General features: G+C 39.0%; 3 protein-coding genes and 2 long non-coding RNA genes across 24 annotated transcripts; 3 read left to right on the top strand and 2 right to left on the bottom strand.

Moving 5' to 3' along the window:
- Positions 1–18,697: 18,697 nt before the first annotated feature.
- HEATR5A (HEAT repeat containing 5A) lies at positions 18,698–74,740 on the bottom strand. 8 transcript variants are annotated; one of them, XM_064460214.1, is made up of 36 exons: positions 74,483–74,739; positions 73,250–73,461; positions 68,828–68,936; positions 68,157–68,306; positions 67,722–67,893; positions 65,568–65,728; positions 62,837–63,092; positions 61,592–61,747; positions 60,521–60,684; positions 57,261–57,372; positions 56,228–56,380; positions 54,742–54,841; positions 53,873–53,982; positions 49,492–49,655; positions 49,198–49,373; positions 47,667–47,772; positions 46,556–46,746; positions 45,954–46,113; positions 44,121–44,310; positions 43,400–43,569; positions 40,378–40,404; positions 38,379–38,517; positions 37,056–37,238; positions 35,961–36,200; positions 35,042–35,223; positions 33,235–33,303; positions 32,644–32,823; positions 30,402–30,636; positions 29,712–29,960; positions 27,913–28,040; positions 26,849–26,996; positions 25,875–26,147; positions 23,360–23,584; positions 22,263–22,417; positions 20,644–20,857; positions 18,698–20,387 (listed from the first exon to the last, which is right to left on the bottom strand). In XM_064460214.1, the coding sequence occupies exons 1-36, from the start codon at positions 74,606–74,608 to the stop codon at positions 20,086–20,088; spliced, it is 6,087 nt and encodes a 2,028-aa protein (XP_064316284.1). In that variant the 5' UTR covers positions 74,609–74,739; the 3' UTR covers positions 18,698–20,085. The 8 variants fall into 8 exon arrangements, with proteins under 8 accessions (XP_064316284.1, XP_064316285.1, XP_064316280.1 ...); XM_064460215.1 differs by having other exon boundaries at positions 32,644–32,733; positions 60,521–60,771; XM_064460210.1 differs by having other exon boundaries at positions 22,263–22,414; positions 60,521–60,771.
- On the bottom strand, positions 74,644–105,859 carry DTD2 (D-aminoacyl-tRNA deacylase 2). Of its 4 annotated transcripts, XM_064460231.1 has the most exons (5): positions 105,432–105,859; positions 99,449–99,518; positions 97,382–97,423; positions 76,227–76,310; positions 74,644–74,759 (listed from the first exon to the last, which is right to left on the bottom strand). In XM_064460231.1, exons 1-5 carry the CDS (start codon positions 105,762–105,764, stop codon positions 74,752–74,754), a joined length of 537 nt encoding a protein of 178 aa, XP_064316301.1. In that variant the 5' UTR covers positions 105,765–105,859; the 3' UTR covers positions 74,644–74,751. The 4 variants fall into 4 exon arrangements, with proteins under 4 accessions (XP_064316301.1, XP_064316300.1, XP_064316299.1 ...); XM_064460229.1 differs by lacking the exons at positions 74,644–74,759; positions 76,227–76,310 and adding an exon at positions 94,690–95,136 and having other exon boundaries at positions 105,432–105,848; XM_064460230.1 differs by lacking the exons at positions 97,382–97,423; positions 99,449–99,518; positions 105,432–105,859 and adding an exon at positions 88,025–88,614.
- Positions 88,620–100,707, top strand: LOC135314994 (uncharacterized). The gene is made up of 3 exons (XR_010374412.1): positions 88,620–88,815; positions 89,324–96,409; positions 99,232–100,707. It is a non-coding gene; the product is annotated as an uncharacterized LOC135314994 (long non-coding RNA).
- Positions 105,536–111,654, top strand: LOC135314993 (uncharacterized). 2 transcript variants are annotated; one of them, XR_010374411.1, is made up of 4 exons: positions 105,536–105,852; positions 106,132–106,565; positions 110,553–110,679; positions 111,406–111,654. It is a non-coding gene; the product is annotated as an uncharacterized LOC135314993 (long non-coding RNA). The 2 variants fall into 2 exon arrangements; XR_010374410.1 differs by lacking the exon at positions 105,536–105,852 and having other exon boundaries at positions 105,859–110,679.
- Positions 111,655–119,689: 8,035 nt separating this feature from the next.
- On the top strand, positions 119,690–207,612 carry NUBPL (NUBP iron-sulfur cluster assembly factor, mitochondrial). Of its 9 annotated transcripts, none has more exons than XM_064460217.1 (11): positions 119,690–119,830; positions 120,783–120,930; positions 125,827–125,861; positions 137,306–137,396; positions 152,570–152,609; positions 152,700–152,790; positions 173,958–174,051; positions 186,459–186,544; positions 192,196–192,316; positions 196,179–196,261; positions 205,998–207,612. In XM_064460217.1, exons 1-11 carry the CDS (start codon positions 119,747–119,749, stop codon positions 206,058–206,060), a joined length of 936 nt encoding a protein of 311 aa, XP_064316287.1. In that variant the 5' UTR covers positions 119,690–119,746; the 3' UTR covers positions 206,061–207,612. The 9 variants fall into 9 exon arrangements, with proteins under 9 accessions (XP_064316287.1, XP_064316289.1, XP_064316288.1 ...); XM_064460221.1 differs by lacking the exon at positions 119,690–119,830 and adding an exon at positions 119,995–120,159; XM_064460219.1 differs by lacking the exon at positions 196,179–196,261.
- The last annotated feature ends 80,746 nt before the right edge of the window (positions 207,613–288,358 follow it).

The raw sequence follows: 288,358 nt of genomic DNA on the forward strand, positions 1-288,358 counted from the left end.
ATTATTGTACATTTGAATGTCACTCCTACCTACCTCATAGACATTTCCTGTAATTAGGAGGCTAAAACTACGCACTGAACAGAAAGGCAATAGCGGCCGTGCTCGCTTAAACCTTGCCAAATGCAGAAATTTTTATTGTTCGGTGTTGTAATAACGCCTCTAGAAAGTGTTACCTTTGTTGGTGTAGTCTTTTTCAGAACACAAGAACAGATGTTCCTTTGTCTCTATTTCTGATTTCTAAGGCAGCTTAGCTTTTCTGTCTTACCCTATTACGTCTCTCTTAACCGCCACTTGTTCTAGCCTTGCCGAGATTTACCTGTATATCCTTTGCCCATGCTTGTCCTTCAGAGGTCAGCAAGACTTCTTATATGCTTAAAGGTAAGGACATGAGGCGGTAGGAAGGCTGAGTCTGCAGTCTTTAAATTTAGAAGCTTGATCTTCTTTCACTTTCACTGGTGCAGAAACAGCAGCAGAATTAGGCCAAGCTTGGGAGAACCACATCTGCGAAGTGACCTCGCTCCTGTTGCGTGATGCTAGAACAGTTTCCTTTGCTTTTTATTGTGAAGAGAGGTTTCAATTAAAGCAACGTTATGAAATTCTTCTGAAGACCAAAGGCAAATGCTAATTTCCAATTGTAAAGACAAAACACTCTGAAATCAAACAAATGTTTCATTCTTTGCATATAGGCTGCACTTTCTGCTTTCGGTATCTTTGGACAGATACATGGTTATCAATGGAGAAGATGAGGTTATCAAAATATAGACCAATTTAGGAACAAAATAAAAAGTTCAAATATTGTACATGCAAAGAATACAAATCGTGGGTTTTAAATACTATTAAGTAGGAGTACAACACTTTAAAAATCTGGAAATAGCTTTCAGTGTTGCACATCTTTATTTCTAAATGGATAAACATAAATACTTCCATGTCCTGTTGCATTAATTGCCCAATTTGATATATCTTATTGTGCTGGGTTTGGCTGGGATAGAGTTAAATTTCTTTATAGAAGCTGAAATGTAGCCCCACACTAGCTACTCTGAAGAAAATTAACTCTGTCCCAGCCAAAGACAGCACCCCTGTAATATCTTTTTTATATTAAAGTGTATCACATAATGTATTACAGCTTTAGCATGAATCAGGATATTTTTTCATTGGGACATATTTGTAACATTTAAGAGTTTGCTGATGATTTTTGTTCCTCGTTACAAAATTTCTTCTCCCCGGCACAAATCTGAAAAAGAAGAAACGATCTGCTGACTAGATAATCTCTGCTTTATTGATTATATACTTCTTACAATATATATGTTCTTGGTCTGATTAATATCTTTTCCCCTTCATGGGCTGACTGGGCATTCAAATCATTTTTGGCGGGTGTCAGAGGGTAGTCCACTGAAATGTATCACAGCAAGCGATACCCCTCAGGTTACTGTTTCAGACTCCCTGTGTGTACAGCACCGATACAGGCAAAGGCTACCTCTTCTAAAGGACTGCCCTCTAATATTTAAGAAGGAAATCACTAGCAAATAAGAGTACAATTAGCGATAAGAAAGACATAAGAACTGCATCAGCCATTTTTATGGAATTACTTGCTTTCGTTTGAATTTTCATACAAACAAAGTTCTGTTCGGTCCCCCAAATTTCCAGCCTGTGGCTGTCATTTGGTTAGTGCTAGGCCTAAGCGTATTGAGAGGGAAGGAGTTCACATGGATTAGTGCAGCCAGACGGGGAAGGCAAGGAATCCCATGTGCTGAAGTGACAAGTAATGGCTCTTGACTGTCATAGTTGCTTTAAAGAAAACGGCACCGAGCATTGTGTGAAACTTGCAAAACCAGCTACAGTTCCCCATCCTTGCACAATGTATATATTATTAACTCAGTTAGAAAATGACCTAAATTCTAGCACCAGCGGACATGCACTTCGTGTCTGACCATGGCCTAATCCCTTAATCACTGCACGTCTCTCTTTCCCCTTCATAAAAAGCAAGATAGTAATGCTGGAGTCAGAAATGTCTTAGCATTTGTGGAACTGTGAGTTGTTGAGGCATGTTACTATATTAAGTCTTAAGTAATACTATAAAAGAGAATTCCTCTTTATGACTACACTTGAGCAGACCACACATGTCTGGGGATGCTTTTGGAAATTAGGTCACATAGGGTCAGCGTAGATTGACCTTTGTAGAGCGTGATATTGACCAGTGTCCAGCATTTTTGCTGCGTATTCACCTGAAAATGGAAACTTGGCTTTAAAAGAGAAAACATCAGTACAATTATTGGCATAATACTATGTCAGGGACGCACGAACAGCAGAGAAATATGCCATGGAGGGTAGCAAGGGTCAGGGGTTGGAGGGTTGCAGATGCAGAGAGCTCCTGAGATGTGTCATAAAGGACACCCAACTTGAGATAGCTCTTTGATAAGAAGACATTGCAAGTGCTCCCAAAAGGATTTGATTCTGTTTGAAAAGAAGTAACGTTTGCTAGAATTTTGCAAAATCTTCTCGGGACATAAAAAAAACCCAAATGTGTTTTCACTTATAGCTCAAAGAAAAATAACATTTATTACTGCTTTTATATTATATCCAGGCTGCTGTTTTCGATATGGTTTTGGTTGATAGGAGAAGGAAAAATCTGCCATGGGTACTGTTGATGCCACAGTGTGACTGTGTGATAATGCTGAAAGATTGTAAGCTTCAGATAGGAATGATCAGGCCTTTGTTAGAGGGAATACAAAACTCTGGCCAAAAATCAAACTGAAATACACCTACAATTCAAACAAAAAGAGAAATCCCAGATTCCTCTGTATCTTTTTAATTGATACGGAAGCTAGAACCTAGTTTAACTGATGTTTTTGTTAGCTCTGCTGCCCACCTCTGTACACATGCCAAGTTGATGTTTCCAAAAATATTACTCCTCTAGAGTAAATAGATCAGAGGGTGACATAAACAGACCCTGAACACCTCCACAAATTTAATTGAGTAGTTTATGCTAAAGGCCAGTGCTGTGCCCAGCCAAATAAAACAGTTAGGGTATTTATGGATTCTTTATCCTTTTGCTTTAACACTTTTTTCTCTGCCATCCCCACAATAACAAAGTAGAAAACACTGAAAGTTCCTACTCCTCCAGAAACGAAGTATGAATAATTCCGTACACATTTCATTTTCTTGATGAATGTTATACTTTTAAAGTTAATAAATGTTGACTACACATTTCAGAGCAAGGAGGTCAGATATTACAGAAACTTCCTTGCTGTATCAGGCAAGGTTTAGTTTCAGAGAATTTGGCTTATTTAAACTTATTCCCTTCTTAAGTATATTGATAAAAATATTTTCTCCTAAAACCCATATTTTTTCATAAATAAAATGCAGTTGGTAAAAGCTTTTTTTATTTAAATCCTCCTATGTTATCACGGTCTCTTCTTAGCCAGTTTACTGTTGCACAAGCCCGGGGAGCGCAAACACAGTGTCAGCGTCTCGACTTTCCAAAAGCACATGCCCGCTTTTGCAGCCCTGGCAGCCACCGCGCACCGCTGTGCCAGCCGCGCAGCGCGGCGTGTTCGCACCGCGCGGCCTTACGCCGTCTGCTGTGGCAGGCGCCGGGGGAGAGGTGGCCTCGCCGGGAGCCCGGGCGTTGCAATGACACGTGCTGATGTGGCGAGCGCGTGACTAACGCTGACGTGATAAATGTGTGAGTGACATGCTGGCGGCTGGTGCTTATGGAGGTACAAGGCTGAGTCACCGCTCTTCTTGGACTCCACCTCAGGAGCGTGTCAACTTCCTGGAAGGTTCTTATCCTCGGAGCTGAGTGAATGAACATGGAGATGTACGGAAGAACATGGTTTTCAGAAAACTGGAAATACTCTGGTTTCTTCTTTCTGAAATTATTGTTCAAAATCATAGACAGTATAGTGCTTGTTTCTAAGTAAACTCACCTAAGTGGGGTTTTTTTTGTTTGTTTTGGGGTTTTTTGTTGTTGTTTTTTGGTTTGGGTTTGTTTTTTTTTTAAGTAGAAGTCTACTTTTTTGGTGCTCCAGGCTGGGGAGTGAGAAGTGGGTAAACTTTATATTGCTTATTACTTTATATATCATTTAACCTCAGTTTACCTTCAGCTATATCACTTACTTGGACATCAAATATAAAGTAACCCATCATCACAGCCTGCCCTCGCTTTTATCCCTTGCACCTGTGATTTCCAAAGGGAAAATGAGGCAGAAATTAGGCAACAGTTATCTATTTCAGGCTGCTAGCTGTGGCCTATCTGCCAGTAAGATAGGCAACAGCAATAAATCTCAATCCAAGACAAGTGCAGGGAAGGATCAGTGACCCAGATCATGGTATTTCTTACTGTTTTTAATGGCACAGACCAGGTTATGATTTCCTGAAGCAGAAGAAGATTAATCAAGATTTGGGATTTGTTCCTCCTAGTTTTACTCCCTGGTTGTGGGACTAAACCACATGTAATCCTACCAAGCATCTTACATGGCTCCCAAAATTTCAATCAAGTATTATAAATTAAATTCAATGATCTGTGCTGTTGAGGAGACTTACAATAAGAAGAAGGTGTCATAATAATCAAATTATTCTTTCATATTCTGGGATTAAAAAAACCCCAGCTACTTGGAGTTTTATTGGAAAGAGTATAATTTTTACAGACTTAAAAGCTTACTAATGCCTTTTACTGTTCTTGTAATGAAATTATGCCCTATTCACCACTGTTGAATGTCTCAACATGCAAAAAGAAGAAAAAGTCTCAAGCTCCTAAAACCTGAATTTCTGGATTAGTTGCTGACTGGAAAGAACTACATCCTTCATTCAAACCAGGAAAAATCAACAGAATATTATGGTCAAGCATGGCAAAGTTCAATGCTAGCACTATCCTGGGGCACATGAGACAGACAACAAAAAATTGTATCCTTTACTGATTAAACAGGAAAACTTTCTTGCCCCACTGGCGGCTCTTAGGGAAAATGGGAAAGTACTGTACTTCACTAATGGTTTGTTCATTCAGAAGGACAATCTGTGCATTCTGCAAGGTTAATTAAGCCTTGGATTTTTTGGTTTGTAGGAAAGGTGCCATTCAAACAACTTAAATCCTTGTCAGAAGTGATGAAATGACTTTGATTAGAATTGTAGTAGTGCAATGAAACCAGGTTTCTACAGATCCTCAAGTCTATATTCCTGCAAGGAAAGAATACGCATTCCTTAAGGAATATATTACAGGTAGTAAAATGTGTACCTGATTTTCTCTTAATTAGTTTTTATTGATAAATGAAGATCACACTGTGCATGTATTGGGATTTGTCCGTCACTGTAACCTTTGGACTTATTCCCAGGCTACAAACTCTATTAAGTAGAACTGCCTGAAAATGGGAAAATGATTTTGCAAAGGGAGACGAAGGACTTTTAATTTCAACAGGGTTGTTTTTCATTCTTTGCCCGTGGCTAGTGAATGCAGTAAATTATGCTGGGGGTGGGGTGGGGGGTGTGTGTCCTGCTCTTTTCTTAGTTCTCTTTTTGCTACCCTACTTTTTTGAACTTCCTTAATAGAAGTATTTTAAAAAAAGAGCAAAAATAACCACCAAAGCTCAAAGCCCTGAAATTCATTCTGTTATGTTGAACTTAAGGAAAAGGATGAGAAACACAGTCCTTTCCAGGACATTAAAAACAAATCAATACACTCCTGTTTAGAAAATATCTTGGAAGCAGAGCGTTTTGAATGTGAAACTCATATGTCTCAAATGTACTTATACTAAGCTGTATTGGATTAAAGAGCACCTCTGGCAGAAGAAGAAAAGTGGATGTACAGTGATGAAGGCTCAAAACATTACCCTTGCTCAATACATATTAAATGGTGACCCAGGCCAATTAAAGAAAATCACAGAATCACGGAATAGTAGGGGTTGGAAGGGACCTCTGGAGATCACCTCGTCCAACCCCCCTTGCTTGAGCAGGTACACCTAGAGCAGGGGCACAGGAACGTGTCCAGGACAGTTTTGAACGTCTCCAGGGAAGGGACCCCACAGCCTCCCTGGGCAGCCTGTGCCCCTGCTCTGGCACCTGCACAGGAAAGAAGTTTTTTCTCACGTTTAAGTTGAACTTTCTGTATTCCAGCTTGTGCCCGTTGCCCCTTGTCCTGTCGTTGGGCACCACTGAAAAGAGTCTGGCCCCATCCTCTTGACACCCTCCCTTTATATATTTATAGGTATTGATGGAATCCCCCCTCAGTCTTCTCTTCTCCAGGCTGAACAAACCCAGGTGTCTCAGCTTTTCCTCATATGGGAGATGCTCCAGCCCCTGATCATCTTTTTGATCTGCTAGTAGAGAGCTTTGTGGCAGAGCTGCATGTTTGTAGGAGAATAAGTGGCCATGGGAGTATATTGGTATAAATACAAAATCATTTGCCTAAGAGCTTTCAGTTAACTATCCAACACAAACATAAGGAAAATTATAATTATGCTTACTTCTCAAGGCATATAATGCAGGGCTATTAACCTATTTTTGAAAAGTTTCATCACCTATGTTTTAACTCCATAGGAGTTCAGCGATCCTCGTGATGAGTGTGAGAGTAGCACAGGATAAATGATTCATACCCATTTTTCTTGTTGTACCCTACATTTTACTGTTTGGACACCCATTGACTTATGCTGGTAAGATGGGGTTTCCATGAACAGCTCATGGATTACTCCAACTACCGCACAGAATTTTGTATTTCAATTCTTGTGCACTTGGTATCAATTTCTTAAAAAACAAGGCTAGCTGTAAAGTAGTTACGATCTAATTCCAGCCCAAATTGCTGCAGTTAAGCTTCTAATATTGGTGTCCTGTTTGCACTGACTCTTAGCTATATATGGTATGACACCAGCATTATTTTGTTATACAAGCATATTGTACATGCTTTTACTATCAGTTCTGTGTTATAGAGTTTTATTTTTATACTGTAAAACATTAGCTCATTGGGGTTTTTGGTGTCTGTATAAATTTCTGTGTAAACACTGATCTCAGTGGACACTAGGTAACTTATTAAAATGACTAAGTATTGTGTGTCTGAGCCTGCATCAAAGCAAGAATGTACTCTACCCAGTTTTTTTCATACAGTGCCAGCCTTAAAATCAGCAGGCCAAATTATCTTTGTAAAGAAATGCCGTTCTACTGAAGTCAATAAGGCCTCTCCAGTTTGGGCCAGCAGGCAATTTGGCTCAAATACTAGCACCTATTGTAAGAGTTTAGCTAAACTGAGTCTCCAGAAATATAAAGTTTTGTACAAGATTCTTAGCTGGCTTGGCATTTTAAGGTGAGACCCAGACACTGAAGCACTTGAATTAGACATTTGGATTCCAGTCTATCTCCAGGAAAAGATTAATCCAGTGGAATCTGTGTCATAAGATAGCTCTTGAACGAAGAATAGTTCCCTTCTGTAGAATTAAGTTCAACAGATCCAGTGGCAGATCTCATCTGTTCATTTAAAGAGCAGCAAGTTGCAGATTTAAAGAGTACAAGGAGCTGATGGTGCACTTGTAGGCTTTCTGCTTGTCTTCCAGTGAGAAGCAGTGTTGAGATTGCCTCTTGCAAGCTAATTTTTAGGGAGCATCAGAGTTATTCTGATAGAGAAACGTTACCTGCTTACAATGTGTTCCTGTAGTAAGAGGTGTGTTGCGCTAATGATGTCAGCATTTATTTTTGGTAGAAATATTTGTGTATGTCATTTTTGCATTTAATGTACAATTATGTTTGTATATAATTACAGCTCTTTGACTACAACAATTAGTCTATGTCCCAGTCCCTGCTCTGACCCTGATGAGAGAAGGAATAGCCTGGGGCTGCTGAACTTTATGCTAGCAATTCCCAAGTATTTCATAGTGGAGGATCAGTGTCATTGGTAGGAATTTTTAATATTGAAATATTGCAAGATCCCAACTGAAATTCAGGCCTCACTGTACGTGTGTGATAAAAGACATCTCCAGCCCAGAGTTTGCAGTTAACAGAAAATTCAAAGTCTACAAAGCAGATCAGAGAGTAACATAGTCCATACTGGTAAGCTGCATAGTAGTTTAGCTCTGAAGTCCCATACCCCCACTTCTAAATGTTAGTGGTCTCCCAACTATATCAAGCTAACTCTTCCTTGTGCAAAGAAAGCCAAGAGGAAACCAGAAGCTGTTCTGCATCTGCACTCCATATGGATCACAGCTGCAAGCTAGCCTGCATCTCCTGGCCCGGGGTGACCCACCGAGACAAGGAAGATTCACCCAGAGGGAAGGATTCTGTGCCGGTGCCAGAAAAAAAAAAGGAGCACTGCTAGAAGGGAGCTGGCCTTCCCAGCATCACACCAGCTCAGAGCTTCTTTCCCTGTTGGGAAACTTAGATAACAAATCAAAGGCAGAATCCAGTCCTGTCTCACAGGCAGGGCTGGTACCTCTGCCTGGTAAGATTGCCCAACATTTAGCATTACAAATAATTTGATGGGAAAGGAATAAGCAATGTTTTGGGAAAAACAACCAATTACTGGCCACAGAAGTTTTACGCAAATATACTTGCAAGTTATCTCAAGCAAATAATCTCAGGAAGTAGGCTTAAGACAAACATTTAGAGGTAAGTTGTGTCCTCCATCACAGTATTGTACCCCGCTGATGTATGAAATTCACGATGAAATCAGTAGGTGTTTGTGCATGTAACTGTGGGCAGAAGTTAGCCCAAAAGCACACTTGAAAGTCAGAGGCTTCCTCCCATGGTAAGAAAGATGAGACTTCTGTGTTCAGGGTCAGGCACCCCATGTGTGCTTCAGCAAGAACTATGCCGTAGCAACAGGATATCCTGTTTTAAATAATAAATATAAAGAAAGACTTCAAGACTGTAGCCCCATCTACTTTTCTTCTTTACCTTGATTAACAATTATGGTAGGAAACAGGATCCTGGGGCTGATACACTGATGTCTCCTAAAACGGTTAGAAGATGTAGGCATCAAAACATTCTTAGCTGTAAAGTGATACACAACTTTGTCTGTCCTATAAGCTAAATGTCTGACTCGTTACTGCCTTCCATCATTAACCCACACCTATCGTAGGATGATTTGCTCTGACGCAGCAGTTTTAGACAGCCCACATGGGTGGCTTCCGGTGTGCAGCAGGATTTGGAATATAAAGAGACTTTGTGTAGTTATCAACTCTAATCTGTAAAACACCTGACTGTTTATAGGGACATTCCAAAGCCAGAGAACGTGAAAACACCATCACCATCTTATCAATACTTATAAATATCTGAAAGGTGGGTGTCAAGAGGATGGGGCCGGGCTCTTTTCATGGTGCCCAACGCCAGGCCAAGGGGCGATGGGCACAAACTGGAACACAGGAAGTTCCACCTCAATATGAGAAAGAACAACTTCCCTGTGCGGGTGCCAGAGCAGGGGCACAGGCTGCCCAGGGAGGCTGTGGGGTCCCTTCCCTGGAGACATTCACCCCCCGCCTGGACGCGGCCCTGTGCCCCTGCTCTGGGGGTGCCTGCTCAAGCAGGGGGTGGGACAAGATGATCTCCAGAGGTCCCTTCCAACCCCTACCACTCTGTGATTCTGTGATTACCTCACATCTGTGTTCATTGCTTTTAATGAAAAGGTAGCTCATTAGCATTGTACCTTACACATTTATCTTTAAAAAAAAAAAAGGCACCCTAGGTTAGTGTGTCATTAATATGGCTGAATTCTATATAAGGTGGTGCTGACTTTGTGTTAACTGCAGGTTTGTTTCATTCCCCACCCCTCTTTTGTATGAAATTTAAGCAACTTTTTTGCAACTGGGAGAAGCCGGCACAGCACTGGTGCATACAGACACTTCCTGGCTTAGCTCTGTTAGAGTAAGCACAAATCACAGATGAGGCCTAAAAGCAAACCTAATAATGAATATTAAAAGCAGACCTATCAGTATGAGTTGTGACTTATAAAAGCATAGAATAGCAGACTATAAAATAATGTAAAACTTATATATCTTGGACTACTGATCTTGATATAAGTAGTTGCATTAGAAAAGGGCATCAAGGATTCTATCTGATGGCCTTAGACATAGTTACAGAAAAGACTGGCAAGCGAAATGAAATATTTGAATTAATTTTATTAGTAGAAATTATGTAAACAAAAATTATACCTTCAGTATCACTTCACAGTGATGTTGCTGGGTTTCCTTTCAGGCAACCCATTGGTAGAGCTATTTGGCGCAGTCACTCTAAGACCAATCCTGACCGATAAAATGCCTTTTTTCCTCAGGCCCTTTCACGTCATATGTGGAGCATTTCTGGCACGGGAGCAACGCCTACCCCACCACTCCCATGAAAGAGCTTCCCATTCTCTTAGCACATACTATACCACTAACACCAGCTCTCTCTCTGGTGCAGAGTTTTCACAGGAGTTTAAAAGGTTTTTAAGGAAGCACATTTTGGTCCCTGCAGTGCCTTAAATAGTTCTTCTCCAAAATTATAACTTACAGGGAGAAAATACTTTGTTGGGTTTTCCATCCTCCAAACAAACCTCCATCCTCCAAATGACAGACACATCCTACGTGTAAAGTTCTTTTACTAAGATCAAGGAGAACTGATAGGAGGAAGCCAGGAGAACCACAGTGCCCAGCCCGTCTCACAGGCACACCTACGTACCAGGTTTCCTCTGCCACCAAACCCACAAGCTTCAGCTTCCCCTTCTCTCCCAGCAGGATAATTGCTCAGTGGGTCCGTACAGTACCTTCAGGCCTGGGGTGGGGATAGCAATGCAGCCTGCGTCTACCTGATAGGCCACTGCAAACACTTCTCCAAAAAAACTAAACCACTTAAATAACAATGATATAACATTTCCGAAAATTAGCCCTCTCTAGTACCTTTTTTTTTCCTTCCCAGAAATGATGCCATGTCTAAATCTGCTTTGAAGTAAGTTCAAAACTTTTTTCCTCCTTTTCTCCCATTTTCACTCCAGACTAAGGTTTATATGCAAAGTAACTTAAAAGTCCATGAAATCCCGGTATTTCAAATCAAAGTTTGGCTACCAGAATGTTTGGATTTTATTTAACTCGTGCTTAAATGTTGCTCAGGCTGCTGCTTTCAGCTTTCAGACCCATTGGATCAGAATGCTCTTTGTAGGGTAACCTTATACTCAACCTCATGGCAAAGTTCAGATTAGACCAGAAGATGTCTGAAGAGGGCAACAAGTGGTGGACCTATATGAACAAAAAAAAATTGAGAACTCATTTTTGTCTGTTTCAATACTTAAGTTCCACAAACTTCAGCTTGAAAACCAAAGAATATCAGTGACTGATCAGATATGACAAATACTTGAGAAAAGGTAAAAAGATTAAGTTAATCTCATTACCATCCTTTCACCAAAGGACCCCATCTGTCTTTTTGATTCTTATCTATTTTGAACAAGAAGTGGAGTAGTGTGATTGTAGACCAGAAACAACCCAGGGAAAAAAAACTTACCTACACTTAGCTTATGTAAACACGTCACCATTTAGTGAGAGCCAAATTTCACAATTTGACAAGTAATGTTGCCAAATTGTTATTAAAATATTGGAGGTTTTAGTGATGATTTTGTTTTCAAAATATTGTCTTCCTTGTTACAATGTTAATTGCTAAGAATTTATTTGCCAGTTCTAGTGATCTAGTTAGTAGGATCAGTACTCAGAAGCAGAATTCAGTCAACAGCGACTGAATTGTAGTTCAGCTGAGAAATAGAATAATCTTGGATTTATAAATGGGAAAAGTTTAAAAGCTCAACCACTTCATAATCATCATTCTGCAGTGGAACAACTCTGTGAATGGACTCAGAGGCTTTGATTTCTAGAAAGCGTTTGCTACCAAACAACTATTAGGCCTTCTTAACCAGATAACCTCTGCAACAGTACCTTATTTGCAGGATAGTAGTCCATGTGGCCTCAAATTGTCTCTGAAGGTCGATAAAGCTGGCACTTTGTGAATAATTAGAGCCTCTCAAGTGGGGTTGGGACGGCGGGGACAAACAAGGGCACAGCAATATTCAGTCTTCACAGAATGTTTTCCCTGGCACCTCCATGATTTGTTTCCATTTCCCCTCTCTCCCAAAAAGGGTGACAAGCACATTTATTTGTGCTTTTGAGAATCAGATCCCTTCTTAGGCCCTGCTTTGTGTAGACTGGGTTATCAGCAGCTTCCATTTGGTCAGAACTGGGGAGTAAGAACAAGCTATAATTAAAGGCTGAAGGTAGTTACCCTCTCTTCCCTGCCCTGAAGGAACTGAGCTGTTACCAGCAATTACAGGCAGTTGGCAGTTCCCTGGGATCACAACAACCCGGAACCAGCAAGAACAGGCTGGTCCCATCTACCTGCCCTAGAAAACTTCCTCTGCCACTGAACAGTGACAAACACTTCCCACTTCTCTCAGCGCTCCTTCTGGCCTCTAAACACTCTCCATTTCCTCATTTCCAAAGACTACCCACTGGTTTAGGTCAAAATCCTAATCTAAGAACAGTGGTGAAATTTTTGCAGTTCACTTGCAATTACTTATAAGTAATTTCAAAATCTTTTACTGAAAGCACAAAACATCTATAGGCGCAGGTCTTGTAACCAGTACTGAAAAGGCAATGGAAACTAGAGCGGGTGTCTGCTGTTGCAGTTGATGAGTTACGTCATTGCAAACTTGTCTTCCTACTTTGCATATTATTTAATAATTTTCTTTTTTGTGTGTGGAACAAACAGTGCTTGCTGATGAAGTTTCTGTCACTGCGGTGACTCTTTCAATGGTTTACTTAGACTGAATAGAATGTGATCCAGCTGCTTTGCATATTTTGCTGACAGGTATAGATTCACAGTATTTCATGCAAGAAACTTTGCATTATTTTTTATAGTAATGTCATTAACTTGTCTCATCCTGTGCTGCTAGTACAAAGTGTTTTGCTTTGATTTACATGGATGATTTGCAGTCTCTTTTTTTTTTCCTGATGATAAATAATGGGCAGTACAAAACAGAACAAGCAAAGCTAAGGTATCATAAAATGTGAACTTTACAGATCAGAGTAGTTTCATTTGTAAAATATTTTATAGGATTCCAGTCAACTATTAAGCTATGATATCTCACACAGGCTGTCTTGAAGCAATGAGTCAACTAGGTAACTGATTTAATTATTATTTTCTCTTCCTTCTCCTACTACCCACACACATGCCCCTTGTCCTGCTGCCCCCTTCCTTCCTCTCTGTCCTGTCCTAATCCTTCAGCAGCTGTTTGATTTGAAAAATAATCCTTCAAGAATGCTGCTGCTTCCCCTGCAGCCTTTGTATTTGCTCCTTTCCTGCTGCTTTTCCCTCTGGCCTGCCCCAGCTTCACAGCAATCCCTTGGTTCGCTGTCTGGAGCATATTGCCCTCTAGCACTTGCACCCAGCAGAGGTCACTCAGCAAGTCACGGCTGGGTGTTGCCTACCTGAAGGTAAGGAAGACAACCAGAAAAGATCAATAACAGTGAGTTGCACATATTTCTGGGATATTAGCATGAACAGGAACTGGATTTTAAACACTTGCTTGCCCGCATCAGTTCTTGCACTTACTAGAAATACACAGATATGAAAAAAGTAAAAAAGCTTCATTTTGGGGGGGGGCATCCTCTGTAGTCTAGGTATGGCTTCAAAACCTAGAGAGTCAGGAGAGAATCGCTGACACTTAATATATTCATTACCTCCTGAAAGAGTAAATTACAGCACTGAAAGCCATTCCTTTAGTTAATGTCCAGGACAAGCCAGTGAAGCATACAGTTTTGACTCCTGACCCCCAGCTGTAAAATTGATCCAGCCAAGATGTACCGCAGCCTGGAACAGCCAGTCTCCACAGGCACTTTGTGAGCTGCTGTGTCTCCTCCCGCTGATGTATCAAAGCCACTGCAAGTTTTTGGCAAATTTTGTATTGTGGAAGAAAATAATCACATAACTACACAAAGGTGGTCTGTCATATGCAGAGGTGTTGCCGCCGTGCTTGTCACTTCAAGCTTGACAAAGAAGGTAAGTCCCTGCTCCCTCGTCCCTTTCCTGCTCACAGAAGCTTTGCAGTTGTCATCTCATTTTCCACATCTGCTTCTGTGGTGTCTCTGCTCTATCGCCAGTACACCCAACGGCCTTTCCTCTTCTGTCTTGGTGAGAAAAGCTCCAGGAGTCTTTATGAATGACTGCTGCTGACCCTAAATAATTTCAGTTCATGGTTCAGAACTGAGCGGGCGGCTGCGTGGATAAATACACGTGATGACAGGCTTCAGCAACTGCTGCTCTGAAGGACATCAAGGTGAGAGATGCTTGCATTATAGCACAGACCAATGTGAAGGAGTTCACTTCTAGGTATCATTTGGATTGACCCACTAAGTCTAGTCGCATATGACCACCAACAGTCTCAGCACGGATCCAGGCCTCCGGCAGTTGCTGAAAAACACACACACAACTTAGCATTCCTGAGCGATGGTAGTTGCATGGTCCAGTGTGATCCCAGGACAGGCACCTGTGTGAGCAGGTACTTGAAGAAACCTACTAGAAAGGTAGGAAATTGCCTGCTTGGGTTAAAAAAAAGGTATTCAGTCATAGCTTCCCTAGGTTCAGCTGCCCTCAGACATGGAAAACTACTCTGGTAGTTCATACCATGCCCACTGACTGTCTGTCCTCCCTGTATCTACAGGATCGGGCTATGGCCTTTTTGCCATGTCTCCAAGGCTATGAGGGAAAATCAGGATAGAAGGCTGCAAGCCTTTAAACCCTGAGGGTCTGTATTTATCTATACCTACTGTATGGTTCAGAGAGCCTAGAACTATGGATGGACTGTGGCTCCTACTCAAGATCACTCGCTCTTGAGAACTTCTCTCTGACCAGCTTGAGAATTCTCATTTTACAAAAGTAAATTATTCCCAGATTTGTTGCCCTCAAAAGGGAACTAGGAGGAATAAGGACTCTAAAAAGCCCATCCGCCATCTCACCCTCCCCCTGACCACATGACTGTGTCACTTGTCTCCCTGGCAGCTGAACACTAGGTTGCATCGTGCCTCAGATGGGAGGTGAAAAAACATTTACTCTCATTGTCTCTTCCATTGCGCCTCTTCATCCCATCCTTTCTCATTTAATAAATATCGTTGAAGAAGTACCATAAAGAAAACCTGATTTTTTCCTGTAGGCAAATTCTTTTATTCCTCTAACTGAATTTCAGGTATATTTGGTGGCAACAGCTTGAACCAGTTATCCTTGTACCTGTTTCCTCTAAAGCACGCATACGTCTGTGACAATTTTTTCATGGTGTTTGCCAGGAACCTTACATGAGAGACGATGAGGTTAGGAGCATTTGCCTTCACAATGATAGGTTGCATTTTCAAATTGCATAACATTTCTATTTTTAGATATAAATCAAAGTTGTTTCCAGGCTCCCTGAGGCCTGTACTTCCACTGAAAACGTCTCATACAGAACCTTATCCTTTTCTTGCAGAAAAGGATACTGAGGGCTGAGGCACTAGACAGAAAAAAAATGCTTACAAAAATAAAATCAAATCAAGTCTTCCCCAGACAAGGTTAAAATAAAAAACCCCCCTCTAGTAGCAACAGGGAATCTCAGCAATTCTATATTGCATTTCATTGGCAGTGAAATAATTCACATACACATGAATATTAATGTTGGTTTAAAAAAATGCAGTTTTAAGCTAGACAATTGCAATTCATAAGGCAGTAGGTTAGAATAGGATTTTATCAATCTTACCAGCAACTTTTAGAAACATCTGCAAACTTCTTTACACGTACAAACGACATATTTTTCTGTGCAATAACCGGACAAGTTGGCCCATGTACTAATATACACACTGAGAGCAGGTTCTGCTGTAGCTGGTACCCATCGCCCCGATTTGTTCTCTCCTGCGAGCGCCACCATTAAGCACCTGAAGTGCAAGCACGGAGGAAAGGGATTTGATGCCACATTCTACCTTCTAGAATCTGATTCTGCACTTCAGATGATGGGGACCATGGAATTGGGAATAGGACCATAAAGCAAAATTTATGTTCAGCTGCAGAGTGAGTAAATTTGCATTAATCTATCCCAGATTACTTCAGGAGGTTTCGGAAGCCTGCTTTTGCTTTGACCTGTTTCTCAAGCAAAATCTTCAGCCCTCCTTTTGCTATATTTAGTTGGCACTTCCTCTTTCATTGTTATACGTAAGAAACCACTTATTCTCCAGAGAACATTTTTTTTTTTTTTGGGGGGGGGGGTTGGGGGGGAGCAGAAATCTACAACCGTACATCAAAACCAAAATGAGAACCATACAACATTTTGGAGAGGTTGGTGGTGTAGCACTGGCGTCTTTAGTGTTCTCTTGCACAGCACAGACAACATCATGTATCAGATGCAGCTGGCTTATTTTATTCTACATAATAAATTTCAGTACTCATTATCTAAAAAGTATGTAGAGGCAGGTAAAGCATGTCATATCTGGCAAAATATGCTTTTTAACTTTTACATCTTTGAAGCTATAGCCCACTGTCATGAAGCAGCTTGAGCAGTATATGTAAAAACGATCTGCTTGTCACATACTTCAGGTAAGTGAATTGGAGGCCAATCAAACAACAGCTCTGATGTTGCTCAGATCAGTGTTGTGGACAAATCTGTGGCTGCATGAAAGTACAGTTTCTTTTATTGGCTGATTTTTAAGGGTCGGAGGTTGCGACTCAACAACTATCTCATAAAATAAAGCCATAATGAAAAACTTCACTTGTCAATGTGCAATCAAGCCACACAGGTTTCTCATGTGCAAAAAGCAGTGCCCAGGAACGCCCACAGGATCAGGGCTGCCGAGCGCTGGCCAAGTAGCGCTACTTTCAAGACACAAGGCAGTAACTCTATCTGTGCTTTTTGACACCACACTGCAAAGATGTAGAGCAATAATCTCCCTTGCCTTATGTTCTTTTTATTCAAACACTGAGTAGTGTTAATTTTCTAAGGATTTTCCCCCTTGCTTTCTTGCCTTGCTTGAAGTATCATTGGTGAAATTTTTCAACTGGAAGATAACATGAGAAGTTTATTAGTACAGGCCTTGACTGATTTAAATCACTGTTGGTTGGGAAACAGTATGGTCTTGTAGGGAAAAGCTTCTGACTTGCTTTTTACTGATAAAATAGTTATATTTCAGGAAGCTGAAAACAAAAGTTTATACCTAACAGTGAGATTAGGGATGAAGCTTTAGAGGAGACTGTCACACTGAGCCATCACAGTTACTGCCACAGAGACATCTAACCTCAGCTTAAAACTATACTGAAATTCCATTGCATTAGCTGCCCAGTCCCCACTAAGTAGTATTACTATTACTTCTGACAAACCAGCAGACCATCCTAGATCACTCCCCCCTCCTGCAATTCCAACAACTCACATTGTTACTGCTATGGCAGTTTTGGAAAAGAAAAAACCCATCCCTTTAGACATTGCAATTATTAATCAAATTTTATTAACAAAACGCTGCTATGCTTCCTGTGCATTTGGTAATCCTGTTTTGTGGCGATATGTGCATTGTTTGCTCTATCTCTCGGCCTGAAGGTGATTTCTGCACCTTGGAACATACCCGATCAGTCTCAGCCTGAGCAGGACTATTTGAAATGCTGCTTATTCAGCTGGAGCATTACAACAGTTCTGTGTCCGATTAAAAGCAACATTCCAACTGTACGATGCTTTTGCATGATTTTGACTAATTCTGTTTCATTGCAGTCAACAGAAATTTGCCTGCAATAAATTTTTTCATGGCCCTTAAATATTTCATTCTGTGATGTACCCACTTTTAAATATATATTTTTTTATATATACATATATATAAAAAAATATATATGTACACACTTAAGGTTAGGCATAGGCAGGACTTTTTGTCACACAAAAACATTAAACCTTTTAAATAAACAGTGGAAACACGAAGTAAATATGTATGCAGGCCACATGCTTCATTGCAAATACAATTTACTAGAAGAAAATGTACTGGTGCTTGTAAAGAAATGGCAAGAAAAATGATCAGCAAGGAGTCATGGGACAGGGGAGCAGGAGCAGTAAAAGTGAGACTTTGGTTTATGGCTAAGCCTGTTTGGCTCTTTTTGTTTGACTAAACATTGAGAGCTTGAATGCCAAGCGATGCCTTAAATAAAAAGAAAAGTGGTATTAAAACCAAAACTGCTCTGTGGTCTTACTCATTTCTTCAGGAAAAATGAGATTTATGCAAGTTCATTGTAAATAAATAAGACTGCAACTTTCTCAGCAGTATTTTTGGCCAATTTGACAGGAAACTTGACATGGGTTTCATTCAAAAGTTTGAAGTCCCGTAGGAATCTTTTTGGTTTTCCAGAAGTGGCCTTGGGGAAAGAAAAAAAAAAACAAGAGGGGGGGAGGAAATGTACCCAGTAAACTTTGAAGGGAAAAATAGAGAGATAAAAAATTACTAATGAGATAAAAGTTAATTGCCAAATTTAATGGAACTCCCTTTCAACTCAGCCAACAACTACAGATTTGACTGCAAAGAAGAGGTGGAGCAAAGGAAGATGGAAGGATTCTCAACCACCTTCCCAGAGTTCATGCACTTCAGCAATGTCAAGTCACAGGCCGTGGTGCATCGAGCCCAAACATTTCTTATTAGTTTCTTTGTGGTAGCATGCAAACATTTTCCTTCTGTTACAGAAGCCCTTAGAGCTCCTCTGCTATTGGGTAAGATGACTAAGACAAATCTTGAGTGAAGAAAATTAGCTTTATTTATGTAAATTAGAAAAATGAATTGCTAGAACTTTGGTCAAATGGTTAATTCTGTACAATTTACAATTATATTTATATACAAAACTTATAATAAAATACAGTACATCACACTTCCTGAGTCACGGTGTGTTTCTCAGTTCTGTAAATCTTTTTTTTTCCCCCCACTTCTTTTTTTTTTTTAAGTAATTAGATTCAAGAAGGAAATCCTATCCTCAGTTTGATAGTGTTTGGTTTAGATAATACTGGTATTAAGAAAGAAGTCACTATGCTATATGTAGAAAATACTTTATAGCCATTGCAATTTTGATAGTTATTTTTCTATATTAAAATATGTTCCTTGATAAAAATGTTACTTAAATACTCCTTATTATGAGTTTGTCGCACTTTATTTGACACAAGACAAGCTGACTTCAAATATGTCCATCTCTCATTGCAGAGATGGACAAATTTGGGCGAGTTACATGTATATATAACTGACCATTTAAAGATCAGGAAACATACATCCAGATAGAGCAGATGTCTGAATTGAGGCACAGTACATTAAAATTGCTGTCCTATCCTGGACAAGATACATAAGCTGCAATTGCCTGGCCAGCCTAATACAAAATTAACACAGGTATACATCCTGAAAAGTGAGACTGTCAAGCAGCAAGGCACCAAGCCTGCAAATACTTACATATGCATAGTAGTCCCACTCTGTAAAGCACTACGGAGTCCTCGGTGAAGAAGCATTGGAGAGCTGTATTTAACAGCATTTGTGAAATCTCGGCCAGCTCAAGAAGTTATTAGGATTAAAGCTATCAATATTACCTTTACCGAGTTGAATTTTTTGAGGTCAACAGTAATCTATTATAAGGCTTACAAGGATATTTAATCTGTTTGCTTAATGATGCAGCGTGTTAAATTAGTAATTAGGATAGATTACAAGCTGCAAGTAAATTTATGTCCCAGTTAAATCCAAAAAACCAGTCAGGGTAACTTATTTTTGACAAACATTGATTTAAAACAAAATTAATTTTACTTAATGGCTAAGTGCGGGCTGCTCCTAAATATATCTATGGTAAAGTTCACCATACATTATTAATATTGGCATGTGTGTTTCTCATATTTTAGTCCAAAATAATCCAAAAATACAGATTAGATGACCTCTGATAGGTTTATTCATAGTGTTTAGAGATGTTTAAGAAGTCTTACACTAACAGAAAGTTATCTAGAGGTTTGATTTCTCTTAAAAGTTTTCTGTAATACTTCAGTGCAAACTGAAATATATGAGATGAGCTCCTAGCGGTCCTACTCTGATTAGAAATTAAAAGGGACATTTTCTGCTGTTGATATCCAAGTGTGTAAAATGACAATATGAGATTTTAAAGGAAATTGGTCTTTAGTTGAATGCTTGAACTTTTCCCAGGATTCTTTGCGTGTTTAGCAGTCTTCACTTTTATGCTTTCTTGATTGCCTTTTACAGCTGACTCAAGCCTGGCTTTCATAGTTGGAGAGGAAGCCATTAGTTTTTTAAAAACTGATGAGTACTGTGGACCGATCTGCATCAGATTTTGCAGAGCAAACTCATGTAGATTTTTTGCCGAGTTTGTAGCTGAAAACAGGGCATTTTCATCCAGAAGAAAGGAAATAAGGATGGGAAGAAGGCAGGCCACCAAATGAGGACCTATAAACATTGAAAACACAACTTCAACACACACTTTTTAAAAAACAGCTTCAAATTCTAAGTAGAAGTATTTCTCTAAGGTAACATTTACACAAACTATAAATTGAACTATACAGTAAAAAGATTCTTGTTAGTGATTTTGTTAGCATTTAGTGTTCAGGACTGGACTCCTAGTGGTCATTTTGTTTTAATTTGTTCCTTGTAGCAACTTTCAGAATATGTAATGCTCTGGATACCAGTAATGGAAGTAACTTACGGTGCTCTTCCTCAGCAGTGGCTGTAAGAGCTGTAACCACCTTTATTCCCTCCTGAATGACTTGAAGTTCAGCAGCATTTTCAGGTTTTGCTTTTTCTGCTTCCTGCAGTTTTCCCACAATGGATGGTGCTAAAGAATGAATATAAGGATATGACACAGTTTTGTTTGGATGCTGAAAGATGGAGTGCAGCAGCTGGTAGCACTTATACTGTACCTAAAGGGAAAATCAAATTTGCAGTTACAAAGTGTTAAAAATACACATCAGAGTGTTTTAAAACTCACAGCCCGTCAGACCAAATTTTAGGGAGGGGGAAAAATGTGTCTCACAGCTTGAAAATTCATCAGGTTGCAGGCTGCTAATGCATGATCCTTTATAGGAGCATTATAACTTGTAATCAAATTATTAAAAGAAACTAGACCATGCTTCCTGTTTCTTTCCACTGAGTCCTACACCTTCCCACATTTTCGAGTTAAGGAAAAAATATTATTTCTGTGTGAGGATTACGCCATAGTGCAGATTTGAAAATATACTCTTTTTTCAAAAAATACAGGTCACCGAAAATAGGTGCTTACATTTTAAGCACTCCTCTGTCGAAATGTAGGCACAATTTTAAAAAGCCTCAAATGGTGCAGCAGCTTGCATGTCACTGGAAGTCACTAGGACTGTAACTGCCAAGTTCCTACATAATTTCTGAAAGGCTCCGATGCCTAAACACTTGGATAAAATTTGCAAATACATACTGCCATATCCTTGCAGTCATATTTGGCATGCCCAATTTCCTATCAGTTTATAATACTAGAAATGCATTAATATAATATATCAAAAAGTACTTTCTTAGAGCTAGTAGTAAAGGTAACTTTGCTTAATTTTTTGTTACTACATGAATATATACAGAGAAGATGCAAGAAAACCAATTTACAGTGAATTATCACAGTCAAACATGAAATCTCATGAATGTTATTTCAGAGCTGGGCTTTCAGAGTGAGGAAGTCCAGCTCCTAGGGAAGCCATTTGTGTTTAGAATTATAATAAATACTTTTTTTTTTCCTGATACATGGTTTTTTTCACTGAAGAATAGTAACAGATGAATTGTGGCACTACAATCTAAAGCAACTACGTCAAAATATTTGCAATAGGTTGGAACAAAGCATTAATCGCATTCAATATGCTGCCTCCAGCAGTGGCCAGGAGCTGATGCTTATTGACTGTGAAAGTTACGTAGTGGTACTTGCTCCAACTCCCAAAGACCCACAGATGAGGGATTTCCTGTGCAAAAGACAGTACCTGTGTGTTGAATATAAAATGAACAAATAAAATGAAACAGGAGCCTGAAAAACTACACAACTGTATTGTGTACTTATCAATGTATAAAGCTCTGAGTCTGATGCAATAAAGTCATAGGAATCCAGAATTGTATACAGAATAAAAAAAATGATAAAATGCACCGCTGGACATGTTCTTGATAACTTGTTCAAACTGTATTTTAAAATACAACAGATATAGTCTGGACAAAATTAACTGGAATCAACACACAGGACAAGTGAAACAAATGAACAGAAAATAAGCTAAAAACAATTTAATAGGATACTGATATTCTTAGAACTTCACCAGTACTTACAAGAGGATCTTTTGAGTCAAGCGTTATTTTAAACTTCTCAATACAACGATTCTGAAGGCACTCTATGGTAGTAACTTCTGGACTGGTTGACATAACAAATACTGTAACAGCAGTAAGCAGGCTAACTTCATCAAGTTCTTGGATAAGCCCATCTACTATTAATAAAGCATTCTGTTAGATATGCATTAAAAAGTAATTCTATGAATTCAAGTGTTACAACAGGTGGAACAGAAGTATCAATGTCTATGTTTCTTTAGGAATCTCTTTTTTTAAATACATGACATACTGTGACGCACTGATATGGACTTTTACTGTAATAAAAGCCAAGGCCAAAATGGGAATTCAGTGGTGTTATATGCATATTCAGAAATAACAGTATACTCCCATTCCATTGTCCCTCTGTACAAAATACAATTAGTATCTTTGAAGAGCTGGTATGACATATTAGGGTACAACCTATTTTGAGAACAACATAAAATTTGCATATATTAACATATAACATATAACTAAAACATAGAACATATATTCTATATTATTTTGCTATAACTTAAAAAAACAGCACTATAAACCAAAGTTCCAACAACAAATTACAACTTAGAGATTAAATGTAAGGAATGATAAAAGTACGACAAACTTGGGAAGTTGAAGCAGCAGCACACAGAAAACCAACTTTCAGACAAAAATTTTTTTTCTTGAACTACTGTTTTAATAGTCTTTGCTTCAGTACAGGCACTAATTTTTTTGTGGAGAACCTGCCTGCAGCACAGCTGTCTTTTACGCCCAACGGTACACTGAAGCCATAACTCCTGTTGATTCCATCGTACCATGTAACTACACTGTGGCATTACATAACACGGGGTAAGCCTGCGCTCCCATATTTATACCTTCACGGATGACGACTTCTCATATGAACTGTAGGGACAAGACTGCACTTCAGTCTCAACAGTACTTGGTAGCCAACTAATTCTCCCGTGACTAAGATGTTGTTTTTTAAGATGTGCATTAATTAAATTTAAATAAAACCAAACAACCTTTCACCCAAACATTTTTTGTTTTGTTTTGTTTTTTAAACACACAAACCACACATTTGTGCTCACCTTGATCCCAACAGTCAAGCACTGTGACCAAAGCACTACGTAGAAGATCAGTCCAAGCAGTCCGACTCTTCTCTGCTCGAGCCATTGGAGAAGACAGGAGTCCTTTAAGAGCTTGCAGAGATGCAGCAACTGTCAAAGGTAACTGGCCATCTTGCAATTTCACAGCAGTTTCTTTAAGTACTCCAACAATGAGGTACAAGATAGTAGGAAGAACTGAAACACTTCCTACAAAACAAAGCAAATTAAATTCATGGAGGTTAAAAAAATTCAGGTACCTTTTACATTACAAAAATTGAAACAGTTTTCTTGGATTCTCTTTTTTATTTATAATTTATCATTTTTAATCATCTATGTGAATGGAGGCACTGGTAATTTGAAGGAAGATTTGAAATATCATGTAACTTGCAAACATGGTGTCAGACTGCTTAAGTGAAGTTAAAACTTTTCCCTTTTTACATTAACGCTGTGTGGAATAACATCACGTTCAGAGAAAAGCAAGAACAGAATGATCAGAACCACTGAGGAGCAGAAGAGGAGAAGCTATGGAAGTGCACAAAGTACTGAATAATAGAAAACAAATTATGAGCATCTAAGCATATTTTGCAATGAAGACAACGCAGTGAAGGAAATTAATGGGGCAATTTCAAAACTGATAAGAGGAAATACTTCTCCCACATACTGTGTAGTTAGCCAAGGATGTCATTGCTCCAGGAAATCACTAAAGTCAAAATTTTAGTAAGATTTTTAAGAGGATTGCAGCCTAAAAATGCATAACAAAAATTCCCAGATTTATAATAAAAGGCTTTATCAAATATTTTAGAAAAGTGGAGACCTAAGGAGAAAAGCAGATTGTCCCACAGCCTACTTGAACAGATCTTCATCTCTCCCTGAGAATCTGACAGTTGACCTGTCAGAATAAAAGACTATTTAAAAAAAATCACAGGAATAACTTGGCATATTCTTATGTCTTTGAACCTAATAGTAATACAGAATTTGACACATATTGGAGACAATCTGGAAACCTGCATACTTATGTGTTGCTCCTACCTTATGTTCTGATTTAGCAAAGCACAGGGTTAAGCATATGGCTTAATATGCTTATATGTCCTTCCCTAATCATCAGACTGCTTATGTTTTAAGGATTTTAATATACTGATGTTTGTGAGAGACCAGCTGAATAATGAGGGTCTCTGACATAGATATGCATAAGTATTTTCTGAACCTGAGGATATCTACCTTCTATTTTTAAACAGCCAAGTCTCTGAAAAATGACTTGAAATTCAGTAGGAAATGCAGTTCAGGAGCATCATTTATTTGAAAATGTTACTATGCATACATATCATGACAGGGGCCTGAAGTAAGAGACATGGTAGTCACAGGTTATAACTTCAGTTACCTATTAAAGGGGAAAAAATGATGCAATTCCACATAGGAATTATCTTCTTTTTGATTATATGAGTTGACTTTTGGAGATGCTTCCTTACTCAACTAACTGTATAAGCAAGCTTAAGCTCCTCATTTTAGTCACCTGACAAATGCTTAAATTCTCTAGTGTAAACATCCCATCTGGTCTAATTCTGCAAGCTGTTAGTTTTGTGGAATAACTTTAACAGCTAGAAAAAAAGAACTACAGGGAGAAAAGAAAAAATCACAGATTATTTTTCATACAAGATAGTTGCCCTCGGATCTAAGTGATGCTGTTTGTTTCCTTTTGCTTTGAACTGATAAATAATGAGCTGCAGATGGAAAAGAGAAACCATATCATCACCCTACAAGGACAGCAAGAACTGCCTACTGTTCCATTTGGAGTATGCTATCCCCCAAATAAAGAATTTTGTAACAGAGAATAAATTAATGGAAAAAAAAAAAAAAAAGAAATTTCCAGGACTGGTAAATGCAAAAATCTGCATAAGGTGTAACACAGACATCTAAGGTGGCAGCAGAGGAGTAGGGCAGAAATGGTTTATAGGTGTGGCTGTGACAGTACTGAAAGATCATATGTATAAATATGATATTGGGGGGTGGCAGGGGGCAAATCATCTTCAAGTCTGGAGTGAACCCAAAATGAAAATGGATAAAAGTCAATGAATCTGAGAAAAATAACCATGACACTCTGCAGTGGTTTCCTAATGTTCAAATGATGGCTTTTACTAAAAGGTAACATGATACATTTCCCTTTTAAATTTAATTTATGTCTGCATTATAAATTCCAGAACAGACAATTCAAGTAGAATATAATCATGTAGCTATCTTATACTTCCCTGTACAGATGAATCTATTAATTGCACTGCTACATGTGGGAGGAAAAGAAAAACTACTCCTTTAATTGCTTCAGTTCTGTAACTTGTTTTGCAATCTGACAATCAAAAAAATAATTAGAACAGGAAATTGTCACAAGCAAATCAACAAAACTTGCTGCCAGATTTATCCAGCTGAGAAAATTAGGTAATAACAAGGGGGCTCAGAAGAGCCCAATGTTCTTTCATTAATCTTTTCTTGTGATGAAACAGCATACCTTCAGGAGAGCAGATTGCAGGAACATCAGAGAGAATAACTAATGCTGCTGCTACCAGTCTAATTCCATCTTCTGACAATAACAGATGTTTTCCAGATTGAACTGCAGGGCTACAAGTTAATTTAGGGTTGAGCTGAGGAAGCTGTCTGACAAGAATACAAACACACAACTCCAGTGTTGCAAAGACTAATGATTTCCCAGGCACCAGTCCTCCTGTATCTTTGCCTTCTCCAAATTCTGGTAACGTTTCCTTTTCTGCGGCACCATCATCAACTAAAACAAAAAGAAGAAATATGGCAGAAATCTGCAGGTGTACCCTGTTTCCAAAAAGTTTGCTACTTAAGACTGTTTCACCACCAAGTGACCATCCTGATACGTATATATACACATGCTTATGTATCCAAAGGCCTACCGGCAAACATCCATCCTTCAGAATAAGCAAACTATGCACTGACTGTCAAAAGGCAAAAGCGCGTGCAATTGATTTAGATGTACAATGTGTTGAGGCACCATGCCAATATGATATCACCTGATACAACTGTTTTGAATCTTCTCACGTTTTTCTTTTAGAAAATGAACTTTAGGAAGTTACAGTCAGAGTAACTAGTGGAGTCTGACTTACAACAGCTGTGTGCGCTGAGTCTCTCTGTTGCTCTGCTGCAGCTGATCCCAGCTTTTCACTAAGACTCATCCCTCCCTGACACCACAGAAGATTATTCCACCTGCAGTTTCCCCAGTTTTCCTCCTCACTTCATGCCCTCTAGTCACCACCAAAAGCACCTGTATCTATTATACTACCCCAATTTCTTATGTCAGTCACCTGGACTGACTTAAGTAAACCAGGATTAGCCACCAACTGTGAAACACTTCAGTTAAGATGGATGTTGGAATATCACCTTCAAGATTCCAGTTTTCAAAGAAAGAATTGCTCCAACCCTGCTAACATCTATTCAACATCTCATACATTACAGTACCTTCTGCACTTCTCCGCTTCTCCTTCACATGTTCCTGAGCTGCAAAAAGAATCAGACGAACCACTTCAAGGGCAGCAAGCTGAATATCAGGTGATTCTCTTGTCAGTATCAGTCGATGCAAAACATTCAGCAGCTCTACGCCCAACTCCTGCAGTAAGAAAAATCTTTAATATATCCCCATTTTAATGCAGGATTTTTAGAAACTTGTTAACACGTGCTAAAGCCATTGGTATTACTCCCATTAATCTCACCGAGGAAAACAGTATAATTGACCCAGTCAGAGGAGCTGGCATTTTCTTCAACATCTAGCTCCCAGTAGCAGCAGTCCCCCTCAATTCTCCCAACAAAATAGCAATCATGGTAATTTAGAGATAAAGCACTTAAAACAACTAAAGAAACCCCAAGTAATCTTTATCTTATGGCTGTTTAACCCTTGAAAGTGGGGATAACACATTGTATCCCTCCTATGGTATATGCATTTCCTTGGAGAGAGAGCCAAGTCAGCAGAACATGGGTATGTCCACAGGTTTTATCACTTTTGTGTTAGACAACTGCATGGCACACAGGATGGTATAAAGTCTTAATTTAAAGGGGGGAAAAAAAAAGGAATTTTGAAGTTACTTCTTCTTTTAAGGATCACTGGTGTGTTGTGGGGTTTTTTTTTTGTTTTGCCCTTCTTTTTTTTTTTATACTACTGCTTTTGTCCAGTTTCCTTTTATCATATTCAATATTTACAACAGAATTAACTGACCTGTCCCTTGACAGAGAGAGTATGATAACGTTTTGTTCCGGAATTCTGTCTTTACCTGGCTCCCATTCTACTCATCTAACTACTCCTTCCTGATGAAATGTCCTCAAGTTCTCTGCCCCTCACTGTCTTCTTACAAGTTGCATGTTGAGCTCTTTTTCTCTCCTCCCTCTACAGCTTTGGATTTTGGTAAAGCATATAATTCACCTACTACTTATGTGTTGAAGATTCCTGGATATAAAATAGAGAGTAGAGATACTGTTCAAACTAAAATTATGGCTTAATTCTGGGGGGCTTTTGATCATTAAGTTATTACCTGATCACCACCTATTTTAGACCTCGGCCATGGAACATCGAAGAGTGTCTGTAGGGCACGTAAACAGGCAATAATGTTCTCCATTGCTGCATCTGATCGAGGAGAGCAGAGAAATTCCACGCTAATTCCTGTAAGCATCAGAAGAAAAAACCCATGTGTGCTTGAAATTTTAAGAAGTAGTTTCATCAATTAATAAGTAACCTAATAGTAAGCTGAGCAGACATAGAAATAACATTTGCATTTTACATTAAATGAATTAATCTCCTATTGCTAATATCTTAGGACAAGAACTCTATTTCCCTCAAAACAATCAAAGAACTCCAGCTTCTAGACAGTATAAGTCACGATTACAACTGGCTATTAACATAAATAAATAAATAACAATTTCTGAGTAAAACAGTGAACTCGAGATCCAAAGAATAGGCAGACAATTCATAAGGAGTCTATAGCAGAATATTTGCCTAATCACACTGATTTATGTAATAGAAGGAAATAATGGAGAAAGTAATAATAGCTCACACACTCAAAGGCTGAGACTTCATTTTCCCATTTTACAGAAGTGCTAAAGATCGCAGCTACCTCAACTGGATCACCAGCAATAAGTAAATTACATGAAGTCTAAGCTTGCAAATCCTAGAGCAGGTAAAAACAATAGCTTTTTTCTGTGCTTTCAGAACTCTTCAGATGACATTTTATGACATTGGAGATGAACTCCATATAAACTATGATCCATATTCTCATCCCAGTTGTACAGCTGTAATTCCAAAACGTGTGATGACTTGGGAAACTGATCAATGTGAACTAAAGAACAGCTGTGCAACAGAAAAGTGTCCACGTTTTGAATTTCTTTCAGTTTCCCTGTAGGAAGTGAAAATGAACAAGTGGAATGTGTTCAGAAGCAGAAAAAACAAGCCAGGTGTCCATGGTAAAGTATCTGAAATTTGAGGCACTAATCCAGTAGCACAGGAAGCAAGGGGAATGAGAAGCTTTTTTATCAGAAGTCCCAGTTTTAACTGAGGAAGCAATGGAGCCCAAAAGGAAGCTGGCTTTGTGCAGGAAGACTGGGATTCAAAAGAAGCCATATGCATCTGGGTCATACAAACCATTCCAAAAAGCGATTGCAAAAGAAGGATACAAAAGAGACACCAAAGGAAAAAAATACAACCAGAAATGCCTAATTGTGTAAATTTAGAGAACTGTGACTGACTTCAACTGCCTGATTAGCCTCTGCAATAGCGAAGGCTTAAACAGAGCTTTATGTGAACTTAAGGAAACACTTTTTTACAGTGAGAATGACTGAGGATTGGCACAGGCTGCCCAGAGAGGTTGTGGAGTCTCCGTCCATGGAGATATTCAAAAGCTGTCTGGACACCGTCCTGGGCAACTGGCTTTAGGTGACCCTGCTTGAGCAGGGTGTGGTGGACAAAATGACCTCCACAACTCCCTTCCAACCTACACGCTATTCTGTGATGTAAAACTGTACTTCAGTGCTGCTAAACTGTACATTCTGTAACTGTAGTGCTGCAACAATGATAAAATCCACCCTTGAACTTGCATGTTTACGAGCAGAGCAGAATTTCTTTAGCTCACACCGAGTGTTTTTTCTACCACATTTGGGAAAACGCTCTACAGTTTTCTCACTAGGACTTAAAATTCTTCTGACTATATTTTCCTAAGAGATGCAATATTCAGTGAGGCAGTTAAATGTGAATAATTAAAATATTTGTTTGCTAACAGTTTTATCTATTAAAAATGACATTTTGGGTTACAGCATCTAGACAGATTATGCACTCACTAACCCAAGATAAGATGAAATCTGTCAGTGTTCACATCCTCAGGAGATTTCACCAAGGGCCTCGTAGAAGAATCTTGACACATTGTAGTTGGGGTGACAGGTCTAGAGAGATTAGTAACTCCTTCATCTGGATCAACAATGACGAAACCTGTGCTAGTAAGCCATAATGCTGTAGCATAAAGTATCAGTGCCCAGGAGTTGTAGTAATGAGGTCTGGCATTTTCAATTGTCTCTGCTGTATAAAATGTACCACCTAGAACAGAAGTTACAGTTTTAAGGATCTAATTTATTTTCAACTACCATATTTTCTCATTCTTATAAAAAGGGATTCTTCTTTTTACTGAAATTATTTTTATCATATTTTATGTATTACTTTTTTTTTTCAATATTCAGTATTAAAATACAGGCTAACAAGGGCACTTCATTTAGATTTATTTGGGTACAATCCAATACAATTACCTTTTTCTTCTTTCAACCATAAAACTGTCCAATAAAAAAGAATACCAAACAAACTACTTTTCACATCAGTGAAACCTCTGTTCTCAGAAGCAGCCTATATCTTTAGACAGGTACACAAGTATGTTTATTCTCTATACAATTTAATCTTACTGTGATCTTAACACAAGTCAGCCAGGACGTTAATGATATGCATTTACAAGTGACCTATGAAAATACAACTGATGTGCCTTCTTACCTTCAGCAGGAAGTTGCGATGCATATTCTGAAGGCAAAGTTAAGAGAGCAAAATCCTGAAGTGCAGCAAGCCAGAGCTTGCTCAGTGTTCCAAGGTCTGCCTGTACTAAGTCCAGAAGTCCACTGGCTGAAGATGTTACATCTCTGTAGCTTTCTTCTGCAGAGTGTGCAGTTTTTAAACAGTGGTTGTGTGCATCACACTGATTTTTCTGCTTTTCAACTGCAACTATGTAAACCTGTTTATATATTTGGAGAGAGATTTACAAATATTAACACTTGGAAAACTGCTGTGATCATTAGCATGACTGCCTGTTGAACGGGCATGAGGTTTCCTGGAATCTATTAATGCTTCAAGTCCAGTGGGCATAGGTGAACAAGCACTTATTTTCTAAACCTTCTGTATCCACTCCCCCAGCTAGAGTCCCAATAAAGGGATACCTACTAAAATTCCTAAACATAGCTGCAGTTAACTTCCCTGCTCTTAAAAATTAATATATTACTCGTTCAGCTTAAGCTTCCAACCATCAAACCCTGTTATAGTTATAGCTACAAGACTGAAAAACTTATCAAATAATATACCTATAATTGTGATCCTGAAACCACAGTCAAATCATTCCTAAATCTTCCTTTAACTGAAATGACATATTGCACTTGCAACCTACTTCTCAAAAATGTGTATCACCCTGTGTTAGCCGTAAAGAATGAAGAGGACAGACTTGTATCATTTGCAAACTTTGGGTGTTACCATCAATACGTTAACTTCAGTGTGAGAATTTCCCTCTCTATAGTTATTGAAAAAGATAGGCTTGAGAATGTCTCAGACCAACGGACCTCTTCAGTCTCTCAAGAACACCCCTGGAGGGAAGCTCTTCTCCTCAACTAAAAACGAGACATAGGAGACCAGTTCAACTAATCTAAAGTTAGCTTTTGTATCATTCTCCTGCAATTATGATTTCTGTATCTTTTTCAGGTTTGCTAACTGTTGTGGGTTGACCCAGGCCAGCACCCACCAAGCCCCTCTCTCACTCCTCCCCGCAACAGAATGGAGGAATTGCTTCAAATTCTGGAAACAAGGAATAGGTAAGATCCTAAGTGAGAAGGAGCCACCTAGGGCTTAAGTGAAATATTTGTAAATTACAGGCCACAAAAGCTTACCCCAGTTTACTTTCATTTCTCATATCCGAGATCCAGTAGAAAGTTATACAGAGTTTGTTTTGAAGACTTCTAGTGATCTTAATTATAAACTGGAACAATTTACAGATCTTCACTTCTTACAGTTGAGCCTCACATCTAGTCTGAATTTTGTCTTAACTTCTGATCCATGACAGGTTATTGTCATATGCCAATAAAAATCTTTTTTCCATGTAATAATTTTAAACTGATCACAGCACCTTATCTTTTCTTGAAGAGATTAAATAGACTCATCTACTTAAATCTCTCAGTGTAAGCATGTTTTCAAGATTTTTATTCCCACTTGCTAGCTCTTCTCCAATGGCTTTTCTATTTTGCCAATATCCTTTCTCAAGTATGGACACCAGAGGTTCGTATGTTTTTCTACAAATGTTCACATAAAAGCTATCTATTGCCTGCTTTCTCCTTCAAAATAGCTCCCTGGATATAAACAGAAATATCATACTAACTACATAACATGCTCATATTTAGCTGGTTATCAACCATCAGCAGCCAAGGTCGCTATCAGTGCTTTCTAAGATACATCTTCTAGATATTATATACATTGTTCACATTTTTGATTTTCAAATACTCAACCTTGCGTTTACACATATTAAAACAGGCATTCACATGAGCTGACTTTAAGGCAGTTAGCTAATGCAGTACTGAACTGACATTGTTAACTTACAAGAACAACGTGTAAGACATTAAATGCCAATAGAAAATGAGAGAAATGACACGAATTTAAAATGGTTATATTCAGTGGACTATCACCACCACTATTTATACCATGCCAATTTAAAATGATTATTGAAATATTAGAACATGTTACGAAAATCATACTACTTAAGTGCTAGACATATTTCTTAATGTACAATATAATGCAGTTTAATTAGCAGTAATTTTGTCAGGTTTACAAAGTTAACATACTGTTCAGAGGTATCAAAGCAAATCAAAGGACTAGCAACTTCTAATTAATGAAGCATATAAGATATTCCTGAAGCTATTCATCTGAAAGGTTCTAACTCACCTACCAGATAACAAGACTATTGTTACAGAGCTGTTACACTAACCTCTGCCCAAGCCTTGAGCACAGCCAGTATCTCCATAGTTGAGGTGCTTTCATTATATTGTTGACTTTGTGCTTCTTTCCCAGCCTGCACCTTTACCAAAGAGGATACAAGCAACTGGTGAACCCTTCGAAGGTCATTAAGATCACTTACTACACCACTTGCTATCCAGGCACTGCATACCTAGTGTTGTAAAACAGAAATAATGAGAAACAAGAGCCAAACACCACTGGATACTCTTTTTTCCATCTGTAAAATTATGAAAAACAGATTTAATTTCTACAGAGATACAGTTACCCTTGGATAACAATCAACGTTAAATGACATTACAGTTTGGTATACATAAGTAATGAATGCCAAAAAACATTAGAGGTATGTCAAGTAACAGCCAAAGTATCGACTGCTACGAAGTTTCTCAAAAGATTTTAAAATCTTTGAGTTGTTACAATATAGAGGTAACATGGGTGACATTATTTTGTGTGCACTGAGGATCTGAGGCTAGACTATTTACTTCCTTTTTCTCGAATGGCGTATCAAGCAAAAAGAAAATTTCAGAGGATCTATTACCTAACACTTCTGACTTTCAACACTTGCCTGACATGCTTTTGCTGTGACATCTGGAGGAGTTTCAGGAGCAAAGGCAGGCCTCAGTGCTGCTCCAACCTAAAGAGAAGTTATACAACATTTAATACATGAACAATTAACTAAATAATTACTTTTCATAAGCAGGCTTTGTTGCAGTTTTCCTTTATAAAGCATAGTTTCCTTTTCATTTTTCCACAGACTGTTTCAGTGAGGTTAAAGAGCAGGGAGACAGTTGCAGTCATACTTTTATTGTTTGCACAAACACATCACCACATGTGGACACGAAGGCATGGCTCTCTTTGAGAGGGGTCTTCAAAGTTGATTCTATTTTTTGCACAGTCTAAAACTGAAAAAGAAACCTCTTCCTTCCTGAACTCTTGACTTGATGAAAAGCCCTCAAAATAAAAAACAATGTCCCAAACCATGAAAGATTTGCAAGACACCTAATGAGTGACATTTCCTTACTCATTCCTTCCTTAGAAAGAATAAAGATTTAAGGAAACAAACAGCTGAAGTTGGTCAACTTTGCAAAGTGTAAGAATAGGACAGCATAAACGCTGTTTGCCTAATAAAGAACACACAAACATATACTCACCTGATTGCAGAGATTTCACCTCCTCTCATTGTTGAAAGCTATTTCACTAAAGGCTAATGAAATTTTTCCTTGCTGCTTTAGCTGATATCCGAAAACTCAGACTTAAGTCTGATGCTCTTTGGATGAAAGTACAAAGTGTTGTACAAGTACTACAAATACAGGTTTGTGAAAATAAGTGAAAAGGTGTTGTTTTTAATGGCAGTTAATGATGGTTTCTTATGACTCCTTAAAGCTCAGACTTCATGTAAGGGACTTCTGAACAAGATTTCAGGAAATAATTACTTAAATCTGGAAGAAATCTACATCCATCCATTTCTGGTTATTGATATGGAATAAAATTTACAAGAAAAAGACTAGATACTTAACTGCTTCATATCTCTTCAACTTCTATGAAACAGTTAATGAGAAGATCTATGCATATTAGCAGAAACGCTTTATGGGTAGTGAAGTTTAGAAGGAGAATTATTAGGTCTACTTGTGACCTGCCTGATGGTCTTGGACAGCAAGGACAGATAGTGTGTTCTTCCCCCTTGGAAGTTCTAGACTAGATCAAGGCACTTCTCCTTTCCCACAAAGAAGTGCCAGTAGAATAGAATTCTAATGGCAAAAGCTGATCTGACTTACTTAATGTCTGCTAGAAATTTGAAGAATGGGAGACAGATGAGGCTTAACACAGCCGCCTGTCATATTTAACTCAAGTGCAGTCTGGAATGCAAAATGATCAGGACATCTTTTCTGTAAGTCTCACCCAAGACTTAACTGAAATAGACCTTGGGAGTACAATCCATGCTTTTATCTCCTCTAGTTTATTTATCAACCAAAATCTCCTAGCGTGATCTCTGGTGTGCAAAGGCTACTTTTTTCTAAGCAGAGTTTTAAATGATCGTTGTCCCTAATATTTCTTGCAATGCACTTCAAATCCAATGCTTTCAAAAAAAACCAATTTTTTTTTTTCAAAAAACCACCCCAATGTTGTATTTTCTTTTTGCTGTATTCAAACAGGGAAGAGGGAAAAATGCTGAAACTTGAAAAACTTTGGGGCTAAAACATATACCAACTGTAAAGATGCTTGCTAAGGAAGTTCAGTCCAAAGAATTTAATAATTTAATATCAAATTAACTGAAAACCAACTCTAGCACTACACACTGCAGAAAGCAAACTTCTTTCAGTGATTAACTCTAACTCTAGACTCTTCTAGAGGTTATTAGCAATGGTGCTTACATTGGCTTGATATTGCTCCAGAATTACATGACCTGGAAACTCTGGTTCTGGAACAGCTGCAAACTTCCGAACAACAATTAGCAATGTCTGAAGCCCAGAAAGGCGAAGTTGATCACTGTGATCTGTGGCAGCCATAAACGCCATACGGATCAAGTCAGCTAAATGCAATACCAAAAAGTCATCTGAAAACAGAAATAATAAAAAACAAAACAAAACAAAACCAGTTTTATTAAATTCAGCTTTAGACATAATATATTCATAAGACTGCTCCCAACATTTTCAAAATATATATTTTACATTTTACCTCACCACATATCAAGGATTCACTTAAGGCTGCTTACACATACAACAATCTTACTTGGACATCTTCAGTTAGATGATCTAGGCTCCTTTCCATTTTAATATTAAAAAAAAAAAAGCACTTAGAATAAAGCATAAATATCTTTATGTATGAGGCAGATGTTCTAAAAAAGAGCTTTGAGGAAAACACCTCCAGATAAACACAGAGAGGTACTGAAAATTGGCCCTGTGTCTCCACTAGCAATTATGCAAATTATGGAAGGAAAAAAAGAGTGGAGTTTTTTAGTCATACTTCCAGATACAAAACTGTAATGTTGTAGGCTGGTGCCAGCTATCACTTCTGATTTCCAATGCTTATGCAGAAACAGTGGCTTCCTACGCATATGCCACGGTACTATAACTAGGAAAGTGAGTAGAAATGCTGTAGTGATATGCCAATGTTTTGGCAAATAAAAATTGCTCTACACCTTAAAAATACATGTTTCCAATCAGAGTAATTAAAGGTTTCAACAATTACAAACAACAAATTTGTGATGGATTTCAATAAGATGCAAACAGCTGACATTTATTTTAAGCATACTTTGCATTCTGTGAAATTCTTTCAGTGCTTAACACATACCTCTTGAATCACGTTGTTTTCTTTCCTGAGCCAAAGTTATGTCAAAATGTGCACTGCCTGCATTTTCACATTGGCTTATAATTTTACAAACACACTCTGCAGCAAAAACTCTGGTAGACCATCGTGGATTACTGAAAGGATGGAACCTCTCATCACTGTCAGATGTTAATACAGATGCATCATCAGCTTTGGCAGTTTCCTCTTCTTGAGTGGTATCTACTGAAGCTACTGTATTGAAATCTGTATTTAGGACATGGTGGAAAAAAAGAAGAATTGTAGTATTCTTTCTTACTGTAACTGAAAACTATAGAATGACTCATAAGAAAATCTCTTCAAAGTCCATCTCTAGCCTCCAACTCACTATGACTCCCTTCAACCCTAGTGTCTGAAAGTAAATACTAGAATTAAAAATAAAATAAATATAACAAAACTGTCTGCAGTTAGTTGATACTACTTGCTGGAATACAAGACCAATACCACGAAAGTAAATGAAGAACACAGTGAAAGAAGTGAAAGAAAAAAACCCACTTTTAAAATAAGTGTGACACTTTAGAAGCTAGTACCTTTCCAAATCAAAAAAGCTAAATCCAAGATGTTTTCCTCCTGCACTGGAGGTAAAATAAATTTTTTCCCCCACAATATTCAGCACAGTAATTAATTTCATTTGCTCAGGAGTTTTCATTATGATATAGTAGGTCTGCACCATTCCTATTCTTAATAGAACAGAGGGTCTGAATATTTTTCTTGTAGGTACTTGCACAGGATGCACAAGCTCAAATGTATTCTACGTTTCCATTTCTGATATGGAAATAAGTTAACAATAGCACTATAAATCAACAAGGATATGAACAGGCAAGACAAACTAAAATGTTTACAAAAACTTGATCAATAGGGAAAAGGCAATCAGAAGGGAGAAAGTCATATTCCTTCTAAAAGAACTAAGTTAGAGGGTCCAGTGTTTCAACATGAAAGACAATGATACACTTCATAAATGTCAAACACTCAAGAAACACAAATACTTTCCCTCAGTGACATACTGTACTGCTGCAGGCCTTATTTTCATTGTGTTCTCAAATACACCGTATTAGAACTTACCAGCTGAGGCAGCAAGAACATCTTTACAAAGCTTCAGCCAAAAAGAGAGCTTTTCAACTGCCATTGAAGTAAGCATATGAGTCAGTGTCTCTTTGATATCCTGGCATAACCGTTGATCCAATTCTTTGTCCAGCAAGCCCAGCAATGCCCCCTCCAGGCCTATTTCTCTGATGTTAACATCTGCTAAGAACAAAGTCTGTGAGCTGAATGCTGTTCATCAGAAAACTGCAGTAATGACCACAAAAATCCCACTGAAGATTGCACAGACTATGTTGTGAACAAGTATCTAGCCCTCAAATACTTTCAAAATAATAGTATTAATTGCTTTAATACCACGTCTAAATCATCTGAATTCAAAACAAACATTGAACTTATAAAGAAACATACTAACAACAGGAAGAAACTCACACCAAGGGGGGGAGAAAAAAAAAAGAATCACACTCTGATCTGAATTTCACTGCATTACCATCACCATAGCATCTAAGCTCCCCAAAAAAATTATTTGGCCATTTGATTCCTCACATTGACTCATAATTTAACACTAAAAACAATGTTTTAACTTGAAAGGGATGTTAAAATTGTTCTTCAACAAAGCTCAAAACCAGACACGTGGCAATAATTTCTTAAATTAATATGACCAATTTTTATTTGCCCAATATTACTAATTTTTAAAATCAGCAGTTCTACAAAATGGCTATAGTCTATCTTTTCTGAAAGTTTCCAGATAAGCTTGAACTGAAATCCAAAGTGAAATCATTTATTACCACTGTCCCTTCAAAGGAAAGCACATAAGGATGAACTAGTGATCATTCTCAGGCCTTTTAGCAAACCGCCCAAACCTTTATGAAGTTAAAAATTCTAGGGACCCCAGCTGATCATTACTTTACTAGTTTTCCAAAGAGGTCAACTGAAATTTTCTTCAACAGCCTTTGTATGCCTTCCCTCAATGACAGATTTTTAATAAGAGATTTATGTGGGAAAATAAAATTATGAAAATGTATGGAAAATGCAAGACTATGAAGCAGTTACTACAACAGCTACTGGCTAGATAGGCCTGGGTTTCTCTGGAACTCCACTTGTATTTTCTCATTTACTGACCCTACTAATATACAGTATATGAAAAGCAATAGTCTCTTCATTTTATCATTAAGAAGGGGTTTGGATGCGTCCATAATTTGGTCCTATACAGATATCTGAAGCAGAAAGCCTTTCTGAGTTTAAAATTTCAAGAATGTATCAGAGTTTTCATACCCATCACAGAGCGTGTTTAAAATTCACTATCAATGTGTCAAGCTCTTTGATCTCAAAACTTCAATACGTTACCTGGAGTAAAATCTTCTCTGCTCTCTTTAACTAATGCAACAGCGTACTCTGATACCTCAGCAGCTTCTCTTTGCACAAGTTGACGTAAGCAAGCTACCACTGCACGTCTCAATAATAAGTATGAGCTACAGAGATTCACCTGAAACATGCAAGAACAAACAGTAAGCTGGCTAACAAACCTTTATGGTAATACCTCAGTAAGGCTGGTATTTTCTCAACACTTGCAGTTATGGCAAATCTGTGAAGTCAATAGGCATGTAACTGATGCTATTCTTGCTCAGCCTTTTTTTTTTTTAACCCCAAATAAAAGGTTTTGCAACTCCTGTATTCAATTTTAACATGTCAGTACTTTTCACATTTTCTCTCCAAAGGTAACTAATAAGACTGGTTTGGGGATCTGACTCCCACCGGTATCAGTAGAAAGACCCCCATTAACTTCAATGACAGCTGAATCGTGGTGTCAATGAACAATTACCTCTATTCTTTGACTACAGGATATATATAATGGGCTTGAAAACTCAGGGCAAGAGAAAATTACTTGGATCATCCTCAGATGTAACTAGAGAAATGCCAATGTAACTAAGGGTGAGACAGTCAATTACGCTTTAGTAAGTATGAACTCCATGCATGAAAGGAAGTTTATAAGAAAGGGCAAAGAGAACACGGCTGCGATTTCACCGCAAAAAATATTATATACTCAGAGTACATTAAATTACGTTTTAGAGAAGGTGAGAGGAAGGGTGAGAGTTACTGGTGAATGTATCACACTGAGACAAATCAGCTCTCCTGAGCAGTTTCTAGCAAAAAAAGTTTATAGAATCATCGTATTTTAACACCACCAGGCCCGTGCTTGTTTTTTATACTGAAAAAACACGTGATAACAGACTCATTATTACAGGAACAAGGAAAAACACTGAAAAAACCTAAGACGTAGCCTCCAGGTTTTTTCTTAGATTGGAGATTTCTGATTTTCATTTGCTTGCTTTCAATTTGAAGAATATTCTGAAGGGAATCCCAAAGTTACAATGAACCACCTGTGTGGCCAGGCAAGATGGCTACAGCAAAATTTATGCAGCTTCTTTTAAATTAAGCTGAGGTTATCATCAAAAAAGTTATTCTCTACAACTAAGCAATTGTGTACCCTTAGCTGTCACCATCCTTAAAACAGACAGAGCTGAGTGCCTGCTGTAGGGAAACCTTGCAGTGTGGTCATGCTCCTCGTTTGTCAGCAACAGGTTAATATATGTTAGTCAAAATGACTAATATATATTAGTTAATATACAGTTAAAAATAACAACTTAAGGACAAAAAGAGCAAGTGATACAGAATTCCAGCTTTGTTACTTTAACAAAATTAAGCTTTGTCTTCTGAATTTCTATGCATACACATGAATCTACAATACTCAGGAATGAAGTATCTAATACACCCAGATATACTCTCTACATAATTCTTCTAAAGAAGAAGAAACCTGACTCAATAAGTATGTCTGCAAGATACTTTAATTGAAACTTTAAAAACAAGTGAAGCTTTTAACGCAACATTTATGCAAACAAGCTACACATTCTACTTCAAGTTGGACATGCATAAATTACGTGCTTATTTTTAAGAGGGGAAGAAACAGAGGGTCCAATTCAGGCTACCGAATAACGCAAGATGCATATTTTTCACCTCTCTCATTCTCCCACACCGTAAGCAGGGGACAGGACTAAATAACAGACACAAAATGCAAGCATCACACACAAACTTAAATGAACAAACAGTTCCCTTTCTGTGCTTAACACATTAAAAACAAAATAATGTCTCACTGAGCACATAAATGAAATATATGTCTGCCATCTGCAGAAAGTTAGGAAGGGTCTGGTTAGGATGACAATCAAATGTCACTTGACATGCTAAAAGAAATTACATTAAAATGGTTAAAAGGAAAAGATAAAAGACGAAATTAAAAACACCACTGCAAACTGCAAAAATTTAGGATTAACAAGGCACAGGGACCTACCAACACAGAATTATCCAACAAGATTTCCTGCACAAAAACAAATGACAAACCAGTCATGACAAAACCAAAATATCGATATCACAGTGATACCAATCACACATGGAGACTGTTACAGTAAATTCAGCATATAATAAAATGCAGAATCTTATCTCAAACATACCAAACCCCTAATTTGCTTAGTTATCTTCTATTTAATGTTGAACACACTTAACTTGCAAGCCAGCTGCCCCTAAAACGAGTTCTTACAGTACCAAGACAACAGCACAGCAGAGTTATTGACATTGTGTACTTATCATGTTTCAAAATATCTTTAATGTCTTGCAGCTGAAAACTGGCGTTCACTACATCATAAGCTTACACAGATAAGCTCTTTAGAAGTCCATACTCACCTAAGTTAGCTTTAGAGCTAATGTTAGACATGATTAAAAGCATATGATTTCTATTCCACTGGAGCCAAGAATTTAACTGACAGGATAAGCATTACTGTTAGATGCAAAGCCCCGTGAAAAAAGATCCAATTGACAAACAAGGAAGCTAGATTATGACAGGCACATGTACACAATCAAAACAAACAAACAAACAAAAACGAGCCAGTGAAGCTATGCACGCATTCCTGAACCATGTTTTGTTAGTGCTAGCTTAGTCGCAAACTGAACAGTCTAAATACTTTGGGGACCTGAACCATATCACACTCTGGGGGTGGGAAGACAGGTGGAGGAAGCAGCTTGCAGCTGCTCACAGCAATAGTGTTGGCATGACAAATGCTGGAGAGGAGGAGAGGGGAGAGGGGAAAAAGAGAATGTCTATTTCAGAATTTTAAAAAGGCAAGTTTGAAGACACACAAGTTTTCCAGAAACTTTGGGGAAAAAGGGTGGAGAGGGGAGTTAGTTCAAATGTTACTTAAAAAAAATTCCTTGTACATTTGTTTTCAAGATTTTATGAGTGAGAATTCATGTTTCTGTGGACAGAAGGGGAAAAGATCACTTAGCTGACCACAGATTCTTTGCCTCTCCTGTTTTCCTGCCTTAAATAAAGAACGCAGTGGTCAATATCCACAGTATCTAGTGCCCAGCTTTTACTCTACCTGCCCTTAAGACTTCAAAATGTGTTGCAAAGGAGGACAGTCACACATTGTTCTCCACTTGCAGAAATTTTAACTCATGGAGAATGACTTGCTGAATGTCATCTTGCAAGCCAAAAACAGAGTCAAGAGCAGATTTCAGGTCCAGTCCAATAGTTTATTCTGCTTCCCTAGCGAGATGGTGATTTAGTGGGTGGAAACTACATGGATGGATGGTGAGTTTTACAAATGCAGTAATCTGTTTGTGCAATGATCTTCTGCCAGACCTGCAAGGCACACACGCAAACCTTTGTTTGTGATACTCTTGAGAGACATATTGACGATTACTGAATTGTCAGTATCAGCAACACTGGCCATAGTCCTGTAACAAGTTCACCAGAACAAGAAAAGTTCATCTATGTAAGGCCACTGACTTTGGTGGACTCCTTCCCCATGAAGCTCACAATCTTTTCTGGGGTAGAGGTGAAACACACACATGTGTACAGATGCATGAAAACACACACTCAAGCCATGAACCATGCTTCTTCTTAATTGAGTAATTTAATATTATAAAGTTCATAAAGTACTGGATGAAGTACTTTGAGACAATTTGTAAAAACAATAAAAATCAGTAATTCCTTATAGACAAGACAACTTCATCATGACATCCTCTTTTTTAGTAGGTACTTGCTATTAGTTAGAGAGATCATACTGTCCATGGAAGCAGAGTGTACATGGACTTACATATGAGCAAGAAAGTGACTTATAAGATTTGTTGTGATTTTATCAATGTAAAAAAACCCCTATGTTTTTACCCAGAGAAGAGAAAAACATAGCTGGTGTATGTTAAAAGAAAGAACAATTCAGATGAGTTCCAGTTCTTCTGCCTATCACAATGTGGGGCTGAAAGAGATTCTCCTTCAGTTTTTCCTGGCTCCCACAATCATGTTTCTAGTCAAACTGAATAAAGATAAATGAAAGGAATCTAAACTTCACAGAAAATCAATATATGGTTACCTTTGATGTACAAGTGCTACCCAGGAGAAGATTTGAATAAGAACTGTGTTAAGATAGATGAGAGATTAAAAAAAACCCACCCCACTTTACTGTCTGTGGTTTTTTATTTCTCTCTGATTTACAGGGAGACTAACGGTCTTATTTAAAAAGAAACAAACAAACTAAAAAATACCCCAAACCCCTAGCTAGCCCCTGAAAACCCAGCAAGGCTAATAACTACCATTAAATGATTTTTGCTTTCTTCATAAAACTAAGTGGTTCAGAATAGCAACTATTCAAAGACAGAGAGACTTTGGGGTAAAATAAAGACAAACAAAAAACCTGCCAGCAAACAACCCCCCCATCTCTTCGTCAAATAGGGCTGAAAAAGAGTTTTGTTTACTTTTTCCAAAGACCAGGTTTGACTATTACTTATGTAAGTGTCAGAAATTTTTATACTGACTGCCAAGAAGTCAGTACGCTGAAGCATTTCTCTGTGAAGGAGAGAAAGCTACAGTTTTTCACCATCATGAAAAAACAAACACAAACAAAACAATTCTCAGTAGTTAGTACACACAGGCCTTTTTTTTTTAATCAATCCTTCACCTAAGACATAAAAAGCAGCAGAGGAAAAAACTGGCCAACATAAAATAGCTGGTAATAATCCAGCAAAAAGTTGTAATGGATGGTATATCCTGCCAGACAACTGGCCTTAATAAGAGCAGCAGAATGCACTTGCAAGCAGTTCAGAAGGCCAAGATTTCTAAAGAATGTGCTCTTCTTGTAAAGGGAAAGCAGAAACAGGGGAAAAAAAATAGTGAATACTTGCCTGTAGGAGGATATGAAACACCTCTACCCCTACACAATGATCAGTTTCTCTGGTTAAAGCAGCATCTGCATTTTTTAAGTGTTTCTGAACAAAATGTTTTAAAATACAAGTATATAGACTAGGAAGTGTATACTCACACACAGGCAGCTTACAAGGCTAGACAAGTTGACATGTCGAGGAGCAAACATGTGAAGCTGCTGAAGGCAAGAGATGGCTTGAGCCTGAACAAGGCAGTCGGGATTATCCTGCATCACTGCACAGGCCAGGAGACAGGAAGTTCTTAAAGCTGAAACTGTTGTACTGCTGCCTATGTTCGGAAGAAAAAATATTTTTGTTTTTAAAACATCAGCTTTTTTTATTTTAAACATGATGTCTTTTTCCCAAGCCACCCATAAGCTCTCATCCTCTTGCAGGATACCTTCTATATCTGTGTTATACTCTGATACCAGTAAGTAACAGTCACATTGCTCTCTGGATATGTCAGTGTCCAGCTATGTAAAAGTTGATTTAGAAGCAACTTTTAAATGCCTGTATCATAACTAAGACATAGACAGGCTCCAAACTCTTGAAATATGAATACCTTCTGTTTTCATGGTAAATGTAAGAATTTTCAGCCCAAGGCAAGGCTTGGAGAATCAGTTCAAACAAAGGAAAAGATGTCAAAGAGATACACTATTTTCAGAAAACCAGCATTCACATCATCTTGACTGCATAAAATCACGGCCTGTGAAATACTGTCTGACAAAAAAAACTTAGCATGTACTTATTTGTTGATAAAATTTGAATTACACATTCTAACAATGTTTAGCAATTTTGTTGCTAAACCAAACAAAACTGACACTGTTGTACATTGCATACCTTGCAACTCAGGGCCCAGCGTGGTAATAAGTGCATTTAAACAGCGACCAAGGCTTTGGTGAACTTCAGCGTAAGTAGGTGGCACAGTCAACAACAACGTGAGAACAAGAGATAAGGTAGGTTCCACATGCACATGATACAGGGGGCCAGCTAAATCTACTATCAGTGACAGAGAGTGTAGTGCCCATGCCTGTAAAATAAGAGAAGCAGTCATGTAATGCCTATATGATGGAATAAACAAGATCTTTTTAAAATTTGATAGTTCTAGTAAAATTCAGTCATAAAAATAAAAGTAATAGAAGTTGCACTTTTAGGTTCCAAAGGGATGCTTAATAAGACATTTTATGTGGAACATTGTTCTGCAATAAAAGAACCATTTTAAATTTGCCATCGTTAATTAAAAAAATTAATCTAATAGTAAATTAATTTAATAATGATTATTATTCCTTAAATACATTCTACTCTTTGCAAAATTTCTTATAGTTCAATGAAGTGATCTGGACAGGCTGGATCGATGGGCTGAGGTCAACTGTATGAAGTTTAACAAGGCAAGTGCCAGGTCCTGTACTTGAGCCACTACAACCCCGTGCAACGCTACAGGCTTGGGGAAGAGTGGCTGGAGAGCTGCCCCATGGAGAAGGACCTGGGGGTGTTGGTTGACAGCCGGCTGAACATGAGCCAGCAGTGTGTGCCCAGGTGGCCAAGAAGGCCAACAGCATCCTGGCTTGTATCAGGAATAGTGTGGCCAGCAGGAGCAGGAAAGTGATGGTGCCCCTGTACTCGGCACTGGTGAGGATGTACCTTGAATATTGTGTTCAGCTTTGGGTCCCTAGGACCAAGGACATTGAGGTGCTGGAGCGTGTCCAGACAAGAGCAACAAAACTCATGAAGGGTCTGGAGAACAAGTCTTATGAGTAGTGGCTGCCCAGAGAGGTGGTGGAGTCACCACCCCCGGAGGTGTTAAAAAAATGTGTAGACATGGCACTCTGGGACATGGTTTAGGAGGCATGGTGGTATTGGGTTGACGGTTGGACTTGATGATCCTAGGGGTCTTTTCCAACCTTAATGATTGTATGATTCTATGTGCAAGAACAAGAGAATTATGAAAAAATACTATAAGAGTTGCTGAAACCAACATATTGTTTTAGTCTCAGTTACTTTGCACCAATAGTCACATCTGTTTCATGTCAACATACTGTTGTTCTCTGTGTAAAGATACTGTAGATACAGCTTAAAAGATTCTTTAACTGAGATTTAGACAATTACATGGAATACATTCAATGTCTCTTAAAGCTATTGTGATAGACAACAGTTTTAGCCACAGAGAAATAATATGAATGAGTCTTCAAAACATCTTGCCTTATGCAAGGAAGTATATTGACCATGTTCTACAGCATTCAGGCTACAAATCCCTAGTATTTACTACATAACACATAACAAAAAAATGCTGTGAAGTACACATCATAGCAGAGACAAAAACTGACATGAACAAAAAAACCTAGGTACTATCTAGTTAAGGTCAAGATATAGGTAAACATGAAGTTAATCAATTCCTAAAACATCAGAAACTGGTTTTGAAGCCAGCATATCTTAGCCTTATCAGCTTCACTGATCATTAAATAAGAACCTCCTGTATCTCATCATAGTTCTTTCTTGGAAAGTGGATTTTGAGCAGGGTCTATGGTTTTCATTGCCTCTGTGCTCCAGTCATCACCTGTGAGATATGACTAAGAGGCTGTGAAGTGTTATTCTTACAAGAAAAAAACAACCTTATACTGCAGAATATAAATCAGTTCATCTGTAAATTAACATTTTTAGATAAATGACAAGTACCTGTACATCAGGGGAAGTACTGTCCTGAGATAGAGTATAAAGGATTCCAACACATGCATTCAGGTGCTGAGTAGAACCTATTCCTCCTAGGTACCTATACAGACATCCCAGAGCCAGAGAATGACCTGTTCTCGATACCACATCCCTAGCAGACTTTAGCCTATTAATTATAGGGAAAGAAAGTTGTTAGTGTGATCACCAAGACTGACACTGTGTAATAAGCACATCTACAAAGGGAATCAGGAAAATATTTTATTAGACACTGATACATTGCCAACTTTCCAAGTTTATTTATCATCTCTTATCTGAAGGAAGTAGCAAAAATATTTTCGATATACTTAAATGATGTTGCTAGAACAGCAGCCAATTTAATTTATTTGAAAATCTACATGCTTACTTAGACAAGCTTCTTAAAGATCAGCAAAACTAAGAAACACATGCAGAAATCAGGCAGTGCTTTTTCCTGTTGATTTCTGAAGTGACATAAAACTCATGAAGGAAAACAGCTTTTAAAAATTATTATCATAATAGGGGCCAGGTAGATTTCTCAAACATTTTCATAAACTCAACCAGTAACTTACCACGCTGTTTTTTTAACTTACTTGTCAAAACTGACTTGGGCTAATCCAGCAGTGAAGGCACTGTCAGAAACCACCTGTGCCAATCTGGCCAAACATTCCGCAGCAGCACATCTTAGGAGTGGATTATTGCTTTCCAAGGCACCCATTACCAATGTCAGGGCGGACCTTCTAACTTCTTCTGGACCTAAACTTCCCTTGCAGTTAGCCAAATGCTAAAAATAGATATCAAATATATTAAACAGCAAGACAGTATAGTAACTGGAATGTGTTTTTCTGCCAGTCATGCAAAAATTACAAGACCTGCAGAAGGAATTTTATTTTCTTCCCCTTTTATCTGAGGAATTCCTCTATTTTTATTTGCTGTTTTGTGAGTTAGAAGTCTAACTCGAGATAAGTGTACATCATAGCACATTTTAGTATTAACATTCTGATCTTCAGAAATGTTGGACAGATTGCAGCAGAGCCCAATAAACCAACACACTAGCATAAAATTCAGGAAATAATATCAAGAAGAAAACAAGAGAAAACAAAATATTGACACGAAGAAAAATCCCAGTCCAAAAAAAGAGTATGAGCAAAAGCTATAGCAGTCATCTGGAGTGCATATTAAATATGCCCAGGTACAAATATTGTACAATGAAAGGTCTTGCCTGTTGTAAAAACATTTTGCCTTAGCTTGAAGAAAGCCTAAGAAGGGAAGAATGAAATTGCACACGAACAAAGGAAAATACAAATAAACCATGAGGGAAAAGCAATAAATGGCAGAGTTATGGGATTACTTTATTTTACCAATGGTAAACGCAGAAATGATACAAACAGGATTCTTCCACCTCTCCCCTTTTGAATGACACTAGTATGGATGATAGCACACTACAGCGTACTAAAATGAGTTTTCCTAACCCTTAACATTAAAAAAAAAAGGGACAAACTAAACTGTGACTCTTCAGTGCTTAAGAAAAATGTGACATCACAACAAAATATATTATCACAGAAAACAGGACTAATCTTCACCTTGACTGTTAATCAAAATAAGAACTCCTGTGTAGACACACTTGAAACCAACAGATGCCATGTTGTAGTAACAGAGAGAGAGAAAAACAACGGAGAGAAACAACGGAGAGAGGAGATTTACCTTTAAGGAAGTAGAAAAGGCTGACACAACATTAAGTTGTACTATTTGTTGTCGTGAACCTTTTGTTTGCTTTATGGAATTCAACAACTGTTCTAACACCTGGAGCCTTAAACAAAAAAAAAATTAACAGAATTAAAAATTAAGGAAACAAATCAAGCTTTTTAGATCTGTTTTTTTAAAAAACACATAACAAAGCCTATATATAATAGAAATAGAGGTGGAACAAATCTATTACCTTAACTCCTGAGCATTTTCCTTCAACTGGCATCCCTGTCTACCACAAAAAAATTTTGTATTCTGTATTAGAATAGATAATTACAAACACAAACTTTTTGCCTTTGTTTTCTTATAACATGCATTCACAGATGATGACTTATGTCTGTGATTAGACAGATGTTATTAAAAGGAACCGTGCATGGGAATAATGCAGTTTGGCTTACAATTGAGAAAGGAGGAAGGAAAAGAAAAAGAAAAGGAAAATGCAGTTATCTGCAGCAATTAGTTCAGGCCTTGAGAAACAGGTGAAGAAAACCAACCAGCAACCTGGGGACAGTAGGGGCAAAAAGCCCAGACAAACAGGAAAAAAAAACCACAAAAAAAGCAGTCAGTGAAGACAGAATAGTGAAGGAAATGCAAGTCAGAAGAACACATCATAAAGCATGTGGAAATTTTATTGGCAGGTATGCTCGTATAGAAACAGCTGCCTCAGGATTACACTAAATCCTGAGCATTCTAAGCAGTGAAGACATCAAGACTCAGGACTCGCATGCTAAGCGCTCATCCCTTACAGGAAATTACAAAACCATCACCAGCTATAATGATCATGATCTGAGGTTTAACTACAGTTGACTTTGAAAATATAAAACTGTTTAAATTTAAAGTAATTTGCTTGCTCTAATGCTGCATTCAAGAAAATTACCAGCAGCACACAGAATAAGCAACAGTGTGCCAAAATCTTGAGGAATGCTTCAGCAATCAGTGTGCTTATAAATGTGAAACAAACCAAAATGCCATGTGTGCTGTCGGAAGACACACACTCACCCCCACCCAGCCCCAAGAGAAGTCTGTGATCTGTTTCAAGCATTCTGTGTTAAGACAGACACTCTTGTTTATTCCCATCTACATTTTATAAAGAATGAGGCAGGATCAGGGTTTAATTTTACTACAGCTTCCTACCCATTTTGTCCCTCTCTGGTTCTAAGGCATTTGGTAATTATGTATTAAGCATTATAATAATTGTGTAATATTGTTTAAAGTAACTATTATTCTGATCTGGCTATCAAAACAAAACATTATTTTTCTTGATCAACAGAATTTATTATAATGACAGTAACCTCTTATTGGATGTGCCTTTTCATTGTGAAAGCCTAATAGTTTGTTAGTCTGAATTATATTATTCAGATGGTTTACAGAGTCCACTTATAGCATTCGTTATTTTTCCAGAATCATTTTCTTCTGTGCTCGATCTCAAACACTGTGACCATCTTTCAGCATCTCCCAAATTCCCCAGCAGTTACAGTTACTATCTTACCTGTGAGATTCTGCTACATGGGAAAACATAACTCCAAAAAGACGAGTTGCTGCACTGATAACAGACAACACAGGAGGTAGTGGTTTAGGTACTGAATCACCTTTTGCAACCTTCTCATAAATTGAATAAGGGTCATACTCCAGGCTGCCACCAGCTATGCTGTTACCTAAAAGGAGCTGTGAAAAGGAAAATAAGGGATAGCCATATTTCTGACCAAGTCAAAACCAGCACTGACCCAAATAACTAGAACTGTATGAAAATATAATACCACCATTAAACTAGATCAAAAAGTACCTGCTCTTCAATAAATCGGTGGTCAGTATCCTGCAGTAAGGGACCAAGTAAAAGGAGATCATTCTCATGACAAAGGGGCGGAAGCAAGAACGTAGAAGCATCGATCTGGCTATCTGGGACAGTCAGGTCAGCCACTAACTCTTTTAGAACAGGGCAGAAGCTTCCTTTAAATGTAAAAAATATTCAAATTTTTCGGTTAATTCCTTGTCACAAGCAACTTTGGGAGCAAGACATTTATACTGAAATAGCAACATCCATCTAACATTTTTCTTAAGTCTTCAAACAGTTAATTGGAGAAAATTCTCACTACGGGGGCAACAGCAGAGCACTACCTAAGATAAGCAAACTAAGCATATATGGCAATCTAGAAGATGAAAAACAGAGACCTTTACCTTTAGAGAAGGCATAATGCCACACAACTGCTAATCTAGTAAGCTAGTTACATTTACAATTAACGTAGAGGGAAAAAGGCAGTTACAAGCACAGATGTATTTCTACTTCAGATTTCCTGAAAATGAATGCTGTAGAATGTATTACATAACCATGCAGGAATACTTGGACTTGGCAAGCAGATGTAATTTAACATATCCATAAATTTGATAAATAACCAAAAGCTGCAGAATGTACTCCCCTATTTCAGAAGTTTGCACTCAAAAAGCAAAGCATGAGGAATTTACTGTAGGTTACATAACGATAATTTACACTGGTAGTTAAAACTTTCACATTTTTGTACATAATATTTCAGACCAGATTGTGCATTATACATAAACAACATTAGGCTTTCCGAGTCAGACTATTTTAGGTTATTAAAATAGACCCTGCAGTGAGAGAACATTTCCAGTGCTAAAACACACGTGATGAAAAAGGTCTGGCTTATCACATAAGGAAATTGTATGGAAAAACACTGCAGAACTAATCTTAAAGAATATACACAATTTTATGCAAATATTACATAAGAATGTACGCCCAGAGCTTTAAGACTGCAAAGTCAAGTCCTCGTGAACTGGGAAATATCAGCACCGGGGGGGCTTAACTTCACATATCCAGTTCTTTGCATTCAGTTTAGTTGTTAGATGATCATACAATTACCTGTTTGCACTGAAGTTGCTTATAATTTTTCAACACAGGGAAGTTCCAAGAAGTGGGACAGCACAGTTAACAGCACCACAGGAGCACAAGCAGAACCACTTGTATACTTGGCGCTGGTAGCTGCAACCAGCTATTCTACCCTTCCCGAATCTTGAACCTGTTCTGCGAAAGCCGACTTACTCCCGTCTACCTGCCAAATTCCTGTCCCCATCAGCCTCTCTCCCTTGCAGGCCTCTGTTGCTTTGCCTTCCTCCCTGACTGGTTATAGCAAGTATGCCATTCTTCCCAAAAGGCTTGACTCAAATCTACATGTAAAAGGCTAGCACTATCATATATATGTATTCCAAGATAGACAGGTAGTGTGTGAAACGGTCAAAAATTGAGTCTTTTTAAAAAACACAATAATTGAAAACAACAACAAGGAACTGCTCATTCATTAATTATTATAGATCACAATCAAAAAAAATTTGAAAAATTCTCTTTCTATTAAACAGCTTTTCAAATAAAATTTAATGGAGATACTCAGCAATTTTTAACTAAATTAACATTTATTTTACTCCCAGACACTTGGCCATCCTCAACATGTCAAATAATATTATCCCAATGTAAAGCAGTTCAAACTTTTGAGCCAGAATGCTGTTCCAGCATTCTAGCTATTCATCTCATCCTATTAAGAAAGAGAAGTAAACGCCTGTATTCAATTTTATGGTTTAGACAGTAGAACATAACAAGCACAAAAAGCTGATGAAGAGAACCCTAATGACAAATGTCTGACAAAACACATTAATTTCAGACCACAGAAAACTTCAACAAATCTAACAATCAAAAATTCAAATTACTGAAATTATTTGTGTGAAATTATCAAATTGGACATTATAGTAATTAAAAATTTTATATTAACTCACAGGAAATAAATGCTCTAGCCACAAAAACATGAGCACATCAGCATCCAGAGCTAATAACGTGAAAATGATCAAGAATAATAATCTTAGAAACAGAACCTGCTTTTCCCAGCTTAACAAGGTCTTACTTTGTATCAGCTAAATTGCAAAGTCTTAACCATTCACACCTGATGGAAGACAGCACCTAGAACATGCTAGATGTTTCTCACTGATGTTGTAGTTAACCCAATACATTCTTCTCATATCTGTCACTTCTGAAATAATGCAAAAATAATCTACTACTCATGCATACTTGCGGTAAGCCTTCATAATTCTGCTGTTTGAACAGACAACGATTTTCACTGATGACAGAAAGCAGAAAGAGAAACATCAGAGAGGCTGAAATAGAGTAAAAGGGCCAAGCAGAGCCTAATCAAGTTCTAGTTTCTCTGGCCTCAGAAATCTAAAGGTTTGAGTTGAGAAAAAGGCTTAGATCTATGAATAAAGAACCTGTTTTCAACTGTTTACTTTGCCGGGTATTTTGTTTTGTTCCTCTTCTGACGAAGAAAAAAAATAATCTTTGGACATTATTTGCAAATACTAATAGCTTTAGTTGCAACTCCTAGTATATGTCCCCATCACCGATTTTCTCAAAAAGAAACAACTTGCACGTTTCTAGCCTCTGGCTAACTACCCAGATCAAAGAAAATGAAAAGAAAGAAAAGGAACAAAACCACAAACTAGCGAAAGCTTCTCATTCAGTGTGTCACCCTGAGCCATGCAAAATGTGCCACGCTGTGCCACACGAGTACACCTACTACTCTTCCTAGTGATAATGATTAGACATTGAAAAAACACCCTGGGTTCCATAATCATACTGTTTTCCCAAATAATTTATTTTAAAATATCCTAGTATTTGCAAAGACACAGTTTCTGCATGGAAATACTGGAAATAATATGGAAAGAAAGGTATTGGTTTCAAGCTTTGCCTTAAAAACTTTCTTTGCATTTCTAAATGATGCATCCTTACATGTTAAAATATATAACAGACCTTGAAAATTAGCTTTGGCAATACATGCATTTCCATTCTTTCCCCAGTCTCATACTGCTGTATTACAAACAGCTCAACAACTCTGAGACTACATCTGTCAAATTACTGTCTTGATTCTAAGGCTATCTACAAAGCTTTCAGCAGTGTGGCCACTTACAACAAACCTTTTAAGCTTTTTTTTTATATATACTGGTTCTAGATAGCAGCATCCTCAGCTAGGATGCTCTCTCACAAGATTCAGACTTTACAGGTCACACTGTAAAATACTGTCTATTTTTCAATAAAGTTAGACCATATGCAAAAATCCCAAACAAACCAGGAATTGCCAAAACTACCCACACCCAAATGTCCATATTCTATAAAACATTGCCCCTGTAATAAAAGAACCAAAGAAATAACTTGCTGTAGGGGATGGAAGTCTCATTTTCAGTCTTAAGTCCGAGTCACAAATGAATATTATACGCTATGCTTCAACTGTTCTCTGTGCCACAGACTTCTATGTGGCAACAGCTTTAAGGTGAAGGTCAGGGATTTGTCCTTAAGAAGATCCACTGAGCAGTTACCACTAGATGGAGCAGATTATTTGAGTAAGGACTCCCTCCATGATTCAGAGGACAGCCAGTTCAGCGGCTGGCTGGCCCATATTCTCTGTGTCCTGATTAAATACCCTGTACTTCTTTTTACAATTGTCAAACACTCTGATTTTGTATTTCAGTCCATACTGAAGTACTCTATGGCAAACTATATTTCAACATGAGAATTTAAAGATGACAAAGGTATTTATTGTTTTAGTTAAACTGTTAGTGCATTGTTATTGGATTAGAGGATTATATTTTAAATAATTCTAGTTATGTTCTGCTACAGAAAAGTGATCCTATCCCCAGATTGTTTTGAAATTTTTCTTTAGATACAAATTTTTTTATCCACAGTCTGCACAGAATCAGATGAATATTAAGTCTACTTGAAGCAATTTAATTTAATTCTTTTAATGGACTATATTAAATTAATTTATGCTAAGATTACACCTTTCGATTTAGGATTCAATGGAGAGTAAAAGAGGCAAAGTCAGTCAGTTCTTTAAGCAGTTTAAAGTTGCAAGGTCATCTACTCTAAAGTTTCAAATAAATATAGACCAAAAATCTGTATTTGGAATAGGAGAGGGAAAAAAAGGTCATGAACGCTAGTTTTCAAAACCTTAGTGACTTCACTACAATTCCACCAAATCTAAACAGAGGGAATAAAATTTGTTTATTAGAAGAGGTGGAACTACTCCTTGCTAGCTGAATATATGTTGAACAAAACCTTAGAAGTGAGTCCACAGTATTTTTTAACAGATACCTCTTTGTAAGGAAATACGTACCTTCATAGGTCTTTGGAGGCAATACAGCTAGTAATTCATAAAGTTTATGTCTGTAAGCCGTTGATGATGTTTTTACAGAATTTCCATATGATTTATTTATCGAAGAAAGCCTTAAAATATAAAAAACACATCAGAGATGTTAAAGACTAAGCATTATGAAACACTGGTTTCATTTGTACCACTCTACTGAATACTTTTAAAATCTATTTGTATTATAAGTACAGTTTTGATTTGCATTACCAGTAGTAGAAGGAAAACAATATATTTCACATGTTGTGACAGAACCTCTCTGTTCTCCATTCCCAGTCATTATTTTATTTTAGTACTAGAGGAATAAAGAAGGCTTTCTATTGCCTTTGACTATACCTATATTTATTACAATTAACTTCTTTGTGGATATATCTCTGTAGATTTGAGTTCAGAGCCAAAATACATTAAATCACTACATACTCTGAAGGCAAAAATTTAAAAATTATAAAACCCTTTTCCAGCTTAGCTCTGAATCCAAATATAAAAAATGCCCGTCTTAAACTTTTTGTCCAAGCATATTCTTGACCTTTTTTTGTATTTTATAAAAAATGATCACCCTGAAACACGAATGTGTATGTTTGATTAAAAAAGTAGAATAAAACCACTACCTTAACAAAAGCATGCAATGGTTTTTTCCCTAGCTTTTTTACATGATACTGGAATCTGCAAGACACATTATGCCAGCTAAAGTCCTCAGTTATACAGCTGAATTCTATACTCTAATTTTTTTACTTTGAAAATAAATTTCTTTAGAAAGCACACTAAATCAAATACAAGACGATTACTCTGTAGCTTTTCAAAACCAGAATCCCATTTAAGAGTTTGATACACACACTTACTGTGTCAATAAATCAACAGCACTTGGCAGCGGAGGAAGAAGTCTCTGAACAACTTCATCCGTAAGAAGACCAGCACAGTGAGAAACAAAGCTTTTGATAGCTAGAAAAGGAATTGGATTTTAGCTTACTTAGTGTGAGATATCTAGAAGAAAAAAAATCATATTGTAAAGTAATCACATTATTACCTCACTGATAATTTAAAAGCATAATAAAATAAAAAGCATGCAAAATAAAAAAGTATTTTGACAAATAATTTAAGAAACTGACAAAAATCTCGAATGAAAAAAGTCATATTTACAGATGTGCTGTTTTGACATTCCTGCTTGGATGTTCATACCCTGACTTTTAATTGCATATATAAATGCAACATAAATATAAATGCAAGCATTTTTTGTTTTTTCTGATGAATTGAGTTATGGGATATAACTCAACTTCATGATAATTCTGTGATCACAATTTTAAAAAAAAGCAGAAGGATGATGATCAGGTGACCTACTGCTTACTTTGCTAGTGTACTATTTAAATTTAGCTTAATTACTGTACTTTAAGAAACAACTTACATGTACATGAGTATTTTTCCTAACTTACAGAAAATTAAACTTGAGTTAGTAGTTCAGAAAGCATTTAGAGAATACGCAGTATTAAAGACCTCTTTCCAAAAGGAAAAGAGAATATTTAATGGTTAATTGTTTAGGTTACTTCTAAAATTAAATTGCTATTGAATTCCACACTTTCCGACAGATTTTAAAAGTGAGAGATTGGGGTGATCACTATACTAGGGTTCACATTTCTGCAATGCAAAGGACCCTTCAATAATCTAGAATACATGACTGAAACACATTAATTATTTCAAGATCACTGGAGTAAACTCTTGGAAACCCAAATTCTCAATATTTCATGACAAAAAATTGCAACCTACCAGACAGCAGCCAAATACATTGTACTCTTTACTGGCTGAGAACTGCAACCTCCTTACTGTAATTTTTACCTGAGTCTTCCCAGTCTCACAGATGTGTTTGACTGGCTAATTCTATTTTGCTTACATTAAGTCAGCTACTGGGAAACACAACTGCTATTTACCAAATATAAAAGACACTATAAACAACAGAACATACCTTGGTTTGGGTCCTCATTCATTACAGTGATACATATGTTAAACAAGAGAAGGGAAGCAACCTTCCTGATATCACTTACTGCTTGGAAATCAACTGATTAGAAGAATAAGAGGAAAAACCCTCTTGGATTTTTTTGTTTGTTTGTTTTCTACAAATACAAAACACATGCGTGTGTATATATATAGAGAGAGATAGGTAAATATATATATATACACACACATACACAAAAGCATGTATGTTGGGGGGTGAACACACCCTTTACCATCCAGTGAAAAAATTCAACATGAAGTATTGTTGTTCTTTCAGGAGGAAAAACAAGCAAACAGCCAAACTATAAATATGCAGAGAAAGACACAGTAAATCCCGCTTACCACAGAGAGCACCAGCACGACCTTCCAGTGTTACTTGCCAGGTAAATGAATCTCCTCGTGTCTTCTCTGTTTCTAGGTCTTTAGGAGATGATGGAAAGATGCATTTCCACAGTAACAGCATTCGTGGCAGATGGTGTTGGACAACTGCAGGACCTGTAAGCGTTGTCATGCCAATGTAAGGATTAATAAAGTTCAATTTTCTCTTTGGTTCTGTTACCTATGTTCACAAAATCATTACAGCTCTGAACAAATCTTTATGCTACTTTCCCAGCCATCTCATATAGTTTCTGAAATGTTTACTCTTTTGGTACTCCATTTTCATACATAACTACATACCCACTGACACATCTACAAGTATCACCAAGCCAACTACAATCTCTGTTTTACTAAGTACAGACCCTGTGGATCTCCAGCATAAAAGAGATGTAATAAGCAATAGTGATGTTCAGAAAAGCAAACATTTGTTACTGGTTAATGTACAAGGTGTGTTTTCCCTAGTCTAAGAAAAAACTAGGAGTTGTTGGGCAGAAGTAATAGCTGAAAACATGAAAGGTGCCTTAAAAACATGAACAAAACAGATAAAAGACATTCACGCGTAATTTAGTGATCACAATCAATAATCTGACCACTAATAAATATCAGAAAGTTCTGTAATATTTCAAATGCCTGACAGGAGGGAAATACAAGTGACTAGCTCATTTTGTTCTAAGATAGATCTTAAAAAATAGCAGTTAATTCTTCATGACCACAAAGATATTTGGTTAGATTGACTTTGAAATTTATCTTCTACATTTAATTAATAGCAGTCCCGCCCAGTCACTGTTTTTCAGGCATTGCTCCCAATGAACTAATAGCAAATTTGGAAGAAAAGATATTTTTATTTTAGAAAGTTCTTCTAAAGATTCCAGTTTACATTGTTTTTTAAGAATTATTTTGCAGTGCTAAATTAAATGAAACATCAAAGGAACTGAAGTCAGGGAAAGAACACAGAACAGCTTAATTGAGTTTATGAAAAATTGTAGAAAGCTACTACCTAATGTCATGAGGGCCGCTATCAACAGCCATCCAGCCTGCGTTCGCTGCAGCGAAATGCGACTGTTCTGAGAAGCAGAACACAACAAATCCTCTGCTACTGTCATGATTACCTTCAAAGTCAGAGAAAAACAGAGCATCAGGATCTTAGTAACTACCAACTGATTTTTCAATACTATTTGCTGTGATACTTAATCCTATTTCAGCGTCCCCAGTTAGAATGCCGTCGTCTTCTCACAGCATAGCACGAAACTCAGGCTCATGTAGTTGCAATGACCAATTTCAGTACTAGTCTGGGACGGCTTCAACAGTTCCTGTGGGTTACTAGGTAAGCTACTTTGTGCTTTGTCCCCTTCTTTTGTCAGCAGTAAAATGAGAGCTGGTAGTTCCCACAGGAATGTGTGTGGCAAGGATAAAAGGGTTCTGATATTCTGTTTATGCCACTATGTAGAAAAGGATAGCATGAGACCTATGAATTAGGGCTCAGAAGAAGTGGCGAAAGGGGTAACAATCTTTTTATCTCTGGTTTAGAATAAGGTCTACCATTCTCTCCGACAGTTTTTAATCAACAAATGATATGACTAAACAAACAAGTTAGAATGGGATGGTACAGTTAGAATTAATCATATCTCAGCTTCTCCACAAGAATTGCATGTGCCTGCTATTGTGTACTAAATGCAAGGTGACAATCTGCGCTTGTTACCAAAGCCTAAGCTACCTAGAATTTACATGGAGGAACACACAGTGTGTCCATGGACAATTACCACAGTACGGCTGAAGCTTCAAAAAGTATTCTGCAAATGGTTTGCTTCAGTTATGTTTCACATGTACCAAAAAAAGTATTTCTTACATCTTGCATTATGCCTGGTTGCCAAAACAAACTGCTTGCAGATTAGTATTACAAGAAGTGTCACTGCCAATATAATGAAAAGCCTCAGTATAGCCTACTTCCTTCTATAACTTTTTGCATACTATAATTTATTTGGACAGTGTAGACAGCATCCTTCTGTGATTTATTTGAAAAATTGTAAAACTTCATGAAGTTTGCACTTGGAAGTTTGCTTCACGAAAGTTTGAAATTTGTACACTTTCAAAACTTAGTGAAATGTTAACAGTCTGAAAATGGTTGCAGATGAACACATTTATTTTGACAGATTCTTGATAGATTTAAAATATTTGATTGTAAAATTAAAACAACCTTGTTAAATCATACTATTAAAAATTACTAACAGCTTAATATACTTAAATTACCTGACAAACAAGCATCCTAGAAAGGATTTCATTTAATGATATCTAGCAATTTTTTTCTCTAGGTATTAGGAGAAATGCCTTATTTTTGAATAATTTTTCTGAACTGAAGTATAAGCACTAGTACAGAATGCTAAATATATACAAATCCACTAATTATTTTGTTCTCTTGAGTAGGTTCCACCTGCTACTGTAACCAGTCTCTCAGGGGAAAATGCATTAATATAAAAAAGTTTCTGTCCAGGTCACTACCATCTACGTTTGATATTTCCTTTTCAAAACTGCTCTATTTAACACTGGTCTCTTTCAGCTCCTCAGAAGAGGAGCCAGTCTGGAATCTGGCAGTGTTCCTAGGAAAGAATGGAAAAGGGCTTTCGTCAACTCCTCTGTTCACCCCCCTGCCAGCTTAGTACAGAATACAGTGTTTCTCCCACACTTTTCTGTGCCCTCCCATACCTCCTTCTGGCCCTATTTCATCCAACTCTGTTCCTCTAAAAGAAGAATTATGTTTCTCCGTTAAATAGAAACTTCAGCTCGGCTTAGGTGTATAGTATTTGAATGGCACTTCTTAACTACATGACTGGGCAAACAATACTCATTTTGTTCTCTCCCCATGGTCTTCCATTATTCACAAGGAAAAGTTTTTTAAAGCTAAGAAAAACAGGTGGTTTTTTTTTTACATATACAAATTGTTTCGTCAGCAGTTGGGAATTTGAATATTGAGAACTGTAGCTAGCGATGTCTGTTAAGGAGGGGCGTGAAACCATTAGTACTCAACAACACAGAAAGGGCGGGCTGGAATCACTGCAAAGGACATTTTTCCTAATGTACTAAAGCATTCCTTTCATCTTACAGTGGTGTAACAACAAGAAAAAAAACCACAATCCTTGTGTCAAAGTGTGCCACTTCTACAATGTCCACTGGCTCTGAAACGCATTTTTGCAGAACTGAGAATGTAAGTTTCTACGTTTTGCAGAGAATTAGCATGTACTGCTGTTATTTGTGTTGCACCATGGTTTTCCAAGTGAGTAACTCCATGGATAAAGTTCACATGGAGATGGAAAGAGCTTCTTCTCCTGGACTGTATTTCTACACCCGCATATTCCTAAAACTTCAGAGCACAGTATAGCCTATCTGCACTAGTGGAGGGATTGGTACAAGCATCTTAGACTATGTTAATGAAAGAAATTGGTTTCTGTTACATTCTGTAAAACAAAATGAAAGCATGTATCTGTTGGGCTTGATTAAATGTTTTGTTGGACTTGATCAAAGAAAGATAATACATAATTGCTGTTGTTGGTGTAAGCACTAAACTGTACACTGGAGAGTCACTGATGGGCCTGGGAAATGTTAATTTGGTTTAATCTCCGGTTGAATGAGTTTCCTTCCAGAAAACTTATTTCTAACATCACAGCATGCAACAGATCTGTATGTTTACTTCTGATTTTTTTTCATCAAAGAACGATCTTATCCTTTGGCAAAGTGTGATGCATTTCAGCTGTATGTAATCCAGACTAGACTATTCTCGTGATTAACACTGCTGAAATGTCAGCTTTCTCATTTAAGCCAATGTCAAACTGGGCTAGAACTGCAGGTTTGCCTTGCTGTAAAGAATTTAGTTTGAAATTCTGAAAAACGTAACTCTACTCAAGAAATGTTTTCTCCAGGTAAGCCTTTTCTTAGACTGTTCAATTTAAGTCCTTACAGCTCCACAGAATTGACCTCTGTCCCAAAACAAACTCCTCCCCTAACAAACTTCTCCATTAGAAAAAGGTAGCAGTATGAGTAGTTAATACAGTCATTAGTGATATTTTCTGAGAAATTCACTCTCCTGACACATGTGAGAAAAACACTTGCTTATTTGAGTTACAGCATGCTTCAAAATCCCCTTCTTGAGGAAAGAAAATATCTCGTCAGTATACTGGGTTATGTGATCACCTCATAAGGAATACATGCAAATACCACTGTAAAAACATCAAAGAACTGCCTGTAAGTAAAGTATTCAGACCATACCTTCCCTTTTCCATGTGGAATTCCTAAAGGACTGTGTTTTACTGCGCCCAGCAAAGCAGCAACAGCAAAACTGTAGCCTGTTACTGCTTCTGGGGAGGATTTCAATACGCTAAGACGTTCGATGCAACGATCCAAGAGTAGGGACACATAGGAGGGCAATGCTACTGCAATACAGCGTAAACACCAAGCTGCTGTTAGTCTAACTGAAATGCTGGGATGAAGAACGAGAGAAATTACTACTTCCAGAACTCCTGAAAAATAAAATGCATAAACACACTTAAGAAATAGGCAAGCAGATAGTCAAAGAAGCAAAAAATGTATACAGAGGACTGGTGAACATATCACTATCCCATTTCTGTACTTTTCTTTAAAAAGTACTATTGATTTTTATTGTGAAATATTTCTTAGCAAATTTAAATACTTCAATACTTTTTAAAAAAAATTACCCGAAATGAAAAGTAACAATATGGAGAAAACCTAACATATTATGCAGTTATTCACCAATGTGCATAGAAAATATCTGTAAGTATTCTCAAGGAAGCAGAACTCCTTGCAGTGGAAACAGATGTCCACCTGAACCCATCTAGAAAAAAAAGAAAATTCTCACTGCAGATGAATGAAAACAGTAAAGGTAGATGAAGATACCCAGCTCAACCAAACCAATTTACTATGAAGATTATGAAGTGTTGGACTTTAAATACAACCCTTAATGGATTTTAATTTGATATTGATTTTTTTTAAATTAACATACTAGTAGAGGCTGGAGAAGATATAGAACCCTTTGGGCAATGCCTTAAGATTTCCTACAGCATGTAAGGCAGCCAACTTCCCCTCATCCTTTTTTTTTTAATTTTGTTTAGTGGATGAAAACAGAAAAGGATAGAAAAACTAAGGAGGTCCAGGTTAGGAGGCTGCACGCCACAAGAAAGGTTGCTATAGTCAATGCCAGACAACGGATCCCAACAGATTTGAACGCATTGACAGTCTAGCTGTAAGAAGTCAGAGAAGATCACAGTGAAAAAAAGGAATGTATTTTGTACTCTGGTTCACAAAATAATTCAGGGCTTGTACCTGTACTGGAGTCTTGTAGTAATGGTGCTGCTGTAGTTCCTAAGCCATGGATGAGACTTCCGAGTTCCTGAAGTGCACACACAAGCACATGCTGACTTGCTGTTACATCTGTTGTACTAATTCTTGTTTCCAAGTTACTGTCACTCATTGCAGCATCTGATTACACAATATAGGAAGAACCCCATGCAATCATTATCCAAATGAAACAAACAGATTGGAAAAAGTTGATAAGTTGTTTATATTGCCAAATGAGCTTTTATCATGACCATTTTTATTACTGACCAAACTGTTTTCATAAAGGTTTACCTTCACTGAGACAAGTACATTTCTATTACTCAAATGGATACTGTGAGGGCAGGAGAGTAGATAAAATGGAAACTACCAAATTACTTATCTTTAAGAGATGGGGAACAGTGGCTAGTAAGAAGCATGCCATTCTTAGCCTCACCAAGAGTGACATGAGTTTTACTACAAAGTAAGAAAAAAGCAATCCAAGGGAAGAGTGGAATAATGCAATGGCTAGCGAGCAAGACAGTGGAGGGTGGGGAATAAAGAGGGAGGGAAAAATCTGGAGTTTTTTTCTGAAAGTTCATCTTTTGAGACACAAGTGATTATGTCAGTTTAGACACTCAACACTTAGATATTTAACTAGGATACAATATGCAGCTGTACACCAGGGGACAACTGGTTATGCCCAGCATTCTCTTTCTTTTTCCCTACAAGGATGATTGTGGGAGATCAGCAGCTTTTTTTGGAAGTGGTGTACAAGACCTCATCATGCAAGAGGTCTGTTTGCTCCAGAAGAAATGCTCATTTTGTCAATTAGGAACAAATGCTTCTTTTTTGAACCATCAGTGATATCAGCTGCTCTGAACAAGAAGGCAGAATCTGGCTACACATATATTAACTGCCAATTTAATTTATTGTAAAATACTGTCTATAATTTGTTACTGCATGTATTTATTATTTTATTTGTAATTGTTTAAAGTTATATCCACTGAGGAAGAAGTGCTAAAAATGATGTTGACACTTGTATGGGTGCACACATGCAGAAACACAGACACACACAAACAAATAAGCAGCCCAAGTTAAAAACAAAGCAGTCCCTCAAAAGCCCTCTACATTATTATGGTAATAAATCAGCACTATATATTCTACTTCTGCAGTCTCCGGATTAGGAAGTTGGACAATCACTTAAAAAAGGAAAAACAGAGGCTGAAATGGATAATCTCGTTAGACCCATACCCACAACTTTCTTCAGTTTCCAGATGGCCTGACAGATCTCCTTGGCAGCTGCAATTTGAGCTTTTTCCCCAAGAAGGCCTCCTACTGTAGCTTGAAGGATAAATGAAACACAGCGGCGACAGCCGATAGCATCCGTCTGACTCTGAATAGCCTTAGGGTGAGACTGAGACACGAGATCTAGAATATGGGAAAGGAAGGCAGAGAAGTTCCTTTCAAGCCACTGTGCTCCTAATGTAGAGACTAGTACCACATATGCCTGAAAGAGATTTGAAAAGAAGCCGTATTTTAGAGCAAAATTATCTGGAAAAAACAGTGCCAGCTATCCCACATGCATAATTTTTTTACCTCTGCACATTGCCACAACTCGAACGTTACTAAACTGAGATTATTTATATATTTATGCATCCATAAATCACACACATTCTCGCTTCAGGTACCTTCAGTTTTTTTGTATCTATTTAAATCATTTAAATTGCTTTCAAAACTGTGCGAGCAATATTGCAGCCTGCTTTGACTCTAAGTTAATTCAAGCTGCTTGCCTGTGCTATTTCCATCCAGAGTGTGAGAAATGGCAGTTTACCCTGCACAGGCACTTGTTATGTAAAACATTGTGTTTGGTCTCACTGAACAACAGCTTCTAGCTATTTAACATTCTGCACATGGAACCCAAATTTAATGTATGAATGCATTTTAAGAACTACTATGTTACAAAACTATAACCCATAACCCTGAGAGAATTTTGTTATTATAGGCTTTGAATTAGGGAATATTTGCAGCCCTTAAGCACTGCCCTTCATCTCAATGAATTTTAATTGTTTGCCTGGCCACGGAGGTACCATAAGAAGACTATGTTTGTCACAACAAAGAGAAAGAATACAGAGCCACTTCACAAATCTAATCACCACAAGACCATTTATTTTGCCACATAATGCGCTCCCTTACAAATGTCTTCCATGTGCCCGTGTTAGATGTTTTTTTAATGAATAGATGTGCTACCATCAAGACAAGGGACTACAAAAAATTAGAATACGCAAATTAACACACAAAATTCCTCATAAGAAAGTTCACAAATACTACCCAAATCAACAAACTTCTATATTTGCGTCATACATACTGTGTCTCATGTCTAATACTAACTAAATTATTCACATAAAAGAAAGTGAAGTACTGTAGATGGAGAAGCTGTACTATTAGATCCTGTCAGCATCTAATAGCTCTCGAAAATCACTACTTAGGTTTCATAATGTAACAGTACATTACCCCTGTTTTACAGATTTGAAAACTGAGGAATTTAACAGGATAAATAGACTTGTGAAGAGTCATACTGCCATGGCTACGTCTTGAACCTGGCTGTGTCTTGAACAAATATAAATTCTTCTTCCATATGTAAGAAGTAATCTTCAGTGTTTTTCTTTTTTTTTTTTTTTAATTTATAATAAGCTGCAACGCACATAATTAATATATTTTATAACTGCAAGCATTTTTTACTTAATGGCATTGATTTGTGCATGATTTCTCAAGTTTTTCTTACAGAAACATTGCACTGTTTTAACTGTTCTGGTTAGAGTGTACCATCTAGCACAGATACTATTGTGTTAACATAGAAAAGCACAAAAAGCAGACAGCCTCCAAAAACCAGTACAAATAGTCAAAACACTGAACTGAAACATCTATTCCTGGAAAACTACTAAAACCACCATATATGTAGGACACCCTAGGAATCTGGCACATGTTTTCTAGGCAAATAGATGTCAAGGTATTATTGTTCCCCAGCTTTTCAGTCTGTCTGCCACAAGTTAATGCTTCCACCCAGCATGATCTGAGCATAGAAGACAATTTGTAAGCACTTTCTAGGTGTTTCAGTCATAGTCTGGCAGCTTCTATCAGTAACTCAAGCTAATTTACAGATTTTTTGCACTGCAGAACTTAAAATGCACTGAAAAATTCCCTTCCTGGCAAAGGGGACATATAAAATAGCTGTGGGGACTGCAACTTTTAAAACAACCATAGCTGTTTGGTGTGTGAATGTTCACCATGACCTTTAGTCTGGATTTACAGGTTTAACCTTTGAATATCTAGGTCTTCGCATGTAAATGCCACTGAAGATTATATTTGCAGGAAGAAGCCAAGCTGATATTATCTGAAAAATTTATCCTGTTTTTACCAGCACACACTATATGGTCTGACTTCAGTTCTGCTCAGTTAACAAGATTCTATCCTCTAAGTGAACATCCTGGAACACAGCAAAACAGATATTTGGTTTTTTTCAACAAAATTCTGTTTTCCTTATTTTTCAAGCACTTACTCAAAGCAGAACCATTCTTTCAGAAAGGGACTGGGAATGTCCCTACAGAGAAGGAAACTATTCTAAGTTCAAAGCATTCTTTTAACTTCCCCCTTTCATTTTTAGACATACGGTATTAATTTTTAAATAAAAAATTTGAGGAAAGTACTTATTTATATCACTTACTTGAAATTCCTATCATGTGAAGCTTTCACAAGAAATATATATTTAATCTTGAAAATTTCAAACTATCAGGTAAACAATAAGCATCAGGAATCTTTTTTTCTTTTCTTTCTAGCAGAACTCAAGATGTAAATCCTTATTTTAAATTGTATAAATTTTGTCACAGATACAAAAAAGCATGAAATAAGAGATACATGGAGAGCAAAACAGTTATTATAGGAATGTTTAGCAGTCTCAGAAAATCATAAATAACAGAATCCAAACCTGGGTGACTCCAACTCTAACATCTCTGCTGACTGAACTGGTCCCTTTCAACATATCGCCACTGGCTCGTAGAAATCCACAACTTCCACGCAGAAATCCAGTTCCCAATAGCTCCATCACTTCTTCCAAAGAGACTCTGCGGAAGTTATGCCTGGTGGATGCTAAGAATAGGTGTAAATCTTTAGAGGAATAGCTCTGTAAAACTTGTTACCTTTTGGAAGAAAAGTTTCAGCTCTAATCATTTTAGAAAAAAAACAATTTGCACAAATTCAGTGGCACAACCAAATCCAATACTGTTTGAACATAATTTCAAAACAGAAACTAAGACTTTTTAGGACTCAGTGCTCCAGGGAACCACAATATTTCTCAAGTTTTTCTGTTTCAGCTATCTTTAAATAGTTTAGGCCATCACCCGATATATATACATGCATTTACCCTCCCTTAGTATTTACCATCTAATCTAAGCTCCCTTTGCAAAAAGGCCTGTCTGGCCTACTACCACCGCCAGAAGCTTCATGAAAGTCCTGACTCCAACTCATTCCAGCTTACCGCCAAATGTCTTTTCTCTATTCCAAACTCCAGACAGAGCAGATTACCATTCTGCTATGCTTAGCCATCTATGGGCACAACAGGGTCTCTTAAAAACAAAAGCACTTCACCTTAGTATTAAATTAGCTCTCCAAAATAATGAGAATAATAATAGAATATGTTTACCATCTTGTAGGAAAATTATTTATCCCTAGTTCCTATTCTTTTGTTTTATTTCTTGATAGAAAGTTAATTTAAAATACGTGCTGGGACGTGTATGCAAACATAGCACAATGACTGCATAGTGTGCAAGCTAAGTGACCTAAAATTTTCACTGCATTTTTCATACTCTTTGAATATTTTATTGGGAAAAGTAAGAGGAGTTAAACATGTCCAAAAAAAACCCCAAACAACCAAACATCAGCAGGTTATCAGATAAAAAGCAGAAACTTCAGGACTATGCAATTCTTCATGCATTGCTCCCTTCACTCTTCCCCCAGCCCCTTCTAGCCTCCACCTAGCATCTGTCTCACTTAGCTCTAACTTGTTTTTAACCTAGTGTTTCCCCACTAAAAATAACCAACCACATAGCTGATGAGCAACTTGTATTGCTAAAGTGCTACGGTAAGATTATATATCTACATTGCTTACAAAGATTAAAGAAAACCATTGAGTTTAAAAAAAAATTACTCTGACCTCTTTATAAACTCTTAATGGGAAAGATAAGTGCTGATTGCTTTCTGTAACACAATTATTGTCTCCAAAGAGATGCTTAAAAAAAATACTTTATAAATCAAGACTTCAGAGTCTCCAGTGCAAACACACAGCCTCAAGAATTTTGAAAGGCAGTAAGCTGGGCTTAAAAGGCATGTAATTTTGTCATTTGCTGCTTATTGCACTGAAGGTCTTCTCTGATACCATTAAAAGCAGAAACAGTCTGAATCACACTTACTTGGCATCCTGCTGTATTTAATTTAGCTTACAGTTAAATATTTAGCTTTGGACTCCTAAGATTGGACTGAAAATGACCAGTCTGAATGGCACCAATGATTTGAGATGTTAACCTTGTGCCAGGATGCTTCAGTTGGATCAAGTACTGTCTGTTAGCAAAAACTGTTACATACTCTGTTCAGTGAACAAAACTGCATGTTCATTTCTGCTTCTGATCACACTTATACTGCTAGACAATCCAGATGTGGTATTGATGATTGTGGAAAAACAGCTTGAAAAGATATCCTTAGCTCTTTAGTTTGACAAAGAGACACTCCCTCAAATCTTAGTGTTTTCTACACTGTTGAAGTTAATCTTGCCTTTAAATACTTGAGGCTACTAACTTCTCTCAATACAATAACAATCTTGTAAGAGAGCCAACTGGTTTTATCCAACATTCTTCCTTGTTTATGATTTAATAAATAAATAAATAAATAAATAAATATGGGTTAACATAACAAAAAACATGGCACTTCACAAGAAAAATGTTACAAGAAAGACCAAACCAGAGTTACGCAGAGCCAGATGGAGTTTACATTGTGATTTTACTTTGGGCTTCAGCACGAACTTGAGAGTTTCTGGTCATCTGACAGATTTTTACAGACAAGGAATCAGCAAACAAAGTACATGCTTTACCTGTTGTCTGTTTAGATGTTAGAGCTCTAGCCAATACTGTGCCTAAAAGTTTCGAAACTGCTAATCGTACATCATAATTGGAACCTTCAAAGGACTTAAAACACAAGGTCACAACACTATCCAGGTCTGTACTCCACATAAATACTGCTTCGTTCTGCAGTTCAAGAAGACACTAGACAAAAAAGGGAAATAAAAATGCTTTAATGTAGAAAAGCACTCAGTACAAATTTTACCTTGTTACATAATACACAGACTTCTCACTAACAAAATAAGCACGCTGCTTCATACTAAAATTACCTGAATTTTTGCTGTCAAGGCAATATCAAAGAAATTAAGGCAACCAAGCAATGTATTTACTGCTCTGTTCATCGTCCATTAAAACAGAGTTTTATTTAGGGTGTTTACTTAATAAAGACATCTATTAGAGCACTTTACCTTTGCAGCAGCACAGCGGACTGCCATGGATCGATCTGTCAAACATGATCGGGCAGCTTTGTAAATGTCTCTATGACAGGGGATAGCAGCAGCTCCTAAACCATTTAATATATTTTGCAAACTAAGCATGATTTCATAACGACCTTGAGACTGAAAAGTGAAAAGGAGAAATGTTAAAGTTTTGTAACCCTAAGCTCCCTGGAAATACAAAATTCCGACTACTGAAATAGGTACACAATGGTTTGGGTCTTCAACTTTTAGAGATCTTTTTATGCACAAGTGAGTTAAAGCAGATAACTTGCTCTATAACACTATAAGCAAGTGAAAACAGTAATTCTATGTTCTACTGGATAGTACTCACTAGCAGCTTAAAACTCAAAACATGAAGTACAAGCTGGAGCAAAAATGTAATTAATAAGGCAATTAGATTTTCTAGTTTATCAAGTTATTTCATGAAATCAGCTTGAGAATAGCTATGATCCATCCTTTTATAGTCATAATACATTATCCTAGTAATTCTTTGGAATTTAGACATTGATTTTTATCCTATGACTTTCCACAATTTTTTCGTATTTTGGTATCATGCACTTTCTCCTATTCATTGGTCCAGCTGCCAACAGTAAACATCCTATTAATTTTCCAATCATTTTTTAAACATGCTGTTCCAATACCTCCGCATTCTTCATTGCTTTAAGCACATTCCCAACGGTGTCAGTAAAACTGTTTCCCAAAATTCTTCCCAATTTTTTGTATAAATAGCCCAAGCATACCACCGCAGCACTAAAACAAAAGCAAATCCAAAGATGCGTGAAAATGGATGCAGTAATAGATGAAAGGGATTAAACGACTAATGTAATCAATGGGCAAACAACAAAATAACTAAATAGAATGTCTCAAAGATTTCAAAAGAAAAAAAAAAAAGGTCTGTGTGTTGCATGTAGACTCTAGGAGAAATGCAGATACAAGGGTTGGGAAAATAACTTGGATAATATAAAAATTAAGGTAATAAAATCTTCCAATAAAGTTTACAATAAGAATGCAATGTTCATATCCACCTTTAGACCTTAACATTAATTTCTAACTATGCATGCCCTGCATCACATGCTCCATGGCACTGTGCTACAGCAGATGCTGCTCAGATTAGTCAGGGGTAGGTTTATTTACAACTAAACCGTCAATAGTAGACTGCAAATGGTCTAGTAATTAAAATTCTGGCATTTATGTACAACAACAATAAGGAAACACCTTGAAGGAAATAAAATATAAGCCCATGTCCTTTTCACAGCACACAGATTCTGAATTCAGTTTCTAGGTGAAAAAACCTGACAATGGGCGTCTGTGTGCTTATTGGCATCTCCTTTAGCAAAAGTAAAAATTGCTAAACACTGTGAAAAAAAAAAAAAGAGTTGCTTAATTAAAGTATTTTCCTTTCAATAATTAATTAAGGAAAAAACTTTGGTTTTGCATTGACAGATCTATAACTAAACCAATTAGTTTTATGAATGCAAGGAAAAAAGAAACTGTATCTTTAATCAGCTTTCTGCTCTTTGGTCAGACCTACTTAAATATGCAGTAACACTGCTCAGTATCCCCTTCAAGAAAACAACATTTTACTTATTCCCCAACTGAATTCAAGTTTCACATAAACAATCTTAATATCTCATACTGAACATATTCTTAATTAGAAAAATGCATTTAATATTGACAGTAATTCCTTAAATGACAAAGCACAGTAAGAAAAACTTATAGAAAAGCTGATATTCTTTGTCTCTTACCATCCAAAATCCTATTTTTGTTAAAGCAACATTTTTCATTATTGCTTTTATCTGACTCAGTATACACCAACATTTTGGATTTTAATTTTGTTCATGGTGTGGCTGGCCATAAAATTACAATTGTACCATCTTACTACTAATTTGAGCATCTGATGGTCACAGATATTCTCTTTAATTAGGTTCAAGCGGCAATATTTGTTGATGAGTAACATCTAGTCAACTAAAGATGAGAATGCAGATACTTCTGCGCATCAATATTTAAGTTTCTATGAAAGTTCAAAGCATAAGACTTCCGAGGCTCCTCTGACTGCCTTCTTGAATTGTATCATGACTCTAGTTGTGTATTTTTTTTCACTACAAATGTTTCTTCACGAAGTCCAAACTGTATTGAGTCACTTTATCTGTCAAATGACAAGCAACAGCCAGAAGTTGCCAAGGAAGCCTGTAAATTTATACAAGTTTTGCAGGGAAAAGTGTCTCTGCCTGTGTTTTTTCCTCCCTGGTAGAACACCTCCATTTTGATATACGTCTCTGTCTCTAAGATACATTTAAGTTGTGATATATTTGTTTTCTCTCAAATTTTGCCTTAACAATTGTACTTGAAGAGGTACCAATAAAAATGCAGAACTAAAATACTTAAACATGTGGTAAAATAACACTGAGATCAGCTATGAAAGTTTGCTGACCAGCCAAATGCTTTCAAAATGTTTATGGTTTAAAAACAGCCCTAGTGGATATTATAAAAACTTTCTAATTTAAAGTGAAGTAATAAGCTGCATTCACACTACATGAAGGGTTTATGTGATCTGATAGAGCATTCACATCACACTCAATTTTAGTAGGAGATGAGCACCTAAGGTTCTTTTTTAAATGCTTGCCTAAAACATTTCCATCTTCCACCTATATGAAGGAATAAAAATGATTATGAGATACAAGAACAATTCACTGGAAACTATATTTAAAGGAATTTCCAGGTGAATCAACATATTGTGAATAATGATGGCAAAGTGTTACTACCATACAACATGGGCATGTGTGCTAAATAAGAACAGATGGCAAAGACAACACTTTAATCAAGATTTAAAAAAAAAAAAAAAAAGCTGTCTTTCTTCACTGAACACCAAGTATCCCATATACTTGCAGCCCAAGATAAAAGATTTTACTCAATAAAGAGTTCTGTAGTTCCAGTTATTTTTCTGTAGCCTGTTGTCTCAGTGTCAGCACTATAACAAATCCCTTTTCCAAACCTTTTTTGAAGTAAAACATATTTTACTGCTACCTTTTCCTCCACTTCATCTCTTACTTCCTCTCCTCACTACTGCTTACTTAACCCAGCAGGATTCTGAACACTGCCAGCTCACTTTCTCCCCCAGCTACTTCTCTGCCTTCCAAGTCTGGATATCTGCCATTTCTGTCTGTCTCTGCCATTTCTGCCTTAGTGCCAATGGACTCCATCATCCCTCCTTGCTGTGCTGACATCATCCTGCTCCCTCCACTGTGGCATCTCACAGGTGAAGCAAGGAAGATCTACAGAGCTCTGTCCCATACTACAGCCCACCTACAATGTTAATGCATCTCACTGTTGAGGAGCCAGTAGTAGAGCAGTAATTTACTTTGCGGGACTAAGGCCCTTTATAGCAAACTTATTCTTAACTCAAAAGACAGCACAAGAGGTCAACTGGAACAAGAGGGAAACAAAAAAATATTATTATATTGGAAAATACAACTGACTCCTTGCAAAAATCTATTTTCAGGAAACACCACTTGGGTTGTCAGAAACAGGATTAGCATGTGAAGCAAGGAGGGAAGACAGATTCTGCTCTGCTTTGTAGACCGTATCATTAACGCACAATGATGTTTTACTATATCTTTAATTTTCTTCACTATATTGAAAGATGTGCATTGTTTCAGGGATTAAGGTTACTCCTCATATTTCTGCACCTTAATATTTGGTTTCACATCCTGCAATACAAGTTCGTGTTCCTCTGTTCTGTCGGCTAGGCTTTAGGCGTTTAGTTACAAACATTTCAGATGTTTCTAACTCTATCCAGTTTCCCAGCTGGATTAAGAAATGTACTCAATATGTGTGTTTTGCACCTGGAGTTGTACTTCTCTGTTTCACTGCTCTACACAGCAGTATATTAGCTTCTCCTTGCTCTTCAAACGCCTGCCCCCTCATAATTGGTATCCATATTTTCCCTGGCCTGACTTTCAACTGTCTGGATGGAGCTCACCAACTCTCTTCTACCCTTTTGGTTCCTGCTGCACACACACAATATCCAATACTACCATGTTCTTTGTTTTAATATCTATCCTGTGGTAGTAAACTCAGATGCATCATGTCAGGTAAATATTTTTTTTTTCTTTTACTAATGTTAAATAAGTTACTTACGAAAAGTTTTCTTCACCTCTTTTGTAACAAGCAGCACTTGCGTGACTTGCCGTAAAGCATGGTTTATTCAATATGGCAACATGTATTGCAAGCTGGTTTTGTTCCCTCACTGAACAAAACCAGAAAGCATAAACCAGCCTCAGTTTACCCTATTACCTTAAAGCATACTATGGTCATTGTAGTTCAGAATGACAGCAACAAGTTTAGCATTCCTACACTCCTAAAATATTAATTTAGCTTAGCTTTCAAATCACTCAAGGCATTTCCTTCCAGTGGATCCAGTAAATAGTAGCTAGCTAGGTAGGTCAAATTGTGTTCTAACATACGCAACTTACACTGACTCCCATCAGCCATCAAATTGCCTCTGCATTAAATGCTTCAAAAGTAATATGATTTTGAAGTGTTTTAATGTGATTGCTTTCATGTTATATTTATGTGAATCGTAACCAGAAACTTCTAAACAAGGAAGAAAACTATATTTTAAGCTTACTAAACATTCAAGGGCAATTTATATTGTAAAGTACTGACCTGACTTCTGCCCCCCGCCGACATGAAGCTGAACTTCTTACTCAAAACTTTCCAGTAAAGACACAGAAAGGAATATATAAAATGCTACACAAGTTCTTAGCCTCTCATAATTCTGCCCCGAAAGCAGCGTATATTAAACAATTAACATACAATTGTTATAATACCTGGAGGGAAGGAAACAATTTGATTTTGTTTTCAGGTGACTAATTCAGTTTCTCCTTGTAATACTCAAGTTTTAAAACTTTACAGATGTAACACCAAAGAAAAATGCCGCATGGTACAAAGCTTCTACTGGACAACAGACAGAAATGAGGAGCATACCCTCTCCTACATTAACTTCTCACCATGTAAATCTGTCTCTCTTGGATTTGAAGGTTGGAGTTAGAAAAAATACTTACAGTTTCGTAGGCAGATAACTTGGTGAATCATCTTTACTCCGAATGAGTTCATTGCATTTGTCAATTGTTTGGTAAACAGAAAAAGTGTCTCCAGTGCTATATAGTACAGCTAAATTCTTGGCAATAAGCCGTCTGGTAGGAGGTCCTGGTGAATTGTTTAATAAAGAAGTCAATTGTTCAACCAATTTCTTCTGGTTTTCCCTTATATCAGCCTGGAAACCAAACCAGTAACCAGTTCAATTTCAGTTAAATTTAAAAGTTAGTTAAAGATAATTATTGCTAATTCTATTTTCATTATTACCATTCTGATACTCTGACATTCTTAATTAAAAATGAACTTTTTATTGCACCTTTCTACTTAAAGACAAAGCATCTCAAATGTGTTATTACATTAGTCTTATTTTAAAAAACCCCACATTTAAGTAGTATTTTCCCTATGGCACTTGAATAATTATATCTTGCTAAAACAAAATTGCTATTTCTTGCTTCTTTTATGCCTGTTTTAAAATAAAACAATTTGTAGAAATATAGTCATTTAAGTAGTAAAGAAGAACTTGAGCAGTTTGAAGAAGTTGACCATTAGAAAGGAAAGAACCCCCTTAAAATGATAATCTGTTTTAGTCTTACCTCAAGGTTTTTAAATGTTCCTTAAAAAAAACCAAAAGAGATTAAAGAACCTGGCACTGTATTTCATTTATGTATTTTAACAAAAATAACATAACTCTAAAATACTGTTATCTATGTTGATTTACTGTTAAATATCCACATATGCTACTTAATATACACTAAAAAGTGAACCAAACAATTGGACAGTTGGCTGGAAACAGATCTTTTATCATCTGATTAGTTAAAAAAAAACAAAGGGGACGGTGTTACTTTCTTGCTTGCAAGAGAACCACCAAATAATTGTGCCATGCTAGGTGGAAGCATGACTGCCATTCTTCATCATGGGGTTGCAAAATCTTGCAGTAATGAAAAAAAACAAAACCTAATGCTTATTTCTCAAATTCCTTTCATTTGACAAATGGCTCTGTCATTTGAAAGGCTGTGACCAAAAACTTGTAACATTCAGAAAGTTACTGCTAACACTGAACATACTTTCATTGCATGCACATAAAAGACATGAAGCAAATGAAATTGCATGCTGCTCCTTGGTTTTAAACAAAATAACAAAAAAGCCAGCGAGAAATAGCTCTATAATGTACTTTTCTTCTCAAGACTCATCATACTTACTCTGCTAGTCACTGGTAAAAGTTTTTCCAAAAACTGTAACCATTCAAAAATGAACTCTGCTTTTTGAAATTCACCAAGTTGGTTATACGCTTCTTCATTAAGTAGTAAACTGTGAGCTAACTCCATTCCTTGAAATTTTCCTCGAATCTCTCCTCAAACACCGTGGAATAAAAAACAAACAAACAAAAAGCCTGAACAAAAAACTACCAGAACTGTGTTAATCAATCAGGTTTTCTTCCCCATTAATAGGTGGTGATTGAATCAGAAGTTTAATCACCTAAACAGAAAAAGAGAAAAGTTACTAGAGAGTCAGCGATCATATTAGATTTTTGCTTGGCTTATTAAAACTAAACTTTCAAAGGAGAACTTAAAATTAAAAAAAGATTACAGTATTTTTATTTAAGTGGCTTTAGTAATACTTAATGGTTTTGGAAATGATGTTGATGTAATATACAATTTAAAGTATATCAGAAAAATCAGAGAGGTCACACTGAACTACTATTTTTCCTTCATCTTGTTTTGCACGAAGTGAGGTTTACAAGTACTTGATCACATATATATCTGAAAGTAACAATCAGCTGGCCCGAAATATGATGGCTTTTGTGATCTATAATTTAGTGCAGCAGTAACAGTAACCTACACCTAGCAAACTCACATTCGTTATGTTCACAAATAGAAATGCTAATATCTTATTCAAACAATCTATGTATTCTCAATGCCAAGCAAGGAATAAAGAAAAAAACACAGCTTCATTGCTGAACAAACCTCTAACGCTGTCTTTTTTCAAAGAAAAACCTACACATGAGAAAATGGATGTTTCAAAAACTCGAAGTTCAAAAGAAGTTATATTTCACTTATGTCTCTCAGACTATTTTGGGAATTTCCACATTGTCAATAGGCATAACTAGAAGCAAACCAAGATGAAAAATACTTCCAGTGATAACTTTTCCCCACTATTTAAGTGCCATATAGCCTCAAACTATAAAATATAATATTCTGTAGGTTTTGCAAACAAAAATAGTCACGGAGATTCTGCTAAAATGTCAACTGTATTTTAAACTCTTTCCAGAGGTCACTGAGACTTCTTTTTTCCTATGCAGTAACAATATTAAAGTGTAAAATGATCCATCAAACAGTAAATGGGCAATACAAAGCAATGGTAAATAATTCAGTACTCAGGATGTCATTAAATGCACAGTAGAAGGTTACCTTTACTATTTTCTACACATTTTTAAAGTAAAATTTACTCACAAAAGAAATTAGTCACAACTAATTTACTATAATGAACTGTCACTTCAAATTTACCTGAAATACCAAGCCAGCTTGACAAGGGACCAAACTGTAAAATTACAACCAGAGACAAATATACCTACCTAAGTATGCCTATATATATATTTAATCTGCCTAGGTTCACAATTTACCAGTTATCTCACTCCTAGAATGCTCACAGAACTTAAGTCTATCCTCACAGTTTTTGAAACCTACAAAAAAAAGTAGAATTACATATTTCACTGAATATTTGAGTAGAGTTTCATCACTGCTCAGCATGGGAATTACATGTACAGGTCACAAACCCTGCTTTTTACCTCACCCGAGGCCTAGTCCCAATGTCTAGTATATGTAAATCACCTACTGCCACAGCAACTGATTCAACTTAGGTGCAAGAGCTGAGGATACAACTCAAAGCTGTTTTCCCTAACTGAAAAGATCACAGATCGTTGTCACACATTGGCACTTAACTTACCCAGCAGATAATTTCTCCTCATTGTAAAAACTGTCTCTCTACTCCTCCAGGTTCTTGGATAAAGAATGTCAAGAGCTCGATTTTCTAAAAAAGGAGTTAACACAAAAATCAACTTTTATAAATCACATGAAATAAAAGTGTCTACTCTACCAAAAAAACACCAAGAATTCAGTGTCTCACATACTGACAATTTTTATTAGCTAAGAGCTCGCCAAAAAGCCCTGAACTTGAGCTCTGCAAATATTATTAGCTCTTTATATGGTGCATTTGAATTGGGCAGACCCATCATATTCACCATACAATTTGATTCATTTAACTACTGAAACCACCTTTCTTATTTCTATTTTGTTACTCAGATTAATTCTACAACAAACAACCAAAAAGGAGGCTCAGCATAATACCATAATTATTTTGGAAGATTATTTCAGTGCCTTTTTCAGACCTACATTACTTTAATATATCTTAAAAAAGCATAGATAGAAAATATTATATTAATGTGGAACGCTATCATGAATAACCATGTCCTTATCATTAAGTCATAAACAATACAACAGCATTCATGTCTAAATCAACAGCTGACAGAGCTGGCAAAGGTGACTCAACTGTTCTGAAATATTCATGGACTATACTATGGATACAAAAAGACATGAGCATTATCAATCCATTCTCCTAGATCCCAGATATAATTTTAATATTAGAATCAATGGACAACAACATTTCCTTTTAAGCCTCATTCAACTTGAACTTAGTCTGGCAGGACATGAAATACAAGTTGCGAGCTATTTTAAAAGTAATCAGTTTTCAATCAGTCTTTAAAAGAATGAAGTTGAGCACAAATTAAAAGTCCATGTCGGTTTCAAAGTAATCTAAACTTCTGGGGAACCAGTGCTCAGCCTGGCAAAGAGAAGGCTCAGGGAAATCCAAAAGCTGCCTTCACAAGGGGAGAGTACCAAGAAGATGAAGACAGGTTCTTAACTGAAGTGTATGGAAGGGAGTAATATTAGAAGTATTATAAAATAAAATGGGGAAGGTTCCAATTGGAAAGAAGAAAAAAAAATTTCACTCTAAGGATTATCAGCCACTGGGACGGATGCTGAGGGGCTGCAGAACGCCGTCAGGGGTTTCCAAGACTAGACTGGACAAAACTGAGTCTGGATTTTAGAAGAGCAAACTTCAGTTCACTCAGGGCTCAGTTGGGAGGGATTCGATGGGAAGCTTCCATGGAATACAAAGGAGCTAGTGAGTGCTGAGAGTTCTTCAAGAACTCTCTATGGGAAGCACAAAGCCAATTTATCCCCTACAAAGGAAAGGGAAGTAAGCGGAGCGAGAGGCCCCCTTGGCTCAACCGTGACCTCCTGGGTCTACTCAAATCCAAAAGGGAAGCATACCAGAGATGGAGAAGTAGAGGATTATCTGTCAGGAGCTACAAGGGCATTGCCAGAGCGTGCAGAGATGCACTTAGAAAAGCAAAAGCCCAACTCAAATTGAAACTGGCTGTAGGTGTGAAAAATAACAAGAAAGGTTTCTTCAGGTATGTCAACCATAAGCAGAAAAAGAAGGAAAACATAGGCTCACTGTTAAAGGGAAAAGGAGAGTCAATCACCAACGATGCTGAAAAGGCAGAGGTCCTCAACACCTTCTTCTCCTCTGTCTTTACCAACACTGTTGCGTCCCAGACTTTGGGAACGAAATTGCCGGCTGATCCAAACACCAACCCACCATCAGTAAAGGAAGAGTTAGTACATGAATAATTACAGGAGCTTGAACCTTACAAATCCATGGGCCCTGATGCCATCACCTCAAGGGTTGTGAGAGAGCTGGCTGAAATCATCGCAAGGCCACTCTCCATAATTTTCAAGAAGTCATGGAGAACGGGGGATGTCCCAGAGGACTGGAGAAAGGCAAATGTTACCCCTATCTACAAGAAAGGCTCGAGGGAGGATCCGGGTAACTATAGGCCCATCAGCCTTACTTCAGTCCCTGGGAAAGTTATGGAATGAATCTCCTGGGGGCCATCACAAGTCAAACGAAGCATGTGATTGGGAAAAGCCAACATGGCTTCACTAAAGGCAGATCGTGCTTGACAAACCTGGTGGCCTTCTATGACAACATGCCTTGCCTGGGTGACATGGGGCAGGCAGTAGACATGGTCTACCTGGACTTCTCCAAGGCCTTTGATACAGTCCCCCACAGTCTCCTCCTGGAGAAATTAATGGGTTATGGCCTAGAGAAGTGGTTTGTGCAGTGGGTGGGGAACTGGCTGACAGGCCGCACCCAAAGGGTGGTGGTAAATAGCTCTTTCTCAAACTGGCAACCTGTCACTAGTGGAGTCCCCCAGGGATCGATATTGGGCCCAATGTTATTCAACATCTTTATAAGTGATCTGGATAACGGCATCAAGTGTAGCCTGATGAAGTTTGCGGATGACACCAAGTTGAGTGGGGAAGTAGACACTCCAGAAAGGAGAGCTGCTCTGCAGGGAGAGCTGGATAGGCTGGAAGAGTGGGCCAACAAGAACCTCATGAAGTTCAACAATGACAGGTGTAAGGTCATGCACCTGGGAAAACATAATCCGGGAGTGCAGCACAGACTGGGACCCACCTGGCTGGAGAGCAGCTCTGTGGAAAGGGACCTGGGGGTCCTGGTGGGCAGGAAGCTCAACATGAGCGAACAGTGGCTGCTGCGGCCAAGAAGGCCAACAGGATGCTGGGTTGCATCAAAAAGGGCATCGCCAGCAGAGATAAAGAAGTCATTATCCCTCTCTACTCAGCACTTGCCAGGCACACCTGGAGTACTGTGTACAGTTCTGGTCCCCTCTATACAAAAAGGACGTGGACAGGCTGGAAGGGGTCCAGAGAAGGGCCACCAAGATGATCAAAGGACTGGGAAGCTGCCATACGAGGCTAGGCTGGGAGAGCTGGGTTTGTTCAGCCTTGAGAAAAGGAGACTTCAAGGGGATCTTCTCATCACCATGTACCAGTACTTAAGGGGCAGCTACAAAGAAGATGGAGACTCCCTTTTTACATGGAGTCCCATGGAGAGGACAAGGGGGAATGGACACAAGTTGCTCTTGGGGAGATTCTGATTGGACACCAGAGGGAAATTTTTCACAGTGAGGACAGTCAACCATTGGAATAATCTCCCCTGGGAAGGGGTTGACTTGGGCACGCTGGACACTTTCAGGAGTCGTCTGGACAGGGTGCTGGGCCATCTTGTCTAGACTGTGCTCTTCCTAGAAAGGTTGGACTAGATGAACCCTGAGGTCCCTTCCAGCCTGGGATTCTGTGAAAACCCTAAGCAACCTGGTCTGAACTCAGAGTTTACCCTTCTATGAGTGAATGGTTGGACAAAAAGACTTCCTAGGGCCCCTTCCAACCTGGATGAGTCTACACTTTGTCAGCTATCCTTCCCACAACCCACTCTGCTGACATACATTCTGTTAATGTTAGTCGAAGATAAAAGCACTTCTACTATATAAGCACATATTTGCAAAAATCAACTGGAAATATTTTATTTTTTTTAGGATTTTCATAGTCTAAAGCAGAAAAATGTTCTGGTGTAGTTGCTGATCTTTATAATGAACAGCTGCTAATGTGGCTAGAAATGCTAGCATTTCTCAGAGGAAAGACCATCAGTTCTGAATTACAGTGGCTGGTTGTTCATTATGCAAAATCTAGTTTTGCAGAAACTGAGAACTAACCACCCAGCAAAAAAATCACAGACCTGGTCTTTCCAGTCCTGGCCAACTTTGGTTCTACAAAGCTATGTAAAAAACAGTATACTCTCCATCCTCCAAAAAACCTTATCCCAAACACCTAGTGAGTCTCCCTTTAATGAGTTGTAAGCCTGCACACCAGAGATACTTAAAAAGTAAGCTTAAAAAAAAGGGTACAGGCATACAACCTTGTGAGAAGAAAGGTGAGAATGTAGGGAATCAAGGTTTTACTGCAGCATATTGTTTTTGCAGTCAGACTGGAGAACAATGCAAAAGGCAGGGTGCTTACAAGGCTATGCAGAAAACAAGCGCAGAATGTGGAGACAAGGTGGGTTTGATTAATATGAAATACGTCCTTGTTATGCATACAAGATGTTACCAGGCAATTTCTAAGTGCAGAAGGAAACATCAAACCTAAATACATACAGTCCAGACAAGGGTGCAACTCTGCTCTAATTAGAGGCATGGCATAGCCACGTGGTGGGCTAGGCAAGCGTGATGAAAGACTGAATGTCACACCAGTCGTTGCAGGTATTACAGTTTCTTGAACATCCTCACACACTACTAAATTGATGCAAGTATAAGCTAAGCATGTAAAGATGCATCCATATTTACATGAAACCCATGTTTTAAAATGCTGAATTATTTGAAAGTCCCTTTCCCCTGGTGTTATGATTTTGATCCTTCTCAATCTGAAAAAGAAATCTGGAAAAATAAATGTGAAATGTAATTGAACGAAACACATACTATGCCATCAACAAAAAATGAAAAGGCATACATGGGTAATAAAAAAATCTGAATTTTCTAGCTGGGATGACACACCATCCTTTTGGTTTTGTCATTAGATAACTAAAGTAATTACAAGGTTTACTTTCCCATCAGAGCTACAAGAGCAGATCAATCAAAAATCCCTCCATGTTCCTGTGAGGTAAGTGTATTTTACAGTTATACTGTGCTACAAAATGGTCACAAAGGTTTGTTGGACAACACAGAAGTTGTTTCTACTTATTACTGATGAAAAATTTTTCATTTGCCGACTGCCAATTTGACAAGCAGGATTGTTCAAAACTGATCAGAAAAGAGCTCAGAAAAGCTCTTAGAACGAGCACTAGATGGAACGCTGCCCTGTAAATTGAAAGGAATATAGGATGAATCAAGCATTAAAAGGCAACAGCAACTGAGTTTCAAAAGTTCCTGATAAACCACAGAGAGCAAAAAGGGCCTTGTAGTCTTCTTCAAAACAAAAAGAAGTGATTGAACCAGGGGAAGATGGATCTGAATAGCTGCCTTCAGCAACTGGCTTTAAAATATGAGGACCAACAGATCACCCATGACAAAGTTAGAGCCCAAAAACCAAGCTGAAATTCAAAATAGATCTATTATGTGTATCAGGTTTGTTCTGCGATAACTCATCTCCCTAGGCTTTACAAGCTGAGGGCAGCTGTCCATGGACTGTTGTATTTCTTTCACATGGAAGTTTAAGTCAAAAATTAATAAACAACAAATGAAAAGCTATGAGCAGTAGTGGCAACCTAATGAATTTTACCTTTCCTGTTCCCTTCACCTCATTGCATATTTTGTTTCTGCATATAAAAAAGAAAAAAAAAGAAAAAAGATAATCTGTAATAAAGCAGACTCCTAACTGATCTCTCACTAAAAAGTTAAGCCTTTAAATTATGACTCATCATTTCAAGGAAAATCAGCACAAGTAATGGAAACTACTACACAGATCAAGTATGTAGTAAGAATTTATTTTCTTTTAAGATTTCTCACATTTGATCTTTTGTTCCAGCAGTTTGTCTTTCCCAGGAACAAGTGCTGCTCAAACAGAAATTAGATCAGCCTGAGCTCCCTGAGTGTGATACTCAGATGAGGATCTAGGTCCTCTACATCTACTACATAGTAAAGAAAATAAAGTGCTGTATAACTTAATAATTATTAATATTTTTCTACTTTCACAAGTATTAAAATAATTCTGCATTAAATCTGATATAAAGCATAAAGATAATAAACCTGTGGTTCAATTTTGTACCAAAGACTAGTCTAGCAGAGAAGTTAAAAGGACATTATTCTTCTAAGAAATGATCACTGTTACTCATTGCCAGTAATGAGCAATGGTAAAAAAAAATGAGCAACGAGTAATGAGTAAGATTTAAAAATGACCAGTAATAATTACCAGTGTTTTCATAACAGCTGCCGTTGGGCTGACTACACAGTCAATGCCATAATCATCACATTGTTGAAAAACAGAGCTAAAGCATGTTCATTAGCATCAAGTTGTCCTTCACTTCATCGCAGTGGTATTTTAACTGACTTCAAATTCATGGGTTTTTCCTCAGAATGCAAGATTTATTATCTCCTGTCTAACAAGTGAACCAATACATTTAAGAGAAAGCCTTCCAGCCTGACACGTTTAGTTCTAGTCATTAACAGCTCAGATCAATGTTACTCCTGCAGCACTGTTTTAAAAGTTTAATGGGATGATCATTACCCATGCATCCGAGCTGACTGCATGGCAAGATGATCGATACTCAAGCCTATGTTAAGCCCTTGCACATACCTGTTCAGAGTGTGTCCCGAACATAAACAAAACTCCTGCCCAGCTCCCTCGGGCTTACTTCTGACTTCTAAGTTTCTCTTAAACTGAGTACGATGCTCTTTTTGCCAGCTGGGCAGAAAACCCACCTAAAAGCACCTGCCAAATTCAGCTACTGATGAATGAAACAGACCAAAATTCAATAGTTACAGTGTATCGTTTATGCTAGTAGGCAAACATAAGGAGGCAGGAGGTCTGGAGAAGGCAAAAAGTGCAGGATCAAACTCCCGGCAACTTCAAATGGGAGACCGGGTTGCCCAGGGAGCAAAGGATCGAGTCACCTTCAGCTGTAATCTAACTAGAATTCATAGCACACACAGAAATAATCGAAATCAAAGCAACTACAATGATAGAATCTTATTCATTTGATAAGCAATCAAAAAGAACTAAAATTCCAGCTCAGGTAAGCTTGGAGTTTAGACACTGGAAATATATTGAATCAGTGGGAATATTCAACAGCTAGGAAAAGGTAGTTATTATTGCTTGAAAGATGGGCAGCCTTTTAGTTATTGACTTCTACACACTATTACCAACTAACACACAGAAGCAAAGTCCGCCCTAAAATCTTCAATAAGAGAAGGCAAAGCTGAATAAAAGTGTCAGCATAAGTACGTCAGTACTCCCATATCCTTTGTGTGGCAGGATCCTCGGCATTCAGCCAACTTCTGCCTTTTCTCTGTATACAGAAGCCTTAAATTTTTTGCTCTGCAGAGCCACATGAAGCAATGGCAGGTAACTCTTGGTCCTCACACAACGCTGACCCCTCTGTATGCATTTTACATTCAGCAGTGCTAACTAATCACCCCGGCCTCCCATTCAACTCACAAAGCTAAGAATTTCACGTACCCTTTCACAGCTTTCCTACATACAGTTTCAAAGAAAATATACAAGCAAATTTAGGGCATTTCAGCACCGAGACACCAAAAGAAGAAGAAAAAAAAAAAAAAAGAAAGGAACTTAACTCCCCTGAAAACTGACTGTTCTTTAGTAAAAACGGTGGTATGTTGAATAGATTAATCCCTTGATGAGGGGGACTATGAAGAGGTTATGAAACCAGAGCCCAGTCTTCCAATCCGTACATACGGATGCTGGAATTTATCAGTGATTGGTCTCACCAATTTGGACCAAATTACTCCTTGGCATCAAATAGACTCAATTGCTTTTCATCCAAAATTAATATACCACCATAAGAATGCCAGGTATCTTGCAGCTTCGTGTTAAGCTATATTCGTCAGCAGTGGGGAAATTTGAAGCCAAGCATGGGGAAGATGGGACTAGCAGTGATGTTCGACTCTTGCAAATTGCTGTTTGCAACAACAGGCCACAAGAGAAAGTCATCACAAGACCACAACCCAAAGCACCTGGAAAAGGAATACCAGGCCACGGAGGAGAAGGTCCAAGATTTTAAGACTTACAAATCAAGCAGAACTGTAACTCTTAATAATAGATTTTAAGTGCACTAGAATGTGAAAAATGCACCAGATAATAAATCTCGTACATTTTATTGCATATGACGTGTTATGAAGAGATTCAATTCCACTCACAAATCAAGCTACCTTCCTTTTTAAATAAAAATACATATGCTCTTGCATCGCATGCTTATCCCAAATAGCAAAAAGCCATGAAGAATCTGTTCGACTAAGAGCAACAAAAAATAACAGATTATTACACAACCATCTATTTCCTCTAATTACCGCTGAAGATATCAGACTGGGACAACTTCCACCTGCGTTATATTTTGCTATGCAATTATCCAGCTTAGAAACATGATTTTGAAATCATAGATGTCGAAACAAGACCCTATTCTTTCACGGATCTTTTAGGCTTAACGGTGTTCTAGGTGAAGCAGTTTGCCCCAGGAAAACTATGCCTCTAATCTACCACTGAAAATTTGGTAGCATTTACGCAGGTAGTTGTTAAAGATGTAATCCAAGTGCATCTTCATGTATTGCACCTTCCGCATAGGTCTTGCCATGGTCACGCAGCATTTCACGCTATGCTGTGCTGCAGAAGAAACATCACACAGCCCAAACAGAATTCTTGCTAGTTTCTCAGCTACTTTCATCTGTGTTGCAAAACAAATGGGCTGTATTTTGATGTTTTGTGAACAATGATGCTCAGAGTACTTGTTTACTCCCACAGGAACAGTTCCAAATGACTGGTTCTCCTAGAAAAATGCTTAGCAAATGTTATTGATTTCCAAGTTTCAGAAGAATCACTCTGTATCTGAAAAATCAACAAAGCTTAAAGGCGACAAAGATCTAAGTGAAATCTATCAGAATCCTTGTTCTGGGCTAGCTGGTTTTAAAAATATTCACACAAAGAATGTGACCACCCACAACCCTCATACATAATGGTGACGTTGATAAGAACTACAACACAATATACATTTGCCGAAGTGTGAAAGAAATGACAAGACAATGTCTTCTAGGAATGCTGAATGATTGCTGTGAAGTTTTGAGGACAAAGGTTGACATAACTAGACAAAAAAAATACCCTGAAAAAATGTGCCTGGAAATGCAACAGCAGTTTTAGCAATGCAAAGCATTCAAGACATTTTTAAAAACTCTGGTTTTGGAAGACATTAATTCATCATGTAAAAAAACACATCTACTTTGCTTTTATTATCATCACTTCAATCTTTACCTCCACATGAGAAGAACTATTCCAGGAAACCAAGAACCAGCTACATTCAGTTATTGAAAAATACAAACCAGCCATTTCTTGAGCTCCACAGCTGGCAGGCACTACTGGGACGCTCTGTCCCCACTAGCACCCACAACTCTTGAATATTAGTTAGGTTCATTTCCAAAAGTTTTAAGTCAAAAGATAAACTTGGCTCCATTACAGAGACCTCAAAACATTACTTCATTTACAGGCAACTTGGCAAACTACATACAAATAATTAATCAATGCTTCTAATAGTTAGACAAACAGTATCATATCTGGAAATCCGATTCTGACAAAATGAATTTAAAAGACTCCCCCCCCAGTTTGACTAAATTTCAAAAAGAAATAACTAACTTCAGTATGAATAAAAATGTATCGAATGCTTTGGTTTTATTTCTTTGCAGGTTTAAAAGCTGAGGTGAGAGCAAGGCAAATGCACAAAAATGACAGAAGCATAAACATCCACCTAAATCCTAAAAATAATTTCATTATATGTCTGAACAAGGCTTTATTCCTGACAACATTGTAGATGATATTCTCTACCTAATACAGACAAAATATATCAAACTGGGCATACCTACAGGGTGTTTTGTCACAATGATAGGAGCTTCATGGAATTAAATTTTTTCTTAAAGTGTTAAATTGACTTCTAGTAGGTGACATATATGCATCCAAGTGCATATTATCCAAAGTGCAGGTTGATTTAAGTTACCAATTTTCCATTAAGGTAAATGCTGAATCCAGTCTAGCTGTGCATTAAATTAAACCACAAGAAATGTTGGCTGAAGATATCCTGAAAGTATACTTATTTTTCCTGAAAATCATTATGGCTATAATTGTACTAGCTTAGCTAGTGCTATGACTAGACTTCAACTGCAGTGAAATATACCAACACAGAAACTTAGCAGCAGAAGCCCTCACAGGAGCAGACTCTGCAGGAGACTTGTTTGGCAGATCAGAGACCACTACCCAGGCACAAATCACTGACATAGCTCACTGTGATGGTTGATTCTCTAGGTACTTTAAACGGCTGTTCCCTGAACAAAACTCCAAAACAGCTCAAAAAAAATGTAACCATACAGAGATTTCATTTATTTTTTTTTGTTTGCAATGTAGATGTAGACACACTTCACGTCTTTTTTAAGGTTCTGCTTCCTTAAAACAGTAATAATCACAAGGGTGAGAACTGAATAGAACAACCATGCCACAATCTGAAAATATTTTAGTGAGGGGGTGTTTCTAACCTCCTACCTCATTAGGATGTTCTGAATTTTAAAACAGAAGATCATCCTGCATTGACTAACAAAGTTTTGGACATGTTGGGATAGAACGTCATGAACTTGTCAGTAAATTGGATATTTTACTGACAATAAAAATAATCCTCTGCTCAAGAATCAAGCACAAGTTTTCAGTGTATCGCCAGCCTCAGTGTAACATCAAACTGGCTTCCTCCCTCGCCCCACCTCCTTTTCATCGTGTCAAACCATCAGGAAAAGGAAAAGAAACTTCACTCAGCACACAACCAGAAGTAATCTATCTTCTGGGACTCAATTGTTATTTCATACATGAGTTGAGTATATTACATATTGTGTAGCAAAACACCGAAACAAGTAATATAGCTTGAGTATTTCTGAAGACAGGGTAAATATTTCTGGCACGTGAGACTAAACTAAAAGTTTTGTACAATTCATGGTCACAACTATGAATAATTAATCTTACTAAATCAAAACCCAAACTTAAAGAAACATTACAAATAATGAATCCAAACTTCCAAAAATACCAAATCTCATTTATAGGAGCAGAAAGCTGAACTCAGCTTTATCTGCTTTCCTCCTCTCTTATCACCCTTCCACCCCTATCTCGATTGACTTTACTCTTAACTAAACTCACCCTGTCTGTTACTCTTTCCCTCATTGCAAAATGTCAACACTAATGCAACTTCACAGGTTTTACATCCCCGTGCAAAGTTTTTACCAGTTTACCAGTTACACGGTGTTGCCTTCCTCGTTGCCCTATCGGGACAGCCAGGAATTCAAACTGCAAGAACATTTCTGCATACCAGGACGTCCAATCCTGCTGCCCGGTATTCCCCCCAGAATATTCTTAATTAAAAAGGTTTCTAAGAAAACATAAAAACGGCCCCTGAAACCACGCACACTAGCCGCGAGTGGATGCCAAAGCCACCCCTGCAGCCTGAGGACCTGCACCGGCCCGGACAGGGCAGACGCCCGCCCCGCACCCCGTTCCTGCGTACCCCAATCGCGGGGCACGGTCGCTCTCCCGCCCCTCCCCGTGACATCCAGGCGGCGCGGTGGGGCGGCCCCACGCGTGGGCCGGCTCGCCTCTCCTCCCCGGCGGCGAGACCTTTCTCCGCTGCCCCGACGGGGGCGAGACCTGCCCCGCAACGCCGGGGGCCGGGCCGGGGCGGGCCGAGGGAGCCCGGGAGCCGCCCGCGCCGGCGGCAGAGCCGGCTTGTCCGCCTCCCCCACCCACCCCGGCAGCTCCGGGGGTGACGGGGCGCTTCCCCGGCGCAGGCCTCGGGCAGCCCCTCAGCGAGCTCCGCGCCGCGCCTCGCCCCCGCTACCCGCCCTCACACGCTCCTCACCCCGCGCCGAGCCCGGGCACCCCCTCCCGCCCCGCGGGGGACGGTCAGGGCGGGGGGGGGGCTGGCACCCCGCTGCTCTAGGTTCATCCCCGCCCTCTCCCCCCCGGCGGCGGCTCCGCGGGCCTTCACGCTCTCGCCCGGGGCTCACCGCGCCCCTTTCCTCGCCCTCTCAGGACCGGCGCCCTCCGCCCCTCCCCGCCCGCCCGCGGTACCTGGCCGGCACGGCCCGCCCTCCTCCGCGAGGCTCCCGCGCCGCTCTGCGGGGCGGCGGCGCTGCGGGGCCGGGCTCGGCTCCGTCTGCCCGTCCGCGCGCCCTCCTCCGGCGCGGGGGGGCGGCGGGGGCCTGCGCCCGGGCCGCCGCTGCTGCCGCCCGCCGGCGGGGGGGGGGGGGGGGGGGGGGCGGGGAGCGAGGGCGGGAGGAGGGCGCCGCCGCCGCCGGCCCTCAGGGCTGTGCAATCGGGCCCGGAGCCATCGAGCGCCGGCGGCGGCCGGCCCGGGACGCGGCCCTGCGGCGGGCGGGAGCGGCCCGGGGGAGCTCGGAGCCCCGGGCGCCGGCGGGCGGAGCCGCAAGGCCGCGGCGAGGTGTCGGGGTGCCGGCGGGGAGGGAGTCGCCGCCCCCGGGGCGGCTGCGGGCACGGGGCGCCGAGGCGGGGAAGGGGCTGCCGCGCTGCGGCGGCGTGAGGGGGGCGCAGCCGGGAGCGGGGGCTCCGCCGACGGAAACACCACCATCACCAGACCCCTCTTGGGGGTTTTTCCTAAGGTGGCTCGGCCGGCCCTGCTGAGATTTGTACCCGGCCCTGGCCAGAGCCTGCCACGGCTGCTGATCTTTCACTTCACCCCATCTGTGGCCTCCGGAGAGGGGCCCTGGCGCTACGCCAGTACGGTAACAGGAACACCCAACGCTTGCAAAAGCTGTTACGCTCAGGTTTCACCGGTGTGAGCTCCGAACCCAGATCGCGATGGGATCCCAAGTCACCGGGTCGTTCTGTGTCTTACTGACAAGGTCAGACATTCGCTCCTCCGTGGTTTTTACCTGTTTTTCTCCTACTGCATAGGTGCTCCAACTGAAAGAGGTTGCTGCGTCGCTGGGAATGACTTTCATAAGCATATTTACTGGTCACAAGAAAATTTCTGTTGGGGGATTTTCTTCCCTGAATTCAGCCTTCAGAGTTAAAGTTCTGCATTCATTAAGGGAAAATAGATGTCACTCAGCCATTTTTTACTTTAAAAATAAACAATAATCTTACTGCAGTTTTGTAGCTGATGCCCAGCCATTGTCTGGATTGTTCTTGCATCCTGCCGACTACCTAGCAGAGCAAACTGGAAGACAGACATCAGGTCTGGTTTCTGATGGGCACAAGTTAGTTTGGTGGGATTGAGATGTGCAGTTTTAATTCTGCCAACTTAGCTGCTGCTAGAAAGTTGAAGAAATAATGCCTTCTGGAATTAAACACTGGTTTTGACTGTACATCAAACCTTAAAGATGACCTTTTGTCTTCTTATTCCCATAGTGTGACATTGGTTAAACCTCAGAGTGGAAAACTAAGGTTCCTCTCTACAAACTGAGTTCTCTGAGGCTGTCTTCTTCAAAGTGATACAAACCATCATGGGGAAGAAGGAATGCCTAGGATGCAGAAGCATAGGAGCCAAAACATGCCTAGCCCTTACGTAAGCTTATAAATTCATCTTCAGATAGGTTCAACGTGTGAAGTTTACATGCAGTGTGATTCTTTATGAACATCTGTATTCAGTCATGTAGATGATGCCACTGAGGAATAGTGCAAACAGATTACATTTTGCTAGAGATGCCAAGAGCACCAGGCTGCATTACCGTATATGGACACTGGTTTCATTTTTACTAAATTGCCTGTAATAAAAAAACGCAAGCATTGATGCAATGACCTTTTGCATCCATTTCTGCCAATGGATATGGTAATGAAGAATACATAAATGCCTCATACTTGAAGCAGGAAACTATTTCCGTGGTGTATTTCAAAGAAATCAACTCTAGATACTCCTGCTGGTGTAAAGGTGTTAACCTCTGGTGTTGAAAATAACATATACCCCCAGGAAAGAGTTATTTGCTCAGTTAACCTCATTTTGATCAGAAGATGAGTTGCTGCTGCTCAACGTAAAGCGATCTGCCATTCAGCTTGTGAGAAAGGTCAGCTGAACAATTTATATTCAAAGACTGTTGGCATTATGGCATTTTCCATAATGAACTCCACAAAAACAAAGGCTGCTCTATCTAACAGTCCTGAGGTAACAGAAAGACTTGGTAATATTTGTGAAGGATTGATCATGTTTAGCTCAGAAACAAACAACCAAAACCAAATCTAGAATGATTTTTAGAAGATTATTGTGTTATTATTATGATGATTATTCACTCTGTTGTGGTAACAGACAGAGACCCACTCAAGATATGCATCTCATAATGCTGAATGTTACGTGAGCACAGGGCAAGACAAAATGTCATCAGTTAGAAATACAGTCTTGCTCAGTTCTTCCCAAGAATGATCTCGCCCAGCCCCCAGTACACACGATATTAGCTCTAAGTGATGCTGTGTTAATGCCCAGCTCACACGTGTCAGTTGGCATAACGAGGGGTACTGATGCAGGATGCTCCTTCCATCTCTGGATACATCAGCTTTAGAGTTGCTTTGTGCCAGCAGTGCTTACATGAGAGTAAGAATCTGTATTTACTGGATTCATTGCTAACTTTGATTCTCTGATACGTTTTTTTCCCTAAATTGGTCAACAGAGTGTTAACCATGCACTGATTCAAATTAGCATCTACTTCAGCAGTAATGCATGCCAGTTTCATCTTTCCCCTTTTCAATCTGAAATAAAAAAATATTGTCAAGCAAGTTTATAGTATTCCATTCTAAACCAGACAAAAATAGGACAATTAAATGTATTCACCATGTATTAATTCAATTTCCCCTTTCCCCATTAGTCCTGACTGAGCTTCAATAGCAAATTACTTAACAAAATAAGCAACTGGCAAATAATTGCAGTGCACAAACCTACTGATTAGTCTTCTCATTAGTTAGTCTATTTTGGTAAATTGGGTTGACTGATTTAGAGCATGAATCAGTTCTGCCATAAAAGTTCCAGTCATAGTAGAATATCTATACAGTCACATATGCCTCTGAGCTAAGTATTTTCTTTCTTACAGCTTTATAATCCTCAATGACTCTAGAGGAAGAGAAAAGAATGTATTCCTTTGAATTCAGGGGGACTGTCTATGTATGAGTAAGAATCGCAGGACTAGGGGCCTGACTTAAAGCAGGTGAAGCATCACTGAATAATCACATAGCAAACAAAACCAAATTCCATTATATTTCAATATTAGTAGGGAGAAATGTATTTAGATTAATTGTAAGACTAAACATTTATTTTTATTTTTGCAATTATATGGTCAGTATACCCATTTGACTGCAGAGTGAGAGCATTAAGGTCTGATTCTGTGAGCAGTTACCCCAACAGCAACAGGCAATTTACATTTGACTTTAATCGGAATAAGGTTATTAATCTGCCTATGAACATTATAACATGCTCATTTCTAGAACTGCTGCAGCCCTTAGCCTCCGTGGCTGTCCATCAGTGCTCCCTCGGTTGAGACAGTAACTATGTAAGTGTTTCTAATCCCAAACGTGAAAACGTTCAGGTCCCTGGAGTAGCTGCCTTCTGGAAGTATGTAGAATCCAGTGCATCTTAGACTGCCCTAGCTTTTGCAAAACCTTAGGTATGAATCTTTCTTTTTTACATATTGAATACCAAAAATAATATATGGTTTTATTTCATGCTTAAACACTGCTAGACTTCCTTTTATTCCCAATACAGTTGCTTTTTGTACTATCACAAAATACAAAGCTTGAATTCCTGCCAAGCAATTACACAGTCCTGCTCTTATTTTTAATCCTGAAATGTAAATAGTAGTATTATGCATGCCTAGATAATGTTAGATACAGTTACTAAAATGGAAGAGGGAAATAAGAAAAGGAAACGAGTCATATCAAAACCATGACACATACATCTCAAACAGTTCAACATGTGAATAAATGATCAATCTTCACTGGTAAATATAAATAATATACTTTTGTAAATTTTTTAATTAAATACCTGAAGAATCCTGGATAAAGTATTCTGACAAGAATTAGTTGCACTTTAATGAGATCTAGAAATGGGTTGCCAACTGAGTATTAAGGCCTCCCAAGAACGTTTTTCTTTCACTGTTAATCCAAAACCTACATTGCAATCTCTTTTCTAACAGAGCACATCTAAATAGCCTTAAGCTCCTTACTTGCACATTTTTAATACATACTGACATAATAGCATATATATTATGGCACTTAACACATGCAAATACAATTACAGTGAATAGAAAACGATCTTAAATTCACAGTAACAAGAAACATAAATATATATGAACTAGAACAGTGCACAGGAATACCACTTATTTACTTTTCCATGCTGTCTGGGTCATTCCTATTTCAGAAATAGTACGGGGTGTTACTTGTAGTGATACCACAATGATCACTGAGGTACTCGAAGTGCTCTGTGGACATCGGCTGAAGTCACATTTGTGAGGCAGAAGCTAAGGTAGGAGATAGTGAAAGGCAAAATCTTGTAGCTTCAACAAAGGTGAGGAGAGGTGAGAGCGTACTGCCTTCTGACACAAAAGGAGGAACAGAGGTGATTTTTTTGCCTTTAGTAACGGAGAAAAAGCAGTGGTTTTAAACCTCTTTTCCTCCTGTTTTCACTCTTTCTTTGTCTCACAGATGGAAAAAGTGGAGCAGAAAATTGCTTTGCCCAAAGCCACACACTGGCAGTAATTGAACTAGCAGACAGCATTGGTTTAAATAGAAAATGTGCAATACATTCATATTATTCAGGCTATTCTGACTGCTGTTTCTTTCTCTTGTCCACATATGCCATTTACTTTTCAACTGTAGTTGCACAGCACTTCTGCTAGCAGAATCTTGTAGGGATTCCTGAATTCTGAGTTGCTTTCAATGAAAGTCAAGAAAATAAGAAGGAATAGGAGATACCAAATTCACTAAATTCTTAAAAGAGAGTCTCAAATTTTGGATGCTGTTTTCCCAAGAAAGAGATTAAGGAGGCAGCTCTGATTTCTGTCTCATCCAGCAACTGTGACCCTGATTTCTAATATGAAGCAGCTGGTGAATCTCAGCGTCCAGCCTCACTGTGCTGTGCAATACGCTAGACATAGTGATAGTCATTGTTTTGCTCAATGTACAGTCTTCAGGAGCGAGACACCGAAAAAACCTCAATACCCATTCATTAGATGAGAAGTGAGACACAAAGAAGTTAAGAAATTAAGCCAGTCACATAGAGGTTTGGTGGCAGACCTCAGGTAATGCCCGTGGATTTCTGGAGGCCGCTCTGGCCCTCTGGGGCATACTGCCACTCCAGCTTCAGGAGAGAAATGTAATGTGCTTGGAGGAGACCATACAGCAAAGTAAAGACTATTAGAGACTAGAAGCAGAAAATAATGGAAGCTTAAAAGATTCATACCTCCTTCTCCAAAGAAGCTGGTTTTATACCAGAGGTGAGACTGAGGTTCACCAGATCATACTTTTAAATCCAAGTAGATGCCTCAGACTGATGGAATGGACTTTGTTCTCGAGGGGCTAAAGAGCAGTGGTTGCACTGAGTCACAATGAAGAAACAAACTTTTGTGCAGCTTTTGTGGTGAACTAGATCAGACATCACAGCTGCATGAAAGGACCTGGTGAAAAACTCCACAAAGGCTGGATAATATCCAGCAGCCCATCAAGTGGGTGCCATTTCAACGTGGGGCAGCAACGGTCTGCAGGAGCTGTTATGTGCAAAATCTTGTTATATACAAAAAGAAACCCAACCTTGTGACTTGTGTAAAGTCACACCAAATTTATTATGACTGCAACTTTAGCAGTCTAATCAAAGAATTATTATTAGCCCAGATCTAATTACTGCAGGGGAAAAAAAAAAAAAGGAAATAAATTGTATGGAAAGTCTCAATAATAATACCACAGTTAAAATTATTATGCATGCACTATCTAGTACCTACCCCCTCTCCTAGTGTCCTGCTTAGCCTTTCACCTCCCTGTGGCTTCCATCTGGTGGAGGGAGCAAGCACAGTGCATCATCAGCACCGAGAGTCCTGTGCCTATAGCAGTATGATGTTGCTGTTTATGGTTTCCTGTTCTTTCTCTCCTTTTTCCTCTTTTAGAAACAGCTCTTACCTGGGGGTGTTTTGACATGTTTTCTAGTAGAGTTTTACACCCTGCTTTTTCTTCACTAGTCTGCAACTATGTACTTTGTATTTTATTTATCTTGAGTACTTGTTCTTTCTTCTCTTTTTTTTTTTACCCGTAAGACTAGTTTTGTCCAGCTGCAGGTGTTTATTACCTTCCGAATCTGGATTAATATTTGTATGTTGCTTACTGTGTGTAGCAGCTGAGGTAAATATGTCCAAAAAGGGCAAGGGAAGGAAGCAGGAATACTGCTGACTAGAAAACAAGCTATTGCACCTGAACTCGTTAGTTTTATGAGCACAGTTCACAGTCAGTGCACGCTCAGCTCAGCCACACTGGGTGTGTATGCTGCAAACAAGGTCGCAAAAACCTGATATAACAATTACTGTGTGACAGTTGGATTGGAGGCCACACTAGAATAGCATAATGATGACTCCTGATTTTATAGTTTATTTCAGGGAAGTGGGGAATATTAAGCATCTTCCAATAGATATTCTATAAGTATAGAACAGGATAATTATTTGAGCTTTTGTCTAGTCATAGAATAGAAACTATTTAAAGCAGTGTCAGAACATCTGTTTAAAGCATATATTCATGGCAGAAAGGAACAAGCATTTGGCTTTAAAAAAATAATTTTAATCAATTTTGTCATCAGTATGGTCCACCATGTTATTCAGAAATGGCTTCTTTCAGTAAATGGATTGTGAATCAATAGTAGATATAAATAAAGCAGTACAAAGGGCACAGCATTCAACAAGCTGCCAATCGTTGGAGCAGAAGACAGCAGAAATCAGTATGCCAAAGTGGATACACGAATAAATCAGAAACGCGCAGATAATACACAGAGATGCCACCTTTTTAGAGAAACTCCAGAATTCTGTCTTATCCCAAGAACCACAGAAATATACAGAAGTTTGTATGCGTTTTATATAAGAGGTCAGTACGAGGCAGAGTTTGGTCTGAAGTCTGGTTTTCACTAAACATTTTCAAACTCATCCCTCTTAGAACTTGCAGAGTTCTTGAAATACAGCAAGTGAATTGCCAGGCTGCCAAAGATCTTTCTGGAGCCAGGGAAAAAAGAAACAAAACCACAACAAAAAAACTGCAGACTTTGTATTATACCTCAATGGATCAATTCTTGAGATATACTGAATACCTGCAATTCCTGTAAGGTCAGTGAAAAGCGGTATTACTCAGCACTTATTAGGATTTGGCATCCAATAGAAAGGGGAGTAAGAAAAGATTTTTCAAGCACACGGATCATAATGAATTTGTATTAGTTATTCACATCAGGACAGTCTTATTTAAACATCGCTAGTAGGAACTTTGAACATGACTCATATGGTGTCTATCATAATTGTTAATTATTAATGAATAAATATGCCATTTGGGACCTAGCTAATATTTCCAGGACATTTGTGTGAATATTTGTTTTGAACTGTGAGAGCGCCAGTTGCCAGGAACTCAACATCCTTAGGTATTTCATAATTATTAACCATACATTATGTTAATCTGAAAAATCTCATTACTCTCATATAAAAACTATGAACTTTGTATCTGTTAAAAAACCAAAAGATCCTCATGGCATAGTTTGAGCCTGCAGATTACACCTTCAGTTTATGGTTTTTTTTTTTAAATAAAAATAAGGACACAATATTTGTAGCTACTGACCTACAATTTAAGACTGCACAAACTGGCGTGCTCGCTAACCATGCAGTTTTACATCTTTTCCAGAAGAATTTATTATTTAAATGGAAATTCTGGATAATTACTGCAAACCATATAATTGTCTAATTTCACTTTGAACCCTTCTAAATTACTGACTTAAAAAACATGATGCTTCAGTAAAGGAGGAACTTGACTCACAGGATGAATGCACTTGAATCAGTTTTGAATTTGCCACATTTAAATGTAGCTGTTCTGTTCTTACTGCCTCACAGGACAGAATTTCCCATTTTATCTTCTTAACACCATCTGTTAATAGTGTTTATGATGGTACTGCATAGGGGGTCAGCTGGGAATGGGGCCCCAAATGTGCCGACACTGTAAAGAGGAGAAATATATGCTAGCCTCCGTCTGGTGGAGTCAATAGACAAAAAACTGGAAGGAAGCAATAGGGGCAGAGGGAATAATGAGATGGCAGCATACACCATACCATTTTTATTTTTGTTTTCATTTGAATATTTCAGTCCTTTTCCTGAAGCTCTGTTATGAAAGAACTGAGTAGACAACACCTCCAAGATAACAAGGACATGGACCAAGCTATAGCAAACAGCCTATCAAAACACACCAGAGGAGATTTCCGAGTGCCAACCTGAAGCAAGCAGTTTGCTGGTACAGCCTTAACTTCAGTTTCTAGATGTGCCTCACTTTTTCTTCCCTGTATAGCCCATGCTCAGTCCTAGTACCACCTTAAGTGTCCCACCCCTACACCCTCTGGATGAGGGGGATGGACTTCCTTATTTAGTAACTGCTCTCTGAGAGGCTAAAAATTCAGTGAATTTGTGCTTTCAATATATTTGTTAGCTAGGGAACATTGCTATTTTATAGACAGAAAACAGAAAGACAAAAATTGTCTGGCTCAGGAAATCTGAGAACAAATAAGTACATCTACAGCATTCTTTTTTTTAAACCTATAAACTTGGCTTCTGCAAGCATTCTTCACAACAGCTAATAAAGTAATAAAGTAATACTTTGTCATTATTTTGTAGTAAGAAATGTATACATTACTCCATTTTTGTTAAAAAACCTTCCAAATTATACAGCTTCATTGGAGCAATATTAACAATTATTTTGAGCACACTTCAGACAAATGTGGACATAAAACACATACTCATTATCGCAAAGCAGTCTCAGGCATCCTTCTATTTAGTGGGATTGGCAACACCAGTACAGATGAGTGAAAGTCTTTTTTACACTGTATCTCCCAAACCATTTAAGTACATTAATGCTTTGAAATGAAAAAAAAAAAAAAAGGCAACTGTTGCAAGCCAGTACTGTATCCAGGATATAACTTATTTTTTCAAAATTCAATCAGGTGAGTGTAAGGTCCGTTTGTATCCAGTTTTAACACCTGCCTGTTTCCATATGTGCCGTGCTTGATGAGAACACCTGCTTCTACACACTTGGCATTGGCAGCCAGTTCTTTTTCACACAAAGTCACAAATTGAGAATAAAGTTCCAGCCCTTTTTCTTTTTCAATGTTTGCATGGTACTGCATCTTTCTTCCCTTTGGTTTACCACCTAAGGTAGCTTGTGGTATGATGAGCACATTGCCTGGTAAATCTAGAATAGAAACATACTCACCGCTTTCATTTTCACTCAGTTTAACATTCAGCAGCATATTGACTGCAAATAAAAATAAGAGTTAGTGTAATTAAATTAAACAGGACCTAATATAACATAATAAACAAGATTCAACAAATATTGCGATACGTGTCAAACTATTCAAGTAAAAGAAACTGCTTATTAATGAAACATGGACAGTCAATAAAAATAATTAACCAGCTAAGATGTCTGAGTATTGTGAAGAATGTGAAGGATATTTATATTAATATAATATGCCTAAAGAGTTATTTTTCGGGGGAAGTTGTTGGCTGTCTGAAATCCTAAAGTTGATTCCAGTTGGACACCCGCAGAGGAACCCAGGATCCAATTAGTGACCCTAACCTAGTTGCCTGATACTCAAACAGGTAACATTTGCACAACACCACACGTTGTAGGAGATAACACAACACCATCTTCAGTGCACTTTGGAGAAGTTTCTGCCCTGACTGTCTTTTCATTCTGGTTGCCGTAGTTCACAGCACTGACCTGGGCTGAAGCCAGCTCAGCAGTTTGGTCTCAAGTGGAGTTAGTGCCTTTCCGTGCTCCTCTCTGAGACTCGTAGGCACCAGCTTGTCTTTTGAGAGAGGAAATGAGCAGGAATGTCAGGGATGCAATTTGGCCCATAAGCCAGAATATATAAACTGGCAAATAAAATCAGTGTATTTACTAACTTTATATTTTTGTATGTTTCTATAACAAATCAAATAATTCCCCCAAAACTTCCTCCAACTCTCTAACAGCTGTGAGGATACTAGTCATGCCCCATAAAAGTTTAACATTGTTCCAAGCAAAAAGAGCTGAGTTGTGATTCAGGAACCTAAACCACCCATTCAAACAGTTTCAAAATAAATTTAGGAAAAGATATTCTGTAAGGCAGACACTTAAGGAGAATGGTCATAGATGAGTCTCCAAACAGGAATCAGAACTTTCTTTTTCTGGCCTGTTTCAGCTGCCACACAGTTGAAAAGGTCATTATTCTCAAGTAACACTTTCTTGAAACTCTCACAAGAACAAAATCAATTTTCATATAGCTTTAAATACACCCAAAGATTTCCACTTAGTTTAGCGTCACAGAAAGACTGTGCCCTCCAAGACAAAGAGAGAACCCCCCCTGGAGCTGCTTTCGGCATTTTCAATAGCAGCTGTGACTGTGCGCTGCCAGGTCTTACTGCTGGTCCCAGCAAGTAGCCTGAAACACACTATTGTTGTACAACCTTTTGCGAAACCACTAATATCAGCCAGCCACAGAAAGGAAAAGGGATGCTTTTGTCTGGAATATGTGGCATCACGGAATTTCCCAGGTGATACAGTGCTATTAATGGAGGAAAGGAGGGAGAAGTAGTGAGGTAAAAAAGAAAACAATAACAAAACAAAAAGCCTCAAGCCAAAACAACAGTGGATGAAGACAGAAATCACTACCATTTCACCTTATCCACAGCTTCTTCTCCACTTTCATGTAAATGTTGAAGTGTATGTGGAGAAGAGGGAAAGAACTGCAGATATTGCTGTTATCAATTCTGAACCAGAAAACTGCACTTGAAATACTAACAGTGTAGAGTGTCTCTGAAATGAGATGGGAAGGACACTGTTTAATTATCCACCCAACTCCCTCTACTGGCTATAATTTTAAATATCCCGCACATACAGTGAGATCAGTGTTAAAACACTTCTCAGATCAAGCCATGAATTATTTGAAAATGGTTTTCTCTAAATTCAGTTCTGTCCTGGACTGAACCTGTTGCCTGATTCATGTAACATGTCAAACTGCAGATGCAGTGCTTTCTCTGTTTGCTAGAATGTTATCATCATGGTAATTGATTTTCTAACAGGTTGATCATGAGCAGACAGACAGAGTAAGAGGTATGGACAACTGTCAGACAGAAACAAGGCCAGCCAAGCTGTTCTTTCAGCCAGGTGATTGACTTGGAAGGATGCTATCTGATGGCTTTTTGACTACTTCTTGTCCAAATGATGGCTGCCTGCTCTGCTTCTACTGCTTTTCTTCTTTTTCGAACAACACAGGAATTTATAAGGATTATATCATACCGATTTTTGGAACAAGGTCCTCATCAGCACCTTTGAAGAAGCATATGTAGATAACAAGCCCTCTCTGGATCTACAAAAGATTACAGAAAACTACGTCAATGTTTCCCATTGTCTACCATGCACACTTATCATTAAAGCTGGTATCAAAAACAACAAAACTACACAGCAAAAAAGCTTCTGAGAGTAGTTTTAGTTATTTAGTATAGCCTCAGACATCAAGTTTACACACCACACTGTGGAAGCTCATGAGATATATACCGATTATTTGCACAATGCTTCTACGTACTATTAAGCCAATTTATTAGCTCCATGTGAAGCCAAATTTACTTCACATTACCACAATGTACAATGTACAGTATTAACATAGACAGGGTGACAAGATGAATTAGTGTGCTTAAATCCAGCATAGGAAATAATTTAAGCTTTTTTACTATTGAACATACAGACAAAATAATTTTCAGTGTGAATTATGAGTTTATTTCCAATTATGAAACATGACAAACACCACAGGACTTGTCAGTGAACTGAATTATATTTTGATGTTAAAAGTAATCTAGTACAGGACAATTCTGAAAAAACATTTTGTTAAATAAAGATTTAAATATGACAGCCAATAACTATGAAGTTATTCAGAATATTATAAAGTTGTTCAAAATATTATTTATCAGTTTGAATTAAGTCTTTTTGGTGAAATGGGACCTTTCCCGATTTGTGCACAGTAAAGGGTATGCCACTTCTTTGGCATTCAGAGGTGACTTGCAAGAACCATCTATTTGAAGAAAGAATTAGGTCTGTACTGAGAAGAAAGGACAAGGCAATTCACGCGTAGCTTTTCTACTCTTGGTTAGTTCACAAGGAACGCGTGTGAACAAACTGTGCTTTATTAAGACAAACCAATTGGCTCTGCAGCCAACAGCAGTTATGTCTCATGCACAAGTATTCCTGAATGGTTTAACTTCTTCAGGAAAAAAAAAAGAAAGGCATACAATATCCACAGGCGCACAGTATCTAAAAAAAAACTCACCACCACTTTGTCAAGAATAAGTATCCTTCTATTTTTGTTAGAAGAAAAATAAACGTCTGCTTAGGAAATACCACCTAAGAGATGCTAACTAGATTGGGGCATGAGGGAGTCATTAATATCGACGCTATCAAAGCAAAAGGATAAGAAATGTAAATAGTTTCTTAAAAATAGTTTTTTTTATACTGTCCCCCTTTTCTTTGAAAGATGAAGGTTTCTGGTGAAGGAAACTTAGCTATATACATGAGATTTTATCCCTTAGTTATTGTAGAGATTAAGTAAAATGCTCAAGGCAATGACTGAGAAGAGCTATGCCTTCTCAACTATTTTTCTTGTGACTTACTTCTGGAAAAAGACAGCACTCTTTGTGGCCAAACATCACATGCTGAGATCTTTCAAAAGCTTTAAATGGCTCCTTTCAAAACTCATTTTGACCACTGCAGAATATTATACAGGTTCCCACATGACTGTCAGTGGTGGTGAATAGAGTCAAATCCAGTTGGTGGCCGGTCATGAGTGGTGTGATTCTGCTGTATAGTGATCATGCTAATTCCAGATCGTGCTAATTCTGAGCCTTGCGACAGTATTTTCTGCACAGTCTCACGTACAGAAGTAACAATACTCTGCAAGCAGCTCACTGAAAAAGCAAAAAGGTAAATGCCCTCAGAGATACGGTGTAAATTTGGGGTTGTCCTGTGCAGGGACAGGAGTTTGACTTGATGATCCCTGTGGGTCCCTTCCAGCTCGGGACATTCTATGATTCTATAAACAAAGTGACATGTGCAAGTCCTAAGGCCAGACAGCTAAAGATTAGGCAAAAACATTCATTATTTTTCCAGCCTCTCTCATGATTTGACACCTATTTTTGAATACACTTTTTATCACAAGAGGAGACATACATATTGAGGGAGATTAGAGGGACAGAAGGTTTAATAAAAACAAAAATTGAGAGACTAGTTAAAGCTGCTAGAGGATGCTTCTATTTATATTGCATGTTTATGATCTTCTAGAACACTTTTCAACCATGTTATAGTTGAAAACTATTCAACTATTTGTAAGTTGAAACTTACAGTTTCAACTATAACTGAAAACTTGTTGAACGCTATTTTCAACACGTGCAACTGTGTTTCAACCTTGTTATGTCTTCTTTGTTCTTTAATTTTTTTAATTGAAGATGTAAAATCAAATGCAATTTCAACAGCTAATCTAAGAATAATGCATGTCAGTCCTCTGCTCTGAGGACTGACTGAAACACATCAGTGTTTCAGATGTCCTAAGACTCATGCTTGTTGCCAGCAGAAGGAATGGGAACGTGTAAAATATTTTGAACCAAAGCAAAAACGCTGCCACTGCTGAACCTAGGTTGTCTGTAACCTATTAAAGTCTAATTGACTGCTCTTCAGAGCTGCATTTAACGTAGGAAAAGTCAACCAAAATAACACAAATAACAAGGTTACAAATTCAACATGCTGATGTGCAGATAGCCACTGCAAGGAACTTAGGGAGTGACAAGCAGCCAGTTGGGCAGGGAAATTGTGCTATATGTGGATTTGCTGTTATCAGTAAAATACCTACATACATAAACCAGAAAAGCATGTTACTTTGCAACACTGGCATTTGTTATACAACTGCCCTAAGTAATCATCAGACCAGGCAAACTGCATCATGAAGGGTTGAAGTACCCAGCCCCTAAGGCCATACAGCCAGCCTTAGCCATGCTGCCTCCAAATACTCCATTTTAGCACTTTTGCAGGAAAAAACAAATAATTAAACCTTCCCTCACCCTCCTGACTAAATACATTCATCTGAATTTTGCAAGATTTCATTAGCAAAACCCAAATATATTCTGCAAAATATTATCTCAACTCCACCTTCCCCTCCACACCCCCCTGCCAGGAAAATGTAATGCAACTGATAATGAAAATGGAGACACTTTGTAATCCTTAGGAAGCCAGTTCATGAAACTAATTTATATAAATTATTCTTTGACACTTCCATTTCAAGTTCAGATTTGCTACCCCGTGGGAAGATTTCTTCATATTTCGTACATTCAGCTGCAGCAAAGAGAGGTAACATCATCAACCACAGGTCCCAGAACAAGCCTGTGCCTGGTACCTTGCATGCTTTTTGCTATCTTAACCAGAAGACAAATCAAGGGAAATAAGATAAGGGAGAGACAGTTTTCATTCAATAAAGTGTAAGCACTTATACTTTTTAGCTGAATATAATTTTTATGTTTCTTTTCTCCCATAGCTGTGAAATACGCCATATCTCACCTTATTTTTCCCCTGCATGAAAAAGGAAAATTCCTTTTTTCCTCTTAAGTATTTTGCTGTATACATAAACCCATTATGGATGGTATCTAACCAAAATTTCTCCATAAACAAGACATCCCATCCCCAGTAAACCTCAACAGGGCAGAAAAATTCAATCATGAAAACACAATCAAGAACAGTGATTCATGTACAGATAAAAAGTACACTCCTAACCTTTTTCCAGATAAAGAACATCCGCTCTAAACTTCTTAAAGTACCTACAAGGGTCTCCTGAAGCTCAGAAGCTAGTCAAAGCCACCTACATAATGTGCTATTTATAGTACACTGGGAATTTCTCAAGGTGAGGGCCTACTTTTAAGTTGTTACAGATCATCAGGAACAGTCTGGTTTATGTAAACAATAATTTGTGAGGTCTGTATTTTTTTACTTTTGCACTGACATGCGTATAGGAAGTAATATTACTGTACCAGAAAAAGTCATTAGCAAAGATTCCTTCCAACTACCTCTAAAGTAGTCATGCTAAAGAAACTATGAACTTCCCATAGGTTTTTGCTGCATCGCGACTAGTTCTTGTTACAACAGATTTCTCCCCAAAAGACCCAGGTATCCAGGAAAGATGCCTAAGTACCTATGATGAATATTCGTAAGGTTAATGTCTGGAAAATATCTACTGCTGAGGCTGCCCAAATCTCTTGCAGATTCCTTTAGCACAATCTATTGCTTTCCCAGTGATTTTGGTTAAGCCATTTAAAACTTCAAATAAGAGTTATAAGCAGCGTAACTTCCTTGTAATAGAGTCAGTCATGATATCTCTAAACCATAACACATGCCTCTTTGCGGATTGTTTAAAAGCCACCAAAATGACATTTCAGCTTGTATTTACTAGATCTACAGTTACTTCTGAGATTTGCAAGCTAGAAATAGGATATTTCTCCTAAAGTTAATTTACGCTGTGCTGAGCAACTTTTACTATAATTAACCTTACACCGAGAGGCTAATAATGCAGTACACACTTCAGCCAAACAGCATCTGTAAGATGACACGTGTTTCCTTTGAGTGAAATGTTCTGGTTTCCCAGACCACGCTGCAGAAACTAGGTCTTACGGACCCACCTGCCTCTTCTGAACAAGGAGAGAAATGTTTTAAGAACAACATGGAAGTCAAACAGTGGAAACACCTAGGGACAGACTTCTTTTTAAAACTCTCTTCAGATTTGTTGAATGAACTCATAAGCCCTTTAAACACACTAAAATTTTTACTTTTAAAAAGTTATGCAAGTGACTATATTTAGCCCCTTCTGTCATAGTAGTCTTTAAGAAAGACAAAAGACAAACCCCAAAAAACCCCAAGGGCTGAATAGCCGACACCTGCACATACGAGTTATTCTAATGTAGGTAATCTGTAAACAGTGACAACTACAGTAGGACAGTGCACCCCAAAGGGCAGCCTTCATGCATAGCACGTAGCCCAAAGAGTCCACAGACCTGCCTACCTCTCCCAACAGAAGACTATAGGAAGAAAGGGGGGAAACTACAGTGTTTCCCTCCAGCTGTGTGGCGATCTACATCCTAAATTTAATTTTTGGTTAGTGGTCTGGAAAAAAAAGAAACAAAAATCAGAACTACTGCTGCCATAGTCCCATTGCTCTACCTGGCCTTTCTTCTCCTGGTGTACACTATCACACAATTAATGAGGTACGCAGCTGAGCCCATCAGCCAAGTTTGTAGCGCCTCTGTGAAAGTGTATTTAAGGAAGGGCAGATAATGAGAGAGGAAGGGGTGTTCTGTGGTGGAGTTGCTGCGTTCCTGAAGGGAGTGCGGCCTCTGGAGGAGCCATGCTGGAGCACAGGGGAAGTGGGAAGGAGCAGCAGAGAGAAGCTGATAGGCAGTGACCTTGACCTCCTGTGTGGCTTGTTGCCTTGCTGAAGGGACTATGTGTAACCCGTAGTTATAACTGGGGGTAAGGAGAGGGCTCTGGAGTGGGAACTGGGAAGGGGGCTGGAGAGGTGTCTGAAATGAAGCTTAGCCTGGAAAAGGAGGAGGGACGTCCTCAAATGGGTAAATACTTGGGGTTTGGTTTGTTAGGTTTTTTTCTCCAAGACCCAAATCACTAATTAAATATTTATGTTAACTGGTAACAAACTAACTTGAGTTCCCCAAGTCAAGTCTGGTTTGCCTGTGAGGGTAACTGGTGTTTTCTCTGACTCTACTCTGACCTACTAGTTTTTTTATCCCTTTTGTCCCTATTTTCCCCTCCTGGCCGGGGCAGAGGAGCAGCTGGATGGGTGAAAGGCTGCTGGCAGGGGCCAGCCCCCACCCGGGCGCCGCTTCCAGCGCTGCCGCCTCTGAGGAGCGAACCCCGGCAGAGGCGGCCTGCGGGGCCTGGGGGCAGGTACAGGCGGCAAGGCAAGCGGGGCCCTCCTGAAGCTCCGCGGGCGCTGCTGCAGGCGCTACTGCCCTGGCCGGGAGCAGAGGAACAACGGCCGCTTTGCCCCTGTTTTTACCACCGGGAGCACCCCTGTGACGGCGGACGGACCGACACCCAGCGATCTCTTCCTCCCTCCCTGCTCTTCCTCCCGCTCTCCCCGCCGGCGCTTGCGCTCCGGGGAGGGCGCCCTTTCCCGCCGCCCGCCCGCCCAGGGCGGCAGGGGCGACACCGAGGGGCAGCGGCCCGCGGCAGACGTTACCTCCACCCACTCGGCCTCGGAGCCGCCCTCGGGCGGCTTCACCTGCAGCCGGGCAGAGACGCACTGCTGCAGCAGGGCCCGGGCCAGCGCCGGCCGCGCCGCCGCCATGCCGGGGCCTGAGGGCGGGCTTGGGCCGGCCGCCGCCGGGTAACGCCTATTCCGCCGCCCTAAGCCGCTCGCACCGGCGCCCAGTGGGGCGAGGCAGGCCGGCCCCGGCAGCCCGCCGGTCACAGGCCGCCGGGGCGGGGCCGGGCAAGGCGCCGCCGGCCTGCGGGGGAATAACGGGCGCGGCGGGCCTGCGGCTGGCGCCCAGCCCTGGGGCTCCGCAAGCATTTAAAGGCTTACCTGACGTGCAGGCGGTAAAGCAAGTCCTTGCTAAGGATACAAGAGAAAATCCCCAAGTACCGCACACCTTTTGCAGGTAAAACAGGGCTTGTGATCTGCCAGTGACCCCTAAGGAGGGTACAAGCTCTAGAACCGAGTAAGCAAAGTATTTTTACAGCTTAACTTTGGGGTGTCCCATAGCTAGCAAGGAGCAGGTTTTTGTTTCTTTTTCTGACGAGAAAATAAAAATCTGGTGGGGGAAATGTCGCATGCTTGGGGTAAGAATAGCATGCTGTGTAGTTTCAGCATGGAAATGAAAGAATTATTAATCTGAATATTGTTTGTCGCTTTAAAAGAACTAATGTTTGTCTTTCAGGTGGCTGAGGCAAACATATCCAGTTGGAGGATTTCCCTTCAACAATACTGCCTTGGAACAGAGAAGAATGTAGTTAAAAGGGATCTGTATAGCTAGGGGTCAAAAACATGATCTGAAAAAAGTGCATAGTTCTGAAATGAGCTTCTATACCTAATGGGAAAAGTTAAAGTATCGAAACTGTTTATCTTGTTATCTCTCAGGTTTTTGGCTACATGCCCTAATATTCCTTGAACAGCTGCTAAATTAGAGTTGTGCCTTCTTCCCATCTGTGAATTCTGACAGATACAGGTTCAGGTTTTGAACATTGGCAGCAAAGTCAGGATAGAGTGATGCACAATTCAGTCTCTCTTGGAATTAATTTTAAGACTGAAGATTTTATTTTTGCAACCATGTTGAAAAGAACAACAAAAAAGATGTAATACACGGCAGCATGGGTAAGAAGCCAAATTTTAATACCTGGCCTCAGAGTAAGATTACTGAAGCTATCTGTTGCACAGCAAGGGGCAACCTTGTTACACATTGGGATATATTCAGCTTCTGTCTGTTACTTCAAAATAACACTCTCCTGCGTGAGTGTTCAGTGAGGTTGCTCGTTGTAAATCAAACCTCTAAAGATGAGGAAATTGCGCTAGGTGGGTAGTGAATAAACGAGCTCACTTTTGCTAGCTGTAGGGTATTGTTAAGTATGAGCTATTCTCATTTAAACTCAGCTAACTTTATTTAAAGTACCTTCTGTTCATTTACTCTAAAGCTGTATCCCCAGACTCATTAGGAGTTTAATGAGGTAGAAATCCATTTAAAGTGAGGGTTTTTCCATATATGTGTTATCAATATAAATTGATTGCTAAGGAAAATCGATTATACTACAGTCTGAGCAAGTTATGTAAGCAGATTATAAAAGGATATTAATATACAAGGATATTGATTGTTCTTTGTTGTGCTACCATTATTTTTGCCAGGATTTGATGGAGAAAGTTTATTTGTGCAAGTTTCAACACAAATGCCTATGAAACAGTGTACAGCAAAATTAGTATGACACCACTGTTTATTTATAGATTCTTGGTGTAATTATGTCATATTTTCCTTGGGAAGTCAAGTTAATTTTGTAGTATTGTATTGCATCTTGCATTTGTTGGATCTTATTGGGCCATAGGTAGGTTAAGGGCCTCTCTGTATGCCACAGAATGAGAGTAAATTTGTTGGTTAAGTTTTAGATGAGAGTTTGGATTTGACGGTGGTTTTCGTATAGAAACAAACCTCCTGACTTCTAAAGAATATATCAATACATATGGATATACGTATCATCCATCCATACAGACATTTCTGGCTACTTTCACATCAGTTCTCCTTCAGAAGGGCAGATGGCAGTATGAACCAATTGTCACAAATTCCAGTGGACTTGTGTTTTTTCCTTACCCTTTGTGTGAATGGTCATGCATATTTCATGTACATTTAATGTAATGAATCCTTTTGTGAAGAGGGGGGTGGGTGTTGGGAGCTCTGCCTCTGTGGGTACTTGGCTTTCTCCCATTTATCAGAGGATGAAATGCTAGAGATATTTTAGTACCAAAATGATTCCAAGTTTGGCATTGCATACAGTTTGGCAGGGGCGGCAGTTGACTGGAACTTTGAAGGGACAGGATGCATTTCAGGTGTTTCTCTGTGGTGTCTGAAACCACGACCAAAGGTCTGTCAAGCAGCTACCACATCATCAGAGTGCCCCCTAGGCAGTGTCATCTGTTTTGAAGAGAAACTACAGAAAGCTGTGGTGGCATTTGGATAGCAAAGGTAAACTTAGGTTGCTGGTAAGGGTTGGATCTTGGTAGAACTACCTCCTGTGTGACAGGCATAGCTGAAAGGCTGCAGAGTGTCAAAAGAAGATTTAGATTTAAGTGTTTTACTTCCTCCATTGTCCATTGGGGAACTCTCTCTTCCCACACAGAGATTTAAAAAAAAAATAATACAAGTAGCAGAAGTAGCAGGGCACAATAATGAAAGAAAGAGTACTTAGTTAAATCACTTAGAAACATTTAGTAAAGAATCACGGGTGGGTGTCCCTCCTGCTGTGAAGGGTGAGACAGAACTGATGGACCCTGCTGTGCCAGTTAGTAGAGGTTGCTGTTAAAAGATTCTCATTATCAGAGGTGGCCCAGAAAGTAGAATTTCCAGCAATGAATTGCAAATTTCTATCACGAGAGAAAAATCCACAAAATACTTTGTAAACTGGGATTAATGTTTAAATAAAATACATCTTTAATTTAGCCATGCTGAAATGACAGATCAAATCCTCAAAGAAAGAAAAAAAGATGTTATGTATCTTTAGTCTAAGATGTTAAAACTGCCAAAAGGACAGCTCAGAACAGCAGCGTGTTTTGGTTTTGAAGCAATGGTTACAATCTTACATCCCAAACTGAGTCAAGTCCTTTGCTTTCTGTTGGGTGATCCCTTCTCCTTTTGCTCCCAGTTCACTTATTTTTGCTTCTGTTTTTGTGCTGCTTAGCCTGTTCATGCTATCTGTGATGACCTATCTGGCTCTTTATATCTGGTGATTCCTTTTTTTTTTTCCTGTACCCTGTTTCTCAGTCTAGTTCAAGGCCCAGTTAAGCTTTCTTCTTTCTACAGCATCGGAATTTCTAGCTGAAATGCTGATGAGCTGGAAGAGAGGAGATATTGCTGAACAGCAATGTGGGTGCAGAGAGTATTAGGTGGTGGTGTTAGGCTCATTTTATTGTCTAAGTAGCTGTTGCGGTTTAACCCAGCAGGCAGTGAAACATCACACAGCTGTTTGTTTACCTGCCCCCACTAGTGGGATAGTGAAGAGAATGGTGGGGGTGGGTAAAATTTGTCAGTTGTGATAAAGACAGTTTAATAGGGCAGAAAAGGAAAAGAAAATAATAAAGGTAAAAATATATGAAACAAGTGCTGCGCAGTGCGGTTGCTCATCACCTGCTGACCAATGCCCCAGCCAGTTTCTGAGCAGAGGTCCCCCTGGCTGACTCCCCCAGCTTATATTCTGACCGTGATGCCATATGGTATGGAATATCCCTTTGGCCAGTTTGGGTCAGCTGTCCTGGCTGTGACCCCTCACAGCTCCTTGTGCACCTGGCAGAGCATGGGGAGCTGAGAAGTCCTTGACTGGTGTAAGCGCTATGTAGCAACAACTAGAACATCAGTGTGGTAACATTATTCTCATCATAAATCCAAAACACAGCACTATACCAGCTACTAGGAAGAAAATTAACTTCATCTCAGCTGATCCAGGACAGTAGTAGACACATCACAGTGATTGCATTTAGTTCTGACTTTTCTCTTATCCAAAGCGCTGTCCAGACATGAAGGTCAGGTGTATGCCTGCCTCCCAACCACCTTCCTTCCTCCAGAGATCTTTAAATAAGGGAAGTGGAGAGAGGGCATAAAGCATTTCCCTAGTGCAAGTTAAGCAGCAGAAATGAGATGGAATAGCAGTCCTGTCACTCAAAGACTGCAAGTATTGTACAATGCCTGTGTAAAGCTATTGGAAATAGTTCTTCCAGAGAAGGGGTGTGTGTGAAGACTATTACCACCTTTGCTTTCCAAACAGACCCCAGATCTGCCTAGCCTTCAAAGGAAGCACTGCAGAATTCTGGAGGAGATGACTGAGAGGAAGAGACGGCACTGTGATTTTTATCTTTCCAGTTTGCACTGTAGCTCAGAGGAAGGTCATGACTCCTTCAGCCCCAGTTTTGTAACTTCAGAGTTGGTACCTCTTTAACTCTTCCATCAAAGCCAATTTACTATCCCCACGAATGTCAGAATTGTTTCCAGTGAAGGCTGGTATTTCTTTTGTGGAAGAGCAATCCTGTGATTTGAGCAGTCGATTTTATGCGTGTTTAAAGTACACAGCAAAAATTAAATACACTATTAAAAAAAGATTAGTGTTTTGTTTAGTCCTTCACACAATTACAAAACAGACACTGAAATGTGTTAAATTAGAGTAATCAAAAGTTAATTAAATTTCTGAACAAAATAACAGATTTGGTGTGAAGGCTGTGTCAGGTACAATTACAGCTTTTCTAAGTGAGAAGCAGAAATCTGACTCTATTGGAAAAAAGGTAGCCAGACAAAGACACAATCTGCTTGCTTACCATGACTGTCTAAAGGAAATAAGAACACTATTAATCAAAGTTTCTTTCTCTACAGGTGTCAGTCATGTTCATTTGCCTGTGACATTTAAAGACTGTATTTTTTCCCTGCTTGGGTGTCTCTGGCACCAAACTGTTGTCTGTGTGAGTGACAGATGTTAAAATTAAACGGGCTTCTGTGTCCTGTTCAAATGAAATGAACAGAGCAGTGGGAGTAGCCTACCTACAGTATATACCATAGGGTCTCATTGTAACACCTTGTACTGGTTAGAAGCAAGACAATTTTTCTTTTTTCCACAGAACGAGCTACTGTCCTGAACCTTTCCTGTGTAGAGCCAACCTTGAGTTTCAACACAACACACTCAGATCTGGAATTCAGAGGGAGGTTGTACAGAGCCACCAAACTGACTCCAGGAGTCCCTCAAAGGTCAGCAGTTTTCTGCTCTGGTTTAGGAATGGTACTGTCAGATCCAGGCTGATCCCTGCAGGCATATTCCAGTATCTTTGTACTTGCTTCCCCAGTCTCCTGGGTTTGGGATCTGAATTCTACACAGCAGGAGCACACAGAAACAGCTTGGAATGTAGGACAGTAACTGAAGCAGCAGTGAGGGGAAAAAGCACCCACCTAGCTATAAAAGGCTAACCTTACGGTCACAGGGCCTTGAGCAATCAGGGAGGAGTAAGAGTGCTGAATGAGAGCCTGCAGCTGTACAGGCTGTTTGCCATTCTGGAGCAAGCTTGGTATACCCACTCAGGCCAGCTTTGATCAGTGAAACTCAGCTTCAGCCTCTTGTGCTCCATCTGCAGCTGCTGACCACGCATCTGTGCAGAGCCTGGCACTGGCACCGTAGCGTGGTAGGGGACGTTTCTGCTTTGCTTCAAACCGCTCAGCTAACCCATGCCTGACTGATTGAGATGGGTGTTGCAGACTGGGTTCTGCCTAATGGAGGAGGTATTTAGACAAGGCACTGTGGAGGGCAAGTCCTATGTTCTTTATGTCCTACATTCAGGATTGGTTTGGTGCAGACCCAAGGTGATTCCACCAAGTGTTTGTGCTGTGCTCCACAGCCTCTGTATTATTGGTCCCTGTTATGCTGGATACTGTCCTCTGTCCCTGCCAAGTGAAGGAATTAAAATCTGTTTTCTTCCACAGGTATTGCTGCATCACTTTGCCCCATAAACACTTTTGCAATGGCAATTAGTACTACAGAGGCGTGGTTTTGTTTCATTCTTTTCATTCTCAGTGAGAAACTTTGATGGTAATGTGAGGACTTTGTTATAGACAAAAAATGCCTCAGTATCTTCTAGGAGCCAGAACTTGAGTTTCTGTGTTTTCAATAGATGCCATATGTAAAATTATCAGAGTATTGGCATAAAGCCTTGTGTTATTATTTAAAATGTACATGGACTGAGATGTGGCTCTTTCTGCTCCTTTAACAACAGTATGAAACATCATTTATTATTCTCTATGTACCTGGAGGACTCCTTGCCTCCAGTTACTGTGCAGTGTGCAGGTATAATTAGGCTGCATGTTGGTTTTTTTGCATTTATATGGATGACTTTCAAAAAAAAAACCTCTTAGCACAGCTTCAAGCCAAAAGCTTTCTCCTTGAGCCACAGCTCCTATCATGTTTGTCCCCTCAGGCATACTGATCCTTAGTCAGGAAAGCATAGGTACAAATGATAGTTATTAGGAAATTCTCTGAATAGCAAACCTCTGAAGTCATCCATCCCAAGTGCTGTTTACATCATCATAAAACTGGATAAGTTTGAGGAGGCACTAATTCTGTGCGTGGTCTATCATTTACGAGTTATTGGAGGCTGTTAACCTCTTTTGCTGTATAGTTCAACAAGATTGCCAGAGCTCAATGAGAGAAGCAGGAGTGACAGATTTTGGCATTTTATTCCCTTCGATGTAAGAACATTGCATTACAACACAAATGGGTTTCTTGCTTTGCCATAGTACAGCATCATATACAGGTACAGTGATGTTGATCTATGGGCTTTTCTTAAAACTATATTTTGGGAACTTGTTCCCCTTAGAAGAAATGGCAACTGTAGGACTTCCATTTACCATCAGCCTTTAGTTTCTGATGGCTTGTTTCAGTGAATATAATAGTGTGTATGTAATCCTCTAATGATTTTAACCAACATAAAGAGAAGGTGATCTTGTTTTCCCTCAGGTCTTGTGGGGAAAAAAGCAGATGTGTAATGCAGTGAGCTAAATAATAGAAGATTGTAAATTCTAATGAATATTCATGGAGTCAAATAAGATAATAGACCATGCGTCAAGAAATAATGTGGCTTCCTGCTATGACTTCCAGTGTGGCTTAACGTGTTTCAAAGAGCTTCTTTTAATATTTAATTTTCACACTTTCTTAAAGCACAGATTTTTTAAATGCATGTTTCTGAACTCTTTTGGGGTGATATTATTACTTTATTATTTGATACCTCAGAAGCACTGCAATGATGAAAAGGAAGTTTTTCATATAATCTTTGATTGTGTTTTTTTTTTAAAGCTGCCAAAGGGTCACAGTTTCTTTCTTTTACAATAGATGCTAAATAGCTGCTACAGAGTGGAAGTAAAACACTTTACCTTCACTATTTGATGTTCTAACAGAATAGAAGAATGATATTTGGTATAACTTTTTCTTAAAGAGCTCTTCATTTCACAGATAATTCTTGGAACTGCTGGAGGCTTACAGTTTTATGAATAACTGGGTAAAACAATTACTCTGTAACTTGGGATATTTTAATATTAATTACAGATATTTAATCTTTCCCTGGATACTCTGTTGCCCGTAGGACAAAAAATAATTGTGTCTTCATAGTGACAGTCTTGAGTGAGGGCCACATCCAGATTAAAAAACCCTTTCATCTTGGTGTGCACAGTTAAAATTCCAGCACAAATATGAGCGGGTTTAGCTCCTGTTATAGAAAACCCAGATCTAACTAATGCAGTCTGGAGCTTAGAGAATGACTCAGCTCACCTTCAGGTGAACCTTTAGGCTACATCTGGACTAGGAAGTTAATCAATTGTAGGAAATATTCTTGGACACTGCAACTAATAATTACTTTTAATGGCTCCTGACATGCTTTTGGCCAGGGCTCACTCACTAATAAAAAAATTCTGGTTCGGCGGTTAAGATGGGCCAGAGCCCATTGTCAAGAGGTGGGTTGGATGACACCACCCGGCTTCGCAAACCTCCACTCTCTAACAACTTTCGTAAATCCTAAGTGTGAGCTTATAAGCCAAGTGCTGAATTCAACAATCACTAAGTGTCAAAACAATTTTGTGTTTTCTACCAATAGTCCCTCTATTTCCTGTAATACCATTATATTTCCTCACATCAAAGTTTGATTAAATTGGTATTTTAAAAGGTACAGTGGAGTCCTTTAGTGGCAGTAATTAGAATAATGCAAATTATATTTATCTCTCTGATAGACTTGTTTTTTAGACCTTAGTTTCAAGATCCATAGGCCAAGAGCTTTCAAGAAGAATTCACTAGAAAACTACCTTCCTCTGAACCAATTACAATGAGAAACCTACCTACTTTGTTGTAGGAAACTGTGAACCCAGTTGCTCTTCTCTTCATGCCCAGGGAGCTGGGATGGAAAAGAAAGCAAAGGTAGATTCTCTGAATTGAGAGGAACTTCCTGAGCTGCTTGTAAAAGTCAGCCTTCAAAGGTGTTCTGCTTTAGGCTGTTCTTTCCTTGGTCTAAGCCTCCTATAGAGGAGAAAATAGGCAAGTCGTAAACAAGCCAACATCAGTTGGCTCTATTCTGCCTAAAGCAGCCTGCTGTTTGACATTAGAGGACATTAACATAATTAAAAATCTGAGGCACTGTGTGTCTCTTTTTTTGGGCGGTAAATCAGTAATAGTAACCCTTCAGCATAAGAGATCAGAAATCAGGAACTCCCAGTTATATTCCTGGATCTGCCTTTGGCTCAATGTAAAACCCTGAAGAAGAGCTACTTTCTTTCACAGCTGAGGATTGACCAGAGGTTTACATTCCAAGAATCAGCTGCTCTGGCTCCACAGTGGTGGAGTGCCTCACAGTTGTACATGATGGGGCTTCAGACAGCATGTGCAGACAGAAGAACTGCTCGTGGATCGCATTTATTTTCAGCTGAGATTGGTCCTTGCACACTGAAACACTCTGGAGCGGGTTGCTGCTGGTATAGTTGTGTAAGTGGCCCATATAGACCCAAAGTGCATTGGTGCCCTTCTGAAATAACTTGCACTGCTAGTGTACTGGGAAGTATGAGGTAAGCGTTGAATGGCCATTCAGGAGCAAAACTGAACTGGTTTGGAACATGAACCAGATTTTTAAAATGATTACTAAACACCAAACCCACTAAAAGTTGATGCAATATCTCAGTCAGCCTCATTGGTCAAATAAGATTAATTTGCTATACAGAACTCATTTGGGCTCAAGGTTCTGATGTTAACAAAAATGCTTCCTGTAAAGAATAAGCTCATAACTGAGAAAAACAAATGAGAAGCAGAATTAAAATTATTTCAGAAACTGGAATAGCGACTGAATGCCATTATGACTCAGACCAGTGGTGTCAAATGGTTTACTGAAGCTTCTAGGGCAGTGACCATCTTTTTTATTATGGATTTGTACAATGTCTAATACAATAGGGCTCTTTCTGTCCCTGGGTCTCTTATCATTGCAATTTATCTCCATTACTGAAAAAAAAAAAAAGAAAGAAAAGAATAAAGAAGGAAAATACCAGTCTTCCTTCAATGTTTGTAAAATATATGGCAAAGATTAGGAATACTTTAAAAAAGAATCAAAACCTTTGTTTTTATCTTTTCTTCAAGTATGGAAATCTTGTTAATTGGAGTTAATTCCCTAAGAAAAAAATATGGGGCTTTGTTACTGAAGGCCATATTCAACAAAATAAATCTCTTCATTTTCTACACCACTTGGATAAGGCTGGAAAAATGGCTGTAATATCAGCTGCATCTTCATTGTGATGTGACTGTTACTATAGTAAGCAATATTAACCTGAAGAACTTGATTGAATTCAGAAGAATCTAGCGATAATTTAAATAAGGTTTTCATCTCTTCTTGACTGTGAAGGACTGCACTGATTAAAATGTCCACACAGAAGCAATACACAAACTAAATTGGGCTGAATTCTGCCAGACCTTCTTTCTCATTTAGTGAAACAGAACGAAAGGAGACAACTTCTTTCTCAGTTAAAGGTTTGTTAAAACATTCACATAGGATGAAGGTACTTTTGTGGTCTTATATTCATTACAAATATTAACACACATGATAAAAAATTAATATATTATCACTGCTTCTTATGTGTTTTCATTGTGCTTGTTAAGATGTTGCAGCTTGAATTATTGCCATATATCATGAACAAAGTGTGCTTCATAAACAAGGTAGTATTTCATATGAAAACTCAGGTAAACCTCTCCTGTTTTGTATGGATATTTGAAAGCAGATCTGTTAAAATATCTCGGGCCAAATTTACTTTGCAACAAATGGGCATAACTGCCTTGATATCAGTGATGCTGTCCTTGGTATTTAAGCCTAGCAGGAAAAAGATGTAAGATGTGAAAATCTAATGAATGACAGAGAGGCAATAGTGTGAGACTTCCTTTGTACACAGCTGCAGTTGTTTTCTCCTCTCACACCGGAAATTCCCTGCTTACATGTTTTTGAGGTGTGCCTTACTAATACGGCTGGAGCCTGTTACCCCCAGGTACGACACTGACCCAGGTGCATGAGCTCTGCCAAGCCAATGCTGGCCTGTGGGACCAGATCGTGTGTCTCAGCTTACTTAATGTACTTACTTAATGTACTTACTTAATGTAAAGCAACCAGGAAGTTGCTTTAACTTGCAAGAGCAGCATAGCAAAGGTAAAGCAAAGAACTCACAATGGCAGGCATTTTGGCTTGGTTTATTTTGCAGCCTGATCTAGTTTGTCAGCCCTGCAGGAGAATTATAGTCTGCAAGAGCGATGAAAGCAGCTCTAGCTTGGTCTCAGAGCTACCAAAGGGAGGATGAGGCAGCCATCCTGAGACACAGAGCACAGGCTGAGCCAAGAGATAATACTGACAAGCCCAAGGCTCAGAAATGAGGGCAGAGCAGAGCAGCAAGGGTCCCTGCACCAGCAGGGTAGGAGGTAGGAGCACAAGAAGTCACAGAAGATTACTGTTTTTTTAAAACTAGGCTTAGCTTTAAAAAAACTTGGGAACAACTTCTCCAGTTTAAGACAGCATGGGAAAAAGGGACCGTCATGACCCCGGGTGTCCTCCTTGCTCTCCAGAAGTCTGAGGCTCAGCTGGAAGCAGTCTTGAACTTTTAAAAGGCAACTCATAGTGAGTTTTCCTGGCTTCTCCAGAAGTACTACAACTTCCATAACTCTTTTTTAGCTATATATGTAGAAGATTATCCATAATTTAATGTATTAATCTATATTTCTTAATCATACAACATCAGCCTCATTGCCCATCACATAAGCTTTGATAACTGGCCTAAAACTTAACATCTTAGACTTCTTTTCTTCATGAACAAAGTAATTATCACTATGTGGACAAAAAAGATAAAACTCAGCATTTCAACCTTATATATCTTAAATGTGTCAAGACTGGCTGACCAGCCAGGGAAAAAAACTAGAATCGGTGACCCCAGTGCCACACACATTTGCCCTGGTATGCTATGGTATACCTCTGCGGCCAAAGATTATGGGCCTGGTCATGAAGCTAAAATGACCTCTTAGTTCTGAAGATAATTTCTTTAGCTTTTCTTTAATATATTTTATAGTTTAAATTGTGACTAAAATGGATGCCTCATATCAGTAAGAGTTTGCAGCATGTCCTTAACTTACTATATTATTAATACAGTACACTATGCAGACACCCAGAAATGAGAACGGAAACACAGGGCTCCATCAGCCTTGAAAGCTTACAGTCTTGATAATACTCTTTTTTTAGCTGCTTACTTCCTATTGCACTCAAGTCAACCTAATTATCCACGAAGTAGTTTTTCAAACATTAATTCATTTTTAAAATTTGGAGTCATTTGGCAACAAATCTCTCCTAGCTATACCTGGATACCCTTAAGTGATTTTGGGTGGAAAAAGAATACATTTAAACACAAGACAATCTAATTTCAGACAAAAATCAATTATATTTTTATCATGTTAGTGTTCAGGCTGAATAGCAATTTAAAGTCTCTGAAACGTTTTCTTAAACTTACTTAAAGAAAATGTTATCAATTTGCATTAAAATTAAATATTGTGGTTTTCATTTTGTTGAACTATTAAAAAGTCCAGAGTGGAATTTTCTGAAAGATGCAGAGATTGCCCGTAGTTCCCATAAAGACTCAAGTCTAGCAGTAAAATATTTGTTAATTTTTGGTTGCATTTTCCTAGACTCATATTTTAGCACTGTATGTGACTGCAATGACATATCGGGCAAAGAACTTAGACCAAGACTTTCAAATGTTAAAATTTAAAGAGGAAGCCAAAAGCAATTATGAGAAGTGTATAATCCATAAAACTGCCTTCACACTTAGCAGAGGTGGCGGAATACTACTCAACTGAACTTTAATCAATCTATTCTACTCTTAACAATCAAGGTATTTTAAAAATGTCTGCGTTATTGCTGAGCAAATTTAGTCCCTTTCTAATGGCCAAATTCTACTTTTCATGTTCAATACAACCTACTGCCATATTAGCTCCCCTACTACTAACAAGCCAGTGCTAAGAGAAATTATTAAAACTAAAATATTGAGCATTGTTCCTTCTTAGGTGAGAGTTTGGAAAACTACTTCAGCTTACTTCTTTAAAAATCAATTTTATTTGGTGCTAGATCAACTTTACAAAAAACCAAACCCACAAAAATATTTGTGAGGGTTGTTCCAGTCAGCATTAGAGCTATTCACAGAACCAAAGAGTAGATGATGGAACTTTTTTGTCATTTTCTTTTCTTTGTATAGACTTTGAAGTGGTAGATACCTGAACTGTATGCCTACCAGTGACCCTGCAGTACTGATTTCCTTTCTGTGCGATGCATAGTATTTTGCACTCTAACACTGCCTCCAACTGCTCAAGGTAGGAAAACCAATTTTGCAAATTTCTTGCCAGGCAAAAGGTAACGTGGTTTCCTGAGGCAGTGAAAACAAGGCCCTTGAGGCAGATCTATATTACAGTTTGAAAATGAAGTGGCCTATTGGTTTTCGGTATTCTTTTCCATTTTGGTTTGGCAGTAGGGTAAATTATTGGGAAACTATTCGACCTCTTCAGGTGTCTGTGCTAGCTATACAAAATATGCTCATGTGGGTACAACAAAAATGAGAGGTTGAATGAGAATCACTTAAAAGACAGCAAAAAATTAATTTTTGTCATTGCAATTTTTGTGTGGTAGCTGAGCACTGGAATAAGCCTTTGAAAATGGTGGGTTTTAGGAAAACGCATTTTTAATAATAGAAGTCAAAACCTAACATTTAACACAGTGGTGAAAATTCTGCTCACTGCAAAAGAGAGGAAATGTTTATTATAACGCTTTAAACTGGTGTAAAATCCTCCAATGCGTTACATATTGCAACAGATACCAACAAAGGGCACTATCCAGTTTTTTATCTTTGAAAACTAATGGCCCAAAACTGCCAAGATCTGAATTACTTCTGTAATACCACTTAGATGAATAAGGACTATTCATGGAATTGTCAAAAGCAAATCATGTCCAACTGGTCTAATTTCCTTCCGCAACGTGGTTACAAGCCTTGCAGGTGGGAGAGAAGCAATAGATGATGTATATCTTAAAGCTTTTAATAAATCTCACACAGCATAAGGAACAGAAACATGATTTTCATGAAACTTCTACAGAGCGGGTGTAAATTGGCTGGAAAACCAAAGCTACAGCCAGAGATATTATCAGTGCTTCGATATTAGTATTATTAAACAAAATACCAAGTGGCATCTGTCCTGGCTACAAATGTCTTTTTTCTTTTAATTAACGACTGAAACGATGAAACAGAATATATTCATTACATTTGCAGAGGGCCCAAGCTCTGGGCCTGCCATTTTGCAGTCCAAGATGAGCATTCAGAAGGCGCCGCGGAGAACACCAGATGGATATTTAACGGGGACAAGGACAACGCTGCGAGGACTAGCCCCAGCCCAACGGGCAGTGCATATGGCCACCGGTGTTTGCCCCTGGGCCCCGTTTTCTCACAGACCGCGGCAAGGAGCTGCTTTTCCACGCTGCAGCCGGAAAGGCCTGCCTCCGCCCCGCCGAGCTCCGCAGCAGCAGCACTGCTCTCGGCGTAAAATCCTCCGCCTTCAAGAAGCTCGCCACTCTCCCCGGGGCCTGCTGGGCCCGCCCAGCCCCACCGCCGGGGCTGCGGCCGCCCGGTCTGTGCTGGGAGAAGCCCGGCGCGGCGCAGGGGGCGGGCTGAGGCGCGGCGAGACGGCGCCATCTCATGGCGCGCGGGGCGGGGCGGGACAGGCCGGGCGGCGGGCATGGGGGCTGCCGCCTGGCGCTGGGCGCTGCGCGCCGGCCGCCTCCCCGCCGCCGGCGGGAGGGCTTCGTTTGCTGGTTCCGCGGTGAGTGAAGCGTGAGCTCTCGGCCGTGCGCCCCGAGGAGGGAGGGGAGCGGGACGGCCGTCCCCGCCGGCCGCGGAGGGTCGGGCTGGCAGTGTGCTGGAGGGGGCTGCGGCGGGCGGGAAGCAGGAGGTCCGTCGTGGCCGGGACCCGCTCGGGCGCCCCGGCGGGCCGTGGCGGGGAACGTACGGTGGCTGCAGGGAGTTAGCGGCGCGGGGTGGCCTGGGGGCAGCGGCCGGACGATCGGAGGAGGGCGAGATTCTGCTGGGTTCATTGCCTGGACCTGAGTCAATTCTGCGGAAGCAGCCAGCGGTCGCTCAGCGGCTGTGGCGGTAACGTTGGGTAGCGAGCGGGACGCTGCCCGCAGAGGCGCGGGCTCCTGCCCGGTGCTCCGTCCGTCCTGCCGCGGAGGCCCGCTGGGTGCGGGAAAGCCGCCGGGCGCCGCGTGTTCCGAAACGACAGCAAAGCGGCGCTTGCCCGGCCACCCCTGACGGGGCTCGGGGGGGGACACGGCCCTCTGGAAACCTGGCGGCGCTGCCCCGGCACCTAGGGCTTCTCTTCCTCTGCTACTAGCTGTATTTGTTGCGCTTGAAGCAACTGTAACGTAGAAGACCACTAGGTCTGGCCTATTTTTTTTAAAGTTTCCAACTTTTTAATCGGTGTTTTTGTTTATTTTAATACAAACCCTCATTCTTTTTTTTTTGTTGAAGTGTTAAGATTGGTCATATCTAACTGTGTGTCTAAACAAAATGCCCACGGGGGTTATTTTAAAGTAGGCCCCGTTCCTGCCAGCCTGCGTGCTTGGGAAGCAGGCTCCCTTTGGGAGAGCCCCTGTGCAAAGCCTTTTTTTGGACCGACAGCGAAGATGTCTCCGCGCGCGGGTGGGTTCTTCCCCATCAGCTCTCTCTGTGAAAGCTGCAGGTTGGTGCATTCGCTTGCCTTCCGTTTTTCTTAGTCCTCAAGCTCTGGGGATGAGGCTCTACGGGACAAACGCGCCCGGCTCCTGTCACGCGGGCTGCCGAAACAGAAGCCCATAGAAGGAGTTAAGCAGGTGGTGGTCTTGGCTTCTGGAAAAGGGGGAGTTGGAAAATCGACAGCAGCAGGTAAGACTTCTCTTTTAAATTGTTTGCTTTGCACATCTTGCTGTATGGTCTAAGGAATATTTGGGCACTGGTGTCATTACCTTGTAATTGAGTCCCACTAACGTGGCCCTTCACCTCTGTCAAGTCCCATTGCAGCCATTGAGAATCGAGGTGGGTACAGAGCTTTAAATGAGGTGCAAGTCGAGTAGACAGCTTTGAAATAATATCTTTGTAATAGTGCAGTGCTGTTCTGGGGCTCTTTGCTTTCTTAAGAGGTGGTGTAAGCTGAGGTGGAAGGGATCATATGCTGGCTAGAAGCATAGGTGAGCCTGTACAGTGCTCTGTGGGCATAGTCATATGCTCTGTAGAGGATGCTAATATTTAGAAGGCTTCAAAGTCAGATCTCTGTCCCATTTTCTCAAATGCTTGTATAGGCGTTTTATAAACAAAAGATGAAACAGTAGTTATAAACCACACAAATTGATCAGAGCCTTTGGAGCACCTTGAGCTCTTCTCTCAGCCCCAACACTGGACTTTGAATTAATTTTTTTTCGAACTGTGCAGTTCCTAGGTTGTAGAACAAGATAGTACGTGAGTTACAAGTACTGCAGAAATTCACTTGAACTTAAACAAAGATGACATTGAAGGTTAACCTGTTTGCAAAGATCTCTGTTAAGTGTTAGAAATTTGTTTAAAAATTTCTTAGCATTTAGATTAGGAAAAGAGTCATCCTTTAGTTGAATGTTGTCTGCTGTTCATCTTCATTTGCCATGAATAACACATTGATGTAACTCTTAATTTCTCATTTTGCGGTTTGTATTTCAGCCATGCATGAAAAGGACTGACTGTCTAATAAATACTAGAACAGACAAACGTGATACCCATAGTAAGAGTAACTGTACTTAAACAAAAGAGGAAAGTATTTTTTTCTGTACATAGGATACAAATATATACTGTCCTGTAGATAGGACACATATTCCTGTACAAAGACATGCAAAACAATCAACACTTGCATTTCTTACTGATGTACCATTTGGTTGATGGTTATACTTCATAGGCTGGTTGTTTCAGGTTACTGAAAATACCAAATATCTGTTTGTAAATCAACAGATTTACAAACTGAACATAATTTGAACAGTAAATATGGATTATCTTCCTCATGTCTGCGAAAAATGGGCTAATTTAAGTTCTGCTAACTGCCGTCTGTATGTAATTTGCACACATCTGTATGTAATTTGTCCATAAAGCGTAACATGTATAAACAACACTTAAAGAGCTGGGAGTTCATACCCATGCATTTAAAAACAAAAAAAATCAGGGTGCAACAAGCATTAAATAAGAGAGTTGAAATGTAAATGAGCCATTCAGATGTTGCTGTAATGGACAGCCTTTTGTTAATGAATGTATTCATTTATAATACTGAGAAGAAAAAGGAATCCAGATTCTTCTTTATTAAAATGAGAATGAATTTCATGGTTCCGATGAATAATTAAGATCAGATAACTCATATGAACAAAAGTATTGCATGGCATCATTGCTGAAATATGTACTTAAAATTACATTCTTCCTAATGGAGGTTTGTGGGGAACATGTTTGGTGACAGCTCCGCTGGCTCGTTTTGAGAGCAGTAGTTGAAAGAGGAGGAGGGTGGTATGCACCTCTAATTCCTAGAGCACCACAGAAAATATAATCAGTTTTATTGTCTGCATCCCTCTGAAGGACTGTCAAGGCTCTTCATATTCTTTCCCCCAGCATGTTTATGTTTCAGTTGCTCCAGATCTCCATTTGAGGACAAGTGGATATGTATTCTGGTCAAGTTTGTCAGGGCCATTCCTTAACCTGGCTTTGTGTTTCTGTTGAGTAACTTTCTGTTGCATATAGCTTTCATATTGTATCCTCTGTTGCTTCTAGCACTTTTTGGTCTTCTGAAATCAATGCAGTCAGTTATTAAAAGAAGTTGTTGTTATGCATTGGAAAATATTTTTATTGTGTTTAAATACTTTGGTTGTTTGTTGCTGTGTTTTTGTTTGCCTAGTGGAAGTGTTGGTTGGTTTCCTTCCTGTGTTTCCTATCTCTCTTCTGTTAAGTTTCTGCCTTTTACCAGCTTTCTGCTCTATTTACTCCATCTGACCAAAGGTGGGTTTTATTGTTGGTTGTTTGTTTGTTTTTGTTTGTTTGGCGTGTTCCCCCGTCCCCTTTTTTGCGTTACCTGAAGATGAGAGTACTGCAGAAAATCGATCCTGGCATGAGAAGATTTCGAAGTGTGGTCTTGAAAGAAGAGAGGTTTCTAGTTTATTGAAACTCTTGCTGTTTTCAGCTGTGAAAGTGGAATAAAATTAATGGCTGGTGTTCTTGCTCAGATTTTGTTAATCCTGCAGTTTGAGGAAAATAAAACTATTGATACTGTCAACTAACTTGGCCTTCAAACATTTTTAGCAAAGACTAACGGGCTGAGATTTTTCATTATTGTCAGGAGAGCTGATAAAGTCAACATGGTCAAATGTATCAAATGATCAAATGTATCAATGCGGTCATATTAGCGGTTTTAATTTTTTTCTCTCTTACATGCTTTTATTCTGCATGTGGGATGTACTATTACTGAAACTCACCCTTTCAAGGTAGGGACCAAAATCACCTGACCAACCCAGCCACAGGTCTGGGCTTTGGCAAAGGTGGTAACAGTGGTTCTTTTGCAGGATCAACGTCATGTTTTTTTGATCCTGGGCCTTCTCTGCATGTGAAAATAGTCTGATAAAAAGTCATAAATTAGTTATTCTATTTCTAAATGTCACTTACATTGAGATATAAGTATTGAAAGTTATCTTTCAGAGAAAGTTTGTCTGTGGGTATTTTATTGATGATGTGGATTGACCGTGTCGCAGATGTAGATACACTCAGCTGGCTCTGTACATGTCTGACTTTGGGCCAAGAAGTTCTATTTGTATCGTTAGCTCAATGTTCTGAGAATTCAACTGTGCTATTCCTAGGGACAGTTCAAATTTGGAAGTTAAAGTCCAAACTAATAAACCTTCCCGGACTTGTACTGATTTCAAGGAGATCAACACCGATCACACTGTGCATGATTCTTGATATTGGTTGGCTGGTTTGGCATGGGCAGAGATATCATGGTGACTTTTCTTGGAGCCTGCTGTGAAGTTTTAAAAAATAATTAAAAGAAAAAAGAGTTCTGTTGAACTTGAATGTATCTGCGCGGCTCTCCTGTACTCCTGGTTATGGGAACTTAGTAGTTAGGGCCAACATGACTGCTTCGGCTCAGGTTAGGTCCTATGCTGCATCTCTATGCCCTCTTAGAACTGACAGTAACACAAAGGCAATGGAATGCAAGAATCAGCTGGGATTCAACAGAGGATGTGAGGTGTCCAGCTGGATAGCCAGCTAAAAAACTTACGTTATCCCACTATATTTTTCTACTGTCTCCCTTTTTTTCCCCTTCCATAGCTGAGTATCCTTTATTGAAGAAGCATTGTGGATTGTACTTTAATTTTCACAGATAATAATTGTATAGGAAGAAGATAGATGTATAAAGTGGTTTTGAGACAGTGTGGAGTTACTTGCTGCTTCCTTTGTGCCTCTTCAGACATGAGCTGCAGTTGATTTTTTTTTTTTTTTAAATTTATCATTGCTTTATGTGTTTTTCTCCTTCTCTGTGATTTGTAGATTGGTCTCCAAGCTTCAGAGGATGAATTTTCCTCTGATTGATTCAGGGAACAGTTAATCAAGCATCTGTTTAAATAGCAAACTGAAGAATAAAATCTATATGCTTTATCAGCTTAGGAGTAAAAAGAGCCTGTGTGCTTCTTAGGGAGAACTGTACAATTTTCCTTGTTAACCTCCTCACTACTTTGTTTAAAGGAACTTACCTTTCTCAGTACTAAATTATTTAAGCTGGGAATCTGGCTCCCCAGTTTGTTCTCAGTACTTTCATACTCTTCCGGTAGAACAAGGCTGACTGCAGCTTGTCTTTCTTAAAAGGCTTTATGGACTGACATACAGCAATGTGTAAAGAAAGCAAAAGGTAATGAGTTGTGTGTGTGGTGTTTTTTTTTTATTTTTAAAATTTTTATTTTAAAACATGTTACTTCTTCGATTATAACAATTACTGATCGGTTATACTGAAGCTTCTAGGAGGTCTTCTAACATATGTGAAGCTGGTGGGCCATTAAAAGATACCATTTCTTGCATGTGCTTTCTAGTTATGGGAGTTAAGTATTGATGGAAATGTTAAAGCTGTAAACAAACTCACAGCCTTTTTAATTGCTTCATCCTAGTTTTCTGTTTCTTTAGTTGTTACAGATGCTTTCAGAGTACATGAGATTTTGTTTTTTGATATAAAAATCAAGTGAAAAGCATTCATTGCACCTTCTTCCAGAAAATAGCTGTATTTAACATATGTCTTTTTTGATTTCTCATCATCAAATGATCATCTTTCTGGTCACTGTCCTTTAATACTTTAGGTCAAAACTTACTTAATCTCTGCTTTTTAGAAAGTTCACTACAGACTGTGGTAAAGGTTATAACCTATGGTAGGGTTATTTTAGTTCTGTAGTACAGGGTCCACTTTTCAAATGTCAATTTTTTGCTTAATGTTATCCTTTGGCAAAATACTTAGCTTATATTTTTATTTTGCAGTGTCCTATAGACATTTAGAGTTTGCAAGTTTTTGCAGATCAGCTTGAGTTTGTTAGGCTGTTAGTAAACAGGGACTGAAATGTGGGTGCCCCTGCCGCTTAAACTAGTAATGTTGTAGGATGTGCAAGAGGTGAAGAACCAAGATGATGAATGCAATTATTAAGTATGATGCATTTATATATTGTTAGAAATTATAACATTCTCAGTAGTTAGGAATTAAGTTTTCTTGCACTTAATGTTTTTTTTTTTCTTTCCTCTTTCTTGCAGTAAATATAGCCCTTGCCCTAGCAGCAAATGATTCGGTAGGTGAACATCTAATTATTAGCCTTAATGTGAAACAACTGTGTGAGTCATAAATAAGATGGTTACTGCTGGGGGCAGTCACATATATTAAATCTAAGTATTTACTCTGACAGTTAATTTCTCTATTTGTTTTTCATGGACTTCTGAGTTTGTATTAATTTGTTTTTATTTTATCAGTACTGTGAATGACTTAGTAGCTCTCATCCTTCATCTGGGTTTGGCTGTGTCCTTTCCCTTCTGTGTGTCTGGGTTCAGCTGCAATTCTGAAAGAATATTTAGATATAGTTGAGGATGTTTGTGCAGGTTGGAGACACGTAATAAATAATTAAATTCTATCACTTCAGAGCACTGACTTGGAAAAAATACAGGTAAGTGCTGGATGGTGTCCAAAACGTTTTTTTAAATAGCTCTAAAGATTTACTTTTTCCAGCGAAATTAATGTGTAAATATCATTGCCCAGTTTGGTATCACTCAGACTATTGCCTGCACTATAAATAGACAATTGGAACCATTCAAGTGTAAAAACAACGGGTCTTCCTTATGTCCACCTGCTGCTGTAAATGGGGAATAGTTCCATTGGCACGTTTGTTGCCACAGAGGTAAACTCAGAAGCAAGCTTCGCTTCCTATGTAAGGGTGTATAATGCAGGGTTTTTTACTCATAAAGCATTAATTAAAACCAAAGTATCCTCAAGTACTTGAATCTGGTAAATGTAGCATCTTTTTCTTGTTGTAAAAGATGAGTAAAAGAAAACAACAGGTAGGAGGAGTGAGGTTTACATGCAATCTGCACACTTCCTGTAGGAATTCAGTAAAAGATTAAAAAAATTTCCATAAACTCATACTTGATGAGACAAGAGTGTTTAAAGCTGTTATATGAAATATGTACTGTTTGTAATGGCATCTGATCTTGGTATTTCACAGTTTTTAATTCCATGTTTTAAATAGGCTGCTGGAATAATTTGATTTCAGAGAAAAATCTGTCATCTTGAAAAGCAAAGCTGCTTGAATGGTTCTTTCTAATTAACTTTAAAACATGGCATTTGATGTAATACTTCTACAAAACGAATGTGATCCTGCAATGTGATCTGTGTTGTGTTATGGTCATTGAGTAGCTCCATGGAAACCGTATCAACTAATTGCACATAACTTTCTGTACCAGCTTAAATGTTTTTAGGATTGTGCCAAACACTTTTCAAACATGCAGTTTTGTGCATGGTTTATATTTAGATAAATTGTCTTTTAGTAATTCTGACCCACACAAGTTGTGGGGTTATACCCTTTTGTTAGGAGTTTAACAGCTGGCTTTAGACATAATGATGTGATACACCACTTCAGTAGCCCATTAAAACACTTGTAAAGCACACAAATAAGACCATAGTCTAGCGTGATTGAAGAGGTTGTTGCCAGAGTTATTTGGAAAATCAGGGGCTGAGAAATAATTTTACATGAAATTGAGCCAAGAAAGTTAAGTAAACATGGAATGTGCTAGCCCTTTCTGACGTTAAGATTATGTGGTAGTGTAAAATTGGAGGCCTGCCTCTGGTGGATGTTAATCAGTGAAGAGCAGCTGAAATTGATGAAGTAGCTGTGACTTGCATGAACTGATGGTCACAATTTAACAAGCTGCTGCCATTGTAAAATTGTGCATTAATGTAGTTACAGGTTAGAGAATATGAATTTAAGGTAGATAGAGTTGAGTTTCTTCAATCTTGTTTGTTTGTGCATTAGTATCTTTTTCTAATTTAAGATAATGATGGCATACATCATGTTTATGTCTAACCTTTGGGGTGAATTTTCTGGTGTGTTCACCTGTGTATTCCCACTGATTTCAGTTTACTAGTGTTGTGAACTAGTTTAGGGTTATGAAATAAGTATCTCTGGGACCTTGATCCAGGCTGGGGTTGTCCAGTGCTCTGAATTGCAGGGATCATTGCAATGTTCAGTTTTGCTACAGTGAAATAAATAAGGAGGTTGTTTTCCAGAGTCCATTGGTGCTTCCTGCTAAAGTTTATAGTGAATTTCTTTGACCTCAGATATGCAGCAACGGACCTCTTCATTTTGCTTCTAATAACTACTGACTGTGCATTGCCTTCCCATGGTTTCCCTTCCCTTCATTGCTATCGTACGTTCAGCTCTTTCTGAGGCAGCAGTAATGATTCTGTTAGATCAGAGCTTCAGCAGCCTCCTAAGAACTGTAATAAAGTTGCATGTCTCTTATAAGCAAAATACAGCTTTATAGAAACTGATGCTTGAACTTGATGTACTGTTTAAAGAAGGAAAGAAAGGACTTGTGGAGAAAGATAGGTCACCATGACAATAAAGGTCTCTGCTTCCTTCATTAGATACAGTCTGTTTCTGTTACAAGTTCAATGTTTTATAACTAGATTTTCAAAGCAAGTAGTATGCTGGAGCTAAATGACTTTAAAAATAATGTTGTCTTCTGATCTTTCAAGTGTTCTTTTTCAAAGATTATACAGGTCAGACTATTGAGAACAACTGTTTTCTGCTGAGGGAGATCTGTGGAAGATGCTTTTGGAGGAGATTGGTTTAGAGTAGATTCTTGCTGCTTTCGGTAACAATTGTGACATATTTTTGTTTGATAATGTCATAAGCTGGAAGATGATTAACAGTCAAAGCATAAAGGTATTTTTTGTCCTCAATAAAAAAAAACATCTTTCCATCTTCTCTTAAAGGTCTACTTTCTATAGTTAAATAACAAAAACCAAAACACTGTTGTTTCTATAGCTAGATAATTTTTCAGTTTAATGTGGAAGCTTTTTCAGTTATTATAGTGATGGTCTGAAGTATTAAGGCATTGACAGAGCCTTGGACATTGTCATGGGCACACAGTGTTGTTGGCAGAGCTGGGATTAGAATTCAGGAGTTCGTCTTGCATGCTGGTGCTCAGTCTGTTAGGCATATTTTTACCTCATGGTTACAGAGTAAATAATACAAGACAGGATTTAATTTAGATGCCTAGATACCACCACAAAGTAGGTTTTGGGGGAGTTTTGTTTTGTTTTGGTTTTTGATGCAAAGCCAGGGAAACAAACAGGGCAGCCTCTTATCCCTTTCTGGAATATTAGGCTTTTGGTACCCCGGGTTACCTGTTGGAGATGGATTAGTTAAGAATTGTATAAACTCTTGTGCCTGTACCAAAACCTATAAATCTATACCGTGTTCTTTTTGTGTTAAGAAATAACTTAAAGTTTTATCCTTCTGTCCTGTTTTTGATTGCTTACTTAATTTGACAGCTGGTTCTTTTCGTTCTTTTGATGTACCAGCAGTCAGTTGTGCTCCCCTAGGAGCACTTGGGAAGAACTTTTGGGTTTTGTGCCAGGACGATTCATATTCAGACTAGAATGACTATTTATGAAAGCTGCCTGGTCAGAGACGATTTATTATAGTAGAAACAAGTTGAATTAATAGATGGCAGCAATAATAGGATAGAGATTGCTTGTTTATGAACAGAGTATTTTAGTGAGCAAACACCAGCTGTGCATGACTAAGGATGGCACAAATCCAGTTGGGAGGCTGCATGCTTGTGCTGTCACTGTGAGGCAAGATCCCCAGTCAGATTTCCTCTGACTCTCCTTTTCTTTCCAGAAAGATTTACATTTTTCACTATAGGATGAAATGGTTTTTGTGTTGTGAAGGACAGAGGAGCAAGAAGTAAAACCATATGGAACAAATTAGCATGTAAGCATAAGCAAGTGGCTTCTGCCTGCCGTAGTGGGGGCAGTGATTAAAGGCATCGGTTTTAACTATTCTAGCATAACTCTGTGTCAGGGGATTGCAGGGTCAAGCAGACCAGGACCAAAATTTGAACTACATCAAGGGCGATTTTTATCTTAGGGAGTGGCCTTTGTTTTCCCAAGCAAACCCAGTGGTTGCTGAGCAACGTAATATTTTAAGTACCAGACCATTAATGTTTCTGTACGGAGGGGGGCTGGGGGTGGGGGAGCAGAGCACTTTGCCACCCTTGTGCTGTGTGTAACCTCTAGAAGGCCAAACATTGTCTTGTAATGTAAGTAAAGCTGGGGAAAGGTGACGATTAGCTAAATGAAAAACACTTATTCGAACAATATCACAGTCAAAATGTCACAATGCAGATTTTTTTAAAGAAAACTTCTGTGGATATCTGCCTATTATATGCGTACATGAGTACGCATGTACATGAGTAAGAGGTTTCTCAAGTATATAGTAAGTTGTAGCATATAAATTACACAGCTATGAGCAGAGTCTTCAGGTGAATTCACTATTGTGATAATAAAATTAGTTTTAATTATTTCAAAATGTGCATTTAATCAAACAGACACTAATTTTAAAACTACTCAAAATCCACCCAGCCTATTTTCTTTACATTCCAGCATTTTTTCAAATATTTGGCTCCTGTAATTAAACTATCTGTCTACAGGATAATATTTGACTGCTGCATTAATAGATGACTGCACAATGTATATACATTTCTTTCTGGTAAGGAGAAAATTCCATGTGGGGGTACAAACAAATCTAGAATAATTTAGACAATGATGAACTCCCTTACTGAATAATTATAGTGTGAAGGCAAGTTTTGACCTCTTTTGTCCTCCTCCTTTGCAGCTTTCCTAATTATCAGGGTTTCATTTATAAGCATCTTTACCTTTGTTGCTTAGAGAATCAGAAGGTGTTCATGCTTGTTTCTTAATGCTCAAAAGTGTCAATAAAGCTGGAGGTGCCAGTTAGAGTTGATTGGGGTTATCCTACAATGACAGTTCAGCTTCTAGATCAGCTGAGAAAATGAGAGGATTAAGCTTTTAAAACCTTACTGTATTTCGAGTAAAAAATGAGTGAAATTAAAAATTTTCAAACATAGGCCACTTAAAATGTTTTATTTTAATCAAATGACTATATGCTTAATTTGAGGAAAATAACAATTTTTAGTTGTTGTTTTTCCTGAAGTACTATATGTAGAGTTAATTACCTGCATCCTGAGTCTTCAAATCATTGGAAGCCTAGTGCAGATGTCAGAGTGATGCGAAAGGTGGATCATGTTTATAATAATTTGGGATGCTGGGAAGGCCATGAGGCATCGTGTAGAGATGTAGTAATGTGTGGGATTCTGTTCTGGATTTGGGGGATTTATTTTCAAAACAGTGCTGTATTGAAGTTTGTGGGTTTTTTTTTCCCCTGTAGGATACATAATGTGAAAAAAGGCCAAACAAGGTTGAATTACTGGTATCTGATTATTTAGAAATTTGACTAGGCACTACCATAGACTGTTGTGGAAAGCAGTGCCAGAGAAGTTCTGTAGCTGACAGAAAATAAGATGATCTTCATATGAAGGAAAAAGGGCTTTTATACCAGTAGAAGAGTGAATGTTTAAAACAATTCTGCATTTCTAGGATAGAGTGAGAAAACTGCAGTGGTACCATTTGGCTTTAATCCAATTTATAGCTGGGTGCATAAATAGCGTGCATCTGAAAGAGAGAATTAGGGATTAAGAGATGGCTATTCAGTGTGTCAGTATGTCAAATGAGGAATCCAGAGCCTATCCTGATTTTAAGTTCCCTTTTGTCCTGTATGTTGCTGCTTGCAGTTTGGGATTAGCTCTAAGTCTATAATGACATTAAAAGGGTAAATTGAGAGTCCTGGTGGTGGTTTAAGAGCACCAGCTTTAAAAATAACTGGCACCCTCACTTAGTAAAGCTGGAATTTCTGTCTTTGGAAAGGGCTGCAGCTGCTGAATATTGGGAGCACTTCTAATGCAGGGAATCCTTCACTGTATAGAAAAATGACAGCTCATTAACCTGTGCACCATCCCTCCCAGACTGAACACCAGGGAATTCTGGTGGTCTGAAGAGTTTACTTCAAAGTAAAACATCATCCAGTAATGTCCAGTGGGGATACATATGCCCCACCAAGCGTGGAAAAAAGTCTCAGAAAAGATGACCAAAAATGAAAATAATGCTGTCAAAGAGTCTGGATGTTTAGCAGTAATGCAGGCTATGTTGATAAACAGCTATTTATAGCAGCTTTTTGTGAGCTGATTTTTTTTCCTTCTTTGTTGGCATGAAGTCTTTTGTCAGGCTTGTTCCTCAGTAAAGCATTTGGCAGCTTGGAAGAAATCCATGAATATCACCAGATTCTCCACTGAACACAGAACTGTGTGGAGGGGTTCTCTGTGATATATGAATGGAACTGGTTACCTTTGGTTGAAAAATCTGTTACTGGAAAATGTAATTGATTTCACAGTTAACATTACCTGAAAGACAGAAAACGGGAAGCTGCGTAAAGAAAGTGTATCAGAGACACTAAACAACTCTTTAAGTGTCTGCTAAAATAGTTAAAGTGAGGAAAGATATGGATCATTTTGTCATTAGCGTGGACCTATGTAATCTCTACAAGGACCATGTATAGTAAAACTCACCTGCCGAAGAGAACAAACATAATAGCAATTGAATAATTTTGCATCTGCATAAGGAAAAGCCAAGGAGGCAAAATTTACTGTTTTTTTACAAGACCTCTATCTGCCAGTGTATAGAGGGACTGTGTCTAATATGACCTTCAATGACTTTATTTTAATTTCTCCCCCCAAAGGATTTATTACAGCTAAGTTCAGAGCTTGAAAATGATTAATTCAGAATGCAACTATCTCGCAAATCTCTATCGCTTGCAAGGCAGCGCCCAAGTTCAAAGGCTAAACTGAACTTTAATTACATTGAGTACCTCTCCAGAGAAACTAAAGGAAAGGCTGTTTTTAGTGAGGTTATCTATCCCTGTAACTTGTACTCTGCACAAAATAAAGCTGTAGGATTCTCATCTTTCAGGTATACATGCAAGAATATCTTCTTGATCTATTGATGTGACATTTGGTTTTCTTGTAACCACAGAATCTATGCCTGGTGAGTGTGAAAACTTGTTTTCATTTGTTAGGATAGGTGAGAGAATTTTCTAAATTGGAATAGAAACTTTACTGTATTTGTACTGGGGTAAGAGATGCAGTGATTATATAGATATACCTTATGCTCAATATTTTGTCAGAAATCTTTAGACAGGTCTAATTGAGCAAATTCATATCTTCTTGAGAAGATTAATGATAGTGAAGTAAATAGGATGCTGTAGCCAATGATGTAAAAGCAGAGGATAAAGAGGAGTTATAGTTCTTCCCTATAGTCCTTTATCCTGTAAATTTTTTGTGGTCTTGAGCTTACCGATGATCAGATGAGACTGACAGCTGGCACCAGTGCTGCAGAAAGTGCAAATCCTAGCAGTAGTTAGCCTATGCTACAGTACATCTAACTAGAGAGGGAAGAAACCTTGAAAGCATTGATGAGAAGGTAAATATGAACGTCTGTGAGTGTTTAAGTATACTTTTTGCTGAATAGACCAAGAGAGTACTTCTGTATTTTCATGTGCTGGCAATATATTTATTTCTAATTTTGTGTTCTCTTTGCCTGATGGAATATTGATAAGGATCTTACTGAAGAGGTCAATACTTCTGCATGTGTTATGTTAGTATATTTTCTCAAAGTGGCTTGCCATATGTCCAGTAACATGGAAGTACGTGGTTAAATTGGACGGGGATGGTTACATTGTCAGTTATATCTTCAGAGTTTAAGCTGTTCAGAACTTGCATTTAGGCGACAAAAAAACCCCCCAGGTGTTTAGAAGGTATTTTCCAAGTGTAGCAAACTTGAAGATTGATTCAAACTTTCTTCCACATCTGGGCAGGTGGGAGGAAAAGGACAAATGTGAACTTGAGAACAGCTGTTTTGAGCTTGGTTATTGCTATGCCAGCTGGTGAGACAGAACGCTGTTTGTTAATAGCACAGGATAGAAATATTTTCATTGGGAGAAAATGCAGTCATAAGGAGATGGGGGAGTTGTATTACCTGAATCCTTTTCCTGCAGAGTGCCGAGGGTGACTGTAGCAGTGGTATGTGTTGTGCTCTGAAAACACTTAGAAGCAGGGTGACTTTGACATGCTTGGGTGTGCTTTGACTGCTACATTTCTGTCTGCATAAACCTAAATATTACTTAAGAAAAAAAAGAGATTCAGTATTGGTATGAAACATATATGCATATGAAAATAAATGTCAGAGGATGTTAGAGGAATCCTGGAGTTTGTTTTTTTTCTTTTGTTTTCTTGGCCCTGCTTGAGATCCCCTGTAATATGTTCCTTCTGCCCAGATGTTCTTTTTTGCCTTGTCTGATGTTATGCATGTGTTTTAGGATTTGTTTTGATACAGCAGTACTTTTAAAGATGTGCTGATTTATATGAGGTGTGGGTTATATGGGTGAAACCACAATTTATTAAAAATTAATTTTTTTAAATTGTAACTCATGCATCTGGATTAAACTTCACTCAGTATGAGAAGTATCTGGTGTTGGTAACTCTGATTCACAGTTTCATGTGGCAGCACCCAATGTGTATTGTGTATTCAAATTATTTCGTCTCTTGAGGATTAAAAAAATTGTAAATGCTGGAAAAGATTATCTGGACTGTGCTGTGCCTGTCTTAAAAGAACCCTTGGCAGCTGCCATAATATTTTTCCAAGACAATTAAACCTTGAGTAAAGGGTTATTATTGGTATTATAGGGTTGCTTACATACTGCAAGTGCAGGGGTAGCTGGGGGAAAAAAAGCTCAAAACATTAGCTTATTGGGCCAAAGCTTTCTGTGTAAGCTGCTACTTTTAGGCAGTGTGAACTCTTTACTTAACATGTTGAATTGCTTGCTGAAGGAAAAAACCCTACCTTAGGCTATCTTTAGTGAGGTTCTGCCAGTGATTTAAAGATTTTTCCGAAAGACCTTTTTCCTATAATCGTGTAGAAAGCACAATGCCTACAAGAACACTTGCGCTGTCATTAACAAGAGTTGTAGAAATTAGAGAATCTGTTGCTTATTTTTCTGTCTGAAGACAACCATTGTATTGAACCATATCCATGAACAAAAGCAGTGCATCTCAAAAGCAGGCATCTTTCATACTTTTGAGGAAGGGTGTATATTTTTTTTAGCAACTGTCAATTTATTGTATTAGTTTGAAACAAAGACCAGCTTTGTAATTTGGAATACTAGCTGAATTTGCAAAGTCGTCCTAGATGAGGGAGGGATATTATTCTCCAGTATGTGTATTTATTCTTCATTTCAGGAAATTTGGTACACTTGTAGATACACTCCTACTGGCTCCTAGGAATAAGTGGCCTGTGGGGGTGAAGATCTGACTATGCCCAGGACATTGTGAAGTCAATCTAATGAATTTTGATCATCCTAAATCTTCAGTCCCTTTAGGCTAAAAACAAAGCTGTGGTGAGTTGTAAGATCATTGTAGTTCGCCAGTCATGATAGTTAGATAGTCATGATCCTTGTTGGGGGGGAACCCTCAAAAAGTTGAGGGAAAGGATGTCAGTCAGGTTTAAAACACTGTGTAGGTTTTTCTGCAAATATTTACTTTCAGTTGAGAAGTAATTAGGTGGCACAGCCTTTAGATGATGTTTTGATGGGTTCCATTAGCTGCTGACACAGATAAAGGGACTGAGTCATAAATCTTTCTAATCTGTTAAAATATGCATTTTGTACAAGAACAAAGAAGCTCTAATACTGTTCTTGATGTCTTTGAAATCTAAAGTAAAAATGGGTCTTTTCAATCTTTTTGAAATTGCAGCTCTCATACAGTAGGCAAGAAGTAGAATAAATTGTCAGAGTAACTCCTGAACTTTTCTGTAATACCTTTCACAAGATGTTATAATGAAAGCAGTATTAAAATATCTAAATGAAATAATCCATGTAATTACATATGCTTTGGCTCTGATTAATAAAGAAGTATATTGAATTATATTGAACCCACATTTGGTTGATTTTTGTAGTAAAAACTTAATATTCAAAATACCTAGTTTTACTTCCTGAGTGGTAAAATTTAAGAAGCATTTGGCTTATATTAGGTACATTTGAATTTTAAATTAACTTCAAATTACTCAGCTGTTAAGGGTGTCTTCAGGGTTCACTACCAACAACTTGGAAAAGAGAAGAAAGCAAGCAAGCACCCCACACAGAAGAAGAAACCCCCAAATCCAAATTATTATGTATGTTATAGTAAAAAGGGTCAGTCTTGCTTCTGAGGTGTCCAGGCATCTATGATTTCCTTTATCTTAATTGAATTTCAGATTTATTTAGAAGTAATGGTCTAAATACCCAGGCTTTTAATCCATGTGCATTTAAACAAAACAAAACCAAAACAAAAAAAGACCCCAAACACACAAAAAAACCCAAACCAACAAACAAACTGATTGTGTTTCCAGAGAATATGCTTAATGTTTAGAAATCCTTTTCAAGGGTCGAGGTGCTGTATACTTGCATTAAAAGCCTTGTTATACTCTTCTAACCAGAAACTTAAATAGTTATCACTGAGCCTTCCTCTCCACCTTTCCCGTCAAAACTGTGGTAACAAAATGGCTTAATGTATGATACCAAATTATGAAAGCTTCATCCAAAAAGTGAAGCACGCATCTGATTCATCATTGTTGGAAAAGCTCCCATTGCTGCCTTAGCCTTTCAAGCAAGCCCTTAAACACACTTGCTTGCAATTTTGCAAAATGTTGAATACAGTTACCTTTTTATATTAGAGAAATTTGACGTTCAGCACTTTAAAGGGCTTGCTCTTTACTACTTAATTTGCAGAACTTGGTAATTGGTAGTGTGTCTTGCCATCTGTAGGAGAAATAGTTTTAATTTCCACAAAATCTGTATGTATATCTATAAAAAGCATATAGAAATGAATCTTGTAAGTCTAGACAACATAGTTGAAATAATTTTTGTTTAAAGTTTATTGCCTAATGTACCATATGTAGTTGAATAAATCAACTTTTTAGCATTCTTTTGTGTAAATGCATTTGATTAAAATGTTATGCCTGCTTAATTGGCTTCAGAGACATGCATTTCAGTATTTTCAAGACATCTGCAAAAGTTTACTCTGGCCACTTAAATGGAAGATAAGAATGTTTCTTTTCTTGTTTTTCACATTCCTTGTAGTCACTAGTATAATTCAAATTGTATTAATTCAAATGTATTTACAAACATTGCTTGTTTTTTTAATAAATTTGATACCTTTTAAAAAAAGTTAAAATGTTATTTCTGCATAAATTTGCATGAAGTAAAGAGAATGTTGCTTATGTTTGTCAATACAAAGCCTGGGGTTGACGTTGTAAGTAAGAAAATGTGCAAGTGAGGATTCTATGTATTGAGACTCTAGATTTTGTGAAGATGTCTGGCTCAATGTGTAGAGATGTCATATTTTATGCTTCTATAGCAATTTGGAGAGAAAGGAAACAGTGATAGCTTATGTCTAAAATCAAGATCACATTTTTGTTTCTATGGGTAGTTTTGAAATTTTGCTCAATTAGTAATTGAGAAAGGAAGACAGACATTTTGACAAATACTTTTTTGTTTTGTTCCTTATACAGACAAAAGAAGTTGGCTTACTTGATGCAGACATATATGGACCTTCAATTCCAAAGATGATGAACTTAAAAGGAAACCCAGAATTAACACCAAGTAAGTGGAAGTGATTTTTCTTGCTGTTGTCTTTGTACAGGCATGATCATGGACCACTCATTTGTGCTTCCTTGGTGTGGCACAGAGGAGATGCAAACAGAAGGTGAAGACAGTGGTTGTTTTTTATTTTTAGTAATGAGGTTGCTTTCAAAGCTAGCTTTTATAACTAGGAGTATATTCAGGGTTGTCTTTTTTTGTGTTGGTAGCTACGGTAGCTAGGAAAGGAAGGTTATTGTCAGTAGTTTTAAACTTGCTGTACAGGATCCCACTCCAAATTAAAAAGCAAAACCCACTAGTCCAGGAAAGAAAAAAATCTAGGAAATAAGTATCATTTCAATAGCTTGTATAGAATGTGATTGAAATGACTGTGTTTGATCTTTCTTCAGCCACACATGCCAGGCCACTTGATCTTTATTTGCAGTTGCGTGTTTAGAAATGCAGTGGTGGTGACCTCATTAACACCAAGGTAAAGACAGTAGACAAAACTCCTAATTCTCCTTCTCCTAGGAAGGATTCTGGTCTGGGGAAAAGTAGATTTAGGTTGGAGAGTCTGGAGAGAAATAAGGAAGACCTAAAGTAGAAAGGTTGCATCAAGTCTGTTTATCTTTCAGAAATTTAACTTCCACCCAGGCTAACCAAGGATGAAACTGAAGAATGGCTTTACTCTGATACCCTGCTCATGTGATGCTTGAGTGTAAAGCAGCGTGCTTTTTTTTGGGGGTGGTAGGGACACTGAGGTGATAGGATTTGTTTAATGCTTTGTTTTGCACCTTCTGTAATAAAGTGCATGTAACTACAAAAATTAAAGGCATGTAACCACTGACAAAAACAATCCCACACTATAATACCTGGCCTACATGTTAAAAAGTACTAGGATCCTGCTGAAGAAAGTACAAACTAGCAATACTTGCTGACAGGGAGGGATCAAGGACGTGTACCAGTTAAAATAGGACATAAAAGAGCTTCAGTAAAATGATCAACTGTAAATACCCATTAGTGTTTGTGGGCAGTAATTGCTAGGTAAAAGGGAAGTTAAATATTCCTTCCACTTCCTTTCATGCCATGATGTTTGTTTATTTATCATAGAATAGTTTGGGTTGGAAGGTACCTTTAAAGGTCATCTAGTCCAACCCCCCTGCAGTGAGCAGGGACATCTTCAGCTAGATCGGGTTGCTCAGAGCCCTGTCCAACCTGATTTTGAATATTTCCAGGGACGGGGCATCAACCACCTCTCTGGGCAACCTGTGCCAGTCTTTTACCACCCTCATAGTAAAAAAAAAAAAGTTTTCCTTATATCTAGTCTGAATCTACCCTCTCTTAGCTTAAAACCATTACCCCTTGCCCTATCGCAACAGGCCCTGCTAAGAAGTCTTTCTCCATCTTTCTTATAAGCCCTCTTTAAGTACTGAAAGGCTGTGATAAGGTCTCCCTGGAGCTTTCTCTTCTCACGCTGAATAACTCCATCTCTCTCAGCCTGTCCTCATAAGAGAGGTGTTCCATCCCTCTACATCTACTCTGCTGTTGTTGTAGAAAGTCTGTTTGTAACTGATCTTAATTTGTGCGTGTGTACGGGTGTTGTGATGGTTCTTCTATACTTACTTGGCATAAAGCGTGCAGAATGAAACAGTGCCGGTATCTTTAAAGGGTGGTTACTGAACTTGCAGCGTTAGCCTCTGAAAAATAAGTGGCAAACATAGGATTTCTTATATAATTGAAATTCTGGCTCCTTATGCTTATACCCTGTAGTCTGGATAAAGAAGTAGTAATGTATTTACATATATGGTTGTACTGTATGTGATTATACAGGCAACTATCAAATTGAGTACCTCCTACATTTAAGTACCTGGCTTATAAATGCTGAGTTTATTTAGATTAAATTCTAAGAGAGAAGGGGAGTACTTGGTTTTATTTGGGTTTCTCTTTCATTTTTTGAACTCAAAGGCTAATTCTGTTGTGTAATGAATAAATAACTGAGCTCTCTTGTGTCATCGTAGAGTTTGACTTCCTGATACAAATTGAAGTATTCTTGCATTCGCTTGTACACTATTGAAGGTATATGTCATACAGGCTGTGTTTTCCCATGACAGATTTTTTATTATGAATTTTGCATTTGAAGTGCATTATGCAATATTAACACAAAAGCAACTATGTAGTGGTATTCTTGCTCTCTCTCTTTTCCTTTTTATGTGATGTTGACTTTTTCCTTTCCAAAGGAGATCGGGTGAAAATTTGATTATCTTTTTTCTTCCTCCTGCCCCCCCCCCCCCCCCACTGCCTGAGAAATAAATGATAAATTTTGCTATGTATTTTATCAATCCATACCAAATTTAAATCCATGTTGCAAGCCACAAATAAGAAACAAGTTGACCAGTCTCTGTCATACGGTCATACAAGTTAACTTGCTAGGAATGCAAGAACTTAAAAAGTATATTCAGCCAGGTATTAGGGCAGCTCAATTTTGTTTGTATAAAAATTTCAGTGACTATAGATATTTTGGGTATACAGCTGAGAATTCACTATAAGCTTTTGTTTTAACAAGTTTCGGGTGTTTAAAAATAAGGAATACAATGTAATAGAAAGAAATAGGAGGATTTCCCTGAGTTGAAATTGCTGCTGGTGACTTGTAAACACTAACATTTTGATCACTTTCTTTCTACCTCTGTGTGGAAAGAACAGGCAAATATTATCAGGATTTAAGAACACACCTTATTTTTTAACTGACAGAAAATGAATTTGTGTATTTCAAAAGCTTGACACATTACACAAGTCTGCTGAGAAACTTGTAATTCAGCATGAAGGATAACAGGATAGAATTTGTATTTCAGGAGTTCTGTTCACTTCTGTGCATTTTTAACTCTTCAGTTGATGAAGCTGTAGAGTAACAACAAAGTGCTGACAAAGTGGCTGGCATTAAGGTGATTTCATGGTGAATATAGGAATTTGGAGGGCATAGGAAGCTTTAATTGTGAATTTCAAGGATTCCTTTAATGAGGTGGATCACCTCCTTGCAAGCTTATTCTATCATAGGTGTGTATATGTGGGGTGTGTGTATATATACACATATACATATAAAAATGTGTACCCTTGTATTTTGGTAGAATAAGTTTTATTTTTTTCTGATCTCTTACTACATTTTCAAGAATAAATGAACAAATATTGTTTTGTACAGTAATAGAGTAAATCCAGGTGGTTCTCTGTTAAAGTACATTAATGATGTGTACATAAACATAAATGAATCATTTAGAAACATTTTTAATAGCATAGCAATCAAAAACTATGTTTAAAGTCTTCAGTGTGAGGCCTGGATTTGAAAATGAATCTGTAGAGTAATCCTGGGAGGTTCTGAGCACTCCTGCACTTACTGATTTCTATTTCTTTTCTCACATGTAGCAGTTGAAAAGGGACTAGGGATGCCTGGTACCATACAGGATAAATCCGTGCAGCAATCACTACTTCTGAATAGAAATTATTATAGTTATGCTATAATTTAAGTTTTCAGAATGAATGAGGAGTTCTTAGTGAGGAGACAGTTTGTATAAATGGAAGATGCTCCATTAGTTTAACTTTGCAAACCGTAGTACATTGGTAAGTCTGCTAACATTTAATAGTGTGTCTTTCAAAATACTTTTAACTAAATTGTTAGGGAAATATTGGTTAATAATTTCACAAATGAATTTAATTAGCTAATGGAGTAGTATCTAACTACGGAATAAATATTAGCATCGGTTCCAACATATATACAGGGCAATGCTTATAACACAAGTAACAAAAGCATTACTTCTATTCTTTCCCCGAATAATTGACTTAAAAGCCGGTTTAGGCTTAGTGAACTGCATAATTTAATTTTTCCTCCCTTTTTTAAAATCTACCATTTAAACTAGTTGGCAGAGATGAAAAGCTATTTTAATGCCAAAAAGATATTGCCATTTTGCCAAATAAATATAACATTTCTTCACTTAATTTAAATAACTATGAAGGTTTTGGTGGGTTTTTCCTTTGACAGTTGAGTGCTCTCAATATTTGTTTATAACAAATTGTTTATAACAAAGCTTTGTTGCGATTTTATACCTTCAGTGTCTTTTTTATTTCTAATTAAAATAGTGCATTCAAAAGATTTGTAGTGGGCATTTGTTTTCAAAACTTGGAATAAAAAGTAACTTCTGAGAGAAAGCTAGCAGTAGTTTTGTCTCGCCCAATTGAGTCTAATGATACTGCAGGAGCTATTGAAATGAAATTACTGATAAAATTCTAAAGTCAGAAATGGACAGTTGCATTTTTTCACTGGGACATATTTATGTGACTTTTAGACTGTTCTTTAGACTGTGATAGCAGAATCTTGTACAGAAAGTCCTAATTGAAAATAGAATCTGTTGTGATTTTTTAAAGATGTCTGCTGGGAATAGCTGTATCAAGGGATTATGGTGCATTCATTTGAGGATTATAAATAGAAAATTTGGAGTGGGCTAATTAAATAGAGAAAATGTTACATTGGTAGGGTAGTTATTGAGGTAACCATGAAAAAGTTCCTTGATCTTACCATAAGGGTTTTAAAAAACAATGTTGTCTTTATCATGCTTTACCAGTGCAGCCGCATCACAGAATCACAGACTGGTAGGGGTTGGAAGGGACCTCTGGAGGTCATCTTGTCCAACCCCCCTGCTTGAGCAGACACACCCAGAGCAGGGGCACAGGAACGCATCCAGGCGGGGTGTGAATGTCTGCAGGGAAGGGACTCCACAACCTCCCTGGGCAGCCTGTGCCACTGCTCTGTCACCCTCACAGGAAAGAAGTTTTTTCTCCTATTCAGGTGGAATTTCCTGTGTTCCAACTTGTACCCATCGCCCCTTGTCCTGTCATTGGGCGCCACTGAAAAGAGCCTAGTCCCATCGTCCTGACACCCACCCTTTAGATATTTATAGGTATTGATGAAATCCCCCCTCAGTCTTCTCTTCTCCAGGCTGAACAAACCCAAGTCTCTCAGCCTTTCCTTATACAGGAGATGCTCCAGTCCCCTGATCATCTTGGTAGCTCTCCGCTGGACTTGCTCAAGCATTTCCGTCTTTCTAAAACCAACCCAGAACTGGATGCAGTACTCCAAACGTGGTCTCACCGGGGCAGGGTATGGGGGGAGGATAACCTCTCTCGATCTGCTGGCCACATTCCTTTTAATGCAGCCCAGGATACCATTGACCTTCTTGGGCACAAGGACACATTGCTGGCTCAGGGTCAGCTTGTTGTCCACCAGCACTCCCAGGTCCTTCTCAACAGAGCCGCTTTTCACTAAATCAGCCCCCACACGTACCAGTGCATGGGGTGTTCCTCCCCAGGTGCAGGACGTTACACTTGATTTTGTTGAATTTCATGAGGTTCCCCTTGGCCCAGCTCTCCAGCCTGTCCAGGTCTTGTTGGATGGCAGCACAGCCTTCTGGTGTATCAGCCACTCCTCCCAGCTGGGTATCATCAGCAAACTTGCTGAGGTTACACTCTATCCCATCATCCAGGTCACTGATGAATATGTTGAACAGGACTGGACCCAGCACAGACCCCTGGGGAGCGAGCACTGCTAGTGACAGGCCTCCATCCAGACTCTGCTCCGTTGATCACGACCCTCTGAGTTCTGTTGTTGAGCCAGTTCTCCATCCACCTCACTGTCCACTCACCCAACCCACACTTCCTTAGCTTGCCTGTGAGGATGCTATGGGAGACAGTGTTGAATGCCTTACTGAAGTCAAGATAGACAACATCTACCGCTCTCCCTTCGTTGACCCAGCCAGTCACGCAATCATAGAAGGCTATCGGGTTGGTCAAGCATGATCTTCCCTTGGTGAATCCATGTTGACTGTTTCTGATAACCTTCTTGTCTTCTACATGCCTGGAGATGACCTCCAGGATGAACTGCTCCGTCACCTTCTTGGGGATGGAGGTGAGGCTGACTGGCCTGTAGTTTCCCAGGTTCTCCTTCTTGCCCTTTTTGAAGATTGGAGTGACATTTGTGTTCCTTCAGTCCTTGGACACCTCTCCTGTCCTCCATGACCTTTCAAAGATGATGGAGAGTGGCTTGGCAAGAACATCCGCCATCTCCTTCAGCACTCATGGGTGCATCCCGTCAGGGCCCATGGATTTGCAAGGGTCTAGTTTGCCTGGGTGATCTCTGACCCAATCCTCCTCAACCAAGGGGATGTCCTCCTTTCTCCAGATTGTTTCTCTCTTCTCTGGGGGCTGAGATGCCTGAGGGCCAGCCTTAGCAGTGAAGACTGAAGCAAAGAAGGCATTTAGTAACTCTGCCTTCTCTGCATCCTGCATCACCAGGGCCCCCTCCTTGTTCAGTAGTGGGCCCACTGTATCCCCAGTCTTCTTGTTATCTTTGATATCCCTCACCAGATTTAGTTCAAAGCGGGCCTTGGCCTTCTTCGTCACATCTCTGCACACCCTGACAACATTTCTATATTCCTCCCAAGCGGCCAGTCCCTTTTCCATATACTGTGAACCTCCCTCTTCCATTTGAGTTTCTGAGGAAGCTCTTTGCTCATCTATGTGGGTCTTGTGGCTCCTCTGCCTGACTTCTCCCTCCTAGGGATGCACTGCTCTTGAGCTTGGAGGCAGTGGTCCTTGAATATTGACCAGCTCTCTTGGACCCCCCTACCTTCCAGAGCCCTAGCCCATGGGATTCCTCCAAGCAGGTCTTTGAAGAGGCTGAAGTTGGCCCTCTTGAAGTCCAAGGTTGTAATCATGATTAATTTAACTAAAAACTAAGTTTGATTCTTTAAAAAAAGTGGTATTTGCTACTTGATTTGCGAACAAGTGATTTTTAGATTGTGTATAGTCTAATGGCATGCTGTACTGATTCTGTTTTGAAAGAAGACTGAACTGAAATCCTGTGTTTTACTTTTGGTGATGTTTTATCTCAGTTTATCTGGATGGCTGAAGTAGAATAGTCCTCTGTGTCCTACATGTGACAAAATAATTGAGAATGTTGTAATTAGTTGTGATCTATATTTTGGAGGCTCTTTCATATGTGGTGATGCAGTTGAAAATGAGAAGAATACTTAAGTGTTATATATTTTATTCTGAACCTTGACTGTTCCCCTCAAGTCTGTAACAATTAACCTCAAACTGGATTAATTCAGCTATCGTTGAGTTCACTTATGGAAAAAAATTGATGACCTTTACTTGGAAGAGAAAGGAGGTGGAGGATACCCAGCTCTGCAAGGAATTATTTATAGGCATGCAGTTGTGGGCTGTTGTTCAAAAAATAAAAACCCTCTAGCAGTTAATATATTAAAATTTTATTCTTCATTATACATAAATTCATACTTAGGCTTTTTTGCCTTACTTTTTTTGTAATTGTAAGATGAGAAGTGTGGTGTAGTTATAAAAGGTTCTTACTGAGAGCAGTCTTTTTTTGGGTAAGTGGCAAATCAGATTTTACTAAATGCTATTGCAATATAAATTACTGAAACACTGTAACCTGAAAAAATACATTTGAAGTACTTGAAAGCGGAAGTGTATTACTTGTCCTGTTGTTAATCCTGCAGTGCAGTAACTATGAATGTTTTGAAATAGATTATGGCTAGGAAATATTCATTACTCTTTAAAGTTTACTCTTGAAGATACAAATGATTTGTCTGGTACAACTTTTATACAAATTGGAATTAAATTGCAAAATGGTTTTATTATAGTAACATGATAGATACACATTTAATTCTACGTACATAAGCAGACGAAATTATTCATTTTTGTTTGTACACTGAACACTACCTTTTTGCTTATTTCAGAGCAAAATGTTTCCATCCCTCTTCTCTGCTTGAAGTAAAATTAAAGAACTGTAACTAATTCTGAATTTCTCAATATTTTTACCTTGCAATTTCACTTCTATGTTTTTTTCTTTTGCTGGGTTTCTCCTCTCTTGCCTTCCCCTTCTCTACAGTACAATGGAGTGACTCTTCAGAATAAAGAAATGAAGCAGAATACATCAAAAATAGAAAAAATGTATTTTATTCCTTTCCCTATAGTGACCAGAGGCTACAAGTGCTAGTAAGAGTTTAAAAGCTATAATTTCTTTCCTTTTCTTTTGCCTTAGTTGATGGTCATAATCTTGTAAAGTACATAGAACTTCACTTTACAAGCAGTAAAATTAAAATAAAATCACAGAAGGATGTATGAGGGGATTCATGTGAAATGCAAAAAGGAATATTTAATATATACAGAAACACTTTTTTATCTTGAAGTGGAGAATCATCAAGTTTACTGTAGTTTTCACCTATGTCATCAGTGTCCAGGTGCCTTTTTTTTTTTTTAATTCACATAATACTTTGAACAGTTTTTTTTTCCCTCCATGTCTTTTCACCTGCATTTCTTCTTCTGCGTCTTGATTACAATATTGAACGTAAAATGGCTGAATCAACTCAAATGTACTGAGTTCTGTCGTTCTTGCTTTGAAAGCAATGAAAGTCCCTAGTTAACTGGAATGTTTTTTGAAGTTGGATCTTGAATTGAAGATAACGCATAGGGAATGTCAGCCCCTCGGGTTCCTGCTTCTCCCTGTTCTGCTTTACTGTTGTCAGTCACCCTGTTAATGTGACTGGCCTGGGCAGTCCTCCTCTCACAGAAGCAAGTCAGTGCTTCGGATAACACGAGCCTTCCCAGAGGTTTCGTGTGTCAGGACAGAAGCCTTGAACTGAATGTTGTATTAGCCTATTTCATTCCTCGTGGGTATAATGAACTAAAAGAATCCACCCATATTAGTCTAATAAAGCTTTTGATCCGCTATAAATAAACTTTTTTTGGTCCATGGGGATCCGAAGGCTTTTCAAAATGTGGGTTATTTTAATGATTGTAAAGAAGACATTTGTGATGGAAGGTAATGGCTAGATACTTAAAGCTAGTCCTGTGTTACTATTCTAAGCCTAACAAGTCAATAATGCTTTAAAATGTAACAAACATGACTAAATCACTGTGCAGTTTACTTGTGCCTGACTTGCTTTTGAAGTATAGTCTTCCAGCAAGCAATTAGTTGTTTTGCTTTTAGGTAGGAGTGATGAAGTCATATCTGCAAAACAGTTCTGTTAATGAAAAAGCTTTTACAGAGCTTTGTTTCTTCTGCAGTCTGTCAAGAGGAGAAAACGTGGAAAACCTACTCAGGTACTGGAATTGGTAAACTGGCTGAATATGAGAAGCAACTCTTTTGGTAAAAGCTGAATTTCTTTATGCATTTGTTTCTTAAAGTTGAACTGTGAGCATTTAATAATGCTCTCTAAGTCTCATTGCTAGTTTGCTTTGGTTTAAGTATTTGTGATGTCTTTGTGTTTAGGTAACAGTGCAGGGTGTAATGGGAAATCACAGCATTTCTTGTGTGGAGCTCTTCAAGCTTAAAATACAAATTGCAGTATTTCTGGGGCAATCCTGCAAATAAACTTGTAACACAGTGTGAAAATAAGCTTGAAGCCTCAATTAGTCTGTCACTTGCCATAGAATATTCTGGCCTTCTGGTATAAGCGTTTAAAACAATAATTTAAAATTTGTGGCTCTGACTAATACTCTTTTGGTGACAGCATCCTTTCCCCTCTGATAGGTTGGTGTCACTGTATTTTATTGTGGGACACCCTGGGGCCCTGTTCCTATTTGTCCCCCTCCCCTCCACTGCATTTCTTCTCCCTTTACTGCACCGTGTGTGGAATTCACTTGCCTTTGCTTGGGAAACTAGTACTGCTTTAAACACACTGGAGTATGGTGTCTGGCATCTAGCTGCCCCTTCAGAAGGTATGACTCTCCCCTATACCCTCTATTCAAATCTCAGCTCCCTAAGGCATCCAGAGTGGCAGGAGACATTTACTTGTGTAAATGAGTAAAGCCCCACCTTTTTGTTACTCTTCCTGTCCTATGGCCCCTCCCTTCTTTTCCCCTCTTCCTTCTTACTCTTTTTCCCCTCTTCCGTTCTCCCTTTTCCCCCCTCCTGTTTCTGGAAACCCTGTATAGTCTTAAGCCTTTGTGTCCTTGACTGGAGCATGGATCCTCCCATTACAGAAAGTTTATCTTGGGATGTGACTTTCAGAATAAACAACAAGTAAGTTCCTTATACTTCTACATAACGGCAGCCACATGAGAAGTACTGTTTACTGTGATTAACAGAAGGTGCTGTGTAAGTCAGAGTCCTGACTTAGGTTGTGATAGTGTTCTGTAGTCACTGCAGCATGAAACTGTACACAGTAGAAAAACAGATGATGGAAAAATTTTTTGAGATTTTACAAGTGACCATGCTGAAAATCTGTTTCAGCTTGTCTGCATGTATGGCACATTAATTGAGTTTGTCTCAAATAATCTTGTTTAATGTACTGGAATCCACAGGCTACTCTGCAGTGTCTCTGATTAGCATGGTGGCTGTGTGTTTTGTTGTGCCGTACATCATCTGTGTTTGAGGCAGTGAGATGACACCGAGATGTGAGTTGGTAGAAACGTATGAGCTACTGAGAAATACACTTTTGAAGCTGCTGCTTTAATGCTTAAATGTGAGAAGCTAAAATGTTATTTGGAGAATTAAGTATTATAGACATCAGGTAGTGTAACTTTATACAGCTTTACTGTTGTACGCTGGTTCTGCCTCAGTTTGCTTTTTAAAATTTTAATTCTTTTCTATATTTTTGGGAGTTTCAAGGGAAGATATGTAACTAGCAATGCGCCTAAACTGCTTAGATCTCCTAGATGTTTCAGTTGTGCATTACATGCTTTCCAACGTTGGAGATACTGTAAATGGAGCCATGGCTCTGTTGGAGCATCAGACCTTGAGGGAATACAGCATAGGTCTCTGAATCCACAGGATTTTTGGATAACCTAGAGCAAGTCTAACAGTTCAGGTCTTTATTCCCTCATCTGTAACATGAGAAAATAATTCCCCACCTCAGAAGCACGTTGTTAGGTAAAAATGTTTATTTTGGGTGCACGGGTGTTACGGAAATGGGGCTTGTGTAAAAGCTAAGAATCAGGAATCAGAGGCATTCAGAGCATAACCTAGAGCTTGCAGTGGCGTCTGTGCTGGCAAACACTTCTGCACTGGTAGTGTCTTTGGAAATCTGCATGCAGAGGTCAGTAGGATGTTTTTAACTGGAAAACTGTACGATTGTTCTGCTTTTTCGTAGATTTAGCTATTGAAGTCACATCTTAGAAGAACTTAAAATCACCACTTGCCTGCTTGATGACCAAAATCCAGTTAAGACAGACAGGTGATTTACACTAATAAGATTTTTTTGAAAACAAAAATAAAGTAAAATAACCAGTTATCATTCTAGGAAGTCTCTGATCTTCCAGTACAGTGTCAGGTTCCAAAAATAGCCAAGTACAATAGGAAATCTCTAACAGGGAAGACAATCTGAGCTGCTAGTGTTCTTGTCTCATATTTGGGTATTTTTTTTGCCTTTGCAATGGTAAAAACTCCCAACCTACCTGTTATTTCAGGCACTTGAAAATTCTGAGCAACTCCCCTGCGTTAGTGCTTGCTCAGTCAGTGAGCTCAAAATAGATTTGGTAGGGTGTTGCATGATCCACAGTACTCAGGTTGAATAATTATAAGCTACCTTTGCTTTCCTTAAACAGCATGATCCCTCCGAAGGAGGTGTAGTATAACATCACAGTCTTCTAGAATAATGATCTTTACTTACCTGATGAGATAAGACTGAGTGTAAGCCTTTGCTTGCTCTAATGAATCAGTTAGCAGACCTCTTCTGAAAACTAGTCCAAGAACTGAAATATCTCCTTGTGGCTTAACCTCAGCAGGCAACTGAGCACCATGCAGCCACTTGCACACTCCCCTGCAGTGGGATGAGAGAGAGAACCTGAAGGGTAAAAGTGCAAAAACTTGTGGATTGAGATAAAGGCAGCTTAACAGGTAAAGCAAAAGCCATGCACACAAGCAAAGCAAAACAAGGAATTCATTCACCCCTTCCCATGGGCAGGCGGGTGCTCAGCCATCTCCAGGAAAGCAGGGCTCCATCACATGTAACGGTTACTTGGGAAGACAAATGCCATCACACTACACAACCCTGCCCCTTCCTCCTTCTTCCCCCAGCTCTATATGCTGAGCATAATGTCATATGGCGTGGGATATCCCTTTGGTGAGTTGGGGTCAGCTGTCCCGGCTGTGTCCCCTCCCAGCTCCTTGTGCCCCCCCAGGCTCCTCGCTGGTGGGGTTGGTGAGGCAGAAAAGGCCTTGACTCTGTGTGAGCACTGCTCAGCAGTAATGGAAACATCCCTGCGTTATCAACAGTTTCTAGCCACAAATGCAAAACATAGCACCATGCAAGCTGCAATAAAGACATTTAACTGTATCGCAGCCAAAACCATATATATAGCTCTGTACATACTTTCTGTGTTGCACTAACCTGTGGCCACCATTGAACGGCTATGTTGGGCTTTCTAGAGAAAAAGAATGGAGTAAGTTGGTTACCTTGTCAGGAGAGTCTGCAAGGCTTGATTTTTTTCTTGGGGGGGAAAAGAAGTTTCAAAAAATTACAAAATGCAGAAGATTCATCCTAATGACTTCAGCATCATTCTTCCCCATGTGAATAACAATCCAGCCTGTAGACCAGTCCTAGAAATCTTTTGATGAGCAGTCTGCTGTAATGGTGTCATGAATTTGCATGTGCCTGCCTTTTCCAGTGCCCTACTTGTATCGTACCAGAAAAAGCATGTTATTGACTTTTCATTGGCGCTCTGTTGATCTTATTGATCTGATTTTGTATGTTGAAAGAAAACACAGCACCCTTCTATTTAGGGCCATCATGCTTACTGCAAAGTTGTAAACACGGATATTTTATTGATGTTATTGCTGTGTGTTGAGATTTTAAGAAATCTGTTTTGTTGTGTGTTGGATTTTTGGAGCTGTATGGTAGGTATCTGATAACAGAGAAGGAAGTGTTAACTCTACTTGGAAAGCACTGGGAATTAGAGATGTTACTGAGATCTCATTAAGCTAAATCTTCTCTACATGTTATGTTTTAGAAAATCTTCACAAGACCCAGGGTGAAGGAGGAGGAACGCCTGTTGCTTTTGATGAGACAAGGGTGATTATCAGAGCCCACTGAAGCACTTTAGATTTGAGATAGTCTTAATGCTTTTTAGCAGTAGGCTAACAGTGGGGTGCTCTGCAGTATTTTGTATTACTTTGAGTGTATGCGGAACATTATAGCTAGAATATACAGCAGGCTGTGAATTGTTCTTGTGCATTATATAAATTTGATTAAATCTTGCTGCTTGGAGCAGTTTATAGTCCTTGTTGTTAACCAAAGAAAATAAGAGCTAGTCTTCATAAAATGAAACTTAACCATAGAGAAATAAACAGTGCACATGTTTTAATGACAGAGGGGCCCCCTTTGGCTACTCTGTAGGCCTACTCCTATTTTACCCACTGAGGTGAATGAGAGGGAGATCTCCGAAGGTGTGTCTGTTTTGTGACGTTAGATGTCTACTTGGACAGAAGAAACAGTCCATGCAGATAGTGGATGTTGAGGTGCTAGCCTCAGGATATTTGACTGATAGACTGTAGAGCACTTGGATTGAAATGCGAAGTGGTGCAGTATTTTGGTGAACTTTCTTGGAAGAAATGCATCTTTTCCATTCTTCTTACCCTCCAGTTTCTGGTCCTCATGTGCTGAGTGGTCAAGGATTGGCCTCCCCCTTTTTTTCCTGTTTTCCTAAATTCATTCCTATAATGCCGCCAAAATAAGCCCTGAACAAACACTGAAAGGAGTTGTGCAAATAGAGAAGAGTTGTATTACAATGGCGCAGTGCATCAGACCAAGCCCATCTCTCTTTCCAACAGCAGTTCCATTTTAATTCCTGAATGCAATAGTCATGCAAGTGATTTGTTTAGCTTCCTGTTCTGTTCTTTTTGATTTGTAAACCAAAACATCTAATTTATTTTCAGCCATATTTATACAATATCACATGCCCTGAATGCCCACTTGAATTCTTGAAAGCTTTCATCTGTGGAGTTTACCTGTTTAATTTGCATGCTCTTGGGTGTTATCTTTTCTGAATTTGGAGTTCAGCTTTGAATGCCCTGCATTATATTCACATTGTTTTTATTTTACTATCTATATATATTTCACTTTCGGTGCATCAAAGGTGTCTGTCAAGATATGTATTATAATATTTTTTTATTGCTTAAAGTATTCTCTCTGTTTTCTGCTGGTTCCTGCCTGTTCATGCTCTTAAAATAAACTAGCTTGACCAAATAAATTTTTTTGTGTGCGTGTGCCACTTTGAGATTAGGTGTGGATTTAGATGGCAGAGAATATAAAGAGTAGTTTTTAGCCTTTGTGAGGTTTTGTTTTGAATGCACTCTTTCTGTTTACTTTCTGCTTGTTTGCCCCTTTGCCAGCAGAGTAATTACAATATTACTGGGCCCCCCCCCCCCCCTTTTTTTTTCTTGACACTGGAAAGCATAGGAATATGGAGCACGACAAGGACATTACACAATGTTCAAATAAGCATCTTCTGTTCCTACAGAAATTCTAGAACTCCTGCCAGTCTGAAGAAATCCAGGACTTCTTACCCAGAGCTGTTGAGAGCATGAAGTTTAGGGATGGCTTTATTTGGCACCTCTCCTCTGGGGTTCCAAAGCAGACTTAATACAAGGAGAATTCTCCAAAACCCTGGTGTGTTAATGGGAATGATCCTCTGATTCATTGGATTAGTGAATAGCATAGTTTAAAAGAAAGAATTTAAAATCCCATCATGTTGTAGGATTTTGATTTTGTCCTGATGTAAATGGCTCCACATTTAGCGAAGTATTGCAGAAGAAGGCGGCTGCCTAATAGGGTATTTATGCCTCCCAGCATGGAGATTTCATACAAATAGATAAGTCTGTTTCAGGTGCACAAACTGACATTATGTTATGGGCAAATGCATTGTTATTCTAGCAAAAGGTGAATGGTATCAGTGAAATGAACAACCTAAGAAAAAGCAGGGCCAGGTTCTTGGGTAGAATAGATACATGTATACATATATTGAAGGGATGAGGGGAAAAATAGATAAATGCTTTTAACAGAGATGGAAAACTGCTCTTAAAAGGGGAAAAAAATTGTGTAAGGTTATTTATTTAAAAAAACATAAGAACCTAAACCCAAAACCCTCAAAACAACTACCCCCTCAAAAAACCCCTTTTTTTGCTTCTGTTTTAGAAAATCTTATGAGGCCCCTTAAGAACTATGGAATTGCATGGTGAGCATATGTTTTAATTTAAATTAAGCTTCTTTACAGATATACATGGTATTGTGCTGGAAAGCTTAAGTTCTTGCTTTGTGGTTTCAGCATGTCTATGGGTTTCTTGGTAGAAGAGACTGCCCCGGTTGTGTGGAGAGGACTCATGGTGATGTCAGCTGTTGAGAAATTGTTGAGACAGGTAAGGACTTAGGTACATATTGTTTCAAACTAATTGGTTATTTTAAAATGCTTTTAACTGATACGTGAGTGTCCATGACATTATTTCATATATTAGTGCTGAGCATTTTTGTATCTTGGTCATATTGAATTCTTAAGAATTTAGTCTTACCTTCAGGTAAGAGGGGAAGGTTGACAATTTGTGTTTACCTGTCCCCTTCAAATAGAGCTATTGTTCCATGCATTTGATGAGTGAATTACCTCGATTTGCCTTCCTTCTCATTCCTCCTTATGTTTCATTATGCAATTGTTAAAAAAAAAAAAAAGGCATTTTGAATTGCCTAAGGATTTGAAGGTATAGGTATCTATGCATATCTACAGCTGTATTCCCTTATGTGCTTATTAATTCACCAGCACTAAGAATTCTTGGATGGTGTTTGACATATGACAGGTACATGGAAATCATTAGATACCATCTCTGTGTAATGCAGATAGATTGTTAGTTAATAAATTTCCTGGCATATGGAGGTGGGGTGGCTTTTTTATTTCTTGACAGATTTTTTTTTTCTTCCTTTTATTGTGAGTAGAACTGTGAAGTTCTAATGAGACAAACAGCTGAAAAAATGCATTAAGGTTGCATGTTTAGACTTTGAAGTGACCTAGATTGTTCACAGCTGACATCCATTCCAGAGTTTTAATGTATACAGCTTGGAGATCACTACGTTTCTGTATGTCTTCTGTAAATGCCTCAAAATCTTGTGCTCCCTTAATGACTGAAAAGAAGATACTTTTTTTCTTCCCCCAGCCTTTTTACTGAATTCTCCTTTAACACAGACTTTAGAATAGTGGCAATCATTGCCCTAGTCAGAGAAGCCATGTGTAGGTCAAAACTTCAGGAAGAGCATCTTTGTCTAGGTTTGGCCTTCAAAAATAAGGGGTATCCTTGCCCATAGCTGTGGAAGGCTGTTCTGACCTCTTTGTGTGTTGCATTGTGTTGGCCAGGCTCACAAAGGCTAGAGCCTAAAACCTTGAAGGTAGAGCTAAAGCTAGCACCTGCTGTATTGCCATGCTCCCCCCATGAGTGACTGAAGACTGGCAGGCACTCCAGCGCTGTTACTTCAATCAGTAGTATTCCCAGATGGGAAGCATGTGCCAGCATCCTTGTGGAGGGTGCGGATGATGTTGTGTAATGAGCTCGTTGCTTCCTAGCAACCGACGAAGCAGTTACATGCTGGCTGATCATGCTGTAAGAACGAGCCTGGCCATTAATGCTTGGGGTATCAGTGATTTTCCTGATGGTGGAACCTGAATTCCAAAAGAGGAAGGCTTTACAGCTAAATTTCTTCTTCTCACAAACGTTTTGCCTCTGCATGATGACCAGGGTAGTCTTAAATCTGTGCTGGAAAAAGTTGTGTGCATCTCCTCCTTTTGAAGAAAGAAGCTCACAGATCACAGAGAGAACCAGCAGGTGCTATCTGATGTACAGGTAGTTTTTAGGACATAAGTAATAAATTTCTCAGATTAACACATGCTATTTTGGTTTTAAAAATTATAATCTCCTTTCTGATGCAGTTACTAGTTAGTCTCAAGATGGGGTTAACTGGAGAACCAATAGTGTTATAGCCTCGGACACCTAAACAAGAGATGACCACAGCATGTGATGACATTTTCAAAGATACTATCATGCAATTTTATATTAGAAATAGTTTAGTGATCTGTTGGGGGCTTTGAAGTTTTTCCTTGTTTTCCCTTCATCTGCTCTCGTTGGTCTTGGCTATTACCTTTTGTTTGACAGGATAAAGTTGCTTGCAAGAGTAAAACAATTCTGCTTGTATTTAAATTTCTGAAAGTATGTTCTTAAGAAATAGCTGCTTACCTCTATAGCTACAAATAAACCATTTAAATTAGCTCCCTAATCTAGATTTGTAGTATAATAAGTGTAAGGAGCTTGTGTGCATTCAGACAAGCTGATAAAATATTAAGTTCTTAAAATAACTATGTCAGCTGGATAGCAAACACAGAAGTTCCAAGAGTTTTGCATTAAAAACAGTGGTGGTATTTTATAAGGGTGTTTCTTGTTCGATTGCGAAGGGTTTTTTGTTTAAGAGCATTAAGACTATGCGTTCACTCTGTAAATAACTTTGGATGTTTGCTTGTTTTTTCCATAGAACAAATCTGTTTTCCAGAGTTCATCACTCTTCAGGTACTCCAATAAAGCATTGAAGGGCCTAGTTTCCAAATTCATTAATGGGGGCTTGTTAACTCATTAATGTGTTGACTCATAATTGGTCTGTGCCTGTAATGAGTATTTAAATGCCTCTCTTACACTTGCAACTTACTTAAATTTCTGGAATTCTTACTTTGGAAAACAAATTTGTTATATATATTATGTGCTTTCTTATATACTCACTGCATGCAGCCTCACTCTTTGTAATACCTGTATGTCCTTCTCTGTTTATACTACTTTGGCTTTTCAGCACGGTCCGGGGTTTTTGTCTCTTGTCACTTCTGCTTGCGTACGGCCAGCATGTACATCACTTTTCAGATAAAACAGATTTTTAAATCCAGGCTCTCCTTTTGCCACATGTCTAGTCTTAGAAGCTACCTTTGTTCTTGTGCTTTGTGTGGTGTCAGACGGGTAGATAAAGGGGAATAATACCGAAGACCAAAATTAGTGCTTGCTGTTTCTCTTGTAATCCATATCTCATGAGCCAGGATGGTTTTCTGGAACACATCATATCATTTTCCTTAAACAGAGTTCGAAGAAAATGTGCCTTATAATACAGAACAGAGTTAACGGTTTAGTATACTGTCTTACATACATTACGTATATATCGATGTATGCGAATCAACTCAGTATATAAATGAATATATATAGCATATTGATTCTAGAAGGTGTCCTACTTTTAGTCTACTTTTAATAGTATTACTTAATAGAAAAGAAAGGGGTGAAGATGTTACTGAAAGAACAAGAAATATGTAAGGAAATTACTTTTTCATCGGTAGCAAAAGTGAATTACAAACAGTAATGGAACGTTTGATTCTATATAAACATATTCATAGCTCTTTCAGTTAAATATATCTCTAGTTTAGGTGACCTGAAATTCTCTGAAGTTTTGTTGTGGCTGAGAAGTGACTACTTTGTTCACATAGTTAGATGTACTGTAGGCCCATTTACACTGCAGGGTGTCTTTTTCTCTTATCTGGGTTTTAACTTTTCCCATTTCCCTGTCACAGTTATCTTCATGTAAAAGTTCTTTCACCTCTGTTAACAGTTCCTTTGAATTGTGCTTGCCTGTAGGTGAGATAGAAGAGAGTATCTGTTTACTTCAGTTTTTTAAAAGATAGTTCTTTCCTCTAACGATATCATTAAAACCCAGTTAAGGAAATTTTGATAGTTCTCCGGTGTCATCTGTAGCACTAGGCTTTTTCTATTCACTTTTCACTTAACATACACTTCAGAAGCTGCCGACTCTTTTGTGCAGCCCCATTCAGCGCTTGTTCCTTTACTCTGTGTGTCTTGACTAAGTGCTATGGTATTTGGTTCAGAGTAAACAGGCTACCTCAAGATGCATCATCTTGGTCTGTTTGTTGTGGGAGTGACTTCTGATTAACTTTCAGGGTAAGTACAGTAAAGATTTTTTTTTGAGAGCTACCTAAAGCCTGTACTTTAACACTAATGTGTCTGAAAAGCTCTGTTGCAATAAGTATCAAGCAGACAGCTAAGAACCTTAGAAGTATAAAGATTATTAAAAAAAAAAAGAGGCAAGTAAATTTTTTTTGCTGGTTTTAAACTGCTTTTGCAACAAGGATTTCACATGGTCATCACCACTGTCCCATACAGTCTGTATGGTAAGTTTTCTAGCACCATTCTCATTTCTGTCTGAGGACATATAATTAGAAGGGTGCAGGTTCAATCCTGAACTGATCCGGGAGTGGCATGACTGGCTGCTTTACATCCTGGAGTATACTGTGGCAATTGTTCTGCCAAAAGGCTGGGGGAGAAGTGGCATTGTGTATTGTGTTGGCTGCCAGTTTGATAGCTGCTGTAGTCATTGCAGCAATACAAATGGAGGGGGTTTCTTGTTTAGGCAGTAATCAGTGAAAGTTTTAATAGGACGGATAGTAAGCATTGGTTTCCCTGATCTTTAACTCTCTTATTCTGTGTGTTATCAAATTGAAATACCAGCACAGAAGGAAAAAAAAATGACTATGCAGTAGACAAGTCAGCTTTTCTATTGAGGAAAATAAATGAATAAATAAATACATGGGACAAGAGGTAAAATACAAGTGCGTATTTCAGCATGTAGTGTTCTCCTTGTGTCTTTGTCATATCGACAGATAAAGTTGTATCACTATTCGAAGCAAGCGTTACCTACACAACATGGATTACAGATGTCAGCAATTCTGTTAAGTGCAAACAGTCCCCTTGGAACTAGCCCCCAAATCTGCTCTCTCTTCAAGTCAGGGCTCTCCTGTTGCTTAACATCCGTAACAGGATTTTTCCCCCTGACATGACATTTTAACCTACATTTTTGCAGGCTAGTCACATCTTACATGGCAAGACTCTTGTATTTCTGCCTTATCATGCTCCTCTAGAGTATCAAGAACATTTTGTGCATTGGCAACATCCTTGGCATAATATGGCTGTAAAGTAGAGCCTCAGTTCTGTTAAGTGTATTGTGAGCTCTAAAGGTTCCTTGGACATATCTGATAAGGATGAACACATTTTCCCAGGATGACAAGCTTTTCCTGGAGTAGCTCAATTCAAATGAGTCCATAAAATACTCATTATCTAATTGTAATTCCTCAATTTATTTCTTTTAGCACCATTTTAGCGCCTCTGTTCTATAAAAAGTATGTATTGGAAGAAAATTAAAATAAATTTTCACTGGGAGGGATATAATTGGAAAGGAAAGAACACAGGGAAGCAAATCATATAAAAATTTCAGTGCAGAGGAGTTGCACATGAGCAAAAGGAAATAGGACCTTGCACTTTTAAGCATGGACAGGCTTTATCCCCTGTAGATTCATGTTGAAAACCACAAACTCAGCAGAAGAATGATCAAAATTAGTTTATTAGCTCAACCCAAAGCTGAAGATGGCTGTAGTCTGAAGATCCAGTCTTGTCCTTTAAAAAAACTTTAACTCAGTTTATGTGGTTATTACAATTGTATGTAATTTTGAAAGTTTGGCTAGAGATGGAGATTTTGTGTGCTACTTACCTTCTGAAGGTGTTCTCTATTAAGAGAACAACTGCTTTGAAACCAGCACTTGCCCAAGGTAATGGTGATAGTACTTATATAAAAGAGTGTGTACATGTGGATATACATATGTGTACTCAAACCTTTTTTGTAGCATAATTCTCTGATGTTTAGTTATCATACATAAGTAGTTGTAGGGTATCATATGTTGTTGGGATAAGGGAAGATGCAGACAGATGGATAAATTGTTGTTGAAATACTGAGCAGACTGTGGGTTGTGAGGTCTGGGATATTTGAAGAGCCTCTGTGAAAAAGCTGCCATAAAAGCAACAGAGGAGTGAATGGAGCAGTAAAAATTTGTGTTCAAAGATTTGGGATTAGATTAACTTGGAAAGAGTAGTAGTATTTAATTCTTGGAGAGCAAAGGCTATGGAGGCTATATTGTTGGGGGTTTTTGATCATTGCTTGAAGTGTTCCGTCTCTATAGAGGAGATTATAGATGTTCAGCACTATTTTTGTTTGACATATATTAGTTAGTAAATTACTATGTGCAGTTGCTGCTGTTTGGGAAGTGTACACGTAGTTATTGGTATTCTCCTTTCCACCATTTAAATCGGAGAGGTTGCGTACGTGGATATGGGGACAATTTTTCTTTAAAGGTCATTTATTTTAGGTGTATGTTAATGCTGCACTTGGGAAGACAAGAAGAATAGATAAGGTATTGAGAGCAAATGTATTTATACCTGGTAAAATAGCTACCACGCTGCCATTGACTGTTTTACTGTGCGTGCACTACCCAGCAGAATGTTCGCTATATGGTGTCTGTAGACATCGGGCCGATCTCATTTGTCATGTGTTCATAACACGCTCTGCTAAATCTCGTAAATTATTCAGCGTATAAATTTTCAGTTTTGTACCGTCTTGTTTGCCTGTGTGTATAAACAGATTTATAACAAACAGAACAATGGAGAAATTAGGGGAATCCATTCCAAATTAGAACGAATGATATGCATTTGATTTGGAAGCAATACATGACAAGAACATGGTCAGTAAGGTAGTTAAGTACTACATGCTGAGCCATCTGCCTGATTGATCAGTATGGTTTATTAAGAGTTGTGCTTTAGCTTCTGTTGGTGTCCACATACTGTCTTTTGTCTTATGTTTTTTGGGACCGTGGAAGTTTAATTTTGTGTTTATACAGTGTTCAGCACTGTAGTGAGTTATCACTTCTTGAGAGGTGTACAGAAATACAAAGAGTAGTATTTATAACTTCCAAGTAAATCTAAACTACTTCCTTTTATACTTTTTCATATATATGAAATAAATTTATTTTACTTTTTTCTGTTGAGCACAATATATTTTGTGTTTCAGGTTCTCAAAGTATATGTGTGTGTGTCAATGATATAAAATCTCTTAAGAATGCCTAAGATCAGCGTAAATGTATCACTGGCATTCACCACAACTGATACACATCAGAACCTAAATGTCTTTTGCAGATACACGTACAATTACTTAACTTCTGATGGTACATGCTACCTTGCATATATATTCTCCAGCAAAGAGCCATCAAGGTGATAAGGGGGATGATGAAACATGTAATGTGAGAAGAGGCAGTGAGAGAACTGGGTTTTTCCTTTGAGAAGGTTAAAGGGAGTTATAAACTGCTCTCTTCAACTACCTAATGGATATGTACAGAGAAGATGATGGTAGATGCTTCCTGGATGTGCATGGTGATAGCACAAGAGGTAAGGAATGCAAATTCACTATATAGTAACAAATGTGAGGGGGTGGTGATGTTACTGGTTTGGTTTTTTTACAGTAAAAGCAATCACAGAACAGGCTGCCTGGAGAGATTCTAGTATCTCTTTTTTGCAAAGGTATTCAGAACTCAGCTGGGCAACACTGTGTAACCTGGTCTAAGCTGGTCCTGCTTTGAGTAGCAAGATGGACCAGAGAGATAATCTCCTGAGGTCCCTTCAAACCTAAGTAGTTCTGCGAATCTGGGGTTAGTTCTAAAATGGGCATTCCACTGTCTGTTTGACTATCAATATATAACTCCATGAAAGCCTATAATTCAGAGAGGGGGAAAAAGATTCTGCCTTTCACAAAGATGATTGGTTAGAGCATTTGGTCAAAACCAAAACTGAAATGCAGCTGTCTCTCTAATGTGAGTGCCTTAATCACTAAGCTAGACAGTCATGCTAGCTCATCTCTCTTGCTCAGATGAATATACGCAATCAAATGAGCAAGTTTCAACATAATGACTGAGAGCATCCTTTCCTCAGTAGCACTTCCAGTCATTTGGCCAGTCTTCTTAGAATCTAGAGGTGCTCATCAGATCCCTGTAGGCAGAGACATAAAAGTGGAACCCAAATAAGCCTTGTTTCTTGAATGAGCATCGTAAATATGAACTGTGAAGTAAAAGAAATACTTTTTTTTTCTTGTCATACTTCTTGTTTTCATAGAAGTGCTGTGATCAAGGAGTGGTTTAAAAATGGGGATTCTACGCTTGTGTGCGTTGATGTGCTCTCGGGCATCTTAGAATTAAGTAGCAATGCCATAAAGAAGGTTGTGCTAGAGACTTATGGGAATTTTTTGCTTTAGCTTTAGTACTTTACTGCCTAGGGTGCATATTTTTATGAAGCTCAGTCTAAGGTATCTGTCCCTCCTCTGTAGTTCATGGAGAATCATAGGTTGATTTTTTTTTTTTGAAGTCTTGCTATTTGTGTCAGCCTTGAGTATTTTACAGGCTAAACTGGACAAAGAAAAATTCAAAGATGGCAGTAAAAGACATCTTAAATTAAAAAGTTGCATGTGTAGAATAAATCTTTTATGTCCAATTTTTTTAGAAGAAAGGTTGAAAAAAGGCAAGCAGGAGTGAGTTCAGGAATGAACTCGGAAGGCAGGGATTTGAAGGATAGAATGTTTTTAAGTGGTACTATGAGGGGTTACTGTGCCCTCCTGGAGGTACCTTCAGACTCTTTGGCAGTGCCTTAGCAGAATAAGTGCAGTATCTTACATGGTAAATGTCATTGGTGGCTTGCTCAAAGATAAAATTATTATTAGTGTGGGCAAAAAACCCTTTCTCATCAGTGCGAAATTAGTGAGCAAGTGTATTGGTGGATGAGAGGGAGCAATGAAATGGGATTTAGCAGAGAATGACACGTATTGGGTCAGGAGGAAGACAACAATAACAAGTTGATGGCTCTGATTTTTTTGCAGCTATATTTTGAATGAATTGAAAAGATCCCCAGAATAGTAGTAGTGAGTCAATGATGAAAATTATTCTTATTGTAAATGTAAAGAGCAAGTGGAGAAAAAGCACTGCAGTGAAGCCAGAACTTTTTTTTGAGTGGATTTTATTTTTAATACTTTTCATTTGGGAAGGGCACTCTATCAAGAGATTACCATTGAAGGCATTTAGCTTGTGTTATAGCAGTGAATTTTCAAGATGGGGAAAAGGGTGAGATGCTGCAGTGGGAGATTGTAGCAAAGGTAGTCAGAAACATGAATACCTGTTAGTATTTTTCTCTCAAAGTTTTATAATATTACCTTTTAATACAGATATAAAAGCCTATGCACACTCATCTTGTTTATCAACAGAGTAGATGTACCTAAAGTGTATATGCTAAAAGCAGATTAATATTGTTTTCCTCATTCTATATTTTGTGTTTTGGCAACATTTTCTATTTGAGAATTTTTTGCTAATTTCAAAATTGACTTGTGTTTCACAATATTCATGTATTTATCCAGTCTACAAGTAATTGAGGAATTGAGGCAGATAGCCTGTAGCAGGATATTTATGGTTTATGTTTCATAGAGCTAAACAAAGCTGTGCTTATTATAAACTACAAAGATGTGTTTATACTTCGTAGTGCATAATTCTAAAATACAGTAGTCTCACCAGGTGTCACTACAGTGAAAAATTTGCCAGCATTTCAGCAATTAAATACTACTTCTGTTTTATGTTTTGAGTTACCTTAGCCCTGAGGTAGGCATAGAGATTGTTAGTTCGGGCTAGGTCTGCTACTTTACAGTTTGGGGCGGGGGGGAGATTGAGTTGAGACATCACTGTTCTTCATGACAGTAAGAGCAGTTGTATCTTTAGGGAGTTGGGATGCTGTTCTACTTTTGTTTTTGTGATCCAAAGTACAGAAATGGAAAGATCCAGACATTTCGTCCCTACACAAAAGATCATTGATATTATGTATTTTTTCTATTTAGAAAGATCAAGATCTGCTGTTGAAATATTTTGAAAAGGGGAACAACGCTTAATACTAAATAGTGGCCAAACTTTGCAGTGCTAAGACTGTTCTTTGGTATGCTGCTAAGACTGTGTCTACAGCTGGCAGACAGTAAACAACTCTGCTTGTGAGATTTTTTTTTTTCTTTAATAAGGTTTCATTTAAAGCAAGGAAGGTGGACTGGCATCCCTCATTTTATTGCTGAAATTAAGGAAACTTTCAAGGGCAAGATAAGCAGATGACCCACTCATACCTTATAGAAGGATTTATTTTTAAAAATGCTTATACTGATTTTTGGTTACATTTATTTTGCTGAGACTAAAGGATGAATAACCTAATTTCTTCTCATCCAGACCTTGCTGAAATCAGTGGAAATCTTGACGCTAATTTCTACACGATGCTTTAGTTGTGATGTTGATATTTAACAGGCTTTTCTAAACCACCTTGAAGGGTCCTGTCTGTCCAGAGAGCTGCCTTAACCAGTCCCAAGCAGTATGTACATATTTAAGGGAAATAATTGTATTTCCTGGAGATTAGAAGCTAAACATAAATTCAGGGACGTACGGCAGCTGAAAGCACAGAAGGCTCCATCTTTCCACCCCTCTGCCCCCCAGGTTAACTCCTACATAGAGTACTCCTGTCGTCACCCAAGTGCAATATATCCCTTCGACTCAAGTGCTCCTGTATGTTTGGGGACAGGTATGATTGAATGCATATGGGCTTGATTCTTTTTGTTTCTGGCTGAGGCTACAAAACCTGTTCTGTTGCGTTCTTTCCCTTAATGAAGGAAACAGGATCTATATGGATCCCTGTAGCTTTATTGGCTTGTGTTAGCAGCTGATATGAGGAAGGATTATAGTCTCTGAAAGGAATTGACAGTCGTAAAAAGAAGTGTTAGGAAAGCCAGAAGAAAACAAAAACATTAGCCAGCAACTTACTGCTGAACTGGAAGCATTTGCAGTAATGTGTTTTAACAGCCTTTGAGGATTTAAAAAAAAGGCAAAAAAAAAAAAAAAAAAGCCTAACAACATAGTGAGAATGTATTTACAGCAAACATTTCTTGGCCTGGTTCCTCAGCTGTCATGGTTATGACTGTGCGGCGATGGCTGCTGTGGGAACAGACTATGGGAGTGTTTTCTTTGCTCTGCTTCCAGTAGTCTCATCTCTCGCACAGATTACACAGGTATGCATGTGTCTGCCCTCCTTTGCATACAGCAAAACATGCAAAACATGCAATTGTTTTGCTGAGTTTGTTGACTAGACTGGAAGAAATGGCAGAGAGCTCATGGTGTCTCAAAATGGCTGTGCTGGGGTTAGGACTGTTTCCCCCCTGCCGTTTGCTCTCTTTTGCCTCCCCCGCCCCCTTTTTCCCCTTGAGCTTTTAAAGGAAACTGTTTTGAGATTTAAGGTTTCTCTGCAACAAAGTTCAAACTTTGTGCCTAAATGGCATCCAGCTTCATTCATGGAAAGAGGTGACGATTTAAGCATATTTGTGTTTGCTAATCAGGAATACTGGTGGCAGAGGAACTAGGAAAAGTAAAGGCACTATTTGTTTTCTTTTCTAAATGAAGCTTCCGTTATTTACGTGAGGCTTTTCAAAAAATGGTAGACCTCTAACGCCACTCTTCTACTTTCTCTATTCTTTTCCACTAACAAAGGAGTCTCTTTCTAGCTGCTGTAGGTTGGATGCAAAAAGGGACATGGGTATTGCTGTGCAGAGCATTGCAGTGCCGAAGAGGTAGGTGCCCTGTTTGCAGGAATGGAAAGTTAAACTAAAGCCTGGGTTGGAGCCACTGCCTGCCTGGGATGGTGGGAATACCTCGCCGTCATTCCCAGTGGTACTATCTGAGGGGTTACTGTGCCCTCCTGGAGGTACCTTCAGACTCTTTGGCAGTGCCTTAGCAGAATAGGTGCAGTATCTTAGAGTGCTGAAGTTCAGAGCTTGGTGGCAAATAAGTGGAAATTAATGGTGTAAGTCAAAGTTGGTAGGTTTACCATCTGGAAATGAATAATACTGAAGATGTTGAGCAGGAGGGCTATTATGAAAAGCCTGTGGGATATGTCTCAATTTATGTCTCTGTCCTGGATTTCAACACTGAATTGTAGCCTGTATCAGATAGTTCTGTGAGGCCCAGATTTAGCGCCAAAATATAATATCTTCTGTTAGGTGCCGAGACCTTTATTTCAGTTTAACTTGACAGGCTTATTCTCTGTTCATAATAACAGCCTGGGAAGTTTCAATAACCGTTCAGCCAGGACACGGGAGCTGCAAATTCAGTTACTTTCTCAGTTTAGCATTTCAGCCTTTATTTCCTGTTACCCAGGAGAGTGCCCTGAAATCACATACAGCAGTCAAAACCTTCTGCTCTACAGCCAGGGGTGCAAGATTCCTGGCGCCAGGACTGGATGTATGAAGGGGGAGCGTGGCCCACGCTATGCAGGAAATTCAGTTAATCTGAAGTTTCAGCTTTCTGAGTTAATACCTCAGCTACTGGCCTTTTAGTGTCCTGGATGCTTCTGTGGCTTGACTGTACAGTGGCCCAGGTAAATGCCACCTGCCTGAGAAATTGAAACTCCCGTCTCCCAATTCTCTCATATGTCTAATTATGGTATTAAACAGCTGCAATTATAACAGCAGAACCACAAGCTTTGCTTTGTTTTTAATGGCCATGAGTGTTCAGCTTTGTGCGGATTCAGTGTTATTGCCGGCAGGTGCATTTAGAGCATGCCTGCTAGATTGGGCCTGTAAGACTTGCTCCGTTCTCACAAATCTTGTCTAATTAATGGATCCCAAATGGGCTTCTGGTTGAAACTTGGTGCTCAGTGGAGATTTTGGTATTTCCCTTCCTGAGCAGTCAAGGTCTTAGGAGGATTTTTAGGGTTGCTTCTGAATGTGTAGGAGGAGCTCACCAAAGCTGCTTTTTTAGGCTTTTAAAATTTTTCAGCATTTCTTTTTCATCTTTTTCATCAAAACAGAAGTGGAACCTCCCCACCCCTGAATATCGATACATTGTTTAGCATTACACACTGATTTTTACATAGTAAATAAACTGTGAATATAACTATATAAACATATTTTAAAAATTAATATTGAATATATGCTAAACTGATTGCAGAGGTTTTTTTAATGGTCCAACTTGCGTTCCGACTGTTAGAAGCTGACAGACTGATCCTTCACTCACAGCATCCTTCCATATCTCTTTTGCTCCCAGAAAATAACTGCAGATATCTAAGCATAGCAGCAGTTTTTGTACCAGTATTCTTTGTAGAAAGTGATTATTTCTCACATACCAAGTGATTGACACAAATGTAAAGTAATTGTGCTTAAGGTACCAGAGATTACTGTCTGTGGTGTGGCTTGTTTTGTTTTGTTCCCCCCACTACCAAAGAAAAAAACCCCAGTTCTCTGTACTGCTTATGAAGCTGCGATAGATGTTTCTCCTCTTACAATGTTCTGCTCCATCAACAGTATCTTTTAAAAGAAGGAATATGTTCTCCCAGCAGAGTGATGCCTTTGAAATACAGATCTTCTAGTATGCAGCTAAAGTGGGTGCCCATTTTAAGTACTCTTTCTGCTAGATGTAAACAGGTTTTTTCTGTATAACGAACATGAAGTAAGAATTGGAGCTAAGTAAAAATCCAGCAAATGAAAAGCAAATGAAAATATGAAGAATGTCCCTTGCTTGGCAGTAATCACTGAGTATCCCTGGAATTCATGTTATCAACATCTTCAGCAAATTATTTTAATTAGTTTTAGAATATGAGTAACCCTTTTAATTTATTGTTGCGGATTCATAACGGAGGGCACTGGTGAATGCAAAAGCATGGTTCTGCAGGCACAGCAATTATTTTGGCATTCTCTGTGATGGTTTCATGGATTATCTATTGTCTAATTCATAGTAAATGCTCTTATTACTCTAGAAATAAGACCTTCAGCACATCTTTAAATTGTAGGAATGTTGTGTGCAACTGCAAAATGTGTACAATTTAAAATTGTATTTCTTTTTACATCTTGTCTGTGTCTTTAATGCACTTTCTGTGTTCGACTTTTTGTAAGGACAACCTATATGCAATTGTTCTTGCTCCTTTCTGACCTAAAGGCAGTTCTTCTTACAGTTCCTAGCCAGCTTCACAGTTACAGTCCCATGCTCAAGAATCCCTGTGAGTCTGTGATCTGCTCTGCTTGCTCTTGCACGTGTTCTTACTTATACTCTTTGTCACAGTCTCTCATCCTCTTGGATCTTCCTGTGGGATTGAAAGGTTCTATATTTTGTGAAGCCTTGTTGTGACTTCTTGTTTCGTTTTGGGTGTATTGATTGTTGTGCTCCGATGTAATTCAAGCAGACTCTCCAGTGTTTTCATTAGCAAGGGTAGACTATTTTGAATGCAGGGACTGGGGAGGATATGCTTGTGAATTTTAAGTACAGAAAGTTTGGAGGATGGAATTTGGTCTATATTTGTGAAAAACAAGTTATTTTAAAAAATAAAATAACATTTCATTATTGAAAATCGATGTTTCACCTCAAGGCTACTTACTCCGAGATCTGATAACATCTCACCAGACAAAAAACCAATTCCTATGTTGAGACTTACTGTCTTTTGGCCTCAGTTCAGCGGTCTACATCTAATTGTTTCTATTCCAGTTTTTGAATTGCACAGTTTATGGTAATATTGGAGGGTTTTCTTCAGTGGCATCTTAAGTGACCTGAAATAACATCTGTCATGTTATTTACTTCTATAATCGTTTTTTCTGACGGCCTTAGATTATCCTCTGTAGAAGTTCCATCTTCTGTACAAAAAAGCATTGTACACTGTACTTAAAGTTAATTTTCTGACCTTTTTAATCTAATGATTTTTAAGCACTAATTTAAAATCAGTGTCTCAGTGATGGGCATGAAATTATGCCTATGTTAGTCTGTTAGTACCCCAATAAGGAATTTATTAATTTTCTCATTGTACCAGAATATGAACTAAAGTTTAAGGAAGTTAACTGACTTGTGAAGAGAATTAGGGACATTGCTGTCCATTGCATAGCTTAAGCATTCAGTCTAAAACTATGTGTCGGCTTTTAACATCACTACAGAAATATTGGCTAAAATACTTACAGGGGGTGGGGTTAGTAAGCTCCTCCCTTTTGGTATTTGCTGCCAACACTTGTAATATTTCCTTCTGTTGTTATTGTAGGGAAAATCTGAATCAGACGGCATATATAAATTGTATGAGCTTAAATTGGGTCCTGATAATACTGCCTTAAAAATGTGTTGTTGACTTTGGATTTGATAGCTCAACAATGCTGATGCCTTTGTGTATTAGTAGGGAGAGCTCAAAGAGAATTTATAGTTTAGATGATGTGCTTAGTGTAGCTGCATGAATCTGGTAATTAGTTTAATTAGATGATGTGATGCTAGCCCGCTTTCTTCTGATTTGTTTACATTTATATTAGTTTACTTTTGTGCTTAATTTTATTCCTAAAAGGCATAAGAATAGAAACTTGCCTAGTTCCATATTTCTTTTCCAGTCATCATTATTCAGCAGCTGAACTACAGTTTTGTATCATAGAACAGGAAAAAAGGATGGTGCCTTTCTGAAGAAAAGTTTCTGCAAATTACGTGGTGCAGAATGTTTATGGGTCAAGGGTAGAGAGCAGCACATCAACGGTCAATCTCAAGACTATGTAATAAAACTTTGCTTATCAAAGTGTCATCTTCTAGAGAACAAGTGCTTTGAGTCCATGAGAAATGGGAATCTAAGCTCACGAAGGCTCTTTGTAGTAACAACTCGAACCTAGTGGAAGTCTTTTATACGCAATAGTGCTGATACTGTCTCCATCAGTCATGCTGGGGATGCACAGGAGTATTCCTTCTCAGTTTTCCGCCAAGACTGTCCTTGGACTCTTGTGGCCATGCCAGGCTGCCCCACAGCTGTGTGCCGTCTTCCCTTCAGGCTGACATGGCATTGACTGGGCTTTCGGAAGTTCAGCAGGAGCGCGGTGTTGAGTGCTTCTGTCAGTCTCCTGGAACGCCCCATAGGGAATACGACTGTTGTCATCTGGGAGTATTTTAGTTTTGTAGGTTATATAGGTGACAGAAACTTCAGGCTACTGCATTTGCCTTCAGTTCTTAACGTTATTAAAAGCCATCAGGGAGGAGGAGGCCAGTTTCTCTTTTGGTGGTTGAGTTGAACAGGACTCTGGCTTCCTAGGCACTAATTTCTAAAAATTACTCTTAGTCTATACGGAGAAAGAATAGGAGAATTTCTCTCTGTTTATGGAAGTCTTTGAAGCAAACTGTTCTTATGCTTCACCTCAATTTCTCTCTGAATTTGGCAGAACAGGCTGCTCAGAAATATCCTAGAGGGAATTTGAACCATTGCAGTGCATCTGTTTTTCATGGTGTTAGATTGCAAGTCTTCGAGATTGGTTAAGCATCAGAGGACAGGTCAAAGGGGCAGTCATCTTTGTTCAGAAAGTGTCAAGTTGTATTAAGCACTGTGGAATATCCTGCTATGGAATAAGTAGTTATTTCACTACCAGAGAGGAAATTTCCACAGGGACTAAAAATCTTCTGTTTTACATCTGGGGAATGTCTCCTTTCTTTACCAAATATTTGTGAGAGTAAATAAAAATATTTTTTATTAAAATGCCATGTTTCATTATACTATTCCTAAATTATCTGTTTTCTTACATCATGAAACTTCTGCGTGTTCCCATTGTCTGTGTATGTTTAAGCAGAATCTTTAATTTTCAAGGAAATATTTTTAAATATTTGTTTTATCTTGCACTAACAGATGTATATATATGTGAACAGTTATATACATTTACATACTCAGTTAACAGACTTTCTTACCTTTATTTTTTTTCAACTGTTTGCCTGTAAAAACTGATCTGTGTATACCACACAGTAGGTTGGGGGGGGGGGGGGGGGATAGGCAGGAGTGGACCTTGAGCTGCCTGCATTGTAGCTTTTAGTACTTTTCTGATACTGGTGTTCAGAGCCTGGCTGGCTGCTGCCAAGTCTGCACCTGCACTGCTGCTTGATTGAAACTCTGCATGTATTCCTCTTAATAAGAACAAATAAATAATATCTACTGTTATTTACCAAACACCAGGATTACTTCAAAACCACAAGTAGCAATCTCTCTTCTGTGCTAATATTCTGTCATTTCTGCCTTATGCACAGAGGATGCTCAGGCTTCATTCCTCAGCAGAAATGCCATCTATATCTCTACGCTTTACATTGGGTTTAACTTGCTATTTGGAACCCTTACTCAAAATGCATATCTAGTATTTTGATTATTAATTGTCACATAAACAGAGTGATTGATTGAAGTATTTAAGATAGAAGCATTCATGGTGTTTCTGAGCAAGGGAAAATCCACAGAAGCACATGGTACTTAATTACATTGCTTAACAATAAACGTCAAGTCAAACCTTTTTAAAAAAAGATGAATGCTATACTTAAGAGAAGTGCAATCACATTTTTATGAAATGTTTTACACACTCTATGTTAGGGACAAAGATCTTAACATGCAAAAGTACTGACAGATAGCAGATGCAACGAGGCAGGTTTTTGTATCTGCAGTCCACTTATTGCTTGCAAAGGGAACTCATTTAATATAATGATCTGTTAATCTGAGCTCATTTACTTGTATGCAACCATATTTGCATACAGACACTTCTTAGAACTCATTGAGAACATAAGGACTGGTGGTCCTGATTTAGTAAATTGTGGCATATAAACAGGATTTGCATTCAAATTAGTGTTTTGTATCACAGCTTGATTATACGTCCCATTTTAATAATGTTTAGTGAATGGCAATAGTAGATTTCAGAAAGCCACTCCTCTGTTTATATGTTCCCATTCTAAATTTAATTAAAAATGTCTCTCCTCCCTTTTTTCCCTCCTTTGCTGAAATTTAGTAACAGACCTTGAATTTCTTCTCCCATCAAATAACGTTTATGCTTCTATAACAGATCATTATACCTTCCAAATTATGTACATTGATAAAAGACCGTCATACTGCTGTGGGAGGGTAGTGGAGGAGCAACTGAACTCCACAGTGTTCATCATCTACTGCTTGCACAGAGTAGAAGATAAGTCTACAGAGAAATGGGATGAGGTGCAGAGTTCCCCAGCCTAAGTCTGAGGAAGTCCCTGGGTCCAGAGGATACTGTTCACTACTGGGTAAAAACACTAGCTCAGTTCTTTTCAGCAATTATAGCTGAATTATGGTGTCATTGTGGTGCAGCTCTCCATTCTCACCCTGAATTACAAATAAAAAAGAGAATAAAATTTTGCAGATAACGATTTGACTGCATCCAAAATAAAAACCAAGGTTACTTTAATGAGGAGCAGTTTTCCAATCTAGTTTCCCATCTGACTTGCACCCATTCAGTGCCACAGCAGTGGCATAACTCAGAGGTGTGTGTAGGGTAGTTTCGCATATACGCAATACTTCCACACCTAGGCATTGTCACTATCGCCTTTTCTGAACCAGTGTGACAAAGCCTGTCTTCTGGCCTACTCTGCGCAGCAGTAACACATCTGTTCCCCTGCTGCTGGCATGGTGCAGCTTCTCCATTTTTCTGTGCTCAGATTTATAAGTATTATAATGGAGCACAATTAATTTGATAAAGACAGCTAATTTCTTTTTTTAATCTGTGAATTTGAAGAAAATATATGAAATAAGATGGTTTCAGTGCCATAAATTAAGTGTTCTAATCTAATTGCACTATGTGTTAACAGAGTATTCCTGTTGCCTAGCAATGAGGTTTACCTTGAGAGTTACCATGTGCCTAAGATTCCATTATTACCTTCTGTTTTCAGAGGTCTGTAACTTTAATAAAAATCATTGCTCATAGAACAATCCAGAAAGTGCATGTTGAAAATTCTTTTTGTTGTTACGGAGTCGCTTACTAAGGAAGCTTGAGGGAGAAAGGTCTGATTTCTGTACCCTTTCTCCCCTTCTACTCTACGGGGTAAGTTTTGAAAGTAACTTCTCAAGCAACAATTGTTTTGTCTGTTTTAAAAGCAGTAAGCTATTTATAAAAGTGTACTTTAAAGGTAAACATGGAGATGTTTTTACCAAGGCAGCTTCTGCTTAGAAGAGCAGCAAGTGCTTTGTGCTTCCCCACAAAACTGAATGCCAAGGTAAGGGTTTGAGCACTGGCCTTTGAGGTCGTCTCCGTTAGTGTTCCACATAGTAGAATAGGTCTAGATGTTTTCTTTAGGGAACTGTAATGCTTTCTAGGTAGGAGACTTGAAGTTGAGCATGTAGAGAAAAGGGCTAAAAGCTAGTCAATATCCAAGTTTTTTCAAGAACCAAGTGTTTTTGACAGATAAAGTGATTGGAAACTGCATCAAAATGACACTAGTGCTATAATACTCATACACGTCTTTCTGGACTGCCTCTTGCTGCAAGGCAGAAAGCAAAAAACCAGTTGATTCATAGTTTCTGTAGAAGTGTTTAAGGAAGGAAGCTATGATCACTGGACTTGCAAATTTGGACTTAACAAAAGATGCCAGGATCAGCCTTTATAAAGGCGTGGGGGGGGGAAGGTATTTTGAGTTAAACCTTTTTAAAAAGTAAAGCCCTCTATACCTTAGTGTTTCAAAAGGGTTGTGATTGTTATGAAAGATTTGGGTTTGCAAATTGAGATTTAGGCACTTAACTCTTTGTAGAGGATATGTGTGTTTAGTTGTGAATCTTTAAGGAACTTGACTTTACTCATGTTGTAAACTACTGCTATTTTTTATAATGTCTGTAATTTCAATTTGTCACCTTTGTAATGGCTAATTTTTAATTAAGAAATATAGAAATCTAAACTTTATGCCTTCAAGTGAGCAATGTAATTTTCACTGGAAAAGGAGGCATTCATCAGCCCTGGCATTTATATATATATATATATTTTTTTTAACAGGAAAAAAAAAAAACTTTATAACTAAACAAGATTAAGAAAAAGTAATCCCCAGATTTTTATAGATAAATGGGCTTCTCTACCCTATGCTTATGTTTCACTACAGCGTTTTTCGCACATGTGTGTAATTTTTCTTTGGGGTTTTGTAGTCTCAATATGATTGTGAATTCTAATTACTTTTAGAAATCTGCTAGGTATATGTCATTTTTGTTGATGAAATATGGATATTATAATATGGATGATATAGATATCATAAATCAATATTAAATGTCGAAAAGTGCAGTGTTTGCTGTGCTTAATGTAAGTAGTATTTCCTGTTTAGCTAGACTGTCTTAGGCACCATTGAGTGCTTCTGCAGCATTTGTAGAGAAAATGAGGAAATGGAGGTGTGCCCGAGAGTCCCTAATTTAGATGTTTAAAGTTAGAGTTTGCAACTAACCTTGCCCAACGCCCATCTCTTACAAGTGCTCCAAAATCTTCCATCTTCATTAGTCTGCCTTGAAAAATCCCATTTCTCACTGGAGTTCTACATTGGGTTAGTGGTCTGGGATTTTACGTCTTCCTGAGATGGTCATCATCAGTACAAGAACTGAATGAAAATGCATGAGTGTTCCCCTGACAGGGTCTAACACTCCAGGACAATAACTGGGGGACTGGCAAAATGGAAATTGTTTTTGCTGTTAAAATGACTCTGAGGGAATGTGTAAAATAAAAAAGTAAAATCCTACTCTTATTTGGCATTTTACTGTATTAAAGCAGCTCATAGACTGTTATAGCTGTTGTGTGAATCAGAAATATACCATGTAATTGCATTATGTCTGTGTGGAGAGAAAAATGAGGGGGAGACATTCGTGGGTCTTTATTTTTAACGTGGTTATGATTTCTAAAGCTTCTGTACTGCAGAGACAAAAGACCTTGTATCTTGACTGCTGACTAGTAAGAGTGCAGTGGTACTAACCTGTGCCATGTTAGAACTGAATCAAGGATCTGCTGAAGCTTAGTTAAACCACTGGGAAATGTTTAGGCGAAGTATAGCTAGGCTTTACATTATATAGAGTGGACCTAGGGCCATTTCTGCTCTCATAAAGAGAATGTGTGTGGCAGCACACAGTGCTCTAGAGAGAGTTATTTGCCGCTCTTGAAAATGTGTCCTGGTAAAGAATGTAAATAATCACAGCATTCTCACATTTGACCTTAATATCTATTAATGGTCACTCTCATTTGATGCCTAGCAATCAGAAAACTGATTTTATTGTGTGATGTCATACGTATGTTATAAGTTTGGGTAATTATATCTGGTGATTTTCATTTAACAAATCAGTCGGGTTTTTTTCCTAGAAAAAATTCAGTACCGATAGGTCTCCATTTACTAATAACTTTGCAACAACAACAAAAAAAGGAAAAACTTTCAAAGAAGTGATAAGAAGCAAGCAAAATTGGCTTTAAATTAACAGAAACAATTCCTAGCCTGAATTTTAGCTAACGTTTGCTTCTAAGCTGTAGTTGAGCCGCTGCAAAGTAAAAGTCTTTAATTAAGTTGTTGCTACTTTTTTATGGGGAAAGAATTCAATAAGGATTATGCTTATAAAGCTACCAAAGTTACGCTCATAGTTTTGAGTGATCAGCAGAGATTGTATCTCTTAGAAAAAGAATGTCTTGATCAAGTACTGAAAGTGTGACTAAAAGGGCATCTCAGTATCTTTCTCCTGAAGTGTCCTTTGTTCACTTATTTTACACTGTTTTGTTGCAGTCCTTGTTTCCTATAAAGTGCCTTAAATAAAAACATTGCAAACCTCCAACATACATTCTTATTGTCATCTTCTAGGTTGACTGGGGTCAACTGGACTATTTAGTAATTGACATGCCACCTGGGACTGGAGATGTACAGCTGTCAGTCTCACAGAATATTCCAATTGCAGGTACAAGTATTGCTTGGCTTTTTCAGAGACCTGAAGTTAGTTAAGTCTGGTAGCTTTAGAAAAATCTTATTTTCAAGTGCCAGTCAAAAATTCTTTTAATTGTCTTTCTAAGAAACTAAGAAAATGTTCTGTCAGTAGTGTGGTGATAAAAATACCATCAGTGATTTTTAATATGTTAGCATTACGATTGCATTAGTTCTTTTAAGCTAAGTTTTGAAAAGACTGAGAAGTCATGTATAGCAGTACTCTGGAAGGAAGGGCAGTCACGCCAAAAACTGGTAAGGTTAGCAGTAGAAAATATTATCTTTGTCTGCAGTTTTCTTTGTCTACTACTGCATAGTAAAACTAATACAATAAAAGTTTGTCTTCATGATTACTTTTTAATTAGAAGCTGGCAATGCTGTTAATATGCAACATTTATTCAGCTAAACTGTGCAGCACTGTAATGCACTAATGCATTCTTTTTCCTCTCATGTTATCAATTTGACAAATCAATCCTGAGATATGCAGGCTGCCCTCTAATCTCATTGATTTTAGCAGGAGTTAGAAATGCTGCTTCTGAAGGGGTGCTGAGCATCTCATGAGATCTGTAATGTTTTTTTACCTGTCTGACGTACTTCCACAGAAGCAGTTGTCAGTAGCCAACATAAATGTTAGGAACTCAGTGGTAAAAGAGACAATGCAATCCTTATGGTCCAGGAATAATTTAATAACTGCTGTGGCTCTTCACCAGGAGGGTATTGCAGTGCTGGAACATGTTACCCAAAGAGTCTGTGGGATCTCCACCCTTGGCAGTTGTCCAGATTGTATTAGGCAGAGCCCTATCTGGCCCTCTCTAGTGTTGCCAGTAGATGAGCTCCAGAGACCTTTTCCAACCAGAAATTCCATGATTGAATTATTAAGTAATCGGTGGGACTGCTTGCTCCACTTCTTGGTGATATTGTGGAAATATGTTGGTACAAAACCAAAATGGTAGCCTCTTTTACTGCTCTCATTCTTTTCAGAGTACAGACTGGCTCATGTGCACAGGCAGGTCCTGGTTCCCTCTGACGCTCCTTTACCTCTGCAATTTGGCGGCAGTAATGCACTGAACTGAAGACACTAAATATTAAATTTGTGGAACTGTGTCATTTGCATGCTCTTACCAGGCTGCCTGATAAGTTTAACAAATAAAGAATAATTTATCTTGAAAAGTTCATATAATTGGACAGGATAAAAGAGTTAGCTACAGGTATAGATAGAAAGACTGGTGTGCCTTATAGATGTGCCCACATATGAAAGCACTAGAGCTAATGGATTTTGGGACATACACCCTGGTTTCACTGCAAAACCTTCACCGTTGTTACAGCACAATGAAGTCTACAGGAATGAAAGGAGCCCTTTAACAGTCAGGTAGCATCTTATCTTTTCCTTAACACAGTCGTGCCAGCTGCAATCGTACATGATAGCCCCAGTTACCCTTACATCTACAAGCCAACATTTTTGACAAATAGCTAAATTTAGCGTTAAGGCTGTGTGGTGGTATCTCATAATCTTCCATGCTGTCAACTTTAGAAAAACTTGAATCTTTTGGCATATAAAACTCAAATGGTAGAGAACATGCTAACTCATCCGTAACACTACTGCCCCAAATTGTTAATAACCACAGGAGATTCTCTCTGCTGTATGTGATTGTGTTGAGTGGTGGAAGGGAGCACATCAACGGAGTTGTGATGAAGCATTTAATGAATTTTTCCCATAAGAAGTAGAAGAGGAGGCTTCTAGTGCCTTAGCTTATCTGTGACCTGGAACATATGATGAAAAGCAGACTATGATTCAGACCTCTTTTCTTAAATACAGTGCTTAGTAGGTTGTATGTGTGAGTAGCAAAACAGGAGGGCCTTTTACTCCCTGGGTTTTAAGTAATGAAGTGAAGCATGACAGTGGCACGGAAGTTTTTGCAAAGGTAGAATTTCACATTAGGTCTTATATGTAAGGGCAACAAAATTATGAAATTAAAGAGGTGTGGATTCATCTTTGTGGATTATGTTGTTTGTTTTTTTTTAAAGTGTGGTGGGTATAGATTATTCCTGTTAACTACAGTGCATCTAAATGTCCTAGTTTAACACAGGAAAGGTCATTAAGACTCCTGAACTTCAAGATATTTTTTGTGCCCTTTTATCACAGAATTCTACACTGTCTTCAGAAGTGTGAGTGGTTGTGGTGTTGGTGCACTGGGTCCTCTGGGACAGAGAGGTGATGGAGGAAAGTACTTCAATCCTGCGTTTCTGCTAAGTATTACTGAGGTCTCTTTATGGAAGGTCACAAGATCTTTGGAACTGATACAGCACATCAGTAAACAGAAGCCTTAATTTAACTTTTTTCATGATACATCTTTCTAGAATGTAACAGATGTTAACAAAAGCAAAGCAAGTAAATAAAAAAAGCTGGATTTTCTTGCTAAGGACAGCAATGTCCTCATTCTTGTGTGGGTGTAACAAAGTGAAGAATTAAGAGTGAATAATTTTTATTCAGTATTTTAATTAGTTTTCCATCTGACTGTCAGAAACCTGTGGCTCTCATACCTGTTGAATCAGGTTTTGAGGCAAGCCAAAGTAGGTAAGATGTTGATTTAAAAAAAGAACAGGTTAAAAACAACAAACAGTGCAGATTTTGTTGATATGCCATAAAAGGGGATAAACTCTTACCCATGTCTCTCTTCAAACTGTTCACTATGGCTTGCTGGTTTTTTTTGGTTTTGTTTTGTTTTTCAAATTCCTAGCTGAAGACAGCATTTTGATTTGAAATCTGAAATGACTTCACAATGTTACCACAGTGGCTCAGTTCAGCTTATTACTTTGTCAACCCTAATTTCATAAAATTAGGAGTGATAGCATCACTTCACATTTGTCTCTCCCATTAGTTGGCTTTGTTGAGCATGTTGAGGTCAACTCTTGCAGTTTAAAAAAATAAGTGTATTGTGCTTTTGATGAAGACAAGTGCAGCAGACAAGGAGTGATAAGATTTGTAATTCTGTGTTCTTACTGGATCAGTGAATTTTAGAGTTTTATAAAGAATTCTTCTGTTGTGTATTGTGGGTTTTTTTTCTTTCTCCTTTGAAGGGCTTCTTTTTGTGTATTTCAACTTGAACTGAGCTTTCTTTTACTCTTGTTACTTGGTTTCTAGTTGACAGTCCATGGCCTTGTTTATCATGCTTTTATTTTCTTCAACCTTGTTCATTTCAAGGGTATGGAAGATAGTGTTACAAATATTGATGATGATGTCTTTGGAGCAGTCTACAGAATTCTGCTTTTTTTGTGGGCTCCATCTTCATTTGCAATTCATGTTTCTAAGCTGTGTGTTGCCTGTTTTTTTTACAGAAAGTATTTGGTGTTGTGCAATTTTGTTCCCTTTCCAGTTTCTTCTTTCTTTTTCCTTTGAGGATGCCTTGGACAGTCATGGTATTTGTGGCATAATTTCTCTTTTTCCTCAGAGACAGCATATATATCTTGGTTAAGTACATTTAGAAGTGCATTATGTAGTTCGCATGAAAGTTGTACTTTGATTTGCATGCATGCATATGTGAGATACCGTATTTGCATTACGGTTTCTTCGTTATTTATCCATGGCTTCCTAGGGGAAGACATTGTACAAAATTTTTATTCTGTCTCTAAATAATTTTACAGAACCTGCACACATTTTTGCCAGCCACTTACAGATTTTTCTGTGAGTGTGAGAAAGAGCATTAGTAAATGTGTTGTGTTTGGGGTGGGTTGCCCAGATCGGGCATGAAAAACTGTAGCATTGCAACACCTGACAATGAGAGGAACAGGATGTGTGAAATGGTATTGGGTTTTAATTTTAGAAGACTTTTTTTTTTTGTCCTGCATCATAGGTACCATAATTTTCTTGAGTCACAAAGAGATTAGAGCAATAACTAATGGGTAAAAGCAACACAACAAAATATGTCTTATAATTCTGGTTGTTATTGAAGAGAATATCAGCCTCACACAGCTTCAGCTGAATTGACAGTTTTGTGTGGGTACTTGTCCTTCTTTAAAAGAAGATTAAAAAGGAAACTACTGTGACTTTCATTTTTTATGTTATTATTCTTACTTGCCCGACAAGGAGACGCATCTTATTTAGCGTTATTATTCTTCAATCATTTTTAAACATTTCCCACGTTGCAGTCATTCTTTAACAAAATAGTAGATGAGAAATAATATGATAGTTTGAAAACATGATATATATTTTGTTTTACCACCATGCCTTCCTTCAGGTGCAAGTCTGCTTTCTAAATAGAAATTCAGAGTCAGTCTGGAGAAAAAGGCTTTGTTTATGGTCTGTTGTTACTTAATTTGTATTTTCTTTACTCCTACTTTGTTCTTGTGTTTCATCTTTTGTATGAGATGTCCAGAAGTGGATTCTTTATCATGTGTTGAACATGCATGCTTGGGAAAGTTTGGAGTGTCCTTACACGTTTTCCAGCTTTTAAAACGTAGGGAGTTTCAGATGACATTATGATGTTTGATGTTAAGATATAGTGTAAACTAATGACATTATGAAGAACAAGGCTTGTGATTCTTTTGCATTACGTAGTTGCTAAATTGAGAAATCTAAGTGTATTTGTTTGATTGTTTAGATAAAGGAGCCATAAATCAAATTAATAAGTAATATCAGAGATGGAGGATTAACCTCCTTAAACACTGGGAGAGAAGTTTACCATTCTCTCCCTTTAGGGGGTGACGGCGGCGTGGGCAGCAGCAAGGGCATCTCTGTGCAAGAGGCAGTCCCAGGGCCCTGCTGGCACAGGTGTTTCTTCCTTGTGGAGAAGCTGCATTGTGGGGGCTGACCATTAAATAAATTAGGCTGTCTACTGCCCTTTCTTTATTAATGTTAAAGTGAAGTCTGCGTTAGTGAAGTATGACAGCTTGACCGCTCTAGAGACTGATATTCTGTCTCAGTTAACCTGGAGTCAGTTCTGTCAATACTGTAATTGTTTCATTTGCTAAACTTTGTCATATCACTCTTTTCTTGGGATATCGAGATACCATGGCAGTGAAAACCATTAGAAACATACATCTGTCCAGGGAGAAGCAGACTAAGACAACCAAATCATTTCACATCTTATTGAACAATCTTTTAATAATTATAGTAGTGAGCATTGGACTGAAGCGTGTTTATACAGGAGACCTAAAGGTAAAAGGCTTTGTGTTTTATTTCAGTGCTTTTAATTTTCCCACCTTTTGGAAGTAACTTTTTTTTTCCCCCCAAGCAAGGCAGGTAGTATTGTAGTCTTATAATAATGAGCTCTGAAAGGCTGTTAATAAGAATCAGAAAAGACAATTAGTCAAGATAAGCAACGTGAAAGCAATGTGAATGCAGTTTTATGTTTTTCTCAAGTTCTACAAAAGTAGAAGCATTGCCATTGCTAGTCATACAGGGAATGACTTTTGTCACCTTTTAGATTTAAAATCAACATAGTGCAGAGTTCCTACCATCTTTTTATTGCCTTATCCTATAAATGGTAAAAGTTTTCCCAATGGTTGCATCTTTCAGCAATAGATTTTAATTATTTCCTGAATGCCTTTTGCAGGTAAGGCTAAAATATTTACCCAAGGAGTTTTTGATACTTCAAATATGAATTTTCAAAGAATTGTAATGCATAAGGTTTCTTTTGATGGCAGTGTTTTGATAGGTAAAAATAAAAACAAAAAGCATATTTCTGTCTTTACTGATTAAATGTTAGAAGTCTTATTTCTATTCAAATATGTACACTGAAGATGAAAGAGCGGAGGGATGCCACTAATTTGAAGACACTTGGCACTTCTAAATTCTGAGCAAAATGTGACATACCAGACTGGTGTGAATCACCCTACATAATCATATTTATGTCAGTGTCACACAGACCAGGGCAGTGTGTGGGACTTAAAGGACCGGATCCTGCCTCAACATCTGATAATGTACAAGAATGGGAAGTTCTAGGTGATGAGTAGACTGTCTGTTTAGAAAATAGCATTAAAAATAGCAAAAAAGATAATTTAAAATCAGATTTCTAAAAAGAAAACACTGTTGATGTTTTAAAAACTTGTGCCTGAAATAGCATGAAAAGGAATTGTGATTTGTGATATAGAGGTGTCTTTAAATTAAATGAGATTGCAAGCTGAGTAGGTATTGCACGGTTCTCTTGTTTTTTCTGAAGAAAAATGATCAAAACCCCCCCAGTGCCGCAGTACAAGTTGCACGTAGCATACAGTTAAAGATTAGAGGTGTATCTGTATTCTGTTATTGCTCTTTGTGTCTGTTTGCCCCTTGTTGAATATCTCTTACTTTGATGCAAATCATAGTTGTAAGGCATCTGATCGTCTTTCCTTTTAGTTTAACAATAATATACAATGTTTTTCTCCATTTCTGAGCTTGCTTTCTTCTTTTATGGAGGAGGTACATCATTAGTTTGTACAGTAAATTTTTGAAGGTATTTTATGGAAGCCATCTGGGTAATAGTAAATTTTACTTGATCTATTTTTGAATGGCAAATATTTTTAATACCAGATTTTTATGTATATGAACTCTTTCTTTCATGCTGTATTTTGATATTTTAAATAACTGCAGGAAAGGAAAGGCACATAGGTTTAGATAGATTAAAAACCAACCAAACAAAAAAACCTTAGTCACACCAGTGGGTATTTTAAAATAGTTCTTTCTGTTCATCCAAATACAATTTGTATGCTGAAATAGTTTGCTTCTGTTGCCAGAAAAAATGTAGTTGACAAATGCAAATCATCATCAGGGTTATCTTTGCTTTGGACACTCCTGGTACTTCATTATGAAGTGTCAGACCCAGTAGACTCTGCAAACTTAATTTAGAGACCAAAATACAGTATGAACTTACACATTAATGCCTCACACTCTTTCAATATAAATTTAAATTTAACTCTTGGCTCAAGGAGATTGATTTAACTCACATTTCCTGTCCAAGCTGAAGTGATAGTATATTCAGTGCAAGTTCTTTAAATTTTATCATTCTTGAAAAATAGTTTCCAGGTATTGGGGATAAAAAGCTGTGAAGTATGGAGGCTTTGAAAACTGAGGTTCTCTGAGGTCTGGCAATAGTGACTAAGTGTATGTTAAGTACTAGATTAGCTGCAATTGCCTCAGATTTTTTTAGACCAATTATTCTGAACATGAAGAATAAACGAGCGTAGTGTTCAGCTGACAATTGCAAAAGATGAGAGAAATCCATATGAATAATGGTACTGCATGCTCTTTTCTAGCCATTTCTTCTGAAAAATTAAATGTTTAAATCTGCCCCTTACCACACCCAATTTGGGGGGGGGGGGGGGAGGGGGAAGTAAAAAACGTAATGGTTTCTGGAGGTGATTGAAGTATTCTCAGTGTTGTCTTTTTTGTGGAGTAGAATCACTCTTCTACCTAGTTCCGCTCTCATTAAAAAAAAGCATATTCGTTTGTCAAAAGAGACTATTTTGGACGTTGCTCTTGCCTGGTACAATGCTCATTATAGTCTGGACGTGATTGTCAAATGCCCTTGAAAGCAGGGTGTGGAATGGAGTAGAGCAGTAAGATCCTAATTTGGATAGCTAAGGAAAAATGGAAAGTGGCAGAGTCCCTGTGAGGGAGTAGCTTTTTATTTTATGCCTATACTTTGCAAATAATGCTTGTTCACAGATGTTATTACAAATGTTTTAGGTGTTTTTCCTTTGCTAAATAAATACTGCATCATTAATTGCATTACTGTGACATATGTGTTCAGTTTACCATGACCAAACCCAAACATTTTAACACAGCAAGAGTTGTCTTTTCACATCTTTCTCCATGTGATCTAGTGTGAAATGGATGTTGTAGTATTTAATGATCAGTTAGATGAGGGCAGTTTAACTTCAGGGTGACAGCTTTATCCAGCTTGTGATATTCCTCTGCTCAGTGGCTTCACTGGCAGTTCCTCTTGCCAGGAGGAAGAAGCTGGCTCTAAGATTTATGTTCTCTTCTCATGTGGGCAAAGCAGTAGTGCCCCGGTCTCTAATTACCCGCTAGTTCGTGGGCAGAACAGGATGTGTGGCTGTTGGAAACGTACACTGTTTGAGCAGTTGTTCAAAGACTCCTCTGAGAAGAAGGTAGTGAGCTGGCTGGAGGTGTGACACAGCCGGGATCCAGCCTTTGGGGCAGTTCTGAGCTATATTATGAGTCTCAAGTAAGGATCCCTTAAGGGAAAATCACACTAATGATCCTTTTAAGTTGCTAGTTGTAATGAGATGTCACACACAAAAGCTAAAGGAACTTCTTTATGAGGTTTATCCAAGGAGATGGAGATTTTTTAATGTTAATGTATCTGTAATCATCACCAGCTGAAGTTCTAGCAGAGACAGAAGTCTTCATTCTTGCAAGACCTTGTTCTGCCTCTTGAAGTGCAAACTGTATCTGTAATTGCAGGGACCTTTACCTGTGAAGTAACAAGAAATTTACCAGAAGGTGAGAACAACTCTGAAGAGATCCATAGTAGAGAAGATTCAGATTCACCAGGCTATTTATAACTTGAAAGTCTTGCCTGGAAGTTAGGAATTGATGCAGTGGGAAAGGTAGAAAAAGCTACACAAAGTGTATGAGTGATGTGGTCAGATCAGGCCATCCACAGCTGCACTGAGGTCTGAATGTGGCTCCTTGCAAGAGCGTTCAATGCCTGGCAGTCAGCAGAGGCAATTATTAGAAAAATGAAGTATATCTTTCTGTGTCTTTATCCTCCAGAACTCTGTTAGTCTTTCTGGTCAGTTACACTTCACTCCACAGGTTTGGGGGTGGCTTTATTTGCTAAGCTGTTAAGGATCAGGGTGATGTGAGACAGTCTAGTAAGTGTGTGTAGGGGTCCTTAATCATCTGTCAGGATGAAATGCATGCAGCCTGGTTCTGAAGTCTGCCTTTGAAGACACTGGAGGGGAAAAGGAATGTTAGAGATCCTTTTCAACCTAAGGTAGACATTCTGAACTGCTGCTTATCAGCTGCTTTTTTAGACCTGCCTGTTTTTTGCTTGGGAGCAAATTGAGTATAGCTAAGGCTTGGAGAGATTCCACCTTATACCTTGTAAGCCAGAGCATCTAATGCAACCTTAGTGATGCAGTGAATGTAGGTGATATTTTCCATACACAGAAATTACAGGCGGTTTCAGTGCTTGTAATTTCCTGAACACCAGTCCACCAGAAGGGTGAGTACTAATGTGCTGCATAGGCACACCTTTCTTCTACTGATGATTAAGAACCTGGGATTGAAAAAGAAAGGCAAACATCAGTGTTATGGGCTACCGTTGGTTCTGTCTCTATATTATGCATGCTGAGGATTAAAAATATGGTTAGCATAGTTTTTACTAATGCACCACACATCGGCGTTTTGTCATCTGAAGTACGGTGAAGTTACAAAGATAAATGGAATGCATGAATAAGTAGATATGTCAGTTAAGCCTAAATGTGCTCAACTTAGATATCCTTAGTATGCTCAAGGCACATAAATTATTATTCTGCACACAACTGCAAACATAGAATTTGTAGTACGTTTTAATGTGCAATGTGATAGCATTATAGTTCCTGCAACTCCTCTGTTCAATTTGTCAGTGTTAGTTTGCCCATTCAGACAGAGGCTTGTGTAAACACTGCATGTATTACTTTAAGAGACGTGCTGTGTGCATGAATTCAGTCATATATCATTACTTTATTGATCAAAATAACTCTTTACTGTTTGATATTCCTGTTAACCATGTAGAGCCAAGATAGTAAAGCAGGTGCGGGCTGTGTTCTTCCTTGCTCATCATTTGCATCACTTTCTGAATTAAACATATGTAAACTTATTCAGGGAGGGGAGCACCATGGAAAATCTCATTTGCCATATTCGGTTGCTAATGGAGGAAATAATGTGCTAATAATTTAAATTCTGGAACTTCAGGTTGGGTTTGCTGGACTAGCAGTTGTACCAAAGAAAGAGAAAAGATACTTATTTTAAAGGGCGTTGGTATAATTCAGTACAAGCTGGCTGTAAATAAATTTTCTCTGTAATCCCGCTCAGAGTGAAAAGGAAAATAGGAGACAAACATCTATTACACCCTCAGCAGCAGCTTCCTGAGCAGATTGGCTTTCATTCTGTGGAATAAGCCATGCAAGTTGTCCACAAGCATAATTTTAAGTCATGTGTTTCAGAAGCCGGAGGGTTTTCTACAGGCAGTTGGTGTCTGTGGCAGCCTAAACTCTACAATGTGCCATTGGGTCTTTCTGGCGTTTTAGCTTTTCCCTTTGGATGAGGTTCTGTAGCAACATAATTTGTTAGTCAAAAACATCTCTTGGATAAGATGCTTGTGGTTCTAGTGGGTGTTTTTGTTGTGCATAGCCTCTGTCCTTCATGCCATGCCAATTATTAGATTCTTGAAAAAAATTAATAATGGACGAGAAAATGTAGACTTGTTTTGTTGGCTGCATATTAGCTTGTACCTGAAGATCCAGGGAATGCTGAGCCAGCACCTACAGAGAAGAGCATGAACAAAAGTGTGAAGCAACTAACATAAGTGTGTACATAAGAGACACAAACTTCCAATTTTGTGTGAACAGAAAGCAGTAATAAGCATTTTGTCCAAGTATTGAAGATCTTTATTTTATAAATATGCAGAAAACTTGAGGACACTGAGCCTAAATTACTTATTTGTGGACTGTGCTTTTAGGGAAGGGTGTATTAATTTTGTGGAATTAGCCCTACTTTTCAATGTCAGCTGTAAAGCGTAACTCTACATTTCAGTGAAACCAGGAGCTAAGGTGGCTTGGATGTAACTGAAAGGCTTCCACCTTATTCTTTGCAATGCCATGGGAAGCAGGTCGGCTCAGGAAAAATAGCAAATTCTTCAGATGCCAGAGTTTTAGTGAACAATAGAGAAATTGTGTTTGCTTAGTACATCGCATACGCCATTCAGTTTTTGGACTTGTGTCTAATATTATGTAAGGCAGAGATCGGCAGCTTTTCAGGGGTGAGGTGCCAGATTGTATTTTTCTTTCACAAATTAGAGGTTAGGAGCGCTGGTTGAAAACATTCGAACATTCTGTCAGGCGGTGTTTGGAAACGGCTGGCTGTCAGGCAGGCAAGATGCCAGCCTGCAGCCGGCGTGGGGCCGTTTGTGAGGGGCAGGCCTCCCTGAACCAGCACTGCCAGAGCCGGGAGTGCTCCCGGGACGCCAAGGCTCACGGTGCTCCGGCCCGTGCCAGTGATGCCAGTGTTGTGTGCCTCTGGAAATCTGCCCACCTCTTCCTTTGCCGTGTACGCCAAGGTTTGGGAACTGCAGGCCTGGTAGGAAACTCTGTCCCGTGTATCTAAAGTTGTCTGTTGTAATTGCTATTAGTGTGAAGTTTGACATAAATTTGTGTGAGGTTGGCTTAACGTGGTTCTCCAGAGATGTTTTTGTGTCAGGTACTTTAGAGACCAGATGGTCACAGTGAAATCAGAGCTAATCAGCTGACCAGTGATGTCCTCTTTTACATTGCATTTTTCTAAAACAGGTTTGAGTGTGAGCAGATTCTTGATGCAAGTTTCAAAGAAATAATATTTGAAACCCCTGAGCATATGCAAAAAGATGCTCTTTGTGAAGTGATGTGGAATATTATAAAGTCTATATTGGTTTTGCAGATTGTATTAATTAAGTAGTAACACAGGGTAGTATAGGATAGTAACCTGTAGGCTTCCTTTAGAATATAACCTTTGACAAAGAGTTCTAGCTGTTTTATACGTTTAATAACTCCTGGAAGTACTAATTATCAGGTAACCTGGAGCCATGTCTGAACAGTGAGCAAAACTATACTTTTTCAAACCTAGTGCAAGTGTGCATAAGTTGGCCTCTTATTTTGTGGTATCATTCATAGAAATGCACTGGTGTTGCATCTAGTGTAACGTTTCAAGATTGTGCTTGTCAACACTTGTATCGGAAGGTGTAGCAGGTTCAGAAAGCAGAATCCTGATTACAGGCAACTGCCTTTTGATTTTAGGGAAAGGCTTATTGTTACATCAGAAACTTTCAAATGTAATTATGGCATGGGACAGTTACTGTGTAGGTATTCCCAGAGTACCACCTCTGCGACCTGTCAGCACGTTGTCTTCTTCCATGGTCATATGGCGGCTAGATCAGTTTTCTTGTTTAGAAAATATACATTGTCTCTGCATAGAAAAACTTACCATGAAAATATCGAAATAATTTCTATCACTCCATATAATATCTCAGTGTTATTGGTCATTGCATAATAAAAAAACTAGCATAATTTTCTTCCTTAAATTAAAAGAAAAAAGCATATAAATGTGTGACTACTTTGAATTTAGTGCATGTGCTAAATAGTCAAAATATTTAAGTGTAGTTAATAATACACGTTTTAATGGCATTTCATCTTTACTTTTCCCAGGAGCTGTGATCATCTCCACTCCACAAGACGTGGCTTTATTAGATGCACGCAAAGGAGCTGAAATGTTTCGAAAAGTCCATGTACCTGTAAGCCTTTACCTTAAAAATACCAGTAGATTGTTTTTCCAAAACGTAAAAAAAATTCCATACACTGCAGTAGGAACAAACCATTCAAGAATTACTTGAATTTCATAAATTCTTCTTTAAAAAAAAAGGATTAGAATTGATCTTATCTCTGTATCAGGTGGTTTTTTTAATGGAAAGGAAAGAATTTTCTCAGGCCAAGGTTGCAATAGTACTTAATTTCTTTGAAATCAGTTTGTATAATCACCTGGAATGGATCAGACTGCGAAACAGAGTATCTTACAAAGTAATGTGTGCTTTCCAATTGCACTGTCTTCCTATGCTCATTATGTGTCCTCTCCAGCACTGTCTGTGTTGGAGCTTAAAATTGAATTTCTTTAAATGTGGAAAAATCGTGTATTGGTACATTTTAAGAAGGAAATTTAAGTTTCTGGAGAGATACATGCGAACCTACTAGTCACTTTGGCATTTGAAGGGCTCCGTGACTGTCGCACCACGTAGAAAGCTGTCTATATCACTCTGTATTTCATGAGGTTTATAGCTTACATGGTAGCTTGCTTGTTTGGGAAATGCAAAATTTTAAAATATGCACAATATTCATGTGGATTGGGAGAAAATATTGAACAAGGTGACATCTTTGACTCGGTATTTTTTGTGTGCTACAAGTTGCTAAGTAACTGAATGTTGTACTCTACAGTATGTTCATGAAGAGGTGGTTCATTTTTCATTTGAAATGTGCAGTTGGTGAAAAAATATAAACTGAAATGCTTCCTTATATTAAACAGTAAAGAGAAAAAGCCATTTACTGTAGTTTAAAAAAGGTGTTTTCATGCTTACCTGTGTGAAGATCACTTCTACCCTTTATTAAGAAAGGAAATTTCTTTCATAGCTAGTGCTTTGTTAGTTTAAAAAATGTAACAGAAACCTTGAAGTGACTGCTTTCCCTTTTTGTTTTAATTCAGAGAATAGCTTAACAAAAGGGATATGTTGATAAATTAATTATTGTTAGCTATTCCTTAAGTATATTTGCACCAAAATGAAACTACAATAACATTCGTCATTTGCTCCTAGAAGAAAAAGGATGAATAACAACATATGGAATGTTTTGTTTTGATTTTATGTTTGGGTTTGCTAAAATTATGCAAAATTGTTCTCTTCAATTAAAATTGTGTTCAGGTTAGTATTTGGCTGAATTTTCCTTTTGATTTAGTGAGAAATTACTGAGTTTTCTGTCTGTTTTGGTCAATGTTCTTTGAAGAGAATGGTTTCTAAGAAAATCATGCATTCTAGGAAAGGCTTGGCTGCTATTAATTTGACTAGTGGGAGATAAGAGATTCAATACAATGTATTTTCATGCATTAGAATTTTCAGATCTTTCTAAATGAAATGAAAAGTCACAATGAAGCGGTTGTGCCAGATGCTGAGTTTGAACGCGTGTGAACCAGTCATCAGGTCTTACCTTTTCCATGATGTTGCTTCATTTTATTCTAACCTTGTACATACATCGGTACAGACATGTCGTGTACTCCAGTGTTAAAGCAGCTCCTGTCTAGGTGTTACATTTCCAAGTGACAGCTAAATCTGAGGATCTAAAGAGAGTTTAATCATGTAATTTTTGATGGACAACGTCAAACCTGAGGTTTACATCAAAGAGGTGGACTTGGTGGGCCTGTGTGAAAATTGTCTTGTGTATCCTGATTATATAATTGACTGATCTTTGAACATTTAATCTTTAGAATATTTAATCTTTTGAAAAGTGCTTGCAAAGAGTCGTCTTTTCAAAGCAGCGGAGTCTGTAGTTGCTGAGCTCTGAGTCTCTGAGTATGCTTGCTTCTATTTAATGAACTGGAATCTCTCCCGTATATATACAGGCACACATACACCACCTTCCGCTCACCCTCACAGTTATTAGTTGCTAAAGCCTCAAACGACACAGGTAAAGTCACAATTGTTAACTTTGTTCATTTGTCCTTTACTGCATTGAAATTAGAGTAGAATGACTGAAGGAACTGATGAAAAGCTGGCAAAAAGAGTCACTGTTAGAACCAGGATTGCAAAGCAAAAGTCTTACTTTCAGTCTTAGGACATAGTCATTAGAAGAGGAATGCCATCCCTCTTGCAGTGGAGCCCACCTGGTTAGGAGTTTGCAAAGTGTTGCTGACCCTTATCAAAAAAAGTTTCAAGATTCTCACTCATTATGTGAGTTTTTGGCCATTGTTTTCATTCATCCCAGAGGCTTGCTCTGGGCAGATGACAAAAAAAAACCATGAGTAAGTTTGAGTATTTAGGAAAAAATTGCCCCTTTTCACCTGCTGAAATTGAGTTCAGTTCAGTATGGTTTATCTTATCTATCATATGCCTGAAACAAAAAGACAGGGTTTTAGTTAAATCTGCAACTTTTCTGGTAGTTACCTTGAATTGGAAAGTTTATGTTGTGGATTTCACAGGTTTCAAAAAACTGCTTATGTGACGTCAGCTATGCATTTCCTTCTAAAAATGTACTAAAATTGTTTATTTGGCTGTGTACTTACTGGTATTTCTGTAGTGTCCAGAGTACCCAGCCGAGATTGTGGCTTCTTATTGAGAGTGGAATTTAGAACCCAAAATTGCTCATTATAAGGCAAAAGATAGGAGGACAGAAATATTATTGTGCACGTTTAATTGAAGCACTGAAATGTCAAGTGACTGACTGACTGGTTATGTAGGAAGTTGATGGAAGACTGCAGAACTGTAACCCTGATCACCTCAGTCCCCGTCAGGTTGGAGTCAGACCTCAGCACCATCCGTCCTTAAGTACCGTGAATGACTTAAGTGGGGTTTCTCAGGAATTGTAAAGACAGAGGGCTTTCATTTACTCACTGTATTTTCTTTAACTTAGAAGGTAATATATTTGGATTTTGGCATGATTTGTTGTGTAACCAAAAGGTTAATTGAGCATAAGAAATACGTAAACATTCAGAAACAGTGTGTGTGCAGATAATTCATAATGAAAGGTTTCTTCATTTCCTCTTATTTTTTGATAGATGTCTCTTCGCCATTTAAAATAACAATTTGACTAAATGAAATGCAGTTCCATGCATTTTAATTATCCTCTCCTCCGCTACCATAGGTTAGCTCCTGTATTGTGGCGCCTCTCATCATACTAGTTTTCACGTTGTTACTGAGCCAAGTTTGCCAAGAAATGTACAGGGAAAGGAGCTCACGAAGGACTAGAACGGGACTCACACATACTTAGGTGATAGTTTTTGTAGACGGTAACAGCTGCTTTGAAGCTTTTCCAGGTCTATTATTTGAACAGGGAAATGAGTTATTACTGACTTATTGGCAAGACCTGTTACTTTGTAGATTTAAAAGCTCTGAAGATCATAGTGAACTCTCTTCCTTCTGTAAATATATCTGCAGAAATATGCGTGTTAAAAATACACTTCTGCACTAAAGTTGTGTATGTTTGCACAGATTCTGGATTAAACTGGGTGTTTATATTTGGCAACTTAATATTAAAACAAATCTTTTCATATTCTAGAAGAATAATTTATATGTAGATGAGTATGTACTACTCATTGGTTGACAGGAACAACACTGGAAAAATAAAAATGATTGTGTAATACTGAAATGTCATTTGCTTTTAGTAAGATTTGTTGACATGAAAACAAAAAAGAACAGTGAAAAAGACCTCTAAAACTGATACAGCATTGGGGATACAGCTGTATTCAGCATTTTCATTAACTGTGGCAGAAGGATGTTAGGTTATCAAAGAATTAACAAAACAACTGTAATAGTCCTTAACTATTCACAAAGCAATAGTAGACTACATAACTTTCCCTTTGATTGTGAATTTGCTGAATCATAAATGTTGTATGACTACTTTGAGAACAGAAAGTTCAAACCCCAAGATACCTGAAGATGAATTGATTAATTTAAAGTACAAATGTCAAGTTCTCTTTTTTCCTGTGCTGCAGAAAATGGCTTCCCTGGCCCTAGTTAAAATACTATTTTTCTTTTGTCAAATAATATTCCTACCAATGTTCTCCAGTATACCAACACAGTGAAAATGCCATGACTTTAAGAAGAGCAGGATGAATGCCTGCTCAGAGGTCATCAGCAGAAGGCTGTGGCTTTAGAGAGTCCTTTTTACCATTCCTGCATCTTGTACCCTTGGACGCATACTGCTTCATGTCTTTCTCGATTTAAGAACTGGATGAGAAACTTCCCTGTAATAATTGCAGTAAATAGAAACATATTTGTCTGGCAGTCCCCGGGACAGAGTAGAAATCGGGGAAAATTTGTGGCGTTAACTTGAAAGTCGGTAATTTGTGGGGGGGGAATGGGGGGGGTGTGGGTGGTTGTGGTTGTTACTGTTTCTAAAAATGTTCCTTGCTTTTTAAACCTTCTGAAAGTTTTACATAAGTAAAGGAAGAGTCCTTAGAAGATAGTGTGAAACACATTATGGTGGTATAGAAAAAATAGGTGATTGCCTTGATCATTTTTAATTTAGATACAAGAAATTTTTTATTAAGATACTGTAAATAGCATGCTCTTTTATTTTCAGTTTGGTTGCCAAAAGTTGAACATTCACTCTTAGTTAAGTAACTTAATATTTGTTCGTTACATTGAACATTGGTATACCCTTTTAGATATGCTTTGTTAGCATAGTGGATATGTTACTCCTCTAATAACTAGGCCAGCTTATTCAAGGATAAACTAGAACACTCAGGGAAATGTAAAAGTACAGAATGCTGCAAAGTAAATAACAGCTTTTTGTAGTGCTAAAAATATATATCCATACTTTTAAAACTTTGCTATAGTGTGTGTGAAATATCTAAATAACATATAAATCTTAAAGCGTTGGAATGCTGTTTCCATCACTTTCAAGAAATTCTGCCCTGCCTCAGTGAACAGTTTTGTTTACTAGGTGAATAAAATGAGACCAATGCTATCATTAGCATTATTGTACAATGTGAAAGAAGATTTTTGTGTGCATGATTTGGTAAATTTTCATTTGACATATTTTGCAAGGATGATGTTGAACACCTGACATCAACAGAGAGGTACCTAACATGTGTGTATTAGATTTTTATGCTGTGGGTTTTGCCACTAAGTTTCACATAATTATATTTCTTTTGTTTGATCTTTAAAATGTGTTTCTGCTCTTCAGAAGAATAGCAAATCTCATTCTTCTTGAAAACATTTCCCTACAGGATAACTTACAAAAATATCTTAAAAGCATGTCTGATTGTGTCATTTGTTGTAATGGTGTGTTTTTATTTTGTGTTCCGTGAAACTGCAAATTACAAAGCTATAAAACACAACATGAAAATTCTTCCAGTATTCAGAGTTCGAAAATGAAATACTGGCAGGGAGAATTCTTGGAAAGACAGGCCTGTACAAGAGGAACTTTTTGTTACAAATAAGTGTGTTAATCTTTGAGAGGTATGAATGTGAGAAACTTGAAATAATGCACAAATGATAGTGCAACTGAGATGACTAATAAGAGTTGATGTGAATGAGTCTGATATTACTGCTACTTCCCATTATAAATGAGTGCTCTTTCTAGATTCTGTGTTGATAATACCTTCTTTATTATCAGAGGTGAATAATGGAAATACCGATATATCAATCCCAGGTTTGAACATTCCTTTCTTTTACCTTAACAGGTTTTAGGACTGGTTCAAAATATGAGTGTTTTCCAGTGTCCCAAATGTAAGCATGAGACACACATTTTTGGAGCTGATGGTGTAAAAGACCTAGCAAAAACCCTTGGATTGGATATTTTAGGTAAGGATATAGAAATGGGTTTGTTTTTGAAGAAAAATTCAATGCCGTGTGTGAGGGAAGCATTAACTGAAATATGGAACTGCATAATCCTAGATTACTCTATATTGTGTTATAGTGTTCAGGTATAGTAGAACTAATAAACAGTTGAATGTCACAATTTTTGTACGCTCTGTTTCTTATCAGGATCATTCTTGTAAATGGAATGTGGACTAGATGTGAAATTTTTTGAATAGCGTCTTAAATCTTAATGTATAAACAATCCAGAGCATTGTTTTGATATCGATGTGCTATATTACTTGAAATTCATTATGTTACTGATCATACAACAGTTTTTACAAATAACCAAGAATTATGTTTGGTCTTGTAAAATAGACCTAAACTCTGTCCATTAATGTCAATAGAAGTTTTCTCATTTATTTCACTTAAATAAAATGAGTTGTTACATATTGAAATAAATACGGTAATTTGAAGTGCAGCCCTTTAAAGCAGTTGTTTCTATGCCTATATCTTGACTCTCATATGGAAGCAAGCAGACTGCAATGATTGTATTTAAGAGTTGAGATTAAAAGAATACACTGAATTGCAAAATGTTGTTTCAAAAGAAAATTTACCTTTATTGAAAACAAAAATTAGCCATGATTAAACAATCTGGCATGCCCATAAGCTAAAATATACATTGATCTCTGAAACACACATTGCTATTTTAAAAAGGTGTATTTCAACCTGTGCTGTCAGTAAAAAAAAATTAGAGAATATAACACAGCGTAATTAAGTTGGTAAATGGGATAATTGCATGTGCTAATGATGTGTTTCCATGTATTACTGTAATTATCTCAATGATTTTCCATAGCTAATTCATTAAAAAGAACCAGGAAGCTCACTTAGAAAGATCAACACAGAGACATCAAGGACTGACATAAACTTAAGATAGCAAGGCAACACATAATTAAAGGCATGCTTTTGGGCTATCTTTTAGTTTCTGAATATATAATAAGTTGTGATCAGAGCCCAAGGGGACTTCTACAGCCCTGGGTTATGTGGATGGATGCAAATCCTCTGCAAGTACTTGAATCAAACATGCGTGGAAATACGCAGGCACAAATGATGTGCCATGCCATTGGTCCCACAGATAGTTTTAGTTATTCCCTGAGAGGGCAGAACTGATTGTGATTGTATTTAATTAGGAATGCTGTGAGAGATTTACAGGTTTAGCAGGGGATGGATAAGATGTATGAAGAAAACCAGAGTGAAGTTTACCTTCAAACTGTCAGTGAAAGACTAGACTAAGGTTAAGAATAATGCCCCAAGGGTTAAATTTAGAATTACAGTACTTGATCTGATTAGTACGCTCCTCCTTCTGGGGAGGCCCATTATATAATAATACCATATGGTATTATAAGAATTACTGCTTACAGATTTTACGTTAATCTATCCCAAATGGAAATTTTATCCTAATGTTATTTGAATTCTGCCCAAAAGCTTTTAAAACTTCTTTTTATATATATATAAATATATATATCTAAAATTAGTGTTTCTGAATTTATTTTGCTTATCTTTTGCAACACCTGTGGCTGTTCTGTTTGTTCAACTAAGCACCTAGTCCTGTTGTGAAACCTGACAAGGTTTTTGTTTCCATGATAATATCTGACAAATTCTGCAAGCTAACAATGTGCAGGATGCAAAAGTATTTTGCTTTTATTTGCTCAGAATCAGCTGCCTTTAATATTACTGAATACTTCCTTTATTTGTGTTTATGACAGAAGACAATTAGCAGCTGCCAGTACACCTTTGAGTGTAGTTCATTATTTCATATACTTTTGATTGCCTTGTCTTTTTATTGTTCGCTAAAGGAAAGTGTGTCAGAGTTTGTGAGAAAGACTTTGTGCCACTGATTGTTTTTCTCCCTGTCTCTGAAATTTCCCTTTTTTGCTTTCTTTTTTTCCTGAAGTTTAATGATTATAACTGTGACCGGAAAGCTATGCCACTGATATACGTAATACTAAGATAATAATTTCTGTACACTCCATCCTGACCTTTGCACTTCCTAACTTTTTAAACTGTATCTGCTAATAGAACCAGCAACAATGAGTCTTAGATTTTTTAAATTCTTGTTGTTTTTACTTCATACAATAAATTCATATTATTCTCAGCACTTACCCTTTCTTTGCAGTCAGCAATAATTATTAGTATCAGAAAGATGTACGATGGCAAGTTCCCATCACAGTCTGTAGTGAAGAATAGCACAAAAACTTAATCTTCCTCAAACCGTTATCACCCAAACAGCTGTGCAGATCCTTTTGCTGTCTTCATGCTTCTGCTTCATTTGTAAGGTTTTGCCTTTTTTTTTTTAATTAAGATTGCATTTTACTTTGTCATCTGATTTGCACTTGAGCTCATACAAGTCCTGTTATGCTGCTGCAGTACCAGCACATCTTTGCAAGTATGAGGAAGAGAGAGGCTGCCATTTTGTAGTAGGGCAGTTCTTTTTGTAATTCTCTGAGATTGTTATTAAGCTGATGGTGAAGTATTTTTTCATTAACAAAACATCCTTGGGAGAAATGTGAAGGTTAGTCTCTGCATAAAATAATGGTAGAAACTAATTTGTGGGAGATTCAAAAAGTTACTGTTATTCTATTAAGAATGTTTAAGGTTAAAAAAAAAACTTTCAAAGGATCACCTAAACAATTTTTTATTAATAAATGAACATACTTTTATGCCTAAATAGATTTATTCATGACTGAAACAATTAAATTTGAAAGAACTGGACTGTAATCATCATAAATAACAAATTGAAATTCTTCAAAGATTCAGCTCACTAATCATGGAGCGACAGCTTTTGTGTTTGCTATTTGTTTGGTTTTTTTGTTTGTATTCCTGCTCGCTTTTGGTTCTGGTTTTTTATCTCTTAAGCTTTGTCAATTTTCATACAGTTTTTTTTAATGTTTCTTTTTCTGACTACATTGAACTTGAGTAATTTACACTGGCCTTGGTTTGGGTAAAATGAATGTTGCTAAAGTGTATGAATTAAACTGATACAGTTTCTGAGACCAGTCAAGATTGAACTAAGGTACGCTGTTCTGTCTACATCCATCCGTGATGTAAAATGTAGCTGTATCATCCATTAAAAGAAAGTTGGTCTTCAGTTCACTTCATAATTATTTATGTAGCAATGAACTCAGCATCGGAACTTCAAGTTTTCTTCAGTGCTGAAAAACTGTATTTCAGAAAGTACATTTTGGAATGGAATAGGGCTGCTAATTGATTCTCCTTTAGAGCGTTCCTTTCCTCTCTGACAGTTCTCTGCTCATTATAAAAGCAGAACATAAAGAAGATTTCTACTGGAAAGAAGAATGAACTGAATAGTTGTCTACCTTTAATTGGACCCAAGGTCTAATAAGGACAATAACAAATGCTATTATTTGGAAATTAAGTATTCAAAGAAGTCTTTGAACAGTGATTAAAATCTTAAAACAGCACTGACAAGAATATACAATAAGGAGATAGGCTGAACAGTAAGTTGCATGATGAGCATTTGCCTAACACTCAAGCAATTTTTTTTATGTACACAAAAATTTGTATCTCAGCCTGTGTTTTTCTGTGTATTCAAGGCAAAAAACTGAACTGCCTTCTCTAATAAATGCCTACAAATCATAGCCCTTCCTATTCGAGAATGAAAAATCTGGAATATGTTTGGCATTAGTCATCATGGTTGTACAGAAACTGTACTAATTTTCTGAGATTAAGTAATTCAAAGAATATGCCGAACTGGAATTTTATTTCAGGTTGCTTTAGAGCTATTTTAATGAAACACTGAAGAAATATTAGGTCTTCACATACGTGTATCTTGGTATTTTTGATACAGGAGACATTCCACTGCATGTTAATATACGGGAGACGTGTGATTCAGGACAGCCTGTTGTGATCTCGCAGCCTCAAAGTGATGCTGTAAGTTTGGTGCACTGCACTTAAAACAGCAGAAAGCCCTCTTGCAAAAGTGAATGGAGAGTGCTTCTTGTTATTGCTGTTGGAAAGAAATCTGTATCTGAATGTAACTTAGGGAAATAAAGTGAAAGAAGATGGTATCATCAAGTAACTCATGCCATTCATTTTGCAATGCTGGTCCTCCGTTATGCTTCTGTGGGTTTGATTTAGTTTAATTAGTCTGAATCATTCAGAATAGTGAAGATTTGATCCAGGTTCTGGCATGCCAAGAAGAGGGAGGTCAGTGTCAAGCCTCATGAGACCTTCCAGCTAATGTAGGTCCTCTAAAACTGTCAGTTGAGCATTTGGTAGTTGAGCCTGGAAACTGTCAAAGGGTTCTATCAAAAGATGTTTGGAACAAAACCTGCGTATTGTCAGTACCTGGGTTGTTTTCATCAGGAAGTGTAGTGATTTACACACCAGAGGAGATGGATTTTTCTGTGCCTTTACCATAACATTTTATTGCCAAAGGAAAATATGAGTTGTTGAGGTGATGGGAGTCAAATATGCAAGTCTGTAAAGAAAAGCAGTTGCACATATAAAACTTCATTAACCCATCCATATAGAATAAGATTTTCCTGGCTACTGTATTTTCTCTTATGCCACTGCTGGAGTTTGTCTGCCAGACTCTGTAGGGCAGGGTGATGTCTGCCACATTGTGTTTGCACAGTATATGGCATGATACAGCCTCACTCTTGACTGCTGCTTAGATGCTACCATAAAAGAAGTGGCTAATGCTGATAATATATGGTAGAGCCAATTAGAGATAACGTAGAATACACAAATAAGGTAACCTTTCAATATCATGATTGCTAGGCACATGCTGAAATGTTTTTTTCCTTCCCACTTTTTTAAAGGGGGGGGAGGAGGATAATCCAGTGTTATTAACATACTGATAGGGATTTCAGAGGAACAGTGACAGTCTTAAAATTGTCATGCATCATTTTGTTCTGAAAGAGAAGTAGCAACACTATGGAATGTTGATTTCTAATTGAATGCAATATTTTTGCTAGGCTTGGGCGAGGCATGTGCTGATCCTCTGTGGAATAACGTAGTGATCTTGAGTCTAGATCCTTGTGAAAAACAATCATTATAATCAATACAGTAGTTTCTGTCTGGGAAGTTTGATCAGTAGTGTGATAGTGTGAAGGTTTGAATAGATGCATGGCTTAGGTCAAAGTTGAAGCAAAATAGCTGAGCAAACTAAGATGGAAGGCTGACAGCTAACAGTATCTGAAATCTGTAATAACCAAGAGTCTGTAGCCTGCAGGATTATCAATCTAAAAATTCAGACATGTAGGATAGCATTCTGAAAATTAAAGAAGACAAGAAAGTCTGTTGTGTTGCCATCTGTTCCTCCTTGGACTATGTTCTTGGTAATGAAAGGAGGGGTTATAAGCACTATTTGAGGCAATTAAGTTAAATATGAAGAGGAATAAAGATTGACAAATATGTGTGACTCTGGGGAAAACTTTTAATATTCTTCGCTGCCATTGTGTCTGTGAGATAATAATTCTCCTCAGAGAATGAGTTTATTTCAGATGTCACTAATCTCTACAGAATGAAAAATAATTTCCCTTTATCCCTGGTTTGCTTCTCATTTTAAAGACAGAAAATTATTGTTGTTCTCTTATATTTTAAAAGAAAAATTAAAATCTTAGCACATAACTGATAGGGGAGAGGTCATATAAGGTCAGATTCTAATCTTTAATACGTGACACCCATCACCATATTTTTCAAATAAACTAAAATTGTGGCTGCTCATGCATGAACAATCACAATTTTTCAGATAGAGAACAATGTGCGTGGAGCAGCTAAAATTATCTCTGCTCTCATCCCTTAAATTTGCAGGGTTTTTAAATACAAAATTCTGTGCTGTTTTTGTTAAAACACACTTACAAATCAAATACAGAGTCATAGAACTGAAAAATGCCTAGCCAGTTCGAACAGTGGGCAATAAGGATGGTGATTGACTTCTCAGAAACCCAGCATGTTGTCACATATTCTAAGCTCTGTCAAGACGAGAATAAAGCGTGTTTCTAAAATATGTTAGCTAACACTTGTTTTTTTGCTTACACACCTGCCATGAGGTTCAACTTGCCTTGCTGATATATAAGTATAGCTCTTAGACATTTTAAAATTCTGGTGTAGACTAAGTGTCCAGGTTCCAGCTCAGATAGAGTTAATTTCCCTCCTAGTAGCTGTTATAGTGCTGTGTTTTGGATTTAACATGAGAATAATGCATAGATTTGTTATTTTAAAACGTAGATGTAGCTGGTGGAAAAGGGACGCTTCCTTTTCGGAACTGGCAAGGAAATTACTAACAACCAAAACAACCCTTCCAGAAAAAAAGAAAATTACTTGTAGAATTGTGTATGTGTGAACTCAGAAAGTTCTTCCTCAGGGAAGGCACAGAATACATAAGACTGGTCTACTTACAGAAAGGGCTGACCGTATAGCTAAATGATGTGAAAGTTTAATGGCCAGAGTTTTCTTCTGGTGAAGCTCCCTGAGGAGAAATAAACTGCTGGTAGAATGATTTTGCTCCTGGTACAACATTGTCTACATTAGTGTTTCTGTCAGCATAGTTTAAATTGTGGCACTTTTTTATCACTCTTCATTGACAAAACTTTATGTGCTGTACAAATGGGGTGTTGCTATACTCACATGTTAACCTAAGTGGCAGGGGCTGGTCTAACAGAAAGCAAGCATACAGACCACAGCAGTTGGGAGTGATCTAAGATCCTCTACAAGAAGCTAATAATAAGTTTAATCAATGTTGAGGACTCGATCAACATGATTAATTGCAGTGGAGTCATTCTCCCACCAAATGAATTTAAATGCCCAAGTGGAACTCTTCATCAACACTGGTGGAAAAGGTAGTGGAGGTTCCTAAGGGCTCTTCCATCTGTGAGCGCAAAACGCGGGGACACTTGGTGGTTATCTTGTGAGGACTTCCTGCTAGAACATTTTTGGTATATCACAGCCCTGATGGCACAGTGAATTTGTTAATACCTTGCTAGAACAGACAGGCTAGCTATGACTGTCGAGCACCAAACTCCTTTCTGTCTCAAGATTAAAGAAGCAGCTCAAGCAAGTACAAAATACATTTGCTGGATCAGTGTGTCCATTCACCTTGTAAAAGCTAGGGAGTCTTGTTGGGATAGGCGTTTCAGGGAGGAGACATGCTGAAGGCTGAGGCAAGCAGCAGATGATGCCTCTCATCTTCTTGTCTTGGGAATAAGGTGATAGAAAAAAAAAAAGGAATTGTGGAAGAGAGATGATACACCTCTAAGGTTCAGCAGGGATAATGGATTCAAGACAGCAGAGAAGTCATGAAAGAATGAAGTTTAGATTTCACCTTCTTCCCCATTTCCATTATTAAAGAGATAGTGAGCCCTCATGGCAGAAATTATAAAGAGTATGTCTGCTTTTAGGAAAAAAAATATCCAAATTCCAGGGAAGACATAATGGTCAGTTAGTTCCTTAATGTTTTCTTGCCACGTATTGTTATGGAAAACATTTGGAATCTGTTAAGTAAAAATACTTTGAGTTCCACTCTTGTTCTGTAAAAATCAAGTGGAGTACATTGGGAAAGAAGGGGAAGATGAAAGGGAGCAAACCCAGTGAATCTATATATAGTTTTGAGCGTTGGATGCCCAGATCACGCAGCCTTTTGCAGGTGTACACAAGCTTACATGCAGTGTTGTAAGGAATTTATGATGTGGGTAGGAGGAGAGCCAAACTTGTCCTGGAGCAAGGAAACCAGAATCTGTGGCTGGAAGACGTGCCTAATGTCATCCTGTCCAGCATCCACCTACCCATGGTGGTAAAGACCCGTGTATGTTACAAACCCCACACGCTTCTTAGGGGAGGTTCTGTTACTGTCTAGTTCACATTTAAATGTATTCAGCCCTCTTGCAGATTTCATATAGTCATATATATTGGTGAAGGATTTTGAGGCCAGTAAATTGCGTACAGATCTATAAAGGCAGAGAAAAAGCCCAGTCAGGTGGGAAGCAAGGGCACAAGGCATCAGCAGTCTGACGTAACAGAGGAAAGTAAGTCTGGTTAAAAATCTCTTTTCAATTAAATTAGAAATGTTACAGGTCTTACTGTGGTATTATCCACAGAGACAGGTGGAATTTGTATTCAGAAAGACTTTTTTTGTAGAACTCTGAAAGGGTGATGTGTGAGTAGGGTAAAAATGTACAACCTTTTAAAGCTTGCCAGAAACAGTAGGAGAAAAATTGAAGTAGTGGTAACAAATAAATGTTTGCTGTTGTTTAGCTGTCATCAATAATTCCATTTAAAGAGTGGTTGCTCCAGGGTGTGATGTCCTTAAACGAAAAGAAACCCCTGAAGAAGGCTGCATGATATGATTTATAATCTGCCTTATCATCAAGGCTTCCTTTGAATGATCCCAGTAACACTTGGTATGTGTAGGTTTGAATCCTTCATTCAGGGCGTAGATAGTACAATGCATCATGAGACCCTCATTTATGCTTCACTCTGCTGAAGAAAATGCTGAGTGGTAGGGTAGTCTGTCTGAAGGATGTTACTATATTGCATTTGAATTGCACTGTTCTACTTAACCATGTTGTCTCGGCAGGATGTCTTTTTTGATGTATGTAATGGCACCTGAGTGATGTACGTGCATAATGGCACCTTGGAGCTAGCAGTGTTGCCCTGCTGAGGCTTCCTCAGAAGACGGCTTGGCTGTTGCAACTGCCTGATATATAGGATTAACAGGAAATTAACAGGTTCAGGAAGCATCCAGTTTGCTTACCCATCTCCTCCATTTCATGTTGTAATTTATGGATTGACCTTTATTGTCTCATTAAGTCCCCTTTGTGGGCTGAGGCTTCATTGCAGTGTGGCAGGAGTTGCCAATACCTGCAAAGAAGAATCTTACGGTAGAACTGCCCAGAGAAGGACACGGTGGGAAAGGCTCTGGGCCTCCTGCAGCAATCAAGAATTTCTCTGGGTAACATGAAGCTTTTATCTGAAGTGGAAGCTCATTTAAAGCTGTGTTTGTCATCATGCTTTTAGTGCCTTCTGAGCTGACCACTGTAAAATACAGACATCAGAGGGCAGCTCCAGGCATGCACTGAAGGTTAGAGATATGTCAAAGTAACAAGCAATTTCCATGGAAATTAAAGTTATTTAAAAATCTGATTGAACTGGAAATGGACTGTGATTCAGCAAGAGAGAGTGCAAATAAGAACAAAAGCTATCACCTATCATTATTTTCATGCAGATGGTAGCTAAGTCTGGTATTGGTCCTTATGATAGTTACTATTTGATTAGTTGCTTATTGCTCATGGTTGCTAGTTTCCTTTAGCAATGAATAAATTACAAGCCCCTAACAGCTCAGTTGAGCAGATTTAAATACCTTATCCTTCTTTCCAAGTATAGTAGCATCTACAGCATTCAATATTCCAGACAGTTGGACTTGCATAGGTTCTCCCTTGGGTTGCTGGGCTGGATAAGGCATCTCAATAGTCTTGGAGTCTTTTAATCACAAATAGAAGTTAGAAACCATGTCAGTACCAGGATTTACAATCTGGTGTACTTGGCCTGCAAGTGATTGGATCAGTATGTGTTTTCTGAGTTGCTGGTCTGAAGTTGTTTGTATGCAATGGTTGGGGTGAAGGCAAATCTGACATCAGCTCCTACCTGTTTTGACTTTGTTTATGGGTGAATTGTATTCTGTATTTGTGTGGCCATTGCACTAGGCACTGGGAGCCACTGTAGTGAGCGGCTTGCAGGCTAAGATCTGCACTGCAGTGAAAGGCAAACTAGCAGGTCAAGCCAATCCAATCCATGAGAACTGGGCGGAGTCAGCTATGACCTATACAGTCAGTTTGCAGGAATCTTAGCAGTGATTCATACTTCCCTCATGGGTAAGATTTTTAGGGAGAATGAAATGCCATAACTGAAAGGCTCACATTTCTCTAGGATTACCGTGGGGCTTAATTAGGTGAGCTAATAAAAAGACTTGCTGTTTAAATCTACCCCATCTATTATCCCATGACAGAGTAAGGAATCAGGATGTCCTGATTATTTATGCTAAGTAGGAAAAAGACTGAAAAGTCCTGTTGAATTTCATTGTAAGTTCTCTGTTTCCTACTCCAGGATCTATGGCGTCATTAGTCACTTCATCTGCTGTGCCCTCTCAGTCCTAAGGAGGTTTGTGATTTAAAGAATGCTGTGCTCTTTTCTGGCAGTGTTTGTACTGGTGTTTGAGAAGTGAACAGTCTCTTAAGTAGCCATTATCCAGCTCTTCCGACTCTCTGAATGTCACCTTCCACCTCTACCTCTGCCCTCCCCAGTGCTGCTCTCAAACTATCTAGGCAGCATTTGTAATGAATGAGTCTGGTCTGGTTTTAGGGTATTCTGTTCTCCTGTGCACTTCTTCATCTTCTCGAAGCAGGGAGAACATTTGGCTTCCAGCTAACTGATTTGTTACTGTTAAATATAACATTGTCCATCTGCAAAAAAATGCTTTCAGAAAGACGGTCTAAAACCATTCCTTTAGAGCTTCCAAACCATAAAGGGATAAACTGATCTGTAAAGTTCACTTCTATGCTATTAAAATGAAAACAGTTGTGAGTGATGAATAAGAACTCGTCCTTTATTTTTTCTCTGCTGGCTTTCTACCCAAAAAGGAAATAAAAAACCCTCTCCATTTTCAGTTGCAAACCATCTTCTTTTGCTTAGTAATGATGGAGTAAACAGCTGAACTGAGCTGTGCTCTCTGTCTACAGATGCCACATTGAAAAGATCATGAGTAGGAGAAAACTTTCAGTATATATATAGGGTTGGTTTTATGTAATGAAAGGCATGCTGACAGTCACCAAGATTCCATTTAGACCTTTCATGTATGTTGAGGTATGTTACTGCTGATAGACTGATCCTCATTCATAGCTGAATGATCTGTTCAAAGATAGGAACCTAAGGCTTGAACAGTTGATTTTGTCAAAGACAGGTTACTGGCAGAGTTCTGTTAGGACATGTATGAGATTCTGTTCTGTTAGGACATACAAAGTAGTGGTCTAGGAAAACAAGAAATGGGTGCTTAGCAGGTAATACCAATTGCTGATAATACTAGGGCTAGGTAATATTGGCATGCTGGCTACAAAGAGTTGCATCAGGAACCTCCTGTTCTGAAGTGACAGATCAGCTACTTGGCAAATGAGAGTCAATGTACATTGTGAAAATGTTGCCCAGATACTTGTTAACAGTCTTTTGGGGGAAGAAAAATCTAGTTTATTGGGATCTTGACATAGGGTAACACTTACACAAACAATCAGGTCTCCCAAGCAGGGTATCTGGTTGCTGTCTAGATGGTTATGGTAGTCTGTGTTCCAGGGACCCTTGCCAGTGGTGTCTTCGGCTGGATCAAATGAGGCTCCCTGAACTGCTGTTTAGCTCATTTTTAACAATGCAGCTAATCCGTGGTCCTATGTGACTACTACAGCATATGCATCATCTGTTGCTGCTGATTATCTTGATTTATGTACAGAATGTTTCCTGTCTTAACTATGTACAAAAACACTGTCCTATGTTACTATTTCTGCACCTGCAGGAACAATTTCTATGGTGTATTTATAATTCTGTGTACAATTTGGTCAACACTGGAGCAGGAACAGCCTGGACAGTCTCTAGAAGGGGCCAGATTTTCCATGCAGGTTGTTAATTGACTCATTAAAACACATAAACTGATGTGTGCAATGTGGGAGCTGCCTGTGGGACTCTTCAAGATAGTGCAAAATTCCCACCTGGAGTGCTCCTACACCAGTTAGTCAGATAAGTATTTGACTAACTGCAAAGGCAGGTTGGCTTCAGTCAATCACCTTATTTCAAGTTGGTCCATTATCTCATCTGTGCAGGTGGCCACCTGGGGAGTAGCTAGGCCACCCAGGGAATTAATGGCTAAGTGTGGTGGGAGGGTGCTGTACATGAGCACAGCTGTCCTACCCAACTGCACTGCAGTTATACCCATGGGACAATTTGAATTTCATGCTTGTGACTTAAGTTCTATAGTTCTTGCCACAAAGTCATGCATATGGGAGAAAACAATTATAGTTTGGTGTCCACATTCATTATAAACTCAGAAAATCATGTGACTAATTTTAAGGTGATGTGAGCACTTAGACTAGGAGGTGCTGTGGCTCGGAGTGCCAGAAAAGAAAACCATACAGGCCAGGAGCAAACCGGAGGGGAGAGGAGACATGTTAGGGGTGCCAGGCCCTGCAAAAGGCTGCCTCCTGGTTCAGACCAGTGGCATTAGGTGCCAGTGGCCCAACTAAGAGACTGACCTTCTCTTCCTGCCCCTCAAGATCTGGCCTCAGGCATTTGTCAGCTTGTTTGCTATTTTAAAGGCTCATCAGGGATACAAGGTCTAACCTGAGGTTAGAGCTATCTAAGAGTGCTGCAGGAGGCAGGAATGATCAGTGCAATAGGGAGTACTGTGGTGATTTCTTCTAGTAGAACAGGGAAGGTTGTCAATATGGGCTCCATATGCAGACGCTGAAGTAGTTTGGTTACAACCTAATAGAGTAGAAGCAAGCTGAATAGCTGGGAGTTTTCTGTTGTACTAGACAACCACAGGAGATGATGCACCAGCTGGAAATTGAAGCCTGACAAATTCAAATTATAGATAAGGTGTACATTTTTAACAATGGAAGTAACCAACCTATGGTACAACGTACGAGAGAGAGACAGACACACACACACAAAGATACTGTTTTAGTTGAAAATCTTTATATCAAGGTTGGAGACCTTTCTAAAAGGCATGTTCCATCTCGACTACAAGTTGTTGAGCATGGGGCAGGAATTATTTGGTTTCATTTTGTGGTTTCTTCTGTGTTAGACCTTAGGCAGTGGTTTTTATACATGCCTCTTGACATTAAATTTATGAATACTTGATGTTAGACTGATCATGGTCCTCGCTCTGTCATGTTTTTGGAGATGTTAAAAGAAGCATGCTTTTTTGGGTTGTTCCCCCATAGTCTTACAGTTAGTTCTATGTTCTTCTGCCCTCCAGCTGAGGGTATCTGAGCAGATGCCGCAGGTTGCTGTGAGAGGGAGATTTTGCTCTACGGATTCTAGTGTAGCAAAATTAGTTCTTTCCAATACCCACTTCAGTCTTTTGGAAATACGTATTTTTTTGAAAATTCTTTAATTTTTAATGCCTGTATAGGAAAGTCTGTAGAGTAGCCTAGTCTGCAATGAATTAATTATCTCAGAATTATTTTTTTTTTTTGTAACATCGTTTTCTCTGATTCTCTATCTCAGTCCTGTGCACAATGCATCTCAGTCTTCAGGGTGAGGGGAGTTTATAACCAATAGTACCTGTGGGACTAAAGTCTCCTTCCTTCTCAGCACTTTTCCTCCAGAAGAATATTGATTCTCTTTGCTGTTTAAGACAGATTGTTCAGTCAAGTTCTAGTCTCAGAATAATGCCAAAGTTAAATTTTACACCTCCTCCCAATATTTTAAATAACGCTTTTACTTATTTTAGGTATTAATGCATCATTCTTCCTGAAGACAAAACTGGCTAAATCGAACCCATTTATTGTAACGTTTTTCTTTTCCTTTGAAGGTGTGTGAAAGAACATATACCTAACAAGATGTGAAATATTTCTTTTTATAGAAAATGAAAGGTGCTAAATAGATGTTTCTGTTTTTGCAGGCTAAAGCCTATCTTAAGATAGCTATGGAAATAGTAAGACGACTGCCAGTACCTCCTGCTTGAAGTGTTTATCACTGAAACTTACCAAAAAACGTGATCTTTTGGTGAGACCAATACAGAAGAGTCCTGCAACCTTATGTGGATGCCATATTTTAGTTCCACGATTTTTTTAAGGAATTAATTTAAGCTTAAATTGTGATTGTGATATTTACTATTTTTCAATTTGTTTGGCCATGTCCAAATGGATTGAACTATGCAAAGGATGATAGACAGTATTTAGCTGCTGGACTGTAACATCATCAAGCAAGAAGGGATCAAGCACATTTTTTACATGTGTCCTGTTTTGAGGTCAAGAATGAAAAAAAGCTGCTCCAGCCAAGGAGAATGAAGAGAGGGATGCCAAGGGATAAGTCCTCCTTAAAAAATGACATTTGCCATACTCTAATTTCTGTCAATTTTGGTTCAACTTTTTACTTGATTAACTACCAAGCTGACCTTAAGTTCTGCAGAATGTTCAGAAGCAAATTCAGTTATGTAACTGCAATATTTTTGTGTGTTCATCTTAAAAGAAAATTTTAAAAATTCCGCGTATACTCTGAGGAGTTCTTGTGATGGTTCATGAGCAAATTCATTCCTTATTGGATAATGTTCGATCATGAGGCAATTCACAGTTTAGTAGAGAATGGATTACATGACCTGAGGCTTAACTCTTCACTGCTTTGCATCATAATGGACCCAGACAGAAGACTGGTAACCAAGGGCTTCACTGAAAACCCAATGTTGTGCCTGAGCTCAGTTTGCCAGGGGATGCAAATGATCAAGTTAAATTAAATTTATGATTGTGTATTCCTGTTACAGTGCAGCAACCTGGAATTTGAATAGAAAGGTAAATTTTTGAAGTAAAGGAAAATTTGCTCATCAAACTGTGTGGCCTTCTGGTTTGTCTTTTCATTGCCTTATATTTCTGTGATCTTTATTTTTGTGTTGGTGTGTGGAAGTGGAAGAATATGCCTTCAGGGAATGAATTTCCATTTACAATTAGATGTCCGAGTTGACATTTAGGCTTTTTCATGTACACAATCAAGTATGGGTATCTTAAACATACATCTTAACCATACCATACTGGGAATTTAACCAGACTAGGGAGATCTGCTGTTGACCTCTGTGGGACCGAGATTTTCCCTGTAGTCCAAATTGTTATAATCTTGGATGTAGTTGTTTTTCCTTATTGAAGTAACAGAACAGAAAAAGTTGGTATACCTTTAATGTTAAGAATATTTAAGTGACATGTACACAGAATTTACATGAGAAAGCTAGGTACAAATTATGGGTTGAATTTCAGGCTTAGGTGATTTTGTAATCCTGTAAATGCTGTAGTCCAAAACTGTTGATTTTTTGATTCCTATCAATCTCTGAACCTCCTCGCTGGCACCCTCCCCCATGAGATCTTGTATCAGTGTTCAGCTTTTTCAGTAGCATATGATCCTGGGCCTGTAGAATTGACACAAATATTCACTTCCTTTCAGTTGTCTAAGATATTTTACAAAAATCAAACTGGCTTAGCATTCTGCCCTTTCATATTTTATTAATAAAACTTATTGGTTTTTTAAATTGAGTTTTATCTCTACACGTATTATTTATTCACTTCTGCTTTACATATTCTAACTGTTGATATGTATGTCCGTAAGTAATCCTGTGATCGTTTTATCATAGTATAATCATAAATTCTAGCGAAAAACCTGGGATTTCTGATTGTTTTTAGCAAAAGACTGTGATACTTTCTGAACTTTGGTATTTATTATTTTCATTCTGTTAAAAAGAATGGCTCTGACACCCAGTTCATATTGAGACTGGGTGAACAATCAGTATACAGATATAAGGTTGTTTGTTTTCCCTTTCTTTTCTTTCTCATTATTTCTTGGGTTAGTTGAGGATGAAATTTGCTTTCAAAGGTATTTTATTTTTATTCCTCTTTACATATTTTTTCCTTTTAATTAAGTACTGCAGTTTTGCTCTGTTGAATCTTTCACCTGCAGAACTATTTTGAATGCCCTTATCAAGAAACAGCTTATAGTGATTAAATATAGTTTCTAAGCTAACCTGAAAATTCATATTTAATTAACATTTTTGTTGAAGGATTGCACAATGTAGTAGGTGAAACCTGATTTATTGATTAAAAATTGTCAGTCCTTTAAAATATATATGTAATTGTACGGAGTAGGTAGGACATTTCTGCATTTAAGGATAGCAATGGTCAAACCAAATTTCAAACAAGAACATATTTGCTTTACTTCCCTCATTCTCATGAGTGAAAAAGCATGTTTCCAAGTCCCGCCCCTGCAAAGGAACCGAAGGGCATTGACACAGTGTTATTGCTACTTAACGTTACAGAAAGACATACTGATTTTTTTTTTATTATTATACAGTACCCTGTTAAATACATATTAATTCATTCTGGTCCACGTACTAGATTTGAACTAGGTTTGAAATCGTAGTTTGTAAAATCACAGATATAAGTTATTGGATTGGGGGTGGGGGTGGTTGGATCAGTTGGAGATTGAGCAGGAGATGCTGGCATTTAACCGTCGTTTATAAATATAGGTTATAGACTTGACACACGGTGTTGCTTGCTCTTTTCAACTCCAATATTTTACTTTCATTTCTGTGATATTTCCTAGTGTACTAGTATGTTTTTTTCTAAAAATGCTAATCCTAACAATAGGATCTGGCTTTCCTAAGCTGTATGGGTAAATGCTCTTTGCTCAGGAGCAGTGGAGACTTACTGCAAAATTACTGTGACTGTGCGTTACCAGCACGGAATTATTAAAGTCTGTAGTGCTGTAAGCTGCAGTTACACGCTGCAAAATCCCACAGAGGAAGAGAAAGAAAAAGGAAGGCTGGGGAGGTGCGAGGCCAGGCAGGCAGGAGTGAGGGTAGAGGCGAATGCCAGACCAGGCTACCTCCCGTGTACGTTAGGATCGTGATTTCCCAGGTCGCCTTGCATCGCTGTCAAGAGTTATTTGCTTTGCTGTTCACAACACGGCCCTTTGTACAGTGACCGCAGTTGTGCTTGCGGATAATTCCTTTTGTTTCTTGGGTGAGGAGCCTATGGGCTGTGTCTTAACACAGTGCATTTTCTGGCTTTCACAGGTTTGGGTTTCAATGAAACTTGAGTATAAAATTGTAAAAAATCTTTACTGCAGTGTTCAGGTCATTGGGAACTGTTGAGCCATGGAGGCTATGGCCTGTGCATTCCTTCAAATGTTAAATTTCTCACAATAACAACAAATTTTTAAATTGTTGTTTGAAGGGGTGAGAGGAAAGTAGTTTGCAAATCAGTTTTTCTCTACTAATTCAATTTGAGTTTAAACTACACCCATTTTAGTTGTTCTAATTGGTGATCATGGTGATGCAATAATGTTAATGCAGAGGAAAAACAGCAGAAGCAGGTCATTGTCAGTGTATCAACAAAAAATCCTGTAATTCTGAATTTGCTTCCAATTAATTGGACTCGCTTGGATCCAGTGCAGCAGGTGAATCCCCCCCCCAATATCTTTCCTTTAGGAAGTATATGGTTTTCACCTGGACCTCCTCAAACTCCCTGTTGGGCTTTCCCTGCTTGTGATGCAGTTAGTGCTGAGGAGAGCAGGCTTTGATCTGAGACAGGTGCTGCATACTGGGTTGTTGGTAAACTTTGTTCGGGCTGTTACTGGGCTCCCTAATTAAACCAAAGGCTGCAATCAAGGGGGGAAAAAGGGAGTAAAGAAGGGGTGAGTCTCATGCCAGTGGGAATATCTCCAGGTTCCTAGAGATCCTGCTGTAATAATATTGGGCTTGCAGGTGCAAGAATATACGTTGGAGAATAACAGCAGGAGAGCAACAAGAAAGGAAAACCCTTCTGTTGCTTAGGTGAAAGATTAAAGAGCTGCGAGAGGCTCTGTGGGCTACAGAAATGATTTGCAAAGTCTAAGGCACTGAAGATGCTGTGCAACAATATAAAGGGGATTTTGGTACTTACTCCAGCCGTGCAAAGTGTCTGTGAGAGCATCTCCAACCCCGAGACTGGCACGTGAACTCCGTACCTGATACCCAAGTCGCAGGCACTGGTCCCGTCCTTCCAGGTATCGTCGCTGCGGGTAGGATCTCCACGCTTATTTTTCCACAAGGTTTGCAATATTTTCACAATGTATAAGAAACTTGTTTGAGGCCTGGCTTTGGCTGGGAAGATTCGAATCCATAGCTCCTAAACTTAGGGGAGGTCCTCAGCCCCCTGGCTTAGTCTTTGCTGAGGACCGTCAAGGAGCATTCATCGCTGCTTCTGATAAAGCTGTATTGCTTGTGGAAGAAATAGGGAACCTAGTCCTAATCACAGCGAATTATTTTTTAGCCTAATGACTTGGGCTGGTCTTTGGTCCTTGTTCCCAGCTTTTTTGATGATTTTTACCTAACGAGTCTGTGAACAAAAGAATCAATTTGTAGGATAATGGCTGGCATTGTAGCTGCTTACAGATGTGAGAAAAGGCTGGGAGGTTCTGCTTTTGGATTTTGATACCCATGTGTCAGTTCAGTTTCTCATGGCTGCATCTGGGCCTGTATCATTGTTGTCGTTTTTATTTAACGGGAGTGTTTCCTACTGGAGATGGTTGGGGGGAAAAGCTTCTGCTTAAGGACACTTGGCAGTAAGATGAATCTGAATTGCTGATTTAATTTCAGAATTGACTTATAATGACAGGAGTTATAATGATGATTATATTTTATTTTGGCAGCATATCAGCCAAGGCACTGGTATGTCAGCCACATATCACAAAAACACAGCAAAAGAAAAAATTAATTCCCAAAGTAGTTTTCAGCATAAATTTAAGACGTATCTCTTTTTTTTGTGGGTTCTGTTTTACATTATGAAGATATTAAGGCTGAAGAAAACGTATATTCAGAGGTCTGTATTTTTTCCATTATCTCCACATATTCAGGAAGGCTTTTTTTTTCCAGCAAGAGGAGGAAAGGCACAGCTTGTAGTTCCTTATGCACCTATTCCTCTCAGTTTCTCTATTTGTATGTGTCCGGATCTGAATACCCACTTTAATCAATGCAAATAAATGGCTTCTGCTAGGGAGTATGCGAGCGTTCGAACAAGCTAGTGGGGGGAAGAACATCTGTTGTCCTTTAACATGGTTTTGAGAGCTTACAGATTTATTTGAAGTGTTTTCACTCGCTCCACTGGGACTTTCTAAAACTTGTGTTATTTCCTGTGGTCCAGAGGTTTTGCCTTTTCTATGAGAGAAAGACAGGAGACTCCCCACGCTTGCTTCCCCCATGAACCCTTCCTGTTACTAAACAAGGTCTACTTTAAGAATAAGAACTTCTGGCTACTTTTTCTGAAAAGCGTTAGCTTATTTATAAAGGCTTTCTAATGGTATTTAGGAGTACTTTTTCCTTTTTATCTTCAGTGATTTTTTTTTCCCCAATTAATATTGAAGAAACACTATAATGTCTTTTTAAAGCCCAGTTTGGTGGCATATTTGGGAGAAATAAACAGGGTGAGAAATCTTATTAAGCCAAACCCCTATTCTGTAGATTTAATTTTGGACTGTTTGTCCAGTGTGTAAATGTTGCAAATATTTTTACATGTCATTAAGGGAAACTGTTAAAATGAAGACAAGGTCAGGAGCCTGAACATTTTCCTCCTCCGCAGTAGGCATTTTGAGGGTGGCGTGAGATGTGTTTGTAGGCTGGTCAGACAGGCCAGGATGGGTTTACATGTTGTTTTATCTGCTGAATCAGGAAGTTTCTACATGTCTCTTTTTAGAGGCGGAATTTCCATATAAACAGGCTTTTGTCTGTGATACCTTGAGGCCTCTAATTAATTGCATTTCGGATGGAGTCGGGAGGTTTGGGTTCACACTCCCCACTTCCTTCTGGAGGATAATAGGACCCAATGGCTATTTTGGAGAGTTACTTTTTAAAACAAGTGTTAAAAGGCTGGGAAAATGTGCCTTGTAAGCATCTAGGCTTTGAAAACTTAGTCTAATAAACCCACATTTTTTTGTGAGTGCCAGCACTGCTGGCATCTCTTTTGTAATGCCTTAATATCCTAAGCTTTTAGAAAGCCTGTGAATTTGTTGCTTGTTTGCACTTTTTTATAAATGCATGTTTTACAAATGCATTTCTTATTAACACAGACACTGCTACTTCGCTTTTGGCTTAATTTCTCTACAGTGTAAATAAAACTTTTTGTAAAGCAGTGTTCCTTGACTATTGGTAACGCGTCCAGAAAGTTATTCCTCTAGAGAAAGAAATGACAGGGCTGTTTGGTGCTGAATGCCTTCTTCCCTGTTGGGTTAATATAGGAAATTGTAATCGCTGTCTCGGTGAATGTTGTTGGTTTTGTTAGCCCAATGGGAAATATATCTTCCCTAATACAAAATGAAACTGCCGATAAAATGCCTTTTAATTATTAAGAGCTTGTAGCTCACGAACATTGAAAACAGTACACGCTGGAGTAATTTATTTAAAATATTCCTATTTTTATACTTTAAGTATTGTTTTTAAGGAAGTAGTAGTAATAAAGGCATTTGGACAAACTCTCTGCTGTTGAAATGCATTGCTTTCCGCTGGCTGAAAAGGTCTGCCATTTTCACAGAAAAAATGACTCAGACAAGTTAAGTATTATTATTCACCACAGTGCCTGTGTACAGAATCCTGTATATGAATCTGCAGTAGCAGGTGACAGGAGGGAAGAGGGATGATGTACCAGGATTTGCCTGGAATGACCTCATTCAACGGGAATTTGTTGGCACAGCAAAAATACAAGCAGAATTACATTTTTAGTGAAGGAAGATGGGTCAGGGCAAAGCAGGGGATGGCTTATGAGTTTGTAAATGCAACTGGCATATGAAAGGAAATAAGACATTTATACTGTCAGAAATTGGGAACGTATCTGTCCCACTTCTGCCAGAAATGTGCAGTCAGGGAATGTGTGACCTGGGGTGCCTGGCACCCCGGGAACGTGACAATCCTGGTGCTGCAGAAAGATGGCAGGACAGAATCGCCACATCTCTGCAGATCATCAGGGGCCCTCATTTTCTGCACACACATTTCTGCATGTTAGGGAAGCTATTGAAAAATACATTTACAAGTGAATAGTTGAAAACAGTTGCCACAGCACTATTTGAGAAATGGGATGTCTCAGTTCTTGGTCAGTGTCTGTTTTGCATCAGATAATGTGCCATCCCAGGGTGGTTGTTTATCAAAGTTAGCATTTTAGCTGTCTTTACCACGGGAGCTGAAGTTGAATACAATAGCAAGATGTATGATCACTGCAGAGTACTTTTCCTGACACTTGGGTGATACCGACAACCAAGGAGTCATTTTGCATACCTTACTGAATTACTGTTCCAGAGCTTAACATACAGTAATATGAAGTTTCATCTTATTCCAGTCGTTTTTTTTCCTATACAAAGTGTTTCACGTTTCCTTTTCCAGCACTTTACTACTGTTGGTGGTCAGATAAAGATAAAAAGATTTATGTACAGAGGCTCCTAGCGGGAATTTCATGCTTTGAAGGGAGATTATATAATTTTCTTCAAAACAAAATGATGAAAGATGGGATTGTTCTTTATTTTCTGGTTAGTTTTCAGAAACCACAGTCACCGCATGATAAGATACCAATTGGGCAGAATTTTGGATAGTCAGATTGGAACTCTCTTAACCAGGCGCTAATTATATCTTGAGAATACAACACACAAGCAACATGAGGTTCTGTTTTATTTTGTATGTGAGTGTCTTTAACCTTATCTACATTGGCACGGGAACAATCATGAACTGTGGCAGATAAAATGCAAAGGACATTTGAGCAGCACATGAGTTAATTGCCGTGGCTAAGGATCATGAAAACACATTTGTTGAACCCAGATTGCTGAAGCAGCACGTACGTGCACTGACGCAGGAGGAGCCAGCAGCATTCACATAGTGCCACCGAAGTTTCTGCTTCCTAAGTGAACTCCAAACTCCTTCTGTGATTTGCTATTGAGAAAAATCACACCCTAAACGGTGACAGCGCTGAACCTTTAGACCGTACGTTCTCATGTCCCTAACACAGGAAGTGACTCACCAAAATGTTTATTCTTCACATTGCGATCTACCCTCCCCAGGAAAACAGGGATCTGTTCACGCCGTAGTGTGTCAGTGCTGCTTATCAGGCTGTACAATATCCCTGCTGGGGCTGGCACTGGTCAGTATTTGTTAGTAGCTGGTATTCTCTTTGTAGAAGGACAGGTGCTGTGGGTAATGCTTGGGAACCGTGTTCTTAAATTGCACCTGGCTGCACCTGGCAGTTGTTATGGGCTGTGATTGTTTCTTTGATTTACTTTCTGTTTGAGTAATGCTGTGTTATTCGTAGGCAATGTGTGGCCTTGCAATTCTAAAGTGTTACCTTTCACAAGATAAAATCCTGCACCGAGAATGACCCCCTAGCCTTGCAACTCTGTCGCTTTGGGAGGAGCTCTGCATGGGCACTGGGAGAGTGTGGCAGAGCCGTCCACTCTCCTCTTTGCCGCGAAGGACTTACTGGGGCCTGTTGGGACACAGAGGTAACTGAGGGTCGATAAAATGGGGTGTGGGTGTAGCCTTCTGTGTGATGTTTGAACATGAAACTAGTAAGAAAGGGAACTTGGAAGAAAGCTGGAACTTCTCTACTGCTTCTCTGGCCTTCTCACAAGGAAGACTCCTCTTTTGCAGCCTTGTAAATTAGCAGTTTTAAGTCACATGGCTTTGATAAACTGTATTTTTACTCTTTGTGTTATTGTAATCATAAAAAGATGAGCGGGCTTTCTGTGCACATTTCATCCATATCTATGTTGCATATTACTCTTCAATTAGGGTGAATATGTCCTGATATTTTTATATTCATTATATATATCAGAATATTATATATATCAGAATATATTTATATATCATTATATTCCGGTTGCCTGTTAACAGACTGATTACTGATTATTTTAGTAATATTACTTACTGCAGCACTTTGTGAAATAGATAATTATTTCTCCCTCTACATATTATGAAAATGCCCCGTTCTGCTTTCATGCATGCAGTACCTCTCTTGCTTTCCGTTAGGGCTCAGCTGCGAAAATAGGAGAAATACACATTTGGTTTCTTTTTAACTTATTTTAAACTTACAAACTTTCTTTTAACTTTTTAGCTAGTTGTATGTTTTGAAAAATCCTTTGCTTATTCTAACACGTGCTTGTCAAGCAATACTTGCAGCAAAACGTGAAGGCATTTCTAACTAATATGCTTTTATTGTTCTCCGGGTTCTTTTGAGAGTGTGTTGTTCATAATCTTTAAAAATAACTGTTTTCTTTTCAAGAAGTGGCAGTGTTTAATATGTTCAACTAAGAAACAAAATTCAGAAAACCATTTATGATACAGCTTTATAGTTTCTGATGGGGCATATGAAATGCATATTTTTCTATAACCTGTGCTCTTTATCTTAGTGCTACTAAAATATAAAATAATAGAGCCTGGCGTTCATGGAGAAGAAGAGGTCAACACAAAATGCAAAGAGGGTGATTTGTTGTTTGCATTGTAGCATGGAGAAGGTAAGAAGTTGCCTGCATCTCAAAGCCAAGCTCTGAGAGTAGTGATCTCAACAAATGAGAAATATTTCTCATTCTCTCTTCTTATCCCTAGTTGTAAATAAGAATTCATTTCACTCCTGTGATGTGTTGCGAAGAACCGGATCACTGTCTCTCTGTAGGAGGCCAGTTAAGTGCTTGACAAGGCTGTCAGCAAAGTTCCCTCGCAATGAATGCCTTACTCTCCAAGAGGAGTATTGCATTTTGATTAAGATCAATTTATTGCCATTACTGTACACAAACAATTTGAGTCAAGCCTTGAAACTGCTGAATGTTGACCTCCAGGGATTTTGTCCTATAAGACATCTGAGACTTTAATTTGGCAGGTGGTCCAGAAATCATTGACTGACCTCCAATCTGAGACGCACAGCTCTGCTTATACATGGGGGAGGCATGTGTTGCAGAAGTTGCACTGATTCATCTCTCTCCCAGGAAACCTCTGCCTGGCTCACTTCAAGCCTTGCTTCCCCTAAGGGGGTTTTGAGCATTTGTGCTTTCATAATGAGCAATATTGGAAGATACTCTTCTAAAGCAGTGATTCCGCAAGAGCAGAAATACTGTCAAAGCTAATTCATCCTCGAGCTTGTATTAACTGCTCATTACCAGTGTTTGTCATTATGTTTTCTTCAGCTGTTGTTTTGGTGTAAGCAATGTCAAGTGATCTGACAACAGCAGAAAATCACACTGCTTTCAGAGGATTAGGTGCAGGTTAAGTGTATTTCTAGCAGTTAGCAATCATCTGCAGACTCGCATCTCTTTCTGGGGGTCACCCATTCTGCAAACCGATCCAGATTTCAGCCTAACGGCGCTATTTGCTGTGGTACCAACGCTGTTTCAGTTGTGCGGTACTGTTGACTTGCCCAGCTTCATGCAAAGCAAGCGTGGCGTAGTGCTGCTCTGCTTTGGGCCGCTGGCAACATGCTGGCTCACCGCAGTCTGGTGCAGTGATTCTGATAGCTGTCCTGCTAAAGGGACGCGGATATAGACTGCAAAGCATTTTGTGAATGTTGGTGTTGGTAATATACACCGTGGACCAACCCCCTTCCTTGCATGGCAGGGGCTCAGAACACTAGCTCCCTCTGGAAGGGGGAAAATCAGCCCCTTTACTTCACTCTGAGGGCTATAAAATGGAGGTGCTTTTCCTAACATTTCTCAGCATGGGAAGTTTTCCCAACCAAGCGACCCCTTGGGAGACAGAGTAGGCTGTGGGAACAGGCTATCAGCCCCGGGACTCTGTGACAGGCTGAGCAAGGCTCACCTCCTAGAGCCCATGATGAGGGCACAGCCCATCCCTGCTGCTTCCTAATGGACTTTACCCTTTAATTCTCTGTAGGTGTTAATCAAATCCAGGCGTTACAGACTCCTTTTACACCCTGCCCAGCACTGCCTGCGTGCTCCTTGGGATTGGTGAGAGATGTGTGTGTCAGGTGTGATTTGCTCAGGTGCCACACCAATGGAAGGGGAAGGTGGTGACGGTTTTCAGCAAGGGACAAAGCCCTGCATCAAAGGCAAGTACTGGGACTACGTGGAAATGCAGAGATACACACGAGTCTGTGTGTGTTTGCAAACTAACTGAAGGTTTTGTTTAAAGGCAAATGTCCTGTAGAAGTGTGATTTTTCACTAGGAGGCAAGGAAGAGGGAGAGCAGAAGGGGTAGAGGGTTGTGGTTGCATAGGGAAGCCCTCACATGTGTAACTAAGGCAATAATTCTCTGATTTAGAAATTTGACCTAGGCCTTCTCTTCCAAAGAGAAATATCACATTTTTTTTTCTCGTGACTGTGAGAATCACCCTTCCTGCTGTAACTTCCCAAAACAAGGGGATGTTTTTTCTCATAACTTTAACCTTGCTATTTTGTTTGGGGATGAAATAACGGCCTTTACTAATCTAAAAGAAAGTAAGCGGCTTGGGGCAGGTTTTTTACCCCTAAAGTTCATTCTGCATTGCAAAGGGCTTACAGATCACAAATATGTTTAGCTGTTGTGTCACGTAGAGTCATCTTGTTAATGTCAGAGTAAAGTCACGGCGCTAAACTCTTCAGCAGCTCTGCACAAACAGTTTTGCAGTAGGATGACTACCATTGCCTAGTCCTTGTGCTCCATCAACAAGGTTTTTTCTTTAAGTGGCTGTAAAGTAATGAGACAACGCATAGCTGTTTATCTCACGATTATCTAATTATCTGTGATAGGAATAGGGTTAAAAAATCAGATTATATTTGTTAGAAATTTGCTGAACTGTTTCTTTGCAACTAACCACACAAAGCAAGTAAACTGCATCTGCAGAGAAAGATACAAGAAAAATGAACACTTTTTTTTTTTCAAAAAAAATTATCCTTCAAAAGTCAGTGACTTTCATTTCATTGACTTTTCATTTGTCTTTCATTATTTAGACAACAAAACCAAACCCAAACCTCCCTGTTCTTACCTTTTTCTGCTTTCTTTAAATGACTCAGTATTCAACAGAGAACATTGGGCTAGGTCTTAGTTCTAAGTTCTAAATAGCAGGAGGTTTGGAGGCAGCAGCGACATTTGGGTGAAGACTTCCAGACTGCACCAATCCAAGCAGTATAGTCATCTGAAGCAGATTCCATTAATTTAGTTCTTTACCAGAAAAGACCCTTTTTTTCTTGGCTTTATCTTCATGACAGCTACCAAGAAACTTATGTTCCTTGATAATTTCATATTTAATGCCTACCCCTACAATATGTTTAAAGAAGCTTTTTTTCAGGACATTTATTTATTCTTCTAAAATATGTATACATTCTTCTTTACCAAGTCTGTTTTGAAAAGGTAATATTAAAGCTTTGATTTTCAAATTGGAATAAATTGCAGCTTATTTTGTAAGGATTTTTATTCCAAATTTTAGTACGTTGTATTACTGGGTCCTTGTTAAAATTATTTCTTCAGTTCCTATTATGTGCACGAATTTGAAAGGCTTTGACAAAAATAGAGAGGTGTGCAACTGCTTCAGATCTTTTGCTAAAGATGTAGTGATAGGCTATATACCACCTATAATTGCTTCCAAATCCAACTAATTGATTGTGACTATGTTTTTGTAGTGTTCTTTTCTAAAAGCATGCAATTAATATTTCAGGATGTGCTGCAATTTACGTTTATAACAACATTCTTTTGACCCATCTTATGCTAATATTGAGATTTCAAAAAAGAAAAGGGAGCGATGCTCCACCCCCGTTTTAAAGTACAGTTGGTGTGGCTAGGGAAGGTATCACAGTACATACTGAAGAAGAGATTTGCCTGGCAGCCTCTGGGTTTCTTTGTCTAGTTTTGAGATGGCTTGATCAGATGTCCCTGGAGTCTTCCCCCGAGATCTACAAAGCAAATAGATTTGTCACAAATGTTAACAGCAGAGGCAAGGAAACTTGGTTTGAGAAATCCCCTCTGTTAGATCGCTAAAATAAAATACAAGGAGATGGCATAGATCACAGCTTGGATTAGGTAGCTGTCACCGGGAGAGGGGAAATTGGGCTTTAGCCTGATTTTGTAATGTTAAAAAAATACAAAGAAGGGATGGAATTATCTCAGTCTGTGATACAACTACCTTAAATACAGTTTGTACAAAGATACCATTTCCATTTGCATCCTGGATACTTGATGCCTGCATACCTAGAAGGTATAATATTTCTAAAGAAAATACCCACGTACCCAAATTTGGCATACAAAAGAATCCCTGCTCCAGGGAACGAACAGGTCTGAACTAACTGAATGCCTGTGAAGAGATGTAAACCTGTCTCTAGGAAGGGATGAAAACCGTGCTACCAAAACTATTTGGAAGCTTTTTCAGTCCGGATTCCTCTGTGCCTGTAATTTCAGCATATGCACAACAATAAGGCATTTGTGTAGGTACTTTTACATAAAGCATACAATAGTTGGTACATTTATTTATGTACTGTGCCTAATAACACTCCACCTAAACCCCCTACGCTTTTGTATTTGCTTTGCATATAGACCTGCCTGTAAACATCCATGCTAAATGCCTGCGCTTGGGCACCGCTGGTGTCACTGCCTGTGCCCGCATGCAGTGGAAGCTCCTGCTGTGCCCCACGCTCCTCTTTGGTAACCCTGAGTTTGTGCTGGGGGACAAAATCTACTTCCAAAAGCTGTCATATGAGAGATATCTTCTTCAGCTCTTACGCTAAACTAACCAAATGAAGGCCCTACCTCAACATTTTTGAAGAATTTGATTTCCCCATTCCTTTAGATAGGAGCACTTTTCTTTCTCCTCGCCACCATAACTCCTTCTGTTATGCCAGAGATAGTAAGAGAAGAAAAAAGTTTGTGATTTCGTGTTGCTTTCACAGGACAATTAAAATACTTTTTCTGTTAAAATGGTGTTATTTATATTGATTCATCTGTCTACATTAGACTCATATAAGGATGGCAATGCATTTTTATAGAATAGGGGGGTGCTAAGCAATCGGTTTGGAAAGTGGTGAGGAAAGGCCATCTTGAGCGTGTGTGAACAAATACTGCCAGATATTCTTTAAGAATAATAGGTAACTATCCATCAATTCTATTTCAAAGTTGTTTGGTACGGCCTCATTCCCGTATTTTCCCCATGCAAACAAACATCCGAAAAGGCTTCTGCTTATGCTCATTAGCATAAACACCTTCAACAACGCGTTGAAAGTGACTTCTGCATCTGGTTGCCTTGTAATTTATTAATAAGCACATGCTGTTTAATAAATGATTTTTTTTTTTGTAAAAGGCATTAAGAATTTGTTAGAGAGGTTTTTTCTTTTTAGAGAAGTGAGAAAATAGTTTGGAGTTTGATTTTTTTATTTTTATTTTTTGTCTAGCTGCTGTAGATATCTGTGTCTTCTATCAAGATACCAGGTAGCACACAAAAGGGGAAACTGCAAAGGTCAAGGAAAACATCTTCTCAATACAGTGAGACAGTGAAATGCTGAACAGGGAACCCAGCCCTGGAAGGTCACCGCTGACTGTGAATAATTTAAAGAAGCAAAACCAGTACCCTGTTTTGCTTTATGATTTTGCATTAGAATGGTGACCTTAGCCTGCAACAGTCCAGTCATCCAGATTTTTTCTGATGGCTGTTAGTGACTTTTTACCTTTTTCCGTACTGACATGTGGTTAGTTAGAGCTTACGTTTTACCACTTGGATTTGTGTTTCAAAGTTACTTCCTTGTGGCTTGGAGCTTTGGTGAGCAAGTTATAAGCTCTCTGTTTCCAATATGTCTTTATGCATGATATACCTCCTTATATGCATGGCATACCTACTAAAGAAATTATAATTATCAAGCTGGCACAGTCTGTATATGGCCTGTTGGGGCATCTGGACATTTGCCGAGTATTGATTTTTCTGCATGTGCTGGTTTTGGCTGAGAAGGGGTTAATTCTCCTCACCGTGGGGGGCGGCTGCCTCTCCGGCTTCCCGCGCTCTGCCGCGTGGCGGGGGGGGGGGGGGGCTGGGAGGGGCGGGGCCACGGCGGGGGCGGCTGGCCCCGACTGGCCAGTGGCAGGTTCATTCCGTACCACGTGACACCATGACCACTATATTAAGGGGTGGGGGGGCAGGTTGTGGCGCGGCGTCGGGTCGGTGTGCGGTGAGCGGCTGCGGCGCGTGCGGTGAGCGGCTGCGGCGCGTGCGGTTCGTTTCGGCGGTTCGTTCCCCCTCTCACCTCCCCTCCCCCCCCCCCGCCGGGGCTTTGCGCCTCTCGTTGTTCCCCCTTATATTGCATTTCTGTTGCTGTTTCTTTTAATTTTAGTTATTACACTGTTCTTACCCCACCCCACGAGCGTTACCCTTCTGATTCTCTCCCCCATCTACCGGTGGGGCAGTGAGCGAGCGGCTGTGTGGGGCTGAGCTGCCGGCTAAAGCACGACGCTGCACAACGTGAATTAACGGAAAATTTCAACCCTGAAGCCTCTACTCTGACCTACTGCTTTAAACAGCATTGCAGAGGGAGCATTATCAAAATAGGGATCTGAATGATTGCCGAAGGAGCCGACTGTGTGAGTGCTTGGTGTATTTGCGAAAGTTGGGACAGTTAAAGCTAAGCAAGAAATGAGATAATGACAGGCAAGTGCAAAACACTTTTATCCAACTTGAAACCAGATGACTTCAGACACCAAAAGGTTCCTTTCCTGTGGCAGCTTTCAGACAGCCCGCACAGACTCCAGCTGGCACCAGCTGATGCTATAAAGAGAGAATTCAGTCATCGCCAGCCCTTTCTGGCTTTATTTCCGGGTGAAAAGGAGGTGGAGTGGCTAAAATAAAGTCAGTATAAGGTCTCAAAAAAGTTAGTATTTTAAAACACGTGTTTCATATTTCTTGATGTGACCTCCAGTTCTGGGCAAACAAACGTGAAGGTGAGAGCAGAAAGTCAAGAGCTAATATTGGCTAAGAGTGATCCCAAGTTCAGTACTGCCAAAACTGAATTTGCAAACCATCAGCCTGCGTAACGCTCATGATCTGCTTAGGGAGAACTGAAAAACCAGCCAACCAACCCACAGAAGCTTTTTATTTGCCTACAGTTTTGGAGACTCTATTTGCGACTGTATTCACAGGTTTGTGCAACTGTGGAGACTAGAACCTTACAATTTTGTGTTAATGGAAGTCAGCATAATACATTCCCAGAGGTGCAGTATAAGGAGAAAAAAATTGGGAGTATTTTAATGAAATTGTGAAAGTTGGCAAAATTATAGGTTGTGGAGATACAGGGCAAAACCCCATTGCTGTTAAATTATTGCTTAGATGCTGACAGAAAGGATTAGCTTTCTGTAGTCCTGTTTTAGTGCAGCTGCTGTGGCCATTGGATGAATAAGGTTGTAAATAGGGCTAATCAATGAAAGAACAACAACTGTGACAGCAGACAGTGGCTGCAATATGACAAACTATAAATATTAAGCGAATTAAGATCTCAGACAGAATGACTCTTTGAAGGAGCACACCTGTCTCCTGTATTAGATTGACCAGAGTGGAAAAATGAGGGACTTTGCTGGATGCAAACATCCTCATTCCCTCTGACATTAGACAAACACAGAAAATTGCCCTCCTGGAATACCACAAGCTATGCATTTACTTTTGCAGGAGGCCCAAACCTGGCCTGATGGGCATGAGTGCTGTAGGAGTACCGGGCAGGGGCAGGGTGCTGGATGGGTGGTTGGTCTCAGCTCTGCGTCTAACTTCCTACTGACACTGGAATGAAATGGCTAGTGAGGACTCTATGCAATAACCTCATCGCTCTGATCGCTGCTCTTTTCTACCAAGTGGATTACTACATGTAACATTGAGACTGAAATAAGCTGTATCCCTGATGGATGAGACACCAGGTCAGCTGGTTGGGAACCTTCTGGAAAAAGGGTGTTTCATCAGTAAGTGGTGACTGAATAAAATCAAGTCTTCACATGTTAATTTCTGTTTCTCCTCTTTCCCTCTTTCTAGCTCCTGTCCTTCCCTCCTTCCTACCGTCTTATGCCTTTTGTTCCTTCAGTTACCAGTGTTGCAGTCTTCCTGTGCCCATAGCATCTCTTAGTCCTAGTTCTGCTTCTTGTTAGACTGGCAACAGGTGGTCAGAGATCCAGGAAGTAAAACCTACCCTGAGACCTTTACTTTACATGGCTTACACCCAACCTCTGTGTCTACCTTTTCTTCTTTTTTGTCCATGTAATTAAACTTTTTTTTAATTGAAAATATTTACAAGCAGGCTCTCTGCCTTAGTTTCCCCAGTTCTGGGCCTAGCTTCTGCTAGGCTTGTAAATATTTTAAATTTAAAAAAATTAAATGTGATTATATGTTAATAAATTTTGCTGAGCTTTTTACTGTCTCTTTAGAATCTTTCATCTTGCCAGTGCTCCTAACGTCCTCAGATACAGGCATTGTCCCATATGTGCATAAGCAACCTGAGAGGTGAAGGGGTGACTGTTCCGTATTAATTTACTTTTTGAATTCTTATTCGGGGTTTTTCTTCATACGTAATGCTTTTCTGTTTGTACTTCCTCTTGCTTTCTTCTTTCTTGGCCTGATGAAAGAGTGCTCGCGCAAAGAGCTCCTCAGTAACAACAGCCTTTGTGTGTGGTAAAGGGCAAAGAGGTGAGGTATTCCCATCTGGGACAGTGGGAGAGATGAAAAGAAGGACACACAAGGAAGCATATTCACAGCACAAGCATCGATAATTGATGCCTACTGAAGATGTAAAGGTTGGTGTTTCTGGCCAGGTGGAATATCTTGATCACAGTTGCCAAATGAGTCAGTGTGTTTTCCATACAAATTTAGAGGTATGGCCCAAAATTTCTGCCTGTGGCAAGTGGCAGTTCTTAAAGCTCACCATCAGATTCCTGTACTGCTCATACGTATGTGAGATGTCCCTTCCACCCTTCACACAGACTAGGAAAGCACCAGTTTTTCAAATGTCCAGATGGTTTCCATTTCCTTTAGGCTTTGGTGCACCTAGTTTTGACCATACTTGCTACATATCACCAACCCCTGGGTACTTCTCAGTCATGGTATCCCAGAGGTTTCTGGAGATTTTGTTACTATTTAATAAATTGTGAGATAATGGGTATTTACTCAGATCAGTGAGTAGCATCTGTTTTGGGAGCTCAGAGAAGCACTTGCTCCATGCCTGTGAGGAGCAGTGCTGCTCCCCTCCTCAGCTCCCTCACATCTGGGATAACAGGCCTGTGGTGCTTTCCAACAGCTCCACAGCTGCTAAAAGCAGTGACCCAGAGCTGCACAGAGGGAGGAGAAAGAAGGCACCACTGTAATGACTTTGAGGCTGTTGTGAGGCAGGGTTGTGATGCTGGGTTGTGATGCTCCCAATGGTGGTGGAAAGAGAAGCAGTGATGAAGAGAATCATCTCTTCGCTCCAGTGTCCTTTAATAAACTATAATCCGCTTTGGAAGCATATTTCTGTATGCTAATAAAATGGAATTGCATTTCTGAAAAGTGTGAATATCAGCAGAGTATGCAGACTTTTATACAGACTTTTATAGTGCAAAAAAAAAAGTTCATAGCCTCTTTTACTCTAGTAATCACTGCTGTTAATTAATAAGTCTTTGTTATCTCTAAATTGAAGTAATACTGTGAGCTACTTGTGCTTGCTGCTTAGCTTTACTTAATTGTCCAAACATTTGACTCAGCAATGACTAACCTAGATGCCAAGTCCATATGCTAATGCGTTCCCCTGCTCTTAGGCGACTATTAGTTAGCAAGCTGCCCATTTAATGCTGAACACGTGGGAACTGCTGGGTAGTGTGAATATGCTGGCCCAGCAGACTTGTTTCCATGCCAAAATGCGTCACAATCAGGCGTAATTTTGAAGTGTCACAATCCCTTTCAGGGCACTCTTCTGACATGTACAGTCCTTTCTTTTCTTCTGTCTGAACCACCGTTAGGTGCTCAGAGATCCAGGATGTAAAACCATCCCTGAGACTTGGGAGTGCTTCACATGGCTTGCACGCTGCCTCCCCTCCCTTCCAATGCCGAGGGAGGAATGGCCATGAAAGCATTTAGTTGCCACTTTTCCCTCCTTCCCTTTAGCTTCACAATGGCCTCTGAACTTGCATTTCAGAGGATTATACTAGGAGCTATAGGACTGAAATATAGGTAAAGTAAGATGAAAAAGAAATGAAGAAAATCCCTGATTCTTTAGTTAGGACAGATGGTGTCATTTTGTGTCCTAACAGTGTGATGCTGTGGGTATGATACCCTAACACCAAATACAGCGCCCTACCCCTATGACCTGTAATTCACAGAGGGGTGTAACCAAGGAGTTTCATTCAGCCTGATCTCAAGTTGTAAGTAGCAGCAGTGCACTGTGAGGCTGCCTCTGCCTGAGGTAGTACTTTGTTTCGATAGTCATAGATTAACAACATAAGCAATGTGATGTTTGCAGGTGGAGAGTATCTTTTATGAGATCAGCTGGGAGAGCTGGAAAAAACTGATCCAGCCCTCAACCCCAAAAGAGTTTGCCTTTGGGTTGGAAACAGAAGCTTCAGTATAAACTCGACATACTGATGTTGCAGCACTGCTGTAGAACTGAAGAAATGCAGAAACTTGTCCAGCCTTTCCAATTCTACCAGTTGGTCTAACAAAAGGTGTTACCTCTGCCTTTAAACTTTACAGCCATTGCATTGTCCCTTCTAGGCGGGATTTAACACAATTAAAAGTTGCGGGCCGACTTTTCTGAAAGTAATGGTGCTTCCTATCAGCACTGGTTCACTGGCGCAATGGACTGGATCCAGCCTGTCACGTTCCTTTGAACTACTCAGGTGGGAGGACAGAAGCAGCTGTATCTCCCACCAAGGTGCCAGAGAAGCTCAGCATACTAGAAAGACCAAATTAATATATTTTTAGGCACTTATCTGGACTCTCTTCCCTCTGAGCACAGCTTGCTTTTCAGGCTGCAGTGGGCAGTTCAAAGGTAACAGCCGACTCCCCAGGGGCCTTGGTTGGGTAAGTCCAGCTCTAGATCTTTATAAAAAGCAAACAATGAACAAATACTAAATAATAAAGTGGAAGGTGAGAACAGGGCATCGGTTGTATTGAATCATACTATCGATCATTGCTTTTGCTCTCTTTTGTCTGTTCTATTTTTATGGATGGTGTTATTAGCTCAATATTTATATATAGATGTTCTTATAGCACGGCACCGACCCATAGTTTTGCTTACCTTTTCGTGGGGCTCTACTGCGGTGAAGCTTGCAGGAACTTTCCTTCTCTTCAGTATTTGTACCCATCTTTATTTTGTTCCTTGCTTGCTGAGGATAGAGCAGTACCCGCTGTTGGTGCTGTGCTCTGATCAGGCAGAGTGAGGTCTGTCAAAAAAAAGGAAAAAAAAAAAAAAAAGAAAGAAAGAAAAGGGGGTATTTCTTTCCTCCCTGTGGGCTTTGGCAACATTTTGAGGTTTGGGCTTCAGTATGGCAATGAATGGGACTTGGTGTTCTAAAACTAAGCAGAGTGCATAGTCCTTTCACAGTCCATGGTGTCATGGATGATTGCATATTGTGCTTTTAGCAGTTTATTAGTCTGATGTTTCACTTGCTTTCACATTTTTGAATGGAGATTTCTGGATCCCCAACAGGCCAGGGAAGCCCCAGAAACAGGCTTAGTATTACATATGGTTGGAAACTTCAGGAGAGACCTCTTTCTTTTGAAAAATGCTTATTTATTGAAACTGACTTGTGCAGAGGACATTGATTTTAATTTTTTTTTTCTTGCACTTGTTTTTTTGCTGTAGATTATACTATTACATAGCCCTGATTTTAGTTGGCATGAAATGAAATGCGGAATAAAAAAAAAACCAATGAAAACAAGAATGAAATGTTTTGTTTTACTGGACTTTTAATGCTGTTTTGTGGGAAAACCCAATTTTTCAGTCCATTCTGGAATGAAACAATTTTTGCAACATCAGCAGTTCACATGAGTTATTTTGAAGTGTGCATTGCTTGTCCTCCTCTTTCCAGTTGGCTGTGCTGTGCAACTTTTGCTGTGGTCAGTCGTGTGGTCTGTTGGGAATCATTAGAAAGGTTGTCTAACTATCAGCTTGGAGAAAAGTGTGTGGCAGCAGCGAGCAACCTCTGCTGAGGACAGACAGAAAGGGTGCCTGGCTAGTGGAAGGAAAATGGAGGAGCCTTGCTGGCTACAGTCCTGGACCTGGAAAGCCTGAGAGGAGAGTTTCAGTAACTTTATTTATTATTTGAACTGCAGTGTCCTCTGCAGAAAGGAGAGGAGATGAAGAGAGTTCCTAGGAAAAGAAAGCAGAAGAGAGCAAAGGAAAAATAAAAAAGGAAAAAAGTTGATCATGTTTTCACAAAAAAATAAAAACCAAAAAAGGTAGGAAAATTACTGAAGATTTTTTAAGAGGAAGAAAAGGGGAAAAAAATTCTGAACAAGTGAAGGTGAAGGAGCAACAGGAGGCGACTCAGTGCTGCCTTAAACATGCTGACAGAAAAGACAGGATGGCTGTGATTGAGAGGCTACAGAAACTGAAATTATAGAGAAAAGTGGGAAAAAAATTGAAAGAGGAAAATCAGGCAAGGACAAAACCAGAGCACGTGGTGAGATTCCCTTCCTAGTAATTTTGTGGAAATGAACAGTGGTTCTGGGTATGAGGTGCTGTTTTCTGTGTATTGATAGAGTGGTAAGAGCCCTGACTTTTGGTACATTTTCCTGTCTACTTCAGTGTCTTGAGAGGCACAGTATTGCCCTAATGTCTGATAACAGGAACAGGCTATGCATGAAATTCCATCAGTTTTAATTTATCTGGCCACTGTGGATGTCATGGGGCATGAATATCATGCAATTACTCTTTAATTATATGATTAGTTAATAGGGTTTCCTATTAAACATCATGTAACTATGTGGAGATTACCATGTAATTACCTGTAGTAGATCCAAAACTAATTAGCATATAACCTGTATTCTTGCCTTGTGGTTCAGAAGGCTATAATCTTGTAATGATATGGTACTCACTGTGTTGTTAGCCTGCCACTACACGCTAATTTCCATGTAGTTAAACACATAGTAGTTTTCATACAAGTAGTATTTGTGCCAGTTGTCCTATAAACTTGTGCCCGTGTTGGCTTTGATGGTGACTTAAACCAATTAGGTTTTCCAGTTGCCTTTGTGAAATGCTTTTGTTACACCCCTTGCTTGCTGCTACGCTGTAAACTCAGCTGGATTTGAACTGCAAAACCAATCATGAGATAGGCGACTTGATGAACTTCAGTCATTTGCTTCATGGCACCAAATCTAGCGCAAAATGCACACGCCCATGATACTGATGTTTACTGTTCATTTGTGGAAGGCAATGACTTGTGGGTAGTAAATGCTGCAGGTAATGCACCAGTTCAATATTCATGGTAAAGTTATGTGTACTTTAAAGATAAGCATCCCTCTCCAGGTTTTAGTGGAGGTAAAATCTTTCCGTGTGTTGGTTTCTCTTTTAAAATTCAGCTGAAATATTGGTGAGCAAAGCTAACTTGCTTGATTAACAGAGGCTAGGTTATATCTTTTAGTAGATTAATAAAAGTATTTTTAAAATATTGGCTTGTTTTTGCATATATAAAAGCAAATTAACTGTGTGTGTTCTGCAGTGTATTCTCTACTGTTCAGTTTACAATAAAGGGCTCCATCATACCTCTCAGCTGGGATAGGACAGGAAAAATGACCACTATAAATATAGTTGTGTTGATTTTCCTGGGTTGGGTTTTTTCCCTCTTCTTCTTTTTCCTTCAGTTTACCCACTCCTATTGCCTTTGCAGTGGTTTTCCCTGGCAGAATAGAAATACAAATTGTTTTTCCTTGGCCAAGAATTGAGCAAACCTAAGTTGTACATAGCAGTACTTGGTCTGTGTAAGACACAAAATTTCATATCCTGTGGGCTATAAATCTGTGTCATTTACACAGGAATGGTGTGTGCTACAACTGTTCCTCCTTCAGCTTTGAGACTTATCCAGTAATTTGCCATTAAAATGAATAGTGTTTTTCAAGGATTGCCTCAGCTAAAATAATAATTTCTGCACTGATAATTTTTACTGTGCCTAGTATGTGATTTCAGAAGCTAATATGGATTGTTAAGGTGTCAGTATGTACCTTGTCAGTGGCTTTTGGCAATAGCTGTCCACTCGATCAATCTTCTTGGCTGATGCCTCTAAGGACTGTTTGGTCCATCAGACAACAACAATATTTTCACTGGATCATTTAAAATATTAAAAAGAGGAGGAAAGCATTCATATTAGTAATGGGGGTGTGTGTGTTTGTCCTTGCTATTTTTACTTTATGCATTATTTGCAAGAAGGAGTTTGGATATAACCACAATAAAGGGATGCCCCAAATCCCAGAAGTTACATGTGTATCCATCAGCAGAACTTCCATGACTCTCAGCATAATGCAGCACGAAATCATTCTCAGGCACAGTGCAAACAAGCTTCTCAAACCCCCATCATGTAGCAGTTTCAAAAGTTACAGTTTTTTGCCAGGATCTCTCTCATCGGAGATCCCTGGACCCCTGCAGGGAGAAGAAAGAGCCATGGCCCCGAGGAGCTTACCTAGGAGCCAGCTGGGGATTTTCTCAGCTGAAACCCAGGCAAGAGCAGGCACATGGGGAGCGGACCGCAGCATCAGTGATAGGCTTACCCCAGAGGGTCTGCGCAGGCAGACCGTGCAGGCTGGTGTTGGGCCGGTGCTCTCAGATGGCCCAGGAGCAGCTGTGTGCCGTGAAGGGCACGGCCGCGTGTGGTCAGACCTGTGGGGAAGAGGCGTTGAGCTGTGATGCCTGTACACAGGCAACCGGCCTGAGTTTGAAGTATGCGTGTCTTGTGGCCTGTCAGTCTCTCATACCCACGCACGCACACGCTCTCCTAGGTGACAGTATTTGAAGTTGTGATTAATTACAAATAGGGTGATTTGCTGCCTGCGTCTGCCGCTGGGCTTTTGCCCTCCTGCCGTGTCTTCTGCCCCTCTTCGCCTCCTGGTCTAGCCCCTCTCCAGCTGAACTCAGGCTCTCACCTGGTTCAAGTCTGTCTTCCCACAGTCCAACACCTACCCTCCTACAATGCTCCCCATATGGTTTACAGTTTTCCTTGAACCTAGAGTAACCTCAAACGTGTAAATCCAGTCTAAAAAATTGCTCTATTGTTCTCCCCTTTGCTCAGAGGGTCTGCTAAACCCAGAGGGTCCTTCAAGAGGGACCTTGAAGACACTGGTATTTTGAGGGTGGTGGGTAAGTGGTGTTAGCAAGGTGGGCTGGTTGTGGTTTGGGTCTGTTTAATTCTCCTGTTGCACAAGTGGCCTGTGCCCTTTTAGCATTCTGTCACCTGTGGGTGCAATAAACGCAATTCACATTCCAACGTTCAGGCTGGCTGTGAAAATACCCAAAACTCTGCCTGGAGCAGACCCAGGCAGAGACCCGCAGATCGCTGCAGATAACACTACCCGCTCTCTGTATCTTTCATTTTGACAGTGACATTCTGCTGGTTTTGACTGTGTAGGTTTTTTCCCAGCCAGTTCTGCACCCATCTGTGAATAGTTTCATCTAGGCTGTATTTCTGTAGCCTGTTTGTGCTAGGGAATGTCATGCAAGACAGTGTCAAGAGCCTTAATAAGTCAAGATATATGGCATGCACTTATTCTTTTGTATCTGCCATGTCTGCTTCTTTGTCAGAGAAGGAAATTACAATAGTTGACGTGACTTGTTCTTGGCAAATCCATTATTGGCTTTTACTCATCTCTCCCTCTCTCTCCCCCCTCTCTCTTTTTGCTTCTAAGTTCTTTGAAGTAGTTTGTTTATTTGCTGCAATATTTTTCCTAACTACTATAAAAGGGTTTTTGCTCCTGAAATCTCCTCTGATTTTTTAATAGTTATATCAGTTAGCTTAATACAATCTATTACCTCTCCCTATTAACCCCTTCTGGTGCGTATTTCTACATTATCTGAGCTACAAAACTCTGCTGCTGCTACAGTATTTACATGGACTGGTCTGAAATTTCCTAGACCCTCCATTCACCTCTTTTAAATAAGAGCATGATATTGCTTTCTTTTTCCTTTTCTTGGGCCTCATCATTTGCTATCCCTGAACTCCAAGGAATAGCTGCTAATGCTCCTGACACTATTTCACCTATTTCTTCAGGTATCCCATGATGAAATCAGCCTGGGCAGGTGAACTGAAAACATCCAACTGCTCTCTTAATGTCTTTTTCGCTCTTGTAGGCAGAGATAATAACCCATGTGTTGTTGGTACTACTAGCGTTAGCAAACTTACTGCAGCTAAACAAATATGATGCTTTGATCTCTTTCAGATCTTCTACTGACAGCTTTCTTCCTCTATGAGCAGCAAACCAACTCTTTTCTTGGTCTTCTTTTTACTAATAACCTATTTATAGAAATATAATCTTGTTGCCATGGATGTTTCTTCCTAATTGTATCTCATTCAGTCCTTTTCTGATTTTGCCCCTGCCTTTATTTTATGTCCATTCTTCTGTGACCTAGCTCACACTTTCAAGTATGTTTCCTTCTTGTGTTGAGGGCAATGAAGAACTTATGATACAGACAGATGAGGACATGAGCACCACCTTGTACTTAAGTATTATGAATATTTAATAAATACAAAAGATGCATAAATATAAAGCCAGATAGGAATTCAGATGTGCAAGGGGACACAGGTTCAGTAAAACTAGAGTTAGAGAAAATCTTCCTGAGCTACACGTGGTCTTTACAGAGAAGTGGTTGGTTTCTGCAGCAGTTAATCTCCAGCTTTGCTGCATGTTGTTACTTGGGACTGATGATGTGATTTATCATTTCAAAGTAGCTCTAGGAACTGAGATGAGGCAGCAACACTGGAGAACAGAAAATTCTCTCACCTTACAGGAGAGTTGCAGGATAAACTTCAAGGCATCTTTTATCTTTCAGCTTGTTTGTATCAGCCTTCATTTTTCTCTGTCATTTTTCTCTATCTCACATTTCCACGCTTCTCCTCCTGTCTATCTTGACATGTCAGAAAACTGGAAATCCATGTGGAAGCTGGGAAAGCCCAGCATGTCACAGGCAAAAGTAGCAAATGGCAGGGATTCAGCAGGTGCTCTCGGCTGAGGTGCCTGTTAGTGGGCTGAGAATGAGCCAGTACCTGCGAGGTTGTTGTGGTGGAACTGGGATCATCAGTGGCACTGGGATTCTTATTACCAGAGAGCTGGCAACTGTGTTAGAGATAAGGCCTGCTTGTGAGGTCCTCCTTGACATTTGGAGTGAAACGAGGAGCACAGCAGAACTGCATGTAATGCCTGGATCTGGAATCCCTATACCAGTCTTAGGGAAGCAAGTGAGGAGATAGCTTTGGCAATTCAGTCCTGACCTTTTTGCTTCTGTGTGTTGGAAACGTCTAAAGGTGACAAACCTGTGGATTCTCTACCACCATTGCAGAAAGGATCAGAGTTCCCTTTACCTGTGGATATCCTTATTCTCTGATACCTACTTTGAAATAAATGATCTGTAATGAAGCTGGTTTCATCTGGAGTGCCTGACTGAAATCTGGTGTCTCATGAGAAGGCAAATAGAGCATTGCCCATCTTTTGTTTCCTCTCTGGTCTGTGATGTACTAAATAACCTCAGGCACATATTGTGCAGCTTGTGCTGGCACTGAACCAGAAGAAGCTTTGTGTGTTCACTAATGAGATCAATGCTGTTGGGGGCAGACTCAGCGCTAACTGTTAAGTTTAGTTCATGATGTTTTGTGCTGTCTGCTTTTGTCCTGTGTGCCAGTAATAGGTTTCTGCAGTACACAAAATCTGACTTCCTGGAACCTTCTGTTTTCTTTTCTTTAAACGTTAACTTCTCTCCTTTTTTGGCAAAATCCTTGTGATTTGGCTTAAGATGGTACTGGTCCATCACAGGACGATTAATATAGATATGGTGGTTGTTGTGGTTCAACCTCAGCTGGCAACTAAGCACCACACAGCCACTTGCCCCTTTCCCTGCCCCTTGTGGGATGGGGGAGAGAATTGGAAGAGCAAAAGTCAAAAAAACTCATGGGTTGAGATAAAGGCAGTTTAACAGGTAAAGCAAAAGCTGCGCGCACAAGCAAAGCAAAACAAGGAATTCATTCACTGCTTCCCATGGGCAGGCAGGTGCTCAGCCATCTCCAGCAGAGCAGGGCTCCATCACGCGTAATGGTTACTTGGGAAGAGAAACACTGTCACTCCAAACCTCCCCCCTTCCTTCTTCTTCCCCCAGCTCTATATGCTGAGCATAATGTCATATGGTGTGGGATATCCCTTTGGTGAGTTGGGGTCAGCTGTCCCGGCTGTCCCCCCTCCCAGCTTCTTGTGCACCCCCCAGCCTCCTCGCTGGTGGGGTTGGTGAGGCAGAAAATGCCTTGACTGTGTGAGCACTGCTCAGCAGTAATGGAAACATCCCTGCGTTATCAACACTGTCTCCAGCACAAATCCCAACCATAGCCCCAGAGTAGCTACTATGAAGAAAATTAACTCTACCCCAGACAAAACCAGCACAGTTGTCTAGATTCTTAAATGCAGAAAAGGGAAAAATCTGTGGGATAGATTAAATTCAAATCTGGGAAGAGGTGCAGCCTCTTTCTGAGGTAGTAATGGGGATATTAAAAGAACAATGTCCTAAAAATGACAGAAGTTTAATAACAGTGACAGTAAAAATGGGTGGAGCTCGCTTTTCAGCAGAATATTAAACTGTTGGTGGCATTCAAAGTCTGATTTTTTTTAAACTTCCCATTCTCACTTGTGCTTCCTATTCTCTGAATGGAGATGGTGAGAACATCCTGAAAGAGTGGTGATGAAAGAAGCTGAAAGAATATCCTAGGTCTCGGTTTTCCTTCCCTACATAAGAGCAGAGTCATGTGGCAGTGTCACTCTTGGACAGGTTCATGTGATGACAGGTACACTGAGGGAAGAATCTATACTTTCATCTTCTATTAGTTTGTTCCCAGATCTCAGACTTTCATATGGGACCAGATACCTTGGCTTACCTCGTTCTGGATGGGGTGCTGTGATCTGGATAACATAGCAATGGTTGTTTTTTGAATATTGTTTTTGAATTGTCCCAAAGAAAAAGGAGAAGTTGTCTAACAGATATTTTAATCTAGTTTGGAACTGTTTATTAATCTATTGTCTATTCATCTAAACTTTCTATCTTCTCTTTTTTAAAATATGGATTTTAAGAGTACATTTCTTCCATCCATTTCTCTGAATCTCATCTGTGAGCAAAATACGGTTATCTGTCAGCAGCTGTGCATGAAGAACTTTGCTGAGGAGCCAGTCTGCTGCTTTCCAAGCATTTTCCTGTTTTCTTTCTTTTGCAGTGACTCAGTAGACACAAAATCACTCTGAGCGCTATGGTCTGTTTAAACTCTATGGTTATTTTGCCACACTTGGAATAAACAAGCATAAATTGTTTAGAAACTTCTGTTAGCCATATTTTTAACTAATTCTCTCCAATAACTCACCTGAAGTATTCACCCTGCAGATGTTAAAAATGTAGGTGTCAAAATCATTATCTGCTTGTGCTGCTCCCTCCAACCCTGTTATGGTAGTATTTCTAAGTTTTGTCAAAATTATTTACAAAGCTACATAATTTAAATTACTGTAAATCTCAGCTTTTGATAACCCTTTCAACTATAAATCTCAAATTACTATAGAAATAATTTCTGGGGAGGAAAAAAAAGACCACGTGAATACCAAATATATAAGATGGTACTGGTACTATTCAAATCAAAACTGACAGAAAACTGTTATGAAATATACTCTGACCAATGCATAGATACTCTTGGATAGTGTAAGACTTCTGCAACAGAAAAAATGCACTGTTTGTGTATTATTCATGTTTTATATTCGTATGGCATCAGAATTTACCTCAATCTGTTATCATACAAAGCTGTTGCTGAAACAAATAATCACTAGAACCATTAGCACATTTTCACATATCTGGTACAATGTTTGAAGATATACAGGCGTCATATAATGCATTTTTCTAATCTGTAATGGGAAGAACATACATCTTAGCAGCCTTTTCCATAGACATTTCACAGCTTGGGTATCCCAAAACCTCTGCAGTGTTTCAAAAAGATCCGGAGGCAATTATTTCTCTCATTTGAGCAAAATACATTTAAGTTTTCATTCAACTTGCTAGTTACATGAAACTAGTTAAGTGCCATCATTTCTATCTCAAGGTTTTTGCTTATAAATCTTGCAAGTGTCATGTCTGTAGGCGGAGCTTGCAGTCATAATGGCCAACGTAAAGCTCCTCAATAAATCTGAGTTAATTTTTGAGTCTCTGCTGTTTCTGTAATGTGCATTTGATAGAAACTAAGATAGTGCCCTACTGACCATGTTAGAGCTTCAATTTCAAGAGGATATTTGAACTGCTTCCGCTTGTGACTCTGCTACATTATATAGCAAGACAGGACAAATGTGCTTTGTATTGATGATATCCTTTACACAGCAAAGCTAAGAAAACTGGCCACAATTTTATTCATGCTGTCCCAAATATCATTAAATAGAAATCACATTTACATGACAGCGCAGACAAAGGGGAAAGAAAGTGGCAAAATAACAGATCAAAGGAAATACTTTTCATGAAGGTGCAATGTGATTTTGGGACTTTTAACCCAAATGATTTCCAAGAATCACAGAATGGCAGGGGTTGGAAGGGACCTCTGGAGATCATCTTGTCCAACCCCCAAGCACAGAGTTTAGTAAAAATTTGAGAAAAAGATTAAACATACAAATGACTTTCAAGCAGAAAACATTGCTTGAATACAATGATGAGCAACAGAGCATTGTGATAACAGATCGTTGTATTAAAAACCGAGCATTATGATTAGCAGAGCATTATATATAAAAGCAATGTGCTTCTGTATTTGGACCAGGGTCTTAACAGCCCAGATGAAAATCATGTCCTTTTGCTTTACCTCTCAAAAAGCCGTGTGTTTAATCTAAGTTAATCTTCTAAACTTTCTCTCTAGTACCAGGGCAGAAGGAGAGCCGAGGAACTATTTCTTTGGTATTTTAAAGCTCTGGTTCAGCAATGAGTTTTCTATTTATCTGCACCAGACCAGTACTTCATCAGGTGCAGACAGCAGGAGCTCCACTGCTATGCAGAGCTTGGGTAACTAATGACATCAGTGAGTGAGGACGGCTGCATTCAGTACTGCGGGCCAGGGCAGGTACAGAATCAAACCAGACAAAGCTCCTTCAGGACTGTGACATGAATATGATCTATGGCGATTACTTTCCTAATATCATCTGTGTCTAGACAGATGAGTATGTTCTTGTTAGCTGATGAGTTGTGTTAATGGCATTGGTAGAAATGTGTCTTCAGACAACCATTTACTTCCTCTGAGAACTGCATTTATGATGTTCCACGAAGACTGTACACAATTCAATAGATGCTGAAAAGCCTCTGAATGTTTTTCATAGTCTCGATGTTTTATTTTAAATAGCATGTCATTTACAAGACTCCCAAAGACAGATAGCTTTCTCTGCTAGCTTACAGTCACTCTGCAATTATATGGAACAGACGTTGAAATGATGATGGTGGCGTCTCACTGCTACATTTTGCTGCTGCTATGATCTAATGTATTTCAGCAACAAGCAATTCCCCCTGCATTTTGTATTCATCAGATGTCGACATTAACACACTGTCACTTCTATCAGCTATACTCAGTTTTTTTCAAACTTGAAAAATGGTTTTTAATCTACAAAAAGCACCGCTATATTGTTGTAACTGTAAAGTTGGAAGTTACACAAATGCAAAAGTAGAATGCTGCCTACCGTTTAAAACCTTACCCTGAGTGTTAAGGTATGTATCCTGGCCTTTATGGAGCTAAGTGTGCTGGGCCAAATTTTGCAATTCTGAATGCTTAGCCTGTGGTGTTCTCTGTAAGCATCTGCTTTTGACAGACATACCCAGCTGATGTGCATGCTGACATTTGTAGCTCTAGTTTTAGTTTAGTTTACTGATGATGGCTTAAAACCACTTGTTGATGTTCTGTAAATCTTTGGTCAGATTAAAAAAGGAATGAAAAAAGATACATACACACCAGGTATAGCTCACAGATAGCATCACACTAATGCTACTGAAAGATTCTCTGTGAGGTACCAGCCTTTCCTAAATATGCTGCACCTCCCTAGGGGACACGTGCTTGTTTATTTCACAGTGATATCACTTATCCTTAGAGAAGTTCACAGTTCACAGCACATTCTGTATCTCCTTTTTTATCTCTGTGATACGAAAGTCTGTCAGGTTGGTTTTTATAATGGAACAAAGCATAGAGTTCTAGAAAACAAAGGAAAGGTATTTGTTTGGTTTTCATCCCCATGGCTGTAAATCAAGAGATCAAAGGAATACTGAAAACACATCATACTAAAACGGTGAGTAGAGAGAATTTTCTAGGGGTGATTTGGATATTAATACATGCGGAGTAATGTGAAAAAATATGAACATTTTGCTCTGCCTATCTATTTATTTATATATATATCTGGTTTACAAACACTGATGGCTTCATATTGCAAAGAAAGTTCTTTTCACACTTCCTGATGGTTGAAGATTTCATTTCTTGTACATCTCTAAAAATACATAGAAAGATTAAAAAAAATCTGCATGCAGCAATTTACCACCACGCTGGGACTTCCTCTGCATATGCTCAGTGTTTTAAAACTGCATCAGCAATGGAAAACTGTGCACGCAGCATTTATTACTGACCTGCACTAACTCTTCAGTCACCAGGCAAAACTTGCCACTGGAAATTTTTCCCTCTGCTAGTTTGTACCAAGGCTGCACCTTTGTGTACTGTACACAGCTGAACAGTCTTCAAGATCAAAGCCTCATGCCTGAGCACAATCTTGTTCCTGGCATGTTATGCCAGGCCCTTTTCTGTGTGAGTGCTTTGATGCAACTGCAGCAGTCAGGAAAAATAACAAACCAAGAACAAATTGAGAGAGGAAGGAGGCAATTCAATGTGTTCGCATGTCTCTAGGCTTCTGCATTAAAGCTAATATGTGCAACCCCCCCCCCCCCGGTTTGGGTACATTTCTCTTCATTACCATTCTTTTCCTCAGTTACTGTTTCCACCAGGCCTGGAGACCTCATTCTCACATTCTTGTAAATACACCAGTGAAAACATAAAGGGTTCAGGCTGAGAGCAAGAGTCTATTTCCAGCCATTCCCAGTAGAGGAAGAATGGCACACCCATTGATTCACCCAAACTTGCACCTGGTCATCAGCAAATGGAAATGTTCTGCATGATATTATGCAATATCACCAGCCTGGGAGGTTAGCAAGAACTGTGAAAGCACTTGTTTCCCTTCTATGGAGCTTTATGCTCTTCGTTGCTCAGGAGTGGCTGTTCTCAATGACTGATGCTCAGCTCTGAGTCTCCTAAGAGACCCTTATCTTACTCTGTTCTGCCAGAAGAGGCTATGGCACAGGACTGAGAGCAGGCATCACAGATGAAGCAACTCAGAAGAACTTCTAGGACTTTGAAAAAGATAGGCACAGTTGCCAAAGAGAAAACTATTGTGTGCACAGAGGGAAAAAATAACCCTTACATGAACACCACAAAAATTCAGTAAAACCAAGGAACATGGGGGAAAGAACAGGGCAACCTTTGAAGTCAGTGAGAGACAATACAGGAGGGCACGACGCTGGCCATTTCTGTTTCAGGCCCAGCTTCTGGAGGGGGCCAGACAAAAGCTTTCTCCACTTTTCCTCCAGGTAGAAGAGGACTGCTAATACCCTGGCTAACAGTTACACTGAAATACTATGTTTGCACTGACACTATCTTTTAATCTCAAGAAGGTGGCAGTTCCATGGAGGAAGTCTCCTTGGTTTCCTCTCTGTAGAGGCGACAGAGATGAACCATTGTGAAGACAGGAAGGCTTTTCACTAGATTCAGGGGATGGTCCTTCAGGTCAGTTCTGGGAGTCTATTTGTGTAGCTGCAGCCAAAGAAGCTGAGAAGGTACCACAACACAGCAGAAGACATAACTGCCTCATTTCACAATGGTACTGCAACTTCTGCTCCTGGGTCTGGCTGTGACCTGGGGTGTTGTGAGCTGTGTGTTGGCAGGCTTTCCACTGCAGACACCTGAACCCCAGGTAACACTACAGGAGCTTCATGGCTTTGGCCTGTCAAGCACATTTTTATCCAACTTTTGCAGGTGAATAGGCATTAATATAAAACCAGAAGAATAATGGCTTGATATTAAGCAGATTGGTGATATCTTTGAGCCTTCAGCTTTTACCTAGGGGAAAGTCCTATTAAATTCAGTAAAAATTTGCATAAGATGAGACTTTTAGAAATGAATAAGAATGTGGATTAGAATTGGTTTTCTGTGTTTGTTTACAGCAGCACTAGTTATATACCAGACAAGTTACAAATGCTTAGAGACAATAGTAAGGAGTTCACTCTATGAAAACAAACACTAGGTTGCATTTAGAAAGACATACAATAAGCTAAAGAACTAAAACAACTACTCCACTTCAAAGTTGTCTTCAGTACTTGCTTCTACTGGCCTGTCCATACAGATCTGCCAACTGGTAACCAGTAGGCTGAGAGCCAGCAGGGAATACTGAGATTTTCTTCCTCACTTGAACTGAGGCTTTCTTTCCCTTATTGTGAATTACTGTCAATACCTGATTTTATTGAGTTTGCCTATGCTTACAGCTGTGCTACTGTAAATGCATGTTCTTCTTATTGTTTCCTTCGTATCTCTTATTTCTTTAGGTTGCTTGCTATGATTACTTAACCTATTTGCTCTTAATTAGCTATCTACAAGCAGATGACATAAGGTGCCTATAAGCAGATCTCACTTTTTCTTGGTTTTTGCGTAATTCAGAAACCAGTTATGTGGCTGGGGGCATTTCTCTAGCACAGTTGCTTACTTCCATTTTACTACCATCTTCAATTTTATCAGTAAAAATCCTTTCAATTACTCCTTTCCCAAATTAGCAGAAAAATCCCCTTCTGAGCCACTGATCATGTTACTGGGTGTGGGCAATGCCAAGCTTCTAGTTTTGCTTTCATTATATTAATATGACTTTTCCATTGTCTTATCAACAGGAATAAGTGTTGATAACAGATAAATAGAGGATGGGTTAAATTCCACGAGTGGAATCTTTAATGTTTGTACTTCTGCAGGTGTTGGCTTCAGTTATTAGCTGATGTCACCTGTGTTGTAAGGCTGGAATTCACTAAAATAATATGATATGGATCCAAGTACCCTGCAACTATTATACTCTCAACTGAAATTTTTCTCCACTTGGACATACCAGTTCTTCAAACACTGACCCAATAGCAGGACTTAGTTCCTGCATCAGCATTTAGAAAGCAAACAAAAAAAACTGAAGCAATTAAAACCCCATCAAGTGTTGCCATTAGCAGATCTAAAATGGAAAGCTACTACACATGCTATATTCTCTAGGAGCTGTCTGTATCATGTGATTTTTAAAGTATTGTATTTACAGTGTTAACCATTAGCAGGCCATTGGAAATGGTTGGCATCCTTTGAGAGATCACGTTAACCTCGATGGGTATATGCTTCTGACTGGAAACCATGCTAATGAATTGATTCAAGCCAACGAGGTCAGTGCATTTCAAACTTTGAGAGACTTCTGAACCAAGGTCTGTCTAACACCCACTCAGTATGGATCATCCTTAAAAGTCTTCATCCTGTGCCATGAAAATTCAGGGGAGTTTTCTCTACTGTCTTTCATGGAAACAGGCTCAAACATGTTATCCTGCCCACTGTGAAGTCAGCATCAAAACTGGCAGACTGTACGTTCACTGCAAGAACATAACTGTCAACAGTTTAACATCTGAGAAAGCTGAACAGGAAAGTACCATGTTCTCCATTGCTATAAATAATAAAAAGCAATAAAACAAAATTATTTTTTTCTTAATTATCAATAAATTAGTATAAACGCTTTTTGAAAAGTCTACACATTTGCCCAGCATCTATTCTTATTACTGTTTTACCAACTTGGACCAGGTGTAGCTTGTACAAATGTGAAATAATTTGTGAAAAGAAAAAAGACTGTTTTCCTACAGACAATGCTCTTAGATGCCACTGAATAGGTAAGACTTGCATGTCTTTTCTTTTTAAACATCATCCTATTAATACAAATATTTAGCTTCTGTATGAAAGAACACTATATAATAATGTAGTAGTCACAGACCCAGTAGAGACTTTTCTTAATCTTCTTCAAAACCATGTCCTAGATAAAAACTTGTCTTTCAGTTAATGGCAAAGATGTTACAGCCTTTGACTAGTAAATCTGTGCACAGGATCTGTGTCCAGTCATGTTTCAATTATACCAGGGATACAACAGTCTTGGTGCCAAAGCATTGAATATAAACTTCAGAGCAAGGTTATGTTAACTTGATTGATCTGAATTGATGAGCTGCATTAATAGTCCAAGTTTCTCTACCTCATTTGCATGGATGTAATGGAGAGTGCAAAAAGTGAGGATAAGAAACATTTTTCCCTGTAAGGGAATAAGCATGTTATCATATAACTCAGTAGGGTCACTGGGAACTCTGCCTTTCTGGAGAATTTTGGCCATCTACTTCAGAAGTGATCAGAATTAAGTAAATAACCAAAGTGATGAGCAGCAAAGGCTGCAAGCAAATAATGTCCATTTCCTGAATTAATTGTTTCAGTCCCACTATCAGTCCTGGAATGTGTTGACTGCAAAAGCTGTAATAGAAACAAGAGAAACTTCTTTTTTTAGTGGTGCACACAGCTGCCAAACTTATTATCACATCACAGACATTCCCCACGAGTTGTGTATATCCTGCATGCTTGTGCTTTCTTATCACTGAATGTTACAGTCTATATTGCACTACATATTGCTCAGCTGCTTCTCTTTCATGGAGGCTCATTTATCATATGTTTTGGCTTGTGCAAGAATGATGTTAATGGTCTAGTTGCTCCCTGATTCACTCCTACTTTTCATAACTTCTCAGTATAGTCAACTGTATTTGTTCTTACCAACTATATTAATTATACTCAATCACCCTGTTTAGCTGGGAGAAACACAGAATCCCCTGACCATACATCTTTGATCACTGTTCTCCATGAAAGCCAAACACTAACAGAAAAGGGTCCTCACTCCCCTTCTTGAATGATACAATCCCACTTCTTCTGTCCCATCCCTTCCCAAAGCTGTATATTCTTAAATTTTCTCCAATGTACTTTCCACATGCATTTGGGCTTTGGTCATTTCTTCCTCAAGCATTGTTCTCTCTCTTTCAGCTTCACCTTCTGTCCTTCCCTTGTTTTTCTGATGCAGCCTAAGTAATTCAACTTCCAGTTTATTAGACCCCCAGCTGCAAGCTGTGAAAATACTGAAATACTAACGTATCGGATATATTCATTCTGTGCACATTTTAAATCCAGGTAGGCAAAATGTAGAACTCCGCTCTTTCCTCGTATATGTTGATGAGGAACAGTGAGCTGGGCCAACAGGAGTAAAACTTCTCTGGAAATGTTACTCAGACTTTGTCCTGAGGTTTTCCTTTTCCCAATGGATTTAAATACTGCACAGCCATTATGTTGCCACAAAACAATACTTTGCACCAAAGCTGAAGGCAAAATATTCCAAGGGAGAATCCAAGTTTCTCCTTCCTGTGCATTGTTTTGCATGTTTTATCTATTGATACTTCTCTGAGAAAGAAGCCAGGGGATAAAATGAAGAGCATCTTCCTTCAGTGGTGCAGAAAGCCTGTACTTCAGCAACAGAAGTCCATCTCTTGGCATGTGTTGCCTAGAGCTTTACTTTTCTGATGCACTTTCTATTTGCTTTCTTTGGTTTTGCTTTCTATTCTTACAATCTATCAGGCTCTTTCCTGGAACTAGTGCCTGAAGACCTTTCCCTTCTGGACACTGCTTCTACCCTCCCCCACACTAACTGCACATCAAACTCTGCCAGCTCCTGTTTTAAGAATGCAATGTTCTTGGGAGCCGACAAAACCATAATTTGCAATGGCATTTCATTGATGTAACCAGTTTCCCAAGGGTCAGGGTAACAGCCTGTAACAATGTGGCCTGCAAAAAAAGGCCAGTAAGTTGCTTTTCAAAATCAGTAATGCACAAATACCAAGTCACGCTCATCCGCCTTACTTCTGCTCTGTCTCCAACGCTTTAAGTTCCCATCTGCTAGTATTTTATCTGGGACATCTTGTGTCTCAGTGTAAACTTGCCTGCTATTTTCTTTGGCAACATTCACCAGAAGTCTCTCAGGCCATTAAGGCAACTCGAGGTGAACAAGATCTCCTCTATTTTATTCACATCCCATATTCTTTGAAGAAATCTCTAGATGTCTATTTTCATAAGGGAAAATGTATGCAGCAAACAGCAGGTAGCTGTAAGCCTACTTCAGTCATGTATATGTTTTGCCTGGAGGTCAGATAATTAGCTGAATAAAGCCCGAGATGTGAAGTTCAACACAATTTGAATGCCTAAACACATTAGGTTTCTTTTAAAAACCTAACCTTTATTTGCGATATATTTTAACCTTCTAGGCTAATTAATCACCAGGACAAGGGCCTTTGAAAGATGTTAATCTGGAAAACCTATAGACGTTATTGTGTCCATAGATCTGGGATTAGGGCCATGGCACAGTTTAACCCCCGCCATCCATCCCCATCGTCCTTTGAAACACATTGCCTGAGCAACACACAGTTAAAGGAACAATTGAAGCCCAGAGCTGTGCTTCTGTCAAAATCTTCAGGGCTTACTGTAGCAACTCCAGCTACATCAGAGTTGTCCTGTGTCCTTGAACTCTCAGGTACTGGTTCCCAGCTTTGAGCTGAGCAGCAGTTCGGGTTGACTGGGTTATTGCTCCTTGCCCCTTTCAGTGCCAAGTTGGACTGACGAGGTTAAACCATATTAGTAATGGTTTAACTTTGTAGTGAAATATATTAAAGAGTTTTCATGGATTCATCTTCTGCTTCTCATCATATCAAAACAGCAGGAATTTACTGTCTGGAGCAGCTGTGACATATTTACTTCTTAAACTGCTACAGCTGTTTCCCAAGCAAACTGAGGAGCTTGGCACTGACGCCCCTGTACTTTTCCATTTATAGAGCCTTTGAAGAGGAAGGTCAGACCCTCTCAATAAGCCGCTAGCCCTTTGAGGGCTGAAGGACTTCCTTGCCCATTGGAGAAGAAGCACTCTGGCCTAAGAAAATGGCTTTGCTGTGTCGCTGAAAAACAGGTATTGTTCTCTGTCCCAGGTCTTAAATACCGATGTGCAGTTCAGAGTTGCTTCTGGCTTAAGTCACTTGACAATTACCCTTCTTGCCCTATCACTATGACAAAGATCAAGCAGCTTCTTTGGTAAAACCAGCTTTGGGAAATGGGCACAGGCTGTGCAAATACCAGGAAAATTATGGAGTTCACCCCTAAAACAACTGCAGCAATCACCGTACGTGATCTGTTGCTGTCGTAGCCTTGCAGAGGTCTGCTTATAAACCAATGAAGCAGTCAGGAGTGGTTTACATCTACATCACTAGGATTTGAGTCTTATTCCTAAGATATGTACTCAGCACAGTTTGCACAGGAGATTTTGCTGCACTTGGGATGCCAGTAGCTCCCTGAGGACTCCACAGAAAAGCACAGGGGGTGAGTGGGACATGGGGCCGTGTGATGACAGCCAAACAGGACATTGGTAACATTGACACCATGGCTCTGTATGCACTACAGAGAAATACTCTGAGGCCGACACTGCCTTTTCACATGAATGATTTATTCTCTCTGCCACCCCTTCTGTCCCAGGAGAGGCAAAACAATCCAAAGGAGACTGAATTACTGAGCATTTGTTGAAAATAAAAGGGTGAGGCTAATAATTACCTCAAGGTCAGCTTAGGAGTAAAATAGCAGTAATCAAATGAGCTGGGGATAGAATCAAGCACTGTGCCTATAAAGGGACAATATGAAAAGAATAACAGGGGCTTTATACCATCATCATAATCAAGTTGAATGAGTGCACATTAGCCATCACATTGATGTTAATAAGAAGTGATCTCTTTTTTTCTGGATGTAGATAAACTAACAAGTGAATCTTATGCATTAGTAATCGTGGAAATACTTTGTTTAAGCCAAAGAAAATCAGAAACTGTAGCTCTTTACCACCCATCCTTATGAAGAAACCCAGCTGCAAAGATTTTTCAGGCCCCCATGGAGCAAGGCTGCATGCAGGGCAGATCCCAGCATCATCCAGCCCTCTAGCAGCATTTGCAGACTGACACAGCAGCCAGCTGCCCATCCAGCTCTCCCAAGGCTTGGCAAGGCTTCCAGGGTCAATGCAATGCAAAAATCCCCCCCAGGTTGTTCTGTGCAGACACTTGGGAAGTGCGGGTTACAGTAGCAGGGGATGGCAGAGCTCTGCAAGACAAGCTACAAGTATTTCAGCCCACGGGGGTGTAAATCTCTCTCTAGTCAGTGGCTGCTCTAACTGCTTTGGGACAGCAGCCAGCTGGATATTGCATAGCTGCACTCCTGTCAGGGCCTGGGTCCTAGGCCTCTTTCCAAAGCCTGGCAATTAAACCAGGAAAATATTCAGTTGGGGGATAATTTAAAACCTTAACTGTAGTACTAACCAGAACAGGAAATTCCATCATTCAACAAGATTGGTAATGGTTGGTTGTCCCACAGTGAAGGGAGAAGCGTGGAACAAAATCGAATGCTGTGAATAAATCTCTGTCACCCTGGTGAATCAAGAATCACCTTTGCAGGTATTTTACTGGGTAATTTCAACCTAATTGTAAAGAAAGAGGAACAAAAAGGGCTCTTCCCTGCTCCCCCTCGCAAGTGGTTGTTCATCTGATGAGCACTTGTGGTCTCACTGAGCTCTCCTGCGGGATGCTACTAGCCAGCAGCTGAGGTATGACTGTCCCCTGCTAGCTACCGGACCAAGGGGGCACGCTCCTTAGAGCAAGGGCAGTGAATGAATGAGGCTATATTTGGAAAAGGATCTCTGTCACAATATGTCAGCCTGCAGGTGCAGTCAGGATGGGCTGTGTTTGCTGAAGTGAAAAGCTCCAAAGAAGCTGCCAACGGCTAAACTGACAGGGTTTCTGTGTGATGTTCCAGCACAACAGTAAACTTCAGGACATCAATGGATCTGTCCATCACATTTTTGGTGGTGGTTTCTTTTGGCTTGCAAAGAAGCGTGGAGTGATTGCAAAGCGTTTATATGTCTGTAGCCCAAGAAAGACCGGTTGAACTTTGCTTTGAATATTGCTTTGCTACATATAAGTACTGGTATTCCCATTGGAGCAGAGACTGAAGCCCAGATCTTCCCAGGCTGTGTCCTTGCTAAGGATATTAGATTGTTCTTTTAAACTCTTGGTCCTAATGAATATTTAAGTGTTTCATCCAGACTGTTTCATTCAGTCTCCTCTAGCAGCAGGAAGTGGTGGTGGTGCTAAATGGCCACGGAAGGCTTTGAGAAGGGATTAGGTAGTGTAGATAGCAGCAATGTGAACATGTAGCAGGAGCAACTGCTACTTTCTAAGAGATTTTTTTTTTTCCATCTGCTTTTTGTACCCACCTCAGTCTACTGTTTGGGCAGAGTTTGATATGAAGAATGTGTGGTGGAGGGAAGCAGGAAAAGCAAGGGACAGCCCTTGCCCTTGTCCTGGCTTCTCACCCTGAATTGCTGACCTCACCTCAGCCCAGCCAGGCTGTGAAGTGCCAGAGGGCCTGCCACACTCTGAGTGGTTTTATGTTCTGTTTTGAAAAGACAGAAGTGATATGGCATGGGCATTGATGTCTAGGAAAGGATGTAACTGTGAATCTTTATGGCAGTCTAGAAAGTGGCAGGGAAGTCCATGAGCCCTCAAGCTCTAGCCTTTGTGCTAACATTTCTTGCTATAAAGCTTAGGCTGTTGCCTTGTCTGTCAACCGATGTCTGTGAACCCCATTCTTAAGCACCTATTTCTCTCTATAACACATGAAACTGTGGCCTCAGGACCAGGACTCACTAGGCAGCAGGATGCTTAAAAGTTATACCTTAAAATGTTAAGCCTAATTCACCTTTAGGAGTTAAACCCCTATTAATTTCCTCTATACAGTCCTGTTTGCAATCCAGCAAATGCAATTAACTCATGTCTCAGTCTCTATAGATAAATAATGCTTTTCATTTGCTTAAATCCCTCTACAAGGGCTTGCCTGTTTGAGAACTCATCAATAAGGCTGGCAGGGTGACTGCTGTATGTTTCTAATCCTTTAACCATTTGTTTGCAAACAACACTTGGGTGTCTGTGCTGTGCAAATTAGTCAATAAGAGGAGAATTTAACAAGAGGCAAATGAAAGTTTATTTTTCAATTTCTAAGAAAGTAAGCAGAAATTCCTGATTTTCAGGAATTTGTAACCCTTAGTATTTGCTGCCATTTCCTTGGCATTTCTTTCTGAGGCAATTGCTCTGAGTAGCTGTCAGAGTCCAAGTAAGAGAGATGAGGTGAGACGAAAATATCTGTTCTATACTTAGGGATACCTTGAGTCAAAAAACCTCACAAACTTAATTTAACATCCCTAATAGAATTTTAGTTCTAAACCACTCAGTTTTCATAGATGGTTTTCATTTGTACACTCTCATTCATGCACCTCAGTGAGCATGCCTAGTTAAACCTAATCACATTTTGCAAGGGAAATTGAAGCGTAGATTGGAGTGACTTCTATTGTACAGCATGCACCTGCAAATCTATACAAGGTCAGGACCCCTGACATCTAACGTGGGTATTGGACTGTTCGCTCTCAGCAGTGTATATATTGTTTTTAAACCTAAATTAAATTCAGTTAAAACATCATCCATATATAAGCTCTTCTCTCATATCTTAGAGGCAACTGTCTATTATTATTAAAATTAGGTTAAATACACAGGTACATAAAAATAATCTTATTGTGACAGAAGATAATACTATAAGCCATTGATTTTCACAAATGGCTTGATTTTGGCTGATACCAGCTTGGGGTATCAAGCTTCAATAAAACAGAGCATTGACTCTGTGGAAAAATGCGTTGGCATGTTCCAAAAGGTGCAGGTTTTAAAAACCCAAACAGTAGTAACTTGAAAATAATAGCCTATAGTATTCCATAGTGGGACTCTGTAAATGCATTAAGTGTTCCTACATGTTTTGTGTTATTTTTTCTAGAACGCTGTAGTGTTTTTATAAGATTGTTTAGACAGATGTTCTTCCTCTTTTTTTTTTTGTATAAGAACTATTTACTCTTCTGAGGCTCAGAGATATTCCTTCTGATGTTGAACTGACATCTGGTCTCTCTGTGGCAGGAAGTCTGCAGGTAGAATTGCTGTGCAAATATGGCTGTTAGATAATTTAAGTACACAAAGTTTTAGAGTTGTGGCAGACAACAAATTTATAAGCACACAGATCCTGACCTATCTTAAATGTACATCTTAGCGACTGTGATAATTTAAGGACTTTTCAGATCAGATTTTTCTCTTAGATGTTTGTGTTGCGTCTTGAAAGTACAAGATTAATCTGATCATTAATATGACACTTTGTTCTTGAGAATCTGAACCGTTATACAGCAATTTTAATATGGGAGACTCAAGTCACAGACAAATTGGAGAACTCCTGAACCAGAGGGAGCAGCATGAGAGATACTGAGACTTACAGCCGCCTGGTTGTGACACTGCTCACTCCATGGCTGGTCAGTCAGTTTGTAGGGACGGATGAGCATGGGAGAGGTCACAACAGTGCTTATGCACACTGCCCTGTCCCACTAGGATGACGTCGTGGGATAACGGGGTAGACTTTCAGTTCAAAGAACACTTTTGTATTCGAATCAGTCAGTATCAACAAATACTGAGCTGGTTATCTTTGGTATTTACTGACCATTGAACTCTTTTCACTTTTTCCCCTTCAGATATTCAAAGTTTTACTCTACTGAACTTGTCTCTTTCCAAAATGCAGAGCTCTTATACTTCTGTCCAGGACTTCCACATGGAAAACATTTGGGTTCATGCACTATGCCATTCATGTGACATAAATCCAACTTCTGGATGTGTCAGGCTTGCTGTGCATACATTTAGAGCCAGCCTGAGCACGTTTAGTTCTTATCTGCTCCAGCCAGGATACCAGACATCCAGAAAAAAAGCCAAAGTCTTCCTCTTACATCCAGACATGTCCAAAGTAACTCAGACACACAGCAGCCAGACAAAGAATTAGATTGTGGCTCATTCTGCGAAAGAAGCAATGTGGTTTCCTCATGCTTTTTGAATCCCTTTGCAAGAATTGCCTGCAGACAGAGATGAGAAATGATGCTATATTTTTCTGTACAGACTGATGCTGCTGTCCTTCCACAGCAAACAGGGCTACTGCCTCTCCTGTGTCCCACATTCCAGCAAAAGAGGGAGTCCCTTTAAGTGGTGTGGAAGGGCTTGCTCCTCTGTGGTCTCAGCCCCCTGGGTCCTGCACTCCTGCTCTGGCCAGGTCAGGTGTGAAGCTGCCTCAGTCCCCTTCAGATGGTTATTGGTGTAAAGTATGTAGTCTGTTGCAATCATTCATCCTTCCCTTTGGCAACTCTATTTCTGTTCAAGTTTTGCCATTTTAGGAACAAGATGGGCCTGCAACTTGGCTGCCAGGAGAACAGGAGAAAGGAAATACAGCCTTTAATTATCCAACGCGTAATGGCAAATGCTGTCAGAAAAAATAAGGGGCGTGTCTCTCATAACCTAAGAACCTGCCCAGCCCTCGTGCGAGACCAGGATGTTTGATAAGCAGCTCTTTGTTTACAGTTTTGCTGTCCCAGCCAAATTAAACTTTTACCTATGTGTGTTGCTGAGACTACCTTTGACAGGATAGCTCCCTGCAGAGTTCCTGTGCTTACTGGGTTTACTGGTGTTTGTAATTCTAAACTTAAGTGTATAACTGGGTACCAGGCCACCTTCCTATTTTAAAACACTGAATGCTAATTAAAGATGAAGCTACTCTCTAATGAGTTCTGTATTCACTGGACAGTTTTCACTGTGGTACTTCATTATTTCGAGTCATATAATTGTCCTCTAATATGAATTCTCATACCGAATCCTATTTCTTTCATGTCAATTTCCATAGGTGTGCCATTTTAAGCCACTACTTCAACTATGAGACATTTCAAATGAAATAGTGCTATTTAAAGCCAGTGCTTCTCAAGGACAGAAAATCCTTTTCCAAATCATCCCTAGTCAATCAACTAAAAGCATCAAATTTGTCCCAATCTAATAGTGGCTCCAAAGAGTTAAATACATTCCTCTGGAGCAATGCAACTGAGACAAATTAGATATTCCAAGCAGAACCAAGTTCATTGTATAGTTTGCACATGTGAGACAGTATTATTCATGGAGTTTTTATCAAGAAAAGATACTGAACTTGCCAGAAAATAGTATGTATTGGGCTAAATTGTGCAATTCTCATTCATGCTTGTGAACATTTGCACAAATAGACCCATTGACTTCCCAATGAAAGTGTTTCATTATGATCATTCCTATTACAGTGATCATTATGTGATTTGAAATAATAAAGCACCACAGCCTCATTGACTTCAGTGACACTACTTGGTCCACCAACATGAGTAAGGGCCATGCAATGTAGTTACGAGGATCTTAATAACAAGACCTCTGTTACCAAGTTAAATATAACCCCCACCACAACCCTGCCATGGAATAGTCACAAAACTGCATGGGCACAAGCTCTCCCATCCCCGCACATGCACACGCATACCCCTCCAGTTTTTCTTTCGGAACAAAACCAGCTGTAACTGGAGGCTGAGTTTTACAAACTGAAAGGAGCTTGTAGCAAGAAGAACAAAAGTGCTAGTGTGCAGAAGCCTCCCTGCAAAGAATGTTGGCAGGAGAGGAAGCCAGACCCTTCCACTGCTGTAACCTTAAACTATCATTTGTTGATGTTGATGTATTTCTAATAAGTGAGGAAATGAGAACACAAGAAAAAGGGAGATGGAGAACTTGAGACCTTTTGGAGACTGGGCTTTTCACATTTTTATGTAGTCTGGCAAAGTGGAAGGAACTCTATTGAGGGATAATAGCATACACTGCACAACTTACCCTTATGCTTATGTGAATGGGAAGTGCCATAATCTGCAGGCTTTTTATTTTACAGAAGTGAAATCAGTAAAGAAAAAATGTTGTGTTGTTCAGGTCCAAAGTGCAGACAGATATGGGCTTGTGGCTCCAGTTTCAGAGAGAGCTGATGCCTCTTCACGGAGTGAGCTGTTTAGCTATCAGATAAAGTGGTGTGATCTGGAGCTCAGCAATGCTTTACTTCAGTGTGAAAATACTGTGAAGTTTGGTCTTTCCATGCACGCTAGGAAGGAGTCTCAGTTAAATGAAAACACCATTTTAGTAGCAGTGCTGCTGCCTAGGGAGCTGCAAAGCCCGATGTATGGATTAGTCTGTAGCCTTGGGTTGAAGCATTATCTTTATTTCCAGGAGGAAAAAATCTCTTAGGCATCTTCTAGTGAGTGAAAAAAACAAACAAGTGTCCACAGCAGTCATTTTCTACCTGAGGATCTCTAAGCACCTCAGAAATATGCAGTGTTCTTACACCCATTTGACAAACAAATTGTGACCACAGAAGTTGTGGCAAAGCCATGACCAGCACCCACATTTGCTGTCTCATTCTCTCTTCCACCAGAACATAGCACTAAAAGAAGTTTTCTACACCAATTTTACAGCAGCCTTCGACTTTGAATGGCTGAGGTGGAAATCACAGCTGCAGAGAAGTCAACAGCACTTTTGTCTCTTACTGCAATGTCCCAGTGAAGTTGTAAATATTGTAATAAAAATATTTCACAGCCATCAACTCTGTATGAATGATCAGCAGCTGTCAGTTTTTATACTGAAAGATAAAGGTCAATAAAAAACATGGTATCTTTTAAAGTTATAATGCTGTAAGGATGAAAAATTCATTCCATTCCAAGGGTTAAACCCAAGCTTCTTCTCTAAAGTTTCTATGGCAACTAGATGCAATCTATAGTGATATTGTAGTTAATGAAATGTTTCTTCCAGACCAACAGGGCAACATGTAGCATTCAGTAATGAGGGATGTCTTTGGGGAAAGAAAAGTGTCATCAAAGCTGCCTTCTAGCAAACTATATTGCATGCTAAAAGCCTGGGGTAAAGTGTGTCCTGAGGTCCAAATTCCCTTCTGTTTATTCACAGTGCTTCCTTCATGTCTGCTCCGATGATGAGAAACACTGGTAATCAGAACATTACCTGAGAAGGAAGAGAGTAAGGAAAGAAAATATATTTGATCACTTCCTTAATTGAATCATAAAAAGAAAAAAAACCCAAACTTGTAAAGATTTTTTGTGTGTGTGAGAGAGATCTACTTTTCCTTATAGATGAAATAGCTAAATGTTGACATTTGATGTCAGCATACCGTATCATATCTATATATGCATGTGTGTGAGTCGTGTGGATACAGATTAAGTCTCTCTGTCCTTCTCTTGACTTCTCAGAAGCTGAAATCTATGTTAGCCTCAATGCAGAACCCAAACCACACATTTTCAGCCCAGATTTATCCCATTGGATAAAAGACAAATCAGATTTGAAACCTGTGGACATGTACCTGAGAAATGGAGGCAGCAGTTCGGAGACAACTCTCTGCACCTGAGCAGTGACACAAATTTGCCCTGGTGCCTTATGGCAGGGGTTAACTGTGCTGCCAAGATCCTCCACCCCTGGGAAGCTGTTCCTTCCCTGTGCAGTGGGGCAGAGCTCTTCCCCTGATGAAGAGGGAAGAGATGGGGGTCTTGGCAGGACTTAGGAGCCATCCAGTGGCCTTTGCTCTGGGGCAAGGTTTTATAGGCTGCTTAGTTACTTGTTCAAAAAGCTGTAGCTTTGTCCTTGCAGGCTCTCCAAACTTGCAAGAAATCTTGTAAATATGTAAGTAAATATGACCACAGATACCTGACTTTGGGTGTCCAGGTTTAAGATGTTGGTTGTTAAATTTCTATAAATACTTTTCCTACACACAGGCCTTGAAAAACTGTATTAATAAACAGTCTATCCGGATCTAATGGATACTTCCCAAACTGCCTTCCTTCAGTGCCATGTGAATGCAAGTGTCAGAGCATGAGAGAAGGTAGGAACATGGTCTCTCTCTAGTCAAAAGAAACCTAAAAAACACACCCAAACGTCAGAGGTTTAATTTCATGGAATGACAATTAGTTGTTCTGTATGAATGTGCTATGTTTTTGTTGTACATGGCATACCAACTATGCTGTAGTAATACTGCTGTTGTAGCTATGGTGACCTAAGGACATAAAGAAATCAAACAGGTCCTCCAACACAGAAATCCTTCTTTAGGGCTTGGAAAATAGCTTAGATGCTAAAATGCTGGTCTGTATCTTCCAGTGCTGTAAATGGATCCAGTAAGGGAAAACATATCCTTATATTTCCACTCACCTGGCCTTGCTTCAGACACTTGTGCAGAAAAAGAGAATCAAACAGGTTACATACAACATAAATTCTTACCCTGGAAAAAGAAATGGGTGGCTTATTTCAGCGGGAGAGTTTCAGAAACGTGCTGAATAAGGACTTCAGAAGCTGGCCTTAGGGCTGTAAGGCAAGGAGCAGGCTTGTGCCTAGTGCTCGCAATCTGGGCGAGGGGCTGCGGGACATGGTGCCGTGGTGCCATGGTTTCTTAGCCAGAAGGTAGATGCTTCATTAGGTTCTGTGTTTTTTTTCCAAAGCACTGCTGAACAGTGAGAAGGCTACATCCTTTTAGCTGGACCTGTCAAGGATCTCCAGCTTTGTAGGAGTGACTCCATGTGGCTGTGGGTGCTTTTGTTTAGACATCTGCATTTGAAGAGTTTTAGCAAATCTAGTTTTAAATGTATAAACTGTAAAAAAAAGCCCATGGCTGTACTATTAAAATACAGTGGAAAAGGCAAAACTCATCTCTAGGGGTGTGCTGGATGAAAAGCAGTGTTTCCTTAGGCAAAATTGCTGTGTTTTTTGTTTTGTTTTGTTTTGTTTTTAACTTTCTGGCTCTTGAAGTGGCATTTACAGCCACAGGAAATAAAGAACAAGGTACCTTAAAAACTCCTTTTAAACTTTATACAGCGAATTAAAATGAAGCAAAGTAGTAATTTATTTCCAAAAGGTTGAACTTCGTAAAAATTTTTGTCACTCAGTGAAGATTTCCCTCTCCTTAGCCAGTTTACATTGAAATGTATAATGCCTGTTCTCTGAAAGGCCTTGTGCCCTGTCTCTGCTCCTGTTGCTCTGGCGTTCTCCTTTCTCCACTCATACCAAATACATTCATGGCTAAAGCATTGGTAGTCAAAGCAGTCTTAGGTCCAGAAATGTTATCTTAATGGACAGGGATGATATTTGCCATTGTTTTACCAGCTCCATAAAAAAAAAATGTCCTACAGTATTAAGCAGAAGCACTCTGTTTTCAGCTTTCTCCTTATTTTGGAAACTGTTTGGAACACTAAAATAAAAACAAAACTGTGCAGGCGGTAATTTATATGCCTGAGAGAAGGATTTGTTGCTAAAAAACGCATTATGTTAGCAATAACAGTACTCATTTGAGTTAGATGATATGCAGTGGGAAGAGTTGAACACTTTTAAAACCATATTTTTACAGCCTTCAGTTGTGTCAAACACAACATCTCACTACAGATCTTTTGCTATTATCTATCTGAGGTTCAGAATAGTATTTCAGTCTGAGATTTCACCTCTGTAAAAAACAAAACAGTCAACACAGTCCATCCGGATCACAATAAAATTTTGTGTCATCAGAATTCAATGTACAGTTTGCAGCAAATCAGAGCCAATCAGAGCATTTTAGTAGGACAGATAGTCATTTTGGTGTAAGGGTATTGCACGTGTCAGCATGGCAGCTGCTGTGCTATGAAAAGATCACTGTGCAAAGAGCTGAAGCACAAATAAAGCTGTCCTGGAACCATGTTAAGCTTGCTATGGCCAAAGAAATTATGTTCTTCTCCAAAAGTAAGTCAACTTTGAGTTGAGTATGCATTTTGCATTTGTATTGATTTTATGCAAGCTTTATTAGACAACTAGCCCATAAATACACTTGCTTTTTGAGAACAGTCTCAGAATAATTAATGAGTGTGAGCACTGATCAGTTATCTGATGAATTGTGTATTGCAACAACAGAGAAAATTTTCTTTGAGATGGATTATGACTTTGCCTCACAGAGTGTTAGGAATCTAAGATAGTGAATATGCACATCCAGGACATGTCAGGCTATAGGCTGAGGCTGCTGAGACCCTACCCTCTCCTCCTGACCTGTGTTGGCCCTGGTGTTCATGTGGCTGCACAACAAGTTATTTCAGAGGAGTAATGAAAACTCATCCTATGAGAAAAGTCATTACGTCTTGGTTAGATCAGCTTTCTGCACGAACAAGGCTAGGAACACAGAGCCAGGAACAAGGGGGAAAGGCTTAGGTGGGCTTCAGTTGTCTTGGAGGCACTCTCTGAGGCTGCTTTTGCATCCCAATAGCAAAATTCCTGAGAGAAGGGTTGGAGGACCAAACATTTTGGGTGTATGTTCAGTAAAATTTGTTGCTTTTGAGGGACCTGGAAGGCCATGGTATGAGGAGGCTTCTTCACCCTTGCCCACTAGGTAGATCTAGGTGAGCAGATCTGTATGTGTAGCTTTTGCTTGCCTTGCTCACAGTAATTTTGCTGGTATAGAGCTACAAACAATTCCCATGGTGAGTGGAATGAAATCCTTCTTGGCTTTCTACATTGCTCTTTATGAGTCATTTTTGTACCATACCTAAAGAAAGGGTGGTCTTGCACTACAAAAGCAGCACACACACAATCCCTGCCCCTTCTATACCACAGCAAAAGTGCTGCATATTGACTACAGTTTGTGAAGTCCCATGTTGCTGTTAGAAGTGACCCGCCCTTGCTCTTTCATTATTGATGCATTTCCTCATTGCGCTGAAAGATTCTTGACTCTCAGAGTTTTTCAGCACATGGCTGTCATCATAGTGAATCAAACACTGTAATGTTGCTAAAGCTCATCATTTATCAAACAGGCACAAGACTGAATTCAGATCCGGTGTAAATGGATATGTAAAGATTACTCTACATGTGGATTTTCTGGGTCGCTATGATTGCTTTCTGGCAGTGTAATGCCAGAATGAGCTGAGTCGATTGTGGCTGGCACTGCAGCTTTAGCAACATGAGGTATTAGTATATGCTGTTTCACCACCATACCTACAAAGTCAGTGTACAGCAGCTTTGATGAATATGATTGTATAAATCCTGAGATGCCTCTAGAAGTACTGCAAGCACTACAATGGGGAAAGATTTTCCCCAAAATACTGGCAGTGAAGTATGTACAGAGAACTAGGTTTGGGTCCTGAACTTGTTCCCTAAGCCAAGAGAGCTCGTGTGAGTTTTACACAGAGGACACGTTTGTCTTTTAGGAACGACACTGCAGTCTTGGAGGCAGAGGTGTAGGGCAAATATAACAGTGCTTCTCAGACACAGGGAAGGCTATCATGATAAAAGACCAGTTGAGTAAGGAGGCAAAGATGATTAAAAAGAATACATTGCACTCAGAGAGCAGGCCCCCTCGTCCTCTTTACATACTGCTCAGTCATTGTAGGTATGAAGGTCAAGGCTCTTCAGTATTCTCCTGTCTGGACTCAGTGCCGTAGCTAAGAGCTTGTTGTTTTACATGATGAATTATTTGCTTCCCCAAATAAATAAAACTGTCTGTATTAGGTTTGTCTGTCAAAAAGAACATGCACAGATTTGTACAGCTCCTGACTCCACAGGCAGCTCTAAACATTTTTTTTCTTTTTATCTGTGTTATATCCATTAAGGAAAAGAAGTAGTAAAAGGAATTTAGGTAATGCTGCTTTTCGTAACTTAAGGAATCAGTTAGTTACATTATTATTACTTATGAAACTATAGGTTTGTTTCCTATTGCTAATACTTCTCTAAGAAAGACCACAACGTAATGACCATCCTAAAACCCAGGGATGAAGGAGAAGCCTCATCTTGTCTTCCAGGATTGTTATTTTATATTAACTCCATTCTTGTTGGACTTGAGTTGTCTTTTTTTGTCTAATCCTATTCCAGAACAGGCATTGCACCAGGGCAGGCCCAGATGGGCAAGTCATGAAGTCAATTAACTGCATATATACTGAATATCCCAGTAATCAGATAAAATACCTCTAGTAGGTACATGTGCTCTGACAGGCCTGATTCTCAGAAAACAAGGCTGGTGGCGCACCAGGTCGCGAGCTGGCATGTACTATCATGCACCAAAATAAAAAACCCCATGAGAACCTAGAGGCCTTGTACAGCACTGAACAAACACAGAGCTGGCTGAAAAGCTGGGGAGTGAAGTGATGGGACAGGAGCAAGTATGTTGTTACTGCTATCTCCACCACGTTCTTGAAGTTTGTCTCATTCCTTGCACCAGGTAAAGAGCCTGGTTTTCAGGCTCTGGTGGGGTGCAAAATTCCCTGCGCGGGCTGTGGGGCGAGGGCTCACGTACCCCTGCCCTGGCCTGCCATCAGCAGGGGTGTCGTGTACCAAGCAGCAGAGACCCTGGGCAGCTGGCAGTAGAAACCTGGCAGTAAATGAGGCACCCCGCTGCGATTATGCCGAAAGCCATTACAGCCTCAGGGCAGCAAACATGCAACGCTGCCGCACACCGTGGCGCAGTGCACTGCCTGCTAGCAGGAGGGGCCGCCGCCCCAGGAGTCATGGCATCCCTTGCTCTGTTCCAGGACTGGAACCAATTACTGTGGCTGTCCTGTCATTTTACTGTATGAAACTATACTACTCGGTGTGCACAGATATAAACTTTTTTTCTCGAATATTCTTCTACCACCAGTAATGTCACTAGGTGACCTAATTCCTTCATTCACACAAATTTATTTTTAGTGAATGTCAGATAAAATAAGACCATCATTGTGCAGGAAAGAACAAATCATTTGTGTGAACTTCTTTTGTAGATGTGAATGGTCCGTGGGGAAATTAATGTCAATTTTTAATTACAACATCACGATAATATTTGACTCCCACTAAACTTTTTGCATTTCAAATACAGGGGAAGAACTATAGTCTACTCACTCTTAAGTGCATTCAATAAATAAATACAAATGTATACAAAACTATATTTGAAAAGTGTAATTTAAGTGCAAAATAGTTTAAAATGCAGCTGTTGTTCACCTATGGAGGAGAAAGGAGAGACTTTAATTAGTATAATTTGGCAGTAAATTGTCATAAATGTTATTGAAAGATTCTAATCATAATCATGCATATCTAAGTAAATACCTGGAGACTACTTAGCATTCATAAGCTTCTTTATGCTAATGTATTTATATATTCTAATATAATACATATATATTATGTGTGCAAATAAATATATATATAGCTCTAAACACACACCACATACACGCTATGTCCATTAACAGAGAGTCATCTATTGTAGGTTTGCATCTGTTGCAGATTGTTCTATAACTAGAAGTCTCCTTTTCTTTTCCCTTCATATGTATCAGGTGTGGTAGACACTGGCCTAATTGAAAATGAAAGCTAAAACTTCCAGCCTTAAGTCCAAATTTGTAATTTAAAAATAAAGTTCCATTCAGTCATTTTACATGTAAAATAAAAGTTACATATTTGCATGCATAGGTGCACATACATATTTATGTCTACAGTATTCCTAATGGTAGTATGGTAGGGCTGAACATCTTTTTGAATGCTGCAGAAAAGACTCCAGCAATGTGAAAAGTGAAAGCGGGCCTCAAATATTCCCTGTATGCAAACTTTTTGTTGGTAGAATTTAATCACTGTAAACATTTTAATTTTGAACAGAACAGAAAGAAAAAGGGTCACTAATAATAGGTAATGACGTAGAAAGATAAATTACTTGAAATCAAATAATGGATTAGATTAGCTAGTGATTAAAATAGATTATTTTTTTAAAAAATGGGAATTTAACCATTAGTTCCAGGCAACAGCATTCACTCTGTCAGCTCCAGGTTTCTTATAAGTTCATGTCTGTGGCAATCACCATCTAATCAGTGATGCACTGAAAAGATTTTCTAGATGTTAAAGGCTAGGCTTTGATTTACGCAGAGAACAGCCTCTGCACTCCAGTTTAACAGTGTGGCTGGGACCCAGGCTCTGTGAACCTGCTTCCCACAGAGCCTTGCAGAGGTCACATCCAGGCTGAACTCTGTGGCATTGGTCCGTCAGCCCGTACAGAGCTTTCACTGTCCAAGTGACAGCCCCTGATTCCCCTCACTGTGTTTGCTACGAATTTTCCGGGAGACTAGACACGGGAGTTGTCGGGGAGAGCAGATTAACTGCATCGAGGGTGAAGTAGATGGAATGTAAATGGTGAGATCAATTTACAGATACCTTTTATTTTTGTTGGAAGTGATATTTTGTGCATTGGGTTAACAAGTAGAAAAATACTCTAGTTTACCTAATAGATTTTTGGGGGGCATTATGAAGAATTTCCTATGCAACACTTAGCATTGCTTATGAGGAAAACGAAGTCATGTCTGAAAGAGAGCCATGGGTAAAAACAGTCTTAAGAGTACTTGTTTCCTAATGCCTGCTTGGACTCAATTAACTATAGCAACTTCTGCTTCGTGTCACTTGCCATCTGCTAGTCCTCAATTAGACTGTCCCCTGGGAACTGAGCTACACAGCTCTGCCCCGTCTGGGCCATGCTTATTCCCACTGTTGGTTCTCAAGACTTCCATGAAAGTGCTTGCTGCTGGAAGGGTTGCCCAGTGCAGCTCTTAGTGGCCCTCCAGAGGGACCAAGTGGATGGACCATGTTCAAAGTGGTTGGCAGGAACCCTTCTCTCAGTGAAGGCAGCACCTGTGCCATGCACCCTTGGGGTATGATGGAGCAGAGAGGGTGGGTGTCTGTACGCTGATACATCCAACGGGAGCTGGAGCAGAACTGCATACTCTATTACACGTCACTGACTTGCCACTCCTAAGGGCTTCTATGCCTGTGCTATATGTTAGAGCAGGTCCTTTGCTAGTTTAATGCCAGGGTCTTATCAGCTTAAATCACAGATGTTATCTTAATAGCTTCATCTGCTGCTCAGCTGAGTGCGATTTGGACACAGAGAAGAATTGAATCCCTTTACGTTACGAGAGAACATTATCTTAAAGCATTGCTAGAAATATTGTTTAGAAATATTCCTTTGGAAAACCTCTCAGTGCCTGTCCAGTCTCAAGAAGTGCCTTTGCAGGTAAAGAGGTGGACATGTTGCCATTTGAGGAGTGCTGTCCTGCTGGAATTTAGTTGACTTGGTTCTTCAAATGTTGCCTTTCAAAACCAAACCAGCACTACAGCAGCCTACTAGAGATTCCTCGTGCTGGAATAATTTCTTAAGTAATGATTTGCAGCTAAAATAACCAAGCAAAGTTTAAAGTAATATGCCTGAATTCTAGGAATAGGACTGAAGTTTTTCTGCTCTTTCGAATAGCAGTATAGTTTATTACTGCCTGTAGTCCATATGATTAGGATAACACGAACATGCTCATAGGAAGTAACAGAGGAAGTGACCATTTATACTGTTGCTGCCCAAAAGTCTAGAGCATATGGTTATTTATTTATCCACTGCAACAATTGCTCTGTAAACACGCAGTACATTCCTGGAGAGAAACAAACCAGTATCTCTCAGCAGGGAAGAGGGAGCCCACTTGTGTGTCCCACCCAGCGAACACGGCCAGCCATTGTTCAGGGCTGCGCTTGCTGTTATCACACAGGGGATCTCAGCCCATGCTAAACACAGCCCAGAAAACCACATTCCTGTGTCAAATGTCATCATTCTTGGAGTCCAGATGAAAACCTTGAACTGAAGCAGGTGAAGTCATCTACAAGGAAGTGTCCCGTTTTGTGCTGATGTCCATAAAAAGTGTGAGAAATTAAGTGGAGAAAATGATATTAAAGTAAAATTGTTTTTAAAAGGATACAAATTCCATTAAGCATCAACAGCACTGAGTTCAGTAAATAGAAAGGTCATCTTTCTGTCTCTCCGTCACTCCCAACTGCAGCATGACTCAGAAGAATAAACAATTGAATAGGTTTTGTTAGATGCCTGCATGCAGATTTGTCTGGGTTTTTATTACTTGAAATTTCATTCAGTATCCTGTTTGTACCACAAACAACAAAATAAAATCTTAAAAAAATGCAATTTTAAAAGCAATACTTTTTTTGCATATGTTTAACAATCAAGTGTCCTGATTTCTGAAAGATTTCAGCCACATTTTATTACATGTTGCTGCTTCGATGGAACTGTAGAAATTCAAGAAAAGAAAGGGAAGAAAGAAGTGAGAGGAAAAACCATTGTAGATTTATTCATGGATCTAGAGGCCGAAAGTGCATACACAGCAGGTGTGCATGTGCTTTAGAGATAACCATACCAGTAGTAACAGTTGTCATAGTTGGAAGTGAAGAGGAATAAAAGGAGAGCTGAACACCACTGAAAATTCACTTAAACCATCAGATTTGGGCTGTCTCTCTCTGCAGGGCAGGCTTTTTTTCCAAATGTTTTGTGCCCTTTAGGGCAGGCAGAAAAATCTATTACTTGTGACCTTTTTTTAAAAAAAGTGTAAGTAAAGTTTGCAGTATGATATTTGTATGCAGGGATTAGCTCTTGGTTTCTTTGGTACCTTAGGGTATATATTTAAAGCACTACACAGAATTTCGGTCTCACTCGTCAACTTCTATTGACTTTAAACCTCATGAGTCACTTTGACAATATATCCCAGAGGCTTTCTATCTTACATCGGCTTTTATTTCAGTTTCCCTGCTTTTTGGTGGCTATTTCTGAATTTAGGGTTAGCTCACATGGGAAGTTGGCTTTCAGGAAAATTTTCTTAGCTTGGAGATGCTCTGCTTTCAGCTTTTCACACTACTATTGTCTCTTCTGGTTTTCTTTGTGGAAAAAAGACATTTTTGTTAGTATCTGCAATTTCTTTTGCTTATTTGGGTAACGCATGCTAGCAATGGCTGCATTACCTCAGTGTCACTATGCATGGCCCCCTGTGAATGCTGTTGTAACTTGTGTGCAACTGTAAAAGTGTACTTGGTAAGATCCATAGCACTATAATGGCTGAGCACTATAAATAAGACCTCCTAAAGCATTTATAAATTATTTTCTTTGCAGAATGGATATTTTCTTCTCTCTTAAGAAAAATTTCCAGCTGATTTTCTGTATGAAATCTTTCAGTGAATCTCATGATGTGATAAAGCTTTATGAAAGTGATACACTGCTCTATAGCAGCTGGATGCACATCGAATCCTCTGCCTGGTAATCCATTAAAGTGCCCAGATTGGTGGATTGGCCATTATTTGTGGCTCTCACATAGAAGTTATGTCAAACAGAGAAATTCACAGGGGTGAGAGAGACATTTTGACTGTCCCTAGAAGGGATTTCTCCCAATTCACTTCATTACTCCTCCAGAATGCTACATAAATAATAGTGTTAAGAATGAGAGCTTGGTGAGGGATAGGTCTGTGTTCTGCTAAATATGGATGGCAGCGAGAGTTACCATTAGTTCCTCTCACTGACTGGTAGCACCAGGTGGGCTAAAAGGCACAGCAAAGAGCCAGCTTCCTTGGTGCCAGAGAAATCTTGGTCCGTGTTAGCCACCTTTGCCGGGCTGTGCCATCATGTACACCTGGGTATAGCATCAAACAAGTGTGGACAAAAGAGTAAGTATTTCCCCTGAAGTGCTTGGCAGAAAATAAACAGCTGGAGCAACTCTCAGTAAATTCTTATTTCCTCAGTAGCATTCTGGTAACAATGGGAAGAGGAAGGAAAAGCCAAACAAATAGTATGTCTGTTATAATTGACACAATAGTCTAATTTCTCCTCTTGTGACTTAATGTGGTCACATACAAGTATGAAAACAGCGATAAATACTACCATTACTAAAAGCAACTGGTCTCCATCTGGGTATTCAGGTAGTAAGATGGTGAAAATTCAGGCTGAGCATTGCTTTCAAAAAAATTTTCCTCTTTGCCATGAAATATCAGCTGATCTTCCATTTTCCTGATGTCTATCTCATCTAACTGACAAAAAATTGTTCCAGGATTGGTAAGCATATTGAAAACATGAAAAAATATCAGTGAAACTGTTACTGCAATTGGGCAGAGAAATTGCACTCTCAGCCTTTCCTTAAGCTTGTAATGGTCTGGGCTATAACGACAGCATACATGATATTGCTACACATCATTATCAACAGTATTATTTTCATTAAAAGAAACATTTTCTCTAGTGTCATTAACTATTTCTCATTTGATTTTTTAATCAAATGCTTTACTGAACTCTAATTAGTGTAGGTGTACTGCATTACCTTTGGCTAGAGAGTTGGTTATGTTGGAAAGGGAAGATAAGATTTTGTTATTATTTAACTATATTAAGTAAGTTCATGTTATATTCTACTCCACTCCATTTTCATTGTGCCTTCAGAACTGATTGTTTTCCCTTTCAAAACTCTAAAGCTTTGCATTTTGTTCAGATCAGTCTAATGGGCCCGTAGTGGCCCAGATCACTCTTCTTTCTCCTTCCCTGCTGCTTTGCATGTAGCTACCACATATGTGATTTTCTGCTTACTTGGTACCATTCTATTTGATAAATATATTGCTAACGCTTGGCATCAGACCTGGAATTTTCTGTGGCCCTCCTTTTGAAATGCAGTCAAGGATATGACCTAGGCCTTCACAGGTGGAGATTTGTTTCCAAGTCAAGATAACTTCCATACCCTTTTTCCAACCTGTCCCTGCTTAACTTTAGGAACATACCTATATGTTCTTTCATAACTACCTCTTCCTTCTTGTATAATGAGCCTAATTTTATCTTTCCCTGCTTTCAAGTTTTATGACTAAAGTGCATTGTTTTAATTTCCTTTGACTATTGAATGTATTGACTTTGTTCTTACACCTCCTGACCAGTAAGATGTTTGTTTCTTGGCTGACTGCTGGTTTTTTTTGTTGTTGTTGTTATTTCCTTATCTTCAGTAACATTTTTGAGATTAATCCTACAATCTTGTGCCTTGGTGTATCAGTTCCAGATGGGATTGGGACCTTTGACTTAATGGCATTCCCACCTTCCTGAAAAAGAGGATTTTGAGCTTTTTTGCCTGGCTGACTTCACTAGTCCCCTCACTTCCTTAAAGTTCATCCTTTTAAGACTGGAGCTTTCATTTTTATGTGTACTGCCACTCTCGCAGTATTAATAGCGTTGTGTAAACATCCATGGCAACTTTGAATTAGGTTACTCACACACTGCTCTAACTGTAACAGTTAGGTTTGCTCAGGCTAACTTACTCTATTTCTCAGGTAGGTTTTGCAGCCTGCCCTGAGCTCCAGGCTCCTTTACTTCACCTCCTGTTAGTGCCTAAGTTTATTACAGACTGCTGAGTTACAGCCCCTGCTTTTTGTTTGTCCTTCAATTCCATTTAAATGGCATCAGCTTCATCTCATTGAATTCCAGGCTGTTTCCTATGACCAAGTTCTTTTATCTATGTCCTCACTACTAACAAAACTAAGCTTAAAATAGAATTCTGTCCAGTTGTTTTAACAATTATTTGATGAAAATATCTGTTGGTTATTGTACTGGGGAATAGCTGGCCTCTGAATTATTAGTGGCATTTCTCTCAATCTTTTTGCTTGGAAAGCTAATATTTCACTTACAGTTTGTCTCCTTCCAAAGCCACAAGTTTCTCTTTACGTTTGCAGAATCTCCTCTAAATAGTTCTTGGTCAGAGAGAAAGCGGTTTTAACTAGACCTCATTTTGTCACTTGTTCCTAGGCAATCGTTTCTGTTTTGGCTGCTGCTTTTTCTACCATCTGAATAGTTGGCTGTGATTGCTCTTAAATATCTTCATCTCTCCTGTGATGGAAAAGTTACATCTCTTGGTTTTCATCCAAAAAAACCCATTAGATGGCTTGGTTTTGGTGGACTTTCTACTCCAGTTTGGTACCCTACCATTATCTCTTTGTATAGCATCAACCCTGACCCTAATGAGCTAATTTCCTCTGTATCATTCTAACTGATAACAAGCCTTTGCAACACTTCTCTACATATCTGACAGAGATGCTAGCTGTTGCAGTTCCTGTTGGTAGTTAAGGAGTAATGGTTACTGACTTGTAGATGTGAAACACTTCAGGGATGTGCTCTTACATATTGCCAAGTTGAAGAGTAACAAAGAAAGTCAAGGAGAGTTCTCTCAAGGTCACAGAATAAACCCCATCCTTGTTCCTATGAACTCTTTACCCACTGACATCCCTTCAGTGAAAATTAAATGAAAAACAGGTTTCTTAAGGAAGTTGTGCTGTATTGATGGAATTTGGTTTGCTACTTATTTATTTATTTAGTATTCTAAAAGTTTTTGCTGAAAGGGTGGAAAATTTGTGCCTGGAAGCAAAACTGGAGAAAAATGAAAGCACAGTTTAGAGGTTTTCCCTGCATATTCATGTAGAATAAATATTCCATGTTTGTCACTGTGTTCAGGATATTTTCTGCCTGAATTCACAGATCGTCTGTGGGTAAGTTTTAGAAAATGTAATAGATCACCAGCCACTCTGTTTAAATAAACGTCATAATATTAAAAGGAAACTGAGAATACTAACTATATAACACAAGGATTTGTGTACATATTAATTTTGTTTAAATATCTGTGAGAACAATAGTATTTTTTATCACTATTTCTGAAACAAGTCAGTAAAATATGTGTAGGGCAAATAAAATCCATTGGTTAGAAGCTTTCTAAGTAGGATCTGTTAAGGAGGAGGGAAGTGGCTTTATGCATTTTTCACACTCATGATATACTTTAACTTGAACGTGAGGCCTTAGCTGCTTCATTTGAATTACAGTTCAACCTTCACCTTAATGCATTTGAGTACAGATACCAACAGAAAAATAAATCCATTCAGAAAATCTAAATCTTCATAAAACTGTTTATTTTAGAGCAGTGTTCTTCAAAGTTAATACAAACTATTTACATGCAGGTTGGGTATTACCTATGTATCCATGTTTTCGATGCGTTTTTCCTCTCTGTGTGTATGTAGGGAAAGGCAAAATAGGAGAGACGGAGAAAGAAGTTGAGGCAGAAAGTTGAGAAACCTCTGCTTTGATTGCTGATAAAAAGTTTTCTGCAGAAGTCACTGGTGTTCAAGGAGGCTGTAGAGGAGTTTAACCACCACCATCAATACAATATTTCAATGGTTTATAATCTCACAGAAAGAGCCCTGTTCAAATTTGTTGCCTCTTTCTATTACAAAACCTGCAGCTGGCTCTTCAGTGTGCTTTGCCTGATATATTACATTAATCAGTTCCCTTATTTCTGCTAGGCAGCAACCACTCCTCCAAAAGCCCCACCTAATTGAGTGCACTATTTTGGGGTGTTTTGTCTTGCAGCTGGGAAGCCAGACTTTTTGCCAGTAATTTGTAGTCTCTGCTTATGAATGAAACAACTTTGTAGCTTCCTCAAGCTGGGTTTTTGGAAGCTATTTGTCAAAGCATTTTTCATAGTTCAAGGCAGAAGCTTCCACTGCGGAAGCAGTGAAAAACATTTGGTAACTGGTGGAATTTGTTGATACTAGTTTTTCTGGTTTTAATCACAGAGGTGGTCGCCTGCTGGGAGTTCCCCCCTTTAGATAAATCTTCTGTAGAGAAGACATTTCGTGTCTCTCTCTTGTAAGGCTTTTTGGGTTCTCTAGATTTCTTCTGAAAAGTCTTTCTTTCTTCTCCTGTGACTTGCTTCTTTTTCTTCTTTTCTTTTCCTGTGAAAACTATGCATATTCCATAATATTTAAAAAAGTTTAAATTATTCTCTTTTGGTTTTTGTCTCCTTCAAGGCTTTAATTTTCTTGGAATTTTACAACCTCTATGTTATTAAGGTTTAGTTCGTAGCTTTCCCTGCCCTTTCGCCTTTATAAGAGCAGTCTTCTGGTAACTAGTGTTTCACAGTGCTGGAGAGATTGTGAAAATATTGATATGCTCTTTTCTCCCTCTGAAAAACTGCCTGAGACAAATTTTTCTCAAGCCTGTTCATTTCCAATTTAGTCAAGCCACTAGGCTGTATCAGTAACTCTTCCTCAGTTAAGATTGTTTAAAGCAAATACTGTATTTTCCTATTAAAGTATCTCTCCATTTCCCTCTAGAGAATCGCTGGTACTTGAGGTTGCAGGGCTGGCTGCACAGCATTATGAGGTATCAATTTTTCCCTCAGCAGCTGTGAATGAGCCTGATCACGGCCTTCAATTTGATTATAAGTGTTTGAATGAAGGTTGGATAAGGATGGAGGAAATGTATAAAGCATGGCTATTTCTATTCACAGTCACTGATGATAGTGAGTAGTATAGTTTTTCTCTCTAACGAACAACCATTTCAAGTCTTTTGTTGGCACTCTCTGCTGCGTTGGCAAATGCCCAGGACTGATGGGCACAGGGTGGGCAGTCTTGAAGGGAAGCACCTCCTGCTTGAAGAACAGGCCAGAGCACCCAGGGGATCACCTCCACTGCAGGAGGAGTTTCAGGTGAGAGCTTTGCCACAAAGGAGTGAAAACAGGAGGCAGGCTGGACTGAACATCAGAGCCAGCACAATCACCAAATATAGCAGCACAGGTTTTGGTGCAAACTGAACGGTTAAGAGTTCAGTAAGCTGAAGACTGGAGGAGGAGAGCTCATAGTGACTGCTGAAAATCTAGAGGTGGTAGAGCTCTAACCAGAGGCAGTAAAAGACTAGTTATTTTGTCTTTCTCTTCTCCTAATGTCTCCCGTGTATCACATCAAAATTTGAAATTTTCAAGGGAAATATTGTCCTCATCCCACTTTGAGAGCGTGGTCCTTGCTAAAGTGCTGGGTCCACAGAAGGCAGGCAGTTACCTACTGGGTTGCCTTCTGTTTGGATCTTTGCTTACCTCCTACCAATAGATAATGGTCTAAGGACTTACGCTTGTGGTATTTACAGCCTCTTCTGTAGAAGTGAAAGGCATCTTTTCTATTAAAAGCGCAAGTGAATGTAGAGCATTCCCAAAGGCTCTTGACTTTGGTAAAAAGACCCTTTACCCAGGAGACAGTCTAATCTTTTAAACTTCTTTCCCATGAGCCCGTTTTTTAGATAATCCATCTTTGCCTGCTAGCATACACTCTTGATAATGAGCCTGTCGTCACATCAGGTTAAAATGTATCACTACAATTAATTTCTTTAAAATATATTGTTCAGAGGATAATGAGAACTAAGGCCTATTTTAAAGTTGATCAGGCAGTGCAAGACAAGAATCTAATTCTTTTCATGGAAACCGACAGACTTTTACTTCAAAACCAACTACACTTCATTAAAACTGTGATAAAAGCTTGCAAAGTAGGGCTGAAATATTGCAGCTGTGAGTTCTCCAAAGTCAGAGAGGAATTCTTACATTGTTTCTGTATGACACAATGTGTATGTAATGGATTAACTCTATTTCCAGACACATTTGAACCCGAAGTATTGATTTTCTTCATTCCTGTTCATATAACTAAAGGAGTTTGGAGCCAGACAAAGGACTTTTAGGCACCTTAGGTGGAACTTAGGTGGAATTTAGATGCCTACATCCAACATCTTAGTGTTGAAAACCTCTACTTCAGTTGCCAGCTGATCTTGAAGATACCAAGCAAGGCACCTCCCCTGGTAGGCTCACTTACCAGCTGTGTGAGGAAATGCATGGTATATTCTGAATGGGAAAAAAGGGAGAATTGAAAAGGAGCAGAAAAGTGATTAAAGATTTTGCTGAGCTAAGGAGGAAGAACGTAAGAGGTGGTAGAACTCTGTGACTAGGAATCTAAGGTAAAACTCATAGACGGTAGGGAGGTAAATTCTGCTTCCACAGGTCCTTATCAATGCTTAAACTAAAACACTATTTTATATTATCAAGTATTTTTTTACCAAATAAACTGATTCAAGGCAAATCAAGTTTTAGTATTATGATGCTGTTTTATTACGGTGTTGTGTTCTGATAGAATGGTGGTTTGTTTGTTTGTTTGTTTTGTTTTTTTAATTAACTTAATGGAAAAAGGTGCAATAAAAATACAAACCAATACAGGAAGGGTAAAACAAGCACAGAATGATGTGGTGTATTTATGATGTGCTTATAGCTTGCATCAGTAGTTTTCCAGTTAAATTCTTTAGGAAAAGTAACAGTACCAGAAATATGATGATCTCATCTGCATGTCATGGAAATACTTTGTGATTCAGGTGACAGCTGAAACCCAGTACCCTTTCTACAAATAAACAGTCCAAACACATTAAAATTCTAGAGATATCATTTTTATGAATAAACTTAGAGTAAGGTTTCTTATTGTTTAAAACATTGAAGTTAAAATTTCTTAGCTAGTAGTCATTTCCCCTACATTAAAGCAATCATCCTGAGGGATGGCTTCGGCAGCCTGGCAGTGTATGTGGTTAGAAGCTCTGGGTGGACACTCAGATACACCCATAGCATGACATTATGGAAAAAGATGGATTACTAATAGTTCCGTATGTAATTATGGAGATATTCCTATGAACTCATACAGTGAAACCAACTCATCAGACATGGAGGAGGTCGCTACAGGGGATGGCATTACATCTGGGAAGCAAGTTGATGTTATATAGCTTTTGTTCATGAGAAATGCAGACAGTGTGATGATGATGAGGACTTGTCTGCTGGATGCCAAAACAGACTGCTGAGAGACAGCTATGGGACAGAATTGCAGTGCCACAGGAAACTACTTCGAAATGTTTGTAGGGTTCTCTGTGAAAACAACGCAACAATGCATAGAGAATTTAATTAAATTTAGAAAAGGGTTTGAGAGCAAACCAAAAAAAGATTGCTATAATGCTTTGTGGACCTGTAGTGTTCCCACATCTTGACTATTGCATTGTTTGATGATTTAATCTCTAAATGAATATAGAAGAATTAGGAAAGAACAGAACAGGACAATAAAAACAATAAAATGTTTTGCATATCTTCTGCTTGAAGCTAGAGTAGAACAAGTTCAGGGGGATGACAGACATCCATAATATCATGAATGATATGGGCAAAGAAAATGGGAAGTGATTAATTAATATGTCTCACAGTATAAAGGGGAACCTGATGAAATTAGGTTATAAAATAAACCAGAGGAAGTTGTGCAATTGTGAGAGTTCTGATGTGGAACTGAAGATATTGTCTAGTCTGAAAAAGGGTTGGAACAATCTATGAAAAAATAAGGAATCTTCTTAACTTGATCATACAAATCCAACATCTGTTTTAGGAAGTCCTGACCTAGAGAAGGTTCATTCAACATGCTTTTCCTCTGACTTAGTATGGATAGCTCAGGTAAGGAGAAGACTGGCAACACGAACCATGTTCCAGACTGTCTGGAAGAACCATGATAACAACTTTCATAAGCATAAAATATTGCACAAAATGGCTTAGAGAAAACTGTGAAAATTAAAACAGAGGCCGTCTACAATCTCTCTCCCCAGCCCAATCAAAATTTGTGGAAACATTCTAAGTGCTAAACTTGAAAAAAAGCAGAACTGCCCATTTCCAGAGATGCTATCTGTAGCTGGTTTAAAGTTACTTATGATTGCAGAGCCTGCTACAATGCTTTAGGAGTGCTGTGAGACAGCCTGCAAATTAAGTAGTTGTGAGCCTTTTGTAGAAGAGTAAAGGAGTTGTGGTGAGAGGAGCTTCCTTACTGGCCCACAGTAAGAATTTTGATAACATATTTTCTACCTAATCTTAAAGCCAGAAGGTTTTGCATTTTCATACAGGTCTAATCAGGATTAGGCCACCCCCTGAGGCTATGAATTTAGTGATTAGTTTGTGAAAGCATATTAAAAATCACTAAAAATATCACTGAATTCATTGCCTGATCTGCAATTAGGCAGCATCTGAGCTAAAGCGTTATTTCCCTTTGTGAATCATGGGTACTATTGATTGTCTTTCCAGTAAATGTGTAAAGCTATAGAAAGAACAATACAACTTGGCTCTGTAAGTCATATTCTGAATGAATGAGCTTTTAGAAGTGGAAGAGTTAGTGATTTAAATTTATAGCAACCCAGTCTGAATTTCAGGAGGATGCTTGTTAAAACTGAACCATGACAGAGTCTAGATGGCTTAGCCAGTGCTCTAGGAGTCATGGAATGTACAACTATTATTAGGGTTACTACTAATAATGAATAGAGCTCTATCTCCCTTTCAGCAGATCCTTCCGTGAGGCTCAAAACATGCAGCTTCCCTACCTTGAAACAAGTGAGATTTTAGTTTATTAGAGCTGGATGAGAATAAATAAATTCATACATTAACTTTGTATCTGTTTGTGCTGGTAAGAAATTTTCTCTTACTTCATAAGAGCCCAGTGCTGCAAGCTGCTGAGCATTCTTGGTGTCCGTTTAAGGAGGATGCTTAGCATTTTCTGTTAGTTGGTTGGCTTATTTGAACCCTTTATGATCTTTTGAGCTTTTAGTAATCCCAAGGTGGTATATACTTAAAAATGTCAATGCACAAAACTTACCTGTCTTTCATGAAATTTTAGCAATAAAGGAACTCTTGGAAAATATGCTGAATCACTGACCTGGAAAGCAACATCTATTTAGGTTCCACTGCATCCAATAGTAACTTACCTGTTGACTTTAGTGAAATGGGAAATTATTTCAGATGAAACCCAAGTCATATAACTATAAAATTCACCTTAATTACTCTCCCTTAACTTTGGAACTGCTTATTTGGATGACCATGATCTTGCTCAGTTTGGGTTTTTCAGCTCACTTACTTCTATGTATATAATAATATAATGTAGAAAATCAGCGGAACTCAGGTTAATGAAGCTATATCACTGCTCTGTCAATAACAGGGAAAAGCACAATGTGTATTTGGTAAGTGGAAGTGGATGGACTAATATACCTGATAGGACACAGCCTGTATTTTGGGTTGACCTGACCCTCTCTCTCTTCAGCTACAGACACTTTCTTAAGAACTAAGAGGCATGATAACAATGCTGCTTTTTAAAATATTCATGTTGAATTATTCATTGCATTTTAATAGAGAATAATCATATGCAACAGGTGTTTTTCCTCTGGCTTGTTGAATTGCAGTATAACTAGCCTCCAGTTATTGGCCTCAGGGAAAGAAGCAGTAGAACAAATCAGCCTAATTGTAAAATAATTACTGCAATCCTACAGTGCCTGTCAGTTGTTATTTTGCTGTTTTATGTCAATGTACAGTGCATGTACAAATAGGACTCTGAAAGTGGGAGAAAAAATGCAACCTATGAAATAAAATTTGAGAAAATAACTTGTGGATTTAGTAAATATGATTGCAGTAGAATTGAAGGGCCCATTCCATACACTGTATTAAAATCCTTTTGAGCAGAGGAATAATGACTTGCTAGCACCACGATAAAAGGACTAAGGATTATTATAATTCTTCTCCAAATAATTGCTATGATATAAGGATGTATTTGGGGGCCTCATTTTGTGGCTTTTACGTCAGCATTTAAGCAAGATTAATTTAATTTAAGCAGGATTAAGTAAAATTTCAATAGGAGTTGAAAGAATGTTGTACCACTCCGCTTCTTTTACATTTCTAAAATACAATGGCTGTTAATAAGACATTAGTGCCATACATAAGTGATAACTGCTTACCTATTTAAATCAACCGATGCAATACGACCTTCTGATGGGTCCTGGATATTAACAAAAGGGAAATCCAGCTTACTTCTTGCTCTCTTGTGCATTTATAACACTGCACAAAGTGTGCAGGTCAAAAGAGAGCTTGAAAAAGAATCTCTCTGAATTTGGGCCTCTCTAAATTTAATGTACAGAAAACTCATACAGGATGGGCCATTCTGGAAGAGGGCCTAGTCATCAAAGACATGCACGTGCATGTCCACCTCTTCAGCAGACAGTTCCTGTTAGATCCCTTCTATCACACAGCACTGAACTCCAGTCTCTCTCTGGTGCCTGTTTTAGGAAGATGCTGCTCGCTACGATGGCGACTGATACAGCCACTATTCTTGCAGCACATGTAGATACACTTAGTAGGTGGAGTTCTTTGGTGCCCAGATATGACCCTCCTGCAGGTAAGTTGCCCACACCTAAAGGCAACCATCTGTGACAACCTTTGAACAATACAGTGCAGCTCTACGCATCAGTTTAGGTCAGGGAGTTAAGAGGAATGTCTTTTCAAAGGTGATAAATTACTCAGAGAAGGCTTAGGACACACACTACTGAAAAGCTGCTGTATTCCTTGTATGCTTCTCGGTCTCTCCCAGACTAACATGTTAGCAGGACTGAGAGCTGTGGACTTCTGATCAGCTGCAACACACTGCAGCAAGACGTTGCTCAAGCATGCAGCTTTCCTTGAGCTGGTGCAGTGTGAGGTAGAGTTGTTCCCTGTAGTGGACTCAGAATATGAAAAATTCATTCTGCTGTCCTCAGATCAACCCAGTGGAATGTAAAGACAAATGAAGAAATAGTTTAAGATTAAATCTGAAGTTATTAAACTTAGGTAAATGTGTAGACTGTTAAAGAGGACTTGCCCAACCATAAAAACAATATAATTTTTTTTGTGACGGTTTATTCTTGTAACCCCAAAGCTGATAATTTTTAATAACCTATATCTCTGCAGTGTTACAAACCCAAGGCCAATTTACTTGTGCTGCATGAGGCTGGGAAGATTTTGTTTCTACTTTAGCAATTAAAGATGCTCTCATAACACAGACATGGACATAAATTCTTTATAATTTTCACGTTGTCCCCTCACAGAAAATTATCTTCAGAGCACATAGTGCTATCCAAAAATTGAAAGATAAGATAAAAGCACATTTTCAGATTTGGACAGTAGTATGAATAAAAGAAGATTTGTTGGACAATAGACTGAAAGAAATGAGGCTTTGTTCCACAAATATTTGGTGGGAATAATACTCATCATAGCTTTTTGCTATCTACTACTACTCTCATAGCAATTGCAGCATTTTCAGTAGTGTTTCATAATGTGAAGACTGGACAATATACCAGCACGTAGGCAAATGATAACTAATATAACATTTATTTATTCTACTTGTTTTTAATTAAGGTATTTCATTATTTTGGTACAGTCTGCTTGTTAACCTTTTTAAAGAATACAAGTATTCCAGTTAGCTTTTTACACACAGAACAATAAAATAAGAAAAAATGTAATCCTTGCATTTATTAAAACTAATAATAATTATGTATTTAAAATGCTCATGAAAGCTGTTGAGTAATTAAATTTAATAATTTTGTACATTTATTCTTCAAATTATTCACTCGTATTAGTGAAATACATAGATAATGAAAAATAATGATACTTCACAGTTCAATTAAAGATAAAACAGAAGACACATTAGAGGTTTTCCTTTCTATTCTATTTCTATCCTATATCTCTCCCTCTCAATTTCAGAGGGAGGCAGGAAGTCAAGGAGTTTCTGCTCTAAATAAAAAGGCACTTTCAACATGTGCGTCTCCATTTCTCCCTCTTAGCTCCACACAAACTTTTATTTCCCTTTCCTTCAGTCAGAAAGGAGATACGTTGTGGGCCTGATTCTCAATCCAGAGGAATTCTCCATGCCCATCAGTGAAGTTATTTTGAACTTACTTTGAACTAACTGAATCATCACTAAAACTATAAGCCAACTCTACATCTCTGACAGGAGATGGAACAGCTGAACAAGAGTAAGCGTGCAGGGAAGGCCTAACACCCTGCCCTTTTCTTCCTATTTTCCTCCTTTCACACCTTCACAATTCCTCCTGAAGGACATGGGAATCCTGCATTTACTCCAAACTGAGGATTCGACAGAGGAAAATAACTATTTTGCAACAAATTTAAGAGATGAGCAGCTTAGATCTTGATGCCTTGTTTCTAATGAATTGTATGAATAAAGGCACCCATTTTTTTCCGATCAAGTAAGATCTGGAGCAAGGTTATTTAAGAATTACAGAAGAGATCTGAATTTAATATTATTTTATCTTGAAACAGATTGAAAGTATGAAATGTTTCTTACCATTTAAGACTTTTTGCTTATGTCTCTTATTGTTCTAATGGCAAACGATTAAAAGTTACTTAGATGAAACATCAGCCTAAGTGAAGTGAGCTGTAGTGAATCTTCCAATTGTTGCTTGAGATTTGTTAGATCTAGCTTGCATTTTCATTACACACTTTAAAGGACCTACATCAGTTCCAGGATTCCTTAATCTAAGAACGTGTATGTGTACAGACTAACATATCTTCTTTGGAGAGAAGGTCTTCAATTTATAGGTCTTTACCTCTGTTAGAAACAATGCACTTGAGGTCCTTTTGGAAATCTGGACCCTAGTGGAATACTTAAAAATGCTCAACAGGTGTAGATACTTAAGAGCTCAGTAGTAGGTGTCTGTGTGCATCTTCAGTTATATAAACATCTTTTAAACACCTGAGAGCTAGAAATTCAGCTCTAAGTCAATTTTCAAAATGAAATTTAGGCTCCTAAAGTAATTTGTATGTCTTCAAAAGTTTTACTCTGTAGCCATTTTTATAGTTTTGTTGTATTGCATCTACCAGTTGCTAACTAAGTTAATGAACATATCAATACAGAAATTCTTCTAAACTCAAAACATAAGCTCTATGATACTGTTCCAAAACCACTGGTTCTTATCTCATCTGTACACGGTTTTTATTCTCATCTTTGACAAGGTACATCTGTAGAAGGAACAAGCACATAAAATGTACAGTTATTCAGGCAGTATCTAATTGTGACCGGAACCTTCTAATTGTTCTAACAATACTCATTAACCATCAAGGTCCAAAAGATATGTGCACACTCTCTTCTCTTTCAATTTTTACCTTTTATTTTTTTCCTTTTGGGGTGCTTGAAGCAGCCAGTGACACAGTACATCAAATGTGTGCTTCACTAGAGAGGAAGATGCTTGGGAGTGTGTCTGTCACTATTGTCACCTGCTGGAATTAATGGCATGCTAAGAGCTGCAAGCAACCTGGGAAGCTTGATTGTGTCACACATCAAGGAAAGGACAGCTCAAGAATTTGTGAGTCTTTTTAAATTAAAAAAAAAAACACCATGGAAATAACTTTAGATACAGTCCTGGGTTCTGTGTGTTTGCTCAAAAATCCTAGGCTAACAAAGTAAGTAATGAAGGTGATTTGACAAGGAGTGTCATTATAAGAGATAAATTAAATAAAATAAATCAAGTGAATCACTGATAAAATTAATCCACACATATTTAAACTATGGTTTGATTTGATCATGCTCAGTGTTTCTGGTTCATTATGATTATAGGGTCTGATTTCCTAGCTCTTTACTCCTGATTTATGCTAAAGAACGAGGTATATCGTCAGTTTCAGACCTTCTGTTTTAACTTAATGCTAAATTAATCTTAAATTACGGGTTTGATCTCATTTACGTTTCTGATTTCCAAAATTAAAAGTGTGTCTGAGAAGAAGAGGGGGGGGAGAGAGAGAGTGTAGAAGGGAGACAGAAAGCAAGAGTGCGATGTACTGCCCAGATGTCTCTAGCAGGAATAGTCTCTAATGCTGGGAAGCAATACATTACACTGCTGTCCCTACTTCTCTTTTTATTTGTGAATGTTTGCCAGAGATTATTATCACGCTATTTCTCATTAGAGCTGGAGTTCTAGTTTATCAAAGTGTCAGCATAAGGACTAACACTAGGGCAAATTTGCTGCAGTATGGCTAGACTCTGAGCCCTGGTCTGACAGCAAACTCACTAGAATGAAACCTCTCTCTAGCTAAAAAGGTTTTGTAAAAATTATTGGGCAGTAAGGGACAGATTTTACACGTACTTAAGCCTTAAATACTTTAGTTTGGTGTCTACTATTAGAGTTTTCAAAAGCATCTGCATGTCTGGCACTGTTGTTATACTGGGAAGCAGCCATACAGGCATTTTGAAAAATCATAGTGATTTTTATTTCATGTGTTACTGCATGCCTGACGCTACAAACCGTATGCAGTTTCTCAGTCACAGTGGCTTCACAAGGAAAGAGGCGCCACACCTCTCAGGTGTCTCCAAACCTCCTCCTTAGAGCCTATGGTCATAGTCACAAGGAGAGTTCCATCTGGTTTTATGATAGTCCCCACCATTCTGTTTTTCAGTTGTTCTAATAATCAAGGAATTAATCACAAATATTAGAGATTCTCTAATTATGATGCATACAGCAAATAAAACCATGCATAGTCACCCTTTTTAGAAATTTAACTCACTTAGCAATAATTGAAAGAAATGTAGAACATTGTGCTAGTTTGCCCCGTTCCCTTTGACAGCAACTCTGCACCTATAAACGTAATGTATTCCTTACCCCAAATCTTAATTATATTTGAGCTTTAAAAAGCTCTCAGACTATTTGCAATCTTTTATGTGTTTAGTGTATTCATGAACACAGAAACACAAAGTGCATGGCTCAAACAGAGTAGGGGACAAAAGGGAGGCAGTAAGATGAGAGACTGAAAATACCAATGAACTGACATTCATCATTCCGTCAATGATAACCATGAATCTATCCGCACGTAGCTGTATGGACACCTGCAGTGAACTCTTTGGCAGCCTGGTCCCCAATGAGCACAGCAGAAGGCTGTCACAGAAAGTCTGCAATGGTTTTTTACAAACTCCAACTCTCATTTTGCAGCTCTGAATCACAGTATCATTCCCACTTACATCCCCTGGCCTAGCAGAATAAAGCTGAGCAGGTTGGGAGTGTAACTCCCAAGAGCACCGTTAATGCAAGTAATCTCATGGACTTCTCCTAGGACCAAATCTTCCCCAGAGTCATGAACCCTTGCTGTACGCTCTGGTGACTAACTAGAACTTTACCTATGCCTATAAATTGATCATTTATGTCAGCAAAGTTTTTATTATACACATTTTTTCCTCAAGACATGCATTTGGTTAGTGGAACTAGAGTAAATATTTCATAGGATGATAGTAGCAAAACTGAATGGCAAACACCTTTACTGATCTTGGACTTGCTGCCTGGACATCATTGTGAAAGACACGGGAAACTCATGAATGGATGACTAGGCACTCTTGTCTGTGAAGCACTATGTTGGTACTCAAGTCCTGGGCCTGAAGTGCTTATGCAGATAAAACATTGTCCATTGGAAGTCTGTGGGAGTTTTGCCTAGGTAGAAGTTGATGGAATGGTCCCAAAGAGCAGCCACCTACAGGGGACCTCATGGGTTAAGGTCACTGATGACTTTCTGAGGGAGAGGGATAAAGGACCTTCTGCCAGGAGTGCTTTCGTGGGTCTAGTGACTCAGACTCTGGTATTGTTGTCAATCATTGTGGGGAGCTGCTGTGATGAAAAATTACTAGCACATCTTTGAAGTGGTATAATTTTTGTGATCTAAAGATTTTTTTTTGTTTAGAAATAAAAGGCAAACCACACATTTTTAAGAGAGTTCCTTTGTCCTGCCCCTGAAGGGATGTAAACATGAATTTAAGGGGTTTTTTTGTTTGTTTTTCTATGCCTCTATCAAATCTCTACTGTTACTTATTTTTCTTTTGTTTTAGAAGTATCTTAAAACATTCAGTGTTCATATTTTGTGCAGAACAAAGAAAGTTCTGAAGGAGAACATCAAATGCTAAAATGCTGCATGATCCAAAATTGTTAGTTTTATAAGAAAAGCATTTCCTTGTTTTTGAAAGTTTCTGAATTATTATGAGCTCCTTTATGTATCAGCTCTTTGCTACTACAAGAACTATTTTGAAAAACCAAAAATTAGAAAAACAAAAACGCTAGTTATAGAACAAAACTCCCTGAAGAAAAATTAGGTGATGCAAAATAACAACCAAAATGCTGTCTTCTACCAGGTCTGCTTTTAAAATTGAACTTTACTTTCTTCTCTATGTCTGTGACCAGACTTTTATTGCTAAACTGAGGTGTTTCATCCAAGACTTGAATAATACGGTAGTATACATTAGACCCAAATGTATATATTGGGAATTGAATACTTGCCTACATGATCCAGGTCCCCAAGACAGTAGCATCCTGCACTGTGAGTGCTATGTGTATGTGATGCCATGTTAAAAGAAGCTGTACTTGTACATGACATTTATTGCTATTTGTCAGCATTCCTTTTTAAGATGATTCACAGGACTTAAAATGATGCAAAAATATGGTTTGTATATGTCACTATGCAAATTCACTGCTTCCCTCTTTAGGTTGCAAGGGACTGTGAAAACTTCAGCTTAGTTGGAAAATGCTGTTTACCAGCATATTTATTAGGGTTTGGCTGTGAAAGGCAGGGCTACTTGAGCTTTGTCCAAGGGTGAGAATTTGGCTTTAAATATACTTCATTTATTTAATAAAAACCTCTGTTGAATAATTCTGACTCTGATTTTATAGCTGTGTGAATATGTTTCTGTTATTTTTCAACTTAATAGCTTTTCTAAAACTCTGCTATTTCACTCCTGGTCATTTTGAACTTATATGATTTCATTTGGGGTGTGTGTGAGATTTTGTAGAACTGTGCTTTGAAAAGGTGCTGTAAATCTGTCATGTAGTTGACCTAATTGCCCCCTTCAGTGCAGGGTGCAGGTTTATGTTATACACCATTCAGTCTACCTGCAGTGAGATGCTAAAAACAGCTGAAAAGTGACAATTAAATTCACTGGTCTGACAGTATTTTAGTTGTCATTTTGTATCATCCTTTTTTTTTCAGTCTTGCTTTGGATGAGTCAGATATCTGCTCAAGTGGTAAGCTCATCCAACTCACCCTACAGCCACTGAGTTAGTAGGCTGAATGTAAGCAAAAGAGAGGCAGACCAAACAGATTATGTATGACACAAAACAGCAGTCTCAATGACTGTTCTTTACTCCTGATATTAGCTATGTCTGGGCCAAAGCCCACTGCTCCATGCCGCTTGAGCCAGCTGCGTCTACATTGCCTGTAGCAGCATGTTTTGAGCTGCACTGAATCTTCCCCACCTGTGGCTGAGTTGTCCCTCTTGACAAGCCAGCGTAGGGTTGATAAAGGAGTTTTGGTTCAAGCCTGTGTAGCAATATTGCCATACTAATCTGGATATCAGAATTTACAGCCATTTTTGTGAGGCCAGATTGTAAAGTTGTAGCATGACACTACAACGGGCTGGCCAACACACGAGGCAGAGTACGGCACTCTCGCCAAGACTGTGGTGGGTCACCCTCGGCAGCAAGGGCGTGAGCATCCTCAACACCTGGGATCCAGGCTCCTGTCTACAATGGAAGTGGTAAGAAAAACAAAGGGTACTAGTCTGTATTTTATTTGTGTGAAAGAAAATGCATAATATCAGACTGGAGAAATACACACAATCATTCACAGACCTTTACTTTAACTGAAGAATTTAATCCTATGTAAATATATTGCATTTTAGTAAATAATGCAAATATGTATTTTTTTTCATAATTAGAAGATGGTTATCTGCCTGAAGGACCTTTTAATGATTTTATTGTTAGACTCTTTCCCTAGAATGAAGAAAAACTGATGTGAATAGAATAATCTGAAGTCTCTGGAATTTGTAGCTTATGTATCTTCTGCATGTAAATTTACATGTATTTTGGAATGTAAATACAGTGACAGCCTGCTTAATATGGGGGGCATTAGAATCTAATAAATAGTATAATAACAAAAAGTGTTGTATGAGTAATATAAGCTTTGTGTTTATGCAGTAGAGAGAATAAAAAAATATATTAGGTAACTGGAAATATGCATATTTTTTACCATTACTAGAAAAGCACTTGGTGGAAATTGGTGAGGGCAGTTGGTTACCATTGTCATTTGTCTGAGTATTACCAAAAGAGACAGTTGAATAGAAATAAAATACAGCAAATATTTTTTCTTAAAAAAGAGAAAAGCACTATGCGGTTGCTTCTTTACCATTCATTGCATGGGATGCATATTAGACATCATAAATGCTGTGCTGGGGAGTAGATGCTTTAAAAGCTTTCTTCCTCTTCCAGAACTATTTTGGATGAAGAGTGTAGAAAGAAATCCCTAGAGAAGAATAAACTATCATGTTTATAAGAACATTCTATTGGCTGACTAATTGGAAGGATACTAAAAAATTCCCAGGGGAAATGATCTAGAGCTCTATGACTTCTGCAGTCAATACTTAGAGCAATTTTTTTTTATATATATAATGGCAGAGAAATCCATTTAACTTGAAAATACTCTGTATCAAACTTCCTAATCTGACAATAGGTTCAAAACCAAGCAGTGACAGTGAAGAAAATGATAAAATTAAGCATGTGGTAGAGAAAAAAGTTCCTGTACTGATAGTGTGGTTGTAAGTTCAAAGCTGCTTTACTACTAAAATTCGTAAGAGATTATTTCAGTAGGAAAAGAAACAAATACTGTATTTGACAAACAAAATTATTGCCTTAGAAGAAAGAAAATGAATGCCTATTATCTACAATGCCCTGTCCAAATAGTTGGTCTCTCCTCTGATTTCATTTTCATGCCACCTTCTATTACAACAAAAGTACTGCAAATGCAATCAGATCGATGTCATTAAGGAAGAGTCTGGAAGCAGAAGGTGAGGGCTTTAATAGAATCAAAGAATCGTTAAGGTTGGAAAAGACCCTTCAGATCATCAAGTCCAACCGCTAACCTATCACTGCCAAGTCCACCACTAAACCATATCCTCAAGCACCATGCCTACCCTTCTTTTAAATACCTCCAGGGATGGAGACTCCACCACCTCCCTGGGCAGCCTGTTCCAATGTTTGACAGCCCTTTTGGTGAAGAAGTTTTTCCTAATGTCCAACCTAAACTTCCCCTGGCGCAGCTTGAGGCCGTTTCCTCTTGTCCTATTGCTTGTTACGAGGGAGAAGAGTCCAACCCCCACCTTGCTACAACCTCCTTTCAGGTAGCTGTAGAGAGCGATAAGGTCCCCCCTCAGCCTCCTCTTCTCCAAGCCAAACACCCCCAGCTCCCTCAGCCGCTCCTCATAAGACTTGCTCTCTAGACCCTTCTCCACCTTTGTTGCCCTTCTCTGGACACGCTCCAGCACCTCGATGTCCTTCTTGTAGTGAAGGGCCCAAAACTGAACATAGTACTCGAGGTGTGGCCTCACCAGTGCCGAGTACAGGGGCACGATCACTGCCCTGCTCCTGCTGGCCACACTATTCCTGATACAAGCCAGGATGCTGTTGGCCTTCTTGGCCACCTGGGCACTGCTGGCTCAGGTTCAGCCGGCTGTTGACCAGCACCCCCAGGGCCTTTTCCCCAGGCAGCTCTCCAGCCACTCCTCCCCAGGCCTGTAGCGTTGCATGGGGTTGTTGTGATCCAAGTGCAGGACCCAGCCCTTGGCCTTGTTGAATCTCTTTACAATAGAAAACATGGGAAAACTCATGAGCCTTTCAGGGAAGGGATAGGGAACAAGCAGAGGAGCAGGTCAGTGAATCCACCATTTTACTTTTCTGGAGGATTCCTGCACCAACCACTTCCCATCTTTCATTTAGTTTCTGATCTTTTACCTTTTCTGTCTCCCCTCTCTCTCTGTCAAATTTCTTTCTCTCCAATGGAGCCAACTTCAAGGAAATGTCAAGATCATCTTCAAGAATTTACTGTGTCAATTGCCACCTATTTAGAGCAATCCTACAAAAAGTACTACTTAGCCTTTTTAATAGAAAGTTTACCTGATTATAGCAATATCTGCAGAAAAAAACCCAAACCCCGTAGTTGTTACTAACTAGAATGTGATACAGCTGAGCCATATCAGTTTATCTGAATGTCCAGAAAAGTATTAATATCCTTTTTTTATAAATGATGAGCTGCAGTTTTGGTGAAAATTGATAATGATGAACTTGAAAAAGATATGATTTTGTCCCATATTTTTCTTAATTTCAAAGCCATCTTTGTAAGGCAAGTTACAAGTTTGTTTTCAGTATCTTTAGAGTGAAAATATCTTAAGCACATATTATGAACTCACAAGCCTGAAAAGCTAAATTCAGTTTATAAATTCAGTATGCTGTACCTGTCTGCTAGTAAATAAATATAAAAGAATATTGAATTCAGCAATACATTAGACATACCACATATCCTTTGTACACTTCCCAGGGAGGATATATACAATATGAAAGATTTATATGGATTGGTTTCACATAATATCATGCTTTTCTTGGTGTTATGTTTTTTTGATAGCTTGTGTATAAAACATCAGCGTAGACTAGAAGTTTGTTTTCATCTGGAGCTCTGCTACAGCTCTGTCTATCGTATAAACAAGGAATTAGCATTGCTCTCTTCAAACACAGTACACTTATTCTGAAAGTCTTTCTAGATCTGACTGTGATTGAACAGCAATCTGCTATAAATTCCCGTTATTTCACTTCATCCTAACATTTCATTCTCTTTGTCACTTCTTTCTGGCAAATACAAATGATTCGCATGGTGAGGAATGAGAGGGGAAATGCAAAATAAGCTGTCCTTTCTCAGTGTCAGGCTTGCTCATTTCCTGCTTCCCAGCTCACATCTGGAAGCTAAAGCATGGTTTGAATAGGTGTCAGCAGGTACATGGTGAGAGACAGACAAGTCTGACCTGAAGTTTGTGGTCAGACTTTTTCCAATGATGGTGTGTTACGGTTTTAGCAGCAACATCTATTCTTCCAAACTGGAGCATTGTGGATTTTGTCGGGCAGTCCTAGACCACTGGTAATCTGCATTGCCTAAGTGCTGCGGTGTGCTGGAGCGCACTCTGGGCTCCTTTTCTAAGGTTACCTGTGCAGGTGTATTGGGTTGGCGTGGCCAGGTTTTGGTAGCAGGGGGCTACAGGGTGGCTTCTGTGAGAAGCTGCTAGAAGCTTCCCCCATGTCTGATAGCTAATGACAGCTGGCTCCAAGATGGACCCGCGGCTGGCCAAGGCTGAGCCCATCAGTGACAGTAGTGGCACCTCTGGGATAACATATTTAAGAAGAGGGAACAAAAAAACCTGTGCAACTGTAGCCAGAGAAAGGAGTGAGGATATGTGAGAGGAACAACTCTGCAGAGACCAAAGTCAGTGAAGAAGGAGGGGAGGAGGTGCTCCAGGCACCAGAGCAGAGATTCCCCTGCAGCCTGTGGTGAAGAACATGGTGAGGCAGGCTGTGCCCCTGCAGCCCATGGAGGTTAGCGGTGGAGCAGATATCTACCTGCAGCCTGTGGAGGACCCCACGCCAGAGCAGGTGGAAGCCCAAAGGAGGCTGTAACCCCATGGGAAGCCCACGCTGGAGTAGGTTTGCTGGCAGGACTTTGACCCTGCAGGGGACCCACGCTGGAGCAGTTTGTGAAGAGCTGCAGCCCATGGGAAGGACCCATGTTGGAGAAGTTCATGGAGGACTGTCTCCTATGGGAGGGACCCCACGCTGGAGCACGGGAAAAGCATGAGCAGTCCTCCCCCTGAGGAGGAAGGAGTGGCAGAGACAGCATGTCATGAACTGACCACGGCCCCCATTCCCATTCCCCTGCGCTGCTGCAAGGAGGAGGTAGAGAAATTGTGAGCCCAGGAAGAAGGAAGGACTGGGGAGAAGGCGTTTTTAAGATTTAGGTTTTATTTCTCATTATTCTACTCTGATCTGATTGGTAATAAATTAATTTTTTTTTTCCCCCAAGTCAAGCCTGTTTTGCCTGTGATGGCAATTGGTGAGTGACCTCCCTCTGTCCTTATCTCAACACATAAGCCTTGTGTTATATTTTCTCTCCACTGTCCAGCTGAGGAGGGGAGTGACAGAGTGGCTTTGGTGGGCACCTGGCATCCAGCCAGGGCCAACCCACCACAGCAGGTAGAGGTGCTGCACATCATGCACAGTTGCATCCTAGTGCTCCCTACAAACAAGGCAACATAAGAGTGTGTGCAGCTCACCTGTAAGTCTGCCAAGTCTTGATAGCTCCTTAAATCCCACCATGCCCTCACACCTTGCACACATTCACCATCCTCAGGTACACATTGTAAAAAGCCACTCAATCCCACCTATTTGGCACCAAAGAAGTAGAAAACACCTAGGAACAACCTAAGCTCAAAAGAGATTCAGTCACTCATCAGTACAAACAGGGATGAGGATTCGTCACTGCTCTGACAAGAAGGTTGCCTGACAGGACTGTATTGTGAGCATGGCAGAGCTGCCCAAGTCTGGCTGTCCACAAAGCACGGAAGGGTTACTCATTAAGTCCGAAGAAGTATCCACATCTGTGACACTAACCCTTTGCAGATGACACTAACCTTTGCAGAGAGATAGATCTCCAGAATCCAGGAGACCTATGAATAGCTGCTTTCTCCTCCTCTCCCCTTCATAAGGAGGTGAAACCAGGACATGTGGACCAGCTAAACATCTGGAGAGAAGCTGAGTTGTGGTATGTTTAATGTTTTTGGAGTGGGGAGCAAGGGTTGTGCAGGTGATGGGAGACTGCTTTGCTTAGATTTGGGTCATCTGATAATGATGGGCAAGTTCTAGCTGGACAAAGGCAATGGTAGGACACAGCACTCTTGGGGAGAAAGGGAGCCTTTCAGAGACTACACGCCCCTTCCCTATCCATCTGCTCTCCCTTCAGGAGGACGAAGGGGAATTCTGGACTGCCCGCGGATGGAACCATTCTCTGTGCTTGGGGGAAGCAGTGGTAGGTGTAGCATGTTGGCTGGCAACTCCACCTGGTAGCAAGCTGTGCCATGGCCAGGTTACTGCTGTGGCTGACTGTGGTGCTAGAAGGTGTTTCTTTCCCGGGGACATAGACCTTCCCAGGCACCTGCAGGTGGCTTGTGCACACAACCCTCCTTTTCCCTTCTGTGCCAGCCTGGATTAGCTGCCATGGCAGCATGTTCAAGTTGTTCTACTCAACTGCTGAATGCAAACACACCATTCAGATTGGTAAACAGTTACCTGGCAGGACTCTGTTATGATTACATGGCATGATCTGGTTTGGATCAGGCCCTCCCCACCCTAGCTAGACATCCTCTCAGGCACCTCCTCCTTCTGGCTTTGGCTTGAGTCATGGGCTTGTTGAGGCACAAGTTAGCATCCTTCCCCCTGGGGATTTTCTGCGCATGGTTCTGGTCACATTCTGGTTGCTTCACCTCCTCATTGCTAGCTCACTAGCAAACTAGGGTATGGCCCTGCGCTGTATCAAATAACTCTAGGAAGGAGAAAGGGGTTTCCTGGCCACTCACTGGGACAGTAGGACAAGTTGGGGACTGCTGCTTTCTAACTGTGGAATTGATCCCAGGCAAAGAGACAACAGCAGAGTTGACTCCCAGGTTTGGGTAAGGGCCATGTCCACCCACTTGTCCCCTAGCTCCCCATGCTGCCAGGTCCTTGGTGAAGCACTCCATTAGTACAGCTCACAAATGTGTATCCTCTGAGAGTAAGGAAGTTTAGGAAGGGAGCCTTGTTGGTAACTCCCTGTGTGGACCCTGACAGACTAGCTAGGGCCATATGATCCATAGGCCAGGGCAGGTAGGCAACTTGACATCACAAATGTCTCTCTCTGCTGTCAGGAAGGGAGTGCCAGCCCCTGTGTGCTGAAAAACAGCAGAATGTCTGAACAGGAGAAGGTGAACTTGGTTAGTAAAACTGGTCATGTCACCTGAGCCACTTGAAAGTGAGAAAACACAGAAGCACCCTTTGCAGGCACCCTATATTGGCTTATTAACTTGGCTGTAGGTGTATATTTAAAGTGGTAAAATGTGAAAGTAGGTTCCTCAGTTTTTTTGCAGACAGGAATGTTTAACACTAGATTTGCATTGTGCTCATGTGTGCTTCACACTTGTCCAGGTACTGCAATAGCTAACAAAGACTTCTGGCCGTGTCAGGTCTGGAGTGCTGTGTGGTTGATGCTGGCTTCTCCTGTCCATGCCTGGCACTCTGAAAACGTGAGAGAGTTTTGGACTATACCTGAAGCCTGGTCTACAGACAGAGGCAGGTCTGTTCTTCTCCTGTGCATGGGTATGGGTCAGGTGAGGCATGCTAGATCCCCCCACAGTTTACCTAGCCATCTGATGGAGATGGAGGGTGGCCCTAAAGTGGGCTGGCTGCCCCTCAGTTTCAGGGTGGAGCATGAAGGACAGCAAAAGAAGAGATCTAGATTATTTAGAGCACGCTAGAGTAATCACAGGAGATGGCCAAGGCAGCGGAGTTTACTCAACTTTGCACAGTAGAAAAGCTTCTGGTTGTATATTGCAAAGACCTGTGGGATAGTTCAGGGCGCTCCTTCCAAAGCATGGGGTGGACATCCTGATGGGCTTTGCCAAGGCTAGGGCACAGAACTGGGTCTGGCAGCTGATATATGCATCTGTGTGCTGTTAACAGAGATAGAACGGGCACAGCCAGAGTAATCAGTTTAATTAAATGCTTTGTATCTATAATTTGTCTGATTTCAAAGCATATTAAATTGAAATTAAACTTCCAATATTATTACAGGAACATATTCTGTTTCCTTTATGTCCCATTATAGCTGTGATTGATACATTCAAAAGTATACATTACACTGCCACAATAATGAAGAGAGCTAAACGAATATAAATATCTGCAATAAAATACAATGGAGTCCTGCAGTGCAATGGTAATGCTAGTCATTTTTGCATGAATAAATGAAGGTAGAGTGTGAAATTCCATAACTCTGCTATGAACCAAAGTCTCCAGCCAGCATGGAGTCTTTGCAGGACTAGTCTGTTGTAAATATTTTTTGCTATTAATGTAATGCTTAGTCACAAAATGAACATTTTTATTCCTCTAGGTGATTCCCTGTCTCCACTGTGTTCCATTTTCATTCTTTTCTAGAAGTGAAAGCCTGAGATTTGATTCTGACAGGGTCAATTTTGGATGTAAAAATCAACAGAGAAGCACTTGCTCTAGTCCTTACAATAAGTGATTCAGCACTTGTGCCTGATTGCTGAGAATCCTTTGATGCTGAATTTTCTTGGCCAGAATCATTGATTTTTTAAGCCCAAAGGAGAACAGTATCATTTGGTCTCAGCTCCTTCACAGCACAGACCATAACTTTAACTGAATTAGAGCATATTTTAAACAACAATAAAATCTTGTTTGCATAGAAAACACCACGTGCTTTGGTAAGCTACTCTAAAGATTAAATATTGTTATATTTAAATATCTGCAACTGTTTCTCTTCCCAGTGCTCTAGTTTGATAATTTTCATCCACTGTATCTCTTACATAAGCTGGGCAAGTGGTGGAGTTTTTCCTGAAAAGAGGCAGGATAATAATCCATCC

The sequence above is a fragment of the Phalacrocorax carbo genome, chromosome 9 (genome assembly GCF_963921805.1).
Source record: "Phalacrocorax carbo chromosome 9, bPhaCar2.1, whole genome shotgun sequence".
NCBI lineage: Eukaryota > Metazoa > Chordata > Aves > Suliformes > Phalacrocoracidae > Phalacrocorax > Phalacrocorax carbo.

Bases quoted from the DNA above. Each gene is read 5' to 3' on its own strand.
- HEATR5A (XM_064460208.1), bottom strand. From the start codon at position 74,608: ATGGAGTTAGCTCACAGTTTACTACTTAATGAAGAAGCGTATAACCAA. The intron at 35,224-35,960 runs GTATGTGTTAAG...TTCTGTTTTCAG, and splicing joins AAAACAACGTGATTCAAGAG to ATGACTTTTTGGTATTGCAT. The intron at 23,585-25,874 runs GTATGCTGTTTC...TTTGTTTTGTAG, and splicing joins TGCAATCTGCTCTCCTGAAG to GAAGTGTTTCAGTTCTTCCT.
- DTD2 (XM_064460228.1), bottom strand. From the start codon at position 105,764: ATGCTTGCGGAGCCCCAGGGCTGGGCGCCAGCCGCAGGCCCGCCGCGC. The intron at 99,519-105,431 runs GTAACGTCTGCC...AATCTTTTGTAG, and splicing joins CCGAGGCCGAGTGGGTGGAG to ATCCAGAGAGGGCTTGTTAT. The intron at 97,424-99,448 runs GTATGATATAAT...TTTTATTTGCAG, and splicing joins GGACCTTGTTCCAAAAATCG to TCAATATGCTGCTGAATGTT.
- NUBPL (XM_064460217.1), top strand. From the start codon at position 119,747: ATGGGGGCTGCCGCCTGGCGCTGGGCGCTGCGCGCCGGCCGCCTCCCC. The intron at 120,931-125,826 runs GTAAGACTTCTC...TCTTTCTTGCAG, and splicing joins TGGAAAATCGACAGCAGCAG to TAAATATAGCCCTTGCCCTA. The intron at 152,791-173,957 runs GTAAGGACTTAG...GTCATCTTCTAG, and splicing joins TTGAGAAATTGTTGAGACAG to GTTGACTGGGGTCAACTGGA.